We start from the raw sequence: 218700 nt of genomic DNA, 5'->3' as shown, positions 1-218700 counted from the left end.
AGGGCCGGCCCATAGTCAAGGGGAGGGGACAACCCCTGATCATGGATGCTGGGGGGTGATTCCCTGGGAGCTAGCTTTCTTCTCTGCGCTCTGGCTTCTCCACCTAACTCTCCACCTCCTCCTTCTCAGTCTCCCGAGAATTCTCTTCTTCTGTCCAGCCCTCTAATGTTGGGGTTCCCCAGGGTCTGTCCTCAGCTCTCCTGTCTTCTCCTTCTACGTGTTTTCCTGTGACAAGCTTGATCTCTGTCTTTGATCTCTTGTCCTTGGCTTTTGTCTGTCCGCAACCCAAGCTTTTCTTGGGAACTCCAGACCTGGGCAGCCTCAGTCTCAAGGCTGCTATCAAGGCCCTGTCTTCCCTCCAACTTGTTCCGCTTCAGTTACTTACAAGAGGCCACAATCAGCACAGAGGATGCAGCAAACCCAGCCTGGGAGGTCAGGGGAGGCTTCTTGGAGGAGGGGGCCCTGGAGCTGAGGAGGAACTAGCTAGACTAAGAGGGTGGAGAGAGTATTCCAGGTCAAATGAACATCACATTCAAAGGCACTAGGTGGGAAAGGAAAGCCCATTCGGGGACAGAGCAGCTGGGTTTGGCTGGAGTTTGGAGTGCGTACAGGGATCCAAAATGAGGCCAGAGGAACAGGCCAGAGCTAGAATAGAATTCAGTCTGCAAGGAGGGTGGGGACCCTGCATCCAAGCTCTAGCTTCATTCTTCTTTTTTTAAAAATATTTATTTATTTATTTGGTTGCACTGGGTCTTAGTTGCAGCTTGTGGGCTCCTCAGTTGCGGCTCAAGGGCTCCTTAGTTGCCGCTCACCAGCTCCTTAGTTGTGGCGTGGGAATTCTTAGTTGTGGCATGCGTGTGGGATCTAGTTCCCTGACCAGGGATCAAACCTAGGCCCCCTGCATTGGGAGCTCAGAGTCTTAACCACTGCACCGCCAGGGAAGTCCCTCTAGCTTCATTCTTAACCCAGTGGGGAGCCATTGGGGAGTTTTAGGTGGGCGGTGCCCTGGCTCAGGACGGAGGTCTGGGCAAAGACGGGGCTGTGGGCATCAGCAGCAGGGGGGGTTGGTGAGGCTCTGAGTTGGTCTCAGGGTGGCAAGTAGCAGGGTGGGGGCGGGGGGGTGGAGAGGGGGACAGGACCCTAAGGAAGAGCAGTAAGTAGGTTCCCAGCAACCGGAGGGAGCGGATGCTTTGAGAAGGGAGTGGCCGACTGGGGCTGGGAGAAAAGGCCCACCAAGGGCCCACTGAATTTCGTCAGGCCACAGAGGGTGGGGAGCCATGAGGGGGACAGAGGCTGTGAGGGGAGGTCAGAGAAGTTTTGTCACTTCCTTGTCACCTTTACTCTTTACACCTTGTCAGACTTTACTCTAAGGCCTAGAGCTTCAGTCACCCCAGGCCCACCCCATCCAGGGGCTCTGGGACCATCTCACCCTCAGCTCCAGGGACCTGCAGCTCCTCTGGGAAGGGGGGGGCAATGTCACCTCAGAAGGCACTAATGATGCAGACCCTCCCCTCCCCGTCCCATGATGCCTGAGAGAGGCAGGATGAGGAAGGAGTAAGGGTTGAGGTCAGTGGCGGGGGGTAAGGGGACCAAGACAGCCCTCCATCCGTATCCTAGCTCCTAGCTCTGCAAACTTGGGCAAGTTATACAAATTTTCTGTGCCTCAGTTTCCTCATCTGTAAAATGGGGTTAGTAGTTCATACCCCGCAGGAGTGTTGTGAAGCTGAAAAATGAGCCAATACATATAAAATGCTGAGAAGAGCGCCTGGGACAGAGTAAAATGCAATGAAAATGTTAGTTCTCATTGTGGTGTTGTTATTGTTATGGGGTGGTGATGAGGATTAAGTGAAATGATGGAAGTAAAATGCATGGCGTGGGGCCCAGAATACAGTAAGTATTTCAAAAACAGGAGCTATTATTTTATTATTATTAGTCAGAAGTCAACTGGCTGTCCTTGCCCCCTGCCATTCCCAGGAGATCTGGTTAAACTTGGTCCAAACCCCGACCCCATGTTCTGTGAGAATCCAGGCCTCTTCCTCCCATTTTGGCAGATTCCCACTTGTCACTTTTCAGGGCGTCCTGAGACTTCCCGTCTCTCGTCTCTCGGGGTGGGATGTGTTGCCAGGTACAAAGCCAGACGCCTTCAGGGGCTCTATGATAAATCCTCTGGAAGAGTGTCTTATTAGCAAGCTCTCACCAACTTGCCCCTGCGCCGTCTCGACCCCAGCAGGTGGGGGAAGCTGGCAGTCTAGGAGGAGCCCAGCGTGGCCTGGGGTACTGCCCTCTCCTCCTGGCCACCCCTTTTCCACCCTTGGATGCTACTGCCTATCTTTGTCCCCAAGCCCATGCCTCATTCTGCATCTTTCCCAGTCCCCAGCCTCTGATTTGTCCCCTCCCATCCAATCTGCACACCACCAGTGTGGGTTTTCTAAAACAGGGTTTTCCCTTTGTGAAACCCTGCTCTGAGCCCCTGCTGCCCCTTCAGGATCCCTGGGCTCTGGGTTTCCACTCCACGAAGGCACCTGCAGCTCCTAAGGGTGCCCAGCCAGGCACTCATCTGTCCTCACCCGTCTCCTCCACATTCACCTGCCCACTCCCCGCCCCTCCTCTGGGAGACCCAGTAGAGTCAAGACTCAGATCAGTCATCACCTGCCACCTCCAAGATCCCCCAGATGGGGCTAGATGCCCGCTCTGGCTTCCACAGCCCTTCTACTTGACATGTTGTCTCCACATGGCTCCCCCAGACTGTGAGCCCCCCAAGCCAGGGACCAGCTCTGATTCACTTCTGTTTCCCCAGGACCCAGCACAGAACACATGGAGTCTCGGTATGATGTATGTTTGTTGATTGACTTACTGACTGACTGACTGGAAGTGAATGACTACCCAGCCAGGCACCCTCAAGACAGGGCACAGCCACAGCCTCAGCCTCACCCTCACTCCCACGCCAAAGGGCAAAGGTCTGGGTCTCCCCGTAAATCAGCCTGGAAGCCCAGCAACCAGCCTGAGGTGCTAGGAGCTAATGGCAGTTTCTGGCACATGAAAGAGCCTAGGCTGTAACTGTGAGTCATCCCTGTCATCCCAGCGTCCCATCTGACTTTACAGGCGGACTCTGAGGCCCGGGGAAGGAGGAGCTCACACTGAGGGAGCTCCTGCCGTGAGCAGACTTTTAGACAACAACTCTTTGAAGGGCTGAGCCCATTTACAGAGGAGGAAACTGAGGATCAGAGAGGGGACATGACTCACCAAGGTCAGTAATTTACTGAGTCACATCACGGCATGTCTGGCTCCAGCGCCCAAATCTTCTTACTCAGGCCACCTGCCCAAACAGAAAGATATCTACCTTTTGTGGAGCACTTACTGTGTGCCAGGTCCTGGAATAGGCATTTGCATTCACTATCTCCTTTGGTCCCCTGAACAGCCCAGTGAGGGAGGTGCGCAGTTACCTCCATTTTATAGGGGAGGGGGCTGGGACTCAGTAGCGCCGAGGTCACAGAGCTGGAGTCCAGGTCCGTGGCTCTCATAGCACCAGGGGCTTCCCAAGCTGACCAAGGTCTTCTCATTGGAAACTGCCCAGAGACCAGGTGCCCTGGGTCCCTTCCTTGGGGCATAGGTTTGGGGGGAGGTCTGGGTGCACCTCTGTTGGGCTGACTTGGATGAGTCACCTCCACACTCCTGCCTCAGTTTCCCTAGTTAAGCAGATCAAGAGGTTCCTCCCAAGGGGGCTAGGAAGGTTGGAGGCCCCTAGAAAGGGCAAGAAGGTGCCTGAATTGTTGCCCCTTCACCATCCGGCAGCTCCAGTCTCCCCCCTGTGTCACGAGGGGTGCCAATCACACCTTCTTCTCAAAGTCCCTGAGCTCTTGCAGTGTGGATCCCTGCCTGGACCTCCAGCTCCACTCCCTGAACTCCCAAACCAGACCCGCCCCAGCTCTGGGCACCCTGGACCCGGTCGGCCACTGTCTCCAAGCTCCCTTGTGGTTCCTGGTTCATGGTTCAACGAGGTCAGTGGCCATCTCTGTGTCTCCATCTCCCCCATCAGGGCAGGGCATGGAACCTGCGTCCCAAAGATGCTCATTTGGTTTGGCCACCCACTGGCCCGGCGACCTCAGCGGAGGCATCTCTAGCTTCGAGAGGGGGGCGGCTGGCTGCACTGGCCAAGCAGGTGTGAAAGGTGACTCATGGCGGGCACACTTCCCCAGCAGCGTGACGTTGCTGCATTGTTGACGAGGAGCCGAGGCGGTCCTGCCGAGAGACCCTCACCTGGGACCCAGCTGGCGGTGACCATCAGGACTCCAGCGGATTCTCATGTTCTCCCATTTCCTTAGAAAGACAGGTTTGGAGGCACCTCTGGCCCCACGCCCAGGATCCCCCCATAACCCAGGCCCCAACCTCGGGCATCCTCTCTCCCCTTCACTTGTTCCTTCATTGATCCATTCATTCAGTCAAAGTCTGCGCCTGTACGAGAACATTCATGGCCGCATTGGGAGTAGGAAGTATTTAATAAATTCCCCACCACGTTTTTATAACTTTTTATAACAGTTATAACTTTTTATAACTGCTCCAGGGTCAAGCAGTTATAAAAAGCAGTGAGGACGTTCTTACATGCTGATGCGGAGAGATCGCCAAGATGTGCTGTGAAGTGAACAAAGCAAGGTGCAGATCTGGGTGTGGGGTGAGCCACTATTTATGTAAAAGAAGAGAAATAGGGCTTCCCTGGTGGTGCGGTGGTTAAGAACCCGCCTGCCAATGCAGGGGACACGGGTTGGAGTCCTGGTCCGGGAAGATCCCACATGCCGTGGAGCAACTAAGCCCGTGCACCACAACTACTGAGCCTATGTGCTACAACTACTGAAGCCCGCGCACCTAGAGCCTGTGCTCCACAACAAGAGAAGCCACCGCAATGAGAAGCCCTCACACGGCAACTACGAGTAGCCCCCACTCACCGCAACTAGAGAAACCCCACGCGCAGCAACGAAGACCCAACGCACCCAAAATAAATAAAATAGATAAATAAATGCAAAAATACAAAAATAAAGAGAGCGAGAGCGAGAGAGAGAGAGAGCGAGCGAGAGAGAAATAACAGCAGGTATGGTTGGCGTACGTGCTTAGAGATGCTCAAAACCTCTCAGGAAGGAGTCACACGCGTGCACGTGCTCATGCACACGTGTGTGCGCCCACACACATGCATGCACATGCACACACACAGCGTGAGAAAACGCAGCGGGAAGGGGGCCCTGGACATGCAAGAACCTGGACAAGCGGTTGCCTAGGGAGTGGGCTGGAGGGTGAGTGACAGGGGTGGAGGGATGCTTATTTCAATGTTAGATGCTTTTCTGAATTGTTTCCCAGGGGTGTGTGATAGCTAATCGCAAATAAATAAAAGCTTAAAAAATAATAAAATTGCCCCAAAGGAACATGGTATGGGAACGACAGAGCTGAAGCCAAGCCCGGGGTTCAATTTCTGGTTCTGCTGCGTACGTGCTCCAATCACCCTCTGAGACCTCGATTGATAAATGGGATTCAGTGAGGTCATGAGGGCGCCGCTTCCACGCACGCCAGTCACAGCGGCCGTGCCCACCGAGTGGCAGCTGTTATCATTGCTGTTAATGTCCTGGTCAGACCTGTTCCAGACACCTGAGTGACACAGATATGAAGGACACACCCTCACCCCGACGGAAGACAGCGCCAGGGAGGGCCAATGTTGCAACTGACCCAGCCAGAGGAGCCAGGGCCGCCTGGGGGAAAAGGTGACACCCACAGTGAGTCTCCGGGGATACATAGGCGTCACCAGGAGACAAAGGCGGAGAAGGGCGCTCCAGGCTGGGGGAGCAGGGCAGGCACGCCTGGAGCCACGCCCCGTAAACAGAGTTGTAGAGGCGTGCTGTCATGAGCACCTGTGTGCACTCCCGCCCCGTACTGTTCACTCCCACACACGTCCCCCTGCTCACACGTCCAGCCTGCGCAGGTGTCCACACATGCTCCAGAGGCTTGCAGATGGGCCGAGCATGGAGGCGGCTTGAGGCTCAGGGGTGTGGGCTGGGGACAGACTGCTGACTACCTGTGTGACCCCAGGCAGGTCACTTAACCTCTCTGGGCCTCAGTTTCCTCACTTCTAACCTGGGGATAATAACAGTACTGACCTCGTCAGGATGAGGTAAGGATTAAATGAGGCAGTTCCTGTAGGGTACTGAGAACACTATTCAATACATATTCACTGTTATGATTTCTAAAACACACTCAATGATACATTAATGTCATTACACTGTGTTCATATTTCATAGCCTATATTAATGCCTAGGGGCATGCATTTATATGTATTTTACGTATGCATACACACAAGCCTGTAGGCACCCACCACACGTCTCATGTACGCCTGCATGCTTGTGTGTATGTATGGATACAGCACACTCAAACACACACACCTGTCTGCACACATGCACCCTCTCTACGTGCCCACTTCCCCTCTGCCCTCTCCTCCCAAGTTAAATAAGCACACAGGGCAGTGAGGCAGGTGGTCTGAAAGGTCGCCCCAGCCTGAACAAGGCCAGTCTCCCAGGCCCCAGCTGCCCAGTCAGACCCACTAAGAGTAGACCCAGACTGATGAGAGGCCAGGAACCACATTCCAGAGCCACTGAGTCAGAGGCCACTGCTCTGGATGGAAAGAAGGCTCCAGGGTCACGGCGTGTGTTCTCAGCTTGGGGGCCCCTTGAAGGCCAGCCGCGTCAGTGTCCCTGCATTCAGTGCAGTGCCTGGTGTCGAGCAGAAGCCCCATCTCTTGGCAAGATTTGACTATGTGAACAAATGGTTACCTATTGTATGAAACTGAGAATAGAGTAGTCCTGGGCTTGTATATTTCATCTTCGTCTCCCCTCTGAACTGTGAGTTTCACGAAGATGGGCCTCATGTCTGATTTGTCTTTGTTCCCAACACCCAGTTCAGATTCTGGTAAAGACTGGTCATCAGTGAGGTCATCAGACCCAGCACAGCCAAATAAATAAATTAATTAATTAAAAAAAATAATGCTGCTGTGAACATCCTCGTACAGAAACATTTGTGTGAATTCCTGGTCATTTCCTTAGGCTAGATTCCTCTAAGTGGACCTCTTCCATGTTTTAAAAGTTCTGGTCGCTCAAACAACCTACATTCAGAAATAAGAGATTCCTCCATTTAAAAAAATTAAGGAAAGTCATATGGAGCTGCCAGTCAAAACTTTGCATCAGCAGGAGCAAATCCGCTGTTCCCACATTGAATTGACATAAATCTTAGCCAAAAGTAAAGACACAACACCATTTGTGAGTCTCTGCCGCCTTATTGTGGGTAAACACATCATTTCCGTCCAGGTGATGAGATACCAACAATGATGATAACAACTAATGCTTAAACTGTGCTGAGTATGTGTCTGCCATTCTTCTAAGTGATGTATATATAATCATATCACATTATAATATATATAATACTACAGATGTCGTATATAATATGACATATAATTTGTTATAAACATATTACATATACACATATATATACATTCAGTCTTCATGAAAACTCTATGAGGTAGGTGCCACTATTATCCCCAGTTTACAGGGGGAGGAAATTGAGACACAGAAGGGTCAACTTGGCCAGAACCTCGTACCTGTAAGTGGTAAAGCTGGGATTTGAACCCAGACAACATGAATCTATGGTGCTTGGACCTCACCACCATGCTAGACTTTGTGGACTTCTAGTGGGTCAATGAAGTCCTCCCAACCCTGAGTTTATAGGAGAGAGCACATGAACCCAGAGAGGGTTACCAAACTATTTTAGGTCACACAGCAGTTTCAGGGGCTTCTCCCACCCACACTGTCTCCTAAGGTGTGTTTAAACACCTTCAGTGCCCATGGGAAACGTTTCCTGAACCTTTCCAGAGAAGCTGCAGTGACCAGGAGTTTATACCCCCTCGTTCCTGGGAGCAGAACTTTGCTCTCCACCCCAGCCAGCACCAAAGCATGTTTTGAGCACTTGCAGGGAGTGATGCCAGCTGTGTTTGGGCCCCAGTTGGGCATGGCCCTCGCCAGAGAGCAGCCAGGCCGAGTATGCAGGCCCTCCTCACCATCCTGGGCATACCAGCCTCGGTTCCAGGTTCCTTTAGCCGCTGGTGCTGGGCAGGGTACCAGTTAGGGTATCTGAGAATGCAGTGCATGGAGTAGAAAAATGATATTTACCCGTCTATCTAGCCACTTTCCAGATATAAGAGATTGTGATTCCAGTATTTTAGAATTCAACATAAGTGAGAATTCTAATATGAGGACTGTATTCTTAGCTTCCATAATTGCTCTGAATTCTTTGATTCTAGAAGTCTTTGCCCTTCATTCCCAAAAGCTGTGGCCAAGGAAGGCCAGCGCTCCTTCCTCTGGGCAATCAGGGAGTGGCTGCCTAGAAAACATCAAAGTGCTGGGAGGCAGCTGGTTTTTCAGTCTCTCAGAGGGAAGGGGCCTCGATCTACGTACTTTGCCATCTTTTCCTGGAAACTCTGGCTTTGTTTGTGTTGCGTGTTGCTCCCAAGACGCCCTAGTCCCCCTGCCCCCACCCAGGGACCCCTTTTATCTCCTGTCCAGGCGGTTCTTCCTCATGTGAAGGGCCCCAAGGTCAAGCTCAGCTGACCATTTCCATAGCAGAGCTCGTGCCCCGAGGTTAGGAAAACAACTGCTGCTGACGTTGGGTGTTACTGCTTTTGAAAAAATAAACACAAACAGACCCTCCACGTGCCCTGGGCTTCAACAGCGGGGCCTGCACTGAGTGGCAGAAGCAGGGCCTTGGATCTGGGGTGGGGTGATCCCGGCTTCTCCCAGACTCCCACCTCTGGGGGCTTCCATGACCCTCCAGGCTGTGGCTGCCCATCCAACACTTCCACTGCAGGGGGCACGGGTTCGATCCCTGGTTGGGAAACTAAGATCCCGCGTGCTGCGCAGCCGTGCAGCATAGCAAAAATAAATAAATAAAACTTTACCAAAAAAAATAGTCCAATAAATTTCCATGTATCCTTTGCCCAGGCTCACCAACGGTCATGATTTTGCCACCCTTGCTTTCTCTCTGGTGTTCTCTGTTGACACCTCTGTCTACATATACACAAATCTGTAAACCAATACTTTTGTCTAAGTACATACATTTTGCTCAGTGATCTGAGTTGCAGACATCATGACACTCTCTCAGCCCTTCAGCATCCATCTCTTAAGTTAAAGGACGTTCATCCACAAGACCACAATCTAACGAGCGCGTTCCAGAAACGGAACGCAGGTGCAACGTTATCTAATATACAGCCCACATTCAAACTTCCTCAACTCTTTCAATAACGGCTTTTAGAACTTGTTCTTTTTTAGACCCAAGGTCCATCCAGGAGCACGTACAACATTTAGCTGGGTCTCTCTTGTCTCCTGTAATCTGGGACATGTCTCCGGCTTTATAGTCTTTCATGACTTTATTATTTTTGGAGGGTCCAGGCCAGTCGTCTTATAACATGTCCCTCGGTTTGAGTTTGTCCAGTTCTTTTCTCATGATTGGATCCAGGTTGAGTTTGAATAATTCAAGGCCTTTGAGTCCTAGTAGCAAACTCTTATCCAAACACGTTGATCTAAGGTCCACTCCTGCGAGCAGGGGAAAGGAGTGGACGACTCACTCCCAGCACTGTTACCATTTCTAAAACTCTTAGTTAGGGAAGTCCCTGGCAGCCCAGTGGTTAAGACTCCGTGCTTTCACTGCCAGGGCCCTGGGTTTGATCCCTGGTCTGGGAACTAAGATCCCGATCCCACAAGCCGTGTGGCACGGCCAAAAAAAAAAAAAAAAATCCTTAGTTAAACTGAAAGGTAAAAAATATGACATTGCTCGTTTAAAGCTGCACATCTTGGCTCACGTATGAGATCAAATTAGCTTGTATTTACTGTCTATAATTTATCGGTTTACGTACTAGCTCTCACTGTGGTGCTACCATTTTTCTCCTAAGGATTTGTAACACTATTCTATATGCTATGAATACTTACCGTTCATCATATTTACTCTGAAGGGTTTTTAAAAATATTTTTTTGCCTTTCCCTCATATGTATGTTTTTGACATTATGAAGGTTCTTTATTATAAAAGTAATACATACTTATGGGACTTCCCTGGTGGCGCAGTTGTTAAGAATCTGCCCACCAATGCAGGCGACATGGGTTCGAGCCCTGGTCCAGGAAGACTCCACATGCCGCGGAGCAACTAAGCCCATGCACGACAACTACTGAGCCTGCGCTCTAGAGCCCGCGAGCCATGACTATTGAGCCCATGTACCACAATTACTGAAGCCCGTGCACCTAGAGCCCATACTCCACAACGAGAGAAGCCACCGCAGTGAGAAGCCCGCGCACTGCAACGAAGAGTAGCCCCTGCTCGATGCAACTAGAGAAAAGCCCACGTGCAGCAACAAAGACCCAATGCAGCCAAAAATTAAAAATAAATTAATTAATTTTTTAAAAAAGTGATACATGCTTATTGTTTAAAAAATTAAAACAATATGGAAGTGTAAAAGTAAAAAGTAAAAGCCTGCCATGACCCAGTTCCACTTCTCAGAGAAAACTGGCAATAATAACGTGGACATATGCACACACATCCGCAGTCCACTTGTCCAGCCTGGAAAACAATCCCCTCATCACAGTGCAGTGTGGTTGTTTTTTTAAGCCATCTCTCATGCACCCTCATGCATTTATTGGTAAGAAGCCCAGCATCTCCCTCTCGAGGTCTCTTCCAGAGTAGTCTGAGATTCCCAGGGGCTCACTCCATCCAAAGGAGGCCGGTCCCACTCCTATAAGGCCCAGCCTGCCTGCTGGTGAGCTCCGAGGTTACAGCCCTCTCGTTCATACCAGGAGCTCAGTCCTTGCTCCCTGAAGTGGGAATGATGCCAGAATGGGGGGAGGGGAGGGCCCAGCATGGCTTCCAGCCCCAGCCACACATGGTGTCTGTCTGCCTCACAATGTCCATATCCCGTTTCCCACAGAGTGAGTTCCCTCTTTGGGGGCATAGGTGTCCTCTTTGCCAGATGACCTTGGTCAGGAGTATCCCAGTGGGTCAGATGGCAGCTAATCTTACTGACCCATATGGGGGAGGGCTTGGAGCCCAGAGCTCATTCCTCCCAGGGCTCCCCAGGACAGCCACAAATTTGCCCATCGAGTCCCCAGATTAAGGGAGGGGAAGCTTTGAGAGTTGGTTAAGAGCATGGAGTCAGACCCCTTTAGACAAGTTCCTTCCCCCTCTGTCAAAGGAAGTGACAATAATAACAAAAGATCCAAATGCATTAGTACCTATCAGTAGAGCACTGACCACAGTGCCGGGCACACAATAACTGCTCCATAAATGTGAACTATTGTTATCAATCTATACCTGGATGGAGCTCCCTAACTTCCCTATTTTATAAAAACGTGATCCTCACGCATATTTTTGTCAGCTTGCTTTTCTGAATTGGTGCACTGCAGACACATTCCAACTCTGCACTTGCAGCCTCCTCTCCTGTGTAAGAGCCACGTGGCCTCCCAAAGGATGGTGCCCATGCAGGAGATTATCTCTAAGAATCAAAACCCTCAGCCTTTGCCTTGGTGGTGTCTCTGTTGCTTTAAATCTTAGGAAATCAGTTAAAGTTTAGTTCAGCTAGATCAGTTAAAGTTTAACCGTGAAGCTATCACCTGCAGTTTCATTCCTTTGTCATGGAGTGTGTGTTTGTCTTTCTGTCCATCATTTGGCTTTCAACCCACATGGGATTTCGATTATTTTCCTAACTTGGGAGAAGTGGGTGAGAGATCAGCTTCCAAGGCATGAGGTTGTAAAGGATGAGGGGGGACCGGGAGAGCTGCCAGCTAGGGCAGGAAAGGGGAAGGCCCACGAGGAAGGGTCCTGGTGTCAGACTCCGTGCCATCACCATCTCTGGTTCCACCACCATCCTTGCTTCTGCTCCAGGAACTCGGGAATCTTTCTGGTTGCTCCCTCACCTCCAACAAGGAACCCTTTAGGGAGTCCTGTGGACTTGTCATCCTAAATATTTCTCACATCTGCCCCTTCTTCCGGACTCCACTGCCACCTCTTTAGCTCGGTACCTGGCTTGCTGAGACGGCCCGTGATGGTCTCGTCACGCTCATTCTGCCCTTCCCAAATCCATCATCCGAACTGCAGCGTGTGAGAAGCAGCTGTCACAACCAGGTCAAGCTGAGGCTGTACATATTACACCAGGACACTTGGAGAAGGAGAGTCACAGCATCACTGTCTGGAAAGCAAGAGGCTGGAAACAACCTGAATACCCGACCCAAACAGTAGTGTGTTCGTTTCCTAAGGCTGCTGACACAAATTGTCCCAAATTCGGTGACTTAAAACAGCACAGATTTACTGCCTTACAGTTCTGGAGGTCAGAAGTCCAAAAAGGGTCTCACTGAGCTAAAATTAGGTGTTGTCAGCTGTGTGTTCCTTCTGGAGGCTCTGGGGAGGATCTGGATTTTGCCTTTTCCACCTTCCAGAGGCAGCCTGCATTCCTTGGCTTGTGGGCTCTTTCCATCTCAGAAGCCCACAGTGGTCCACTCTTTCACGACACCAGCTCTCTGGTTCCTACTCTTTTGCCTCCCTCTTCCCCCACTTAAGGACCTTTGTGATTACATTGGGCCTCCCTGGATAATCCAGGGTGGTCTCTCATCTCAAGGTCAGCAGCCTTAACTCCATCTGCAACCATAATCCCTCCTTGCCGTGTGACAGAGCATACGCACGGGTTCCAGGGATGAGGGCATGGACAGGTGTGGGAGCCATCTATCACAAGCAGCATGGAGAGAAGCGGCAGCCTCTTCCTACAGTGGAACAGACCACATTCTGAGAGAGATTCACTGTGAAGCTGTCTCACTGGAGCCTTAGGGTCTCTGCCTTGACCAAGGCCCTGAGAGGGATCCTAGCAGTACGGGTCAGACAGTTCATTAGTAAAAGTATATTTCTGGATTTCATGATCTTTGTGGTATTTATTAGCTTTTATTTTTTTTAAAAAAAATATGATTTGTTGTGAGTTCTTTTCTCATTCTAAATATAAACTCACTTTTTACCTAATATTCTATTACTGTATTTTTATTTATTGGCCACACCCATGTGGTTTGTGGGGTCTTAGTTCCCTGACCCGGGCCCTCAGCAGTGAAGGTAGGGAGTCCTAACCATTGGACTGCCGAGAAATTCCCTATTATTGCATTTTTTAAAAAAAGGACTTCAGGGCTTCCCTGGTGGCGCAGTGGTTGAGAGTCCGCCTGCCGATGCAGGGGACACGGGTTCGTGCCCCGGTCCGGGAAGATCCCACATGCCGCGGAGCGGCTGGGCCCGTGAGCCATGGCCCCTGAGCCTGTGCGTCCGGAGCCTGTGCTCCGCAATGGGAGAGGCCACAACAGTGAGAGGCCCGCGTACAAAACCAGTATGTACTCTGACCACTGAGCAACAGCTGCTTGCACCAACATGACGACTCTCAAAAATACAGAGTGGGGCTTCCCTGGTGGCGCAGTGGTTGAGAGTCCGCCTGCCGATGCAGGGGACGCGGGTTCGTGCCCCGGTCCAGGAGGATCCCTTGTGCCGCGGAGCGGCTGGGCCCGTGAGCCATGGCCGCTGAGCCTGCGCGTCCGGAGCCTCTGCTCTGCAGCGGGAGGGGCCACAGCGGTGAGAGGCCCGCGTACCGCAAAAAACAACAACAACAACAAAAAACAAAAATACAGAATGAAAGAAGCAAGTCACAGAAAGGAATACCCATGATACGCTTCTATTTGTATACAGTCCAAAACCAGGCAAAAGCAAGCTATACAGTGTGTATGGGGTTAAGTTCACATAGGAAAACTATAAAGAAAAAGGAGACAATTGTTTTACAGAATTCCAGGATAGAGGTCACGGAGGTATGGTTAGGGAGGGGGACACAGGGGGCTTCCGAGGGACTGATGACGATTCTCGTGTTAACTTGAGTAAGGGAAACAGTTGTCTCCATGCTGGTTTTAGAATTGTATTACATCGCATAATCTCTTGCATGGATGATGTATGTCATCATTTAAATTTTTATTTTAAAATAACTGGGTTAATTATTTTAAGAAACAAAATTTTAAGCTTAAAATTCTATAGTGGCTGCTGAGTGCACTCAGAACAAACCTACACCCCTTGCCGTGGCTTAAAGCCACGCGTGCTCCAGCCGGCTCTTCAGTCTAACGGCATCTCCCTCCACACTCCTCATCCTGTCTCCATCCAGCCACACAACCTCCCCTGGCACTTGATGTACATAAGCCCGCCGGTGACCCCTTCCCAGGCCCCAATTCTCATCCTTATCTGCGCTTGACACAATCACAATTTGTAATGATATCAATGCTGTCTCCCCAGTGGACTCTGAGCCCCGTGAGACCAAGCTGGGTCCGTTCTGTTCACACCTGGCACTCAGCCAAAGTAGAGGGTCCTTAAATGGAGGAAGAGGGAGGTAGAGGATCTCTCTCCTTGAACTCCAGACTCAGGATTCTTCCATGTACCTGACTTCTCAGCATCTCCACTCACACACCTGGGAGGCATCTCAAACCTAACCCGGCCAGAACTCTCAAACCCTCAGTCTTCCCTGTCTCAGTTAATGACAGCTCCATCTTCGCTTGTTCAGGTCCAAATCTGTGGGGTCCTCCTGGGACCTGACCACTTCCCACCCCCTCCACTGCTGCCACCTGGGCCAAACTACCATGATCGCTCACCTGGATTACTGCAACAGCCTCCCAACCCTCTTCTGTCTTTGCACTCTGCAGCTTCTTTTCCACACAGTAGCCAGAGTTGACTATGATTAACTATTTTTTAAAATAAATTTATTTACTTTTGGCTGCTCTGGGTCTTCGTTGCTGCGCGCGGGCTTTCTCTAGTTGCGGTGAGTGGGGGCTACTCTTCGTTGCGGTGCGCAGGCTTCTCATGGCGGTGGCTTCTCTTGTTGCAGAACACGGGCTCTAGGTGTGCGGGCTTCAGTAGTTGCAGCACGTGGGCTCAGTAGTTGTGGCTTGCGGGCTCTAGAGTGCAGGCTCAGTAGTGGTGGTGCACAGGCTTAGTTGCTCTGCAGCATGTGGGATCTTCCTGGACCAGGGCTAGAAACGGTGTCCCCTGCATTGGCAGGCGGATTCTTAACCACTGTGGCACCAGGGAAGTCCTATGATTAACTATTGCCTGGGTCCCACCATGTCCCACCTCTGCTCAAAACTCTGCAATGGTTCCCACTTCACTCAGAGTAAAAGTCAAAGTCCCTACAATGGTCCCCCAAACCCTACATGACCTGTGCCTCCTTTACTTCCCAGACCTTACCTTTTAAAAAACTCATCTCTTCCTACTGTCCTCCTTAATTCAGCCACCCTGTACACTCCTGCCATAGGGCCTTTGCACTGGCTGTTCCCTCTGCTTGGAAGATTCTTCCTCCAAGAATAAGAATGGCTGCCTTTCTCACCTCCTTTGAATCTGTTCACATGTCAGCTTCTTCTTCTCTGACCACCCTATTTAAAATTGCAAACACCCTCTCATCACTCACCCTCACCCGGCTCTAATTTTGTCTTTGCAATTATGGCTTTCCAACATACTATATAACGGACTTATCTTTTTAAAAAATATTTATTTATTTGGTTGCATCGGGTCTAGTTGCGGCAGGCTGGCTCCTTAGTTGCGGCATGCATGTGGGATCTAGTTCCCGGACCAGGTTTCGAACCCGGGCCCCTTGCATTGGGGGTGTAGAGTCTTAACCACTGCACCATCAGGGAAGTCCCTATGATGGACTTCTTTATTTTATAAGTTTATTGATTTATTTTTGGCTGCGTTGGGTCTTCATTGCTGCACACGGGCTTTCTCTAGTTGCAGCAAGTGGGGGCTACTTTTCATTGTGGTGCGCGGGCTTCTCATTGTGGTGGCTTCTCTTGTTGCGAAGCATGGGCTCTAGGTGCGTGGGCTTCAGTAGTTGTGGCTTGCGGGCTCTAGAGCGCAGGCTCAGTAGTTGTGGCACATAGGCTCAGTAGTTGTGGTGCATGGGCTTAGTTGCTCCGCAGCATGCGGGATCATCCCGGACCAGGGCTCAAACCCGTGTCCCCTGCATTGGCAGGCGGATTCCTAACCACTGAGCCACCAGGGAAGTCCCTGGACTTCTTTATTTAGTCTATTGCTTATCTATCTTCTCCACTAGAATGTCAGCTCTACAAGGGCAGGGATCTCTTGTCTCTTGTTCACAGCCCTATCCCAGTGCCTATCCCAGTGCCTGGCACATATCAAGTGAACACCTTAGAGTTCCAAAGACCAGAATGAATGCATGTCTGCAGTGGGAAAGTCATTGGCTGGGGAGTCTGTCACCTGTCACCCTCCTTCCTCCAGGTTGACCCACCTTGGACAAGTCATTTAGCCATCGTAGACATCCTCTCTGAAAACTGGAGATGTTATATATCCCTTGAATGTGCTCAGTAAATGCTGGCACACTCACACATGCATATTAGTAAAAACAGGACCCCTGGCATTCTAGTACGATTTACGCTTTTCCATACAGGATTTCATTTCACCCTCACACCAACCCCAGATGTAGGTAGAGCCCCTTTCTGATAGGTGAAAACACTGAGGGCTCTTTTGACAAGTGAAAAAACAGCAGAGAGGCCTGGGCCCCTCCCTAAGTGAATGAACAGGCGATGTCTGACCCCCCTCCCCACGCCTGGGGCGGCCCGGCGTTCTGAGGCTCGAGAGGGTCCCAGGAGGGTCTCAGTGCGGGGCTCGCCATCGGGAGACTACATTTCCCAGGAGGAATTGCCCGCAGCTCTGCGGCTCCCGAATTTTTAAAGGGCTCGCGTTAAATGGGGCGGAGGGAGTTCTGCCGTCTGCCGGCCGGTAAACGGCTCTAAGCTGGGTGGGGACCCGAGACCGTCCTGCGAGGGTACGCGGGCCGGGCCGAACTCAAGAAGCCCCCCGAGCTCTGCAGTGTCAGCGAGGCGAGGTGAGGCCAAGCCAATCTGGAAGCAGCCGGTCCTCTTCGTGCCCACCTCGGCCTCGGACTCTATGCCCAACTCCCGGGGAACCCCTCCCAACACCCCCTTCCCCTCAAGTTCTCCCGAACGGGGGGAGGGGCGGTGAATCTCATCGCCAGCAGGGAGAAGAGCTGTCCACCGGCGGTAAAAGCCCCCGAGACCCCGAGGCGACCCCTCCCTCCATTTCTGGCTTCAGTTCTGGGAGAGAATTTACAGGTTGCTGGGATGGGCGGGGACTCGGGATGTGAGAGCTACAAAACGAAGTGAAGGCCTGCGGGCGCCGGGAGCTGAGCCTCGCAGTGCGCCCCCCATCCGTCCTTCCTAGTCCCGTGGCCTCCACTGTAGATGAGGGTGATGGGGGGAGTGATCGCGTTACCTGCCTCCCCAGGCAGGAGGCGCAAAGAATCAGGAAACGGGTGGAGAGCGCTGTGCAAATAAAATGATTTCATCATGGTGCCACTGGACTCGTTCAGTCCTTATTTTTAGACACCCAGGGACCTGGGATGCGGGGATGACATGTCTCTGGGAGCACAGGGTGGAACGACATCTCGGATCTGGGGCTGACTATGTGGATGCCTATTTTCCCATCTAGATCTTAGTGGGAACCAGAAGAATTGTCTTTGAAAATAACCAAAACAAACCCACCAGAATATTGTGTTTTCAAATCAGGAAACTTCGGGGTAATTGACAACATCCAAATAAGAAGGTTGACCTTTTAAACTAAACCTGGCCCTTCCTGGCTTCTCTTCCCCGCCTGCGACACCAAGATAAGCCCGGGAGAAGGCATCCCATACCGATACCGAGTCTCAGGACTCCCCCTCCCCTTTCCCAATCATTTGGATTAATCCATCCCTTGCTGTGTGTGTGTGTGTGGGGGGAACCCATTAATTTCCCTGGCCTCAGAGACTCTCAAGTCCAGTAGGAGCCCTTCCCCCAACATCTCCCAGTTACGACCAGTCCCCCCATCTAAACCTTCCAACCCTTCCCCTCCCTCTTCCTCAGTAGCTGGTGTCTGCAAACAGCTCCGGGACCGTACAGGAGAGCCGCCTTCATAATTTTGACCAGCTATAACCCCCCACTACCAGCGTATTGTTTAAGTGAAGAGTGGCCGCCTCTTTGCTTAGGGAATAAAAGCGGGTTGTTGTGGGAGGAGGCTCAGAGAGCGAGCATCCTAGAATCTCAACCCAGGGCCCCTGCCAAGCGGGACCCTGCGGGACCTTGCACGTGAGTAGGACGTCTGTTGCAGACAAGGGGTCCCAGGAACTCTGGGGTCCCATCTGCTGGCCTCTAGACCGCTAAAGCCCCTCTGAGTCCCCAAGGTTCCCTACAGATGGTGGCGCCCCTTGCTTTCCTCATCTATACCTGCCAAGCAGCACGGGAAAAGATGTATACATTTTAACAAAGACATCGCATCTTCCCAGCAAAATGGCGGTGGTCCGGGCCACGGCTCCCTGAACAACTCACACTTTCCGAGGATTAGTCAGGACTCAAGCAGCGCGACCCCCTCCTCGACCTCCCCGCTAGAGCCCCATTTTCCCAAGCTCCCAAAGCTCTCAGGGCCTCTCCTCATCCCAGGGGCCCCCAAGACAGTCTTTGGTTAGAGCCTGCGGGGCAGCTCCTTCATTGTGGACCGCCCCCCTCACTGCCTTCAGGGAGCCTTGGGAGGGGGACTGGATCCCCAGGCTGGGCCCTAGGGGTAGGGGCAGCGAGCTCTGTCTCTGACACCCCAAAACTCCTAGGCTGAGGGAGGACTGTAAATGAATTCTCAGTTAGGACATATGGAGGATGTGGGGGTCTTTGAGGAGAAGAGGCGGCTCGGAGACCCCTCCTCATTCCCTCAGGGGACCCGGGCAGCATTCGGGGTTCGGTCTCAGGAGAGAACCTCGACGTAGAGGTCAGGGGGCGCGCTGGGGGAGCGAAGACAGAGGAGGGGGAAGGGACAAAGTTTGAAAGTGCCCTTCCAACTCTTCCAGGGAAAGTTTGCTTAGGGGCCCCATGGACAGAGAGAGGGTAGAGGTGCGGGGGGCCCGGTGGCGGGATGACCCCCGAGAGGTGACCGGACCCCGGGGGAGGGACCCCTCCCCCCTGTCCCGGCTCGGCCCGGCTGGGAGTCGCCCGGCTCGGGGCCGCGTGTGTTAGTTGGGGCCGCTTTCGGGCCGCTCCGCCAGGCTGGGGGGTCCCGCCGCGGGCCGGGAGCGGGGTCCCCGGTAGCCCCAGGGGGGAGCTTTGCTACGGGGGGTTTCCCGCACCGGGGCTCCCCGGCCCCGCAGAGCCAGCCCCCGGCAAAGGGGAAATGTGCCGGCGCGCCAGCGGTCCTTGGCGCCGTTTGGGGCGCGTGGCGGGCGCGGGGGGCGGCGGCCGGGCCGGCGGGACGCCCGGTGGGGGAGCCCAGAGAGCCAGGCAGCGTCCCCGGGCGGCGGCGGGGAGCGGGAAGGCCCGGGCCGGGGGGAAAGGTCGGATTTGCTCAGCGGAAGAAACACAGATGGCGGCGGCGCGGCGCCATTCCGGGCCGGGAGCAGGCAGCCAGCAGCCCTGTCCTCACCGCGGTCCGCCCGCCGCCGCTAAATACCCGGATGCGCCGCCCGAGCGCCAGACGCGGAGCTGGGAAAAGGGAGGCAGAGGAGGCGGAGGCGGAGGCAGACCCGGGCGCCGAGACCGACCGACAGACCGGCGAGGCTGGGCCACGCAGACCCGGCCCAGCGAGTCCCCCCCCCGCGACCCGAGCAAGGTCCCCGAGAGACGGCCTCGGACTGGCTTGGGAGCCAGAGGCACCAGAGCAGATCCCGAATCAGGCTTTCCTGGGCTTCCGACGAGGGCTGGCCCTTTGGAAGGTGCCTTCTTCAACAGCAGGACCAGGCAGGCCACCATGACCGAGAACTCCACATCCACCCCTGCGGCCAAGCCCAAGAGGGCCAAGGCCTCCAAGAAGTCCACAGACCACCCCAAGTATTCAGACATGATCGTGGCTGCCATCCAGGCGGAGAAGAACCGTGCTGGCTCTTCGCGCCAGTCCATCCAGAAGTACATTAAGAGCCACTACAAGGTGGGTGAGAACGCCGACTCCCAGATCAAGTTGTCCATCAAGCGCTTGGTCACCACTGGGGTCCTCAAACAGACCAAAGGCGTGGGTGCCTCGGGGTCTTTCCGGCTGGCCAAGAGCGACGAGCCCAAGAGGTCAGTGGCTTTCAAGAAGACGAAGAAGGAAGTCAAGAAGGTGGCCACGCCAAAGAAGGCCGCCAAGCCCAAGAAGGCTGCCTCGAAAGCCCCAAGCAAGAAGCCCAAAGCCACCCCAGTCAAGAAGGCCAAGAAGAAGCCGGCTGCCACGCCCAGGAAAACCAAAAGACCCAAGACTGTCAAAGCCAAGCCAGTCAAGGCATCCAAGCCTAAGAAGGCCAAACCCGTGAAGCCCAAAGCCAAGTCCAGTGCCAAGAGGGCCGGCAAGAAGAAGTGACAACGAGGCTCTCCTTGTGGACACTCCTGCCTGTCTCCTATTTTCTGTAAATACTTTTCTCCTTTCTTCTCTCTTGATCCTCATCTGCAGCCCTTTGCCCCCTTTCCTTCTGACTTTATAAAGAGACAGTTTGTATTCCTCAGAAATTAGGGAATAATTCATTTCTCCTTAACCAATCATGCCAGGACAGCAACAACAAATCTCATCTCTGTAATGATGAGAATGTACTTATATTTTGTTTTGTTGATTTGTTACTAATATGCTTATGGGTTTGGGGATTTGGGTGGGTTTGTGTGTTTTGTTTAGTTAGATGGCTGGTTCACTCTGAAGGTCAAAGTCGTGGGGAGGGGGAGAATGGGCGAGGCAGCTTCTTGAGGCTAGATGACAGCGAGCCCAGGAATTGTAAGGTTTGTAGGAATACCTGTGAGGCCATCGAGTTTTCTTTAAGTTGAGCACTGCTTGTGAGAGTTTCAGAACCTAGGCGCGGAGGAGAGGGGTGGCAGCAGCTGGACGGCAGAGGAGGGAGGTGGAAAAAATACTCTCTCTAGGCTGGCTTCCACCTCCCGGTGGTGAGCAGTGGGGCGTCCAAATCCAGTTTCCTTGTCACTTCTGTTAAGTCTGCCCCAGTGGCCTCCCTATTGTTCTAGAGACGTGGAGGGGGTTGAAGTGACAGCTGGTCTGAGAAACTGTGGCTTCTCTCAGCTGGAAACTAGCCACTGGAAGTGGGGGGGTGGGGGTGGGGGGTGGTCTTTGGCTTCCGAAAGTCTCCTGTTAAACAGGAGTGGAAACTTTGGGGGAAGGGTGGAGAGTCATTCAGCCAAGTGCCTCAGTGTGCCCTGTTGAAACTTGGGTTTTTCCACACAATTGGATTGTATCCTAGGAGGACCTTTTTGCTTTTCCCCTGATTTTTGGTTCCTCCTGTACAAGAGGTGGCTTTGCTTAGCAGTCTGGTGGGGCTCCAGCCCTGCCGCCCACCACTTAAAAACCTCCCGACCTCTTTACTTCTGAGTCTTTTATAAGTAGTTGTAGACGGGGGAGGAGGGGAGGGAGGGGAGTGGACAGTAAGACATACTGCAGTCGAGTTTGAATCGCTAAGTAGTTGTAGAGAGCTAGGTCTGTGTGATGTCTGTGTATATGTATATATACATATCTAGGGCTAGTACTTACGTTTCACACCCGGGAGCTGGGAGAAAAAACCTGTACAGTCGTCTTTCCCTTGTTTTTAATAAAACAGAAAAACGTGCAATTGCGCGTCCCCCCCCCACCCGCCTCCTTTTTGTTTGTAAACAAGTGTTATTTGTGCCTGGAAGAATTTGCTGTCTTTGTAATTTTCAAACTTTAAAATAAAATTGAAAAAGAAAAAGCTGAGCGATGTGTTTTTCCGTACTTCTAAGACTGGAGGAAAATGCGGAGCAATTGGACTGGCGATCAGTGGGGGAAATCGGGGGGGCGTTTGCACCTGAGAACCGGGGAGGGTTCCAAGAGCTCAACAAAACCCGGGAAACGCTAGGGCCGGAGCGCACAGCATATGCCTCAGCCTGCTTCTAGGTGTCTGCTTCCGGCGTCCAGAGGGCATCCCCTAACCTTCCGAGAGGTGGGTGTGGAGGCAGGGCATGGGAATGGGGTGGGGGTCTGGTGGGCCCGACTTGCCTTCCAACCCCCGTCGCTTCCCCTCCCCCCACACGGACAGCTCCAGTCTCAACTTACAAATCAATTCACTTTGGTCCACTGCAGATCCCGCCAGGCCCCGCCCGCCTATCACGGGCTCCGCCCCCCCTGCACCGTAGCTGAACCCCTCTCACTCCTATTGGCTGCCGGAGCCCGGCCCCCGCCACGTGATCAGGCCGCGGCCGCAGTGCGCAAGGCCGGGAGTGGGCAGGCGAGGTGGGCATGATGTGGGCTGGCCGCGTCTTCCGCGCTGCGCTCTCCGGGGCCCCCCGCGGCCACCGCGCGCAGTCAGCGCTGGCTCAGCTGCGTGGCATCCTGGAGGAGGAACTGGAAGGCATCCGCGGAGCTGGCACCTGGAAGAGTGAGCGGGTCATCACGTCCCGTCAGGGGCCGCGCATCCACGTGGACGGCACCTCCGGAGGTAACTCCCCCTCCTGGGAATCCTCAGACCTGGCCGGGTGTTCGAGGGCCGTTCCGAGGCTTTCGCTGAAATGCGAGGTCCTGGAGGCAGTGGGCGGGCGGGAGCGCACACGTAGCCGCTGGACCGTTTCCCGTCTATCAGACCGACTTGCCGCTTCCCACAGTTAACTCTAACCTGGTTAGACCAGTTTCCACGGAGGCAGGTGATTTGCCCTTTGAGCACCTTTCTGGCTTAGAGGGCAGGGCTGGATCGATCCAACCCTATGAAAACGTGAGAAACAGAGACAGCTGGCTCCCACCGTACCGCTCAAGGAAGGGTGGTAGGAAGGTGGCAACAAGAAATCCCGCATTTCTGGAGCTGCTGCTTTGTTCAGCCTTCTACTAATTGCTTCACGTGGACTCCTGCAAACGTCAGAACGTGGGAATGACTAATCCCGTTTACAGACGAAGAAGCTGAGGCTCAGAGATATGAAGTGGCTTGCCTAAAAGCCCCCAGCTAGCTGCAGGCAGAGCTGGGCTTTGGCCTAGATCTTCTGGTATATTGGAGCTGGAAGGTCAGCTAAATGGCCATAGAGACCAACCTTCTGGCCAAAATCACAGGGAGCAAGGGGCTCAAGGGCTGTTGCAGAAGTCACACCATGAATTGGCCCACCAGGCCTCCCTGGTTTCTGTCTCATCAGTGGTCACTGCCCGTCTTGTCTGTGCCAGACCCCAGGTGGGTGCTGGTTACAAACAGTCCCCCCCAAACTGCCTTCTGCCAAGGAAATAGGCATGGAATCCTTGGGGCTGTTGTGCTCATTTGAAAAACAGGGGCCCTAGGAATTCACTACCTTTCCCCAGGGAAGCTTGGAGCAGGGCAAAAAATGGAAAATTAGCAGACCTAGGTTCTCATCGTGTTTTTGCCTCTCCCAAGCTGAGTAAACCTTGCCCTCTTGAAGCCTTAGTTTCCTCCCCGGGTCACCTGTGTTCACTTTGCGCTTTATAATTCAAGGGTCAAGGTCTCAGAGGCAACCCTGCTGGGCATGCAGTTCTGTACCAGGCAGCAAAGTCAACTGTGTAGAGTTTGGGGACCAAGGCAGGCATCTGACGCAGCCCTCTTCTTTTACCCATGAGGAAACCAAGGCCCAGATGAGGGGTTGGTGGTGGTCTTCAGGGACAGAAGAAGCCAGTGAGGAAGGGCTGGTTCCTCTGGGTGAATGTGATCCAAAGCCAGAGTTTAAACTTCTCATCTTTCAAGGTGTAGCCCTGAGAGTCATTTTCTAACCCTCCCTCTCCTGCAGCTGTTGGATTTGGTGCTTCCGAGGGGCTCCCAGCTCCCCATCCTGGCCTCTGCCCCAGAACAGACTATACTGTGTAGTTGTTGCCTCCTCAAGGGTGAATCCAGGTTCATGTCCTCTCTGAGTCCCCAGGGCCTAGTACTGACACCTTTCCAGGCCCTTCTTGGCCCTGAGCTGCTGTGTCCGTTCCCCCGTCCTCCACCTCAGGAATCCTTAACTTCTGTGCCAACAACTACTTGGGCCTGAGCAGCCACCCCGAGGTCATCCAGGCAGGTCTGCAGGCCCTGGAGGAGTTTGGAGCTGGCCTTAGCTCTGTCCGCTTCATCTGTGGCACCCAGGTACACAGTAGGTGTTGCCCAGGCCGGGGATGGGCGGGGGAGGAAGGGGGGTGGTCCCCAGCGTTGGGCGCTGACTCCAGATGTCTGCTTCTGCCGTTAGCATCCCACTAGAGCTGTCCACTAGAAAGGCTGGGTTCAGGCTTCTGTTTTGCTGTGAAGCCTTGGGCAAGAAACTTTCCCTCTCTGAACATCCATTTCCCCACCTGCAAAACAGAGCTCCTTACACCTGTTCCTCCTTGGGAAAGGAAGAAGAGAAGGCAGGGATTAGATTAAGGTTTCCGGAGCTATTCTGCCTGATCTCAGTTCCCAGCACCATTTACTGGTTCTGGTACTGTGGGCAAGTGTCTTAACTTCTCTGTGCCGCAATGCCTTCATTGGTAAAGTGGGGATAATTTTACTTAACAAAATTATCCCAAATTAAAGAGTTAATACGTGTAAAAATGCTTAGAACAGTGCCTGGCACATAGTAGTGCTCAGTAAATGTTGGTTATTCATTTTATTTTGTAAATGTTACAAAATGAACTTTTATAAACATGAAACTTACAGTGCTTGCTATGAGTCAGGTGCTATTTTAAGAACATTACGAATATTAACTCATTAATGCGTATAATAATCCTACGTGATAAGTGCTGGTTTTGCTCCTGTTATAGAGGTGAGGACACTGAGTCCCAGAGAAATTAAGTGACTTGCCCAGGGCTACACAGCCTGTTGTGGTGGGATTTGAACCCAGATGGCCTAGCTCAAGAGTCAGTGCTGCTGAGTTCTTGTGATTATTATTACTTGTCCTTTCAGAAAGGTGAAGGTGAAATGAATGGAACTCTTGACTCCCGTCCAGGGCACTTTAGACGGGACAGCTTTCAAATCTAAGAAATGGAGGCCCAAGTGAACCTAGAGTTACTTATGTAATCCTCTTTTTTGCCATTAAGCAACAAAGGCACTCAGTTTGATATCGGGGAGACACATCTTCCTTTGCCATTAGCACCCGTAATTCTACCATCAACCCCCCATTATAAAACGAAGACCCAACCAGGAAGAAGGGCGCCTAGTGGGCCCCTAATTCCTCAGTGGGAACCATGTGCCAGACTCCTGTTGGCTCTGGGTGCACCTTGTGGTGCAAAAAGGAGGAGGAGGATCTGTTTGTGGCCCTGTGAGCCTCTGTCCCCAGGACTTGTCCCAAGTGGCCCAGAAGGCGTTAACACCTGTTTCACTCACTTACCTCAGAGCATCCACAAGGATCTAGAAGCAAAGATAGCCCGCTTCCACCAGCGGGAGGACGCCATCCTCTATCCCAGCTGCTTTGATGCCAACGCCGGCCTCTTTGAGGTGTGTGAGGCCACGGGTGGGAGTTGGTGAGACCTGCGAGGCTGTGGAAGGCTTGGGAGTGTGCAGTCCAGAGAACTTGGCTGGATGCCCAGTACCACGCCTAGAGGCTCCAGTCAGTGTCTATTTCTTATGGAGGTCAAGGGTGGGCCAGTAGGTCTCCAGGAGGAATCCTGGGGCTTACAAGGAGGCCAGCTTCCAGGGCATTTGGAGGATAACCTACTTCAGCTGGAAGGCTGAGGGTGTTAGGGGCCACACATCCACCAAACATGTTCTCATCTCCTTTGGCTAGAGCAAAGGCCCTGATTCAGCCCAGTCCTGGGGCTCTGGGGACCAAGATAGAAGCAGAGGGCTCCTGGCCTCCCTGCCCAGGAGAATGCCCTGGTTGGCAGTGAAATATTGATTAAAGGGGAGTCATAAGGGAGGGAGAGCCCCAAGGTGGTTGGGTGATGGCTCTACTCCTAACTGCCTTCTGCCAGGCTCTGCTGACCCCGGAGGACGCAGTCCTGTCGGATGAGCTGAACCATGCCTCCATCATCGATGGTATCCGTCTGTGCAAGGCCCACAAGTACCGCTACCGCCACCTGGATATGGCCGATCTGGAGGCCAAGCTGCAGGAGGCCCAGGTGGGACAAGGCCTAGCGGTTCTAGGGGCCAGGACTGGGCTTATCCGCAGTCTTGCTGCTGCACCCAGCACTCCCCCCACCCCCACCCCCACCCCCCGGTGAAGGAAGCGAGGCTTACAGAGGCCAACTCCTCACTCACAGGCAAACAGCCTGAAAGTTCGAAACAACCAAGATTTGAACCCAAATTCTCAGACCCAAAGCTTTATTCCGTTGCATAATACTGCCTTGAGTTTTAGTAAGCACCTTATGCATGGCAGTCCCCTGCTAGGCATAAGGGTGGGATGAGCTTATGGGCAGAACTGGCCACACCCCATCCTGCCCTCTGGGAGAGGAGGCTGCGGACATTCTTCCTGCCCAGTGCTGAGTGTGGCTCCAGACTGCCCCGGAAGAGGTGGGTAAAGCTCAGAGAGGCCCCAGTGAAGGAGAGGATGTACCAGCTTCAACATGGTGGTGCTTATGTGCTCACCTCTGTGCTGGGCACTGGGCGAGCTGAGCCTATAGAGCCCCGAGCAGCGCAGAGAGTGAGTGGTTTGGCCCAACTGATGATACCGGCCACCTTCTGTATCTTCCCTGCAGAAGCATCGGCTGCGCCTGGTGGCCACCGATGGGGCCTTTTCCATGGATGGCGACATCGCACCCCTGCAGGAGATCTGTTGCCTTGCCTCTCAATATGGTGCCTTGGTCTTTGTGGACGAATGCCACGCCACTGGCTTCCTGGGGGCCACGGGACGGTGAGAGCACACGGCACCTGAGGCCTTGGGTTGGACTCCAGGGCGGGTGGGAAGCCGGGAGGCCAGCCCCCAAGCCCAATCCGTGATCCTGGGCCCTCAGGTGGCCAGTGGTGGCAGTGGCAACTTTCCTTGCAGGGGCACAGATGAGCTGCTGGGCGTGATGGACCAGGTCACCATCATCAACTCCACACTGGGGAAGGCGCTGGGCGGAGCATCAGGTGCCTACAGGCTTGTGCCCCTGGGCTCCCCTCATCTACGTGCAGGGCCCTGGAAGAGGGAAGGTGGGGAGGGGAGACCTGGGGCTGCAGGGAAGAAGACAGCAGGGACTGTCCTCTCGGGAGGGGCATGGGGTAAGCTCTGGCTCCTGGCCTCTGACTGCCCCCCTCCATCCCCACCTCTGTCCTTGTTCTCAGGGGGCTACACTACAGGGCCTGGGTCCCTGGTGTCCCTGCTACGGCAGCGTGCCCGGCCCTACCTCTTCTCCAACAGTCTGCCACCTGCTGTCGTCGGCTGTGCCTCCAAGGCCCTGGACCTGCTCATGGAGAGCAACGCTGTCATCCAGTCTATGGCGGCCAAGACCCAGCGGTGCGGTCTCGGGCAGGGTGGGGCCAGCGGGGGCGAGGAAGCTGGTGAGGGCCTGCCTTGCGTGCCTGCGCAGGCCCTAGCTCCCTGCCTACGGGTTCTGCCTCTGCCCACCCCACTTCCCCAGTGGGTTGCACTGGGACTCGGCTCTCTTAGCCAAGGGCTGCCTGCTTGCCCACCTCCCTCTTCTCTCTGCCTCTTCCTTCCATTTCCTGGCACATTTCTCTGCAAATGCTCCCCAGCTGCCTCTCTGGGTCTGCATCTCTGTCTTTGTTGGTCCCTCCTGCAGACTTGGCCACAGACCTTGGGTCACATGCCCATCAGGAGAGGGTGTGATTGCTCCACAGCCCTCCAGCTCCCTGTGACACCCAATTTGTGCCCACAGATTCCGCAGTAAGATGGCGGCTGCTGGCTTCACCATCTCGGGAGCCAATCACCCCATCTGCCCTGTGATGCTGGGTGATGCTCGGCTGGCCTCTTGCATGGCGGATGACATGCTGAAGAGAGGTAAAGGGGGCCGGGGCATGAGGAGTGGCTGTGGGTCCTAAAAGAAAAGGAGGGAACCCCTAGACTGTGAATACCCCCCCTTCCCCCTGCCCTACTACCCCTTTTAGACCAGCTGTCTGTCCAAGCTTGAAAACCCTAGGCCATGAGGCAGTCCCATGTCTGAGATCTTGGGCAGCTCCCTTCTCCTCTGCGGTCCTCAGAAAAGGAGGAGCTGTATATCATGCCCCCAAAGCCTGTCTGGCTCTGCTGAGCCCCAGGTTGACTCTCTCTATCCTCCAGGCATCTTTGTCATCGGGTTTAGCTACCCCGTGGTCCCCAAGGGCAAGGCCCGGATCCGGGTCCAGATCTCAGCGGTGCACAGCGAGGAGGACATTGACCGCTGCGTGGAGGCCTTTGTGGAGGTGGGGCGGCTGCACGGGGCACTGCCTTGAGTCCTGGGTAGTGACAAGCAGAGCCAAGGTCCCCCTCCTTCCACAGCGATAGAGAGGGGGGCCTTTGACCAGCCCAGGCCAGAGGCTCTGAACTTGTCAGTCCCAGGGCCGGGCTGGGGTGAGGCCTGTGCTTGTGGCTGTGAGTGTGAAGGAACAGTGTGGAAACTGGCTGTGACGCGTTGGTCTGCTTTATTCTCTCGGAGCAGCCCCAGTCCTGCGCTGGTCGAAGAATCGGCAGGAGCTGGGGCTCTGAGGGCCAGCCCCTGAGGACTGTAATAGATCTCAGAGCTGACCGCCTCCCCCAGAGTAAGATGGGACCCAGGCAGCTCGGGTAATAGAGGCTGGAGCCACTGTTTGGCTCCGTTGGATTCTTTCCCGCTGTAGAGGGCAGCTGAGCCCCAGCCCTGCAGGCCCCTTCCCGCGCCACCCACCCGCCTACTCTGCAGCCTTGGTGGACGCCTCGTCCTCTGCTGCACATCCAAAGGATGGCCTACAGCTGCCCAGATAAGAAGGGGCTGGGCACCCAAACCCATGTTTGGGAGAAGCAGAAGATTCAGCCCCAGAGGAAAGATTGTCTGTCGCTATTGGAGAGGCCCCCGATGGTCTGGAACTCTGTGTTCTAGCCCACTTCGTTCCTGCCTCTGTGGCCTTAGGCAGGCTTCTCCCCCGTGTGTGCCTCAGTTTCCCCCGCTGTACCAAGAGTGGCTGTTATATTGGTATCGGGGCCTTTCCATTTCCGTATTCCCGAGGCCTGCTGGTCTGAGGATCAGCCGCCAGGGGGCGTAGCGAGCTCAGGCTCTGCTATCGCCCCGCCCCCTCCAGACTTCTGGCCTCGGACTCAGCTGTTGCTACAGACCTGCAGGCAAGGCCCCACCCTGCCTTGTCCCCGACCATGGCTCACCGCTTCCCTGCTGAAGATGACTGTCCCCTTCCCGCAGTCGCAACCCGTGGTGCTTCTCTCTCCATTGCCCTCCCCACCTCAGCCTTACGGGCACCTGGTGGGGGTAAAGGATGGCTTCTGAGTCACCGCGCCTCCAGCCTCAGCATGTTGTGGGCTTGGGAAGCTCGTAGTTTGCTGGCGATAGGGCAGGGAGGATGAAAAGGCCCTTCTTCATTAACGATGGGACCATGTTTCTGGCGCCCCCCATCCCCAGCCCCCCCTTCAGCCTGGGTGTCTAGGGATGGACAGTCTGGGTGAGCTCTGGCCCAATCCATCAGGATCTTAATGCTGGGATTCTGAGAATCCTAGCCTGTGCTCCCGAGGAGCTTGAGGCTGGGGTCCAGGAGCTCGGGGTGCTAGGGGATGCAGCCCCATCAGGGGCACAGACACGCGTAGGGCATCTGGCACCAGGTGCACTCCTACAGCAGCAAGTACACACAGCCTGATGCCAGCCCCTGGCCAAGCCAGCAGCTTGACGTGCATGGTCTGCTCAAGCTGGCAGGTCCTAGTGGGTGGCCATGAGCAGCCACGGGGGGACAAGTCGCAGTAGGTGAGGCTGAGATAAGGTGGACCTAGGTGAGGTCCATCAGCCAGTGGCGCACAGCGAGCGCCGTTGCGGCCTGTAGTTCCCAGGCGCCGCCGCTGACATTGTGGGGCGGTGGCAGTGCCTCGACACCGTGGGCCAGCTTGTCGTGGTAGAGCACCGCGTCATCAGCCGGCTTTCGGCTCAGCATGTGGAGCTGTGCTGGCCCAGGTCCACCGCGGCACAGCCCCTCCGCCACCATCCAGAGGGGTCATAGGAGGTGCCAGCAGGTGCAGTGGCAGCTCTGGGCACACATGCTTGGGCTTGGGCACGTACTGGTCATCGCCAGAGGCCAAGACAGGCTATAGGGCCGAGGGCCCGTCGCGGACAAGCTGCACTTACACACCCTGCAGAGCCTGGGTCTCTGGGGACCACTCCCAAGGCCCATCATCTGTCATCTACGTTGGGTGCAGGGTTCAAGGCCACAGTCACCAGGAGCAGCAGTTGGAGCAAGGGAAGAGGGGTGCCTGGGGCCCGCTGGGACTCGGGCCATAGCGAGGCGCCCTTCCTGCCTTCCCCACAGGTGGTCTCCCTGGTTGCCACCATCCTCCCTCCTCCTCTGCTATCATATCAGCAGCTCAGCCTTGCTGCTGCTGGGAGCTCTGCCCTAGTACTGCCCCTGCCCATCCAGAGCTTAGCCTCCAACAAGGAGGGACATGGTGGGCTGGGGGCTCCCAAGCGGAGGGAGGACGGTGTGTCAGGGACCTCGGGGCTTTCAGGATCCAGGCCTGCCACATTTGTGAGTCCAGGCTTCTGGGAATCTAACAGTGCATTACTTTCACACAGGGTGGTTGTGGACCCCTAAATTCTTAAATCCCACCACACCAAGTCTGGATCCTACAATTCTGCTCTTCAGAGATCACACGATTCTACGATTCTAATTCCTTAATTCAATTTTGATAGCTCTGAATTCAGGTTTGGAGAATCTAGGTATGATCCCTAATATCTTCAATTCAGTGAGTCTCTGCTTCCAGAAATTGGGGGATGCGCTGCATCTGGGATGGGTGACATGAGGCTTCAGAGGTGCCTGAGCACTGGTGAAAATCCCAGGGCCCGTGGGAAGCCAGTTCTGAAGAGTCTCTTCCCGGCTCCTCAGGCCTCGGTTACAAGTCCTGTCTTCATCAGCGTCCCCTCAGACTGTTTTCTCTCCCCTTTCACAGACTTCTTGACATTCGCCCCACCCTCCCAGCTTCTAGAAAGACACCACACAGTGCCTACCAGCTCTCCTCTCCCTTAATTCATTACAGACAGCATCCTGGCCCCACTACACTTGTCTAGTTTTCAACAACCACCTTGTTGCTGAATCCAATGTACCTCACACCCCGGGTGCTGGCCTCTAACCCTCTGGAAGCATGTGGCCATGTGGCCCACTCCTCCAAGAGGTCCAGACCAGAACCCCATGACTGAATGATACAGCCATTCACCGAGACCTAGTAACCTCTTCGGCTGTTGCCTGGACAAGAGGCTCCTAGTGGCTCACTCATTAAATCGCTCCCCTTCTATTCATCCTTTCAACCCCAGGCCGTAATAAACTAATTACACAATAAATGGGCAGGTCCTGTCCCTGCTCTAGAACCTCCTCTAGTTCCCCATTCCCCTCAGGCTAAAGCCAGACTCTTTGGACAGGCACATAAACCCTGCAGGCTTCGGGCAGACTGAACCCCTAGAACAATCTTAGGGAAACTGATGGGTCTCAGGATTCTCCGGGGCCAGGAAGAGTAGTTCTATCTGAAGTCTGCAGCAAAGGGGCTCCTGGATTCCTAGCATAGGACACCCCACTCAAGACTAGGAGTCCCGGGACTTCCCTGATGGTCCAGTGATTAAGACCCCGCGCTTCCAGTGCAGGGGGTGGTCGGGGAACTAAGATCCCACATGCCACACAGCGTGGCCAAAAAACCCACAAAAGACTAGGGGTCCTTTCTGAGCTTCGGTTGGAGCCCTTCTTGGAGCAGGGAGCAGAGACGATGGGGAAGCAGGACCACAGGAGGTGAGAGGGCCAGGAATGGACTGGGCCCTGGGCACAGAGGGGTTAACTACAAAGCGAGAATCTCAGAGAGCGAGATCAATGGGTTACTCGCTGCAGAAAGAGGCAGAAGCAACGCAGAGAGGCAGAGGAGAGCCGGACAGAAGAGCATGCCATCCGGGGGAAATCAGGGAATGAGGAGGAAGTGGCTACTTCTTCGGAAGGAGTGCCCAAGTCCAGCTCAGCAGAGGAAGGCCAAGGAGAGGAGGGAGCCTTGGGAGGCAGACCTGTACCTGCAGGTAGGCACCAAGGGGTGGCCACTGAGCCAGGAGGCAGCTTCAGCCTGGCCGGTTCGCCCAGGATCAAGCAGGAACCCAGTGCCCAGGGTTGAGGAAGGTGTTGGCCATCCTGGGCTTTGCGGGGACCTGCTGCATGCTGGGGTGGGAGACACAGATAATCACCTTTCCTTCCTCCTCCCTGCCTGGCTCCCTTGCCCTTAATACGTCCAGCCACCCCAGAGGTCCAAGCGTGTAGGGAGACCCCCAGGTAGCAGTCGATATGGGCCATGGGTGGGGCAGGGGTAAACAGTGAGCACAGCTTGCGTAGATGGTCGTGTGCGCACACACACGCGCGTGCACAGATTGTCAGAAGCGCTACCTGTTACAGGCTCTCAGATGAGTGCTCCAGCCTTGGAGTCAGGGTACCAGGGTGGCAACAGTCTCAGACCTGCCACTCAAAGTGTGGTATTGGCCTCCCGTGTCCCCTCTCTGAGCCTCAATTTCCTCATGTGTAAAAAGGGGGCAGTGACTTACATGGTTCTCCCAGCTGTGCCACTGTCATGCTCTCACTAAACTGGACTATCAAATGACTCAGGGACGTCACCCATGTTTGGCTGAATTTGACCTATGTCCCAAAGCCTTCCTTAGGACTTCCCTGGTGGTCCAGTGGTTAAGACTCCACCCTTCCAATGCAGGGGGGCGTGGGTTCGATCCCTAGTCGGGGAACTAAAATCCCACATACCGCTCCCACCTACCGCGTTGTGTGGCTAAAAAAAAAAAAAAGCCTTCCCTGTATTTCAGATCCCCATTGAAAAATCAGCTCCTGGGGTTGGAGCTGCCCCTCCCCCCACCCCACTTTGCCTGTGTCTTTACCTGCATCATCGGTTGAAGGTGTCTGTCAACTACCTAATCAGCCCTTCATGCCCTGGGCTAGGGGTGTTCCCCAGGAAATTGAGAAACCCACCTTAGACACCAATGAGACTCTGTCAGGAGCTTGCACAGTGGGTCCCAGTGATAACTTTTGTCTCTGTCCCCACCCCCACCCCCACCCCCATCCCCCACCAGCTTCCAGCCCATGGGACGCGACCAAGCCCAGGGTGGGGGACTAGACCCCTGAGTTGAGTAACCGGAGCTGGGGGCTCCTGCCTGAGGACTCCAGCTTCTCTTCCTCAGGTGCCTGTCTGATGAGGAGATGGCTGATGCCCAGAACGTTTCGCTGGACAGCCCAGGGAGTATGGGGGCTGTGGCAGTGCCCGTGGTCTTTGCCCTCATCTTCCTGCTGGGCACAGTGGGCAATGGGCTGGTGCTGGCAGTGCTGCTGCAGCCCGGCCTGGGCACCTGGCAGGAGCCGGGCAGCACTACGGATCTGTTCATCCTCAACCTGGCAGTGGCCGATCTCTGCTTCATCCTGTGCTGCGTGCCTTTCCAGGCCGCCATCTACACGCTCGACGCCTGGCTTTTTGGGGCCCTCGTTTGTAAGGCTGTGCACCTGCTCATCTACCTCACCATGTACGCCAGCAGCTTCACGCTGGCGGCTGTCTCGGTGGACAGGTGAGCTGTGTCGGGGACCTGGCCGGGTCTGGGCTGGGGAGGGAAGACCTGAACAGATTCTCATTGGCCTTAGAAAGGAGAGAATGGGGGACCAAAAAGGGACATAGGAGGGGGAAAAGGAACAGCTCCCTGGCCCCCACCAACCACTCCCTGGGCACCTGCAGGGCATGCTTGAGGGGATCATCCTGCCCTCCCCCCAACTCCATTGGGAGCTTCCGGAGAACATCTCTGTGTCCCAAGTGTTAGCTCAGGGCCTGGCACATGATGTTCTGTAAGAGTGAAATGAATGGCAAAAGGAACACACCAATGAATTCATCAGATATTTTACTACCGCCCACACCTGGCTCAGGTTGTGGTCAGACTGGCTTTCATGGCTTGAAACTTGGGGTCAAACCCAGGCTCACTCTCTAGCTGACAACCTCGGGCCGGTCACTTCTCTCTGAGCCTCTGACCCAGCCCCGCTAGGTGCCAGGCGCTGCTCTAAGCGCTTTGCGCGCTGACTCCGTTCATCCCCACAACCTCCATGCGAGGCCGGGCGCGCGATGCCCGCCCACCCCCGAGGTTCAGACACGGGCGTCTAGGCGGCCACCCGCCCGCCTCGCTGACACCGCTCCCGCCCGCAGGTACCTGGCCGTACGGCACCCGCTGCGCTCGCGGGCCCTGCGCACGCCGCGCAACGCCCGCGCCGCCGTGGGTCTGGTCTGGCTGCTGGCGGCGCTCTTCTCGGCGCCCTACCTCAGCTACTACGGCACCGTGCGCTACGGCGCGCTCGAGCTCTGCGTGCCCGCCTGGGAGGACGCGCGCCGCCGCGCCCTCGACGTGGCCACCTTCGCCGCCGGCTACCTGCTGCCCGTGGCCGTGGTGAGCCTGGCCTACGGACGCACGCTGCGCTTCCTGTGGGCGGCCGTCGGTCCCGCCGGCGCGGCGGCGGCCGAGGCCCGGCGCAGAACCACGGGCCGCGCGGGGCGCGCCATGCTGGCGGTGGCAGCGCTCTACGCCCTCTGCTGGGGCCCACACCACGCGCTCATCCTCTGCTTCTGGTACGGCCGCTTCGCCTTCAGCCCGGCCACCTACGCCTGCCGCCTGGCTTCGCACTGCCTCGCCTACGCCAACTCCTGCCTCAACCCACTGGTCTACGCGCTCGCCTCGCGCCACTTCCGCGCGCGCCTCCGCCGCCTGTGGCCCTGCGGCCGCCGCCGCCCCCGCTGCCCCCCGGGCGCCCGCCGCGCCCTCCGTCGCGTCCGGCCGGCGTCCCCAGGCCCTGCCGGCTGCCTCGGGGACGCTAGGCCTCGCGGGCAGCTGCCGACGGGCGGCGGCTGGGGCGGGGAGCCGGGTCGGGAACCGGTCCGCGGCACAGAGGCTGGCCGGGCCCTGCCTGCCCGAGGACCGGAATAAACCTTGTCTGCCTCCACTCTGCCGGGTGTACGTCTGTCTGTCATTCCCCTTCCCCCTGGACAGGACGCCCCTAGGGGATGGGGCCAAAGCCAGGAGCCCTCTGAGGAGGAGTGGCTGAGCTGGGGACAGACGCTAAGTCCACTGAGTGGACATCCCTGGGCGGTGAAAATGGTTCAGCGCAGCCAAGTGCAGGCCCTTAGCTAGGCAGCCCCGAGACGCTGTCCATAACCAGTCTGGCAGGAAGGAGGGCAATCCGCCGGCCCATCTGTATGGGGTGCTACATTTCTCAATCTAATTATCAAAACAGCTTTGCAAGGCAGATACAACCAATTCCACTTTATAGATGTAGACAGCAAGAATCAGAGAGGTTGAGTGGTTTGTCACATAGCTAGTGTTTGGCAGAGGTTGGGTTCAAACCCACTGCTGTTTAACTTTTTCTACTCAGTAGAACCGAATACGGTTTTTCCCTTTTTTTTTTTCTCCTCAGATCCCATGGTTTCCAAGGTTTTTCTTGGTTTTTCCTGATCCTCCATCAGCCCTCCTCCCCAAACCTGCAGCTCCCCACGCTCAACTGGATGCCCTAGAAACCTGAGAGGGCTCCCAGCCCCCTTCCTTAGGAGAGCTCTGTTCAGGTACAGCGAGTGCTGAGGGCTTCCCCCGGCCGGCAAGTCCTAGGTCCACTGCCTGACCCAAACCCCTCGCATTATTCTTTCAGCCATTTGGTGCTCCTGGCTACGGGGAGGCGCTGAGCCACACTCGGGCCCCAGCTGGCCTTCCAGCAGCCCTGATTACCCTGTGGCCCCCTCCCTACCTGTCCCTGCACACAGCTGGGGTAGTCTGTGGTGTGGAAACCTCCTAATTAACCAATAGATCAGCCTCAATGGTTGTGGAGCCACTCACTTCCTCCCTCACCGTAAGCCAATAACGTTTATTAGCTTCCGGCTGAGTCCTGAGACCTTCGGCTTCCGCGTCTCTCCAGCACACCTCCCGGCTGCTGGGCACCCTGGGAAGGCCCTCCCTGACAGTGGGCAGCTGCTGAGACCTCATCACTGCCTGCCACCTGCCACAGACCCAGGGGTCAGGACGGCAGTCGTCCTTCTCAGGGGGAGGTTGAGACGCAGCTGGGGAGCGACTGCTACAAGGGCGCAGCACAGGGGCTGACACCTGGTCCTGTGCTCTTTCTCCCACGTCTCTGCCAAGATGTCCCCGGCTGACTCAGGCTGCAGCAGTGGGAGTGTTTCCTGGAGGGCAGGGGGTGTGATGCTGCCGCTTCTGCAGCCCCCATTGTGGCCTCTGTCTCCCTGAGGCCATCACTCACACCTCGCCTGGCTCATCCGTGCCTCGTACCAGTAACAACCCCAGCAGGCAAGGGATATTATCTCTGTTTTCAGAAGTGAAAACCAAGGCTCAAGGAGATGAGGTACTTGACCAAAGCCAAGTGGCAAATTCGAGACAGAGCCAGGATTCTAACTGGGCGAGAGGGATGGCTCTCAGGGCAGCCCAGGCAGCACTGGAAGAACATCTAAGAGCATCTGACAAGGTCTGCTACACAACAGTGGTGAGTGCCTGCAAAATACAAGTGGGGAACAAAATCTCCTGGGGTTGGCTTATGCTGTGGTTGGTCCAGCCACCCAGCTGGGGTCACCTCTGTGCGCATGGACAGGTGACCGACTGGGAACAGCCTACCTCTAGGATGGGCAGGAGACACTCGCCCAGCCGGGGAGTGGCAGATCCAGCGCCTGAACCTGCGTGAAACCCCAGGCCCAGGGGAGGGGTCGGTCAGTGGAAGCCCTCCACACACAGTGGCCTGGCAGAGGGACATTCATACAGCCCAGGCCCTTGGCTGGACCCCAAGGCCTCCTGCTTCTGAAGGGGTCTCTCTGGCCCATTGGAACCAGATAAAGAAGCCCAGACACCCCGACTAATGGAGGGCAGTACAGCCTGCCCAGGGTAGGCACACGGCCGGTGTTTGATACATGAGGACAGAGGTGCCAGGGAAGGAAAGACGTGACCCTCTCCTTTCTTCTTTCCTTTATCCCTGAAACGTTTGAGCGCCTGCCCTAAGCTACCCCTGAGAGGAAGCCAGAGACAGCGTGAATTTGGCCTGGTCTCTGCCTTCTGGGAGCTCTCAGTCTAGCCGGAGAGCCAAATACCAAAAGAAGAAAGGATAGCACTGTGTTATGGGGCCATAAGGGAAAAGTACACACAGTTTGAAAGGGCCCAGAGGAGGAAACTCCTGCCTTCCTGGGCGATCGAAGCAGGAGTCCCAGAGGAGACGACATTTAATGTGCATCTTCCTGGGAAGAGGTGGGAAGGGCCTGCCAGGCGGAGCAACAGCCTGTGCCAGGGCAGCACAGGTGGGAGCAGTGAGCGGGCTTGCGCAGCTGAAGCAGGGCGGGGTGGGGCCTGGGGAGCCCGGGAGGGTGGGTGCAGTGAGATCACGTGTGTCTCCTAGGCTAGCTGGGGGCAGGAACTTCATCCTTCAGGCAGGCAGTGATGCCATTGAGGGTTTTCAGGAGGGTAGGTGCCCTAGGGTTGCTGTGTACAGGCTGGGTTGGAGGTGCCAGGTGGGCAGCAAGGAGCCCAATCCAGAGGCTGCTCTGTGAACCCTGGGCCAGGAAAGCTTCCACCAAGGGCCGGGCCTAGGACTAGATTAGTTTTGCCGTGGCTTTGGCAGGAAGATTGATGGCCTGCTGCTGGGCTTGGGCTCGGCCCCTGAGGTTCCTGGGTCTGCTTCAGGGGGCTCATGAAATGCTTGGAAGAGCAGCAGATGGTTGTAACCCTTTGGTGGAGAGAGCCGAGTCCTGCAGGGCCGGAGGCAGGCAATGGGGGCCGGGGTAGAGGCTGAGCGAGCCCTGGCTGCTGCCTCATGGAGAATCCACCTGACCTGAGCCTCCTGCAGGGTCTCAGGCCGGGCTCAGGAAGCCTGGAGGTCCCAGGGAGGAGCTCCTCTTAGTTGGGGGAGATTTGAATTCTGCAGCCCTCTCACCCTCCTGTTTGTGCAGACCTCTTAGGGATGGGCCTGCAACATTCATGTCTGAATACCTACTGAGTACAGAGTTCTCCTGCAGGAAAGAAAGACAGAAGCACAGGGGATTGTGGGAGCCCAGAGGAGGGCCCTAACGAGCTTGGGGAGGCAGAGAAGACTTCTTGGAGGAGCTGACGCCCAAGCCAAGTCCTGAAGTGGGAGTTAGGACAGATGGGGAAAGGAGGATGGGAGAATACACACACAGGCCACCCGGGGTCCTCTACCTGCAGTCTGGCACGGCACGAGGAGCCGAGGGCCTGGGACAGGGTACGCGGGAGCCCCAGCAGGAAGTGAGGTGGGAGAGGTGGGGGGGTGGGCAGCCGCAAAGGATTCTGTAAATCCTGTCTGAAACCGAGACTGTACCTTGTCCTGAGGGCGATGGGGAGCCACGAAAAGGTTTTAAGCAAAAGATTCACCTGATCAGATGTACTCTTTAGGGAACTCTTTCTGGCTGCAAGGCAGGCTTTTCCCGGGGAGGGAAAGCAGGATGAGACTGGGGGCAGGGAGACCAGTTAGGAGGCTGGTGTGAGAATCCAGAGAGATGAAGACATCCAAGGCTCCGGCAGTGGGTGGGGAGACGTGGACAGACGGGACAAACCCATACGAGGTGCAGCTGTCGGGACTAAGTGGTGATTAACTGTCATGGGCTAAGCGGTGTCCCAGATGACACCCAGCCTCTGGCTTGGGCTCCTGGGGGTGGCAGTGGGGGTGATGCGGGCAGAGGTCTGGGACGGGAGATGCTGAGCTCAGTTGGAACGCGTTGCGACCAGGGGCCTGGGGCATGGCGGGGGTGTCCGCGGGGCGGCGGTGCACTGGGCACCTGCTGTATCTCAGGCCTTGCACTTGCCTCTGGAAGTTGTGTCTCATCTGCCTCAGAGTTTTGAAGATGGAGAAACTGAGGCTCAGAGAGATTAAGTAACCTGCCCAAGATCACACAGCTAGCCTCAAACAGCTGGGGTCTAAATCAGGTTGGTCTGATTTCAGTTCCACGGTCTTTAGGGAGGAGAAGGGGCAGGTAGGAGTCTTTTGAAGGGGAGGGAGGAACCTGAACATGCAAAGGTGACCTCCACCCACAGCCATCCGCCCTGTGTAGCAAGCGTGGCCCAGGGTGAAACTCAGCCCCGGGGAGGGTGGGCGAGCTGCGGCCCCCGGTACAGCCACGTTATCCAGCACCTCTCCCTGCCTCGGGCCGACGGGAACGGCACCAGCTATCAACTTCGAGCTGTGAACCTGGGGACATAAATACCAATTAACCACCCCGAGGTTTCCTATTAATGAACATCAGTCCTCAGCGCTGATGCAGGGCTCATTTGCGAGTCGCCAGCTGGATCCAAGACGGCATGAGGCCAGAGGGACAGGCTGTGCAGGGGTGGAATTGTTTCTGGCTTAAGAGGACAAGATTGATTTATTGAGGCGTCTGCTTGCTGCCACCTTGCTTCAGAGGCCTGGGCTCTGTGTAGGGGTGAGACTGAAGCAGGAGGAAGGGGGTGAGGAGGGGATGAGGGGCCAGGGGTGCCAGCCTGGAGTTCCTGGGGGTGCTTCGGACGGCTGTGGCGCTGGGGAGGGTGCCGAACTGGGCATCTGGTGGACCTGCCAGGTCAACTCAGAGAGGTGACGTGGTGCACGGGCTGTGAGTCACATCGTTGGGTTTGAATCCTGGCTCCTGCACTTCGTAGCTGACCTGTCTGTTCCTCAGGACCCGTAGAACTGAGCCATCTGAGCCAGGCTGCGTTCTAGGCACACTGCCTCGGGCTGCTCCCTGGTGCTGCCAGCTATATGCGAGGTTTCAAGGGCTCTCCCGGGCGGACCCTTGCCTCCACCAAAAACCCTCACAATCTGGGAATTCCCTGGCCGCCCAGTGGTTAGGACTCCAAGTATCCACTGCCAGGGGCCCGGGTTCGATCCCTGGTCGGGGAACTAAGATCCTACAAGCCACGTGGTGTGGCCAAAAAAAAAACCACCAACCCCTCACAATCCAACTGGGGAGGCGCGACTCACTGTCTCCGCCCCACTGGGCATGCTGACGGCCAAGTGCTTCTATAACACGTGCCGTCCTCCCCAACCTTCAAAGCGGGAGAGTCACCAGGCTGGCGTGGACCAGTCACAGAGACAAGGGACCACTCCGGCCCCTGGTCTGGGGCTTCAGGTAAGACTCCTTTGCTTCCCTGAGCCTGTTTCCTCAACTGTAAAGGGAACTGATCATATCTCCTTGCAGGCACCGAGGTCTCGGAGTTAGCTTGGGAGCCAGCATCAGGGGGTCTGGGCTAATTCACTTTGGGCCCTATTGCTGGGGGGAGCCAGGGACTTCGTTGGGATTATCCAGGCATCAGTCAGTCCAGCTTCCTGACCTCCTAACCCTGCCCTGGGCTCAGCGTCTGAAGCGATCTGGGGAGCTGGTGGGCTTTTGCCCGGAGCCCGTGGTGCCTGCTCTGGGTAAGGCTGCCTCTGATCTCCAGGGTGGAGGTGACAGCTTGCCTCACCTGCTGTCACCAGGGCACATCTTCAGACCTCAGGATCTCCGCAGCCTGGTCTCACCCCTCTCTCTGACCAGCCCCTCACGCTCCCAGGCCCTGCATTTTTCCAGGCCATCTCCCGGCCCCAAAGCCAGCTTGTGCCTGTCCATCCGCCAGGCCTGGCTCATGCCGCTCCCAGCTCTCCCACCACCTCGGAAGGCCTGCAATAGTTTGGGCAGCCACCAAAGATCAGCAAAGACCATTCCAGACCCAGCTCAGTCCCGTCACCTCATACTGTCCTCTCTCTCCTCCAGGTGACCTGGTGCAGGCCTTGTCCACCGAGCACACTGTGCAATGTGCTCAGCGAGGAAAGGGCCCACCCCTCCCTGCACAGGGACAGAGACATTCACTCAGGAAGGTCCATCGGTTTCTACTGTGTCTCAGGAGCACTGGGGACGTTGGCACTTTGGGAACCTTGGCAGAGATTCCTGGGCTGGGTCCTGCGCTGCTGTCTGACCCCAAGCGAGTTACTCTCTGCCTGAGCCTCAATCTTCTGCATCTATAGAATAGTGGGAGCAAGGGCACTGGCTACCCCTTTGGCTGCAAACGCTAAATCAAAGGGCTTGTGTAAAGGGCCTGCTGGCACACAGTAGGAGCTCAGCAAATGTTGTCGCCCTCAGTTTTAGGAAACTCTGCTTCTGAGAAAGCTCTAATTTCAGGCGTGGTGGAAACAGCACGAGCTTTGGGGGTGGGTCCAGGGTCCAGCCCAGCTGCCTGGTTGGGTCACCCTGGCAAACCTGCATTTTCTCACCCGTCCAAAGCACCAGCAAGGCCGGTTATCTCACAGCATGGTTGGGAGAAGTTGTGAACATCTCCCAGGCATTACCACCGTCTGCCATGGGCAAAGGCAGGGATTTTAGTTTGCTTTTCTTGTTCCCTGTTGTATTCCTACCTGGAACATTGCCCAGCACATGGCAAGTGCTTGATAGGTATTTCCAACGTGAATGAAATGGGAGGTATAAAGCAAAGGACCCTACCCAGCCGGGGAAATCAGCAAACAGGACTTCTTCTTACTGCCCCCCCAACCCCCTGGCCCCCTCCCTGCTCCCCCCACCAACTCGGTAGCTCCCAGAGCAGCTAGTAACAGAGCTAACTCCCGTGTGGGCAGTTCTGCATCCTGCTGTGTCCAGTTCTCCATCCTGCCCTGCTCAGCCCAGTCTGCTCAGGGCCAACTTGTGTGTTTTCTGACTCACCCTAATGTCAGGCTGACTTTAACTGGCTGGATCTTCAGAGAGATTTGGGATTGCAGGAAAAATCTTGGCCACAAAAGGATCGAGGCAGATTGGCTAGCTGCCTGGCCGTCTGGCAAGTGTCTGATGGCTGGCCCCAAAGCCACCTTCATCTGTCAAGCCTTTTGTTCACTGTCTGTAGGCCAGGGTGGGGCTCATAATGGCCCCCTCGCTTGCCCCAGTGGGCATCCTCCTAGTTCCATGGCTACAGGGCCAGGGACGGGTGGGCGGGGCACCACAGGGATAGAGGATGCTGCAGGGAGGCGCCCCACTTGCCAGGTGGGGATGGCTTGGTCCAGGCCAAGGACTTGCTAGGGGTTAGCCCGTGAGTCTCCGAGGCAGGTTAGTTATCTTAGAAATGCGCAGTCATCTCAGGGCAATTTCACAGTCTCAGCACGCCCCACCTCCTCAGCTCTGCCAATAGAAAGCAGGCTGCCCTAGGGGATAACGGGTCCCAGAAGTGCCCAGGCAGTCCCCAGGATGCCCTGGGCAGGCCTCTCACCTATCTGCTCCCAAAGTTCTGCAGCAAGAGATCCTAACCTCTTCTGAATGTGGACCCTGCTCAGAATAAATAAAAGCTATAGACCCTTTTATCAGTACATGCGTACTCTTCCCACAAAATCTTGCATCGTTTCAGGGGGTTCATACCTCTCTAATGGCCCACTAATTGAACCCCTTAGACCTGAGGTTGAGAAGCCTTGCCTCAAGGCTCTTTAGGGTGATCAGCCCCGGAGGTGTGCTGGAGGGAGGCCCAGAGAAGCAAGCTCACGGAGTTTGAGGTCCCTTCCCTCCCATCCTGCTTCTCCTCTGCCCCGGGCTCTTCCCTGCTCAGCCCCACCCCTGGGGCCAGGGCCAAAGCGGGGCTGTGTCCAGGCACAGGCCCCAGCAGAGCCCCCAGAGGGCAAGCTCTAGCGTGCCCCCTGGGCCTGAGGGGGCAGGCTCACCTGCGGGGGTTAATCACGTGGGCAGGAAGGAAGGGAGAAAGGCCGCCCCGCCCACCCGCCTGTCCCACTCACAGGTCGCTCCTCACCTTCCTCTGGCACACGGCCAGCCCGCAGCCACCCTGCTCACGGCAGCAGCAGCTTGTGTTGCATGGACACACTTTACTGCTTCCTCTGCCCTCCTCTATCCCCAGTTTTGGGGAGGGTACCGTCCCCAACCCTGGCCACCTGGTGGGGCTTGCAGCCTCCCCTCTCCCAGGGTCCTGGAGGCAGCCCCGGGCCTGTACCTCAGCCCCACAGAGAGACCCTTTTTTTCCTTAGGGTCTAGGGAACAGCTGGGTCCCATGAGTTCAGTTCAGGTCTGATCGAGCTGGGATTTGGGAGACAAGCTCCCCTCCTCTGAAAAGCAGCCAGGATGCCAACTGGGTGAGAGGGAAGGTGGGGCAGAGCCAGAGCAGACAGGGACTGCCGATCTGGAAACAGTCTGTCTTTACTCTGCAGTAGAATGGTTCCTGGGAGAGGGCTGGGCACAGCAGGCCCTCCCTTCAGGCTTCCTGCTGTGGCAGATCCCTTCCAGGAGGGGGCGCCGCCTTTGGCGTGTTGGAGTCCCAAGGGGAATAATGTCTGCTCCTATCGGGGCAGAAGTGGCAGGGGGTGGTGGGGTGGGGCTTCTTTGCAATGAGTTTTTGGGCCTTCAAACAACACAAATTTATTCTCTTATGGTTCTGGCAGTCAGAATCTGAGATCTCTCTGGGCTAAAGTCAAGGTGTCGGCAGGCCGGTCCCCTTCTGGAAGCTCTGAAGGGAGAATCCATTTCCTCGCCTTTTCCAGCTTCTGGAGGCCGCCTGCATTCCTTGGCTTGTGACCCCTTCCTCAAGTTACTCCGATTTCTTGCTTCCGTCACCACATCTCCTGCTTCCTCTCTGAGCTCCTGCTTCCCTCTAATAAGGATCCGTGTGATTATATCAGGCCCGCCTGGATAATCCAGGACAGTCGCCTTGTCTAAAGACCCTTAATTTAATAACATCTGCAAAGTCCCTTTTGTCATTTAAGGTAATGTTCACAGGTTCCTGGGATCAGTACATGGCCATCCTGGGGGACACTCCTCCACCTACTACAACTAGGCTGCAGAATGGCGACCCCCTCCTGGTGTTTCAATGATTGGGAGAAAAAAGGCTGGGGATTCCCTGCTTTGGGTTCAGCCGGGCCCTTCCTAACCTTGTATTTCTAAGGTCTAGGCTTCACCAACCCCCTCCTTCCAACCAGAGAAACTCACTGCCATGTCTCCTTGAAAGTCCGGTGACAAGCCTAAATCTAAGTGCTGGTGAGAGGTGCGGGGCCAGCCCAGAAGCCCTCTAGGCCAGAGGGTGCCCGCCCTAAGCCAAACCCTGCTGGCCACAACGAGCCCACGGTTGGAGACAGAGAAGGGTCTGGGGCCTGCCGAGGGTGCCAGGGAGGCCATGGGACGAGTGAGGCCTGCTAGGATAGCGCGTCGGCCAGAGCTGAGTGAGGCGTGGCTGCGGCGCCGTGGGAGCCGAAGGAAGACGCTGTGGGCTGTGGTCCCGGCCTCCAGGGACGATGGAGACCGCGGCTGGGAGTGGCGCTGAGGTCAGTGAGGGAGCATCTCTGCCTCACAGCAGCTGGGGGCGAGGGCCTCGGCAGACAAAGTCCCAGGCACTGGGCTTTTCCTTTGTAATGAGAGGGCAGTGGGGCGGGGGAGAGCGGCGGAGCGGGAGGGCAGGGAGCCTCTCTTGCTACCTCTTCTCCATGTTCTGCATCTGCAAACTGAGGGAGGTGAAGCTGGCCAGCAGGTCGGTCACTTCATCCACCTGCGGGATGAAACCGAGGCTCTGTTATGGGGTGCCCCCGGGTCCCCCCAGCAGCACCACAGGCATGGAGGGCAGACACTGTCTCTCCCCGCAGGGCATGTGGTGGCTTCACCATGACTAGGGAGCTGCTGTCTGAGGCTGAATCCTTGCTGCCAGGTGGTCTCAGACCGCCCCAGAGAGAAGGGCCCGGGAAGCTTCAAAGGAAGTGGACAGAGGCTCTGAGGTCCACAGTGGGCGACAGGCCTGCAGCCACGCCTTTCTCCTGCGTCAGAGCAGGGGTGGGCTGGCCCTGAGGCTCCGGCCAGGGCCTGGGTCTGGACCTGCAGCTGCGGCTCACCTGCTCTTTGGTGCTTGTCATCTGGAGGCGGGTGCAGAGGTCATCCAGCCGCTCCCGCTGCTCGTGCCGCCCCAGGCGCTCCAGGTACTCCCTCAGCATCTGGATGATCTGAAACCGGAGGGTGGGCTGAGGGTGTGCTGGGAGGCACAGAGCGGCCTGATGCTGCTGCCGAGGGGCACAGTGGAACAGGTGCCAGCTGGGGTCCGCGTGAAGCCACCCAGGAGCCCTGGTGCCGAAGGCGGGCGTGTCTGTGGTTCGGGCAGCACCTGCCCAGGGTTTGCTCGGGGCCGCAGCTCAGCTGAGGGGGGCGCTCACCTGCTTCACCTCCAGCCGCACGGCCTCCAGGCACTGGGAGTGGCCTTCCTGCAGGATGTTGAGCTTCGACTTGGCCAGGTGCAGGGGCGTGCGGCCCGCTCGGTCCAGGGCATCTACCCGGGCCCCTGTGGGCAGGCAGAGGTGAGCATGCTGGGGGTGAGGGGGAGAGAGGAGGGAGAAGGGGAGGAGACCACTCACCTCCTCGCAGCAGTGTGGTGATGACAGGGACGTGGTTGGTGCAGGCCGCTGAGGGAGAAGAACAGGGACTGAGAGTCCAGGACCACTGGGGCTTGGCCTGGGTGCCCACCGGAGGAGCAGGACTGTCTCTGAGGGTCCCGATGCCAGGTCACGCCCCCTGAGAAGGCATCCCCAAGGCAGCAACTGGGAGGGACTCGGTGATCAAATCCGACTCCCTCCCTGTACAGCTGGGGAAACTGAGGCTTGGAGACGGGACCTGCCTCACCGTGAGCCACAGTGTGAGTCAGCCGCAAGGCGGGAACCTCCCCTAACAGAGCTGCTGCTGAGTCAGCTCAGGTTGTAAAATGAGCTCTGCTCAGGGCACAGCCAACTGGTGATGGATGGGGACAGCCACGGGACACAGTCCGAGGGGAGTGTGGCCCTGGGGGCTCAGGCTCCCCCCAGATGACAGCAGAGCCTGCTGGGAGCCTGCAGGACCCCAGGCTCTCCATCAGAGGAGCCTGTCTGTGCTGCAGAGAAGGGTGTCTCGGCAGCTCGCCAGGCACTTACCCAGGTGCAGTGGTGTGTTCCCCAGCCCGTCTCGCTGATTGGGGTCGGCTCCATGGTCCAGAAGCAGCTGCACTGGAAACAGGAAAACCCAAGAGGAGCTGTTGGGGGCTTCTATGAGCAGCACCCTAACCCCACCCGTGACCTAGCTAAAGAGGCTCGCTCAAAGTGGGGGACACTGAAAGCTCACACAGTCCCCCACGCTGTTTCATCCACTCACTCACTGGCTCATTCGCCCCTAAGGCTCATGTGCAGGACTCTAGGGCCAGGAACTGAGGATTCTGGGAGGGCCCCCTGGCCTATGCAGGCATTACGGGACTGAGACTCTAGGGGTTAAAGAAAGTTCTTCCAATAGCAGTGGCTGCTAGTGAAGGCTCTCAAGGGCATTTTCTGCTCCTTCCACAGCCAAGCACCAGAGTGGGAATTAGGCCAATAGAAGATGCTGAGCACCCCCTCCTCACGAGTCTCTACGTCACATCAGGGGCGGGCTGTGGTGTCACCAGGGCTCACCAGTTACCCAGATGGATGTGCAGGCAGACTAACTCACATGAGGAGGCCAATCTGAGCCTCACAACATATACAGAAACTAATTCAGGAGGGACCATGACCTAAATGTGAAAGCTATAACAGTCAGGCCTGTAGAAGAGAACAGGAGAATATCTTCACAACCTTGGGACAGGCAAAGATTTCCGAAACAGGTCACAAAAATACTAACCATAAAAAAGAAAAGATTGATAAATTGGAATCATTAAAATTAAGAACTTGTGGGACTTTCCTAGTGGCGCAGTGGATAAGAATCCGCCTGCCAATGCAGGGCACACAGGTTCGATCCCTGGTGCAGAAGATTCCACATGCCGTGGAGCAACTAAGCCCGTGCACCACAACTACTGAGCCTGCGAGCCACTACTACTGAAGCCCGCACTCCTAGAGCCTGTGCTCCGCAGCAAGAGAAACCACCGCAATGAAAAGCCTGTGCACCGCAACAAAGAGTAGCCCCCGCTCGCCACAACTAGAGAAAGCCCGTGTGCAGCAATGAAGACCCAACGCAGCCAAAAATAAATAAATAAATAAAAATAAATAAAATTAAAATTAAGAACTTGTGTTCATCAAATGAGAACATTCAGAGAACAAACAGGCAAGCTGAGAAAGTCATTTATATTTAATAAATGATTTATGTCCAGAATATATGAAGAATTTCTACAAATCAATAAGAAAAAGATAGGCAACTTGTTAAAAAAAATGGACAAGAGACTTGACCAGATACTCCACAAAAGAGGATACAAAAATGGCCAATACCTGAAGATGTGCTCAACATTACTGACCATCAGAGAAACGCAAGTTAAACCACAAGGAGATACCACTATACCAGAAGGGCTAAAATTTAAAAGAGATAATACCAAGCACTGCCAAGGATGTGGGAAAATGTGGAACTCTCTCACAGTGCTGGTGGGAGTGTATATGGGTAGAACCATCTTTGGGAAAAGTTCGGTAGTACACGCTAGCTAAACATGTGTGTACCCCAGTGACCCAACAATTCTAACACAGATAAGTGCTTATATCCATCAGGTCACATGTACAAAAATGTTCCTAGCAGCTTTGCTCCTCCTAATAGTCCAGACCTGGAAAAAACACAAATGCCCATCAATAGTAGAACGGGTGAACCGTGGTCCGTCACGCGATGAAACACCAGCCAGCAATGAGAGCAAAGAACTACCATTACTCACAACCTTCAGGGATGAGTCTCAAGAATATACTTCCTTTTCTTGTATTTTGGCCGCGCAGCATGTGGGATCCTAGTTCCCCGACTAGGGACAGAACCCTCCCCCATGCATTGGAAGCGCAGAGACTTAACCACTGGACCACCAGGGAAGTCCCTCAAGGATATAATTTTGAGTGAAAGAATTCAAGATACAAAAGAGTGCATATTCTGTGCTTCCATTTATGTGAAATTGAAAAACAGGCAAAACTAATCTATGGTGATCAAGGTCCACGCAGGGGTAAGGACTGGAAGGGGCATGAGGCAGGCTGCTGGGTGCTGAAAATATTCTATATTTTGATCCAGGAGGCGGTTACAGCAGTGTATACACACAGAAAGCTCACTGTTTATAAGTTATACCACGTCCAAAAAAAACTTATAAAAAAGGGGGGGCTGTCCCGCTGCTGCCCTTAGCACTGAGTAAATGCTGCCTGAACGTCTTGAAGGACTGGTCCGACCTCAGAGGCAATCATATTCTTTCCCCTGGTGGACCCCTGGCCCGGTCTGGCAGTGCCAGTTCCACAGGCTAAAGGAGTGAGAGGGGCTGGGTCTTCCTTATATCCAGCACCCGGCTGAGCAGACAGCAGATCCTCCCCCAGCCCCTCTGAAGTGATGCTACTCGCCCAGCCTCCCTCCCTCCCCCTCCCCCTCCCCAGGACTCACCAATCTGGTCATTGCCGTTGCAGGAGGCAAAGTGTAGGGCTGTGCGGCCCTTGTCGTCAGCTGCACAGGGATCCGCGCCATCTTCCAGCAGCTGCTGCACTGACACCACGAAGACAGAGGGAGCAAGTGGAGAGAGCGGCAGTGTTAGTCAGGCTGCAGCCCCAGGGGATAGATGGGGATGCTCAGGGGCCCTTCCAGGCAAGGCATTGACAATGTTTGGGAGAGCCAGTCCCTCCTAGATGCTGGCCCCACGGGGACTGCCATGACAAGGGACTTGTTCTCCTGAGGACACAACTGAGGGCCCGTATTCTGGGTGCTCAAACTACGTGTCTAGGGATAAAACATCATAGAAGAATCTCGGCCCTCAGGGTCAGAAATCTGGGAGCCGTGGAAGTCCCCAGCGTAGACTCGGGCCCCGCCCCTCTCCCTGCATCTGGCTGCACATCCATTCCAGCTGGACACAGCCGAGCGAGCTGTGGGCTGATTCTTACTTTGCTCCCAGGAGGCAGCCCTTTAGAGTGGATGGAGCACAGGCTCTGCCACACAGACCAAGTCCCAGGCTAAACTAAGCAAAAAGGAAAGGAGTTCATTGCCAACAGCACGGGGCAGTGGGAAGGCCTAGATTTAGGCCCCCGTTCACCAGCGAATGGGAGGAATCTCTGCCCTGCTAACCTCCAGAGTTGCTGTAATGAGAATAATGGATGAGCAATTCCTTCCTTGAAAAGTACAGAGCCATTATAAAATGTGAGGCATTGTGCATTACACGTCCACGTCAACTGAAAGGCAGAACTTACCGCCAAACATCATTCAGAGCAAGAAACAAAATGCTCTAGTAAGCCCCCAGCAAAGCTCTCAAGGACTTGAGTCCTTCCAAATGAAATCCAGGTATCTCCTGCTTTGTGAATCTCTCTCATCTCCTCAAGCTGAGTGAGCTGCCCCCTCTCCTGCATCCCCATAGTGCCCTGTTCATCCTGCTACTCTCATATTCATATGCTGTGCTCTTTTAGAGTAACTACGACTGTAGACGGAGCACCAGCCAGGCGTCACGTACCTGACTGCCAAACCCCTCAACCACTCAGCACAGTATCACATCCATGGTACAGATCAGGAGACAGACTCCAGCCCAAGCCAACAGGAGGCCAAGCTGGGATAGGAACCCAGGTTTCTCTGGCTCGAGAACTTACACCTCTCCAACTAAATACAGGACTTCAGTTTCCTCGGGTTTTTTTTTTTTTTTTAGAAGTGGTGTTGCTTTATACTCTTCTTCTCCAACTATTCTGTAGGTTTTTTGTTTTGTTTCTTAATATCTTGGACCAAGATATGACTTGCCCTGCTCCATGAATGTTGCTGACTGACTGAATAAATGAACGAATGAAGGTGGTGGGAAAGGGTTATGAGAGTGGAGGAGAAGGAGAAGCTTCCAGTCACCTCTGTGTTCATCACCAAACGAGGGCCAGTATCCAAGAGAGAGAGCAAAGCTAAAATAGTCAGTTCCAGTTCTGTGATTTGTGCAGCTACAGTCTTTATGGAAAGCACTTCAGCAACATCTATCAGAAGCCATCAAGATGGGCGTATCCTTTGAGGTAACAACCCCATTCCTGGGAAATTATCTTAAAAATGAAAAGCCAGTGTGCAAACATGTGACTGACTAAATAACTCTTGCTTTGTCCCTCTGAAGGCATCATGTGCGTCCACTACAAATTGTGGTTATAACTGAGGCATGGAATTGCAAGGTGATTTCTACTTTTTACTTTATAAGCTTCAAAAAAATTGTACAGCTACATATTCATTCTATAAATAGGAAAGAATAACGCTTCCGTTTTGAAAAGACAAATGGTTATGAAGACTATGAAAAATGTTTATGATACACAAAACATTATGCGGGCTACAAAATTGTGTATACAGCACAGTTTGCAAGCCCTTCAAGAAACTTCCTCTGTGTAGGAAAAAGGACAGGAAGGATATTCACCAAAATATTAACAGAGATTCCTTTGCTGACATTAAGGATGTTTTTCATGAAGATTTTTCTAATTTTCAAAACATTTTAAATGCACATATTATTTTCACATTTAAAATCTTTTAAATGATTATGAATTCACAGAAAGGCACTTACGATTTAACGATAGCAGGGTATAAACTTTACATCCACTGTAATTGCTAACCTATACCAAAAAAACCAACAAACATGCAGAGCAAGATTAAACAAAATGCTAACCATACAGGAAAAGGAATGAAGAGGCCAATCTACAGCCACTTTCGCTGTCAGAGTCCTGCAAGGGCCTGGTAAATCTAAGAGCCACTTAGATTTGAAGATGGGTGTGTCACAGACTCTGAATGGAAAATTACAGCATTTCCACCAAAATAATAAAACCATCATGTGGACACCTGATTCAAGATAAACTAGATGTGGAACTTCCCTGGTGGCGCAAAGGCTAAGAATCCGCCTGCCAATGCAGGGGACACGGGTTCAAGCCCTGGACCAGGAAGATCCCACATGCTGCGGAGCAACTAAACCCGTGTGCCACAACTAGTGAGACTACGCTCCAGAGCCCACGTGCCACAACTACTGAAGCCCACATGCCTAGGGCCTGTGCTCCACAACAAAGAGAAGCCACCACAATGAGAAGCCCTTGCACCACAACGAAGAGTAGCCCCTGCTCACCACAGCTAGAGAAAGCCCGTGCACAGCAACAAAGACCCAACGCAGCCAAAAATAAATTAAAAAAAAAAGATAAACTAGAATATAGCCAGTATTTTATAATAACTATAAATGGAGTATAACCTGTAAAAATTGTGAATCTCTATACTGTACACTTGTAACTTATATAATATTGTACATCAACTATACTTCAATTTAAAAAAGAGAGAGGGACTTCCCTGGTGGTCCAGTAGTTAAGAATCTGCCTTCCGATGCAGGGTACGTGGATTCGATCCCTGGTCAGGGAACTAAGATCCCACATGCCACAGGGCAACTAACCCGAGCGCCACAACTACTGAGCTCACGCGCCTCAACTAGAGAGCCTGCAGGCCCCAACCTACAGAGCCCATGTGCCGTAACCTACAGAGTCCATGTGCTCTGGAACCCGTGCGCCACAACTACAGAGCCCACGTGCCCTGGAGCTTGCATGCCACGACTAGAGAAGAGAAAACCCACACGTTACAACTAGAGAGAAGCCCATGCGTCGCAACAAAAGATCCCGCATGCCTCAACTAAGACCCAACGCGGCCGGAAAAAAAAAAAAAAAAAACTAATTAATAAATCTTTAAGTAAATAAATGTGAGAAAGAAAATAAAAGAAAATAAACCCATTTAAAAAAAAAAGATAAACTAGACTTTCTGTGAAACGGAGGTATAATTAAAATATTCTCTGGCCACACACTCAAGATATTAAAAAGAGAACACATCATCTTTCCTTGAAAAGCTATATAGGTTGCTACCCAAATATTCCACAATATTAAAGTTCATGGAAAAGAGATAAAAGTGGAGAGCGCTGGAAACCCCTCCAGTTTCCAGGCCTGCTCACTATGCTCTGCCAGGGATAAGGGACCCACTCTAGGCCTGTGTTTTAACGCCCAGCTCCCTGAGGGGAACGACCTTCTCTCCACGCCTGCTATAAACGGGCTCTTATCCCTCGGCTGACTTTGAAGATGAAGGTAGAAAACTACGAGGTGGAAAAGGCGGGGAAACAGATCTCCCTTGAGCCTCCAGAAAGAAATACAGACACTTTGATTTCAGCCTGGTGAGACCTGTGTTAGACTTCCGACCTATAGAACTGTCTGATGATAAACTTGTGTTGTTTTACATTATCTTTGTGGTAATTTGTTACAGCGGCCAAAGAAAACCCATATACCACTTTTCCCTGATTCACAGAAAGAATTGTCAGTGAATACAATTAAAATTTTTTTCCTATAGCTTGTCTTGTAGCTTTGATGCTGCTACTGCCCTGTCAGCTAGCAAATGGTGAAGAGCAACAACAAAAAACAAAGTGGTGTCCTGCTAGGAGCCTCTCCCATGCCTTTCAGATGTTCTGTCAACTAAAGTTTGAGAACCACTGACCCAACTACCACAAGGCCTCAGGGAGCAGTTGAAGGTGGTGGGTCTCCTGGCACTTCAAATTGACTGTTCATTCCCATTAACCACAAGTTCCAAAAAGCTCCTACTCTGCGGCTGGGTGCCAGGGATACAAAAGCAGACATGGTCCCCACCACCATGGAGCCCACAGGATGATAAACACTATGACATCAGGAAGTACAGGGTGACAGGGAAGCATGGGAAGAGTGAGCATCTGAGCCAGACTTGTCATCTGCAAGATGACTGCAGTTATACAATAAGTACAGCGAGCCTGGTCCTAGGGGTGAGCCAGCAGAATTCAAGCACTGTCTTCCCAGATGTTGGTTACCTGGATTCTTCCTTCCCCGACCAGACCGGGGAGCTGGACTCACTCTGCACACTCACCTGTTTCCACATCGTTGGCATTGGCTGAGTCCCTCAGCCTCTTCAGAGCTGTGAAGACAATAAGAGTGCCAGTTAAAAAAAAAAAACAAACCAGCAATGGCCATGATGAAGCAAAAAGTGATGGCTTCCTAGCTACCCACCACTCAGCCACAATGGCATCTAAAGAGAAAGAGAGGGCTTCCCCGGTGGCGCAGAGGTTGAGAGTCCGCCTGCCGATGCAGGGGACAAGGGTTCGTGCCCCGGTCCAGGAAGATCCCACATGCCGTGGAGCGGCTGGGCCCGTGAGCCATGGCCATTGAGCCTGTGCGTCTGGACCCTGTGCTCCACAGGGGGAGAGGCCACAACAGTGAGACGCCCGCGTACCGCAAAAAAAAAAAAAAAAAAAAAAAGAGAAAGAGAGGGGCCAGGATACAAGTGACACTACCTCGGGAACCAGGAGAAACCTGAAAGGTGACACAGCTAGTGCAAAAGCCACATTTTGTAGCAAATCCTCCAAGGCCTTTGGAGGCAGATCTTGGCTCTGCCACTTGTCGGAGCTGGGTGACCGTGAACAAGTTAGTTAACCCCCTGGGCCTCAGGTCTATCACCTGCAAAACAAGGTTGAGCTCTTTCCTGACAGGCCTGAGTTGTTGCAAAGACCAAATGAGATGATTTACACGGAAGCGCTCTGTGAGCTGGTTACACAGATAATCTTATATCCTCTTTCAAAACAGACCACTCCCAAATGACTTACTTAAATTTGATGATTCCTATGGAGAAACTTTTTTCTCCACAATGACACTACCTGTATATTAGAGGCTAATAGAAAGCAATGCCTTTATCATCAGAGAAATGGACAAAAATTGCAATTCATATATATAACGATTCCTTACATTCATATAGCACTTTCAAATTTTCATTTAATCTTCATAACACCACTAAGATACAAGTAGGTATTAAAGGGCCCCTAAAAGTCCCCATTCTTAAAACTTTCAGGGTTTCCATGGCATCCATAAAATGTAAAAGACAATATGGTAGAAGTACCAGAGCAGGAGTTCTAATACCAGCATAGCCAATTTCTAGCTATGTGACTTGGAGCAAGACAATTTCTCTGAACCTCAGTTTCACCTTCAGTAAAATGGGAACAGTATCTGGATCTCAGTGAGTTATGACGAGGATCAGAAATGATCAGAAACCACCCAACAGTGTTTGGCACACAACAAAGGCAGAATAATAACTATATATTCCTTACCTTACTTAATAACTCTGGCAACATCCCTGTAAAGCATACCATACCCATTCTACAGATGAGAAAACTAAAGCTGAAAGGTTCTACAGTTTGCCTAAGACCTAAATGAGATAGAAAAGTCCAATCCAGGTCTGTGCATTTAAAGAAGTAAGTTGGTAGGACTTGGCTCTGATATCATAATATTCTCCAGTATCCCATTTATTATCTACAAATAAACACCTGGAGTCAGGAAAAGTTTCTATTCAAGAACTACCAAATGTGAAAAGCCACCGGGACTGGTTCTGAGCGGGAAGACTACTTTTTTTACACTCATGGTCCTTAGCAGCTATAATTCTACTATTGGTACTGAAAGTGGACTCAGGGGTCACTCCAGGTCCGTAACTCAGACGTCGGAGGACACCATCCTGAACGGGCTGGGGAGATCAGGGCCCGATTCTCAGCCGAGGGCCAGCCCCGCCTCCCGCCGCGCTCCTCACCGTGCACCTCCTTGCCCGTGGGTCCGAGCCGGCGGTGGGGCCTGGCGGCGCGCCTCAGCCGTCCGGAGGGGATCTTACAGAGCAGCTCATCGCGGGGCTCCGCCTCCTGCTGCCACAGGACGTGAAGGTAGCGTAGCGGGGACTGGGCCCCGCCGGCCGCTCGGCCCGGGAGCCCCGCGCCGCCGCCCAGCGCAGACCCGAAGTCGGCGAAGGAGAAGAGGCCCTCGGGGCCCGTCAACGGCTCTGGCGCCACCGCGCACTCGCCATCCGAGCTCGAGCGGCCAGAGCGCGACTCTTCGTCCGCGCCCCCGGCGGCGGCTGCCATGGCAACGGCTCCGTGCTGGCCTGGCCGCGGGAGCCTCGTGCTTGTGGGACCGACCGACTCGCTTCCCTCCGCCCTAAGGCTCGCTGTCAGAGGACAAGCGGGCGGGCCTGGCCTGCAACCACGGCAACCGAACGGGGGGCGGGCTCGGGCCGCAAGCGGGGCAGTTCCGGACCAATGAAAACCCTTCTAGCCTAAACCCCACCCCCTACAGCCAAACGGGAGTGGTACGGGCCGAAGAACTTGGTTCGCTGCAGCGTGACTGACGGATATAAGAACCAATCATAAATTTGAGATGCCCAAGTCTTCGCCTTACGTCCCTAAGCGGAGCCAATAAAACAGCGGAGTTTAAGACACTTTTTTTCTTCCCATTTCTCCCATCGGATCAAGGGAAAGATAACTGGCAGATGCCCTAGCCAGTCATGTTAAGATGATTTGCAGCCAATCACAAAGGAAAGTGAAGAAGGCAAAGGAAAGGGATTGAGAGATAAGAAAATGTGTAAATCAATGACCGTTAAAAAAAAAAAAAACAACACAGAACTTCCCACAAATACAGAATGTAAGTAGGAAAGTGAGAATATGTTAAAATGTGGGGCTAGCAACACGAACTGTGGAGTGATAGTTTCTAAATGCGATAGATCCCGTTCGTTCTCTCGGTAACTCTGGGGTTGATCACTGATTTACAAAGAATTCTATAATTCAACACCAGAGCGACCGACGCTTGAGTCCGAGAGCCAGTCACTGACCCAGGTAATTCTCTGTGCTAGGTCCTGGACGCAGAATTAGACTCGGTGCCTTCTGAGACGCTCAAGTGGGATGGGAGAAGTCAGAGCCGGAAGCGGAAGTGTACCGCAAACAGCTGATGATGAGCTTAGCAACCACTCCCAGGTGCACTGTTTTGTAGAATTTTCACAACCCTGAATCCCACAAACACTTCTATAAAGTGAGCAAGGAGGACCATCCCTATTTTATAGACGAGGAGCTGAAACCAGAGAGATCACGGACTTGTTCATGGAGGCCCAGCTCTCTTGAGAGGAAGGCTGTGTCCAGGAAAAAGTTGTTCCTTGTCATTCAACGCAGTGAAAATATAATCTTGGGCTTCCCTGGTGGCGCAGTGGTTAAGAATTCGCCTGCCAATCCAGGGGACACAGGTTGGAGCCCTGGTCCGGGAAGATCCCACATGCCGCAGAGCAGCTAAGCCCGTGCGCCACAACTACTGAGCCGGCGCTCTGGAGCCCGCGAGCAGCAACTACTGAAGCTCTTGCGCCTGGAGCCGGTGCTCCGCAGCAAGAGAAGCCACCGCAATGAGAAGCCCGCGCACCTCAACAAATAGTAGCCCCCCGCTCGCCACAACTAGAGAAAACCCTGCGCAGCAGCGAAGACCCAACTCAGCCAAAAATAAATAAAGAAAATTAGAAAAACAAAAAGAAAATGTAATCTTTCTCTGACAGTTGAAAAACACTTTCAGATTTTGCAGTGTTCTCAGAACACCACTATGAGGTTTATCATTGTAATGTATGGAGAAAAATGTTTATTTGAATTCTTCTCCTCTGCCCGATGCGGGAGAAGGACATATGCCAACTCCACTTGTAGCTAGAAGGAAACCGAGGAAAGAAATAAACATTGAACGCGTACCATTTACCAAGTGCTTGATATGTATTTTACCATTTAGTTCTCCTTCACAAGAGTCTTAGCAGGTAGATATTATTATACCCACTTTGCAGATTAGGAAATTGTAGTCCCTAGATGTCATATGAATTGTCCAGGGGTACGGGACTAGAAATTTGGAGGACTGGGATTTGAACCCAGAAAAGTCTTCTCTTTCCATCACGCTGATCTCTTTAATGAAGAGCCTACTGGAAATCTGCCTCCAGAAAATTTAAGTGACATCTGGATATGTATACCTCACTCCTGCTGAATGTACCCTGAAATAACTTTATTATTCATTTCTCCTCTTTTTCCACGTAATAACCTCCAAAATAGTCGTCATTCCTCCAGTCCCTCTGTGAAGAACCAAAGGTGTACTTGCTGTCTAAAGTACAATTCTCTTCACATTTCTAGGATCTGCTCGCCCACTGAGCTCACGCTAAAGTCCAAACCTTTTATCCTAGCAGTCAAGACCCTTGATGATTCTGACCCAGTTGTCTTTGCAATCAGTGTCTTTCTCCTACCAGTGGGTCTTCAAACCATCTGGTCTACAAAGATGTTTGCATTGTCAGAAATCTTTTAATTTAAACAGGATCCCTAAACATCTAGGGGTGACTGTTACTTCTAATTTTTAAATCAACTTTGTTGAAGTACATAGCCCAACCCTCTGTGTGTTGCAAGAACCACTTGTTATTTTGGACTGGAAGAACGGGATGTGGGTTGAATGTGGACCCAGTTAGCCTCACCAGCAGGATTTTAGACTGGAACTTGGGTCTATGAAGTTGTATTCCCTCATAATGCCTGGCTCAGCAACTGGCACCAGCATGTTGTAGCTATTTGACTGACTGACTGACTAATTAAATGAATGAATGAGTAAAAATAGTAGCCCAGCGGTTAAGACCATGAGTTTTGTTGGTTTGTTTTAATATATTTATTTATTTATTTTTGGCTGAGTTGGGTCCTCGTTCCTGCACGTGGGCTTTTCTCTGGTTGTGGCAAGTGGGGGCTACTCTTCATTGTGGTGCGCGGGCTTCAGTAGTTGTGGCTCGTGGGCTCTAGAATGCAGGCTCAGTAGTTGTGGCTCGCAGGCTTAGTTGCTCCGCGGCATGTGGGACCTTCCCGGACCAGGGCTCAACCACTGTGCCACCAGGGAAGCCTCAGACCACCAGTTTTGAAGCCACAAATGAGTGGGTTTATAGCTTTGAGCAAGTGACTTTCCTTTGCTTATCTTCAGTTTCCTTATCCATAAAATGAAGGTAAGAGTACTACCTATATCGGACATCCCTGGTAGCGCAGTGGTTAAGAATCCGCCTGCCAAGGCACGGGACATGGGTTCGAGCCCTGGTCCGGGAAGATCCCATGTGCCGTGGAGCGACTAAGCCCGTGCGCCACAACTACTGAAGCCTGCGCGCCTAGAGCCCGTGCTCCGCAACAAGAGAAGCCACCGCAAGGAGAAGTTTACACACTGCAATGAACAGTAGCCCCCACTTGCCGCAACTAGAGAAAGCCAGCGCGCAGCAACAAAGACCCAATGCAGCCAAAAATAAATAAATACATAAATAAATAAAAGAGTAGTACCTATATCATGTGGTTATCACAAGGACTAAATAATATAATGTGAGTAAAGCACCTAGTACAGAGCTGGGTACAGAATTAGGGCTCAAAATATGGTAGCTATTGTTCTTATTATAAAAAGTTCAGATGCAGGCTAGGGCCCATGCAAATCCTACGCAACTGTGGGCACATAACACTGGCACGAACTTGACCTAAGGGTGCTGCAAGCATGCATACACAAGTCATTTATGTTTGGTCAATTAGCAAATAGAACATGAAGCACTTAACAGGAGACAAAGAAAGTACCTGTAATGTTGCTTTGGGGGAAAAGCTTCTGCCTGGGAGTCCAAGAGCTTGTGTTCTAAGTCCAACTCTGCCGTGACTCACCTCATGATTTGGGGGCAACTGTTTCCTTTCTTTGGGCTTCAATCTTCCCATCAGAAGGTTTTGTTCTAGGTCAGCTACTGACACTGGCTCAGGCTGGCTTAGGCTTTCCTTTTATTCTTTCCCTCATCCTGTTGGCCTACACAGTATTTTATTTTTTTGCTTTTGTTTTATATTTTATTTCTTTGTATCAACAGGGGCACAAGAGAAAAGATCAAAAAGCAGGTTGTCCCTGCTGTCTCAATGCCACCAGCCGCTTCCTTCCCGTGGCTTCAGATGTGATAAAGAAAGCTGTGGCTTTCTGTAGTTTCATTCACAGTCCTTTTTTTTTTTTCCAAAATACCACAAATGTACTTTATTTCTTCCCATTCACTTAAAGCAAGTTAATTAATTAATCAAAATAATCAGTGAATTTTCTTTTTTTTAATGCCCAAATCACAGTTTATTATGTTTTTTTTAAAAAATATCTTTATTGGAGTATAATTGCTTTACAATGTTGTGTTAGTTTCTGCTGTACAACAAAGGGAATCAGCTGTATGTACACATAAATCCCCATATCCCCGCCCTCTTGCGCCTCCCTCCCACCCTCCCTATCCCACCCCTCTAGATGGTCACAAAGCATCTAGCTGACCTCCCTGTGTTATGCAGCAGCTTCCCAGTAGCCATCCATTTTACCTTTGGTAGTTTATGTATGTCTGCTACTCTCTCACTTTGTCCCAGCTTCCCCTCCTCCCCACCCTCCGCCCTCCCCCCCAGCCCCGTGCCCTCAAGTCCGTTCTCTATGTCTGCGTCTTTATTCCTGCCCTGCCACGAAGTTCATCAGAAACATTTTTTTAGATTCCATGTATGCTACACAATATTTAAGAGCAATTTGAACTAGTTGCCAACATATAAAAATTGAGAGCTTTAACATAAAACTTTTGATTTCCAGATTCTCTTAAAAATGAGAAGAGGGAATTCCCTGGTGGTCCAGTGGTTAGGACTATGCACTTTCACTGCCGAGGGCTGGGGTTCAGTCCCTGGTGGGGAACTAAGATGCCCCAAGCCGCGCAGTATGGCCGAAAAAAATAAAAAAGAGACAGAAGATATGGCAATACAGGACTAGTTGGCTGGAGCTGCACAGCAACTCTCCTCTTGAGATGGGGCGTGCTGCAGTCCCCACCACTCTCCACTCTCTGTTACCTCCACATTGAGGCCTAAATACAATTGCCATTTATCCTCATACTTTTCATACTTGTGATGTTGTTTTTCTTTTTTTTTTCTTCGCGCCACACGGCTTGTGGGATCTTAATTCCCCGACCAGGGATCGAACCCACGCCCCCTGCAGTGGAAGCTCGGAGTTGTAACCACTGGACCGCCAGGGAATTCCCAGTGACGTTGTTTTTCTTAAATGGAGTTAACAGGAAATTAAAATATCGCTTGTCTTTATCAAACGTGGAGTAATGGAAACTAGTGTGGAGGAAAATTATTTAGTGTCTAAAAACATGACATACAAAAAAAAAAAAAACATGACATACAGTGATTATGTGACTTCTTAATGTCATGCTAGAGTATTTCTAATAAACCCACATAAGGGACATCTGACTCTCTGGGGAAGTTTAACTTTGATTAACAATTGACTAGGACTCAGTGATGTCTTATAAATCTGTAAAGTTAGAAGTTAGCTTTTAGGAAACTGATAAAGTGCAATAATTTTTGTATGTCCAATGGAGAAGATAACCCCAAAGGTTATGGTTTTATTATTCTGTAGGGCAGGAAACAGATTTGGATCTAATTTAGTAATTGTATTTCATCCTTCCTTTGCCCATTAACTATTCTCAAATTCTTTTCAAGCCAGCTCTGTCATACTGTTGTTTCCTTTATTAATGATTAAATAAGCTCACTATTGGTAGGAGAATTACGTTTTTAATCTCTTAGTGGCATTAATCTTTTGTCTATTGTGTAAGTTCCAAAACTTTTTGGTTAGTAATTTGTTGTTAATTTTACTTATAATTTTTTTTATAAATTTATTTATTTATGGCTGCATTGGGTCTTCATTGCTGTGCACGGGCTTTCTTTTTGCAGCAAGTGGGGACTACTCTTCGTTGTGGTGCATGGGCTTCTCACTGTGGTGGCTTCTCTTGTTGTGGAGCACGGGCTCTAGGCGCGCAGGCTTCAGTAGTTGTGGCAGGTGGGCTCAGTAGTTGTGGCTTGCGGGCTCTAGAGCACAGGCTCAGTAGTTGTGGCGCACGGGCTTAGTTGCTCTGTGGCATGTGGGATCTTCCCGGTCCGGGGCTCGAACCCGTGTCCCCTGCATTGGCAGGCAGATTCTTAACCACTGTGCCACCAGGGAAGTCCCTACTTATAATTTTTAAATCAAATTTATTGAGGTATAAAGTATATACAGTAAAATCCACACACACACAAGGGGATTAAGTGCACAAGGCTGGTGATTTTTGACAAATGTATACACTTAGGTGACTATCACCCCAATCAAGATATATAGCATGACGATTATATTTTTAACAATTTGAGAATTGATCTATTGATCTTTTAGACTGCAGAGAGAGGGCACTGTATTTTAAGAAAAGTAAGTGAATATTTATTTGCAGGCAAGAACAACAGTCTTCGATATTCTCTGTGAAAGAAGGCTACAACTTAACATGCACTCAGGAAACATTGTTCTTTTCTATCTAGTGGATTCCTATACCAGATCATCCCTAAAGACACTTCTAGCTCTGATTTGTAAAGACTCAGCTACTGGCCTCTCAAGGCCTACATACTCCTGCCCCAAAAGGCAGTGAGCAGAGGCTTCTGAGATCATCTCAGGAGAGGGAAACAAACCAGACAGTACATGAACTACAAACAAACTAGAGATTCTTGGGAAGTGGGGCTTGAACTTTGAACATAGCTGAAGAACCCAGGACGACTATAAAACATAACTAATGGCTTTTCTGAGTCAGAATTTCCTGCCTCAAATCCCAAGCAAAAGAAGATCAAGAGAAATAGGGTAGCTTTTCAGCTGCTGAATCCTCTCAGCCAACTCTCCCAGGTAAAATTATTCCAGGAGCTTTGTTCTGCCCACAGTTTCTTTCCCTTTGAAGTACTGGTTTTCCATTAACCAGGGAGACTTAGAAAATCAAACACCCGGTGATCAAACATTTCATAGTCTACAACGGGGTGCAGCTGCTCTCAGGTCAAAGTTGGATTTCTAAGCAGACTAAATGTGCTGCCAAGCAATGTCCGAAATTTCCATTCAAACGCAATTCTACGAATAGGGAGAACTGGAAGCAGGAACGGTGAGGAAGCTGCTACAATACAAATGAGGTGATAGTGGCTTAGACTAGAACGATAGCGGCAAGGTGGTGAGAATTGAGTCTGGGAACACTTTTTTTTTTTTTTTTTGCGGTACGCGGGCCTCTCATGCTGTGGCCTCTCTCGTTGCGGAGCACGGGCTCCAGACGCGCAGGCTCAGCGGCCATGGCTCACGGGCCCAGCCGCTCCGCAGCATGTGGGATCCTCCCGGACCGGGGCACGAACCCGCATCCCCTGCATCGGCAGGCGGACTCTCAACCACTGCACCACCAAGGAAGCCCCGAGTCTGGGAACATTTTGAAGGTAGAGCCAAGCAAGGGCAGATGCATTGAATGTGTGCTGTGAGGAAGACTCAAGACAAGGGTGGCGGTTTCCCTGGTGGTGCAGTGGTTGAGAGTCTGCCTGCTAATGCAGGGGACAACGGGTTCGAGACCTGGTCTGGGAGGATCCCACATGCCGCGGAGCGACTAGGCCCGTGAGCCACAACTACTGAACCTGCGCGTCTGGAGCCTGTGCTCCGCAACAAGAGAGGCCGCGATAGTGAGAGGCCCGCGCACCGCGATGAAGAGTGGCCCCCGCTTGCCACAACTAGAGAAAGCCCTCGCACGGAAACGAAGACCCAACACAGCAAAAATAAATAAATTAATTAATGAACTCCTACCCCCAACGTCTAAAAAAAAAAAAAGACAAGGGTGGTTCTGAGTCTTTGGCCTGAGGGACTGAAAGAATGGAGTTGCCCTTAAATGGGGAGAACTGTGAGAGGAACAAGGTTGAGGTAAAAAAATCAGAAGCTTGGTTTGGAAGTGTTACGTTTGAGGGCCTATTAGACATTCAGATACTCACATAGGCCATGAGTCCACTTCATGGGTGGGGTCTGGGATGGAGATAAAAATGTGGGGAGTCAATGGCAGATGGAGGATATTTAAACTGGACTGGATAAGCCACCCAGGAAGGGAAGGTAAACAGAGGAGACCCAAGGACCAACCTCAGGGAGGAGGGTCAGTCCACTATTTAGTGATTGGAGAGGAGGAATCCACAAAGGAAAGTGAAAAAGAGTAGCCAGTGAGGAAGGTCCTCCCAGAGCCTTTACTATTCTCTAAGTTAGGGTATGCATTCTGGAAGAGGTAGAAAGTCCTAAATAAATAAATAAAATATATGTTAGATGGTTATAAACAAGGGATACATGTTTCTGGTGACTGAAGCTTACATGAAGAATAAAGAACAGAAAATGACAAAACCAAAACTAGGCAGGAAGGAGAATATTTATTTAGAACAAGAAATCACAACACAAATTGTGGGAGAAATCTTGCAGTTACAAACTGCAATTTGTAATTTGAAAAAGCTGACAACACAAACATCACAAAATCCAGAAACGAATTTAATTTTCTTGAACACGTCCATAATATATTTTTCTTAAGGTTACATTAACTTTGATCACCTCTTTAGAAAACAACAATTTCGTATCATTTTCCACAATGAGAATGGAAAGATAATTTAGTCTTTCCTCTAACATGTCAGATCAAAAATTTTTTATTACTGTATTTTAGAAAAAATTTCTTCTGAGTTCACAATTCTTTTCTAGTGATGTTATGAACATTTGGGGAGTTGTCAAAGTCGAGGGCAAACTATCAAATTTTTGTCATAGATTAACTGTAATTTCAGGTAATTTCAAGCCTTCTAGTGCCCTGATTAACCTTAAATACTTATTTCATTGAAGACACTCATTGATCACAGCGGGCTAGGTGTATCTTACACACGGAAGGCCAGCAATAACTATTCACGCTAGAGTGTCACATAAATATATCCTACTAAACTCAAATGTTCCCAACAGGATTTCCTTTAGCTGAATCCCAAACGCCACTAGACACAAGGGGAAGTGTGACAGGGGAGAAATTGGAGTAGAGGAGCACGTTGCTGGGTTACCCTCCTTGCGCCGACGAAGAGTCTCGATGGGTCCTTAAGCTTAGTTCCACGACGGTTATCACCTCTAGGTAACAGACAACGAGGGAACGCAAAGCAAAAACGCGGTACAAGGAGTTGGGGCGTGGCACTGCTATTCTAAATGGCTAAACTAAGGCCCTTGACCTACATATCGGTTTGTGTTGGTTTGTTTTATAACCCACTCCCTAACTCCAGGGTTTCTTCAGGAGCCCAACCCACCCCCATGCCCGATTCCGAACACCACCCACAGCGCTCAAGGCTGCACGAGAGGGTGGGTCCCACGACACTCTCCTCACATCACAGCTGGCTTCATCTTTGCCTGCTCCAACCTTAACGTCCAAAGTCGGCGGGCGCCTTTTCTCAATGCCCTCTCACTGTATTGGACTAAGCCTCAACTTTTACACCCAGTAAGTTTAGACTTTTGAGGGCGGAACGTTTGAAGACTTTTTTTTTTTTTTTTTTTTGCCGCAGGCAAACCTCTTACAGCTAAATCCACGATCAGGCCCCCCCATATCCGATTTTCCCTTCATGCGAGAGGACGGCCGAGGAAGCTGTCAGCCATCTTTTGAGTGGCATTACTTCTTGTTTCAACTACTTTGCCCATCCTTTATTAAGCCGAAATATTTAATGTGTTTAATTCTAAATTTTTGCGAGTATTATAGAATCACCTTCCTTGTGGAGCCTCTATTTGAAGGAGGAATAATGTATGGGGTTATTGCTTTCGCCCTTCCAAACATGGCTGCCTTAGATTTCCGGCGGCTCTGGAAGAGTTTCCGGTTTCCCGGCAGCCTCGAGGGGGCTGGACTTCCGGCGTCAAGAGGCAGGCGAGGCCCGCCTTTTCCGTTCTTTCCGGCCTAGGTCCGCGAGCGGTGCAGCCATGTCGTATCCTGCCGACGATTACGAGTCTGAGGTAATCTGGTCTAGAGCGTGTGCGGAGCTCCGCGACAGGGGCAGGGCTCTTTGGATGCTGGGCCCCGCGGGGAGACGGTGTCCGGGCCTCTCCGGGAGCACTCGCGGGCCGCGACCAGCCCCAGCCGGCCTCCCCGCTTGCGCGTTCCTCATGCCGTTGCCACCCGCAGCTCCCGGCTCTTGATCAGCCCGTCTCGGCCCGCCCATCTCGTGTGTCCGGTCCCCTGGTCCTCTCCTTTTCCAAGTCCGGGAACGGAGGCTAGTTATAGGATTCTGTGTGTCTGTAACTGCACTCTGATTTCTAATGGTCTGGGTTCAGTCTTGTCAGGCCCCGCAGATTCCCACAGCCTCTTGTGCTTTGCTCTACCTTATTGCAGCCGTAACGCGGTATTGTCATTGTCTGTTTATTCTCCCTTTTCTCACAGGCGTGTGAGTTCCTCAAAGAACGAGACTGTGTCTTACCCACCTTTGTATCTTTAGAACCTAGAACGAGCATTTTGGATTCACGAGCTGGTGACTGTCTTGTGTGTGTCTCTTTCGTTTCTAGGTTGCCTACGATCCCTATGCTTACCCGGGCGACTATGATATGCACACAGGTGAGTCTGCAGGTTTGTCTGGCCGGCTTCTGGGATTGACACCTTTTTGGATGTCTCAGAGCAGCTCTGACGGGCACCTGCTTAAAACTCGGTCTTGATGGTCCAGGTTTAGAGTCAGTTACTAGCTCTCACCACGAGAGCTATTAAACCAGGCCTTATTCATGGTCCACCTCAAAGTCCCAGAAGGGAAGGGTTACTGTCCTGACTGTGGTTTCCCTGTTGAAGCTATTAGTTGAAGAAGAAAATCTTGTTGTGAAAAATTAAAGTAATTGAAACCAAGTCGAAGTGAAATCTTTTTTGGAAGGTTTTTGATGTTTCCTGAGTTGCTACAGTAACTTGGTTTGATTTAGCACTTATTAAGTGCCATGTGTTGTTCTGGGTACTTGGGGTGAAGTATTTCATTTACCCCTTACAGCAGTTCTCCAAAGACATAAATTAACATTACAGGTGAGAAAACTTGAGGACAGAGAAGTTTAGTTACGTGCACCAAGTCACATGGGTAGAAAATGGCAGTCATTCGTTTATTCAAAACTATTACGTGCCTACTACTTGCTGCCCTTCGCACCGTTCCCCCCCGCCCCCCATAGCTGTTCCAGGTCTTGAAGGTACACCTGGGTGCAAGACAGACAGGGTTCTTGCTTTCATAGATGTTAGGTTCTGGTGCGGGAAACAATAAGCAAATAAATAACTTCAATAAATAAAATAAATAAGTAGTGGGAAAATGTTCTGAGGAAACAGGCCCGTGGGGATTGCGAGTGACCTGGAGAGGATTTATATTTCTGAGTGTTTAAAAGGGAATTGTACCCGATTTTATAGACTTGAGTTTTGTTTAGCGGATGGCCTTGCCCTTTTGTTATGTTCTGAATGTGGATTTGAAGTATTTATTGTATCTAATCTCTAGGAGATCCGAAGCAGGATCTGGCTTATGAACGTCAGTATGAACAGCAGACCTATCAGGTGATCCCTGAAGTGATCAAAAATTTCATCCAGTATTTCCACAAAACTGTCTCAGACTTAATTGACCAGAAAGTGTATGAGCTACAGGCCAGTCGTGTCTCCAGCGATGTCATTGACCAGAAGGTATATGAGATCCAGGACATCTATGAGAACAGGTATGGGCCATTGGCTGAAATGATCTCTTACTGGGTGAGACTGGCTTAGTAATGCAGTCTCTAAAAAGGGGTGATGTTTATTCATTTCTCTGTAAAGAGAGTGCCCGAGGGGTTTCTGTGATTCTTTGGGGGCTAGGAACATGTTATTTTGTTGAACTCATTGCCCAGAACTTGTACAAGGCCTAAAATAATACCATGACTATCAATAATTATAATAGCAATAATATGTATGATCATTACAGATCAGGCAATGTTCGGAGCGCTTTTTCTGTATTTACTGATTTACCCTTCCCAGTAACCCCATGAAGTAGGTTCTGTTGTTTTCCTCATTTTATAGATGAGAAAACAAAGCACAGAAAGGATAAATCTCATAGCTAGCTAAGTGGATGTGCTGAGTTTTGAACCTGTCCAGTCTGTCACCAGAACCTAATTTCTAAACTGTGCTGGACAACTTCTCAACACAAAACAGGGTGAGCTGAGCTCTGAGTGGTTGCTTCTGGATTTTATTTTATTTTTTATTTTGTTTGCTGTTCGCGGGCCTCTCACTGTTGTGGCCTCTCCCGTTGCAGAGCACAGGCTCCAGATGCACGGGCTCAGCGGCCATGGCTCACGGGCCCAGCCGCTCCGCGGCATGTGGGATCTTCCCGGACCGGGGCACGAACCCTTGTCCCCTGCATCGGCAGGTGGACTCTCAACCACTGCGCCACCAGGGAAGCCCTGCTTCTGGTTTTGAGGGGACGGCCCTTATGTAATGGGCGTTAGAAATGAGACAGGTCAATCAGAGTTGGATAGTCAGGAAAGACTTCATCAAGGAAATAGGGTTGTGAAGCATCTTGGGCATCAGTGTTTGCGTTGGATGCTTGAGGGCTGTTGTGGCATCAGACTGCAACACATAGACTGATTTGCTTCCATGTTTGGAGAGGGGGAGGAGGCACAGTGCTCCAGGAAGTGGAAGGGGAGGTGGAAAGCTGAGGGAGGGGGGTGGGGGTGTCTAAAAGGTAGTTCTCAAGTCAGGGAACAGTAAGCAGTGAAATATGACTAGAGTTCATGATACAGAGGCAGGAGATGATCCTGAAGAGCTTGGTAGGTGCCTAGCTGATGTAAAAGAAATGTTTCACCTTATTAAGAAAGATTGTCTGGGGTGAGGAAAGTTGTAGACTTCGAGGCTCTGGCCCTGGCTCTGTTTCCGTGACTCCTTCCCTTTTCAGACTTTGGGTACTTATTTATAAAATATGAGAATTGTCTCTTCTCAGATCCTTCCTGTTTTGGAGTTCTAGAATATTTTTTCTTGATTTTCAGCTGGACCAAGTTGACTGAAAGATTTTTCAAGAATACACCTTGGCCTGAGGCTGAAACCATTGCTCCACAGGTTGGCAACGGTAGGTGTGAGTGTTTTGTGTCCTGTGTGTTGGATGGGATCCTATGACTGAGGCTCATTAGAAAGCTCAGGACGATCTGTGTCTGTTTTGGTCGCCGTTTTATTTCCCCAGGGTTTGGTACATAGTAAATTCCTTAGTAAATAACTTGTTGAATGAAAACTGAGTAGATGAAGAGGGGACAGAGGTGTTTCACATGTCGTGAAAACTGAAGTTGGGATTTTTGTCTTGACTGGTTTCCTTTTCCCTCTGTAATTTTTGGGGTCATTACAGTTGCTCCAGAATGGGCTCTCTGGCCTCCTCTCACATTTCACTTTCTGATGGTGTCTTTTATATATGGTGTGAAGTAAGAAGAGCCAACTTCATTCTTTTGCATGTGATTAGCCAGCTGTCCCAGTACTAATTTTCAGAAAGACCATTCTTTTTCCATTGAATTGTCTTGGCACTTCCCGAAATCTGTTATCATGTAAATGTAGAGGTTTATTTCTAGACTGTCACTTTGATTCCATTGATCTATGTCTGTCCTTATGCTTGTACCAACCACACTGTCTAAATGATTGTAGCTTTGGAGTAAGTTTTGAAATTGGCAAGTGTAAATCCTCCACCTTTGTTCTTTTTCAAAATTGCTTTGGGTCTTCTGAGTCCCTTGAATTTCCATGTGAATTTTAGGATCAGCTTGTCAATTTCTGCAAAGAAGCCAGCTTGGATTTTGATAGAAATTATGTGGGATCTGAAGATCAATTTGGGAGAGTATTGCCATTTAACAATATTAAGTCCTGTAATCCATGGACATGGATGTCTTTCCATTTATTTAGGTATTTGATTTCTTTCAACAGTGTTTTGTAGTTTTTTAACGTACAAGTCTTTCACTTCTTTTGTTACAGCTAACATTTTTTGAATACTAAACATTAGCATCATCATCGTTACTCAGGTTTAGAACTCATTCTTTTTTTTTTTTTTTGGCCACACAGTGCGGCCTGCAGGATCTTAATTCCCCGACCAGGGATTGAACCCGTGCCTCCTGCATTGTGAGTGCAGACTCTTAACCACTGGACCTCCAGGGAAGTCCTAGAACTCACTCTTTTTTTTTTCTTTTAATTTAATTTATTTTTTATACAGCAGGTTATTAGTTATCTATTTTATACATATTAGTGTATATATGTCAATCCCAATCTCCCAGTTCATCCCACCACCACCATCCCCACCACTTTCCCCCCTTAGTGTCCATAACGTTTGCTAGAACTCAATCTTAAATGTGTTTCCGTGTTGCTCAGACATTACGCTCTGTTTAATATTTTGCCTATAAAGAATATAATATTATGTATGTTGAGCACAACAGGAGTCCTGTAATACATGTTTTTAAACAGGTAAGGATTCACAGGACTCAAAGTATGAAAGATTTGGTATAAAAATCCCCCTCCCATTTCTATCCCAAGTTGTCTGTTTTTCTCTCTGGAGCCATCTAGTGTTCACCATTTTCTTGTTTATCCTTCCTCTGATACTCTATGCATATATAAGCAATTAGGAATAACTTTTTCCTTTTTTACAAAGACTAGATAGATGCTCCTTTCTTTCCATTTTTAAAATTTATTGTATTTTTGGAGAGTATTCTGCACCTCCAGGATTCCCAAGACCCTCCCCAGGTTTGATTATTTGCTAGGAGGATTCACAGGACTCAGTCCGACAGCTGTGGGGCTTTCTATGGAGCTACCAGAGCAGATCATTACAGACTCAATGTCCAGGCATTTTATTGGGGGCTGGTCGTGTAGGCACATCCTCTGCCTAGCATGTACTGAAATTCCAGACTCCCAGAAGGAAAGCAGGTGTTCAGTATAAACCATGTTGTTTGCACAAACAGTTTAGGGATAGCAGACCACCCTTATGAGATTGGTGGGAAACCCTCCTGAAATCTAGGTTCCCAGCTGCCAAGCAAGGACCAACTTTACCAGCAGGCCTTTTTAAGGCTAATAGTCTCAGACCTGTATGTTAACTTCTGCACAACATTGATATCCAAAGAGCTCATCCCTGCTTTTTTAAAATTAATTAATTTATTTATTTTTGGCTGCATCGGGTCTTCGTTGCTGCGCGCCGGCTTTCTCTAGTTGTGGCCAGAGGGGGCTGCTCTTCGTTGCGGTGCGCGGGCTTCTCATTGCAGTGGCTTCTCTTGTTGTGGAGCATGGGCTCTAGGTGCACTGGCTTCAGTAGTTGTGGCACTCAGGCTCAGTAGTTGTGGCTCATGGGCTCTAGAGAGCAGGCTCAGTAGCTGTGGCACACGGGCTTAGTTGCTCCGTGGCATGTGGGATCTTCCCGGACCAGGGCTCGAACCCGTGTCCCCTGCATTGGCAGGCGGATTCTTAACCACTGTGCCACCAGGGAAGTCCCCGCCTTCTTTCTTTTTAATGGTTGCATCATATCAATAGGATAAATTCCTTAAAATAGGTTGTCTAAGTCAAAGATCCCCATGTATTTGCAGTTTTGATCCTGTCATATCGCCTTCCGTGGAGCCATTAGTATTTACATCTTGGTTAAGCAACTGTATGGCAAAAATATCTAAGTGGTGAAGGGAAATGGGCCTGAATGAGATTAAGATGAGGTTGAAAGGATAAAGTGGGAGATGAAGTTTCTCGTTGCATGTATTCTTGGGGTGTAAGTGTTAGAATTTTGATGTTGTTTGGTTTCTGAAATCACATTTACCACTTTACTTCCCACCACAGGCTAAAACCGCCAGAGACCCCGGTTGTCTGGTGGATTACTAAAGCACCCTCTGCCATCTCTTTCAGATGCCGTCTTTCTGATTCTGTACAAAGAATTATACTACAGGCACATATATGCCAAAGTCAGTGTGAGTATCTAAACGTTGCCCGCAGTTTTTAAACTATGCCATTTTTGTCCCTGGCAAACAGTTGCTAGTTTATATTGGTTCAGTGTCCAAGAGTGGTTGGCATGTTTTCTGAGCTTTCTTTTAAGAAAGGATGGAGGGAATGATTGAACCCAGGAAGCTGGGTGTCTGTTTCAGGCAAATGGTACCACTGCATAGCCTGTCCATCCTTTTTAATTTCTTTATCCCCACAGTTCTTGACTGGACACTTATCACATGCACTGGGTTGCAGGACGTCATCCTAAAAGTGTGTTCCCAGGTACCTTCGGATGCCTCCGCTTGGAATGCCCTTGCTTTTTCCCTTTAGTGCATTGCCACTGAGCCTCCTGCCCTCTGAGAAATACATACAACTGCCGCTGTGTGCCAGGCACAATTCTAGGCACTTGGCACACATCTGCATGTCTCTAGTCCTCATGGTGATCCTGCAAAGTAGGCAAACGGAGGCGCAGAGAGGTTGCTTTTTCTCAAATTCATGCAGCTAGTAAATGGCAGAATTCTTTGAAGCTAGGCCGGATTCTTTTCTTCCTGATTTCTAAATTTTAGAGTGCCCTACGTCTCTTAAAATACTGTCTACACTGTTTACAGGCATACCTTGGAGGTATTGCAGGTTTGGTTCCAGACCACTGCAATAAAGTGCATATCGCAATAAAGCCAGTCCCATGAATTTTTTGGTTCCCAAGTGCATGTAAAAGTTATGCTAGGGACTTCCCTGGTGGTCCAGCAGTAAGGAATCCACCTTACAATGCAGGGAATGCAGGTTCGATCCCTGGTTGGGGAACTAAGATCCCACATGCCGTGGGGCAGCTAAGCCTGCGTGCCACAACTAAGACCCGACACAGCCAAAAATTTGTTTTTAAATAAATAATCTTAAAAAAAAAAAAGTTGGGCTTCCCTGGTGGCGCAGTGGTTGAGAGTCCGCCTGCCGATGCAGGGGACACGGGTTCGTGCCCCGGTCCGGAAGATCCCACATGCCGCGGAGCGGCTGGGCCCGTGAGCCATGGCCGCTGAGCCTGCGCGTCCGGAGCCTGTGCTCCGCAATGGGAGAGGCCACAACAGTGAGAGGCCGGCGTATCGCAAAAAATAATAAAAAAAAAAAAAAAGAAAAGTTATGTTACACTGTACTGTAGTCTGTTAGGTGTGCATATAGCATTGTATCTTTTAAAAATGCACATACCTACCCTGGTTCAAGGCATTATTATCTGTTGCCTGAATGACGGCATAACTGCTCACCTGGTGTCAGTTTCCACTCTTGCCCGCTTACGTTTATTGTCAACCTAGTAACCATGGTGATCCTTTTAAAACATAGTCTCATCAAGTCACCCCCTTCCTCACAATCCTACCGTGACTTCCCATCATACTTAGAATAAAATCCCAAGTCTTAGTCATGGTCCTGCTTGACCTGGCCCCAGACTTCCTTGCCAGTCTCACTTCCTGCATCTTTCCCTCCTTCCCTTGGCTCCTAGCCATACTATGTGACACTTCAGAGCACCTGTCACTCTCTGACATTGTCTTATTTATTTGGGTTTTGTTTGCTTCCCCCACTAGAGGGTAAACTCCAGCAGGGCACGGACTTTGTCTTGTTCGCTGCTCTAATCCAGTGTCTGATCCCCCACGTTGACACGTTAATTGTTGGAGCGTGTATGTGCGTGTGTAAATTAAAGAAACTGCCACCACAGTCTCCTTAGGGTATTTCCATCTAAAGAGTTCCCAGCTTCTCACACTCACTCTCATCCCCCTGAGGATGACTTGACCTGACAAGAGCTCTGGCCTTGGCCCAGGAGCCCCCCACCATCAGTGGTGGTAGGTGAAGGAGTTCTTGTTGCCAAAGTAATGCGGGGGGCCATGTTTTTCTGGCATCCCAGTGAGCTCTCTGACTACCTCATTTGATAGAAAGTGAAGATTCTCTTCTGTCATTGATGCTATGGCTCAGGTACTTTGCAGGCTGGGCTAGTAATCTAGCCAGCCTGTATAACATGGCTTTCGGCAGAACGTGGCATCTGAACCCATAGTATGGCTGGTTGCCACCTCTGATCTTTCCTCTGGTCTGTAGATGAAGATTCAGCAGAAGTTTGTTGACCCTGTGATCTCTTCACTAGGTACCAGATGGGGCAGTTTCACGTACATGATGGTGGGGAGTTGGAGGGGGAGGTTTTCATTGAAAGAGCATTTACTGTATTAGGCACTTTCACTTCATAATCTCATTTTTCAGAGGGATTAAGTACCTTGTCAGACCCCACAGTTAGTAAGCAGTGGGGCTACGACTCCAAGGCAGTGTTCTTTCTACTCCATCACAACATACACCATACATCACGTTGTTCCCCAGCTCAGAACTCTTCAGTGGTTCTGTTGCCAGCCACATGAAGTCTAGATCAGGGGTCAGCAGCCTGCTGTGTACAGGGCCAGATAGAGAGTATTCTAGGCTTTGAGGGCTGTAATGGTCTCTGTCGAATCTATTCAGCTTTGTAGCAGCCATGACAGTGAGTACACATGGCTGTGTGCCAGTTAAGGTTCTTATTTACAAAAACAGGTGGTGGTGGATTTGCTGACCCCCGGCTTAATTCTTGTTTGGCACTGTAAGACCTCTGCATTTCTGGCCCAATGTAGCCCAGTGTAGCATTGTCTGCCTTACTCCCTAACCTTGAAGCACCACGATTTTACTTCTTTGCCTTCATTAGTCCTGTTTTTCCTGAAACACCTTCCCCTCACTCTTCTGCCTTGCCAGATCTATATGCCTGATCTTTAATGGTCAGTTAAAGTTTTTGGTATAAAACTTGACCGTTGGCGTCAGGTATTCGGTGCCCCTTTGAACTGCTGTAGCACTTAACTATCTTCCCTGTCACTTGAGTGCTCTCACATGCTAAGAAGGGGAGAGCTGACGTCAATTCTCATATATAGTTGACCCTTGAACAACACGGGTTGGCACTATGCGGGTCCACTTATATGCAGGTATTTTCAATAAATATTTATAGTGTTATAGGATCCACCATTGGTTAAATCTGCAGATGTGGAGGGTCAACGATACATTATACACAGATTATACAGAGATTTTTGACCAAAACCCCTGTGTTTTCAAGGATCAGCCGTATTTGTTTTCAACTGTCAGTGGCAGGCCATGAGTAGAACGCATTTAGATTAAATGTGTCCTCCTTTCTCTGCTTTCTTTACAGGGGGGACCCTCCTTGGAGCAGAGGTTTGAATCCTATTACAACTACTGCAATCTCTTCAACTACATTCTCAGTGAGTCTGAGGTTATGATGAGACCTCGTATTGGCCTTCAGCTCTTTTTAGCAGGATTTTAATGTGCAGGTGGGAAGAGGGGGAAGTCTTGTGGTTCATAGTCCTTTTAAGAGAGAAATTACAAAATGCATTCTGCAGCCTTACTGAATGGGCATATAGTCATTGATCGAGTCTGACCTTTCTGTGGTCTCTTGCCCAGATGCTGATGGTCCTGCTCCCCTCGAACTTCCCAACCAGTGGCTCTGGGATATCATCGATGAGTTCATCTACCAGGTATCTGGTCACCCTTGGCCTAATTTGAAATGACTGGTCCAGACAAGGAGCAGCTGTTACCATTGTTTGTGTTGTTGGAAAGATCATGGTGTATAGCCACCCTAGGGTAGTGTGAAATACCCTGTGGAAGTGGCCTCTGTGTTGTGGTGTTTTGAATCAGTGAGGTCTAAGAGCTCCATTCTGACCTCAGAAGTCTGGAGAACTGAGCTCCTGACATTCACCACGTTCTTAACTGACCTTGAGAGGTGGTCTGGCAGGAAGAACACAGGTTTCCAGGCTTTGGAGTCAGCTAGGAGTGGGTACTTGTCTGGGGGCTGCTACCTGGTGGCTCTGTAGTGATGATGTGTTACTTAGCTCTCTGAGCCTCACTTTCCTCGCCTACAGGAGAAAAATTCTATATCTTGATTGTGGTGCTGGTGATGTGAGTATATGTTGGATCAGAATGAAAGAACATTTTTATCAAAAGGGAAAAATTATCTGTCTCAGAGTGCTGTTGCTAAAAACCATAAAATAATTGATTTTGGAAAAACATCTTTTCCATGTTTTACAGGGATGGCACAGTTCTTACTAGGTATTTCAAAAGAAATCAGTTTCCTAATAAAGCAGTTATTTGAGCCCCATGGATCAAAGAGACTTTGAGTACAGAGTGCTGATAAGTTGTGATTGGTGAGCTGAGGAAACCTTCCTAGGGCACTTTGAGAAAGAGGCTTCCTGCTCAAGACAGGCTTCAGTCCTTTATGCAGTGAAGGCCACAAACCACACTGGCCTCGTTTGCCCTCTCTGGCTCCTTGGCTTGTTATCTGGCGTAATTTTAGAAGATTGGCTGTCCTGTTGGCTAGCAGCAAGTCAGCGAGGATCATCTGTGCTAAGGTTCTTCATCCCTCTTAAAATAATCCTAATTCCCTGGGCTTAACTGGTGTTCTCTTAAGGAGTTTAAGTGCTCTTGCTTCTAACAAAGACTGGCCAGTGTGGGCCAGGTGTGATGCCACCAGCCAGTCTTTGTGAAAAGTGAGAGCACTGTAAGCCGCTTAAGAAGAAAACACCAGTTAAACCGCATGGGGTGAGGGGCTCTTCCCCACCGCTCTCTTCTTTATTCTTGTTGTTTTTTGTCTTTCTTAAAATTTAAAAAAAAAAAAAAAAAATTTTTTTTTTTTTTTGCTCCTTATTCCCCACCACTCTTTCATTTATTTGTATTGATGCAGCAATATATGAACGTGTTGCTGTTGTTGAGATTTTTTTTTTTAACTGCAGATAAAGTGAAAGTGTCTTCCTTCCTTGCCTTTGCAGAGGCATCAATTACTCTCTGGAAAGCTAGTCATCGTATAGAGACCTGCCTTGTTCTTTCGTGCCATGTACATGGTGTACCACTCTTCTGGTGTATGTGTTACAGATAAAGTCTATTTCTAGGGATGATTATAAGTAGAATTGTTGGCTGAAGGATATTTGCTTTTAAAATTATTTTATAAATTTGTTTATTTTATTTATTTATTTTTGGCTGCATTGGGTCTTCGTTGCTGTGCGTGGGCTTTCTCTAGTTGCTACTCTTCATTGCGGTGTGCGGGCTTCTCACTGTGGTGGCTTCTCTTGTTGCGGAGCACGGGCTCTAGGAGCGCGGGCTTTGGTAGTTTTAGCACGTGGGCTCAATAGTTGTGGCTTGTGGGCTCTAGAGCGCAGGCTCAGTAGTTGTGGCGCACGGGCTTAGTTGCTCCGCGGCATGTGGGATCTTCCCAGGCAAGGGATTGAACCTGTGTCCTCTGCATTGGCAGGTGGATTCTTAACCACTGCGCCACCAGGGAAGCCCCGATACTATTTGTTTATTGTAAATTTGGAAACGTTTTCTCCTGCGCTCTTGGAGGAGGATGATATTTCAGAGTTGAAAAGTAATCTTAGGTCATCTAGAACCTAGATTCTAGGTCCCTGGTTTCCAAACCTGTGCATGCACCAGAAATCAACCAGGGAGCTTTTAATTCTGACAGAGTAACTAGGTCTCCTGTGCTAGTCTCTGGGTGACAGATGGAGCCAGCCCAGTGCTGGTCCCAGATAGAAACCCTGCCCCAAACAAATAGCTGTGGTATGTACCCTATATGTGCCTTACACTTGTCCAGGCTCTGTGGTTGGGACAGGGGTGACTCAGACTGGGTTCCTGTCACAGGTGAATTGATGGTCAGCTCTGGAAGGGAAGACACACATGCAGGCACCTGCCCCATCTCTACCACGTATGAGTAGATCTGTTGTAAGCCACCTGATTCTGGTGGCCAGGCTGATGGCACTGTGATGCCCAGAGACGTTAAGTACTTTAGACTATGTTTGACTCCAAATTGAATGTTTTTTCCCACAAATTACCTCTCATTTTAGAGCTTTTTGCTTAGCTGTGGAATAAGTAACATAGTAATGAACAAATCCGCAGCTTAATCAAAGATGGCTTTGAAAGAACCAGTAGTGCACAGACCGGAGTAGTGGGAGAAGTGGTAGCAGTAGCGTGTTGTGTGCTGTGCTGTCCCTCTGGCGTTAATGCCACTGCTGCACGTTTCCGTTCTTCCTCAACAGTTTCAGTCGTTTAGTCAGTACCGCTGTAAGACTGCCAAGAAGTCAGAGGAGGAGATCGACTTCCTTCGTTCCAATCCCAAAATCTGGAATGTTCACAGTGTCCTCAATGTCCTTCACTCCCTTGTAGACAAGTCCAACATCAACCGACAGCTGGAGGTGTACACAAGTGGAGGTGAGTGCTGCCTGCCATCTGTGCCTCATGAGTAGAGGCCGCGGGTAGTGCGGAGGAGCGACGGCCTCTCCTCTTTGGTATTTGGGTGTGAACAGGAGCCGAGGGCTGATTTGGGGGCTGCTGGGCTTGGCAGTCTGTTGGCCGACAGACTGAACAAGCACTTGCTGAGAGCTGCATTTGTAAACACTTCTACTCCCTCTCCAGGGCCTTTGTTTAGATAAGCACTTCTCAAACTTTTTGGTGTGAGGACCACTTTACAGTCTTAAAAGATTAAGAATCACAAGTTTATCTATATACAGATCTTGTTACAGTGAGAAGAGTGGTGTTTTTGCAAACCTCTTTAATGTCTGGCTTCGTAGAAGAGAGCTGGAGTCTCCTGCTTCTTCACTCAGTCTGTGGCAATATGCTGTTTTGGTTGAAGTATCTGAGGGAAATCTGGCCTCACACAGATATTTAATTGGGACAGGGAAGAGAAACTCAATAGCCTTTACAGGTAGCCTGGCTCTTCTCTGGTTCTGCATCAGAAGTTGACAGCGGGTAGTTTCATACAGGTTAGTTGCAGTGTGGAATCTGAAGCCTTATCAGTGAACTTATACTTTGTTACATTAAAGTTTATCGGTTTATCCTGCAGCTTGAATGAATTTTTTTTACTCATGTGTGATTTTGTAAAATACTGATTCATTGAGCTATCAAGATTTTCTGAAAGTTGACACATTTTATTGTACATTTTTGTTGTTGTTGTTGTTTTAATTATTTATTTATTTTGGCTGCGCCAGGTCTTAGTTGTGGCATGCGAACTCATAATTGCGGCATGCATGCAGTATCTAGTTCCCCAACCAGGGATCGAACCTGGGCCCCCTGCATTGGGAGCTCAGAGTCTTACCCACTGGACCACGAGGGAAGTCCCAATTATACAGTTTTTTGAAACCACATCTGTTACTTTGACCATCAACCTTATCAGATAGGTCTTCATTGGGGAGCTGTTGAGTTCATAGTGGCAGATAGAAGTTTTACGAAATTCTAATTTTTACTTAAAAGCTCAAGTTTTCATTGGCAGCAAACACTGCCAGTTGTTTTCATTGACATCTTAACAAGCTCACTGCACTCATTTTTGAGAAAATACCCATGTCTCTATTCAGTCTGTGTATCAGTTATTTTTTCAATTAAAAATGGGGTTTTGTGGGGAAAAGGAAGTGGCTGGTTCTTTTATTGCAGGTGAGTGGTGGTAAAGAATACAGCGATGACAGTAGAGTTTGGTGCCACTACCCGATTGATGCTAAGTTGTCCATAGTTTTACCCGCGTTGTTTTTGCACCATCAGTGCAAATGTCAACTCAGTGAGAAAGGCAAATAGTATCTTAGGAAGGTAAATAGGAACACACCTAAATAGTGTTATTAGGAAGATAGCTTTGATCTCATGGACTTCCTGAAAGGAGGGGCCTTGCCAAGTAACTCTTATTGATGAGAGGGGTCCCCTCATATTCTTAGGTGTGTATGGTGGGGGGGGCTGCCACACCCCTTAGGTGACTTAGAAATGTAAGCTTAGCATAAGGCCAGGCATGGTGTTGCTTGGTATTCTTTCTAAGGCAGTTATTCCCTATTGCAGGAAGCTTTAGAGACTGGCAGTAGATGAAGAGTTTACTGAGGGTAAACTTCAAGGGTCAGGCTTGCCCTCCTTCCACTGCTTCTGCTGAAGTACTCACAGTGTCCGTGTGTCTCTCTCAGGTGACCCTGAGAGTGTGGCTGGGGAGTATGGACGGCACTCCCTCTACAAGATGCTTGGCTACTTCAGCCTGGTGGGGCTTCTGCGTCTGCACTCCCTGTTGGGGGATTACTACCAGGCCATCAAGGTGCTGGAGAACATCGAACTGAACAAGAAGGTAATTCATTCCCTGTTTCCTCAGGCCCACCTTCCCAGAGCCAGAAAGTCTGTCTGTCTGCTTCAAGAGAGACTCTGATCTATTATTAGGACAGATTTCATGGAGAATAAAAGAGGATTTCTCCCCAGGTCAGTGGAAAATTGAGACAAGAACTGGGAAAACCACTGCAGGGAAAATCTGAACCTGGACCAGGTGGTTTCTCTTTGGTGCTTAACAATTAAAATATTCAGCAGTCTTTTGATTCTGTTTTCAGACCAGACTGATGCTGGCAGATTTTTACTTTTCAACTTTCACTGAAGAATTAATGAAAGACTTACTTAGTTCTAAGGTGGCACAGGTAATGATACGTTAGCAGTGGTTGTTTTCCTAGCCACAGAAACTTGGTACGTTTTTGTTTGACGTGTGTGTATCTTATCTGTCCTTTTTCTTATAGGGCTATTTGGAAAAGCAAGGACTAGAAAGCAAGAAAGAATGTGAAAGTGAGGTGTAGATGATTTTAGAGCTGAAAGAAATTTTAGGGTTACCTGGTCCAGTCCTTTTCTGTTACAGCCAAGAAAATGGAGTCCTCAGGTCACATAATCAGTAAGTGGTACGATCTGCACTCAGAGCCTCTGACTTCAGAGCCAGGATTCCTCTGGGTAGTTCAGGGCCTCTGCAGGGAGCTCTCAGTGCTTCCACCTCAGCCGACACTAGGCCCCAGCAATTTTCAGATCCTACCTGGGATGAATTGGTCTTGAGATTCATGGCTGCTGCTTCTGCCTCATTCCACAGAGCATGTATTCTCGTGTGCCCGAGTGCCAGGTTACCACATACTATTACGTCGGTTTTGCATATTTGATGATGCGTCGATACCAGGATGCTATCCGGGTCTTTGCCAACATCCTTCTCTACATCCAGAGGACCAAGAGCATGTTCCAAAGGACCACGTACAAATATGAGATGGTAAGGAGGCCTCTGACCACCTGACACACCTGTGCCAACAGTTTTTGGGTAAACGCCTTCCAAAATTTTGCTCTTCTATATGCTTTTTCAATAGGATGATTTTTTAATGGCTAGCCTACTTAAGTGTTTTCTTCGTTACACCTATTACTTCGGATATTAACACCCTGATGATAAGGACAGGATTTTTGTTTCACTTTTATTCCCCAGCAGTGCCTAGAGTGTTCACTGGGCTGTGGGTGTTTAAAATCAGTTAGATGTGGGTACTGCCCTCAAGCAGTTTGCCTGGAGGAGGGTGGATTCAAAACATGCATAGAATTGGGAGCAGGTTTCTAAGCAGAGCAGAGGTGTTGAGACTTGGAAGTGTGGTCATGTAGTAGCACAATAAATCATTTTGGCTAGAAGGCAGGAGAACAGTCCGATTGGGATGTTAGAGTCTGGGGTGACCTTCACGGCCCAGCTGAAGTATTTAATCTTTATTCTGGAGGTGTTAAGTGCCAGCAGAGATTTCTGGGTGAATTGATCATACTTGGTGTGGAACGATTGACCTGCTAGTGATGTGTAGGGCGGATTGGTGAGACCGAGGCAGAGGTACCAGTAAAGAGTCCAGGAAACAACTACAGAGGACCTGGAACTAGGCCAGAAGTTCCGTAGAGCTAGAGGGAAGATTGGAGGAGACATTGGGAAAGTTAGCTGAAGGGTGTAAGACAAAGGGAGAAGTCAGAAGGTCTGTACAGAGTGTACTTGGGAGGGTGGTGGGGACCTCAGAAAATCCATTCATTTGACCCTGCACCGATCTCTCCCCCGACCCCCAGATTAACAAGCAGAATGAGCAGATGCACGCCCTGCTGGCCATCGCCCTCACCATGTACCCCATGCGTATCGATGAGAGCATTCACCTCCAGCTGCGGGAGAAATATGGGGACAAGATGCTACGCATGCAGAAAGGTGACCCACAGGTCTACGAGGAACTTTTCAGCTACTCCTGCCCCAAATTCCTGTCACCTGTAGTGCCCAACTATGACAACGTACACCCCAATTACCACAAGGAGCCCTTCTTACAGCAGCTGAAGGTGTTTTCTGATGAGGTGCAGCAGCAGGCCCAACTCTCAACCATCCGCAGCTTCCTCAAGCTCTACACCACCATGCCTGTGGCCAAGCTGGCCGGCTTCCTGGACCTCACCGAGCAGGAGTTCCGAATCCAGCTTCTTGTCTTCAAACACAAAATGAAGAACCTGGTGTGGACCAGTGGCATCTCTGCCCTCGATGGCGAATTTCAGTCAGCCTCTGAGGTTGACTTCTACATCGATAAGGTATGACTGCCCCTTGGGCTAGGTTCTCAAGGCACCCACTGTTCTGGGCATCTGGGACACATCATTGAACAAAATCAACAAAGATTTTTGCCCTTGTGCTGGTATTCTAGTGTTAAAAAAATGACAAAAAGCGTTATAATTAAGCAAGCATATAGTAGTTTGGAAGTTGCCACGTGCCGTGGAGTAAGTTGGGGTAATGGTGGTGGAAGGCACAGGCTGCAGTATTAAGTAAGGTGCTCAGGGTAGAGTTTGTTGAGAACGTGAAACCGAAGCTAAGACTTGAAGGAGGTGTGGAAATTAGCAAGCAGATACCTGGAGGAAGAGCATTCCAGGTGGAGGGAGCAGTTAGAGCAAAGGCCCTGAGGCAGGAGCGAGCCCAGACAGCTGCAGTGTGGCTGGAGTGGCCTGAGAGGAGGTTGTGGTGGGAGATGAGGTTGGAGAAGAAGCGGGGAGGGTGCTTAGTAGACTGCTGGAAGTCCTTTAGTGGGTGGGAAGCCATTGTCCTGACTTGTAGCACCCTAGATTGGTGCTGCCTGGTTTTGAACTTGATATAATGGGATTATGCAGTATGTGGTATTTTCTATCCAGCTTCTTTTGCTCAACATTGTATTTGAGAGAATCGCCATCCACCGTTGTCCTATGTAGCAGTAGGTCAGTCATGCTTATTGTTCTGTGATGTGTGATGGTCCAAATTCTACTGCAGTTACTGACCACGGTGTTTCCATTCTTCTACTGGTGGACATTTGGGTGGTTTTTGGCTATTGAACAGTATACATAACGGTGTTTTTTGGGGTTTTTTTTTTGTTTTTTGGGGTTTTTTTGGCTGTGTTGGGTCTTCGTTGCAACATGCAGGCTTTCTCTAGTTGAGCTGAGTGGGGGCTGCTCTTCATTGTGGCGCACAGGCTTAGTTGCTCCACGGCCTGTGGGATCTTCCCGGACCAGGGCTCAAACTCGTGTCCCCTGCACTGGCAGGCGGATTCTTAACCACTGCACCACCAGGGAAGCACCTATGAGGCAATTTTTTAAAATATCCTACATTTTTGGTTGCTTTCAGAAAGATGTTGGTCTACAATACACATATGTACACAACATCTCTTAGGGATACACAAGCCTAAGAGACAAATAACCTCACAAGACCTATACCATACATGTGTGTGTTTATCCATTGCTAACAACTACTTTTTATTTATTTAATTTAAATACTCTTTTTTCACAACGTTGTAAATCAACTATAATCCAATAAAAAATAATTTTTAAAATTAATTTTTGGCTGACAGTTTTTAATGATAAAATTTGCATAACAAACTTCACCACTTTAAAGGGTGTAATTCCATGATTATTAGTTTGTTCACCGTGTTGTGCAACCATCTCTGCTATCTAATTCCACATTTCCATCATCCCCAAAAGAAATCCCTGCCCATTAACAGCATTCCCCATTCCTCCTTTCCCCCCCCATCCCTGGCAAATCAGGAATCTTCCTGCTGTCTCCGTGGATTTTTCTATTCTTGATATTTTCTAAAAATAGAATCATGAAAGATGTGGATTTTTGCGTTTGATTTCTTTTATTGAGCATCTTTTCAAGTTTAATCCAGGTTGTAGCAGGTATCAGTACTTTATTCCTTTTTACAGCCAAATAACATTCCACTGTTTGGGTATACCATACTTTGTTTATCTGTTCATTAGTTCGTGGACAGTTGAGCTGTTTTCACTTTTTGGCTATTATGGGTAATGCTGCTATGAATTTTTGTGTACAAGTTTTGTGTGAACAATATTCTCTCGGGTATATATACCTAGTTGTGGAATTGCTTGGCCAGTTTGGGTAGTTTGTTTTTGGAAGCTCATCTTGCTAAACCAGATCCCCTCATTTTAGACTTAATGACTTTTTGAAGGCTTGGTGTTTGGCAGAACTTGGCTATCCCTGCCATGAACAGACTCACCAAAAGCAGAAACATGTCTGTTGGGGAAGTTTTTCAATGTTGTTTTTAAGTCATGTTTTTAAATATCAGAACTGTCTATCCCCTGCCGTATCACGTCAGCTAACTAAAGTCCTTTTTGCATTTATTCCCAATGCCTGACATGTACACGTTCTTTGGCAATATCAGTCATTTGCTCCATCCCTCCATCCCTTTTAGTGGCCCAGCTGAACTGGTCCCAACCATCTGGATGGTCTTTAATAAAACACTTCTCCCAAGATTTAGCAACTTGGTTATTACAAATAAAATTTTGCTGTGAGGTTATAGTCAGGTTAAATTAATAATATGATTTAAATTTCCTACATGAAAATGTTTTTAATTGCATGTTTTTCTTATTGTTCCTTATTGGTTCAGGTTTGTCTTTGGCAAATTACTTTCTATTTTTTTTGCCTTTTTTCATCCTTGACTTGAAAAAAATCCTATCAAAGAGATTCAGAAAGTTCTTGGATCTTAACCTAGATTATGTCATAATTTACAAGTAAAATGGTGCTCAACAAAATATTTTGAGCTAAAAAACAATTTAAAATCTAGACTAATTTGCAACTTTATACTCATAAACAGTGTATAAGAATAAAATGCTATTTTAAATGTTACTATAGCCAAAAGATTCATGTTCGTTAAAAAGACTAGAAAATAAAATAAATGAATTAACAAGAAGAAAATAAAAATCAGCCATCTAAACAGAAAGGGCAGCTCTTGACTGGTAGTGCTCTTCCATAGGGGTCTATCTGGCACTTAGCATCACTGCTGTTTGCAGGCCCGAAAGCGGCTCTCCCTCACCGCTCCTGTCTGGTTGCTTTTCTCATAGGACATGATCCACATCGCAGACACCAAGGTGGCCAGGCGCTATGGGGATTTCTTCATCCGGCAGATTCACAAATTTGAAGAGGTGAGAGGTCTGAGAGAGCGGTGTGTGGGCTGGGGACAGAGGTTAGGAACTGGGTGGGGAGTTATAAATTGTTTATTTCTCATTTTTGTTTTCAAGAAAGCCTGAAATTGGCCCTTTAAGTTTCTGAGCTAGACTGGCTGGCTGCTTGGGGTTTGGGGAGTGGGGTTGGGCCCGTAGGAGTTGCTGTGTCAGCCTTCTCTGGAGCATCTCTTTCCAAGATCTCCCGCTGCGGGTGGCCGGCTCTCTTCTCCCTCCCTGGTATTTCCTAATATGGGTGGATTCACTGCCTGCTCTGACCCATCCCTCACCACTTGGCAGTTACTCTCTGACTTAGACAGGTCTGGCCAGTTTCTGCAAGCTGAGACCATGAAGCTCTGTTCTGACAGACTTGGTGCATTCCACATCCTGCCCTTAGAGAGGTCTTGTGGGTCACTTTTTGTGGCCGTAGCTAGAGCCACTGCGTCTTGGTGCTTTGAGTCCTCCAGCAGAGGTCACTGCTGTGCTGTGGTCCATGCTACCAGACTCCTCCTGCAGGATAATAATAGAGCCCTGACAAGTCTAGTCACCCTGGGTCCCTTTCCTGTCTATAAAACGGGCAGCGCAGTATGGGATGTGTGTTTGTTGAGTGTGAAGGGCAGATAGAACAAGCTGCATGAATTGTGTGACACCATAAGAATGTCAGGTGGAGGACCTAACCGAGCATTTACACATGATAGTAGACAACTCATGCTCATGTCAGAGGGGCAGCCTGGCCTGGTGATCGTGCACACTGTAGGAAAAGGGTTGGTGAAAAAGCCATATCTGACTGGGCTTCCCTGGTGGCACAGTGGTTAAGAATCTGCCTGCCAATGCAAGGGACACGGGTTCGAGCCCTGGCCTGGGAAAATCCCACATGCTGCAGAGTAGCTAAGCCCGTGCGCCTCAACTACTGAACCTGTGCTCAAGAGCCCACAAGCCACAACTAGTGAGCCCACGTGCCACGACTACTGAAGCCTGAGTGCCTAGAGCTCGTGCTCCGCAACAAGAGAAGCCACTGCGATGAGAAGCCTGCGCACCACAACGAAGAGTAGCCCCTGCTCACCACAACTAGAGAAAGCCCGCATACAGCAATGAAGACCCAACACAGCCAAAAACAAACAAACAAACAAATTTTTTAAAAAAAGCCATATCTGACTTTGCTTTTCTTTCTCTTCTAGCTTAATCGAACCCTGAAGAAGATGGGACAGAGACCCTGAGTATATTCATACTTGACACTACTCGGGAACCTATTTTGATGTCATCATAGGTGGGGGGTGTTTTTGCCACCATGAAGCCTTTACCTAGCTCAGCCATCAGCCAGTCAACTGAGTTGAAGTTTACTTAAATCAGGGAGTGAAATTTTTTAAGTAGGTCTCAATAAAGAATCTTCCTTAGAGTCACATTTGTCATCTCATTATTGTTGGGGAGCATCTGTGGACAAGGGCAACAATATGTAATTTCCCATTTGTCATGAGAAACTTGCTCCTGATGCATTCGTTATTGGTGCTTGAATTATTTAATCCCTGGATTCATAAAGCAGTATACAGGACATTTCCATATTCAGTATCTTATCTGCATCTCACAAGACTCCTGTGAGCATTAATGACCTGCCATAATTTGCGTGCATGTTCGTGGAAGTGCTGGGTTTCAGGAAGGAACTACTGAACACCTACTGCCAGGACTGTGCTGAAAGGAATCCATGTACATTGCCTATACTTCACAGCGCGGGTTTAGTGGGATCCCCATTTCACTGATGAGGAAACAGACTCGGGGAGTTAAGTGGCTTGATCGAGGTCACGTAGTTATAAGGAAAAGCAAAGAGTTGGCTCCAAACTCTGCTGTCTTCTGCTCCCAGGTCTCCTGGCTTTTCACACTGAAAACTTTGGTTTATGTCGTGGGCAGCCTCTCCCACCCTCAGTGAGGTTCGGAGCTACTGCTTGTCTGCCGGAACCTTCACGGCCAGTCACAGCTGAGTTGTGTCCGTTTTTCCCTCTCTCTGCCATCCCTCCCTTAAACAACCATATGGGATCTGCCATCTTGGGTATTTCTTTGAGATGGCATCTTCTGCATCCCCAAACCGAGCAGCCCACACTGTTATCAGAGCCAATTTCTAATCTTTTCTAACAAAGCACAGATCATACTGATCTATAATAATAACAAACTTTACTGAAACTGGTTGTCTCAGGTAACTCACACAACCTACCCATCAAAGATCAAGTGTTCCTGGAGCTGTAGAAACTTTATATTCAGGAGTAAGGCCCTCAGAATGGTCTGAACACTGTTCATGCATTGTCTCACTCTGGAGATGGGTAGATGTGGAATCCTGGTTTTATTGATGAGGAAAGTGAGGCTCAGAGTAATTAAATAGCTTGTCCAAGGCCAAAGCAGTAGGTAGTGAAGGCAGGTCTTTCGCTTCTCAAACTTGTGGTTTTCCTTTAGAAAGCCCTACCCTAAGACTGGCAGCAAGAGGTGAAACAGCAATAAATACCCCATCAAAAACTGCATGGTCGGGACATCCCTGGCGGTCCTGTGGTTAGGACTCCGCGCTTCCACTGCAGGGGGCACGGGTTCCATCCCTGGTCTGGGAAGTAAGATCCTGTGTGCCGCGCCGCGTGGTCTATATTAGCTCCAAAGCAAGGGGATATTTCCTGGAACTTGGATGGGTGTGGCTGATGAGGTTGCTACCCCCCACCCAGTGACAGGGTTGCTGTGAATTCTCAAGCTAGGCTTTGTGCTGGTTCCTTTTGAGTTTTCTGGTTATAAGGGAGCTTGAGAACATGGAAAGAGCCGCTGACTTGAAGGCATGACACCTAGATTCAAGTCTGAATTGTCTCACTAATTTACTATGTGACCTCTGGGCACACCTGAGGGGCCCTAGAGCCTGCGGCCAGGCAGAGCTGGGCCTGCTCCAGGGGTTGGCATGGGGATGGCAGTGGCTGGAGCTGGGTGAACTGGCTTCCTCCTTATCTGGGGTGTCACCTGTCACTCGGGTGGACACCAGTATGGCTCTTGGGGTGGAAGCTCCTGCTTGCAGGAGCCCCGTTCCTTGCATGTAAACAAGGATAGTAGAATCTGCCTTACTGGGCAGTCGTGAGGAATAAGTGAGATGCTCAGTTATTTATTTCTCCCCCGTGCTTGGAATTCATAAGCTCTTCTGTATCCTTGTTTCCTAGTAGTTAATGAATGCTGGTCCCCGAAAAGATACGTCTATGTCCTAACCCCTGGAACTTATCAGTGTGACGTTTGGATAAAGATGTGAGTTCAGGATCTCAAGATGAGTGCACTCTGGATTATCCAGGTGGCCCCTAAATCCAATGACAAGTGTCCTTAGACACAGAGACACACAGGGAGGAGGGGACCACATGAAGACAGGCAGAGATTAGAGAGATGCAGCCGCAAGCTAAGAAACGCCTGGAGCCACCAGAAGCTATGAGAGGCGAGGAAGTGCTCTCCCCTAGAGCTGACACCTTGATTTTGGACTTTTCACCTCCAGAACTGAGAATAAGTTTCTGTTTTAGCCACTAACTTTGTGGTAATTTGCTGCGGCGGCTCTAGGTGTCTAATAGAATGCCTGCTGTGTATCAGGCACATTATAGGATTTTATGCACGGAAGGTTGTATCCTTTTTTCTACAAGTGAGCCAGCCAGGCACTGCTAGGTGAGAGGGAAAAGGAAGTGGGTAAAAAACAAACCCCCTAGAAAACAAATAACAATTTAATTTTTCAGTTATAAAGAAAAAAAGCCCTTGTCCTTATGGGACTTAAATTCTAATGAGTGGAGACAGGTGGTAAAGCATATATAGTATGTTGGATGGCGAGGTATCTTGTGCAGAAAAATCCAGGGTAGGAGTTACCCCTTTGAATTGGATGGTCAGAAGAGATCACACTAATTGGTATCATTTGGTCAGAGACATGCAGGGGGCAAGGAGGCCACATTGCAGATACTTGAAGAAAGTGTTAGGAAGAGGAAACTGCAAGTGCAAAGGCCCTGAGGTCAGAGCATGTTTTGTATGTTGAGAGAATGTAGTGAAAAGGCCAGCTGGAGCAGAGCTAGCAAGGGCGAGGGAGGAAGAGGCCAGAGACCAGTGAAGCTCCCGATCATGGGGAGTCATATAGGCCTTGTCGAGACTGTAAAGGCTGTGACTAAGTCTGAGTTAGGAGGCCATTCTCCACCAGGGAGGTTACACAACTTGTCCAAGTTCCCAGAGCTAAAGAGGACCCAGGACAGAACCCAGGTCAGCCCAGCTCTAAAGGCTGTGCTGTCTCTGGGATGCCATTCTTCCTCCAAAAGGAAGGAAAACGAAAAGCAGCCTCTTAGTTAATATGTAATAAGTCCAAACATTCATAGAGCTCTTGGTAGCTTTCCAGGCACTTCATCTGTTACCTTGCTGGAGTCTAACGAGTGGCAGCATTGGGATCCTGCCAAGCGTTTGGATCGCCAGGCCAGTGCCAGCCAGGCCTTACTGCACCCCCGCCCCCAGTGCCTGTGTACACCCTGGTTCCCTGGCCTTGTTAAGAATGGCCCATGCAGTACCCACAACCAGTCCTGACATTTGGCACTGGTGACTCATAGGATATAGACGCACCTGAGCACCCCCGGTGTTAACTTGTTTTGATTTCACCACCAGAGTCTCATAATTCATGTCAGAGTCTCCTGTCTCCATCACTAAAATTATGCCAGGTCAAGGTGTGTTGTGGCTCACCCGGTCCCTCAGCACTCTTTTTTTTTTTTCTGCTTCTTAACAGTAAATTTTATTTTTAAATTTAATTTAATTTTTTTTTAGGTTTTGGGGAAAATATTTTATGTGCTTTTTTTTTTTTTTTTTTTTTGCGGTACGCGGGTCTCTCACTGTTGTGGCCTCTCCCGTTGCGGAGCACAGGCTCCGGATGCACAGGCTCAGCGGCCATGGCTCACGGGCCCAGCCGCTCCGCGGCATGTGGGATCTTCCCAGACCGGGGCACGAACCTGTGTCCCCTGCATCAGCAGGCGGACTCTCAACCACTGCGCCACCAGGGAAGCCCTTTTATGTGTATTTTATTAATAAAATATAACATGCATTCACTTTTTTTTTTCACACACGCACACTGCATTTTATTTTTACAAGAGATAAATAAACTGACACCAAGCATTGTAAGTGGATGACCACAATAAAAGCAACAATGATTGCAATTACCAAACATGAAACACACTCACACTATGTCATAATATTGACATTCAGTCCAGTAATCCTCCACTGTAACAGCTCCTTTACTTTGCAGTGAAAATTGATTTGTATATTTTTTGCCTCTGAGTCCTTGTGGGAATTTTTTTTTTATTCAAACAGAAAGTCACAAAAATTATAATCATCCTCATCAGTTCACTCAGTCCATGTAATTAATTTTTTTTCATCTTGATCTTTTGTTAGTATTTTTATAAATTCATCAGTTTTCCATTAGAGTTCTGAAAATGCTTATTCATTCAGTTCAGCAGTATGGTCAGTTACCAGAAACCTGTCCTCGTCAGAGTCTTTTCCATGAATTCCTTGAAGATGGAACCCTTTTATAGGAACATTTTTGCGAAAGCATCAGAGTACACCCAGAACTGTCTGTAAATGACAAAAGACTTAAAAATGACCACGGTTAAAGATTTGATGAAAGTTCATCATAATGCAATTGACAAGGAAATTTAGTTATTTCTGAGATATACATTTTAAAGTAATAACTAGAATTATGACTTATAACATTACACCAGAACATATAAGATTTTTAGAAATTTCATGTAATGTCTGAAACATTTATATTAACATATTTCCATAAAAATAACCCAAAGAAAGTTTCGTATTAGTGGTTCTTTTGTTTGTTTGTTTTTTTATACTGCAGCTTCTTATTAGTCATCAGTTTTATACACACCAGCCTCAGCACCCTTCTTACCAGTAGATGGGCCATTTGAGGAGCTCAAGGTCACACAGAGCCAGTGTGTGAGAGCCTGGCTTGGGCCATTTCCCAGTGTCTTGGCCCATGTCCCGCGGCAGTGCTGGGCAGCCGGCAGCCCTTGTGAGGGGGCAGGCACAGCTGAACTCCGCCTGGTACGGCTTGAGGAACGCAGGGCTTTAAGCAGCTGCACCCAGCTCGCAGTGTTTTTATTCCAGCTTGCCTGGAGTGGAAGAAGCAGGTTCATAATCCTCCCACGCATAAAGGGAGTGAGGGTTTAATTAGCAGGGAACGAGGAGCTCTGGGTGGTGCCAGTTACCAAAAGTTCCTGCACCGGCAAGAGAAGGCAGCACGGCAAAGTGTGTGGCTCGGGCTTGGCCAGACCTGGGTTTGAATCCCGACTCCACATACTAGCTGTGTAACCATGGGCCAAGTTACTTAGCTTCTCAGTGCCTCACTTTCCTCATCTATAAAATGGGGGTAGCATTTCACTTGATTAAATTATATAAAGTACTTAGCACAGCACCTGGCTGTAGTGTGTGATTAGCGAATGAAGTCCATTATTATTAGCTGGCCATGACCTTGGAACTCACAGGCATAGATTATATGGATCAGCAAGGCTACTTCATGGTGGAGCTGGGACTCGGAGCCTGCAGACTCACCCAGGGGTTTTCTCTACTCCCTGCTCGTTGGTGGACCCAAGGCAAGTCTGTGTAGGGACAGTGTAGAGACCAGTTCACAGAGAGGCTGAGACACTTGTCTAGAGCAGCCCAGCTGTAGAGGAGCTGGGGCTCGTGCAGAGTGTGGCAGCAGGGGTGGAGAGAGGCTGGAGAATTCAAGAGCCATTTGGGAGGTTACAGAGGGCAGGACTTGGCAGTTGGCCAGATATGCAGGGGCAGGGGCGGGGAGATGCCCAGTCTTCTGGCTTTTGCAGCTGCGGAGACAGTGGAACCACGATTGAGATGGGGTGAGTGGGCAGGTTTGAAACAGGAAGGATGTGAAGGTGGGTAGAGAACTGGGTTCAGACAGGAGTTCAAGGACCCTGTGAGACATCCAGGTGGAGATGCCCAGGGTGTAAGACTTGGGCAGAGGCAGTGAACAGCTGGGGCCGGAACCCTGCTCTTCAGACCCCAAGGCTGGAGCTGGTTCCTCGCCACACAGACCAGCCTCTGGTGGCCTTGGCTTCCTTTCCACAGTGTGGACTGGACTGCAAGCCCAAGATGGGGCTTCTCTTCCCGGAATGGCCTTGGCCTTCGGTGGATACTGACCACCTCCTCATCTACAAAATGAGGCACTGAGACCTGCTGTTGTCCGAAGGCTGCGGCCCTGCAGTTCTAGATTTCTGGGTAACATTCTAGGATTAAATGGGCCAGGATCCCCCATGAATGCCTGAGAAAAGGGAGGCAGCAGTTGGGAGCAATGGCCTTTGCAATAAAGAGAATTAGTTGAATGAATGAATGATGAAGGTACAAGGAAGTGAATCAATGGGGTTCATCAAATGAAATGATATAAGTGTATCAATAAGTGATGGTGTGCCTTAAATCCTTTCTAGAAGGCAGATGCATAGAGTGAATAAATGACGAATGTATTCACTCTTCAGCAAATGAAGAGTGTGGGTGTGCTGCACTGGCTCTTCCTCCCGATGGCCTTTCATCCCCGTGTCCACCTGCCCTGCACACTGGAGAGGGGCCGGCCTGGGCTGTTGCTTGGGGTCAGGAGCCAGGCTGTGGGGTGGGGGAAGCACATCAGGAAGAGGTCGAGAGGGAGGCAGGGGGCGGCCAATTTGATCCAAAGCCTGACCAGCAATTTTCCTGATGTTTCTGAGAAGGAGGCGGGTACTGGAAGCAGCAAGTCATCCCGGTTCCCGGCTCCGCATTCCTATCAAACCTGCGGCTGTATTCCTGGCCCCGCCCTTGATTAAGGTACCTTCCTCCTGTTCCCACCCCCACTCCCATTTCTCTCCCTGGGGCTGGTGGACCTGGAGGGTGGCCTTCTCCACTCTCTGATCAGGCGGGGGGCCTAGATACAAGTCCTGACACTGCCCTCTTAGAAGCTGGGAGATTTCAGGCAGGTTGCTTAACTTCTCTGGGCCTCTGCTTCCTCGTGCATCAAATGGAGTGAGTAGTTCTTCCCCACCTGCCTCCCTGGGCCCCTCTGAGCCTCAGCATATAAAGCTGTCGAGCATGATACAAGTGTTTGCTGTTACCCTTACCCGTCCCAGTTGTGTTGTATTGTGTCACCTGGAGATGAGGTTCGCCCTTGCTAACCTCTCTCTGTTCTATCTACCGGGAAAACAACTCACTCAGAGCTTCTGCAGGAAAGTCTCATGTTCTGTTTCAAATGGGAAGAGCTGCCTTGCTCACAGTTCCGTGTAGACAGTCAGGTAGGTGGGAGACAGACAGTCCTCTTCTAGTGTCTGACAGGTGGCAGGTGCTCTGACCTTCTGGCTGACCGAAATCTCTCCAGCCTGACAGCCCCTTCCTTGTCACTTGGTCCTCAGAGGAGAGGTGACCTTCCTGGGGTAGGGAGGCTCAGAAACTGTTTCCCACCTGCCTGCTTTTGACTTGCAGATCGGGCTGGGTTGATACTGAGGGGTAGTTGAGAGGGCTCCAGGCCCCAGGACCTCAACTGTAACCCCAGTCACCCCTAAAGAGTCCAAGCATAAACGAGGGCTGGCTTTGCAGACCCAACTCTAAGTCAGGCCCCTCTGGCCTCCCTCTCCCTCCTTCCTGCCAAATTTCTGCCCCTGAGCCCCACTGCAGAGCCACAGGAACCCAACTTAGGGCCTAGAACATTCCATCTGCATCCGAGCACCAACCCTGTTAGCCTTCCAGTACTAGTCCTGTTTATTGCCATCGGAAGTGAGCTGGGAGTGAAACAGGAGGGAAGGGGGCAGGGCACAACCTTTGTTTTTGTTTTTGTTTTTGCGGTACACGGGCCTCTCACTGTTGTGGCCTCTCCCGTTGCGGAGCACAGGCTCTGGACGCACAGGCTCAGCAGCCATGGCTCACGGGCCCAGCCGCTCCGCGGCATGTGGGATCTTCCCGGACCGGGGCACGAACCCGCGTCCCCTGCATCGGCAGGCCGACTCTCAACCACTGCGCCACCAGGGAAGTCCAGGGCACAACCTTTGAAAGAATAACATAGCCCGAGGACATGACATAAACTGATTAAAACCAAATGGGTCCAAGAGAGCAGACAAGTCGACTTCCACTAGACCTTGAGCCTCAGTATATGCTCACCGTAACACATCAGCAAGCTAAAGACACATCCACAGGCGCCATGGCAGTTCCAAGATCAGCCATAAAGATCAAAAAGTGGGCAGTGGCCCACTTCCTGGAAATCCCCACCCCTTCCTGAAATAGCTGGAATACTCCTCCCACTCATTAGCCTATGAAATTACCCACCCCTATAAAAACTGACAACCCAGTACCCTGGTGCCTTTCTCACCTTCTGAGATGGCCCACGCTCTGTCTGTGGAGTGCGTTTCTCTCTAAATAAATCCACTTCTTACCTACCACTTTGTCTCTCACTGAATTCTTTCTATGATGAGACATCAAGAACCTGAGCTTCATTAAGTCCTGAAACCAGGTGTGTGATCTCAGTTGGAACACTGTGGGTTTGGGCTGGGTTTGAGTCCCGGCTGCGTGGGTTCGAGTCCCGGCACGTAGGTTCAGGTCCCAATGTGAGGTGCACGGTTTCAGGAGCATTGCTGCCAGGGCTGCCAGGGGCTGCAGACATGGGGCACCTGGGAGGTTCTTGCTCACCAAACTCACAGGTACATAGCAGTGAATGAACTTATAGTGAAAACTAGGTATGCAGGGGTGAACCAGACACGATGCTGGCCTCAGTCCACCAGCGGCACATCCTTGTGGTGAAAGTTCTTTGTGAAGTCAGAAAGAGCCAGACGGCGTCCTGACCATATTTTGACAGCTGTGTGGCTTCGAGAGGGCTTTACCCTCTCAGAGTTTTATCCTTATTAGTAAACAGTGATCATGTGAAGCTCACAGAGTTGTGAGAAACCAGAGGTAATGCACATTAACAAGAAAAACACCACATGGGAATTCCCTGTACGTCCAGTGGTTAGGACCCTGTAATTCCACTGCAGGGGGCACAGGTTTGATCCCTGGTCGGGGAACTAAGTAAGATCCCACATGCTGCGTGGTGCAGCCAAAATTAAAAAAAAAGAAAGAAAGAAAGAAAGGGGATTCCCTGGTGGCACAGTGGTTGAGAATCTGCCTGCCAATGCAGGGGACACGGGTTCGAGCCCTGGTCTGGGAAGATCCCACATGCCGCGGAGCAACTGGGCCCGTGAGCCACAATTACTGAGCCTGCGCATCTGGAGCCTGTGCTCCGCAGAGAACAAGAGAGGCAGCGATAGTGAGAGGCCCGCGCACCGCGATGAAGAGTGGCCCCCGCTTGCCACAACTAGAGAAAGCCCTCGCACAGAAACGAAGACCCAACGCAGCCATAAATAAATAAATTAATTTAAAAAAAAAGAAAGAAAGAAAGAAGGAAGAAAACACCACACACACACACACACACACACAATGTCTAGCATACGGTTAGTGTCAGTAAAGGTTATCTATCAGTATATTTTTTTTAACATCTTCATTGGAGTATAACTGCTTTACAATGGTGTGTTAGTTTCTGCTTTATAACAAAGTGAATCAGCTATACATATACATTTTTAAAATATATTTTTAAAAATATTTATTTATTTATTTATTTAGTCTGCATTGGGTCTTCGTTGTGGCACACGGACTCATCGTTGCGGCACGTGGGATCTCTAGTTGTGGCACATTGGCTCTAGAGCGCGCAGGCTCAGTAGTTGTGGTGTGCAGGCTTAGTTTGCCCCTTTACACATGGGATCTTAGTTCCCCAATCGGGGAACAAATCCAAGTACCCTGCATTGGAAGGCAGATTCTTAACCATTGGACCACCAGGAATGTCCCAAGCCATCAATATTCCTAAGGATTGGAGACTTCCTGGTGGTGCAGTGGTTAAAATCCACCTGCCAATGCAGGGGACGTGGGTTCAAGCCCTGGTCTGGGAAGATCCCACGTGCTGCGGCGCAACTAAGCCCGTGCACCACAACTACTGAGCCTGCGCTCTAGAGCCCGCGAGCCACAACTGCTGAGCCCGCGTGTCACAACTACTGAAGCTCGTGCACCTAGAGCCCATGCTCCGCAACAAGAGAAGCCACCGCAATGAGAAGCCTTGAGTAGCCTGTGCACCGCAACGAAGAGTAACCCCTGCTCACCACAACTAGAGCAAGCCCGCACGTAACAAAGAAGACCCAACACAGCCATAAATAAATAAATAAATAAATAAAATATTCTTAAGGATCGGATCTCACAGCCTAATGGGGAGAGACACATATGCACAAATAAATGCCACACAGTGTGAGCCACTGTTCAAATGCCGGTCCCTCCACACAGCCTTCAGGGATAAAGCCTCAGTCCCCGGACAGGAGATGAGAGGCTCCTTGTGGAAGTGCTATAGCACTTTGTCCATCTCTATATCACCTCCCTTGTCTTGTCTTTCTGTGACTGTTTTTTGTGATTGTTTACATGTCTGTCTCCCACACTGGCCTGCCAGTCCCTCCAGGGTAGGCATGTGGAAATTTCTCTCTGAAATTGGCAAGGATTTCCCTGTAGTTTCCATCTAATTCAAGGGTGGGAATCTGTAAGAAGACCTGGAGCTGTGGCTTCCATCTGGGCCTATCAGGGAAGGCTTCAGGGAGGAGGTGATGGCTTCCATCTGGGCCTATCAGGGAAGGCTTCAGGGAGGAGGTGATGTCTGGGCTGGGCCTTGAAGCCTGTGCAGGATTTGGAACAGCAGCAATACGTGTTTCAGAGGAAGCCAAAAGGGGTGGGGGACAGCGTGGCAGGCTGAGGCCTCCCAAGCATCCTGTAGCACGGAGAGTAAGGGGCTGGGGATGGGGTTCAGCCCCAGCTCCCCCTCTAACTGCCTCTATCATCCTGGGCAAGCACCTCCCCTCCTTGGCTCCAGTCTCCTGTATACTGAGGGGCTTTGCTAAATACTCCCAAAGGGTCCTTTCCAGCCTGGATATTTCAGTGGCTTCTCTGACCTGCCTCCCCTCCGGGGACAGACCCAGAAGGCAAAGTAGGAGTAACTCCCAGCTCAGAGAGAACCCTCCCAGTGACGGACAGCACATGGTCCTCTCTGCTCTGGAGGGTTTAATTGGAGAGTTGTTTCATTTTGGGGTAAGGATTCAAACTTGCTTGCCCAATCCCAGACCGATTTTCCAGAATGTGTATACAGTATGTGGGGAACAGTACGGTCTGTGGAGAATGGCTTGGCATAGCTGCCTATCCGCAGACATTGCTGGGATTCCAGGAAACCGAGACTCATCCCGGCAGGCCGGGACGGGGGCGCAGGATGCTGTCCTGGCAAGCTCAGGGCATGCCTGTGGCGAAGTGAGGACCAGGAGAGCAGCGAAACCTCCCACATGCCTCCAGGCCCCAGCTTCCGAGGTCCCACAATGTTCCTATTGTCCACAGGGCCCTGCTCCCCCAGGGAGCAGCTCAGAGCCAAGGGCCTGGGTAGGGCCCTGAGAGAAAAGCACAGTGGTCAGACCCACATGGATCTTGGAGTCAGAGAAGCTTAGAAAAATGAAATCCTAGAATTAGAAGCTCACAGGTACTGAGGGTCCGAGCTGTCCAGACTGGAAGGATGGTCCACTTCCTAAAGTCCTGCTCCCTCACCTGTTATTTTTTTCATTATGAAATTATACTTGCTCTGCCTGACTTACCTGGATTTCTTGTCTTCCAGTGACCTGCCGTGGCCCTCTGTGTGAGCAAATCTCCTCTTGCTTATTTGGGGCTGCTTTTGTTTTAAAATTAGAGCCCCTTTCGCTTCTAGCACTGTTAATTAAACTGCAAACGATGTTGTGTTGGTATGAGAAAGTTCATTTGTTTTTTCAAGTGACTGGGTAAGATTATGATCAGAGCAAGAGTCTAAAATTAATCAGCAGCAAATATTGGATGATTCCACTTATAGGAGGTGCCTAGAGGAGTCAAATACACAGAAAGCAGAATAGTGGTTGCCAGGGGTGGGGCAGGGGTGGCGGGCAGGTATTGGGTGTGAGTGCTAATGGGTACAGACTTTGGGGGGTAATGAAAATATTCTAAATAAAATAATGGTTGCACGACCCTGTGAATATACTAAAAACCACGAATTGTTCACAAGAGTGAACTTTATGGTATGTGAATTATATCTCAAAACTGTTATTTTAAAAAGTTATGCCTGCTGTTGTTACAAATTCGGTCCATAATGACTTGTAAAAAGTGAATCTGGGACTTCCCTGGTGGCTCAGTGGTTAAGAATCCATCTGCCAATGCAGGGAACATGGGTTCGAGCCCTGGTCCGGGAACATCCCACATGCCACAGAGCAACTAAGCCCGTGCGCCACAACTACTGAGCCTGCGCTCTACAGCCCGTGAGCCACAACTACTGATGCCCTCTCGCCTAGAGCTCGTGCTCCGCAACAAGAGGAGCCACCGCAATGAGAAGCCCGCGCACCGCAGGGAAGAGTAGCCCCTGCTCGCCGCAACTAGAGAAAGCCTGCGCATAGCAACGAAGACCCAACGCAGCCCAAAATAAATAAATACATAAGTTTATTAAAAAAAAGAAAAGTGAGTTTGCCACACCCCCATCTCACTCCCATAGTGAACCATTGACAGCATTTGGGTAGATTTTTTCCTTTCTTTATGATGTTTTAAAATTCCATATATCTGCACATGTACATGTTCATATACATAAGTATACATGATATATATGTTATATATATATAAATTTTGTTTTGCAAAAATGGAATCCTAGTATATCTGTTATTTTACAGCTAGCTTTTTTCACTTCTTTTGAGGATGTATTTCCATGACACTTGTTAAAAAAACTTTTATTGGGCTTCCCTGGTGGTGCAGTGGTTGAGAGTCCGTCTGCTGATGCAGGGGATACGGGTTCGTGCCCCGGTCCGGGAGGATCCCACGTGCCGCGGAGTGGCTGGGCCCGTGAGCCATGGCCGCTGGGCCTGCGCGTCCGGAGCCTCCGCGACGGGAGAGGCCGTGCTCCGCGACGGGAGAGGCCGTGCTCCGCGACGGGAGAGGCCACGGCAGTGAGAGGCCCCCGTACCGCAAAAAAAAAAAAAAAAAAAATTTTATTGAAGTATGGTTGATTTACAGTGTTGTGTTAATTTCTGCTGTGCCGTAAAGTAACTCAGTTATACACATATATATATATTCTTTTTTTTCATATTATTTTCCATTATGGTTTATCACAGGATATTAAATATAGTTTCCTGTGCTATACAGTAGGACCTTGTTGTTTCCAGGATATTTTTTTTGTGTGTGGCCACACCGTGGGCATGTGGGATCCTAATTCCCCGACCAGAACCTGCGCCCCCTGCAATGGGAGCGTGGAGTCTCAACCACTGGAGCGCCAGGGAAATCCCCCAGGACGCTCTTTTTAACAGCTGGTGGTTTTCTGTTTTCCAGCTGTATTGAAACTCAATTATGCTGTCCCTCATGAACATTTAGGTTGCTCCCAGTGCTTTGTTGTTAGCGAACAATGACCATCTTTGTATGTGCATCTTGGGGCCCCTGGGATAGTATTTCTGGAGGATAGAGTCCTAGAAACAGGCCTGCTGCATCCCAAGGTGGGCAAAGGCCCACCTTTTATAGATATTGACATTGAACCTTTGACAGGTGACATATTTATCCAGGGTCTCCCAGCAGGTCAGTGGCAAAGAGAGTAGGTGGTGAGTGAAATGGGGCCAACCAGGCATCACCTCCCACACCCAGGAACGCACAGACACAGGTGGACTTCCGGCTCTGAGAGAGAAGCGGCCCCCAGCCCCCGCCTCTGAGCAGGCGCAGAGTCAGGTGGGGACTCAACAGCCAGAGATTCCCAGAGGCAATGATGACGTTCTTTTCCCCCTCAGCTTCTCCAGGTCCCCACCATGGCCATTCCTCTCCCTTTCATCTTTCTGAAATTTACCTTGAGATCTGTGTGTGAAAATAAGTGTAAGCTGTAAGTGCTGGTCATTCATTCACTCAGCCATTCCCACCAGTGCTCATTCGACATCAGCTTCTCCCCCCACTCCCCCCCCACCCCGTGGGGTTTTTCTTCATTCTGCCTTTGCATCTCCCTCCATCACAGCCCTCCTGCAAAGCAGGCTGGCAGGAAGAATGGGAAGTGGAAAGTATGGCATCCTTTCCCAGACTAGTCAGGGCCCTCCTCTGGACGCCTGCTCTTCCTTCGGGCTTCCTTTTCCTTTGCCCCTTATCATTCTGGACGAAGAGTAGTCACTAGCCTGTCTCACTCACCACACTAGCCAGCACTTCCCTGCCAGGATCCTGCCTCGTGCTATTACTGGGAATAAATTAGAAGGATTCCAACTACCTGCAATGATCTCTCACTGGCTCGCATCCGACTTGCTTTCTTGGGGGATGGGTGTCATTCAGCTCAAATGTTCCCACCACAAAGAGGCCTTCCCTGGAAGCCCCGTCTGTTCCCATGGTTCTCTGTCACAGTGTCTTACTTTATTCTCTTCCAAGCCCCCTTCACCATCTAAAATGATCTTTGTTGCTTTATTTGTTCCCTGCCTGTCTTCTCCATTAGAATGTTAGTTCCATGAGGGCAGGGATCCTGTCTTGTTCACCCTATCTACCCTGGAGCTCCCCAGCCAAGGAGCAGGTACTTGGTCAATATTTGTTGAATCCATGTTTGAATATAAATGCATGCACAAGGTCTGGAAGGTTCGACTTCATACTGACAACCATGGGACTTCCCTGGTGGTCCAGTGGTTAAGACTCTGTGCTCCCAGTGCAGGGGGCCCAGGTTCGATCCCTGGTCAGGGAACTAGATCCCGTGTGCATGCCACAACTAGAGACCCAAAGCAACCAAATAAATAATAAATAAATAAATATTAAAAAAACAAAAAACTGACAACCGTGCCTACATCTTAGGAGGGGACTGGGGTTGAGGGAGACAGTCAAGTAGGAACTTCAGCTTTATTTTAAAATTTTTGATAAGGAGAGTGTATTTACTTCTTAACTGATAGTTAAAAAATAAACACACCAAACGAAGGGCCCAAATCCCTTCGTCCTAATCCTGATATTTTGGTATGATTTTGGGCTGGTGACCTGACTTGCATAGCTGTCTGTGGCTTCTGACCTCACCTGTAAACACGGTCCCACCTCCCACCTGAACCCTGGATTTACAGTCTGCACGGCATTTGTCCATTCATTATCTCACCGGATTACCCACAACCTTGGGACGCAGGCAAGGCAAAGATTATTATCCCAATTTTATAGGGTAAGAAATTAGGGTTCATAGGGGTGGAGTTGTCTGGCCTGTGATCACACAGCTGTGGTCATGGAGGCCCTTACCTCCTACCATGATGAGCTGACTCAGATAATGAGTTTCTAAACCCCACAAATGGCTAATTAGGGCCCAGAGGCTGGGCTGGGTGAGCTACTATCATGGCAAAGGGATCAAGGTCAGATCTGAAACTGTCTTCAGGGACCTGAAGGGAGCCCCTTGGGCTGGTGAGGAGAGGAATATAATCCCTCCTGGGCTTTAATGAAGAGTACTGGTGGTCTTTGGAGGCCAAGGTGGGTGTGTGAGCCCAAGTCCCTGATTTAATGAGAGTACCTGGAACCCTCCTTTCTTAGAGTTGCTTTCCCACAGGGACAGGGCCGGAGGCAGCAGCGAAGGGTTGGTGAGGGGCCAAGGGGGCTGGCCAGGCAGCCTGGCTCGTGGCAGCCCCTTCCTAGGTAACCTGAAAGTTGGCGTTCTGGGCCAAGATGGTGGCCTCCCAGCTGTGGACAGATCCAGGGTGTGAGGCTGCCCCAGGCTGGCAAGCGGGGGTCCCCTGGGTCATAATTGTATTCCGAGCTGGGACTCAGTGAACCTTTGAGGAGGTGGGATTCCCCAAGTTGGCCTGTTTCCTCCATAATTTACTCACAAAGGTCCAAGGGACAAGCTGGGTACAAAATGTTTTCAATCCATTTTATCACATGTTTACCAGGCACCAGGTATCAATAGTTAGAGTTTATGAGTGAAGACTAATTGTAAGGCACATCTTACTCCTCTCAGCCACTTTGTAAAGCAGGAATTATCCCCATTATTAAGATGTGGCAACTGAGGTTCATGGAGGCACACGGTCACACGGCAGAGTGAGTGGGGAAAGCCAGGATTCGAGCCTGGGTTGGTACACCCCTGTTCTTTCCACTCCTCCAAGGGCTGATGGCTGACAGAGATGAGTAGGATCCCGCTCCTTCCTTTGGGGGGAGTGGTGCGACAGACTCATCCCAGCTAACTATTGCACTGGTCAGAGTGATGTCACTGCCATGGCAGCCTAGTGGAAACTGATTCATCCGGAGGTTGGGAGAGGCCTCTGGGGAGGGTGGCTAACCCAGGTCTGGAAGGGGGAGCAGGAGAATGAGGCTGCAGAGGTTCCAAGGCCAGACACCCAATGTCCCATTAGACAAGGGCCTGCTTCCCATAGGTCCTTCCCATGGGACCCCAACCCCCCCAACCCTAGTCAGGATGCCCCAGTGGGGAGGGGTGAGATCCCTGACCCTACACGGGGGGGGGGGGTAAGGAAAACTCTGCAGGACCCCTTGTCAGGCTCAATACATCACTGAGTGGACACCTGGACCACTGTGGTGGTGGTGGTGGTGGGGGCGTCCCATGGGAAGGGCCCCGGGGTCCCATGGGTGGGAGCATGGAGTCTCCCGGTCCGGCTCTGGGGGGAGGGGAAGGTGGCAGACAGAACTACCTGTAGGTCAAGGGTGTTTTGGAGTGGTGAGACAGGGTGAATGAAGCTAGTGGTCATCTGGGGGTGCTTTGGGGTCTGCAGGGGAACTGCCTGATTGGCCGGGGGTGGGGAGAATGCCTCCGCAAAGTTTCAGGCCAGGGGAATGTGGGGGATTTGCAGGTCCTTAGAGTGGGAAGCACTCAGGATGGGAGGAAGAGGAGACTTCCCGGTGGGCAGCGTGGTGGAGGAAGAAGTCACTGTGGGGAAGGGCTAGTTTGCGGTGGGTGAGGGGTTCAGGGGCCATCCCAGAGTTCTTTGAGGAGTCCACGGCGGGGAGTGGGAAGGGGTGACCGGGATCGCCGAGGAGAGGGGCGGTGGGGTGCTGGGCACGTGAGGCGGGTGGGGGTGCGGGGTCCGCGTCTGGGGGGCGGAGCCACCGCTGGGTGGGGCGCCAGGCCACCGCCCCCTCCCCGCTCCCCCGCGGCGGCGGGCGGGGACCGAGACCAGCGGGACGACCGCGCCCGCGGCCGGCCCACAGCAAGGGGAGCGGGCGGCAGTGAGTAGGCGGCGGCCGGCCGGGCCGGGCCATTCGGGCAGCGGCTGCTCGGGCAGGTCCGGGCGGGAAGCAGGCAGCAGATCCGGGACCCCGCTCCGGAGCCCGAGCGAGGACTCCGAGGCCGCGGCCCCGCCTCCTCCCCGCCCCGCGCCCGCCGCTAGCGGGTCGCGCCCCGAGCTCCAAGCCGCGCCGGCTGGGCCGCGCCGGAATCATAGCCGCAGCCGTAGCTGGAAGCCGGCCCAAGCCGGGTCCAAGGGTGAAGCCCGGTCCCGGCGGCGCCCGGAGCCGGGCCCGAGCCCCGCGCGGCTCATGGCGGGGCCGCGGGTCGCGCTGCTGGCTTGGTGCCGCCGCCAGTGCGAGGGCTACCGCGGCGTGGACATCCGCGACCTGAGCAGCTCCTTCCGGGACGGCCTGGCCTTCTGCGCCATCCTGCACCGGCACCGGCCCGACCTGCTGTGAGTGCCGGGAGGGCGGGCGGCCGGCCGGGGCGCAGGGCGGCGCGGGCTCGAGCTGGGGACCCCCGCCCCGCTCAGTGACGCGGAGCCGGGGCGGCGGCACGCGCCGCCCCCGGAGGCCGAGACTCCCACCCTCCCGCGGGCCCCCAACGCCTCGCGGAGACCCTCTGACCCAGGGCACCCCTCCCCCACTTGGCCTCTTTGACCCCGCCCACTGGAACACAGCCCGCCTCCCATGCTGGTCTTTCTACTGACGCCCTGGCCCCGCCCACAGGGCACTGATTTCCGCCCAAGGGACACCGAAGCCTCCAAGGCCTTGCCTCTTTGAAGGAGCACCGAGCCCTCCTCGGGGACCCTGGGCCTTTCTTACACTAAACTCTTAAACAGGCACTCTGAGCAGCCCCCTCCACGTGGGGCATTGAGGCCTGTTCCCTCTGTGGGGCCCCCTTGCTTTGATTCCCCCGTGCGATCATGTTTCCAGGGCACTAGCACAGTTCCTGACACAGAGGAATCCCTGGGTTAATAGAGGTCAGATGAATGGATGTAACCCCCTCCCCATTAGGACACAGACCTGTCTCCCCAGGTGTGTTCTGCATGACTCTGCTGTCCTCAGTGGGGCAGAGAGGCTGAATGAATACCCCTAGGGTCTGACCTACAGCCCTAATGGGCTGCTCCAGGGTGTGAAATGGCCTCTTCTTGCCCCCAGGTGCCCAGTGAGATTCCACGGGAAAATTTATTCAGACCCCAGAACAGTTGACTTGGTGTTTCTATCTCAGCTCCCTCTTCCTTGGGCCCTGGAACCTCTTCATTCATTCATTCATTCATTCATTCATTCATAAAACACTGAGTGCATGTTTATCTGGCAGCTGCCATTCCTTGTACTTCCGGTCTCATCTGCAAACTGGGGACAAGGGTCATGGTCCTTGACTGTCTTGCTTACAGCCCCTCGGACAGGGCTCCCCAAGCCTGACAGGGTCTGGAGTCTTTGTGTGTCTGTTCCACCTCCTGTGCTCCCCAAAGACAGCACCTGGGAGGCTTTGATGAAGGAGGGAAGGAAGGGAAGGATTGCCTCAAGGATTCGATGGTGTAGATGCATTTATTCTGTACCATGTAGGTGGTGGGGTGGGCCCTGGAGGAGAGGGTTTTGGGGGGTGTGGATGCAGAAGCGAACGAGATGAGGTGGAGATGTAGGTGGGCTGCTGCCTCTTGTGGGGCCTGTGGCCCGGGGTAAGGGGGCTCAGGAGCCGCGCCTTGAAGGTTGGAGAAGGAGGGCACCCAGATTGGACCCACGCATTAGAGCAGAGGGCTCAAGGGGTCTTCTGTTTTGGCTGGGGGGCAAGTGGTGAGGCAGGGTTGGCCAGTGTGTGACAGGACTTAGGTGTCAAGCTAAGCCACGCAATGGACCTGAGCCTGCCAGCACAAAGGGCAGGCTGCTTGGTTTCCGGTCAGCTCCTCCATGTCTTAGGTGTGCAACCTTGGGAAAATCACTGGATACCTCCAGGCATCAGTTTCCTGGTCAGTAAAGGGGGGTTGATAATAAGACCTACCTCACAGGATTGTTGGGAGAAATTAAATGGGACAATGAACATTCAATTAACATTAGTTATTATAAGAAGTGTTATTAAGCAGGAAGGGATGATGAAAGAGTCTCATTCCTTCGTTTATTCCACAAATGTCTGCAGGGTTATACTCTGTGCTGGACACTGTGCCTGGTAATGGAAATAGCTACTAACCAACCAAGAGGCAAACCCCACACAGTCCCCCATGGCCTATGCGGGTAACAGATGTATAAGCAGTGCTGATAACTCCATGTGGGAAGTGCTGTATCAAAGGGCTAGGTTGGGAGGGCCTCCCAGCCGTCACATAGACTTCAAGGAGGTAGTAGGAGCTGGGTCAGGGCTGAGGGAAGGGCATTCCCAGCAGAGGGGACCACCTGAGCAGAGACACAGGCGGCACTGTTGGAGCCCATAGCACAGGGCAGGGAGGGCTGGGAGATGTGGCTGGGCCAGAGTGCTTAGGGCTTCCTGCTGGCTAAGGAGGGTGGATGGGGCCACAGGGAGGGATGTGGCTAGAGTTCGTGTGGAGCGGAGGGGGCTTCCCTCCTGCGAAGAGATCCAGAATCAGGTCCAGGCATTCATTTGCAAGGCAGGCCAGCATCTGGGCTGCCAGCCCATTGCACGGGAGAAAAACCGAGGCCCGGGTCCTATATGAGGCATAGAGAGGACCTCGGTGATGGCTAGGGAGGATCTCCATGAGAGTAGGGCTGGGGTAGGGGCGAGGGCAAGCACCATCTTCTAAAGTGGTTCAGGCTTCTCGAGCTGTGGGCTCATTCCCCCTCCTCAAATCCAGGCATCTTTAAGCTCCCTTGAGGGACCATGTGGGTTTCATTTTTGTGCTCCTCACCTCCCCCAGAGCCAAACAGAACTTCCCAGCCTTCGAAAACTCTCAGAAAATATGTTTCCAAAGCCTAGATGTTGATTAGGGACGAAGGTAGGGGAGGGAGAAGTGGAGGAAAAATTGTAGTATCGTGGGGGCCTTTACAGTTTTCACGCTGTTTCCAGCATTTATGCATTCAGCAGACATTTATGGAGTGCCTGCTAAGGACCGGGCACTGCGGAGGGTGTTGAGTGCGCGCCGTGAACAAAAGGTGACCCTAGCCTTCTAAGAACACTGCTGGGAGACTGAAATAAACGGCCCAGACAAGCTGCTTTTGTCTCATTCGGCCTCAGAACAAGCTTTTGTTGGGGGCTGGGCTGGTGTCACAGTGTCCCCGAGGTTTAGAGAGGTTGTGTAGCTTGCTCAGGGTCACACTCTTAGGCAGTGGCCAAGCAAGGGGAGGAGTTCGGGACCCAGCTGAGGGGAGAAAGAAGCGGTCTGGCCAGAGGTGGCCAAAGGGGCTGAAGTGCATACACAATCCCCTCCCCAGTCCACTCGGCCTTTTGGCCTTCGGCACCTCCTGGGGTTTGCAAACTACCCCTTCCTGCCTTGGCCCACGTTCACTGTACCTTGATCTCTGCCTGGAGAAGTTAGCAGGCAGCTGGGCAGGAGGAGGAGGGCTCTCTTGTGTCTGTGAGGCCGGCCTCTAACAAGCCTGGTCCTCCCCACCAGCCTGGGAGGTGGTACGAGGGCTTCCCCTAGTTTGCAGATGGGAAAATGAAGACCACAAGGACTGCCAACCCGCCCAAGGTCACACAACCTGACCTGGAAGAACAGGGCCTGGGACCCAGACTTTGGAGGCCGTACTGCCTTCTCCGGCCTCTGGGCCCAGGTCTCAGGCAGTCAGGCTGCAGTTTCCAGCCATAGAAGGACAAGGCTTGGGGCGGGTGCACCCAGGAGGCTGCCGAGCAAGAAGGCTGGGTCTCCTCTGCTGGTTTCAGCCACTCCAGCAGCTGGAGCCAGGAGGTGAGGCGGGGAATAAATAAAAGCTAGGTTACTCCGGCAGGCCCTGCCACTTCTCACCTGTCCCAGCTTAGGAACTAGGACACCCTTCACTGCTCCCTGAAGGATGGTGCCCCCAGGAGTGGCTCAGCAGGGTTGGCCGACCGTTCAGTGCCAGCAGCTCTGGAGAATGTACTATTTCCAGGCTGGTTCAGACTTGTTCTACTCCCGGCCCCATTGGAACAACGTTCCTCTTCGGCCTGGGTTAGGGTTTCAGCAAGTTGGTGTGGCTCTCCAGGTTTGTGACATGCAGTGGAAGGAACAGAAATGTGGATTCCCAGGGCGGCTTCCTCTTCCCGGGGTGGCTTCCTCTCTCTGGGCCTCAGTGTCCCTATCTGTAAAGTGGGGTGAATACCTGCCAAGTAGAGTTGAAAATAAATTCCAGACAGGAGCTCAGCCCAGTGCTCAGCGTGAGGCCAGCAATCTGTGGGTGTCCTTGTCGTCACCAGCACTGGTCCTGGTCTTAATTTTGTCTTTGCCACTGAGTCAGGACATGGCTTCCTGGGGGATAAACTTGAAGCTGGGGCTTTTCAACCCCGCCCCTTCTGAGTGATTTCCAGCCTCTGCTTGGAGGCCCCCAGGGGCCATGTGCTCATTCTCTGCCCCACCTGGCAGCCCCCGCTCTATTAGCACACGTTCCTTGCCTCAGTTTCCTCCTCCACAGTCCCCTCCCCCAACCCTGCTGAGACCCAGGCTGGCTGGGATGTGGTCACCTCCACTGGTCACGCCCCTGCCCCAGCCCTCTCCTCAATGCTCCTCCCCCACTTTGTCTCTTGCAGAGAGTTTGATTCACTTTCCAAGGAGAATGTCTTCGAGAATAACCGTTTGGTGAGTCCCCCAGACAGATGGAAGCCCACGAGGCTGTGTGTTTTGGGAGGGTGTGTGTCGGAGGGCAGGGGTCTTGCAGGGCAGGAGCTGAGGTGAGGGGCTCATGGACCAGCTCCCAGAGCAGCTGCCTTGCACTGGGGCCCTGGCCGCTCCTCTCCCCACCCCCTGCTCCCCTCTGGCCCACTTGTGCCTGGAGCACCAGACCTTCCCCTTCTCCAGGTCACAGTCACCCCTGCCCTCATCGCCCTCATCCCGCTGAGCAAAGCTGGGTCTGTGCAGAGTGGCGCCCACTGACCCTGCCTCATCTTCCTCTTCCTGCTTGTGACTGCTTCTGTGCACCCCTCATCCTTCTCCCACCCCTGCACCTGCCCCCCACCCCACACGTTTCCCCCCCCCCCCCCGCCTCAAACCTTCCCCCACCCTGGCATCTGCATGCCCCCAGGCCTTTGAAGTGGCTGAGAAGGAGCTGGGAATCCCTGCTCTCCTGGACCCCAGTGACATGGTCTCCATGAGTGTCCCTGACTGCCTCAGCATCATGACCTACGTGTCCCAATATTACAACCACTTCGCCAGCCCTGGCCAAGGTGAGAGGGGTGCAGCCCTTCAGGGAGGCTGGCTCTGGGGGCGGGGCATGTGTCACACTGTCTTCTGAGGTGCAAACAGGCACAGGGAGGCAGCTCATCATTCATTCACTCACTGAAATATTAATTGAGTAAAATAACACTGTGCTGGGCCCGGGGGGCACAGCGGTGAAGGAGATCGCTGCCTTCGGGGAGCTCATAGCCTGGCGGGGTAGACAGACAACAAACGCGTGAACCAGTAACTGAGTGAAATAATGTCAGAGGAGGGAATTCCCTGGTGGTCCAGTGTTAAGGACTCGGCGCTCCCAGTGCAGGGAGCACGGGTTGAATCCCTGGTCGGGGAACTAAGATCCCACAAGCCACTTGGTGAGGGGAAAAAAAAAAAAAAATTAATAATGTCAGAGGAGACAAAGCAGGACGAGTTCATCCGCTGTCTGTGAGTTCACCTCTCTGGCACCCACCCTCACTTCCTGTTTGCAGACACCTCCCTGGGGTTTTTTTTCCTCCAGTGGGGAAGTGGTCCTGTAGGGCTGTTGTGCAGCATCTTCCCCAGCAGTGACCTTCAAGGCCTGAGAACTAAGAGGCTGGGGAATTGTGTGGGGTGGGATAGGGGGGTGGGTGTGGGGGGATGGGAGGCTGCAAGGGTATTTCTCGGCCCTGAGTCAGGTCACTGGGTAGCTACTGAGCCTCCTGCCTGGAGAGTCCCCATGTGGGAATCTCTCCTGGGCCTTGTCTTCCACAGAGAGGAAATGGGCTCAAAGAGGGGAAGGGAGGAGCTCAAGGTCACACAGCAGGAAAACCAAGTTCAGGTGTCCCGACTCCTGCGCTGTGTCACTGCTGTCAGGGGTCCTCTGGGGGTGGGCACCTTGCCCCTCCACTGCCATGTCAGTCCTTCCTCCAGCCTCTGCTCTCCATTTGGACAATCTCAGCCCATCTCTTAAAAGAAAAGTATTCTAGGAAGTACCGATTTTCTTTTTCTTACTAGGAGTAAAACATGCTTACTGTAGAAAATTAGAACATAGAAAACATAAAAATTAAAAGATTAAAATAATCTGTTATTCCCCATCCCCCCCATAATGCTAGGCATTAATATTATAATTGAACAAATAACATTATATGTATTTTACTAGAAATAAAAATGAAAGTATTTCTCAACTGCCGAGTGTCTGGTGAGAGGCAGGTGGACTGAACGTTTCTGTGCTGCCATTTACTGTCTGGGTGACAGTGGGCCACAGGGTCACCTCTCGGCTCAGGGTCCCCTTTGCAGTGAGGATAAGAACAGCATCCGTCTTGCAGGGTTGATGGGAGTAAATGAGGAAGGATGACCTGTGTCTGGTCCTTATTGAGGACTCAAGGTTACTATTATTATTACTTTTTTATTCCATTGGTTAGAATTTAGCTTGCTCACCTAGAATCACAGTTCAGTCGTATCTTCTGGAGGGTTCCCTGTGGCCAAACCCCGATCTCCCTCTACTAAGCTCTTCTCTGGAGGGCCTCCTTCCGGGGACCTGTGGGCTGGGCAGGTGGGGCAGGGCCCTTGGTAATACTGTCAGTGGTGCCCACTTTGTTCCCGGTCCTCACCAGGCACCCTGGGAGTGAGGTCACCCTGGTGGCCCAGCTCCCCGTGTTCTGCCCGGGGCAAGAGCACCCCCTGGGCCTGTGGGGAACTCCTGTTGCTAAAGGCACAGCTTGTGCTACCATACGGCTTGGCCCCTAAATGCAAACCATTTTTATCCCACCTGCTGCTCAACCAGAGGGAATGCAGCGAGGTGTTCCAACGCTGGAGGCGAAGCTGGCTCTTAGGCTCCCCCAGATGGTCCTCTTCTGTACTTTCTGGGTGAGGGGAGGGATTTCAAGGGTAATTTTGACCAGGCTTGACTTTCACTCTACTGGGTAACTTTGGAAGCTGGCTGTGGCTGAGACAACACCATGCCAACACCGTGCCGTGCTCTCCTTTCATCTCGTGCCAGGCTCCGTGGAGGCCGGTGACCCTGGGCATGTCAGCTGACCCCTGACCTCCAGGAGCCACAGCCTAGTCTGGAACCAGAGTGTGACGGAAGGAAGCCCAGTGGCTGAGGGACTCAGAGGAGGGGTACCTCCCCCCTACCAGGGTGACAGGGGTGGTGTCATCAGGATGAAGCCCAGTTTCTTAGCGGGGCCCCTGAGGGCCTCTCCCCACTTAGCTTAAGCCACTCACTGCCCCTGCTGTAGTCATACTGAATTTCTTGTGCTGCTTTGAATGTATCACATTCCTTTACTGCTAAGCCTTTCTTCTTGGTGATCCTCCAGTCCCTGTCCTCACCCCCATGCTCTGGCACATTCTTTCCTACTCATCCTCTCACCCCACATTTTGCCTCCTCCAAGCAGCCTGCCCTGATATACTCCAGGTGTTCTTATAGCCCCTTGCCCCGTGGTGAACATATAAGACTCTGGTCATAGTATCTCAATTACTCCCTCTCCCCTGTAGACCTGCTACATGACTCCAGCACCTGGCCCTTATTCATTCATTTAACAAATATTTATTTCGCCTCTACTGTGTGCCAGACACTGTGCTAGGTGCTAGGGAGAGAGCTGAGAACGATACAGACTCACAGAGCTTGCAGTCTAAAGGATGGGGGAGGGAGAGAGAGAACAAAGTAATTAATATAATTGCAGATAAGTCCGATAAGCAAACAAAATAAGGTAATGGTATAAAAAGCAACGAGAGGGGCTTCCCTGGTGGCACAGTGGTTGAGAGTCCGCCTGCCGATGCAGGGGACGCGGCTTCGTGCCCCGGTCTGGGAGGATCCCACGTGCCGCGGAGCAGCTGGGCCCGTGAGCCATGGCTGCTGGGCCTGTGCGTCCGGAGAACCACAGCAGTGAGAGGCCCACGTACCAAAAAAAAAAAAAAAAAAAAGCAACGAGAGGAGGAAGTGGCTATTTCAGGTGAGTAGTCATGGAGGGCTTCTCTGAGGAGGTGACATTTGAGCTAAGCCTTGAACAAGGAGGAGAAGGAGGCCATGTGAAGATCTGGGGAGGAATATTCCAGGCAACGGGGCAGCAGGGGGCCTGTGTGCTCCAGGGGAGTGAGGGGGAAGGAGGAGGTGAGGCCAGGGTTGGGGTGGGGGTAGGGGGTGGGGGGGTGGGGTAGTGGTGGTGGTAGGGAGTGGGCCCAAAATTTTTGACCATGACTCACGGTAAGAAATATGTTTCCCATTATAATCCATGTTCATGTACACATATGTCACTGAAACAAGTTTCAGGAACCGATTCTTCCCCTTAAAACATGAGATGCCCGCAGATCTTTCCTTCTAATTCATCTTTACAATATGCTGGTTGCCATCCACTCAGTCGATTTCAGGGTCCGTTAATGGATTGTGACCTGAGGTGCTGGCAATGCTACCTTAGACCACAGTAAGGAATTTGGATTTTTTTTTTTTTTTTTTTTTGGCCGGGCCTCACAGCTTGCAGGATCTTAGTTCCTCAACCAGGGATCCAACACAGGGCCCCCTGCATTGGAGGCGCCTAACCACTGGACCACCAGGGAATTCCCTGGATTTTATTTTTAAGAATTAGCATAGGCTTCCCTGATGGTGCAGTGGTTGAGAGTCCGCCTGCCGATGCAGGGGACGCGGGTTCGTGCCCCGGTCCGGGAAGATCCCACATGCCGCGGAGCGGCTGGGCCCGTGAGCCATGGCCGCTGAGCCTGCGCGTCCGGAGCCTGTTGCTCCGCAACGGGAGAGGCCACGACAGTGAGAGGCCCGCGTACCGCAAAAAAAAAAAAAGAATTAGCATACAGTAGTATTGATTTATCTTTTGGTATACAGGTCTCTGAATTTGGGGGTTTTATTTTAATCACTGGGTACAGAGTAGGTGCTTAGTGGGTATTTGCTGAAGTAATGAAGGAGCAGAGTCATGGAGGAGGCGGGTGGGCTGGGCGGTGGGTTTCTTCTGGTTCGAGGGCGTGCAGGCAGGGTTCCGGGCTGCACCTGCCCACTTGGGCTTGGGTGGGGCAGCTTCTCGGCCCCAGGGAGCCAGCCCATCTTCCTGAACCTTCAGGCCGGCGCCGTGTGGTTCCTCTTCTTTCCTTCCCTTCACCTGTTCAGCCTCGTGGGCAGGAAGCTACCCGTCCTTTCACATGTTGGGTGCTGATGGTTCTGTGCTTGTCCTGGTGCCTTATTTTATTTTTTAAAAATAAATTTATGTATTTATTTTTGGCTGCGTTGGGTCTTCGTTGCTGCACACGGGCTTTCTCTAGTTGCGGTGAGCGGAGGCTACTCTTCGTTGTGGGGCCCGGGCTTCTCATTGTCGTGGCTTCTCTTGTTGCAGAGCATGGGCCCTAGGCACACGGGGTTCAGTAGCTGTGCCTCGGGGGCTCTAGAGCGCAGGCTCAGTAGTTGTGGCACATGGGCTTAGTTGCTCTGTGGCATGTGGGATCTTCCCAGACCAGGGCTTGAACCCGTGTGCCCTGCACTGGCAGGCAGATTCTTAACCACTGCACCACCAGGGAAGTCCCTGGTGCCTTATTTTTCACGCTGCCCTGTGTGGTGGGAGTCACTGTTCCGCTTTGCGGAGGCCTGGCAGGGTTGGGTAGCTTGCCCTTGGCACTTAGTTTGGAAGGAGGCATCCCCCGCCTGTGTGAAGTGGGAGCCTGGTCCCACTGCGTCGGTGGTCTGCCCTCAGGCGGTAGCCATGGAGCTCAAAGCTCAGGCCAGGTTGGGCCTCCTGGACCTCCAGGGTCTCCAGCTGCCTCAGAGTCTCTTTCTGGTCTCCTGGCAGCCGGGGTCTCATCACCCAGAAAGGGCCTGGCAGCATCCTCCCCGCCATCCAAAGCACCCACTCCCGCGGAACCAGGAGACAGGGCTCAGGTAGGCAGATGCCGGGTGTGGGCAGGTGGGGTGGGGGGACAGCTGCCACTGCCGCGTTCCGCGGGTGTTCTTGGTCCCTTTCCCGTTGGCTTTGGGACTAGATTCTCACAGGCCAGGCCAGGGCGGTAGGGGCAGGGGATGGCAGGCCTGGGAGGGGCCCAGGGCGTCCACAGCACTGACTCCCCATCATGGGACTCACAGGACTCGCCCATGCAGTACGACAAATTCTCCCCTTGGTTCCCGTGAGACAGAGCTTAAACTTCCTAGGGTGATTCTGCTTAGTCCCCTCAGCAACACTGGGAGGTGGGTATTGTGTGTCCTGACGTACAGATGAGGAAACTGAATCTCAGAGAGGTTTGGTCATTTGTTCAAGATCTCTCAGCTGGGAAGTGGGGGCCTCACTGCCAGCCCCCTGCTCCAAGATGCTTAGGGAATGACACCAGCATTTCACATCTGGACAACACTTCACAGTGTGCAGAGGGCTTTTCCCACCTGCTCCCAACTGCGCCTTGCTGGAGGACCTCTTGAGGGACAGGGAGCCCAGCCCACGGTTGGTGTCCAGTGAGCATGTGCAGGGCTGAGACAGGCAGGGGTTATAGGATTCCATTTGGCAGGTAGGAACCCAAGGCTCAGAGACGAAGACAGCTTGCTCAAGGTCACAGTGCTTAGAAGCTGCGAAACTTGGCCTTAAATCTGCTTGGTTCTAGTTGGGGGGACAGAGAAGGCAGACGAGGTGGGCCTAAGAGGGCAGCCACCTGTCAGGCAAGGCCCACCTGTGGGGACGGGAGCGGGACAAGAGCAGCTCAGGCGAAGGGGTTATACAGCCGGAAGCTGCCTTCTTGGCGGACAGGGCCCCAGAAACTGGAAGTCTGGATTTTTGTGTTTCCATCCTGACTCAGTGACCTTGAGCAGGTCTTTCCCCCTTTCTGGACTTCAGTTTCCTCATGTGCAAAGCAGTGACAGTCCCCACCCTCTGCCCTTCTGGGGCTCTGACGGAGTGTGTTAGCACTGCGCACTCTTGGGAGATGGCCACCTTTAGAGCGGGGAACAGGGAGTGTTCTTGAACAGAAAGGCTGGTGACCCCAGCCCCACCCCCAGTCTGCCCACCCCATTCCCTGCAGGGCGATGAGTGCTCCTCGGGCAGCCTGTCAGAGCAGGGCGCCCACCGGACCCCCAGCAGCACGTGTGCGGCCTGCCAGCAGCACGTGCACCTGGTGCAGCGTTACCTGGCCGACGGCAAGCTGTACCACCGGCACTGCTTCCGGTGAGTGGTGGGGACCCTGGGGGGGCGGGGAGCTCCCCTAGATGCAGCACCATGGTGTGCCAAGCCCCTTGGCAGTCTCGTCATACTGGAGCATAAGGCCTAGTGAGGGGAGAAGACTCGGTCAGTCACAGAATTAGAGACAGAAATGGGGCCAGAGCTCTTTGAGACTAAGTAGCTTATGATTAAGGAGCAGAATGTGCTCTAAGAGCTGTTGAAAAAAGAAAGCATTTTCAAAATCTTATTTTATTTTTTTCTTCCTTTTTTTTTTTCTAAAGAAAGCAGTTAAAAAAAGAAATCATAGTAACAACTTGTTTTCAGTGTGTGGTTCCCAGGGGAAGCCAGGTTTAAGAAAAATGGAATAAGAGGCAGGGAAGATATAAATAGCTTAGAGAATGTATGAAAACATTTTATATGTTAGAAAAAAAATCAGCAAAGAAAATTGAATAGTCCATGGAAACCAGTGACTGGGAGTTATAGTGTGTATTCAGTTGTGGTTTAGAGTATGTGTGTGTGTGTATGTGTGTGTGTGTGTGTGTGTGTGTGTGTGTGGTGTGTGGTGTGTGGTGTGTGTAGGTGTGTGTGGTGTGTGTGGTGTGTGTGGTGTGTGTTGTGTGGTTGTGTGTGTTGTGTGTGGTGTGTGGTGTGTGGTGTGTGGTGTGTGTGTGGTGTGTGGTTGTGTGGTTGTGTGTGGTGTGTGTGTGTGTTGTGTTGTGTGTGGTGTGTGGTGTGTGTGTGGTGTGTGTGTGTGTTGTGTGTTTGTGTTGTGTGTGTGTTGTGTGTGTTGTGTGGGTGTGGTTTGGTGTGTGGTGTGGTGTGTGTGGTGTGTGTGTGGTGTGTGTGTGTGTTTGGTGTGTGTGTTGTGTGTGTGTTGTGTGTGTGCTGTGTGTGTGCTGTGTGTGTGTGGTGTGTGTGTGGTGTGGTGTGTGTGTGTGTGTGTGTGTGTGTGTGTGTGTGGTGGCTGGACCTGGAACCCCAGGCACCTGATTGCAGAACTGAGGTGTCATGGGGAAAAATCTCGAGGAAGGAAACCATTGCACAGTCACGTCTGGCCATCAGGGCAGTGTTTTAAATACTTTTTATGGTGACATACGTTTGACACTGTGACCGTTGTAAGTACATCCCTGAAATCAAACTTGTATGAATAGATGCACAACTGGAATTAGAGTTTCATAAAACAAGTGTGATACATTCTGATATATCTTATTTTATTCTATTTCATAACAAAACAAAACAAAAACGTCTGGTTGGTTGAAAACCACTAAATTGATTTCTTGAGCCACTAATGAGTGGCAGCCCGCACACTGGATGGAACCTCCCTAGGAGCTGGGGGAACCTTTGCTTCCTCTTGCAGCAGAAACTGAAGGCGTGTTTCACAATTTATGTTGCTGATTTCACATGGTTTTATTGTTGTGGTGTGATTCTGACATTTACCCTTTTTCTTTTCCGCTGGGAAGTTCTGGGTACTGAGACGGGATCCAGGCTGGCAGTTGGGAGGAGGGGTAGCCAGCACCCTGGGCCGGGCTGCCTGGCTAAGTTGATCCCCCCATCCCACCCCACCCCTGTTTTCCCTGGCAGGTGTCAGCGGTGCTCCAGCACCCTGCTCCCCGGAGCTTACAGGAGTGGGCCAGAGGAGGGCACCTTCGTGTGTGCAGAGCACTGCGCCAGGCTGGGCCCTGGTGGGCGGTCAGGGGCCAGGCCCACACTCCCCCCACAGCCAAAGCAGCAGCAACTTACAGAAGAAGCCAAGGATGTGGAGAGAGGCGGCCCCAGCCCTAATGCAGCTGCAGGGCCCGAGGTGGACGTACCCAAGGCCAGCCTTGAGGGCCGACCCCAGATCCCCACCAAGCCCCAGGTTCCCGGCAAACCACAGGAGCTGGCCAGCACCCCGGGCAGCCGCCCCACACCTGCCCCCAGGAAGGCCTCTGAGAGCACAGTCCTGACGCTCCCCACGCCCCGGCCCCGGTCCAGCCTGCAGCAGGAGAACTTGGTGGAGCAGGGAGGCGGCAGCGGCCTGGTGAATGGTGAGCAAGGGCCCGGCTGGGCGCTTCCTGAGGTGTGCCTGGCGTCTAAATGTACACGTGCCTGGGAGTATTCATGGGGCCGTGCTGTCCTGGCCTGTGTGTGCTGGGGATGTGCTGGGGACGACCGTGGTGCTGGGGTTATTAATTCACGCAGCAAACAGTTACTGAGGCCCCTCGGTGCACGCTCTGTTCTCCATGCTGCAAGGACACAGACCCCTGCCCCATTCTGTGTGCCCAGGATGTGTGTCCTTTTGTGTCCATCTTGTGTGCTTCAGTTTCGGGGTGTAGGGAGTGTACATCATGTGTGCCTGTGTCCCGAGTGTGTCTGGTTCTGTGTCCACACTCAGGTGACCTCCCCTCCCAGGCCCAGCCTGTGTGCTTGTCCACATCTGGATGTCTGGCAGGGGACAGCTCAGGGGCTGGGGGTAGGGGAGGGTGTGTCCCTGGTCAGATGGGCCCCTGGGGCGCTCCCCAGGCTGGCCTGTTCTGTAGTGGAGACCCCTGCCTCACCCCTCATTGTCAGACCTTCCCACATGACCTCCCTGGGCTTCCATGAGCTCATGGAAACATGGTTCCTTGTAACCTGAGACGTGCTGGGCAACTCTTATCAGAGGAGGCCCAGGGGAGGGAGACTCCCAGGGTCTCCCCCTGGGACTTGTTCGTTCTGTTCCGCACTTGTGGAGGCCCGTTCCTGAGCTGGGCACTGGGGATAGAGATACTGTTCAGACCTGTTTGTGCCTTTGAGGTGCTGCCAGTCTCGAGGGAGAGATGGACACAGACATGAGGATTTTGGTAGAATGTAGACGTCTGTTAAGATGGGGGAGCAGAGGCTATGGTGGGGTTCACGGAGGACACTTGGGAGTCAGGGGAGGCTTGCAGGAGGAGGTGACCCTGGGGCTGAGTTGAAACAATATTTCCTGTCTACTTTGGGGAAGTGTCAGAGGGGCACTTGGGTTCCCCCTTCTTTTTGTTTTAAATAAATTTATTTATTTTTGGTTGCCGCGCATGAGCTTTCTCTGGTTGTGGCGAGTGGGGGCTACTCTTTGTTGTGGTGCGCGGGCTTCTCATTGCAGTGGCTTCTCTTGTTGCGGAGCACGGGCTGTAGGCGCGCAGGCTTCTGTAGTTGTGGCTCGCGGGCTCTAGAGCACAGGCTCAGTAGTTGTGGCGCACGGTCTTAGCTGCTCCGCGGCATGTGGGATCTTCCCAGACCAGGGCTTGAACCCGTGTCCCCTGCACTGGCAGGTGGATTCTTGACCACTGCGCCACCAGGGAAGTCCAGGGTTCCCCCTTCTTAACTGAAATACGAATGGGGTCTCTAGGTGTCCTGGCCTTGCCCCTTTGACCTTCTCTACCTGTCACCTTTGGTGTTTATCTAATCTCCCTGAGTGCTGGGCTGGGGAGGTAGGAGGGTGCTGGTGAGGTTGCCGTGGCCACCTGGAGTCCATGACCTGCCAGGTGGGACGGAAGGGCATCCTTGGTAAGGCAGGCACTTGGGCTGGCTCCCTTGGTGCCCCACCGTGCTGCCTGGCTCACAGCTGCCCGTGAAGACCTGTTTCATTCTCCTTTCCCATCTAGGGAAGCTGCATGAACCCCCCATCCCCAAGCCCAGAGGGACACCCAAGCTGTCAGAGAGGTATGCTGGCCCTGAGGGGTTTCAGGGCCCTGGTAGGGGGAAGGGGAGTACCCTGGGGTCTGGGCGGGTAACAAGGCCATGTGACCCACCAGCACACCCTCCCAAGAAGGGGTGGGGCTCATCTCTGGGGGCAGGAGCCTGTGCCCACATCCCCTTCCCTGTGGCTCCCCTGGGACCCCCTCTCCTGTGGGCAGCAATGGTGGTGGAGACGGCTGCCTCTGGGGTCCCTTCACCCCTCCAAGCCTCCGCTGCCTGTGGAACGAGGGAGGCCTAGGCCTCGCTCCTAGAGTCGTCGTGCGAATCAGCAGCAGAGTATAGAAGACCCAGCAGAGCTCAGCGGTACACCTGGCTCAGATCCTCCAGCCCTGGGACCCCGTGTCACAGGCGAGGACATCGGTTGCCAGCTCTTGTTTGGGAGCTGTGTTTCCCCTGTATGGTCCATGAGAGAGAGGGCCGGGGAGAGAGAGCCAGAGACAGAGGAAGGGGAAGGGAGAGGCCCCCTTCTTTCTGTTTCAGCTCTGGGCCCAGACTGGCCCCACTGGGCTGGGCTGGGAGAGGAGAAGGGTGCAGTTTCTCACCCACCCCCTTTGGGCTGCACTCAAGACTGTCTGGGGAGAGAAGGACATGCCCCCCTTGCCTCCTAACCGTTTCTGCTTCTTCCTGCCTCTGTCCAGGACACCAGCCCCCAGGAAAGACCCCCCATGGATCACACTGGTGCAGGCAGAGCCGAAGAAGAAGCCAGCCCCCCTGCCCCCGAGCAGCAGCCCCGGGCCGCCGCCCCCGGGCCGGGACAGCAGGCAGGTGGAGAACGGAGGTGTGCATGAGGTGGCTGGCCCGGAGCCCAAGCCCTACAACCCCTTCGAGGAGGAGCAGGAAGAGCCCCCAGCTGCACCCCGTGCAGCCACCGGCCCTGCCCCGACTCACCCGGAGTCCACACCCAAGTCCCTGCACCCCTGGTACGGCATCACCCCCACGAGCAGCCCCAGGACAAAGAAGCGCCCCGCCCCCCGAGCACCCAGTGCATCCCCCCTTGGTGAGTGCCGTTCTCGGGAGCTCTCCTGACAGTTGGGACTCTGGGGTTGGGCACCTGGGTGAGCCCAGGGCCAGGGAAGGGCACGTGGTGCCACAGGATCCCCTCCAGGCCAGGTGCCGTGTGTGTCATGTCTGTCCTCAATCCTTGAGCAAACCTGTGACGTAGGTATCATACCCCATTTTGTAGGTGAGGAAACTGAGGCACAGAGAGGGTAAGTGATTTGCCCAAAGCCTCACAGCGCTTAAGCAGTGGAGGCAGGATTTGAACCCAGACTCCTGACTATACTCTTAACCCTTTGTAACCCACCTCACAGGGCTCTTGTGAGAATTAAACGTGTTATCCATCAGTGTGCATAACACCAAGTTAGGCTTGTGGAAAGCGCTGGGCAGGGGTTAGCTCCAGCCCTGCCCATCTAGTCACTCTCCTCCAGTTGCCAGGCGCCTCGGGCTCTGACCTGGCTGCGTGGCACGGGTGCTAGTGGCTCTGAGCAGTTCCTCCCCTGTGTCTGTCCTCCGTCTCCCCATCCGGGATATGGAGGTGGTGGGCCAGCTCCCAGGCGCTGTGCCTCCCTCCGCCCAGCCCTCCCTCTCGCCGTCTTGCAATCTTCTCGGGCCCTGTGCCTGGCCACCTTCCACCACGGCTGGGGTCCAGCTGCCTCTGAGACCTCAGTGGGAGCCCCTCAGACAGTGGGTCCGAGGGCACATTAGAGATGACTGGAGGCCGGTGTTCAGGTGGCCCAGGCCCCCCTCTCCGGCCCCTGCTGGTGCCCTGGGACCCTCCAGCTGAGCGTGGTGGGTCAGTTGATTGGAGGTGATTGCCGGGTGGGAGATGCAGCCAATGGGATGAGCTCTGAGTCGGACACAGCTTGGTCCAATCCCAGCCCTTCTCCTCTCTGAGTCTGTTGCCTCCTGGGAAAGCGCAGATGATACTCTGAAGCATGGTGTCCCTCAACGCATGAGGATGAACCTGGCACGGGGCAGTGCCTGGCCTGGCGCCGGCCACCGCCAGGGCTGCCTGCTTCTCCCTCCCACCTCTGCTCGGGTCAGAGGCAGAGAAGGCAGACAGAAGCAAGGCTTTTTTTTGGCCTTTTCAGTCTGGCTTTGCTTTGGGTCACATCAGACGTGGGAGGGGAAGTGGAGGCTGCAGCCACGCTGGATGGGGAAGCGAGGGCCGTAAGGAAACCAGGGCTGCGACGTGCCACGAGGCGCACGCCGGGGCCCGAGGAGCGCAGGGTGACTTGGGATGATTTGTCTGCCAGTGACCTTGGTCCAGTCACAGCTTTGCTGTCCTCTGGGCTCTTGCCTGTCTGGATGTGGAGGACTTGGGTTGCCAGGGCCTGCAGCTCTGTCGAGAGTGGAGCGTGTTAGGTGAGGCCGGAAAGCCTGACTGTGCCCCCTCACTTGTGTGTGTGTTTGTACAGCTCTCCACACCTCCCGCCTGTCACACTCGGAGCCACCCTCAGCCACCCCGTCGCCAGCCCTCAGCGTGGAAAGCCTGTCGTCCGAGAGCTCCGGCCAGCCCCCAAGTGGGGAGCCTCTGGAGCCACCAGTCGTGCCCAAGAGCTCCTCAGAGCCTGCTGTCCATGCCCCGGGCAGCCCTGGCACCTCGGCCAGCCTCTCTGCCAACTCCTCCCTGTCCTCCTCTGGGGAGCTGGTACAGCCCAGTGTGAACCGGACACCTCAAGCCAGCCCTGGCCTTGTCCCCAATACTAGGGGCAGCCCAGGTCCCCCTCCAGCCAAGCCCTGCAGTGGCGCTGCTCCCACCCCTCTCGTGCTGGTTGGAGACAAGAGCCCTGCGCCTTCCCCTGGAACCTCATCCCCACAGCTCCAGGTAAAGGTGAGTGCCTCACCCTCGCTAAAGGCTGCTGTCCTGTCTAGTGGCCGTGGGCCTGGTCTCAGGGCAGGGTCTCTGATCCTTCCATCGTTGCTGGCCCTGACTTGTTGGGTGACCTTGGCTGTGCCCATCTACCCATTCACCACTGCATTCATTGAGGCACGGCTCCCCCTCTCCATCCTTTCATCCATTAGCCAGACCTCCTGTCCATCTGTGCATGTCTCCACTTGCCTGGCCTTCCATGTCTTGAGGCGTCTAGCCCTTATTTACCTGCCTAGCACATGCACGTGCCCATTTGGGACGCATCCACTAGCCACCACTTAACCCACACATCCTTCCGTTCACCCTTCCATTCACTGAGGTCCTATTTGTGCCAGACCCTGGCACAGTGGCGTTGAGACCTTGTCCTTGCCCTCTAGGGGCTCACAAGCTGCTCAGGGAGACAGGCCTAGATGATTGTTCTACAAGGCCGCCTGGGGTAGAGCACAGAGGGGAGGGGATGACTCCCTTCTTGGGGTCATTTTCCTTCTCCAGAGACCTCAGTCTCCCCTCCTGTAGAATGGGGCAGATGGTGTTCATTGAGTCCCTCCTGTGTGTATGGGCTGGCCTGGGCTCCAGAGGTGAGATGACCGTGGCGATCCCTGCCCCCCAGGTGCTCACAGGCAGGTCGGGGTAGGGTACTGGGATGACTGCGCCTTGTGTAGAGTTTGTTTTTGGCGGGGACGGGTAGAGGAGGGGTCGGCCCTCAACAGGCAGAGGGCCGAGGAAACAGCTTTCCTGGGTGCTTCTCTTGTGTGCCACTGCAGGGGTGCGGACAGCCCGTGCTGTGGGCTCCCCTTACCAGGCCCCTTCCCAGGCTGGCCCCGCGATCCATCCCCTCTGGGGGCTGCAGTGGGCACGAGGAGGGTCTGCTGGACACCCATCCCTGGCAGCTCGTTTTCCACCTGACCTCTGTGGCTGGTGAAGCACTTGTTTCTCAGTGTCACGCCAAGAACCAGGGGTCACCAGGGGTCAGGACAGTCCTCTGGGCACCTACTTCATGAGGGGGCCTCTCCTGCCACCAGAGTCCCTTTGCACCACCAGGTTCTGATTCTACCTTTTTTCCCGTACTCTGCAGCCCTCTGAGGGCCCGGCTGTAGTCCTGGTCTGACCTACCTGACAGAGGATAAGTCTGGGGAGGAGCCTGAGCTGTTGGTCTGTGCACCTTTCAAATGCCACTTAACCTTCCCTGGCCTGGGCAACTGCCTCCTGTCCAACTCTATCACCACCTGCTGTGTGACCTGGAGAAGGCCCAGCCCATCTCTGGGCCTCAGGATGCTCTGAGGAGCCCCAGGGCTCCTTGCTGTGGGAGGTGGGGGAGGGAGTTGATTTTGGACGCCCCTCCCTTTCCCCCTACAGGCAGCTGCCTTTCAGTCTGTTTCCTGTCCTGAGGTCTGTGAAAGGTTGGTCTGAAGGAGTTCCGTGGCTGAGAACCCTTGAGGGACTCAGGGGCCTTTGGGCTGTTTGGCCCTGCTGGGCCCCTCTGGGTGTGACTGTGGAGGGTGTGGGCAGAGCCCAAGAGGACTTCCTCCTGGGGTGCCCCGTCCCTTACCCTAACCTCAGGATTCGGGGAGAACCCGAGACACTGGGGACAGGAGACAGGCAGGCCCGTTGGGCGGGTGCTGCCCTGTGGGGCCCAGACTATCACCCTGCGGCGCCGGTGGCCTGGGACTTCCCTTGCTTCAGATCCCAGAGCAGCCGCCAGCCTGAAGGATGGCAACCTGAAGGCTGGCACAGGTGAGGTGAGCGGGCTCCTCCCTCCCCCCAGCTGTTGGAAAGCCCGGTAAATACTCCTGGGAACACTCCATGGCCTCCAGTGGTGCCTGGGGAGGGTGGTTGGAAGGTGCTGGCACTGCCCACGTGGCAGGCAAGGCCCGTCCCAGTGGGGGGCCTGCCCGGCTGTGCTGGCCTCAGGACAGGGATTACCCCAGAAGGACAGAAAAATGCAGAGCTAGGGCGCAGCAGAGGATGGGCAGGGGGAGCTGGGCAGGAAGGGAGCTACCTTCCTCCTCCCTCTACTGATAGTGGGTTCCCTGTTTTTGCTTTTCCTGGCTGGGGGACCCTGGGCAAGGAGCTGAACCCCGGCATCCCCGCTGGAAAAGGGGTGGTTGTGAGGCCTGGATGAGCTGCTATAGCTCTGTCCCACCCTACACTGCATGTCCTGACCACTGCCCCCAGCGCCGGAGGGCTGCCCCAGCCCGAAATAGAGTCTCACTGCAGCTTGGGCCCTTGGGAAGAGCGTGACCTTGAGCCAGTTACTTAACCTCTCTGAACTCGAGTTTACTCAGCTGTAAAATGGGCACGACACTACCCACCTTGTGGAGTGGTTGTGAGAATTGAACAGGAATGTAGAGAAGTATCCAGTGCGGCGGCAGCACACGGGAGGCGCTGGGAAGTGGAAGTGTTTGTTGAGTGACTGAGTTCCTCAGAGACTGGCTGCTGGGGGATTCTGTCTCTGCCTGATTCCTACCGCCCCGCTTTCCATGGTCCCATGTGATCAAGCTGCCTGGGTCTTACTGACCCCTCCCTGACTTATCTTCTGCCACGTCTCCCTGCCTTTAGTCTTCCTGCAAGGAGAATCCTTTTAACCGGAAGGCATCACCCACAGCCTCCCCAACCGTAAAGAAGGCCACCAAGGGCTCCAAGCCAGCGAGACCGCCTGCCCCAGGACACGGCTTTCCGCTCATCAAACGCAAGGTACAGCTGGGAGCCCCAGACAACTGGCTGCCTGGGCCCCGGCCCCCTCCCTTGGCCGCCTCAGGCTTCCCGTGGGACTCTGCCACAGGATGGGCTGCCTGGGCAGCTTCCCTCAGATGCTGGAGGGGGGGCATGCTTGGGAGGCCCAGCTGGGAGATTTATGAACTTGCAGCCAGGGGGATTCTGAGCAGATTAGCTGCTCTGACCAAAAGCATTGGGTGATGCATTTAAATTGTTACTAATAATAGTTCAAGGATCTGAAGCGTTCACGTGACAAACAGCTTAGAGTGTTCTCAGGTTTCTCTGTCTAATAGGGTCACTTTCGCACGTTGTGATATATTTTCTCGAGTGGCAGAGGAGGGGAGGAAGTTGCCAGAGGGAAGCAGGAAGTTGTATCGCCCTCTGGGCATGCCTGTTGGAGCTGGGACCAGGGGCATGGCAGGGGCGTGGCTGTCCCTACACCCATCCCTTGCCACACCGGGGTGTGGGACGGAGCCAGGGCGCAGGGCCTGTGGAGGCCAGTGCTGGCCGGAGAGAAGAGGGAAGCTCCTGTTCCTGGCGGCCAACAGGTGGGAGGGCGGGCTGACCTTCAGATAACTGGGCGCTGTCGGGCAGGTTCAGGCTGACCAGTACATCCCCGAGGAGGACATCCATGGGGAGATGGACACCATCGAGCGTCAGCTGGATACCCTGGAACACCGTGGGGTCCTGCTGGAGGAGAAGCTGCGTGGTGGAGTGGACGGTGCGGGAGCTGCCGGGGGCCTGGCGGGTGGGACTCGGGTAGGGGGAGCCTCTCTTCCAGGGTAGGAGCCGCCGTGGCCCCTTTGAGGGTGGGGACTGCCTCCAGCCCTGGCCTCAGTGGGCATCTGGTTTCCAGAGGGCCGTGAGGATGACATGCTGGTGGACTGGTTCAAGCTCATCCACGAGAAGCATCTGCTGGTTCGACGGGAGTCCGAGCTCATCTATGTGTGAGTCCTTGCTCCCCTTGGCTCCTGGCTCCTCCCCCCAGGATCCAGAGAGCTTAGGACCGGGAATCTTCACCTTCCTCCCTTATCAGTGACAGCACAGGGCAGGCAGCCGCAGAACTAACAGTCACCTTATTCCCACCTTCCAGCTTCAAGCAGCAGAACCTGGAGCAACGCCAGGCCGACGTGGAGTATGAGCTCCGGTGCCTTCTCAACAAGCCAGGTGAGTGTGGCCACACCCACTCCCCAGACACCTGTGCTGGGGCCTGGTGACATGGAGGAGTGGGCTGGGGAGTGGACAGACCGGGCCCTGATGGGGATGCACGGGCAGAGCCTGGGAACAGGGCAGGGAGTGCTGCCTGGGTCATAACAGGTGAAAACTAAGCTCAAGCCACGACGGGAGAGGGAACGGCATGGCCAGCGTGGGGCTGTGACGTCTGTGGTGTTGGGATGGCAGGCCTGCAGAGAACACCAAGACCAGGAGCAGACTGGCTTGTTGTTTTTAGATGTTGGGGATAGGAGTTTATTAATTAATTAATTTATTTTTGCTGTGTTGCATCTTTGTTTCTGTGCGAGGGCTTTCTCTAGTTGTGGCAAGCGGGGGCCACTCTTCATCGCGGTGCGCGGGTCTCTCACTATCGCGGCCTCTTTTGTTGCGGAGCACAGGCTCCAGACGCACAGGCTCAGTAGTTGTGGCTCACGGGCCCAGTTGCTCTGCGGGATGTGGGATCCTCCCAGACCAGGGCTCGAACCCATGTCCCCTGCATTAGCAGGCAGACTCTCAACCACTGCGCCACCAGGGAAACCCCCTTTTTTTTTTATAAAGTAATTTTTTAAAATATTTTTTTATTTTTTAAAATTTTATTTATTTTTGACTGCATTGGGTCTTTGTTGCTGCGTGTGGACTTTCTCTACTTGTGGCGAGCGGGGGCTACTCTTCGTTGCGGTGCACGGGCTTCTCATTGCGGTGGCTTCTCTTGTTGTGGAGCAAGGGCTCTAGGCGTGCAGGCTTCAGTAGTTGTAGCACTCGGGCTCAGTAGTTGTAGTGCACAGACGGGCTTAGTTGCTCTGAAGCATGTGGGATCTTCCCGGACCAGGGATCCAACCCATGTCCCCTGCATTGGCAGGCGGATTCTTAACCACTGTGCCACCAGGGAAGTCTCGATTGGCTTGTTTTGGTACCCTCCTCTCCTGGAAGGTGTGGGTGGGCTCCTGGCGGGGAGGGGTCAGGCTCCAGGGCCCAGGGCTGCCTTGCTGCGCGAGGCAGAGCAGGTACCTGTCCAGAGGCAGCTCTGGGCTCATGGCCGTTAGGCCAGAGCATGGCAGGGCTCTGCTGGCGGGGGGAGGGACAGTGGAAGTGCCCCTGCACAGCGTGGCTCAGGGTGACTCTGGGAGGGAGGGATGGGATGTGCTGAGAATGGAGCGGGGCCATGGGAGGATAGGGTGTGGAGTCACACAGCCCTGCGTTCTGCCGCTAACTTGCTGGGGGCCCTTAGGCGGCTTCCTTAGCCCCACCGAGCCTCAGCGGCTTCATGTGTAAGACAGGGATGAAGGTGCCCGCCTGGGAGGGTATTCTAAGGCCCAGGAGCCGGTGCATGTGGAAACACTCTGTGCCTTATGAGGGGCTGATGGCTGATGGTTTTTATGTGGCTGAGCTGGGGTCTGGCCATGACATGGGGTGAGCACAGCTGTGGGCTGAGAGAGAGCACAGGACTGCGGAGTGTCCAGAGGCTGGAGCCAGGGCTTTTGACCGCTTCCTCTGGCCCAGGTGGTAGGAATCATTGTTCCCATTTAACAGAGGAGGAAATGAAGAGCCCAAGAGGCTGAGAGTCTCGCACATTGGTGGTGGAGCTGGGCTTCTAGCCATGTCTCTGACTTGGGCATGTCCCTGCACACCCAGCCCCTCCTGCCGGCTGGGACAGTGGCCCTGCTTTTCCACTGACCAGGGAGCTTGGGAGGCTGGATGTGACCCAGAGGCAGGAGTGTCCCTGAGGAAGTCACAGAATGTCCCAGCTCTTTGCTGCCACCTATGAATCACTGCCAAATCTCTGGAGGCTGGGGCGTGGCCGCCGCTCAGAGGAAGCCGCAGCGACACCTTGTGGTCGAAATGGGGACAGCACCTCTGTACCCCAGGCCAGCCTGGCCCTGGGCTTTTTGTGTTGCTTCTCCAGTCCTCTGTGTGGTGGCAACACATCGGGGCTTGTCATCCTGTCCTGGTTGTTGCCTTTGGAGGGTGAGACTGGCTTATAAGGCCCCAGGTGGGCTGGAGATCCATAAGACACTGTAAGGGCTGTAGCTTGGATCAAAGCATTCCAAGGCTGGCCGGGTACAAGCACTGGCTCCACCCTTGCTGTGTGACACTGGTCAAGGACTTAACTTCCGCAAGCCTTGGTTTTCCCACACGTAGGTCGGGGACATAACTTACCCAGGCCCCAGATTTGGGAAGCAGCAGAGTAGGATTTGAACTGGGGTGGTGACTGAAACCCATGTTGTCCCCAGAACTATGCTGGGTCAACGGTTCCAGTTTTGGCAAGGGGTGGTGGTAGGGGCAGGTGTTGCGGAGGGAAGGTCCAGTGTGGGCATCCCTCCCCTGGGAGCCTGTGGGCTGGGTGAGAGGAGTACCGGGGTGCAGGTGGGCCTCTGAGGGAGGTTCTGTAGGATAGCTCAGGTTCTTGAGAGGAGGCTGGAGGGGCAGCAGGTGTCTGAGACATCAGGGACACCTCCTGGCAGGGCTCCCTGCCCCCAGGGACCCCTCTAGTCCACCCTCCTTCATGGCATTAGATGAATGTCCCAATATGCCCCTTGGGTCACATTGCTTCTCCTGCATGAGGACCCCTGGGGTTCCCTGTTATCTCCCCACCCCTGCCCCACTTTGGCCAGCTCGCCATTGGAGGCTCTCAGCAGACCCAGCCTGAATCCTTCCCCCAAGAAACCATCTAGTGAACATTTGTTGAATGAGTGCATGAACATAGCAGGAAACTCTTTGGCACGTGCTCTTCTCTGTTCTCAGAACACGTATTGTGCTGGACCTCCCGGAGCCCCCTTGGAGAGTTTTTTTGGTAGGCAGACTGGTATCCTTGGTCTCTCCTATGACAACCTTCATTTCTCCAAAAATTTGTAATCCCCACCCCTCTGGGCCCCCCTCCCCAGAGTGTCCAGCGTGGGGCTGGTCTGCAGCCACCCTTAGCACTTAGACGTTAGTTCCTCGCTTCCTGGGACTCATGTCCCCAGCTTTTCTCCTTGGGCAGAAAAGGACTGGACAGAAGAGGACCGGGTCCGAGAGAAGGTGCTGATGCAGGAGCTTGTGACCCTCATCGAGCAGCGCAACGCCATCGTCAACTGCCTAGATGAGGACCGGCAGAGGTGACGTGGCTGGGGGAGGGGTTCCCCGGGGCTTCCTGGGGGCAGGGCCCTCACTGCCAGTCATCCCAGCGCCGCCTGCTCAGCCTGCGTGGACTCGGAGTCTGGAGGGGCCTGAGAGATTACCTCGTCCTTCCTCCCGTGGGACACTCAGCTTCCCTTTCTCATTTCAGGGAGGAAGAGGAAGATAAGATGTTGGAAGCCATGATCAAGAAGAAAGGTGAGGCCCCTCCTGGGGTTCTGGCCCACTTGAACTCCTGGAGGGTGGGGGGTAGGTTGGACAGAGGGTTGGAGTGGGCGCTACAGGGACGGTGTGTGCAAACTCCTAGCCCCTGTTTTGCCAAGAAGGCCGTGTGTAGCAAGGCAGGTCACCCTACGGCCAGGAGAGTGGGCGTGGGATGCCCTGGTGCCCACAGGGAGGACGGTGGCATGTGGGAGCATTTCCCAGGGCGCGTCTGCCTTAAACTGTGCGTTCCTCCTTGAGATCTGCAGCTGGTCTAGGAGGGGTCTGTGGGACCAAACAGCAGGCCCTCCCGCAGATACGATAGTGCCCAGCATGGTTAAGAGAGCACTGGACTGGGAGGCATGAGCCCTGGGCCTAATCTTGGTTCCACCAGTGACTCATTTGGCGGCCTTGCGGTTAAGTCTGGGCTCCAGTTAGACTGGATTCCGGTCCCAGCTCTGGCACTTCCCAGCGGGGTGGCTTTGAGCCGTTTCACCCCTCTAGGCCTCGCTCTCCTTGTCCGTGGAATGGGGGACAAGGCACGCACCTCCCGGGCATGTGCTGAGGATGACTGAGGTAGTGTGTATAAGGCACTTAGTCCAGGGCCTGGCCCCTGCATAAAGCTCGGTTGGTGCCAGTCTGTTTCAAAACTCCCATTTTCCTCGTCCATAATAAGCTAGGGGCTGGGCGAGATGATTTCTGAGGTCTCCTCTACCTCTGACAGTCAGTGTTCGTGTTGTAACCCACAGAGCTGTGAGCACCAGCCTAGGGGAACCAAGCCCTTTAGAGATGAACGTCTGCCACGCTGTAGGGCTCCCCCATTGCTTTCACGGGCGCTCGTCTCCCGATCCTGCCAAAACACTGGGAAGGGGTAGGGTCTCGTCCTAGAGACAAAGAACTGGAAGCTCAGAAAGGTGAAGGGGCGCACGGTTCCAGGAGAGGGGGTAGCGGTGGGCTGAGCCTGTTGGCCGGCGCTCCTAGGCCATCACCACCACCCCCCGGCCTGCCCCGATCGACTCTCCTCTCCCTTCTGCAGAGTTCCAGAAGGAGGCTGAACCCGAGGGCAAGAAGAAGGGGAAGTTCAAGACCATGAAGGTGCTGAAGCTGCTAGGAAACAAGCGTGATACCAAGAGCAAGTCCCCGGGAGACAAGAGCTAACAGTGCGGGCTGCCAGCTGGGGACTCCACCGCTCCTGGCTCGGCCCCCGGGCTGTGCTCTGCCAGGGACGCCCAGCTTCCCTGCAGGATCAGTCGAGGGGAAAGATGACTTAAGGGGAGGGAGCCTCTGGGTGATGGCCTCTCCCTCCTCAGGGTCCTCTGGCTCGTCTGGGCCAAAGAGTTTTCTTCCCTCTCCTCTGAGCCACCGGCAGCTGCGCCTCAGCCCTGCCCAGCCTGGCTGTGATGACCCCAGATGCTGGGACTGACCCAGGGAGCGAGCTGGCTCCTGGGTCCGGGGAGCAGCCGCAGCCGAGCACACCCGCCCTCGTCCCACCCAGCACCTGGCCTGCCGTGCCGGGCAGCTCCTCGGTCCCTCTTCCCTTCTGTGCCACGTGCAGAGGGGAGCCTTACCTGTCAGAGTCTCTGGGTCTTTCTGCCCACGAGGTGGGCCCGGGGTGGGCCTCTGGCCTGGGTCTCCCGCCCCGGCCCTGGTTCTGAGTCTCTGTCTTCCTTTCGGTGCAGGCGGCCCTGACTCTCTTTCTCCTCACTCAGGACCTCTATTTATGAAGTCTCTTAATTAAGTTCGAGGTAGTTACTGTGTCCTCAGACACGAATGGGCCTGGACAGATCCCTCCCTGTGTTGCTCGGAGTTCTAGGAGCTTCCCTCGTCTCCCCTCATTCTGTAGGAGGTCTCTCTGTCCAGGACACCGTGCCGGGGTGGGTGGGAGCCAAGTGCTGAGCCCCCGCAGGGAGGGTCCCGGGGACGCAGGCCCCAGCTGCGGTTCTGGCCCCGCCCCTCGGCCAGGTCAGCAGCAGGCGGGGCTGCTGCCGTAGGTGCTAACCCTGGTCCTTTACCGCACTGCGGCCCGGCCCCTCCTTTAGGCTCTCCCCGCCACCCCAGGGCTGGGGCGCAGTGGACCCACTCCGGGTGGTCATCGCCAGCCTGTCTTCTCACACTCGTCTGTTGTCTGTTCTCTCCCGACTTGTTGCTGCCGAAGGACTCATGGTCGCTCGGCCCCTGGGATGGCTGTGGGAGCGGAGGAGCCGATGGGGGCCACCACCTTCCCCCCACAGAGTGTGCCCAGCAGCTCTTGGTCAAAGCACTGTTGCTGTAAGCTATTTCCGGGGTGCCTCTAGGGCCCCCTTCCCTCAGCCCACCTGTGGGGAGAGGTTGTACTGTATTAATTTGAGAGGGTTTTCCTCCCCGACAATAAATGGAGACCACCTCAGTCGCCAGTGCCCTGCAGCCTCGAGGCGCCTTCCCCTCGCCAGGCCTGCCTTCTTCCCTGCCTCTGCCAGGCCTTGAGGCCGGCGTCTCTGCTTGCCCAGGAGGGCGTGGAGGGGCTGTCCACCTCTGGGGGCCCTGGCCCTCACTGCCTGCCCCCCGAGCAGGACCCCTTCCTCTGCAGGGACAGGTGGCTCCCGCGCCTGTGCAGCCCGCGGCCGCCTCCTTCCTGACATGCCTGTTGACCTGCAGCTGGGGTCACCAACTCCAGCGGCAGGTGACGCACGTGAACCGGGCTGGGTGTGTCCTGAGGGACGGCCCCGACACCCGGGTGGTGGGGACTGGGGTGAATGGGGGTGGATACGCCACAACTAGAGGGGAAGTTCTTCCTCATTTAAGTCAACTGTAGCCTGTGGGATGTGGGCCCAGTGGGGCCAGATCTTTCCATTTTTCAAGAGAAACTGGAAATCCCGATGGTGCGTGTGTGTGATTTGTAAATGTCGGCAACCGATGCGAATTTAAATCGAGGGCAGGCTGCTGTGGTGTCACGGGGGGGCCGACTTTGTCCCGGGCTGTCCTGGGTTCTCTGGTTTGCTGCCCCTGGGCCACGTGCTGGGGCCTTCGAGGTGGAGGGCGGCTGTCCTCGTCATGTTGCACCCTTGGCCCTCAGGTTCTGGAGGGTGTGTGGATACAGCTTCTCATGGAGTGTTACAGAGCCCAGCCCTTGGTCTGGTCCTCTCTGTTTGTCTGTTTGAGGCTGCAGGGCCGTGTTTATTCTGCAAACCCAGACTTGGGTCATGTGGCCTGAGAAGATTATATGAATCCCTCCAAGTGGGATGGTTGGTTGAAATTTCTGAAATACTTTGATTTATGGGGACAGAAAAATGACAGAATACTGGAGACCATAAGGCTTGTGGTTGTCAAGACACGGGGACTGCCGTGTGCCGTGCGCCAGGCCTGGGGCGCTGCTCCTGGGGGCGGATGTCTCCTCAGCAGCCCTTTGAGGCAGGCCGCACAGGCGAGCCATCGGAGATGAGGCTGCTGGGCTCAGACCGCACAGGCTGGGAGTGAACTTCCAACGCAGGACCCCTTCCGTCTGGGTCCCTCCTACCCCTTTGGGTTTCTTTCTATGGGCTGTGCGTTTGGTGGAAAGACAGAAAGCTAACTTTTAATCCTGAGTAGGCTACTTGCTAGTTAAATGACTCTGGTCATAGCATCTTGGTGAGCCCCGGTTTTCACATAGGGATAATGTACCATCACAGGCATTTATTGAGAATCAGCTGAGAGTGACACCGGCACCTGCCGTCGTGCCCGGCCGTGGGGTGCTCCAGGAGCCTTCGTTCCATTTTCACTTGAAATGTGCAAAGCAGCTAGAAACCAACTGGGCTTGGAAAATTCTACCCCTTGAACAAATAAGGTTTATCCCTCTGAAAACAAAATGGTGTGTGTAATGGCCTGCGTTAAATGTGTTTTATTAGCCTGTTAATCACAGTGGCTAAATATTGGCCCAAAGCTGTAAGAAGTCAAATAAGTAGGTCCTAAGACAGGTAGGAAGAAAGGAATCATATTCATTACTAAGTTCTGAAAACCTAACGTGCCAGACACAGGGACACGCAGTGGGTGAGGCCGTGGGGAGGGAGCCCAGTGGATGCCCTTAGACATGCACCCAAGATGGTGAGACCTGGATCCTTGCTTTCACTGTGTGTGTGGCGCTTTCCCCAAGAAAAGACTCTGTGTGTGTGTATGTGTCTGTACCTGTGACTGGTCTCAGAGGCTCAGCTGACTGAGGATCCCTGGGCAGAGTCTCAAGGAGAATCAGCTCGTTTTCTGAGACGTGGTCCATTTTCTAGGGTGCTATGTGCAGGGTGCCCTAGGTGGGGGCAGATGCTATACAACCATTTACATGGCTGAAGGCTGGGGTGGGTGGGCTGACCTGGGGGTGACCCTGCTTGGCAAGGGGGTGGGCTCCAATGGTAGAGGTTGGGCTCCCCCGCCCCCCTCCGGAAGCAGATTAAGTGGTGGCAAGAGCCTTCCTAAGTTCCTCACTCCTCTTGTGGTCAAGGTCTTCCATTTCCTGTAGTTTCTGCAGAGGGCATCAGGGAAAGCTGGGGATCAGGGAAGGAACTCCAGGAGCCATCGCAGATGGGAGGCTAGAGCCGGACTCCCGAAATGGCCGCAGCTGACCCTTTATTCCTGCTCACATCTCGTCCTCCACACTCACAGGGGTGCATCGCCCCCTCCCCGCCGGCTCCATTTCCCTGTTGCTTCTCCTACCTGCGAGATTTCAGTAAGGATGATCGCTTGGTACTGTCTGCCCTGCCCTAGGGCCTCCATGTCAGCCAGGAATTCTTTCCTCTCCTGGATTTCCTTTACCACTGGAAAGGGAAAGGGCCGTCAGTGTACAGGGCAACGGGGGCCCTCAGGCTCCCAGGAGGGATGGCAGGGACGGCAGGTTGCTTTTCTTGGGAACAGGAAGCAGTTCTGCGGTTGCCCCTCAGGGATTCCCCCCTCCACACACACTCCCCTCCCCAGCGTAACTGGCCCATCAGGGGCTCACGTTCTTCAAACCGGTCCAGCTCAGGGGCTGGGTTCTCCTGTCGCACGGGAGGGGGCTTTTTTTTCCGTTCCACTGGCTCCTTCCCGGTGGCAAAAATATTTTGGAGTCTTCGCTTCTCCTTCTCCAGATCTCCTGTTGGGCCCGGACATGGCCTAGTTAAGGCGTGAAGAGCACCCCCATTCATGGTCCGTGTTCCCAGTTGGGCAGGCTCGCTCCAGGGTAACGTGGGTAGGGCTTCTGCAAACCCAGCACCTTCTACCCTAGGTGCCCCTGAGCTGGTCAGTCATGATAGGCAGGAAGGGGTTGAAAGGACCCACAAGAGAACTTCGTCAAAACCCACACGTTGCCCGGGCGTAGAGCAAGGCTAAGAAAACTCAGTGACTGCCGCAGTGCAGCTGGGATGGGGAGGCTGCCTGGGAGCTGTCGGAGGGGCTAGCCCAAGAGCCATGTCAGGTGCCAAGTAGAAACGGGTGGGGGGGAACGACTCCCTGAAATAGGCCGCAGCGCAGAGGAGCCCTGGGTTCCAGGCACCGTGTGAGCTTCAGAGAGCAGTGGCCGTGATGCCTGACCGCCGAACATTCATCAGAGATGGGCGGAAACCAGTTAATGGTTAAAGAGAGTTCTGGAAAAATGTATGAAAACGAGCACCTAACTGGTTTCCCGTGCACCCTGAATGCCCCCAAGCTAACATGTGCTGAGTTTCAAGAGCATCGGTATAAACAACGTGAGAATTTGATTAGCTGCCCGCTCCGCGCTCTGCGGGCTGCAAGTCTCCCTGCCCCCTACCCCCTCGGAGGGCGGTAGGAGAGGGGCTCTAGTGGAGGCCCCTCACTCACGGGTGGCTTGGGGCTTGAACCGCTCCCGGCTGTAGGCCCCGTTGGCTTGGCACATGCTGGCGGGCCGGAGGTGGGACCGGACGGCCAGGATGGGAGGCAAGTAGATGGCTGGGGCCGGCTGCTTGGAAGGCAACACCCTCTGGGTGGAAGTTGGACTGCACTGTAGGGGGAGAGTGTCTCCTCCTGCGGAAGGAAGGGTCAGGGTGGGGGGGCCCTCCTGGCTTTTTTTTTTTTAGTTTATAAAAGCGGTCCCTACCTGTTATAACAAGTCAAACAGTACAGAAGGGTCTTCCCTTCTCCCCTCCGAGCCCCCCTCTACGAAAAGCCATGGTAACAAGTTGGTGGTCTCGGCGCATTCTTTTTGTTGCTTACATAAACATGTTCAAAGATACGTGTGCATATGTAAGATTCATGTTTCAAACACTGGATCATACTGTATTCTATTCAGTAATAGACTCTTAACAGTCTATCATGGACATCTTTCCAGATCACTCCATTTATATATAACTTATTTTTTATAGCTGTATACTAGTCCTTAGAAACATTATTTATTCAATGAGTCTCCTAGTTTCAGAAATGCAGGCAATTTCCAGTTTGTTTTTTTTTTAAACTATTTCAAACAATGATGTAATAAACATTCTTGTACATCCAGCCTTCGTCCTGGTGCTTTGGTTTCTATAGACGGATCCCTAAAACCTGCTTGCTCCATGGGCAGGGAGGGGTGGTTTGGATGGTCCCTCCTGTCCATCCCCACTGCCTTGACCCACCCAGACCTGGGGCTCCTCCCCCAGGCCAGCCAAATGTGTCACCTCCTACCTGGTTGACTGGCCCCTCCTCTCAATTGCCTTAAAGCCCAGCTCAGCACAGTCCCCAGCCACTGTTCTGATCTGGCCCCTGTCTACCTCCCTTACCTTTCCAGCCTTCTATCATCCATCTGGCAAATACGTATTGAGCGTGTACTCTGTGCCAGGCCCAAGGCACTGGGGGTAAAGTGTGAGTAAGATGAAGCCCTGCCCTCGTGGCACGCACATCTGGGGTGTAGATGATGATAAAACAAGTAAAATATATAGTACGTTAGTGACAGTACAGCGATGGAGCACAGGGTGTGTCGGAGCAGGATTTACAGTTATAAACAGGGTAGCCAGGGAAGGCCGCACGGAGACAGAGACATTTGAGGAAAGACCCCGAAGTGGTAAGAGGCCAGCCTTGCAGGTGTTTCAGCGAAGAGCATTCCAGGCAGAGGGAACGGCAAGGGTAAAGGACCTGAGGTGGGAATGTGCCTGGAGTGCCTGAGGAACAGCCAGGAGGTTAGGGTGCCAGGAGCGGACTGAGCAAGGGGTGGGGTGTAGTGGGACTAGAGGTCAGAGGTCACGGAGGGCAAGAGACATACCGGGCCTCGTAGGCCTCTGGAAAGACTGGCTTTTACTGTGTGTGTGGTGGGAAGCCATCGGAGGCTTCTGAGCAGAGGAATGACATGAGCCCTTTAGCTGCCTTTGAAAATACAGTGTTGCGACTTCCCTGGCTTCCCAGCGGTTAGGACTCTGCACTTCCACTGCAGGGGGCATGGGTTCAATCCCTGGTCCAGGAACTAAGATCCCACAAGCTGCTCGGCACGGCCAAAAAAAATAAATACAGCGTTGGGGGTCGAGGGTACAGGTAGTCACAGTCAGGATATGGTTTGAAGGTCAAGCAGACAGGACTGCTGATGGGTTGGATGTGGGGTCTGGGAGAAAGAGAAAGAGGAGACAGGATGTCTCTGAGGTGTCTGCCCTGAGGAACCAGAAGGATAGAGCTGCCATTATTCCCCACTACCCTTCCCTTCTCACGCCCTCTACCTAGGGCCACACCATGGTTTATCTCTCTTCTCTGAAGAGATGCTGTGCTTTCTAGAATGTTCCTCCTACTCTCTCTGCTATTTCTACCTGTCCAGTACCAAATGCTACCTCTTCCTTTGGCTCAGTCTCAGTAAATAATTATGGCCCAAGTAATTCTGGGAGTTCAGGTGAAGGAGAGGAATTTGTGGCTTGCAACAGAATTTGAACTAAGCCTCAAACCAACAAGTAGGACTTGGTTAAGAAGAGAGGAATAGGGCTTCCCTGGTGGCACAGTGGTTAAGAATCCTCCTGCCAATGCAGGGGACACCGGTTCGAACCCTGGTCCGGGAAGATCCCACATGCCGCAGAGCAACTAAGCCCGTGCACCACAACTACTGAGCCTGTGCTCTAGAGCCCGCGAGCCACAACTACTGAGCCCACGTGCCACAACTACTGAAGCCTGTGCGCCTAGAGCTCATGCTCCGTAACAAGAGAAGCCACCGCAATGAGAAGCCCGCGCACCACAAGGAAGAGTTGCCTCCGCTCGCCGCAACTAGAGAAAGCCCACGCGCAGCAGACCCAATGCAGACAAAAATAAATAAATAAGATAAATTAAAAAAAAAAAAAGAAGAGAGGAATAGAGAGATGATTCTAGGAGAAGAAACCAGACTCAACACCAATGCTTGGAGGCACTATTCTAAAGAAAAAACTTTTAAGGAGAGCAAAACTTCCAGGCAAACCGGTGACTTGTGTTGCCCTAACCACTAATGCAATTAGTCCTTCAACTAATGTTGAGCACCTAGGAGCCAAGGTACCATGGTGAACAAGGCAGACCCAGTCCTTGGTCTCCTGGTACTTACTTTTAGTGGAATTTCTAGCATATTCTTTGTAGTCATGTTATAGGGGACCCCAAGTGATTAGTAGATTGCTGAGTATGGAGATTGAGTTATGTGACTCAGCTGTGTTGTGGTGCTAGGCAATGGCGGCCTGAGTTGTCCTTGTCTACAATGAGGAAGGAGATCTGACTTCTGAACTGGTCTGACGGAGCCTCCCTCCCTCTGCCAGTGCTGGGCAGGCACTGTCGATATTTGTCCCTCTGACTTTCCCATCCCCGTGCCTCTGTGGTTGACCAGATGCCTCCTGATAGGTACCTTCTTTCTGGAGAGACGGCAATAGCTATTGGTAGATTCAAGTGAGATTTGGCAGGTTTGGACCTTCTGGCATCCTCTTAAAGGTAACTCTACAGATCTCTGTTCTGATCCACTACGTGTTGATTCAGTTAAATCTCAGAAAGCAAGGTTGTTTTTAAGATCTTAGAGAGCACCTTGTTATTGTGCCCATGTACATTCACTTTTTTGTTTTCCTTGAAAATAAATAGTACAATGTGTGGTTAGAGGTGAGCTGTGGAAAGGTTTTGCATACTTTTCCTAAGTTGGAAGCCTGCCAGTAATCTTGTTCCTGCCAGCTAAGCTATGAATGAAAAAATCTATGAATGAGACACACACAGTCCTCTCCTCTGGCGAGCTCATATGGTATGTGTGTAAGAGGGCGGGATTAGTTTGTAGACTTGACAGCGTTCAGAGTATTTGGCTGGGCAGGAAGTCTCGAATGGGCTGTGATCTGTTGGGAAGGTTGGCTGGAGCCAGACTGCAGGAGGGGCTCATGTGCTGTGACCCACGTCGGGGGAAGAAGCAAAGACCCTGCAAAGTCAGTTCCCCAGGAGCAAGAGTCAGAAATACTATTCAATTTTTTTTTCTCTTTTAAAATGAGGTCCCCTACTCCTTAATATGGAGAAGCATGAAAAATGTGGCATAGGATCCCTCTGCCCTGGAAGCTTCTGCAGATGGCCTCTTACGTTTCATGGTGTCCATGATGTGGCGCCGTTGGAAGTTTGTCAGTTTGGATTCCTTCATCATCACTGCAGGACAAAGCACTTCAGTGAGGCTTCCTGAGCTGCAAGCAGATGCCTTTATCTCACCCCACTGAAATTTAACATTGTATCACCTCCTGCCCCCATTCAGCACTTGAGTACTTGGCCGCCCCCGCACTGCGGCTTGTGGGATCTTAGTTTCCCGGAACAGGGATTGAAGCCAGGCCCCTGGCAGTGAAAGCGACGGGTCCTGACCACTGGACCGCCAGGGAATTCCCTTCCTTTCCTGCTTTGTTTTTTTTCTATAGCACTCATCACTACCTAAGTTCTATGTACCTTATTATTTGTTACCTTCCTACTAGAATATTAGCTCCATGGGACCAAGAATTTTTGCTTGTTTTTCTTTTCTTTTTTTTTTTATTGCTGTATTTTCAGCACCTAGAACGATGTCTAAAGCACATAGTGGGCTTAAATTTTTTTTGTTGTTGAGTGAATGAAGGAATGAATGAACAAGAATTCATTAAGCATGTGCCAGGGGCTGGAGCTACAATTGTAGCTACAAATGTAGCCAAAACAGGCATCCTGTCCTGATGGAGTTCATGAACTAGAGGGGCAGATGGATGTTGATTCAATGTTAATTCAACGGGACACACTAGGTATCTGACTACAGGTTGCCAATGAAGGAAATTGACTACTAAGTATCTGACTATTAAGCCCACAAAGGAAAAGGTATTTGGTAGAGTGCTGGCGCCTAACAGTTGGTTGCACTGTGGTGGCGGGTGGGGAGGAAATAAAGCTTCCCTGGGGAAATTGAACGTGTGATCTAAGGGACGCAGGGGAGTTAACTACTCTAAAATTCTTAGTTCTTTGACTTTTGGCCACTTCCAAGTTGTAGGACCCCTGAATCTTTCTGAACTCCAGGCTTCTTATATGTAAAATGGAAACAGCAATTACTAAACCATAAGTCATGCAGGGGAGAACTGAGTTACAGAGAGTAACTGTGACCGCCGCTCTTCTTGTGTCCTTTAACGCACTGACCTCTGAGCAGCTCGTAGGTCTCTGGGGTGTAAGTGGCCGGCTTGGGGCAGCGCCAGAACCCTGCTCCTTTGGTCACTGTCTCCACCCTCTCCTGGGAAGCCATGGAGGGCTCTGAGGAGGGAAAAACGCAACGACACACCCACTGTCTCCCAGATCCAACCTCTGCTCCCACACCCCCAACACCACCCATAGTTTGGGAGCAGGGATCGGGTCGCAAGAGAATCGTGATGCCGTCTGTGAACATCGCGACAGTGCCCGATCCTCCCACCCAGAACAGATCCACTGGCAGATCCACACGCGTACAGAGACCTCAACCTGACCTGGCGCCTGTGTCAGAGAAGTCCCCTCGGGAGGAAAGGGGCGTTAGGGTAACCGTGCCCGCTGGGTGACACGCCTAAACGGAAACCTCACCCTAAAGTAAGACCCCGGCTGAGTGGTCCCTCCCCACAGAGAGCGGAGGCTGCGCTCAGCAGATCGTAACCAGGGCTCTGAAGCAGCACCCGCGCCGGGGCGCCGCAGAAATACTTTTGAGATCTCAGCGACTAGAGCCCGCAGCTAGCCTGTCTGGCTACCATGGTAACGCGCACGCGCCGCTCGGCGCATGCGCACATTTATGGCCGCGCCTGCCTCCCGGAAGTGATTACCTCTAGGTCACGGCGCAGGCGCAGAGTACGCTTGGCGTCGAGCGAGGCGGAGGCGTGCTCTTTGCTGGTCTCCGCTCGGGTCTGGGGCGCAGAGCCCGGTGGCTGTGGCGCGGGTGTCATGTCAGACAACGAGGACAAGTGAGTGCGGGAGCGAAGTGACTTTTGCGGAGCCTCGCAAGGGGCGGGTGAAGCGGGAGCCTGGGTCGAAGGAAGTTGAGGAGCCAGGTGTCGGGGGGCAGTGTCTGAGGGCACTGGGGGTGCTGAGGGGGCCCGCGGAGCTGGAGAAGGGTAGGGCGGTGAGCCGGCAGCATAGACCCGGCCAGAGGCTGGGCACAGAAAGACCCTGGCTCGAGGGTCCAGAGAGGATCACTGAAAAAGGTATCTTTCAGCAAACTTCCGCTGAGTCGGGCTCTCTGTCAATACCTAATAGGTGTATTAGGTATAGTCTCTGCTCTCCAGGTGGGGTCCCTTTCCAGAAGAGGGGACAGGCCCATAGACATAATGCCGGGTCGTGTGAATTGCGTAGTAGGTCTGTAGTATAGAAGTAATCCCGAGGAGGGTCTGGGGAGACTTTGAGGTCGTAAAGGTCTGGGAGGCTTGCAGTAATCCAGGTGAGAAAAGGTAGTGACTTGCACTAGGGTGATAGTAGTAGAAGTGGTGAGAAGTGGTTTTGAAGTCTGGATTTATTTTGAAGCTAGAGCCCAGGAGATTACCTGACGTGTGGTGTTGGAGGAGAGGTCTATCCTGAAGATAAAAATAGGGGAGTTGGGCTTCCCTGGTGGCGCAGTGGTTGAGAGTCCGCCTGCCGATGCAGGGGACACGGGTTCGTGCCCCGGTCCGGGAGGATCCCGCATGCCGCGGAGCGGCTGGGCCCGTGGGCCATGGCCGCTGAGCCTGCGCGTCCGGAGCCTGTGCTCCGCAGCGGGAGAGGCCACAGCAGTGAGAGGCCCGCATACCGCAAAAAAAAAAAAAAAAAAAAAATAGGGGAGTTCTCAGCATAAGTGTATTAGTCAAAGCTGAGAAACAGAGGAGATCCTCAGGCGGGTGTCAGTAGAGAAGAGGAGATGTCTGCGTGTCAGAGCATCCCAACATGGAGTGCTTCGGGGGAAGAGAGGAGAAACCGGCAAAGGAGACTGAGAAGGAGTAGCCAGTGAGGTGGGAGGACACCAAGAGTGTGAGGTGTCCTTGCAGTCAAGTGAGGAGAGTGTTTTGAGTGAGACGAGTGGTCCTGTGGGCCAACTGACACATCAGGCTAAATGAGAACGAGAATAGTCCATCACATTTAGCAATGTGGAAAACATGAACAAACTTGAAAGGATGGTTTGGGTGGAATCATGGAGGTGAAAGGCTTTGGAGTGAGATGATGACAGAATGGGAAGAGAAGAATCGGAAACAGTGAAGATGGACAACTCTTGCAAGAATTTTGCTCCCAAGGGGAGGATGGAAATAGGGCTCTGTGAGGAGGGAGTAGAAAAGTAAGCTGTTTGTTTTTTTAGACGAGAAACTCAAATGACTTAATGATTTATTAAGTGATTCACTTATTAAGTAGATATTTATTGAGTGCCTCCTATGCTAGTAACTCAGATGAGACACAGATCTCTGCCCTCTTTGATTCTACTAAGTCGTGCTCTAACTGGCTTCTTCTTCTTGTACAGTTTTGATGGCGACGACTTTGATGACGTGGAGGAGGATGAAGGGCTAGATGACTTGGAGAATGCCGAGGAGGTCAGTATCTAGCCTTGGGCTCCCCTCTCTGCAGCCCAAGCTGCTGCATAGCCCAGCCAGTGATGACTGACTGAATGCATCTGCCTCCCGTTTGTGGTCAGGGCACCGCCAGTTAGAGTGAGGAGAGATCTAGTCCTGGGTAGTGGAGGAGCCCCTCAGGGTGGGCCTGAAGGCTTTTGTCCACTTGGAGCACAGCGCATGGCTTCTGGGGCAGTTAACTTACTGACAGTTGAAATATTCCCTTCATTCATTGAGCAAACATGTGTTGAATGTTTATTATGTACCAGGAGCTCTGCAAGGTGGGGCTACATAAAGAGCAAGGGGGAGAGTGACCTGGGGTAAGGCTGGAGAGGTAAGGGCCAAGATCAGACAGGATTTTGTAGTGTGAAGGTATCGGGAAGCCACTGACAAGTTTTGAGCTGGGGAGCGGCATGATCCAGTGAGGAGTGAATTGGGGAGGAGCAAGGGTGAAAGAGAGCCCAATTAGGGAGCTCTCATAGACCTCCAGGTCAGACCTGTAGCTTGCACTTGGGTGCTGGTAGTGTCGGTGATGGGAAAACGGATGAAAGAGCTATTGTGGTGGTTTGGATATGGGGCTGAGAAAGTGGGAGATGACAGGGATGACTCCCATGTTTCTAGCTTGAGCAACTAGGTGAATGAGTTACTAGCGTCATAGATAAAGTAGGGCTTTCTGTCCCTTGTGACTGATGGAGGGAGAAGTGCTTTATGTCTCTTGGAGAGAGTGATCCCTCGATTTTTTTTTTTTTAAGGCTGGGAAGCTGAAGGCCCTCTTGGGATTTCCTGTCTGCCTGGCACTCTGAGGTTATATGTCTCTGAGTCAGAAACCTCCTTCTCTGTCCTTCTGATCCCTTTCCATCCCTGTCCTATTGATTCTGCCTCCTCTGTGTGGTTCGGTCCTGTTTTCGTTTCTCCATTCCTCGTGTCTCAGCCTGGTTTGGATCTTCATTGCTTTTCACCCACGTTACTGCGGAAACGTGTGGCCGGGTTTCCTGCCCTCAGTCTGCTGCTGCCTCTCTGCTGCCAGAGTCGTCGTCTTCCCCTACCACGTGACTGATGACTGTTGGTCTTCCTGAAAGGTCTCTCTGCTTCTGCCCTTTCCACCTACGGAATATTCTCAACAGGGTATCCAGAGCGATCCTTTTAAATCTTAAGTCACTCTGTCTCTCCTCTGTTCAGAATCTGCATCCAGTGGCTTCTTAGCTCATTCAGAGGAAATGCCAAAAAGATGTACAAGGTCCTCCAGGATCCGGCCACCTGCTCCCTCTGGGACCTTATCTCTTCTCGCTGTCCCTGTCATGCCAGGGAGACCCCAGCTCAGAACCTTTGACTGTGCTGTTCCCTCTTCCTTTTCCTTAGGTATGCACGCGACCTGCTCCTCAGGCTCATCAGGTCTTTGTTAAATGTCACCTCGGTGGGGCCTTCCTGACCACCCTGTTTAAAATTGCCACATTAACCCCTTCCTCCAGCGTCACCACCCTGGCACGCCCTGTCTTTTCTCTGTTTTTATACCACACATTGTACTTAACTAATTTTGTTTACTGTTTGTCTCAGCTCATTATAATGTAAGTTCTATAGGAGAAAGAATTTTTATCTGTCTTACTGCACTATCCCAAGTGCTTAGAATACTATCTGACATGTAGTAAGCACTCAGTAAATATTGGTTGAGTTAATTCTTTATTATAGAATTTATTCTTCTGCCTATAACCCTGTACACACCTTTTGCTCTAATCACACTCCACAATTAGGTGTCCAGACCTAGTACATTCTCTGCCTCCTCTGTGCCTGCTGCGCATGCATTTCAGCCCGCCTGGAATGCCCTTTCCTTCCTCGTTAGCTTGGCAGCTCCTACTCATCCTTCTAGACCAGCCCAAGTCTCATCTCTGGACTGTATTCGTAACCCCCAGTATGAGGTAGATGTCTCTCACTTTCTTGTTAAGTTTGTGGCACACTTGCATACTTTTTTTTTTGGTTAATTTTTTTTTGAAGTGCTTTGATATTCCATTTTATTTATTTAAATACACACGCTCACACACACAATTACAACTCTGTAAATTAGTGAAATGGCACTCATTGGATGAATTAAATTACAACCAGTAAATGAGTGAACAGGAAAGACAGAGTTAAAGAAGATATTTGCAAAACATATAACTGAGAAAGTACATCTATACAATGAATTCTTACAAATCAATCATAAAAATGCAGAAAATCCAATACAAAAAGGGGCAAGGGATTTGAACAGGTACATCACAAAAGAGAATATCCAAATAGCTAATAAATATATAAAAAAGATGCTTAACATCATTAGTCGTCAGGAAACTGGAAAGTAAACCACAAGACACCACTCCACACCCACCGAGATGGCTCAGATTAAACCAGACAAAGCAGACATCTCACAGTGACAACACCAAGTGAGAAGAAAGACGTGGAGCAATTGGAGCAACGTTTATATTATTCTGGTCCGAGTGTAAATTGGGCCAGCGCTCTGGAAAACTCTGTGGAGTTATGTACTAAAGGGGAGTATAGATGTATATTTTTTAGGGACCAGTGATCCCGCTCCTGGGTGTATACCCAACACAGATGCATACTTATGTTGACCAAAAGACATGTACAAGAAAATTCATAGCATAATAGCAAACTAGTCCAAATGCTCATTATAATTGAACGATTATATGGATTGTGGTATATTCCAACCATAAAATCCTAGATGGCTGTGAAAATGAACAAAGTACTGGTAGACACAACAGAATGGATAAATCTACAAATATAACATTGAGTGGAAGAAGCTATATAGAAAACAGTACATAAGGTGTGATTACATGCACAGGAACTTCTTTTTTTTTTTTAATTTTTAAATTTTATTTATTTTTTTATACAGCAGGTTCTTATTACTCATCAGTTTTATACACATCAGTGTATACATGTCAATCCCAATCGCCCAATTCAGCACACCACCATTCCCACCCCCCCCCGCGGCTTTCCCCCCTTGGTGTCCATATGTTTGTTCTCTACATCTGTGTCTCAACTTCTGCCCTGCAAACCGGTTCATCTGTACCATTTTTCTAGGTCCACATACGTGCATTAATATACGATATTTGTTTTTCTCTCTCTGACTTACTTCACTCTGTATGACAGTCTCTAGATCCATCCATGTCTCAGCAAATGACTCAATTTTGTTCCTTTTTATGGCTGAATAATATTCCATTGTATATATGTGCCACATCTTTATCCATTCGTCTGTCGATGGGCATTTAGGTTGCTTCCATGACCTGGCTATTGTAAATAGTGCTGCAGTGAACATTGGGGTGCGTGTGTCTTTTTTTTTTTTTTTTAAATAAAGTTATTTATTTTATTTTTTTTATTTTTGGCTGCATTAGGTCTTCGTTGCTACGTGCAGGCCTTCTCTAGTTGTGGCGAGTGGGGGCTACTCTTTGTTGTGGTCGTGGGCTTCTCATTGCGGTGGCCTCTCTTGTTGTGGAGCATGGACTCTAGGTGCATAGGCCTCAGTAATTGTGGCATGCGGGCTCAACAGTTGTGGGTCACGGGCTTGGTTGCTCTGCGGCATGTGGGATCTTCCCAGACCAAGGCTCGAACCTGCGTCCCTTGCATTGGCAGGAGGATTCTTAACCACTGCGCCACCAGGGAAGCCCGTGTGTGTCTTTTGAATTATGGTTTTCTCTGGGTATATGCCCAGTAGTGGGATCGTTGGATCATATGGTAATTCTATTTTTAGTTTTTTTTTTTTTTTGCGGTACATGGGCCTCTCACCATTGTGGCCTCTCCTGTTGCAGAGCACAGGCTCCGGACTCACAGGCTCAGTGGCCATGGCTCATGGGCCTAGCTGCTCCGCGGCATGTGGGATCTTCCCGGACTGGGGCACGAACCTGTGTCCCCTGCATCGGCAGGCGGACTCTCAACCACTACGCCACCAGGGAAACCCTAATTTTAGTTTTTTAAGGAACCTCCATACTGTTCTCCATAGTGGCTGTATCAATTTACATTCCCACCAACAGTGCCAGAGGGTTCCCTTTTCTTCACACCCTCTCGAGCATTTGTTGTTTGTAGATTTTCTGATGATGCCCATTCTAACTGGTGTGAGGTGATACCTCATTGTAGTTTTGATTTGCATTTCTCTAATAATTAGTGTTGTTGAGCAGCTTTTCATGTGCTTCCTGGCCATCTGTATGTCTTCTTTGGAGAAATGTCTATTTAGGTCTTCTGCCCATTTTTGGATTGGGTTGTTTGTTTCTTAAATATTGAGCTGTATGAGCTGTTTATATATTTTGGAGATTAATCCTTTGTCCATTGATTGGTTTGCAAATATTTTGTCCCATTCTGAGGGTTGTCTTTTTGTCTTGTTTGTGGTTTCCTTTGCTGTGCAAAAGCTTTTAAGTTTCATTAGGTCCCATTTGTTTATTTTTGTTTTTATTTCCATTACTGTAGGAGGTGGATCAAAAAAGATCTTGCTGTGATTTATGTCAAAGAGTGTTCTGCCTATGTTTTCCTCTAAGAGTTTTACAGTGTCCGGTCTTACATTTAGGTCTCAAATCCATTTTGAGTTTATTTTTGTGTATGGTGTTAAGGAGTGTTCTAATTTCATTCTTTTACATCACACTTACATACTTTTATAGCACTTGTTGTTTTGTTTACTCTTGTCTTTTTCCCCAGACTATGTATTCTTTGAGAGCAGAAACTCTTAGCTTTCTGTCTCAGCACCTATTATGATGTCTGGCACATGACAGATGCTTAATAAGTGATTGTTAAATATATGAATATGTAAAGATGGGGTGCTTGTTCCTCTTCCTCTTAGGGTGATTTGTTGTCTGTGCTCAAGGACTTCTCTTCTGGATGAGGCAGCTGGCTTTGGACTCCCTGATCATGAGTCCTTTTTTACTAGGTCTGAGACTTTGGCCAAGTTAGCTAACCCTCCAAGCCTCTAGAAAGGGCATTGTAATCCCCACCGCATTAGGTTATTGTGAGGATTAAATGAGGTGTTAATAAGGCAGTTGCAGGTCACTGGCACGTAATAAGCAGTAGCGTAGCGGTCGTTATAATCGCTGTCGTCGTCATCCTGCCCCTCACCCCCGATAATGCATCCTGAGATTTTTCCCTCTTTCTTCCTTGGTGTCCAGGAGGGCCAGGAGAATGTTGAGATCCTCCCTTCTGGAGAGCGACCGCAGGCCAACCAGAAGCGAATCACCACACCATATATGACCAAGTATGAGCGAGCCCGTGTGCTGGGCACCCGAGCCCTTCAGATCGCGTGAGTATGAGCCTCCTCACCATCTTTTCCATCAGACAGGCTACGGGGAACCTGCACGCTGTTGGTGCGGCTCAGCCTGGCACCTGACCACAGACCTTCCCTCTTCTCACACGCTGAACAAGGGTGGTGCTGTCCCTGTGTGCCAGGCACTGTGCTAGACCCCCTGCCCGCAGAGAGTTTGTGATCCAGTGGAGAAACCGGACATAAACATCTGAGAAGTCAGATAACAGTACAGTAGAAGAATAGTGATAAGAATACAGAGTGTAACGAGTGCCTGTCAGTTAGGGAAGCAGAAATAAATAAATAAATAGAATAAGATCAGCCCTCGACCGTTGTGGGCTGGTTAGTTGGGGGTGCTGCGGCAGCACCCCCCTGGGCTTAAGGTGGTTCTTAAGTCGATAGACAAGGGCCAGCCCAGAGGAGTGGGGGAGCCCTCCATGTAGAGGTCCCGCTGGAAATGTGAAAGCACAGAGCAGTGGGGGGGGGGCGTTGGGGATTGGAAATTAGCAGCCTTTCCTTTGTCTCCCAAGCTTGGAGCTAGTTGAAGACGAACAGGATTCAGGAGCTAGCAGTAGGCAGGTGGGGATCGCAACGTGCGACGCTTCCGTGTCCACCCCAACAGCCATGGGCACTGCCGCCGCCAGCGGCCCTGTGTGCAGGTGTCAGCCTGCCTGCTAAGCTTGTGGGCATCGTGGAGGACAGGTCAGGCGGCTTTGAGGAAGCAGGGACTTTTGAAGAGGCTGGACCACAGATGCGTGCTTTCCCCGCCAGGCTCCCTTGTCAGATGAGTTCCTCCTCCGTTGTGGCGAGAGTAAGTGGGAAGACAGAGAGGGAACGGGCATGTTACTGTGGCTCTCGTGGAACATCCTCCGCGGGGAAACGTGATGCCGGGGAAAGGAGCCCTACCCCAGACCTCTTATAAGCTGCTGTGGGAAATGGTGGGCACCTAGAGGAGAGGGTGCTTCAAGTAGGGAGTAGTCGAAACTAGGCTTGAAAGAAAAGCTGGGGCCAGACTTGTGGGACGACGCATGCTGGCGGAGTGGTGATGCTCAGTCTATGCATCCGTCCGTCCCCACCCCGCCCAGGTTTTTAGACAGCATTGGGCTTCATCTCCTCCAGTCTCGTGGAGTGAAGGTGGCCACCGTGTTCACCTCGACAGAGGGCTTTATGGGCGGGCAGCGTCGTTCCTCACCCACTTGGCAGCAGTAGGCGTCCTGCCAGCCTGGTTGTGCTCCTTGCTGGTCTGGGTGAAATGAGAGCTGCACTCAGTTTGATGATTTTGGTATCGCTGGGGTCAGGATCCTCTAGGCCTGCACCGCAGTTATGGTTGCCACTGGCTACATTTGGTCTTTTAAATTTAAGTAAAACTAAATAGAAGTTCAGTGTTTCGGTCTCATTAGCCACACTTCATGAGCCCAGTAGCTCCCTATGGCTACCGTAATGGGTAGTACAGATAGAGGACATTTCCATCATTGCAGAGCACTGATTGGGCAGTGCTTACGTCTGCTAAACATGATCAAGCAGAAAGAATAATTCATAAATTATTTTTCAAACAAACAGACTGTATGCAAGTTAAAGTCTGTCAGCATCGAATAAGATATAGTGCTTGCACCTGTCGGGGGTGCAGAGATGATCACAATTCCCCAGGTCTCTAGGTGTTTACAGTCTGGTGGGAGAGATGGACCCGTTCTAAATACCCAGAACCCAAGGCGGATGGGATTGCTGCTTTACAAGAGAAACAAAAGAGAGAAGGGAGTAATGGCAGGGGTGACTGGGGAAGCCTCACGAAGAGATTAGAATTAAAGCGAGGTGGTTTTGAACGTATCCCAGGTGCCAGAAACAGTACTAGGAAAGGTCCAGGTAGAGGCAGGCATGTATGGATTGTAGTGGGGGAATGGCAAGTAGCTTGGGGCACAAGACTGGAAAAGATGTCACTGGTTCATTGAGTGACAAGTTCAGAAGATGGGCTTGCATTTGGTGGACAGTATGGAGCAGGCATTTCAAACACTACCGAGGCCCAGGTCCTGCTTTCCTCGGGGAGCAAGCCTCGGTCTAGCTTAGTCTAGTCTATAGTGCTCTTTCCGACTGAGGGCTAGGGTGCTGTCTGGTGGTTCCCCGGCTGCTGTAAGCCCTTGGACAGCCAGGGCTGGAGCTTATCCTGAGTACGAGGCCTGCAATTCTGCGCTTAGTAGATGCTGAACAGATGTTTCTTGGATATTTGTGGATGAAACCTCTCTCTGGTTCACTAGCCCCACCTGGTGGCTGAATGGTTGCCACAGGTGGAGACGTTCCGGGCACACTCTCACACTTCCTGTGCACATAGTAGGGCTGGATGAATTAATGCTGTTGAGTTATTCGTATCTTGAAAGAAATAAGGCATATGCAGATCAGGGAAAGCATTTTGCCCCATTCTTTAAAGGTTTACATTTTGGGGAAGTTCAAATAATTATTGAGAGAGGATATAGAGAAAGTTAAAGAACTTGGTCTCTGCCCTTGGGAAATTTTCAGGCTTTGGGGAGTAACAGACATCGGAATATTTAGCAATGAAATTAGTAGATTATTTAGTGTGAACTGGTGGCTGTCAGACTGGCTGGTTATGAGAAGCACCTGGGGAGCTTTGCTAATGCAGGTTCTCAGGATCCTTCACTGGAGAGTGAGGGGGAAGGGTCTGGGGAAGGACCTGGGAACCTGTATTTTTAGCATACTTTCCCAGTAATTTTGATGATTATTAGGTTTGGGATCCATTAGTGTAAACTTGAGCTGGAATCAATAAGTGTGGCTTCCTAGAGGAGGTGGGCCTAGAACTGGCCTGTTTGTTTCTAGAGCCTCTGCTGTGGGCCAAGTGTTGTGCTAGGGCTCGGGGTCCTGGGCCACCAGGTCTCGTTGGAAAACTTCAAACACGTAGTCACAGTGTAGTGGTAGTGGTGCCAAGAGAAGCGTATGTAAAATGAGTCAGGGCACTGAGGCCTCCGCAAGTGCTTTCCCGAGTGGAGACATCTGAGCCTCTTGCAGGCCTGTAGGGAGAGGAAGAGCTTGTACGAGGATGCAAAAAAGGAAACAACAGGGTATGTCTAGGGAACTGTAGTCATTTGGTATGGCTGGAATGTGGGGTAAATATAGGCACGTAGCATGAGAAGGTACTAGAAAGGTAAGCAGGGGCCAGGGGAGGTTCTGCCTGCCTGATGGCTGTGGGGTGTCATGGAAGGGTGGCAAGGAGGTGAGCGCCCCACCACAGGCCCTGTGTAGAGGCTGGAGGAGCAGGACCCTGGGGGTATTGCCAAGTCAGAGAAGGAAAATGAGGCGAGCTGGGCCCCGAGGCAGGGCTGGGGGGTCGAGTTAGAGTGGTCAGAAGGGCGAGCTTTTGCACGTGCGGGTCCTTTGTGCTGGAACACTCTGCTGTGGCTGCAGGCTCAGGAGTCTGTGATGGGCCCTGGGGGAGGCCCGTGGCAGGGGAGCTGACATGACGCACGTCACACGGCCCAGTGATGAAAGCCCACACTTGTCCCGTTCACAGTACCGGGCTTCAGTTTGTGAATCACCAGCTTTTAAAAATAATGGGAGGTGGTGGAGCACAGTAGGGAGGAGCCTTCGGGGTTCAAACCTTGGTTCTACCACTTACTGGCTGTGTGTCCTTAGGCAAGTTACTGACCGTCTGTGCCTCAGTTTCTTCATCAGTGAGACGGAAGTAACAAGCGTGCTCACCTCAGATACAGTACTCTGAAGGGCTGAGAGCAGCCATGCCACCTGCTCTTTGCTTGTTCCAGTAGTGCTTTAGCATCATTGTTGTGTGGGCGTGGCAGGGCTTTTTGTCTTCATTTTCAAATGAGGATAGTGAGATTTGGGGAAGAAACTCAGTATCTTTGGAGGCAAAGTTTAAGTCTAGCGTACAGGCTCCCACTCGCATACCCTCGCTGTCAGTGCCCTGGAACTGCCGCTCCGCATCCGCTGTGCCCGCCTCCCTGGAAGGTGCCCTTTCTGGGTGAGGACTGGGATGCTGATCTGATCCTGTTTGTGAAGCTCCCCCCCGACTTCATGCTGGGCCTTTCTCCCTGTGTTTGTAGTCTCCCCCAACACCTGTCCCTGTACCTACAGGATGTGTGCCCCCGTGATGGTGGAGCTGGAGGGGGAGACAGATCCCTTGCTCATCGCCATGAAAGAGCTCAAGTAAGTCGCCCAGATCATGGTTCACTGCTCCAGAGCCCTGGGAGGCAACCCTTGGGTTCTCTGCTGCTCACCCTTCCCCCACTTCCCTGATGGGGAAGTGTGGTTCTTGTTCCTGTAGACCCTTAGTTTGTTTGGGAGTCAGCCCTGCAGGGAGGAGGAGGGAGGGGGAGGAGGGGGCAGGCAAAGGCGGAGGGGAGGACATTGATGAGACCTTTGCTGTCTGTCCGAATTTCCCTGTTCCTACTGCAGTTGGCCTTACCAACATCCCTCTACGTTTCCCCCTCCTCCCTTCAGCCATGGGATGGCAGAGCCCTTCCAGACTCAAGTGCCACACTCAGAGATGCAGGAACTTTTTTTGTTGTAATTCCTTTCCTACAAAGTGCATTCATAGTCTCAAGAGGATGCTGCTGAGACTTCTCTTGCCTTGCATTCTGCACATCTGTCCCTCTGCTGCAGGGCTGGGTTCACCAGCCCTCATGTACCTTGACTTCTCCCCTGCCACAGGGCCCGAAAGATTCCCATCATCATTCGCCGCTACCTGCCTGACGGGAGCTATGAAGACTGGGGGGTAGACGAGCTTATCATCACCGACTGAGCCGGAATCGTCTTCCTGACTGTGCCTCAGCCCCAGTTCCTAGTCTCATATTCTTTATTCGTGTAAATAATAAATTCTTCAACATTTCAACCCCTCCACCTCCAGCTGCCTGGGAGGCCTACCCACTTCTTCCGCCCTGCTGCCTGGAGGGTGCACCCATCCCAGTGGCCCTGCGACTGTCAGCTCTTTAGGAAGCACCAGGGGCCCTGACCCCCTGTGGCTCCCCCACGTCCCTCCCTCCATCTCGTAGTCCACCAGAGCAGAGGCTGCTGCAGGAGACACCTCAGCTGCCTTCCCAGCAGACAGACAAGCCTTTGTGCCCAGGGAGCTGGTTGCCACGGAAACCCCCAATTTCCTTTCCAGTGGGGACTGGCTGCAGGGGCTTCTCCCTTCTCAGGAGTATCACAGAGCAGGTCTCATCAAGCCACCCATTGTTTCCTAAGGACCTGCCTCGAGCCTCTTATCGTGGGCTCGGATCCCCTTTCAGGAGCCAGTGCCCCAGCAGGAAGCTTGGGGATGCAGTGATCTCCTGCCCTCCCCGAGAGAGCCCTGCCGGGCAAGTCAGCAGCTGGACCAAGGGCCGAGCACCTGCCCACCCCTGCCTCCCCTCCCCCGCCCCCCCCTCGATCCCCGCTCGTCAGGCCACTCCCCACACACCATCCTTCATGACCCACCTCTCTGGTCTGCCACACCCATACCCTCTCCTTCCCAGCTTCTGGAAGATGTCCTTCCCCTTCTGTGTGGGGCCCCTGCTCCTCCGAGGCCTTCACTAGGATGGGTGCTGGGATGATGGTGGGCAGGGGAGCAGGGCTTCTGGGTTCAAGGCGTGACATTAAATCAGGACTGGAGCTCCCCTTTCTCTGCCCTAGGTTCTAATGGGTCCTGTTCTCTTCACTCTGCTTACCCAATCAATCATGCTGGTTCCTCCCTTTCTCGGGGTTGGCGGGTGGGGGGAACAAATGACAGGGAGAGGGTGTATACTGACACCAACAGGGATAGAAGGGAAAACGGGCTTCCTGAATATTCCAGCCTTGACCTCCCTTCTGCTGCCAGCTCCCCTTCCACAAAGAGGAGGAGCTTGCCTGACCTCTGCAAGAGGCAGGGACCCTGGGTGTGGGTGCCCCCTGGACAGGGTGGGAGTGATGAGCATCCCCAGGAGTGGGAGGGGTGTTTGCTGCTCTGGAGAAGGGTTAATTTGGGGGAGCAGTGGACTTCGCACCCCCTTCCACCCTCCTCCAAGCCTGTGGAATCCTTTAATCAAGTTGGGTGCTGAAATTTCAGCTCTGAAATGCCGCCTTTGTGCTGGCATCCAGGCGGCCGCCCCAGAGTGCGGGGGTCACTTTCTTGGCCCCGTTTCTCTAAATGGTCTCTTTGTTCCTGCTGGACCGCTCAGTATCAGATGTGATTAAAGGGAGATGGGGCTTGGGTGGAGGAGGAGAGAAGCGGCTGGGAGAGGGAGGGGGTTAACCCTTAGGGGATAGGGTGTAGAGGAGTTGGAGAGAGGGGTGTTTTTCCTCCCATTTCCCCCTTCCCATTCTGCTGCTCTTTCACGGAGTCAGCCCCTTCCAGCTCAGCTGGCCAGGCCAGGGCATGGTCCCCTCAGCCCTCTCCCGATACACCTGCCCCTTCTCTGTTTACATGTGGAGCCGCTACTGAGGCCTGAGCTCATCCAGAAGCTCAGGTCTGAGGCATGAGCACAAGCTAGGTCTCCCGACTTCTGTCGGGTTATTTGTTCTTTTGGGCCATTTCCCCTTCTCCCGTATCCCCAGTGACTTTCCAGTGAGCCTCACGAGGTCCTGGAGGTGGTGATTTCATCTTCTTGATGTAGCCCCTCCCACCTGCCCTGCCAGCTCCACGTCCACAATCCCACTGAGCACAGGAGAAGACTGGAAATACTGAACAGACCAGAAATGGACTAATGTCCTGCTTGTCAGTAGAGGGAAAGGGTGGGTTGTAAGAATTATGAGCACATAAGGTTGGTACTGATTGATCCCTAACAAAATTCTAGAATAGGCTATTGCATATTTGAAAACACTTGGATAATAAAAGGATCCTGGAGCTAGCATAGGGTTTCTAAGAATATCACCAAGTGAACCAAATTTTCTGTTTTCAATGGTTACTGGTCTGGTAGGTTGGAAGAATGCCACAGGTACAGTGAACCTTGATTTTAACAAGGCATCAGGCAGTCTTTCTGTGCAGCTGTGATGGAGAAGTGTGTACTTCAAGGTGATAAAATTAGATTCAGAATTGATTGGACAGTCTTTTCCCTAAGAGTATAGTTAACAATGGATGGAGAGGTTTTTAGTGGTGTACACAGGGCATGTCCCTCTTCATTCCAACATTTTTTCATTAGTGACCTGAATGAGGATATTCAAGTTTCAGACATAAAGCTCAGGAAAACTATAAGCTGGATTCAGAATTCTGAAGGATTTAATATAGGTGGGGAAATGGTCAGATGCAACAAGATGAAATCTGTTAAAGATCAATATAAAATCCTGCATTTATCTACAACACACAACATCAACAAAACACTAGAAAACCACTTGTATACAGGTGGTCTGACTTGGCCGCAGGTTTTATCTACAAGAGCAGGGGTTTGTAGTTACCACTCCGCTTCATGGGAGCCAGCGGTTTTGGCGAAGTGGCCTGAAGAGCTTGCGTGACATAGCTTCCAGATGGCAGTCTGGCCACTCGGGAGGACTGGGCTAGTTCTTGGTGCCCCCTACCCCGCCCAAGGTCCTGACTAGGAGGTGAGGGGCTGGAGCCCACAGACAGAAGAAATAGATGCAAGATCTGGGGATGCTGGCCTGGAGCCGTGAAAGCATCATCACTTTAGATTACAAGCGGAAGTAGGGCAGGTGGAAGAGATGGTTAAGGGCGCAAGCTTTGGAGTCAGCTGGCTTCAAAATCTGCATGAGCACTTCTCAGCACCCACCTCGCAGTGTCAGGTCCCCATCTGGGAAATGGGGATAACGACTGGACCCACTCCCTCATAGGCCTGAAGGATATAAAGCACTTGGCCAGGGAGCACCCAGTACATGGTAGCTATTACTGTTACTATGAGCTGAGTGCAAGGAAGGACTTCCAACCATTGGAGGTGTCTATCAATGGAGCACGGGGAAGAGGGGAAGAGATTTCCCTGTCCCTGTGGTGGAGGAGCTCCTGGCGCCAGAGTGCAGGTTGGAATTCCGTTGAGGAAAGAGCTTTTGGGGAGGAAACCCTGAAGGATTAGATGGCATGTCTGCCATCCTGGTTTACACTTAGACACAGGCACCTGCTACGAGGACTCGGCTAGATCCTGGTGTTGGACAAGGTGTGTGTGTGTGTGTGTGTGTGTGTGTGTGTGTTATTGGGGGAGGTGGCTAGTGGAGGGCACAGTGAGAGAAGGCCCATCCACCCATCCTAAAGGACCAGGCCTGCTGACTGCAGACAGCAAGACATGAGGCCTGATCTCCCTTTCAAATACTTGTTCCTTGAATTCTGTGCAAGGCCCCTCTCCGCTGGGCGAGAAAGGGCTGCTTGCAAGGCGCTCTCGCTGAGTTCCAGCTGGGTCAGCAAGTGGCCCACCTGCAGTGTGGGCACAGCTGGGCTGGGGGCAGAGCTCGCATCTGAGGCCTCAGTTCTGAGCACACACTGACCCCACTGTGATGCCAGTTGTCCTAACCTGCTGCACTGGGAGAGAGGAGACCTTTGGATTGTCTGTTCTTTGCATTCTACCCCTAGCTACTTTCAGAAAGTGTTTGAAAAAGCACAGGTACAGGGATAAGAGACCAAGAGACAGGCCAGGTCAGGCCCACCAAGCAGGTAACCGGAACCTTTAATTTTATTATGTAGAATGCTTAATGCAGAGTTAATAGGGGCTAGAGTACCTAGCAGAGGGGAAGGGGGAGAGGGAGCTACTGAGATAAATAAGAGGGGGGCAGTAATGAGTTACATGTGGATTGGGGGGCTGCAGAACAGGAAGATGGGGCAGAACAGAGCTACATACTTTATTCAAATACCATTGGGAGGCAAAGGGCAAAAGGCCAGGGCAGAATGTACATGTCAGGAGTTTAGTGTCTTCAGCCTGCTGCCAGCAACCTGGGTGCTGGGCCCTGGGTCTCCCCCTGGAGCCGAGGGTTTGGGCCTGAGCAGCCTATAACTCTGGGAAGCCCAAGGAGTTGGGGCTGACAGAGCAGGGGCCACAGAGCCTGGTGAGGGGAGAGGGAGTTGGCGGGGAGCCGGGAGGAAGGCTCTGTGAATTGTCTCCGAATCCTGGGGTCCCTGCCTCCTCATCTCCTGGGATGTGCCTCAAGATCTGGGAGCTTGTAGTGGAGTAGGACCTGGGTCCTCTTTCTCCATTAGACAAAGAATGAGGTTACTGGCATGAAATTGGATCTGGGGGCCTCTGTGCCAATCCCTTCCTGTGTTCAGGAGGGGAGGGGGCACTGAAGGGTTGAGGAGACCTCCCTCTGAGCTCCCCCCCCACCCCCTCTCCCTCGAGGCTACTCAGAACTGTCCTCGGCCCCTGCGGGGCAGACGGAGCCTGCTGCAGGCGCTGACGCAGGTCTCTGGCTGGCCTTGCTCTTAGGCACATGGCGCAGGTGGCACGGGTTATGTCAGTCCCCTTATTGCCCACGAAGGAGGAAACATGGGCACAGGAGTGGCAAGGCCTCCAATTCCCATCTGACCCTGGATGCTTCCCCTCCTCCCAGAGGAGCGTGAGCGGGGCCTGCTCAGATCCTGGGATCGAGGGTCATTCCTGGGGGGAAGGTGCAGCCCCTCGTTTTTCAGTCTGGGGCAACAAGCAACCTCCTTCTCCTCTGCCCAGCCGAGTAGCCCAGGGCTGTGCCTGGGCTGGAGTCTGGATAGGACGGGGTGGGGTCATCAAAGGCAGTGGGCCAGACAGAAGGCCTTCCCTCAGCTGTCAGCCTCTGCAGCTGCCTCCACAGCCGCCACCGGGCCTGAGATGGGCGAGGAACAGGGCGCGAGGGCTGGGGGAAGGGGCAGGGCGAGGGTGGTGGTGACAGGGCCTTCTTTAAGGCCGGGACAGCGTCGTATATACTGGCTGCTCCCAGTGTGTGGGGCTGTGGGACTGGGGCCCTGAGGGGCTGGGGTCAGAGATGGCCGTGTAGAGGGGCCGCTGTGAGGGCCCCATGTAGGAGAAGGCCGAGTAGAGGCCAGAGGTCTGGCCTGAATGGCCATAATAGGGTCCTGAGGGCTGATGGTCAGAGTAGTCAAACTGGGGGCGGGAGATGGAGGGGAAGGCGGAGCCATAGTGGGGCAGACTGAGGGAGGTGTAGGCGATCTGCGAGGTGGACGGCTGGTCAGTGTAGTGCGGGGGCCCCTGGGGCCCCGCGGTCTCCGTCTTCACCTGGGCTTTGGCATCCACACCAGGTGGCGAGACCGTGGGCAGAGCCACACCTGGAGGCTTGGAGATCCAGGCAGAGTGTCCACTGGCCACAGCCAGGGCGCTGCCCAGCCCGTAGCCAGCTGCCGAGTAGCTGCCCACATGGCCCGGGTGCCCGTTGGGCGGCAGGTACTGGTCCAACTCAGCCACATCAAAGGTCTCCATGTTGGACATTACCTCGTGGCTGATCTCACCGATGTCCACGTTGCCGAAGTCGATGTGAGGCTTCCCGCCCTCCCCCATGGAGCGCCCATCCCGCTTGGGGTCTGCCTTGCCCGACTGCAGCTCTGTCTTTGGGGTGGTCGGAGGGGTGGGCGGGCCATGGCTCTGGCCTGCAGGGGAGGGAGACAGAGAGAAAGGAAGCAGGAACCGAGGTCAGAGGCTGCTGGATTCTGATGGTTCACTTTCAGACAAGATGCCTCCAGAGGCTGAGGACTGATCACTGCGTGACCCTGCAAGTTTTACACGTTTGGGCAGCCCGAGGTGGCATGTAATTATGTAATGATCTTGGGTTGATCTCCAGTTATTTATGAAGTGCCCCAATCTTAGGAATGAGTCCTGTCTCCTACCAAAATAGGACTCCCGCGTCACCCACCTCCTGGAGAAGCCTGCTTCATTCTGCAAAGCCCTTCCTCACACCAGCTGAAGTCGGCTTCCCTGCCTGCTCCCATTGTTCCTTAACTGTTGAGCCCGATGGGGTCTGGCCTGTGGGTCTCGGCTCGCCTGTTCTCTCTTAAGCACACTCAGCCTCTGCTGGCCGCTCCCTCTGCTGACCTCTCCTGCCCTCATCGCTTTTGCTGGCTTGCCTGGGCCTCCTCCAGCCCTGGGCCCTGAACAGCGATGTGTCACCTCCAACCCACTCCTTCCTCCCAAGGCCACCTCAAGTGCCCCTTATTCAAGGAAACCTTCCCTGTGACCCAGTGCCCCCGACCATGCTCTCAGCTCCCATCACACACCGCGCTGTCTCATTGTTCCTCCAGCTTTCTCCCTGCCTGTTCAGGAGAGCAATGAGATAAGTGACCTGCTCTACCCCGTTCCTTTGTCTGTCCATTTGCTCATTCACACATTCATTCAGCAAACACTTAGGGGGCACTGCTAAGTGCCAGGCACTGTGCCAGGCGTAGGGGATACAAATGTAAATCAAATGGGTCCTTGTCTGCACAGCTCCTAGTCTTGGGGGAGATCCAGGGACCCACACATGGCTAGAGGGCAGCATCCGAAGTGCTGTGATGAGGGGATGTGTGAAGGGCTCAGGGGACCAGCGCAGGAAGCTGCTCACCCTGCCCTGGGGACGTGGGGAAGGTCTCACTGAGGAGGAGTAGCTGAGCTGTTGAAGGGGAAGAGAAAGCCCAGGCCTACAGTAATACAGTGAACTGGTTGTTCTGTACAAGGTCCAAGGTCTTCTGGTGTGTCTGTGTCCCTGAATCTCCAAAGGAGTGTGAGGGCGGAATGGCTGGATTGAGGACCCCATCGGAGAGAGAACATGTTCATGGTCTCGGAAACCAGACGCTCCTCGAGGGCAGGCCTGTACCTCCATCAGACCAGAGGCAATGCTGAGTCCTGTGCTGGCCAGAGTGTCTAGACTTTGAGTTTGAATCCTGGCTCTGCCACTTACTGTGTGACCCTGGGCAGAACCCCTATCTTCTCATCAGTTTCCTTATTAGTAAAACAAAGGTGATAGCAAGCAGCTCAGACATGGCCTCCTGCTGGAAGCTTTCCTTGACCAGAGTCTGGTGGGTAGCTGGGTGTCTCTGGAGACCGACTGGGTGGACAGGTCGATGCCTCCTCCCTAGAGGCCATGCCCCCTCATGGGCTTTGTGTGCACTTGTTTCATCCTGTACTTAATTCAGTTGTTTTCATCCCTCTAGAGTGGGCTCCTGAGGCCAGGGACCGTGGCTTCTCGTTTGTATGCCTGGTGTCTGCTTCCAGGTCTGGCACAAAGGAGTACTCGGAGCGTGTCTTCTGAAGGCAGAGCTCTGCTCACTGAGACTTGCCAACGTGCCTGACCCCAAGCACGGTGTTCTGTATGCTACGAACACAAGTGAGGCAGCTGTGGTGGAGCAGAGGCCCCGGAGCCAGACCACCTGGGCTTAGACCTCAGCTGTACGGCAAGTTACTCTCCGTTTTCTGTAGAGTTTTCTCTCTGTAAAATGAGAGTGATTTGCCAGAGCTGAGGTCTGACCCCAGGCAGTGTGACCGCCTCATCACAGCTTAGAGTGATTGCATGTGTGCCTGGCACACAGTAGGTACTCAGTTAATGTTAGCTGTTATCATCATTAATGAGAAGGAAACAGGATAGATACCCTGTGTCTGGCTCATCCATGGCACGTGCTCAATGTCACATGCCGTGTCTCCCCCATCAGACTGGGAGGTGGGAAAGAGGCAGTGATCTCCCCTTCATCTGCTCTCCCGTTTCTCAAAATCGTCCTGTCCCACTTTTCTTTGGTGTAACTCCCCCACTGGCCTCCATGGCCTCGTTAACTGGTCTCTTCACCCCAAAGCAGTGCCTCTTCTATCAGTCCTGGTCAGAGCCCTCTTGCCCAGCCGCCTCGCCTGACACCTGAGTCTCCACTGAGCTCCCTCTGGGCCCCTGCACCCTAGCTGGGCAACCACCCAGTCGGGCCAGCCCTTCCCAGAGCCTCGGGTCTCAAGCCAGCCAGCCTTTGCCTCTCCCCACCGCCCAGCCTCCCCCAACCCAAGCTCCCAGCTCCGTGCTCACCCGAGGGGTGCTCAGGGTTTCCATCTGACATCGGGGAGCCCTCGCCCGGGTGCCGGTGGTCCAGGTGGGCGCTCTTGTAGTGGGCCTGGATGGCAGCAGCACTGCCCTGCTCGGCCTCCCCGCCTGGGCACTCTGACTCTCCCTGGGCCGCCTTCCCGTTCTTCCGCCTCCGCGGCTGGTACTTGTAATCTGGGTGATCCTTCTTGTGCTGCATCCGGAGCCGCTCGGCCTCCTCAATGAAGGGGCGCTTGTCACTCTCATTCAGCAGCCTGGGGTGGGGTGGTTGGGGGAGGCAGCAGAGGGGGAGACATCATAAGTGTCTGCCCTAGAAGAAATGAGGCCCCGGGACGGGGAGCCCAGCGGGCAGGGGGCTGTGCCGTTTGATTTATGGACTGGAGGATGTGAGCCCAAGGCACCACAGCCTCAGGGGGCAGTGATCGCTGCCCCAAATCTCTCGGGGGCTGGAGTGTGAGAGAGGAATCAGCCTGCTGCTCCTGGCAGCCCCTGAGCATGGAGTTAGAATAGAGCTTACAAGAGGCATAGAGCTTCCTTCAGTTCAAGGAAGAGAAAATGTTTCTCGTCATCAAAGCTGTCTGCAAGTGGAGCTGGCTGCCTCGTTAGGGGGTGAGCTCCCTGGGACTGGAGGTGTGCAAACAGAAGCAGCATGGTCAGGGGGAAGAGTCCAGTGTCTGCTACTTACTAGCTGAGTGACCGTGGGCAAGTCACTTCTCTGAGCCTTAGTTTCTTCACCTATAAAACGGGGATGATAATACCTACTTCACCAGGTGTGGGATTGGCCAAGATAATGGTTGTGAAGCGCTGTGCACGAGACCTGGGGATGGGGGACTGGCACCTTGAGTAACAGGTGCAATTCTAATGCTGCTTGTGGGGTGGGTGGACAGGAGGACCTGGCGTGGAACCCCTCAACTCTAGAATCTGGATTTTTGTGAATCCCAGTGTGGTGGGGCCTAGGGGGCAGGATGTGAGTGTCCCTTACTATGTAGGAGCCACTGCCTCCTGGGGGAGATCAGATCTCCTTGTCCAGGGGGGTGACAGAGGGTAAAGGAAGCTAGACTCTCTTCTGAGACCCTGGACAGGGGCAGACAGACCTCCTCCCCAGTCCAAGCCCAGCCAATGGAAGGCAGCCCCTGAAGACAGTACCCCTGCCCACTTCAAGCAGGGGTACTCCAGCCTCAGGCCAGGGCTGGGGCAGGGGGAGTTCAGGGCTTGGCTGCTCAGGGTGAGGAGGGCAGGATGGGGTACCTCAAAGAGGGGCTCAGGGGAAAGAACACACACTCAGACTCCGAGACATAAGGCACTCTGTGGGAGCAGCTCTGTCCTTTGGCCCAAAGGGCCTCTCTCTCCAGCTGCCCGCCCCCCCCCCCCACAGTGGGCGCCCTCTTCACCCAGTCAGCAGAAGGCTGAGCCCTCCCTGCCCAGGATGGGAGGGGGTGGTCATACCAGGCACCTCCTAGCGGGCAGCGGCATTCCTCTGCAGCTTAGCCTCCCCTGGCTGCCCTCCCCCTAGGCCACCCGGCCCAGCCCTAGTGCAACTTTCACTTTCCAAGGGTCCCTCTAGCTGAGTGATGGGATGGAGACCCCAGACCAAGGCCTCAGGAGTGAGGGAGTGGGATGCGGCCTTTTTCACCCCAGCTGTGCCCACCCCCCACCCCCAGCCAGCCTAGGGGAGTCGGTGGGGCAGGCCCAATGGTGTGTGTGTGGTGAGGGGAGAAGCTGCATGTGAGAGCGCCTCAGCCAGCTGTGGCCCCGGCACAGAGGCTCCCAGGATGTCTGGGGACACTGCACTCCCTCTTCCACCCCAAACCTTCCCTGTGCCCTCTGTCCAGCTGGCAACCGGATGTGAATCAGCAAGAAAATGGCAGGGGGCACGGAGCCAGGGCACAGGCCAGAAGAGAGGGAAGATTCCAACACTGCATCCCATTGGCACCTCCCATGCTAGTTCCCAGCAGTACCCTAACCTCGATAGAAATCTAGCCCGGGGGCGGGGTGGGGGGATGGCCAGCTTTAGCCCAATGCTAACCTCACCCCCAAACCACCCAGCCGCACCCAGACCTTCAATCTCGGCTCTTTTCAGGCTCTCTCCTGACCCCAAACCCGCCCTGCCCCACCACGTAAACCCAATCCCAAACTTCATCTTGCCTCCAGCGCCAGCCCTCAGTCACCACAGCTCTAACTACAAACCTCATGCTCATCTGCACTTCGCTTCATCTCTGGGTCTCCGAGGTCTGGAATAGGGATGGGGAGGGGGTAGGCTGGTTCCCCACCCAAACTGGAACCCCATGTGGGGGGCTTCCACGGTGGGGCACTGGCTGCCACTTCACCTGCTCCTGTCAGGGAAGGGACCTGGGAGTCGGGAGAGGCTCCAGCCTGCTGTAATTATTCTCTCCAGGCAGGCCAACCTGTATACCCCCAGCACCACGTGAACAACATCTAACAGTCCTTTCCCAGGCGGGCACCGAAGGTTAGCGTGACCGTCGGCGCTCCCCCAGCCATTTAGGAGCCAGGACCCGGACGCTGGTGTGTCTGACCCCAACCCCCTTACAGCACCCCACACAGTCTGTATGCATGTCTTTCTCTTCTCAGGTATAGGGCCCCTGATTTCCAGTTCTGCCCAGATAACCATACCCCTTCCTGACCTCCCCAGCCTGGGAGTACCCCTCCCCAGCCTGGGAGTCATGAGCCTGGGCCGGGGGTGGGGGGGATTTCAGGAGGAGCCCCTGGAGAGACTGGCCAGCCCAGTGCATATACAGATGTCTCCTGGGGCCCCCACCCAGGCTCTAGGTAGCCCGCCCCCTGTTGGCGTAGCCTTTGATCCTTGCCATTGTCTGGGGTTGGGTCCTGAGTAAGCAGTGCCTGCTTTCCTGATTGCCCCACCCCAGGTTGGCCCCTGGGGGGCACCCTGGGACCCTGTGCGCACAACTTGAGTGGCGGCCAGGAACAAGTCCTTCTGAGGTAGCCCATGCCTGGGCTAAGGGAACAGGGACAGACAGGGACGTTGGAGGGTCCAATTTTAAATCCTTGGCAATGGCATGGGGGAGAAGCAGGGTGTCCATCCTTGCTTTGATGCCCTCACTGTGGTCTGCTCGTGGTCCCAGGGCCTGTTTTGTCTGCCTGTCTCCCTCCTGGTTGTCCGTCTCTCACTTGCTCTTCTCTGTCCCATGGCACCAAGGGTACTGGCCTGGCTGAGCCCTGCCACAGTGCGGATGGACCTTGGGCAGAGGAGCTAGCTTTGACCTCTGCTCCTGGGCAGGGTTAGACCCTCTGAGTCCATGCAGCAGGTTGGCCACTGAGCCCAGCGCCTGCTGGGGTGAGCAGAGCGCTGAGAGCGGGACGGGAAGGAGCACCAGGCCTTAGCAGACACATGGCCAAGGACGGGGCCAGGGGGCTGGATGGGAATTCCTCTAGGTCTCTTGGGGGCCCTCCCGCGCCTTCCACCACCTTAAGCCTTTGGCCTTCTAGGCCAATCTGCACTGTGCTGGGGCCGGCAGGGGGAGGGCAGCGGCAGGAGGGTGGCAGGCCCCTCTGACAAAGCCCAAACTTTCTGCAGCTCAGAGGCTCCTCGCTCCTGCTCTCCTCTGCCCTCACCCTCCCCACCTCCTGACCGTGTCTTAGAGTGCAGGCGTGACCCACTTCTGTCACCAAGGATGGTGTGTGGGAAGACCACTGGACGAAGAGCCAGGAGACCTCGGTTCTGGCCCTGGCTCTGCCCCAAGCTGTTACGTGGCCTTGGTGGTCCCTGTGCCTCTCTGGGCCTATCTCTTGGGCAGTCCAGTGGGGAATCAGGTAACCTCTGCAGACGCACATCTTCTGGAGCCCTTGCTCTCGATCTGAGCTGCCCAGGACTTCTTGGGGGGCGGGGTTGCCCTGGTCAACAACATATTCCCAAGGGGCCAGCCTAAGCCCCAGACCTGAGGTGAGGCCGCCTGCCTCCTCGAGGGCTGTTTTTCCCAGAGGTTTGGGCTGCTTCCAGAGAACCTGGGACTCGGAGGGACCCTGGGTAGGCAAGGCACCAACGTTTCCTCCTGGCCAGGGCTCTCCGGTCTAGGGCTGGAGGAGTAGGAGGTTACTGCTGGGTGGGGCCCTGGAAAAGAAGATGGCGCCTGGACTGGGAGAGGGAGGGAGGGGAAGAGTCGGGCCTGGCAGCTCTGGGGCCGGGTGGGAGGGGCAGGCTTCTTTCCATGTGTCCCCTTCCCTGGGGGAAGAAGAAGCCCCCGGCCTGAAGGAAGGGTGGTCAGAAGGGCACAGAGAAGGCAGCTGGGGTAGGACAAGATCCTGCAGTGGCCGAGTTGTCCTCAGCAGTTCTCCATTCCTCACCCTTTCAAAGACCCGGATCTGAATTCCTTGTCTGCACCCCCCCACCCCACCCCATCTCACTCCCCCAGCCCTCCACCTGGCTGCCTCAGTTTCCCTGCCTCTCCAGCCTGGCCTTCAGTTCCTTCCCAAGCGTTTCCCCCGAATCCCCCTGACCGGCGGCAGTGGCACCCTTGAGTGGCTTGCCTGTGGAAGGGGTTAGTGGAGCCCCGTGGTGTGGAGTCCTCCACCAGCCTTCCCTCCCTTCCGCCTTCACTCTCGCCCCAAGAAACCCAGGCCCGAGCGCCTGCCACCGACAGAATTCCAACCGCGAGGGGGCGCCTTCCAGCCCGCTGCCCCGGCTGGGGAGCCGGGCCTAGGCCGCTGGAGATCCGAGCGAGCGCAACCACAAAGGGGTACTGGGGGAAGGGCGGGTCCGATGCACCCAGCTGGCCTTCCAGTCCCACCATCAAGGCGGTGGCTGCCCCAGGAGAAAGGCTCAGGCAGTGCCCGTCTAGCCCGAATCCACCCGCAGGTAGGGGGCCCGCGGGAGCTCCCCGGAGGCGGGTCGGGGGCGCTCACCTCCAGAGCTTGCCCAGCGTCTTGCTGAGCTCGGCGTTGTGCAGGTGCGGGTACTGGTCCGCCAGCTTCCTGCGCGCTGCCTGCGCCCACACCATGAAGGCGTTCATGGGCCGCTTGACGTGCGGTTTGCTCTTGCTGGCGCCGTTGACGCGCACGGGCATGGGCACCAGCGTCCAGTCGTAGCCGCTGAGCACCTGGCTGACGGCCTCGCGGATGCACACGGGGAACTTGTCATCGTCCGCCTCGCCGTCCTGCTGCTCCTTCTTGACCTTGCCCAGCTCGCCGGGCCCCGGGCTGGCTCGCAGGCCCGATCCGCCGCCTCCACCGCCGCCGTCGGGCCCCAGAGAGGGCGCGCTCCCCGGGGACAGGCAGCGCGGCTCCTCGGAGCCCACGGGGCTCAGCTCCACCTCGGACAGGTCCTGCTCCTCCGCCATGTCGCCCCCGGCCGCCGCCGCCTCGGCCGCCTCCCCGGGGCCCGCCGCCGGGGTCCTCGCAAAGAGTCCAACGCCCACCTGGACGGGAAGGCGGGTGCGATGGGAGGAGTGCGCGCAGCCCCGACGGCGTCGCGGCGCGGGACGCGATGCAGGCACGGCCCCGAGGTGGCGTCTGCCCGGCTCCCCCTAAACCCACCACAGACCCTGGGCCCCGCGCACATGCTAGACCCTGGCTCGGCCTCCTAGCTCCCGCCTCCGTGTCTTCCCGCCACCTGGTCCCAACCGTCTCTTGGTGTGGGTGGGTTTGGGTTTTTTTTTTTTAAAACCTCCTCTTGGGTGGAGGTTTGTTGATGGAAAGGAAGAAAAACGGACTCTTTATTCTGCTCTAATCCTGGCTCCTGGAATTTCCCACCTTTTCTCTCACCTTTCCTTCTTCCCTTCCGCCTGCCCCGACGGTGCCTGGAGGAGCTGGGTGGGGGGCAGATGCGGGTGTCAGCCTCTCGCCACCCCACGCCCACCGCAGGGTCCCAGGCCTGGGCCCCGGAAGGGAGGAGCGGGCTGCACACTCACCTCGGACCTCTCCTCCAGTCTGGGGCTCGTCCTTAGGAAGTGGAAAACCGTGTCCCAAGGTGTGCGGTCCAGCTCGGGGCTGGGTGGGGGACGCTGGTGGGCTGGGAGGGAGGGGCTGGGGGCCCTGAGCTTCAGGCCACGGCCTTGTCAGGACGGAGCCTGAATCCTCACCACCAACCACCCTGGCCGGACAGCCTGAGACTGACTGAGCGCTGAGCTGCTGCCGAGGGCTGGGGAAGGAAGGAGGGGGAGAGGGGGAGGGGGAGGGGAGGGAGGGAAGGGCAGAAGGTGGAGCCTCCAGCGCTTTCCTTCATCCCCAACACTCAGGGCTCCTCCGCCAGCCCCCCCCACGCCCGCTCCCTGCGCTGCTGCCCCAGGCCCATCCTGGGAGGTGTAGGAGTGGGGTGGTCAGGCCAGGAAAGCCAATGGATGCAGGTGGGCAGGGTCACAACCTGTAGCTTGAAGGAAAATTGGGCTCAACTGGGACCCCCCACCTCTGCCTCAGGTGGAGGGATGGGCAGTTGGCAGAGGATTGGGGAGGAATGAGGAGAAGGCAGGTGAAGCCTCTGTCACATGTGGGGCGCTGGCCTGTGTCGCTTCACCTAAGACCTCTCGTTGAGTGCCAGCCCGTCTCACCCCACCTCCTGCCCGCACCCGGGCTGCCCTCTCTTTCTCACCTTAAACAGAAAGAGAGGAAGACTGCAGGTCCATACCTGGTGAGGCGGGGAGAAGCTGCACACCCCCTGCCCAGTGCAGATGCCCCAGCCCCTGGTCCCCTCTCACTGGACACCCAGCACCGCAAGGGCTGGGCTGGCTCAAGGTAGAGGGACAGGACTAACGTGCAGGAGGCTGGGCCTGAGCTGGGCTGGGGTCCCTCTCCAAGTAGGTCTGAAAGGCTTCTGGGGCCCCACTTCCTGGCACCCAACTCCCTCCACCCTGGTAGGGTGAGTCTCAATCCTGGTTATCGTGATGTTCCCCCCCCCACCCCGAGAAAGAGTGGGGAGTCGCCCTGCCTCTCTCTTCCTCCTCTCTGCTCCCTTCTCCCCTCAGCCCCGTCCCCAGCAGGGTGACCCCTCCATTTTTCTGTCCTGCTCATCATCTAAGGCTTCCCCAGGCCTCTCCTCCACAGATCGCAGCCCCTCTCTCTTCTCAGAAGGTGGGTGTTGAGGCAGAGGTGAGGGTGTGTGTGGAGGACAGATGGAGCCTGGGCCGCACTGGCGACCATGGATGGCTCTGAGCTCCTCAGCAGCTGGGCGAGGCCCCAGGCCCACCCCAAGGGAGTCCTGTGTGGAGTGGGGCTGGGAAGGGGGCCTAGGCAAGGCCTCATGCTTGGGAAAGGCCAAGGGGGTGGAGGGGTGGGTAGTGGGACACAATGAGGTAGTCACACGAGGCGAAGGCATGTTGGGGGTGGGAGGAGCGGACACTGGAACACACACACACACACACACGCTCGCACACACACAACCAGCCAGACAATCGGGCCAGTGTGTCTGGGCCCTCGGAGCCCAGTGAATTAGGAGTTTGATAAGGGTTTTCTCTTTCTGTCGCTCGCCGGCCTTGGACAATCTCCCCCCAGTTTTCCTCGACGCCACCCCCGGCGCTGCCAACCCTCCTCCCCCCCCCGTCCCCCCCCCCCCGCCTCCCTTCTCTTCCCTGTGCCCAGACTCTTGTTCGGGGCCTTGAAACAGTGAGCTGTCTTTGTTCGAAATACAGGTGAACGGCAATCATGTGATTAACACACACACACATAAAAAGCTTTTTAACAGCGCCCGCCTGGCCTCAGAACCGCCCAGAGAGGAGCCGCCCTGGATGGACAGAGGGACAGAGGGACGAGCCTCCAGCCGGTCGTGTCTGGCTACCCTCAGCAGTCTCCGACACCCGCTGCTGCCCGCCCGCTGCCCGCCTGCGTGGCATCTCTCGATCCCGGTGGGTCCCCGCTCATCCTTCCACCCCTCGGTTCCTCCTCTCGAGGAGGTGTGGTGCCTGTGGCGTCTGTGACTCGGCCTGAGACCCCCTGGGGCAGGGAGGGGTGGCTGTGGAGGGTAGGAAGCCAGGTGTGGGGTCCCACAGCTCCCCTTTCGACTCCCCGCCTCCTCCCCTACCCTCCTTGGCCCAGCTGTGCCAGGATGGGGGTGGGGGGGCAGTGGGTGCTCTGGGTTTGCAGAAAAGCCACACTGGACAGAAGGGGCCTCTCTCTTCCCTTCCCTCTGTCTCTCTCTCCCTCTGTCCCTCTCTTCCTGTTTCCACAGTGCTATGTGGGCTCTCTGCTGAGAGGTGCTGGATGAGGCAGGTGGGCCTGCAGGGGGGCAGGGGTACAGTGCCGTGAGATGCCCAAGGCTGTGCGTGGGTGGGGTACCCCGTGCTGTGAACACACTGCCCACCATGCGGGCAACTCTGATCCCCTCCATCTGTTGCAGGCCCCTGGGGCCCAGCTTTCTCCAGCAGGGGAGGGTGAAGGGTCCATGTGCATCCCTGGAGAGCAGGGAGTTTGGAGAGGGGGAGGGCTCCTGGATGAGGACGGCGGTGCCTCTGCCCTTACCAGAACAACCTTCTGGTCAGCGCCTGCTTCTGCTCCCTTCCCTGCTCGGGGTGGGAGGGGTCCTTTTCCCCCTCATTCCTGACCCTTCCCCAAGGATGCTGGTGACCCCCTTGCCCCACCCTGAATCCCACCTGCCCATTCCGGGTGAGGTGTGATGCCTGGTGCACTCTCTGGCCTGTTCTCTCTCCCCAGCAGGGAGGGCCCAACATGAGAGTATAATGGTGAGGTTCAGGCTTCCTTCCCTGGGCAGAGGCCTGTCAGGAGTGTCAGGGTTTTTCTGCGATCCAACCTGGGCTCTGTGAAGCTGGTCCCAGATTCACTCCTCAGATGGGCCCCTGGAGGAGGAGAGCTAATGAAATTCTGTCAGTCAAACGCAAAGCCCAAAGCCCGCTGATGCCCCTGCCTGGCGGAGCTGCTTTGGTTCGCTGTGACCCTTAACCCCTTAGCTCCCCGAGTCCTCCTCTCGGGGCACTGGCCCTGCTTTGTGGAAGGCCCACCCTTGGCTCCCCGTCCTGGGTCCCAGTGGCTCATCTGTCCCCTGGGGTGATGAGCATCTTGCCTGGCCTGCCTCTCAGAACACCCCAAGGTGAGACGGTGAAATCTCCTGTTCAGCAGAGCCAGGGCCGAGCAGGGAAGGCACTTTCCCACCTCTAGGCACTGTGAGGGTGAGACCTGCGTGGGCCAGGCTGTCCCCTCACTCGTTCCTCAGGCCTGGGCCCAGCTCCCCGCTTCTGACCAGCTCCCAGCAATCGCCTTGAGTACCGCTTCTAAGTCTCGCTCCACGTTAGGGTCACTGTGGAGTCTTAAAGAAACATTGAAGCCTGGATCCCCTGCAGACTGGCTAATTCTGAATTTCTGGGCATGGGGTCCAGACATGTTTCCTTTTTGAAGCTCTCTGGGAGGCCTTGCTTTCCCTTACTGGGGTCTCTGGAACCCCGAGGTGGCGGTGACCCTCTGCAAGTCCCAAAATCTCCAGGGAGAGGGGAGAGTGCTGGGCTCTGGACCCCAGAGCTGGAGACCAGAACTGCAGTGACCCTGGGGTGTGCAGGGAATTGTGGGGTGTGGCAGGGGAGGGGCTGTGCATTGGAAAGGGGGAGGGCTGAGGGGCACAGGTCAGGGTCAAGGGTACAATACTGACTGAGACAAAAGCTTAGTCTGGGTGAGTGTACGGTGGGGGGGTGGTGGGAGCTCCCCCACCTCTGGACAGGTGTGTTCTTCTGGGTTCGGGTGCAGTAGAAAGAGCATTGGTCTTGGAGTCAGGAAATCCTGCCACTAGTATCCAGATGGCCTTGGGTGGATTATGCTTTTAACCTCTCAGGACTTGCTTTTTGCATGTATAAAATGTTGATGATTTTATATATCACCGTATCCCAAGTGGATGGGAGAATTAAATAAGAATACACAGGGAATTCCCTGGTGGTCCAGTGGTTAGGACTCGGCCCTTTCACTGCTGGGGCCTGGCTTTGATCCCTGTTTGGGGAACTAAGATCCCACCCCATGCAGGGAGGCGAAATTAAAAAAAAAAAGAAAAGAACACACACACATACACATCTGGTGTGGAGTAAGTGCTCCGCAGTTAGTTAGAAAAAGTAGTTTAGGGACCGAGAGGTGGGGAAGGCTCACTTCGGTTCAAGTGCACAGGTGTTCACCTCAGGAGTTTGTAATCTGCCTGTTGAATCCCAGCATCAGACCAGGGCGGTGCGTGATAACCTCCTCACGGGCAGGCCTCTCCTGCTGTGCCCCTCAACAGCGAAGGCCCGCACTTCCACAGCCCCCCTGTGGGCCGGCCCAGCTCCGGGCCCCTCTGTCCCTGGAGTCTCAACAACTCTCTCAGTAGGTGCTGTCATTATTCTCCTCCTAGGAAGGAAACTGAGGCACAGAGACGTTCAGTGATGAGCCCGGGCTCACCCAGCTAATGATGGGAGGGCGCGGCCTGGTGCCCGCAGTTTCCCTCGTAGCCCAGCCTCTGATCATATGCTGCTCTACTGCCTCTGGACCCCAGGCACGGCCCCCCACCGCCCCCCAGGCCTTTGCACTTGCTCTGCGTTTCCCCTCCCCGTCGTCACTGCTTGCAGCCCAGCTCAGAGGCCCTCTCTTCAGGGACGCACTCCAGGACACGCCCTGGTTGGAATTCTTTTCCTGTATTACTTTCCGGTGGAGGAGAGGATGATGGCTTCATAGCTGCCTCACCTCCTCACTGCGCAGCGAGCCGGGCATCCAGGCCCGTCTCCCCTTCCTCCTGGGAGCTCCCCGAGGGCAGGGCCACGCCTTCCTCTTGGTCTTGGCCTCTCGAGGCCCCAGCACAACCTCAGGGAGTCTTCCCTGAGTGGAGTTGCCATCAGAGTTCCAAGGGGAGAAAGATCAGGAAGGTTGGGGTGGGCAGGAGTGGCTTCCTGGAGGTGGAGGGCCTGAGTGCTGGTGGCAGCGGGGGGGGGGGGGGGGGCGGGGGGGGAGAAGGGGGGAGGACAGCATTCCAGGCCTGTCCCGACAAGCGCTCTCTCCCGTCCCTGTTTCTGGTCCAAGCTGAGGGTTGAGGACCTGCGCCAGGAAGGCAGCTCCTGGGGCCTGCGTCTTCCTTCCCTCCCAACCGCACCCACTCCGGGAACAAGGAAGCCGGGGCCAGTGCCCAGCGCTGCCTCAGGGCAGTTGGCCTCTGCCCTCTTCTTAGAAGCCCTGAGCAGAGACTGCTCGTTCCTGTCATCTGAACCCAGCTGCCGGAAAGCCCTTCCTGGTGTCTCCCCAAACCTCACGCTGCAGTGAACTTTTGTGAATGTGCCCTCTGTGCGGGGCACTGAGCCAGGAGCTGGGGTAGGGAGGTGCTGGAGGCCAGACCTTGCTTCGAGGAGCTCAGACTTTGATGAGAGAGACCTGCATGGAAACCCAGAACCCTGGCACGGCCGAGGTCCTCCATGGCCAAACGGGGGTGAGGGAGGTCAAGTCCCAGCCGGGCTGTGGGGGTCCTGTGTTGCCTCTGTCGCCTTCTTCCCTCTCTAGGCCTCAGTTTCCCAATCTATAAAATGAGAGGCAGGCTAGGTTATCTCCGAGGGCATTTCCAGATTCAACAGCCTGTGAATTTTATTTCAAAACAAGAGGCCAATGCCTGACCCAGTGTTTCCGAGGTGCTGCCTCAGGGCCCTCGGTGTTCCTTAGACATTGATCGGCATCTCTTGAAGAGACAGTTCTGTGGTCTAGTAAGTTTGGGAAATACTGCTTTCCACTTTGTCTTCTTAAAGATGCAGGGCCTTTGAGGGTGTTGAAAGTTCTAAGTGCTGCAGATAAGAAACGATCTTTGTTTGTTTGTTTGTTTATTTTTGGCTGCGGGGGGGGGGTCTTCGTTGCTGCCTGCGGGTTTTCTCTAGTTGCGGCGAGCGGGGGCTACTCTTCGTGGCGGTGCGCGGGCTTCTCATCGTGGTGGCTTCTCTTGTGGCGCACGGGCTTAGTTGCTCCACGGCATGTGGGATCTTCCCAGACCAGGGCTCGAACCCGTGTCCCCTGCATTGGCAGGCGGATCCTTAACCACTGCGCCACCAGCGAAGCCCCAAGAAATGGATCTTTGTTTAAAATACCCCAACTCCTCTTCCTCCTTATCCTTCTCCTAACGCCTTTCCTCTGACTCTGGTCCTTTTCTCTCCTCCTTCCTTTCTCCTAAGAGTCGAGAAGAAGGTGGCGTGCTCCCGTGAGGAGCCTGGGTGTCCCGTAGGGCATGGTCCTCAATTCCCTGGAGGGCAGGGAGTTTGGAGAGGGGGAGGGCTCCTGGATGAGGACGGCGGTGCCTCTGCCCTTACCAGAACAACCTTCTGGTCAGCGCCTGCTTCTGCTCCCTTCCCTGCTCGGGGTGGGAGGGGTCCTTTTCCCCCTCATTCCTGACCCTTCCCCAAGGATGCTGGTGACCCCCTTGCCACACTCACTCCCCTCAGTGCAAGCACAGAGCTCCACCACCCCCATGCCCCCTTTACCCCCGCCCTTGACCGAAACTGCAGCCACGTCTCCTCTCCCCGCCACCCTGTGTGGCCCGAACCCCGCAGGCCAAGCCCCGCCCACAGGACGCCTTGCCTGTTGGTCGAGGCATGGAGCCTCCCCTGTGCCCTGACTCCGTCACCTTTCCAGCAGGACATTGTGCCTGCGGGGCTGTGGGTCTGTGAGCTGTCTTTCTCACCTTCCTCTACGGCGCCTGGCACACAGAAGGTGCACAGTGATGCAGATGAACGAGTGCCCTGCAGGTCGATGAACATACACAGGCAGCGAGGTGTGGGGCTCTCGAGTCAGGCAGCTCAGGGTCTGAATCCTGGCGGCCCCGCTCCCTAGCTGTGTGTCCTTGGCAAATGCCTTAATGCCTCTGAATCTCAGTTTCCTTCCAAGTCAGGGTGAGGATTAAGGCAGATCATGTGTGTAAACACTTAGGACAGTGCCTGGCACATTATGGGGCTCGGTAAATGGCAGCCATTGTTATTAGCATCTCGGGGATCTGCCTCAAAGCGTGGCTGTCGGTTGACCTTGGGTTTGATAGAAGTCACTGCTTCTTGTCCCGTCCAAGCGCTGTTATTAGATGTTCTCCCATCGGCAGGTTCATCATCCCACTAAACAAAAGCAGAAAGGGAAGTGATTGGCTGAGGTCACATGACCGTTTGGTCTTGGAACTTGACCTCTCTGCCAGGACTTTTTGCCCCAGGTTTCCTGAAGACCCACCCTCGGCTGTCTGTGAGGTAATAAAGAGAGGCGAGCGCTCAGCTTGTGTTCAGGGAGCTTGTGGACGAGCTGGGAGTCGGTTCATTCATTCAGACTTTCCCACACACCTATTAGGCAGACTTGAGTGAGGATGAAGAGAGTGGAGACGGTGGAGGAAAGAAAGGATGGGTGAGGAGGGTTGAGGGTGGCCTTTATCAGATGGGACTCCTGGTGTTGTCCCTGGAGGGGCTGCTGCTCTGAGCAACAACTGGGCAGCTTGTGGGGAGGGGCTTATCCAGGTTTGCCAGTTTAGGAGGTGACTGGAAAAACCCGAGTCTTCCCATTCTGGATTCCCTGTCCTTTTTGTCCTCCAGGGCATTGCCCAGGACCAGGCTGTGGATGCCAGATGGCAGGGGACTGGGCTGGGTGTACATGGAACCAGGGATGCCCGTTTGAGGTTGGTGCTGTGAGTGCATCCCTGCTCTCGCAAGGTTACCTCTGTTCCCTGAAAGTGAAAATGGGTGATCCGGTGGGATTTCAGTGTTTGTGTGAGCTTGGAGGACAGCCTCCCCACAGTGAGATGACTTTATCCTTTGTCGATGTCACTTTATAATGAAGAAAGGAGCTGAGTGATGAGAAGCCTGAGACCCAGAGCCAGAGAGACCAGGGTTCAAATCCAGTCCTTGCCCCACTAACCAGCAGCGGGCTCGCGCCAGTCCTGTAATCTTCCTGTGCCTCAGTTTGCTCATCTGTAAAATGAGGATAACACTGCCTGCCTCATGGGAATGCAAAGGTGAAAGAAACAAGGAAGGGCGGGTGCTTAGCACGGTGCCTGGGACGAAAGGCAGGCCTTTTGGTCATTGCCTTCTCTACTCATCTCAACTGCTGCCTGCTGCCCAGCATTTTCCAGGTCGTGTCAGGTAAAATAATGCCGTGGATATAATGCACCCAGGAAAATCTCTTCCTTTTCTAGGGGCGAGAGTTGTACTTACTGCGATAAGAGCACAGGACTCGGCACAGCCCTGGGGGTGCTCTGATTCAAGCAGAAAGTGTAATATATCCTTGAGGCTGCCAGGCACGGGGATTTTGTATCCAGGTGGCAGGTTGAGAAGTCAGAGTTTGAAGATCTCCTGTTTGGGGCTACAACCCTGAGTGGAAGTCTCCGTGCCTCAGCTTTGGCAGGTGCAGTGGGAGGAGCTGCTTCTGACTCTGCCAAGGTCTCCACTCTTGCTGTGTGACGTTGGGCAGGTCAGCCACCCTCTCTGGGGCCTCTCATTCCTTCATCTGTACAATGCAGGAGTTGGCCTCTGAGATATCTGGGGGTGCTTTCAGATTTACTGTCAGGGGTTTCGGGATTCTATAGGAAAATGCTCGTATCTGGTTTTGTCTCCCTGAGGCAGCTGCTAAGGTCTGGGCATGTGAACATATAGCAGGTGCTCAGTGAGTGCTAGTTGAATCTCATTGACCGGGGAGAGAACTCACTGACAGCCCCGCCCCACGTCTCCTCTCCCGAGAGAGCCTGTCCACTGGCCTGCATCCCAGCATCCTGTTAGCCCTTTGTGGGCAGGACCCTCAGTTCACTCTCCGTGGTCAGCCATTCACCCATTTGTTCTAATGCACATAGATGCCACAGACACACGTGCACGTAGGGGGAATAAAACCTCAGATTGCAGATGGATCAAATAAATGTTTCCTTCTCATGGCTCCTAGGGTCAAAATCCCAAACCTTTAGCCTGGTCTGGCATGACCTGGCCCCACTCTCAACCCCAGACTCCAGCCAGAGTGGCCACCCTCCACCTCCCTAATCTCAGGCCTCTGAGCCCCCAGGGATGCCCTCCCTCCGCTGAATGCGCTTCCACCATCACCTCGTTGGCTTCTCCTTTGGGCTCAGCCTAAAGGTCTGCAGAGTCACCTCCCCAGTCCTCCAGTGTCAGTTATCCTTTCTGACAGCCCCCTGTTGAGTCAAAACCCATCATCTCTTCACTCCCTGTCCTCACCCCCACCCCCACCAGTTAGACAATGAGACTAGACAGAGCTTCACGGGCCATCGAGGCCAGCCCCTCACTGCTCAGATGGGGAAACTGAGGCCCAGAAGGGCGAGAGCACGGCACTCACTGCAACTTATGATCATATATTTATTTATTTATTGTGAGATTAGTTCTTCTTCTTCTTCTTCTTTTTTTTTTTTTTGGTGGTCTGTGCCATGGCTTATGGGATTTTAGTTCCCTGGCCAGGGATCAAACCTGGGCCCTCGGCAGTGAGAGCGCAGAGTCCTAACCACTGGACCTCCAGGGAATTCCCGAGATGATTTATTCATTGTCTCTCCTCCCACAAGGATGTCAGCTTCATGAACCCCTGGTGATCAGCTGAGCGCCTGGCACCCCAGAGGTGCCCAGTAAATGAATGAATGAATGAGTGAACAAACATAGCCTCATGGGGAGGATAGGTGGGGAGAGGACTGGAGAGGTGATGAGAGGGGAGAGGCTGCGGGTCAGAGGAGGAGACTCATCCAGGGTCTCTCATGTGATGGAGGCAAGTGTCTTGATTCCCAGGCCAGTGTTCTTCCTCCTTCTGGAACGCGGGGCGCCTGGAGGGTCAGGCTAGGTTTCGTGGGACACCTAAAGCCCCTGAGGATGTAGGGAAGGGGTGGAGGGGATGGGGCATCTGAGCCAGTTTCCCAGCCAGCTCCACCCCTTCCCCCAGCAGGCAGGAAGGACAGGGCAGATCTGTCAGCTTCAGACACCACCGCTCCGGGGGACCCAGCCCTGAGCCCAAGGAGGCTGAGGGAAAGAGCGGAGGGGGTGTGTGGGGGGGGGCTGGGGGGCAGGAAGCACGCGTGTCTTCTCCCCCTCCCTCCTGCCCCACCCTCCACCCCCATCTCTGGCTAGAGCTGGCAGCCCCAGGCCTTGGCACTAGGGGGACGGGGGCAGGGAAATGGGGGCTAGAAATCCCATTCTGGCCCAATGCCTTCCTCTCCCCTATTTGATTTCTGGGTCTGAGGATGGCGACTGCCCTGGCTACCCCTGGAGAGTTGGATCCAGAGCCTTGAGGCTAGAGGGACAGAGGGAAAGGGAGAGGGCACTGCCCACTTCAGCCCTTCCTGTGTGCCTGGCACTGTGCGGACCACCCTGTGACCCCGGGCTGGGACCGGGGAGGCCTCACTGTGAGGCCCGGCTCTGCAGGGAACTGTGCTGTGACCTTGGGGTGGGGCACAGCCCCTCTCTGGCCACCAGCATCCTCCTCATCTGTCAGTGTGGTCCAAACCTGGCGTCGCTGCAAGCTCATTGGAGAGCTTGTTGTAAACACTGATTCCTAGGTCTTATTCCAAGTCGTAGATTTGGGTGGGATTTCCTTTTGAAAGTTCCACTGTGATTATGCTGCAGCTGGTGGGGGAACTACTGGAAGAGATGGTCCCTAAGGCCCCCATCCTCAGCCTCAAATCTCCAGCCTCTTGGGCAGGCCGCTCCTCTGGACTTCCGTGGTGCCCTCCTGCCTGCTGTGTCCTGAGAGGCTCGGCTCAGGCCCTCCAAAGCCAATGGCCGAGTCCTCCTGCGTGGCGCGGGAGCACGGTAGGTGTGCAGGCTGCAGGGGCCCATGGGGGCTGTGTGGACCTGCTGGAAACGCAGAGGAGCCTGGGAGGGGCCTGAGCAGCGCAGCCAGGGCTGCCCCCACTGCGTCCGCCCCTCCTCTTCCTCCTGACCTTCGCTTTCTCCCTTTTCCTCTTCTGTCACCGCCTCTTGTCCACGGCCTGGTTTTTCTCTCTGCTTTGACTTCCTTCTCTCCCTCCATCACTTCCACTTGTCTTCTTTATGTCCGCAGCCCGCCCCCTCTGGGAAGCTCCCTCATTTTGAACCTGCATTTGGTGGTTCTGTCTTGGCATCCTTCCCTTTCTGGCCCTCTCTGCCCCTGGCTGGAGTTGTCTATGTCCTCATGCTCTCTCTCCAGCCTCTGGGTCTGCTCTCAGAATCTCATCTTTCTGTCTGTCTCTACCTCTCTGTTTCTCTCTATATCTCTGGCTCACCCCCCTACCGTCCCTCACCTGCCCTATCGCTGTCTACCGGGAAGTCTGGGGAGGCTGCCAGGGAGTAGAGGGCCCTGGGAAAATGAGAAAGGTGGGGAGAGGTGACTTAGAGAGACCGAGATTTGTGCGAACGAACGCGGCAGAGCAGCTCTCGGGGCCAAGGGTGCTGGGCTTCCTGCCCCGACCTTCAGGGTCCTCCCCGCCTGGCTCCAGCCCACCTCTCCAGCTTGTTTCACCCCAGGCCACCTTGCCCGGTCCACTGCCATGCCCTGGTCCCCCTGTTGCTCCCTCGGGTCTGTGCCAGCACCTCGTCTCCCTCTTTCTATTTCCAGCATCACCGCCGCTGCCTCTGAGGCCTTCCCTCCGCCCCACCCCTACCCCCTGCCCCGTGCTCCCACAGCACTGAGTCTGGGTTGGGGCCAGGCAGGAGATGAGGCCAGAGGATGAGTTCAAGCCTCCCTGGGACGGTCCTCATTGAGTCAGACCCAAGGATCTGTACCTTATTCTGGGGCAAGAGGCAAAGGTTGCAGATATTGGTGGCAGAGCAGGTCTTTGGGTTCCCTTTGTGCGTGAGTTTTCCAGCGCCCAGAGAGCCAAGATGATTTGCTCAAGGTCGCACAGCAGGCCTGCAGGACTTGGACAGCAGCAGGGGAGGGTGGAACGTGGAAACGGAGGGAGTATGGGGAAGGAGACAGTGTCTCGGTCCAAAAGCCAGGGACCTGGGGACGGGGCTGTGCTACAGACTTGCGGAGGGACGGGGGCCGTGCTCTCGCCCTTCTGGGCCTCAGTTTCCCCATCTGAGCAGTGAGGGGCTGGCCTCGACGGCCCGTGAAGCTCTGCGCAGTCTCGTTGTCTAAGCTGGTGGGGGTGGGGGTGAGGACAGGGAGTGAAGAGATGGTGGGTTTTGACTCAACAGGCCAGTTCCTCCCTGTCCTCCAGGCTCAGAGGATCAAAAGAGGCCACGGGCACCTCTTGTCTCTCCTCAGTGACCTGCCCGGACAGGTGGTGTCGGGCGGGCCTCTGGTCCTGTTAACCCCCTCGGGGCCAGGGCGGGGCCAGGGTGGGACCGAGGGTCCAAGCCTCCCAGCTGCCCCTTGAAGGAGCGTCTCAGGGGGCCAGAGACATCAGGCTGGCCCGGGGGGAGGCTGTAGGTCCTGGGCCTCCCACACTGCGGGGGAGAGGCCTTCTGGCCACCAGGGTCTGGCGAGAGCCTCAGGCTCCCCCGGGAAGGTGAGGGTGGCCCTGCTCTCCCATCGCGGGGACTTCATTCCAGGAGCTTGGGCTGGAGGGGCCCCTGTTTCTCCTAGATGCCCTCTCTGCACCTCATCCCCTGCTGGCCCCATGGCCCCGGGTGTGGGGACATGCAGAGGAGTGGCCAGGAGAAGGGTTAAGTCAGGAACTCTTGGGATGGCTTTGGGCACGGCTATTCCTCCGGGAGAGGAGAACAAGGGGCCCATTCTCTGTGTGGGAATTAATAGCAAAGAGTCATCTGGGGTGTCATTCAAGCCCTGATCGGCTCCCAGAGGAATGCAAGAGAGAGAGAGAGAGTAAAAGAGTTGGGGTGGGGGTGGGGGGAGGGGCCTGAGGCAGAGATGTCAGAGGAAGGGCATCGGGGTCCGCTGGGAACAGGAGCCCGCCCTGGCGGGTGGGTCCATGGCCCTAAGATGAGTCTGGCTTTTCGTCACACATGTGCCCCTGCCCCACTCGGGATGGAGACCCCGTCCCGTCATTCCCTCACCAAGGGTCTCCTCCTTCTGTCTTCCCTCTTTCCCAGAATGGCTGCGCCCTCCATCCCCACGTGACTGTCTTCCCTGAGGCCTGGAACTCTGCCTGGGCTATGGGCCTGTCAGGGCGGGCCATCGGCTTTGCTCTCCTGGGCGCCCCCAGTCAGAGTCCGTGTTTGCCTAAGGGTCCCTGGTGTTCCCTCTGGAAACACGGACTGCCAGCCTGGGCTCCTGACGTGTACCCTCTGTCCCAGGGTCCAGTGTCCTGGCTCCAGGTCCAGCGCAGACACATTCCTGTCTGGTGACAGCAGGCACCTTCAGCTGTGTGCTCGTGGTAGGCACTGGGACGCTGCAGCCACCACGAGGCCTCAGCCTCCCCTCGCTGTGTCAGCCTCGGCTGTAGCCCGTGCGTGAGGTCCTGCAGGCCTCTGAGGCCTCTTGAATGTCACGGCCTAAGGACGGGCCTTGGAGAAGCTCCAGGTCAAACTCCTGTTTTTGCAGACCTGCAGGCTGAGGCCCAGGAAGACACTGCCTGCCCCCGGGTCATTTGTCTCTCAGCCCAGTGCCCTGACTCCACCCCACTGAGGGCGTCCCAGGCCACTGGGCAAAGGTTGGGGGCTTTAGGGCGATGGGAGCAGGGCTCCTGCCTCCTGCCTGTGTGACGGGAGTGGAGCTCGCTAGTTTCTTGAGCCCGCGGGGGGTGGGGGGGTCTCGTCTGTAAATGAGGTCATGTAACACTCAACTGGCAGCTTTGTTGTGAGGTAAGAGAAGGTAACAGGTGTACAGTGCCTGACACGGACGTAGGCTGCGGAGCGCTGTTGCGATTTGTATGGCGATTATCGTCATTATTGGAGGTCTGGGCAGCGTCCGCTGCCCTCGGACTGAAAGGCACACCTGCACACCGTTTGCCTGAATCCGCTCCGGGCGGGCTGTGTGCTCTTGGGCGAATCGTAGGAAGCCCATGGTTGCTGCTCCTGGGCTGTGGTTTCGGTGGGGGTGAGATTCCCAGCCCCCAAACCTCCTGGTGTCAGCATCATTTCCACACCTGGTGACCCATCCTGCTGGTCCTTCTAGAACTTGGTGCCTCTCCCCCGATAGCCTGGTGCAGGGAAAGAGTGTGCAGCCATTCTGGGAGCTCTGGAAAGCTCTAGGCCTCTGTTTTCTCCTCTGTAACAGGTAGACTCTGGGCATGTTGAAGCTGAAGGGATTTAGAGGTTGTCCAGTCGGATCCCCTCATGGTAGAGATGGGGAACGGAGGTCCAGAAAAAAGAGGGGCTTTTCTGAGGTACTGAGAGATGAGAAGAGCTTGCAAGCCCCTCTGCACTTGGCTGGAGTCTAGACTCCTGGGTCCTGGTCCAAACTCTGCCTCGAGCAGCCAAGTGGGCCTGGAAAATTCCATACCCCCAGCTGGGATGGAGAGAGGGTCAACTGAAAGAAAGGAGAGGGAGCCTTTGGCAAACTGTCAAGTGCTTGTTATCTGGGGGGTTATCAGGAGGGCCCCTTTGGGACCCCGCTGGCCTAGAGGCCCTGGGAGGACGACAGCAGTTGGCCAGGCCTGTCCCCGTGCTCTTCTACAAACCCCGTTTAGGGGTCTAGGTCCAGAGACTGCTGGACTGAGGCCCCTCCCAGAGGGACAGACTCAACTTGGGTGAGAGGTGGAGGCAGCCCAGGAGTTCCCTGCCCAGCCTGGGAGGTGGGCCCCGTGTTGGAAGGTGACATTCGCCAACATCCTCAAAGTGAAGGGCAGGCTGATGAGGTCCCACTGTCTCACTGCTCTGGGCTCAGTCCCTGCCCTTGAGGAGCTCATAGCCTGGTGACCTTGGCACTCGTTATATTAGCTCTAGTTCTCAGCCTAGCGCTTGGGACGTGGTACTAGGGAAACGTTTATGGGATTGAATGGGGTGATGGTTGAGACAACCCCGCTGCTGGCAAGATGAAGTGTACAGATGGAGGCAAGGTCCGTGTCCTGCCTGGAAGCAGAGCAATGGACGTGGAGTAAGTGAGGAGCGATGGCTGGGCCCTGCGGCCGGTGGGGGGTGGTGGTGACGGTGGGCGGGGTGGTGACGGAGGGCGGGGTGGTGACGGAGGTCGAGGACAGGGAGTCAGGCAGTCCTGAGTTTATGTCCTCACTCTGTGACCTCCTACTTGCAAGCTAGTTCCCTGCTCTGAGGCTCAGTTTCTTTATCTGTCAAATAGGGATAATAGGATCTATTTCAAGGTGTTGTCCTGAGACTCAGCAAAGGTAAAACATGCGTGTTCTCAAGTGCGTGCACGCTGGGCACTCACACAGTGTGACATGAACAGAGGTCTTTGGAGAGAACGGATATAAATTACAGAAACATTTTATAGAGACACAGTTGACAGATACAGAAATAAATACAAGTTGCATTGTCTTAGATTCATAGAGACGAAAGATAGATTTTTAGGGGAATTCATGAATTTACTCATTCTGTGGACAGTGCCTGAGTGCCTGCTCCATGCTGCCTGTCTGCTGGCCACCAGGGATACAGAGGGGAATCAGGCACTGCCCCTTGACCTTGAGGTTCATGGTCCTGAGGAGGAGATGGTAGACAAACACCTAATTCATTGTACCCAGTAGTGGTCAGCCTTGGGGGCTGACAATACCAGGGGGTATCTTCTTAACTTTTGGCGGGGAAGGCTTTTCATTGACCCCCAAAAAGTTTGAGAACTACAGAAAAAATCACTAGCTTCAAAGTATGTGAAGAAAATGGCAAAATAGAAATTAATCAAAATTTCAAATGAAGAATCACAAAAGTCCTTTAAAACTTGTTTAAAGCTAAATGATTATATTTATTGGGTTGGCCAAAAAGTTCATTTGGGTCTTTCCGTAACTAACATCTTACAGAAAAATCGGAATGAACTTTTTGGCCAACCCAATATTATGTGATGTGAATACATTTTAATGTGTTTGATATGATGCAGGATCAGTTTGGTACCCTCTTATGAAATGATTCTACACACCAGGGACTAAGAGTGCTTAGCAAAGGGAGCTGTGCCTGTGGCAATCAAGGAAGGCTTCTCAGTGGAGGTGATATTTGGGGGCAAACCTTAGAGAGAAGGGGTTGAACAGAGGGAAAAGCAGCCTGATGACAATTGAAGTAGAAGCAGCCTAGTGGCAACTGAAGCAAAGGCACAGAGAAAGGGAAGCACATGGAGAATTTGGGAGAAGAGCAAGGTGTTTTGGACCTGGGGTATGGAGAACAGGGGAGGGTCCAGAGTGACACTAGAAAGGTTGGCAGGGGACTTTATCTTGAGGACAGTGGGGAGCCATGGAGAAATTTTAAGGAGAGGGGGGTGGTGACACAGTCAGACTTGTTCACTCTCAGAGCATCATGGAAGATGCATGCTGCGGGGGAGGAGAGGGAGGTGCTGGAAGAGACTGGAGGCAGGGAGGCCAGTTGAGAGGCTGAGGTGTTAATCCCAGTGAAAGATGATGAGGACCTGTGCTGGAACAGGGCCAAGATGGAGAGAGAAGGGGAGGAGAGATTTAAGAACTAATCAGGCAGTGGTTGGAGTGAAAGATGCTGCTGGAAACAGGTGGTGATACCAACACCTGCTATTCCCCGAGTGCTCTCTGTGGGCCTGGCGCTTTCGTGACGTATCTCCTGGCTGAATCCTCATAACAGGAGACAGGTTTCACTTAACGGAAATCTGCATCGTGTGATCCTTCAACTAACCATACTCCTAGGTGCCCTGCGTTTAAAAAAATGTTGGGGAATTCCCTGGCGGTCCACTGGTTGGGACTCTATGCTTTCATTGCTGAGGAAGAGAGTTCAATCCCTGGTTGGGGAACTAAGATGCCGCAAGCTGCATGGATGGCCAAAAAAAAAAGTCAAAAAAACATGTAACTGAGATATAGACAAATTAGGAAATATAGAGAAACAAAAAGAAGAAAGCAAAACTCACTCTTAATCCCATTGTTCAGAGAGTGGTAACAGTTTGATGTAAATGTTTCCACGCTTGTATCCCTGCGTGTGTGCAGCTATGTGTACATCTGAATGTGTCTGTGTGTCTGTGTGAGCAGTTCAACGCACATTAGATGAGCTTGTCTCTAGGTGGAGGACATAGTAGATGTTTGGGGTTTATCTGTGTACATGTGCGTATCTGAGAGTTTGGGTTTACATCAGCTTCACGGGCAGCAAGCTGTTCTGGTCCTTATTTTTTTTTTTAAATAAATTTATTTATTTATTTATTTTTGGCTGTGTTCGTTCTTTGCCGCCGCGCGGGCTTTCTCTAGTTGCCGCGAGCGGGGGCTACTCTTCGTTGGGGCACGCGGCTTCTCATTGCGGTGGCTTCTCGTTGTGGAGCGTGGGCTCTAGGTGCGCAGGCTTCAGTAGTTGTGGCACATAGGCGCAGTCTCAGTAGTTGTGGTGCAAGGGCTTAGCTGCTCTGCGGCATGTGGGATCTTCCCGGATCGAACCCGTGTCCCCTGCGTTGGCAGGCGGATTCTTAGCCACTACGTCACTAGGGAAATCCCATGGGTTCTTATTTATTTTTGCTCACTGGATCTGTCAGGGACTGAGAGAAGCTGGCTGAAGTCCCCTATTCTTAGCATGCTTCAGTTTCTCCTTGAATCTTCTCTAGTTTTCACTTTATCGATGTTGACACTATGTTATTTGGTGCATAAATATTTATATTTTTATATCCTTATTATGTTCAGTTTTAGCTTTATAAATTTCACTTTCTCATCATTGTTAATGCTTTCTGACCTAAATTTAACTTCGTCAGATCATAAGGTTGCAAGCCCTGGTCATCGGTGTTTTCTTGGTATGCCCTCACCGTCAGCAAACAAATACACACTGTAGATATTTAAACGTTTGAACTCCAGAGGCCAACAGAACTGAGTTGGAATCCTGATTCTGAGATTCACTGGGTGTGTGGCTGGGGGTGAGTCCCTTAATATTTTGAATCTTCATTTTCAATGAAAGAGACTAATAACCACTTCACAGCATTATTGTGACTAGAGGAGAAAAGTCTTGCATTAAAAATAAAAGGTTGTTGGGACTTCCCTCGTGGTTAGGACTCCCCGCTTCCACTAAAGGGGGCCGGGCTCCGTCCCCGGTCAGGGAACTAGGATCCGGCATGCTGTGCAGCATGGCCAAAAAATTAAAAAAGAAATACAATAAAAAAAAAGGGACTTCCCTCGTGGTCCAGTAGTGAAGAATCCACCTTCCAATGCGGGGGACGCAGGTTCGATCCTTGGTCGGGGAACTAAGATCCCACATGCCACGGGGCACCGAAGTCCACGCACCACAACTACTGAGCTCTCGAGCCTCAACTAGAGAGAGAAAACCCACACGCCACAACTAGAAAGAAGCCCGCGTGTCACAACTAGAGGGAAACCCCGAGCGCCTCAACGAAGGGAACGCGTGCTGCAACTAAGACCCGATGCAGCGAAAAAAATAAGGAAAAATAAATAAATAAAAAAATAAAAGATTGTTACCAGTGGGCACCCGCTGTCTGCAGGGCCTTGTGCTGTGGGGAATTCGAGGATTTCTGAGTAGCCGCTTACAGTGTTCCTGGGTTGAGAGCACTTTCCTATGCAGAACTGAAAACAGTGCCAGGTGGGGCACCCGATTTCTGCACAAGTGGCTGGGAGAAGGGCTGCTGGAGCTTGGAGGATGGAGACAAGAAGCCCAAAAGTCTTTGGGGAAGGCTCGAAAAATCTGGAAGGAACTTGGATTTTACTAGTAACAAGAGCTCCATTTTTCAGTGAATAAAACCAAGAGGTCCAGTGAGGGTCAGGGACGAGCCTGAGGTCACCAGTGGTGAGCTCAGCTTGGGAACTTGAACCTGACTCCTGACTTGAGGTCCAGCACACAGTGCCGGGCACCCTGGGAGCCTGCGGGGAGCAGTAAGACAGCAGTGACTGTGTCTTTGGCCGGCCCCCACCCCTTCCTCACTGGGTCTTCTGACAGCACCTGCCCCAGACTGCAGGGTAGGGGCACCTCCTGAGAGGGCAGGGGGTGGAGGGGAGCAGGTAGACCTATGCTCGGGGACATAGCAGACCCTGAGGGGTGGCAGGGTGGCTGCCGGGCAGGAGGGGGCACCCAGCTGCAGGGACCGGGGTCTTAACCTGTGAGGATGAGCCAGAAAAAAGAAGGCCCTGGGCTCAGAGGAGGTGGGGAGAGGGGCAGGAGCCATGGTTGCCGTGGTAGCTTCCTCCTTCTTGGTGGAGAAGCCGAAGCGTCTGGTGGTCAGAGGCGGGGGATCAAGCTGGGCCGTGCCTCCAAGCCCCGCTTCCACAACTGCTAGATGAGGGTGGGAGTGATGCCTCCCAGGGGTTCTGGTGGGGGGCAAACAACAGAGCTGGGGCCATGGGGCCTCTGGTTCCCAAGAAGGCGGGCCTGGGGCACTCTGCTCCTTACAGGTGCCGTGCACACGCAGCAGGCCCTGTAAATACTTGCCGAATAATGAACAGTGAACACGTGAATGCCTGAGTGAGGGAGAGAGGGAACTAAAACTAGTTGTAGCCGAGGCTGATTTCTGTCCTGAGAACATTGTGAATTACAGTATTGTCGGCTCCCTGCGACCCGCTGGCAGGATCACGCCCCACTCAGAGTGTGGTCTGCGTGTTACCACATTCCCCCTTGTCTCTCTCTAACTCCCTGCCGCCCCCCCCTTTTGTTTTGGCCAGACCACGCAGCATGTGGGATCTTAGATTCCCAATCAGGGATTGAACTTGTACCCCGTGCAGTGGAAGTGCGGAGTCTTAATCACTGCACCACCAGGGAGGGCCCCCCTGCCCCCTTTTTAATGAAGCCATTTGTATTTTATGGACCTTTCTACTGTCTCTCTTGGACCAAGGCAGAGAGAACACCAAGAGGAAACCAGGAAGGTTCTCGTTGTTGTTGTTATAAGATCTGGTTCAACCTCTGGAATTGGGGTAGGGGCGGGGCCTGGATTCCAGTGGTTGGGAGGAATCGGGGTGTAGCTGTCAGGTGTGACCAGAAGCTGAGACCTGGTGACCCAGTCCCTGGGGAGGAGATGGCAGAGCACACTGGTTAAGAACAAGGCTCTGGAGTAACCCTGGGCACGCTCAACCTCCCCGTGCGTCAGTTTCCCCATCTGTAAAGTGGGGAGAATTACAGTGCTCCTTCTGGAGCTCACTGTGATCTATGAAAAGCACTTAGAACACTTGGAATACAATACACATTCCTTTAACAAACATTTATGGAACACCTGCTAGGGGCCCTCAGGCTACATCAGTGAACAATAACAAAAATACAAACTCCAGTTGAGGGAAACAAACAAAACCCAAAATAAGTTAATCGTATATGATGTAATAAGGGGGGAGGTCAAGCAGGGAAAGCAGTGTCAGGAGTGGAGGGAAGGGTGGCTCACAGCTTTAATCAGGGTGATTAAGGTAGGCCTCACTGAGTAAAGACGTGAGATTTTTGGGGTAGTTGGGCATAGGGGTGTCTGGAAAGAACATTTCAGACGGAGGGAGCAGTCAGGACACAGGCCCTAAGGTGGGAGTGTGTCTGGGGTGTTGGAGGGACAAGAGCAGTGAGTGAGGGGGCCTGAGAACCGCCTGAGGGGCTGGGCAGGAGCCGGGAGACCAGTGAGGAAGCAGCTGAGGTAATTCAGAGGATAGGTGGTGGCAGCCATGGCCAGGGTGGCACCAGTGTGGCTGTGAGTGGTAGGCAGATTCCTGGCTGTGTTTGTTTCTCCTTTGTAAAAATTACTATTTTGGGGGCTTCCCTGGTGGTGCAGTGGTTAAGAATCCGCCTGCCAATGCAGCAGACACGGGTTCGAGCCGTGGTCCGGGAAGATCCCACATGCTGCGGAGCAACTAAGCCCATGCGCCACAACTACTGAGCCCACGTGCTGCAACTACTGAAGCCCGCGCGCCTAGAGCCCATGCTCCGCAAGAAGAGAAGCCACTGCAATGAGAAGCCCGCGCACCGCAACGAAGAGTGGCCCCCGCTCGCTGCAACTAGAGAAAGCCTGTGCGCAGCAACGAAGACCCAACGCAGCCAAAAATGAATACATAAATAAAATAAGTTTATAAAAAAAATTTTTTTAATTACTATTTTTAACAGCTTTATTGAGGTATAGTTGACATACAATAAACTGCATATATTTAAAATGTACACTTTGATGAGTTTTGACACATCTGCATACACGTGTGAAACATCACCACAGTCAAGAAAATAACATATCCGTCACCTCCTAAACTTTCCTCCTGTCCCTTGGTCATCCCTCCCGCCACCCCCACCCCATCCCCAAGCAGCCATGATCTGCTTCATTCGCTGTAGATTTATTCACGTTTTCTAGAGTTATATCTAAATGGAATCACACAGTGTGCACTCTTTTTTTGGGGGCCTGGCTTCTTTCACTCGGCATAATTGTTTTGAGTTTATCCATGTCATTGTGTGTATCAACAGTTTATCCTTTTTATTACTGAAGAATATGCCATTGTATGGATAGACCACAATTTGTTTATCTGTTCACCTGTTGATGGACACTTGGGTTGTTTCCAAATTTTGTCTACTACGAATAAAGCTGCTGTGAACTTTCATGTGAGGTCGGTGTGTACATATGATTTCATTTCTAGAAGGTAAATACCTAGGAGTGGAATGTCTGGGTTGTATGCAAGGTGTATATTTAATTTTTTAAGAAACTATCAGGGCTTCCCTGGTGGCGCAGCGGTTGAGAATCTGCCTGCCAATGCAGGGGACATGGTTTCGAGCCCTGGTCTGGGAAGATCCCACATGCCGCGGAGCAACTAAGCCCGTGAGCCACAACTACTGAGCCTGCGCGTCTGGAACCTGTGCTCTGCAACAAGAGAGGCTGCGATAATGAGAGGCCAGCGCGCCGCGATGAAGAGTGGCCCCCACTTGCCGCAACTGGAGAAAGCCCTCGCACAGAAACGAAGACCCAACACAGCCAAAAATAAATAAATAAAGAATTATTAAAAAAAAAGAAACTATCATACCATTTTCCAAGGTAGTTGTACCATTTTACATTCCCACCAGCAGTGTATGAGAGTTCGACTTCCTCCACAGACTTGGTATGGTCAGCCTTTTTAATTTTAGGCCATCTAATAAATGTATAGTGATTTTAATTTGCGTTTCCCTAATGACGAATCATCCTGAACATCTTTTCATGTACTTATTTGCCATCTGTATATCTTGTTTGGTGACGTGTCTCTTCAAATCTTTTGCCCATTTTTAAAATGAGGTTGTTTATTTACTTATTATTGTGTTTTGAGCGTTCTTCATTATTCTGATCGGAGTTTTTTGTTAGGCGTCCAACTTGCAAATATTTTTCTCCCAGTTTTTGGCTTGTCTTTTCATTATTTTAATGGTGCCTTCAGAAGAGCAAAATTTTTAAATTTTGAAGAAGTCCAATTTATAAATTTTTTCTTTGACGGGTTGTGCATTTAATGTTGTATCTAGGAAATCTTTGCCTGGCCAGGGTCCCCAGGATTTTCTCCTATATTTTCTTCTAGAAGTTTTATAGTGATCTGTTTGGAGGTGATGAGATGTTGTTTTTTATGTTTTTTGTTTTTTGCATATTGTGTGAGATAAGCGTCAAGATTTTTGTTTTTTTTGTTTTGCCTTTTGTTTTTTTGGGGTTTTTTGCAAGTGGCTATTCAATTGTTTGAGTACCATTTGTGGAAAAGACTCTCCTTTCCTTGATGACGTGTCTTTTGCACTTTTGTTGAAAATCAGTTGACCATATGTGTGGGCCTAGTATTGAGCTCTCTGTTTTTTTTCCATTCATCTATATGTCTTTCTTTATGCTAAGACCACACTCTTGATTATTGTAGCCTTATAATAAGTCCTAAGATCAGGCAGTATAATTCCTCTGATTTTGTTCTTTTTCAAATTGTTTCCACTATTCTAGATCCTTTGCATTTCCATATAAATTTTAGAATCAGCTTGTTAATTTCTCCAAAATAGCTTGCTGGGATTTTTATTAGGATTCAATTAATCTGATAGAGCAATTTTGGGGGGGAATTGATATCTTAACAATATTGAGTCTTTTAATCCACGAACATGTTATATCTCTCTATTTATGTCTTCTTTAATTTCTTTTTCTTTTAAAATAAATTTATTTATTTATTTTTATTTTTGGCTGCATTGGGTCATCGTTGCTGCATGCAGGCTTTCTCTAGCTGCGGTGAGCGGGGGCTGCTCTTCGATGCGGTGCGCAGGCTTCTCACTGCAGTGGCTTCTCATTGCAGTGACTTCTCTTGTTGTGGAGAACGGGCTCTAGGCGCGGGGTCTTCAGTAGCTGTGGCATGCGGGCTCAGTAGTTGTGGCTCGTGGGCTCTAGAGTGCAGGCTCAGTAGCTGTGGCTCATGGGCCTTGTTGCTTCGCAGCATGTGGGATCTTCCTGGTCCAGGGATCGAACCCGTGTCCCCTGCACTGGCAGGCGGATTCTTAACCACTGCGCCACCAGGGAAGTCCTTCTTTAATTTCTGTCAACAGTGTCTTACAGGTTTCACCTTTTGTCCAGTTTATCCCTAAGTATTTTTATGCTATATTAAGTGATAAGGTTAAAAAATTTTTTAGTTTGAAATAATTTTAGACTTATAGAGAGTTGTAGAGACAGTACAAAGAGTCCTTGTATACCCTTCATCCAGCTTCCTCTAATGCTCTTTTTTGTTCCAGGATCCAAGCCAGGATCCTACATTGCATTTAGTTGTCATGCCTCCTTAGTCTCCTCCCATCTGTGACAGTCCCTCAGGAGTCTTTCCTTGTGTTTCATGACCTCAACGTTTTTGAAAAGTGCTGGTCAGGCATTTTGTAGAATGTCCCTCAATTTGGGTTTTTCTGATATTTTCTCATTATTAATCTGAGGGTATGAATTTTGGGGAAAACCACTGCATAGGGGATGTCTCCTTCTCATCACCTCATATTAAGGGGAACATGACATGGATAGGCCTTATTAATGGTGATGTCAACTTTGACCATTTGGTTAAGGTTGTGGTTGCCAGGTTCCTCCACTGTAAAGATACTATTTTTCCTATTCGTACTCTATCTGTTAGAAGTGAGTCACTAAGTCCAGCTCACAGACAAGGAGAGGGAAATTGAGCTCCTCTTCCAGCACCACAGGGTTTATTCTAGGCTTTCCCCATTGCTTATTTGTAATTTCTTTCTCTAACAGTGAGAAATACGGCTCTCATTATCTGTAGCATACTTACCTATTTGTTCAAACTTAGTGTACATATAAAATTGCCTCAGAATTGCCAACCCAGGCCTTGTGAAAAACTAATTTACCAACGTATAATATTTGTATACAGTTCCTTTTGTTTCTTGCTTTACAGTATCTAGGGAAAATACCATTGTACAACGTTACTTAGGTCAGGTCTTTTCTTCTCTAGCCTCTTAAGTCTTATTATATCATGCATTTTTTTAATGGAGTACTCATTTTCTTTCTAAAAACTTTTAAAATTATTTATTTAGCCTGTGCTGGGTATTAGTTGTGGCATGTGGGATATTCATTGCGGCATTTGGGCTTCTTAGTTGTGGCATGCGGACTCTTAGTTGCGGCACGCATGCGGGATCTAGTTCCCTGACCAGGGATCGAACCCAGGCCCCCTGCATTGGGAGTGTGGAGTCTTACCCATTGGACCACGAGGGAAGTCCCATGCATTGGTAATATGAATTTATCCCTAAGTATTTCACATTTTATGGTTTTATTTTAAATGATATGTAAAAAATTTTAACTTCTGCTTTCCCAGTATATAAAAATATAATTGTTCTTTTGTATATTGATGTTGTATTTTGCAACCTTGTTAAACTCACTCATTTTTTTATAGTAGTTTTTTTTTTGTAGATTATTTAGGATTTTCTATATAGATGATTATGTTGCTTGTGAATAAAGGTAGTAATCCTTCTTCCTTTCCACTCTGTATGGCTTTTATTTCATTTTCTTGCTTTATTGCACTGGCTAGCACTTCTAGTACAACGTAGAATAGAAGTGAGATTGGGCATTCTGGATATATTTTGAAGATAAAGCTAAGGTGATTTCCTAAAGGATTGATATTTAGTGATTATTATGAACACTGGCTTTCTTCTGCTGGAGGAATAGTCAGTGCCCACAGAAGGAGCCTGAGGCCCCAGCAGGAGTAGTAGGGATGGTTTGTGGGGGGCAGGAATGGTCAGGGCGTTGTCAGGAGGTTCCTGCTTAACAGAGGTGAGAGGTGGGTGAACAGGAGACTTTCCTATGCATCTTACTTCTTCCAGTTTGGGCTTAAATGTGAAGGGACTAAGAGGATTCCATGTGATTTTTTTTTTTTTTTGAGGGAAGACGGGCTGAAGTTCATTGTGGGATTAGCTCCCAAATAGGTCGTTTAGTACTCCTCTGTCCCATAATCCCAGATTCCTAATTTGAGTGTCCATCCCAAAGCAGTTAAGTAGGCAGGATTCCTGGATTTGGAGTATGGAAACTTGGGTTGGAATCCTGGCTCTGTAAATGCCAGCTGTGGTCCAAGGGGAGTCCCAGCCTAAGTTGCCCCATCTATGGGACCATGTTATGAGGCTCAGGGTGGCTGTGAGCACCACAACCATCACCACCACCAACAATAATAAAAATGGTCACAGCTATTGAAACTTACTGCTTTGCGCCAGGCTGTTTCCTAAGTACCTTATTTGGATTAATTCATCTTCCCAAGTACGCTGCGAGATGGGTATTTTTCTTATCCCCAAGTTGCTAACAAAAAAGCTGTGGTAAAGTGGTGGAGGAGGGTGTCTGATTCCCGAGCCCCGCTGGGAGCTGCCTGTCGTGCCGGTGCTGCCTCCTCAGCTCAAGCATCACCTCCTCCTGGAACTCTCCCTTGACTGTCCTCCTTACTACCTGCCGTGCACCAGCAGTCTCAGGCCCACTTCCCTGGGCTCCCACACACTCATCACCTGTGCTTCCCCAAATTAGGGACTATGTCTGGCTTATCCTCACATCTCAGCACCCACTAAGACATCAGAGAATGAATCTTTTGCCCTGAATGCACTACTCAGGCAGCAGCACAGGTTGCCATCTTGTAGACCCAATTGTGGCTCTGGTCACAGCCTTGGGGGGTCACTAAGAAGAAGGCCTCCACCAATGAGGCCGTGACTCCAGACGAAGCCCCTGGCCTGAAGGCATCTTGGAGTCTGCTCCTCCTCCCTTTGCGCCAGCCAACTCCAGGATGCTCCAGGAAGTACTGTGCATGACACCCGCCCCCACTCGCCACCTCCCAGAGAAGGGACCATTGTGTCCGAAGGGTTAACGAGGGATGGGAGGAAGGGGCCCTTTAGCCATGATGCCCTCTGACCTTTCATAAATCAGAGGGGCTAGGGGACGAGGGGGCTGCTTGGCAGGACTTGGTGGGGTGGGGGCTTAGAAGCAGCTGCGCGCGACGTTGACATTGTTCCCACCATTCTAAGTGCAACAAATCCCTCTATTGTGTTCCTGGTTTATCTGGTTCCTCTTGTTTATTAGCAGGGCTCCTTTGGCAGTGGTTCCAGCCCTGGGCGGGTGGAAAGAGTGCTGGCACGCACCGTGGGGGGAGGGGGCCGGGAGGGGGCCCTCGTCAATGCCCGCATTGTTCCCGCGCTTTTTGTTTCTACTGTAATGACATGTTGGAAGAGAGAGAGGAGGGAAAAAAAGACGTGAGTTGGGGAGGGAAGAGGAGGGCAGAAGAGAAAGAGGGAGCAAGGGCCCTGGTGTGGATTGATGTCTGGGCTTGGGCGGATGTGCCGGCAGCTGGGCGGCCGGTGGATGGAGCCAGGCCGGGGTGCCTGGGGGGCGGTGGCGCAAGGGGCCATGCAGCCCCCCATGCCAGCCTCTGCCGCCTGGCACCAGGTCCCCCCACCATCCTCCAATCCTCCTGGGGCAGCTGTGGAGCCATGTGAGTGGGAGAGGTGCCAGGGTCTGGGGTCCACATCCTGATGTGCCCCTGCCTCGCTGTGCCCCCCAAGGCAGGCCACTGAGCCTCTCTGGGTCTTGGTGTCCAAGGTCTACAAAATGAGGATGATGGGGGAGAAAGACTGCTCTGGCATTTTGAAAATGGTGGCATGTCCTCCCAGTCCTGGGTGTGTACTTCTGAGCCTGTGGCGGAGTGGGGACTCACACTGGGGCAGAGAGCCTGGCACTGCCCGAGAATGACAGTGCCTGATGCCAGCTTGGCAAGGTGGGCCTCATCTCCCATCTACGCCTGGTCCAGACATTGTAGAGGGCTGGTGAGAGGAGCCTGAGCAGGGGAGGGTGGAGCTCTGGTTCCACCTGGTTGGGCTGGGTCTCTCCCTCCTCAGATGGTAGGACTCTGGGCCTTCCAGGTGTGGCCACCTCGGCTGTATCTAGGGGGCTGCTGGGTTGGGAGGAAGAGTTCAGAGCCTCTGAATGAGGCATGAAGCCTCCTTGACATCTCGGGGCTGGAGGGGCCTCCACTTCCAGGCCTCTCCGTAGCACCAGCCAACAAGTCGCCCACCTCTGCTGGCACACCCCCAGTGACACGGAGCTCAGGCCTCTGCACTGGCTCGCTCTGTCCTTGCCCAGCCCAGAATTTTGGGAAGTTCTTTCTGAAACGTGTCTCCCTATAGCTTCTGCCTTTTGGTTCCAGTTCTATTCATTGGAACCACAGGGAACAAGTTAAGCCTCCCTGAGAATCAGTTTCCTTGCCTGTAAAATGAGAAGGATCGTCCCTGCCCTCCTGCCACATGGCAAAGGCTGTCATGTGGCTCTTGTGGAAAGTTCTCCAGATTTTCCTAGGCTTCATCTAGGGTTTCCTGTCCTTGGGAAAGGAAGGCGGGGCCGTTGCTTCTGTGAATAAAGGCAGAGTTTTCTGAGAGGACTAGCTCGGGGTGAGGCCCCAGGCTTCGGTCAGGATCCGGGCTAGGCTGCAGTCAGTCAGGATTAGCACTCGGTTCGGGGCCAGGGTCAGGGCTCAGGCTGCAGCTGGGGTGAGTTCATTCTGGGAGAGGGTAAGGGCTCCGTCTGGGGTCAAGGTCAGGATTCAAGCTTGACCCAGGATAAGTGTTCATTCTGGGGTCAAGACCAGGATCATTATGGCTTGGAACAGGGCTCAGTTTATAGATAATGTCTGAGCTAGTTTATCCTGGAGCTAGAGTAACGGCTCAGTCTGGGGTCAGGGCTCAGGCTGTGAACAGGGGAAGTGTTCGTTTTTGGTGTCAGGATGAGGATCCAATCTGTGGCCAAGAAGGCTTTACTAGCATCCATTTGGGGTTTAGAGTCAGGCCTCTGGTTGTGGTCAGGGTCAGGGTCAGGCCTCAGGCGCAGGCTGGGGTCGAGGCTCAGACTATCACCCTGGTTCGATGGACGATCTCTAACTGGAGTCAAGGTTCCGTCTGTGGCTGTGGGTCAGGACTCAGTCGGAGGCTGTGTTTCTTACTATTAGGTGACATTGTTTGGGGCTGAACTCTTGAATATGCATTTTTTTTTTTTTTTTTTTTTTTGCATCTCGCTTTCTAATGGCTCAGCTCACCAAGGTTTTTCATGGCAGACGCCAATCTCCAGAAACCGTCGCCAGAGCTGGCAGCACCAGGGTGCGCCAGGAGAGCACAGCACAGGGGTTGCCAGTGAGGCAACATCTCTCCATGCAGCCCACGGGAGAAGACCAGAGTGCGATTGATACCTGTGAGCAGGGGAGGCTGGGGGTCAGATACGGGTCAGGGTCAAGATGGCCTGGGCAGGTGAATCCTCCCCAGGCTCTCCAGAGGTGTGAGAACCAAGCCACTGCCCTCAGGATTTCCAACAGATTCTTGGGGGTGGTTGGGGGTTGGGAAACATGGCTGACGTGGAGAAGAGTGGCCAGGGTGGGACGGGGTGGAAGAGGGTGGAACAGGAGAGAAAGAGCAATTTCAGGGGCATCTGGCCCTTCTTTCTGTGCAGACGTGCCTTGCATGGTGAACCGTGAATGTGTGTGTAGACATGTGTGCAGGTACGTGTGCAAGCCCGTGGGCTTGTGTGCGTGGATGTGCCTATGTCTGGGAGTGCGATGGCAACAGAATGCACGTTTGGGGGGGCACGTGCATGGCTGTGGGTGGTGTCATCATGGGGGTAGGGTGACACTGTCCTCCACCCTCTACATTCCCTCCGTCCCCAAGCTGCTGGTGCCCCTTCTTCAGCCCTCAGCCTCTGCATCCCCAGAGGGTCCTGGCCATCCCACATGACTGGCATCTGAGCCCTTGACAACCCATCAGCTGAGAGCCCGTGACCCACTGTCTGGTAGCAGGAAGCACTCCAGGAGCAGCCCTCTCTGGAACAGTCCATGACCTTGCCAAGAACATCCTCAGGAGGCGGTGGGGGAGTGAGACTCTCAGGTTATGGGCCCTGGTTACGACCCTGTGGACCACACACCTCCCAGATCACCCAAGCACAATCTAAATTCACAGGAACCTGTCAAGGGAAATAGACCAGCCCAAGGCAAACAGAGGGAGTCCTATGGGAGGACAAGGGTGGGCACAGAGTGGGGGCACCAGCTGAGGCCAGGCCACTGTCAGGGAGGAAGGTGGCATCCCTTCATCACGTGGGTGGGGCAGCTCACCGCAGCCGGGATCTTCAGTGCCTTTTGAGAAGGTCAGGTGGGGTCTGAAGGTCTGCTGCTTATCCCCCCCTCCATTGCCACTGTTTTCTTGGTTCTTTTTTGCCATCACCGTCCAGTAGCCGAATAGGTGGAAGATGGCCCCTGGACGTTTCTATGCCCTCGTCCTCTTGTGTTCTCCGTATCCTTTTTCTTAGCCCCCTTACCCCCCAGATCTCTGGGGTTTCTTTCTCATCCAAAAGTCAGCTGCACATTCACTTACCTTAGGGTCATTATAGGGTGTCATTGTCTGAAGGGACTTGAGTGCCACACCCACAAGGGCGGGGCCCCGAGTAAGAGGGCTGCTCTGTGTATGTCACTCCTGCCCCTTCACTCAACCACTCACTGAGGCCTGTCGTGTACCAGGCCCCCGGCCAAGCATCCAGGGCACAGAGGAGGATCCTCGGGGAGCCCACTGCCACCTTGGGGGACAACAGCCAGCAAGGGAGGGCTGGGCTGGGGGACTGCCCAGCTGGGGAAAGGCATCCTTGAACCTTATTCAGGTGTGCAGATAAGGAGGAAAGTCCAGGCAGGGTGTGTGTGTTGTCGGGGAGTGGCCCAGAGCTTGCTGATAAAGAGGGAGCTTGGCCTCGGGGCTGCTTTGCCGATCTCCTCCTCATGGTTCGTGGGGAGGAACTCCAGAAGAAATAGTATAGTTCAAGGCTTAGACCCAGGTGATGCTTTCTAGCCTTGTAACGTTGGAGAAGCTAATGAACCTTTTTTTCTTTTCTTTTTTTAAAAGATTTATTTATTACTTATTTTATTTATGTTTGGCTGTGTCGGGTCTTAGCTGTGGCACGTGGGATCTTTCGTTGCAGCGTGCGGGCTTCTCTCTAGTTGTGGCGTTCGGGTTTTCTCTCTCAAGTTGTGGCGCGCGGGCTCTGTAGTTTGCGGCACGTGGGCTCTAGCTGAGAGAGCGCGGGCTTAGTTGCCCTGCAACATGTGAGATCTTAGTTCCCTGACTAGGGATCGAACGCTTGTCCCCTGCATTGTAAGGCAGATTCTTTACCACTGGACCACTGGAGAAGTCCCGCTAATGAACCTCTCTGAGCCTCAGTTTCATTATCTATAAAAGGGCATAATGGCATCTGTCTCCTGTGAGAGGTGTGAAAATGACAGTCTCACCTCTTCCATCCTTTAAATGGGGCCACAGACTTCACTACTCTAATGGTCCAGGCAGCTGTCTCTGACTTTTTTTTTTTTCCACGCCGCACCGCACGGCATGCAGGATCTTAGTTCCCAGAGCAGGGATGGAACATGTGCCCCCTGCAGTGGAAGTGCAGAGACTTAACCACTGGACCGCCAGGGAAGTCCCTGTCTCTGACTTTTTTGATTGTGTGTCCTTCTCAGTAAAAATGTGGGGGGCACAATGTCCCAAATGTGTACAAATATTCCTCACTATCAGAATCTGTCTGGCTCCTGAGTTTGAATGGCAAGAATCCAATGCCAAGTTTGATTACTGAGGCCATTATTGAAATACGTTTGGTTCCTGAGTTTGGGGTATGAAAGAGATCACAGAATCTATTAGAACAGAATCTATTCAGTTCCTAAGTCAGATCTCAAGGTGTACCTGTTTGTTTATTTATTTACAAATTATATACGTGTACTCTATATTAAACATATGCAAAGTAGAAGTTTCCAAAAAATGAGCCAAAAATTTTTTTAAATTAATTTATTTAATTTATTTATTTTTGGCTGCATTGGGTCTTCGTTGCTGCATGCAGGCCGTCTCTAGTTGCGGTGAGCGGGGGCTACTCTTGGTTGTAGTGTGCGGGCTTCTCACTGCGGTGGCTTCTCTTGTTGCGGAGCACGGGCTGCAGGCATGCGGGCTCAGTAGTTGTGGCTCGTGGGCTCTAGAGCGCAGGCTCAGTAGTTGTGGCACACGGGCTTAGTTGCTCCGCTGCATGTGGGATCTTCCCGGACCAGGGCTCGAACCTGTGTCTCCTTCATTGGCAGGTGGATTCTTAACCACTGTGCCACCAGGGAAGCCCAAGAGAGTCAAAATTTAAATGGAAAGAAATGCTAATATTTTCTTTCTGCACCCCACTGGGTCATTTTGCGTTTCCCCTGGGGTGCCTTACCCCTCTTGGAAGATTTCTAGGCTGAAATGAGGGGTTTTGAGGGGTAAGGACGCATCCAGAGTGGTTATCCCAGACGGTCTGAGGAAACCTAGTCATAGAAGCCGTTGGTTACCAACACACTTCACTGTGCCTCTGTGCCACCCTCACCCTGTGCTGGGCCTGAGGTGTCAAGGAGGAGACACAACATCTGCCTGAAGGGAGCTGGTGATGTCTCTTCATCTTTTTCTATTGCTCTTAACAGGTTACACCGGAAGAAAACTGTTTCTCTTTTTTAAAACTTTATTTATTTTTTAATTGAAGTATAGTTGATTTACAATGTTGTGTTAGTTTCAGATGTACAGCAAAGTGATTCCGTTTTATATATATATATATATATACACACACACACACACACACACACACACACACATAAATTCTTCTTCAGATTCTTTTCGCATATAGGTTATTACAAAATATTGAGTACAGTTCCCTGTGCTATACAGCAGGTTCTTGTTGTTTATTTTACATATAGTAGTGTGTATATGTTAACCCCAAACTCCTAATTTATCCCTCCCTCCCACCTTTCCCTTTTGGTAACCATAAATTTGTTTTCTGTGTCTGTGAGTCTGTTTCTGTTTTGTAAATAAGTTCATTTGTATCATTTGTTTTAGATTCCACATGTAAGTGATATCATACGATATTTGTCTTTCTCTGTCTGACTTACTTCACTTAGTATGATAATCTCTAGGTCCATCCATTGTCTCTCTCTCTCTCTATATATATACATATACATATATATATATATATATACACACACACACACACACCACATCTTCTTTATCCATTCGTCTGTTGATGGACATTTAGGTGGCTTCCATGTCTTGGCTATTGTAAATAGTGCTGCAGTGAACACTGGGGTGCGTGTATCTTTTCGAATTATGGTTTTCTCTGGGTATATGCCCAAGAGTGGGATTGCAAGATCATATGGTAACTCTATTTTTAGTTTTTTCAGGAACCTCCATACTGTTTTCCATAGTGGCTGCGCCAATTTACATTCCCACCAACAGCCTAGGAGGGTTCCCTTTAAGAAAATGGTTTCTTAAACTCTAAAAAGAACTTCCTTGAAAAACTGTCTGTGCCTGGTGCCTTTTTTTTTCCCAGTGGTAAACTACACATGACATAAAATTTACCATGTTAACGATTTTTAACTGTACAATTCAATGCCATTAAGTACAATGTTGCACAACCGTCACATCATCCACCTCCAGTACTTTTTCATCTTCCAAACAGAAACTCCACCCATTAGACAATAACTTCCCATTCTCCCCCCACCCCACAGCCCTTGATAACTACTGTTCTATTTTCTATCTCTATGAGTTTAACTACTCTACGTATCTTATATGAGTGGAAGCTAACACTATTTTTCCTTTTGCGTCTGACTTCTTTCACTTAGCATCACGTCTTCAAGGTTCACCACGTCGTAGCATGTGTCAGAATTTCCTTCCTTTTTAAGACTGAATGATGCTCCGTTGTATGTATAGGCCACATTTTGTTTATCCATTCGTCTGTCAGTGGACACTTGCGTTGTTTTCATCTTTTGGCTATTGTCAATAATGATGCTATGAACACAGGGGTACAAAGACCTGTTCGAATCCCTGCTTTCAGTTCCCGGTGCCTTTTACAGAGAGGATTCTTTGACAAGTTTTCCCGTGGTTCTGGGTCCAGTGATCCCAGTTTTGTAAATTACAGCATGCCGTGAGGCTGGTCACAGTTGTATGTGGGAGCACAAGACGTTATGAGGGCGCAGGAAGGCAGACGAAGGGACAAGTGGGGGGTATGGGCACTTGGTGGCTGACTCAGGATTCCCCAGGCCGACGGTGTGGGGAGGGCGGAGCTCGGAGGGTGGATGGAAGGTGGTGCCTCTACGCAGGGCACGTGAATCGACCTGGCTGCAGAGTGGGGAGAGCGGGGCAGGGACCAGGCCATGGAGGGTGTCGTCGACCCTTTGAAGAACCCGGGTTTCTCCTGGATGGAAGAGAAAGCTAGGAAGATTCTTGGATAAGCTTGGGAGGGGGACCTAGGTAAGACTGTTCCACCCCAAGGTCAGGCTCAACTGCATGTGCCTCCCTGAACCAGGGGAGGCCGGGTGGAGGGGAGGCCTCTGCCCCACAGTAGGTTTCTCCCTTCTTGGTGTCTGCCGGCCTCTTGCCCACCCACGGGGCCTGGTCTCCTTTCTGGTCTCTCCAACCGCCTTGAGAAGACATTCTCCGGCTGCTTGATCTCTTCACGCATTTGACATTTCAGTCTTGCCTCAGTCCCCTTCCCCAACAAGCATCCTGGATGTGATTCTGTCTCTGCAGACACTTGTGCACGCACACTCACTGTGCACTTGCACACAACAGCACCACGCGCACACGTGTGTGCGCACACTCACGACACCCCTCACTCCTACATGCACACGTGCACACACACACACACTCACACATAAACACACTCTCTCATATGCGTGCACACATGACCGCAACACTCACACACACACAGTCTCCCCTCTCCCACTTCCTCCCATCTCTCTTGTTTCCAGACTTCTGGGGGGGTGAGGGGGCAGAACCAACATTTACTGAGAAACCACGGGGTGTCAGTCACTGGGTTTGGCTCTTCCCATGTCTCCTCACGACGGTCTTCCTGGGTTGTTACCATCCCCGCGTCGTACAGGTGCACGAACACCTGGGGAGCTGACGGTCCCCCAGGAGCTGCCAGATCCGAACTCTGCAGACCCCCGCGGCACTTTTCACGGCCAGCTCAGGGCTTTTCCCTGTCATAGACTCACCTCGTCAAGTTGACCCCAGGGTCAGAGCCATGTTCTCTCCTCTTGTGTCTCCTACATGGGCTGGAACTCTGAAGATGCTCAATAAATTCTCTTAGGACTTCTCTGGTGGTGCAGTGATTAAGAATCAGCCTTGCCACTGCAGGGGACGCGGGTTCGAGCCGTGGTCCGGGAAGATCCCACATGCCGCAGAGCAACTAAGGCCGTGCGCCACAACTACTGAAGCCTGCGCACTAGAGCCCTCGAGCCACAACTACTGAAGCCTGCGCGCCTAGAGCCCGTGCTCCGCAACAAGAGAAGCCACTGCAGCGAGAAGCCCACGCACTGCAACGAAGAGTAGCCCCCACTCGCCGCAACTAGAGAAAGCCCACATGAAGCAACGAAGACCCAACGTGGCCAAAAACAAACAAACAAACAAACAAATTCTCTTAAATCGATGATTCTGAATTCTGATGTCAAGGGGTGGTCTCAGGAGCCTCAGCTGTGTCCTTGTGCTGTCCCCACTGCCTGGAATGTCCCCCCATCCCACTCTCAGACTCCCTTTCAGGGCCCGGCCCTGGGGCCATCGTCGGGAGACGCCCGTCCCTATCCTTGTCCTCCACGTTTGCGTCGTTCGGTTTGGGCCTCACCTCCCCATGGGACTCTTTCATGCTAGTGGTTTGTTTATTCATCTGTCTCCCCCATGGGACAAGGAGCTCCCTGGGGACAGAGCTGTCTCGGATTCACCTTTGGGAGCCCGGATGCTCCTGTGGACCACACAGAGCAGGCTCCTCGGGAACGTGCCTCAAGTGGGAGAACAAGGCAGGATCCCGAACCTTCTCTGAACATGCATGTGGTTCAGGTCCAGACGAAGGGGGCTTCTCCTGCCTGCTCTTGGGACGACTTTGGTGGAGGCCTCCCTACAGGTGCCACTGCCTGAATCCCCCATCGCCCTAGGCATGCTGCCTTCAGATGCACCAGGTTGGGGAGGAGGCGGGCGTGGTGGGTGCCCTTGGCCATCCTCCTGGGCACTGAAGCCCCGAGTGGTCAGCTTACGAGCAGAGCCACCCAGTTTCTTCCTCTCTCCTTCATGCCTAGGGCAGCCGGCTTGGTTCACCTTGGGGACCTGGGTCCCTTTCCCTTCCAGCATGGACAAGGCAGTGGGTACAGATGCAAGAGTCCAAGGGACTTGGGATCAGCCCTTTCTCTGCCACCAGCCACCTCTCTGGGCCTCAGTTTCCCTCTCTACCACTGGAGGGGGTTTCCCTGACCCTCGGGCCCTCCCCAGCTGTGCCCTTCTTCGACTGTGAGATTCTGAGAGCAGAGGCGGGAAGGAGCGATGGCCCCTCTCTCCCCACCACCTCTCCCTGTCCCTCAGGGTCACCCCAAAGACGCCCCCTCCCCCGGCTCCCTGGAACTTCCCTGCAGCTGCAGGCCTGGTGAGACAATTGGGTGTTTTAGAGAAATACATTTTTGGGCTAATTTGCCATGCATAAGTGTTTCTCTTACCCTTTAAAGGCGGAGAACAAAGAGGCCTTTCTGCACCCGGGCAGGCTGCTGGGGAGGGGACCGCAGCTGTACCGGGCCGAGACCCTCCTCCCTCCCTCATCACTGAGAGCGCCCCGCCATGCCACCCACCGCCCCCCAGGAGAGACAGCCTGGACTTTCCCAGCCTCCCCCAGCCCCCTGCCCCCACTGCCTCTGAGGCCCCTCTGGCCCTGCCCCTCCCCCGCCCCCACCCTCCCACCAGCTGCCCCAGGCGAGAGGGAAAGTGTGCTAGGGTGGGAGGATGGATGGGGAGGGGGCACGCGGGGAGAGAGCAGCTTTCCACGTGGCTTGCTGGCGTGGCGATGGCCTGGCGGGGTGTGTGTCAGAGTTCCTGCGGCTTATGCCCTATGGTTACAGGGTGCATGATGGTGTCCGTCATCGGGTGACTCGCCAGTGTGTAGGGGGACACGGCATCACTGCCTTTGTTCAGTCGTTCATTCGTTGGTTCATTCATTCAGCTAATCACTCTTGAGTCCCCACCACGGGCAGGTCTCGGGTGCGCCTGTCCCAGAGGGATAGAGAGGCCCCGACGATTACACTGAAGCGCACTAACTTCACATGCTGCCTGGAGGAGGTGACACCTGTGGGAGGGGGCTTCGTGATCGCAGGTGCAGAGGCATGAAAATAGGTGTGTCGTCCTGCGTGGGGATGGGGCCCTCGTGCACTAGGGGGTAAAGAGCAGCCTCCTGTGCTGGTGGTGATGGTCCTAGAGCCGCGGGATTCTGCAGCACGCCCTCCCTGACCAGAGGTCACCATCTGCACCTTTGCTCAGGCTGTTCCTCCACCTGGAACCCCTTCCTCTCACTCCCCTCTGTTCTGAGCCCACACCTCTCCTCCTGGTCCCTGACCCTCCGCCATCAGGGCTGGCCCCTCAGCTGTCCCGGTCTGTCTCCCTGGCACACCCAGAGACAGCCTGAGAGCTGCCCTTTCCCTGTCTGCACCCTCCCCCATCTTCAGAAGCTCACGGAGGGCACGGCCTCGGGTGTCTTCCCAGCACCCAGCACAGGGGCCGTGCTCAGGAATGGAGCAAGGAGGGCTGGGCGGCCCTCTTCTGTACTTCTGTCAGCAGCGCTGTTTCCTGAGCACTTACTGCACGCCAGACACCAGATGCAGGCACACCTGTCAATTCACTCAGCTGTGGCAGCTACATAAGGTAGGCGCTGTGACCTGCCACGGCTCTACAGATGGGGAAACTGAGATACGGAGAGGTTAGGATTATGCTAAAGATCATCCTACTCCCAAGACAGGAGGCATCAGAGTCTGGGCTGTAGACCCTTACATCAGCATCGCCCAAGGGCCACCGCTCCCTGGAGCCTTCTGGGATGGACTGGCCCACACTGCGTTCTCCTTCCCACGTCCTGTGGTTTGCTCTGTTCGCTTCATCCCTGGGCCCTGACTCTGCCCCGTGTGCCTGTGAGAGACTGTGAGACGCTGCGTTGAGCTGCAGGGTGTCGCCCCACGAGAGCCATGAGGGGCTTGGTGACTTAGACAAAGAGGCAGGGCCAGGGGGGAAGGCTTGGCTGCCTTAGGGGCAGGGATAGCCTTTGGTCCTTGGATTTCAGAACCAACAAGGGATTCAGAGTCCCTTCTAACAATCCCACCTGGTCCTCTCTTGCTCAACGTGCCCAATGGCACCACTCTGTGCTCCAAACGCCGGCACAGGCTGACCGCTCTGTCGCTTCAGGACTCTGAGTGTGTGTGCGCACGCGCGCTCTCGGGAGGTGAGGAGAGGGCAGAGAGTGAGAGGGACACTGGCTCCACAGCCACCTGAGTGCTCTGTGCGGGCTGGGGAGGAAGGGGCTGGCATGTACCCCACCCCGCCAACACAGGCACTCCCGGATGCACGCACCCTATGAAGGTCGGAGCAAAACAGGCAGAGAGCGGGATGTGGCTGTGGACCCCCGGGGGCTCCAGGGGAAGCCCGGCTGTGAGGGGCATGCAGCTCCGGGCCTGTCTGAACAGGGGCGCTGAAACTAGCCACAGGCCTCGCAAGTCCTGGCAGCTCCATCACGGCCCGCTGACTGGCGCTCCTGGATGCTGACTGCATGCCTGGCCTGTGGGCAGGGCCCGGGGTGGGTGCGCAAGGCCCCTGCCCTTTCAGAGAAACCCCTGGTCCGCAGGAAAAGAGCACCCAGGAGGATGGAGTCCAGGGGCCTGAGCCCGAGCCGTGTGTCGGCTGCAGGGTGTTTGCGGGGAGAGGCGAAGGCAGCAGAGGAAGGGGTGTCACCCACTGGGGAACTAGGGAAGGAAACTAGAAGGTGAGAGGCTGATGGGGGGCAGGAGGGGGATATACTCACAGACCCTTAGAACGTGAGAGGTGGGTCCTTGGAGATTACCTCGTTCAAGTCTAGTTCATACAGGGGGGAAACTGAGGCCCAGGGAGAAGAGGGACTTGCCCGAGACAGCGACAGACCCAATTCAACAAGCAGTTCCTAAGCCTGTGGGGCACCAGGCTGAGAGCTCAGCCTTAAATAAGGGCCTGTCATGCCTCAGTTGGCCGTGGTTCAGTGGAACACTGGACACACAGACAGATAAGCACTGCCCAGAGCCATGAGCGTGACCATCAAAGAATGTACAAGGCAGAGGGGTGAGGGGGTGATGGAAGACTATGATCTGGGCAAGACCTCTTGGCAGAGGTAACATCTGAGTTGGGCTTTGAAGGATGAAGAGGAGTTCAAAAGGCTGAACAGGGAATGAAGGGATTCGTTTCTAGGTAACCTGGGTGGTTTAAGTTGATTCTTGCTTTTGCCACCCCTGAGGGCAGCAACCAGTCTGTCCTCCGTTAACACCCCACTCCGCTAGAGACCACAAGCAGGCTGGGGGTGGCAGGAGGGTATTGGTGTGTTTCTGTCCTGGGCAGGGGAATGGATTCAGCGTTTCCCAGAGCCCCAGGCTCTGACAGAGTAAGGAGGACTTCAAGAAGCAGAGATGAGGGAAGGGCATTCCAAAAGAAGGGAACAACATAAGCAAATGCCTCTTCAGCGAGGATCATCTGTTTCTCTGTAGCTGGAGCACAGGGGCAGGAAGGGAGCCGTCCAAGATACAACATGAAAGATCGGCTGATGCTGGCACTGGATGCCCTGTGGCAGGAAGGAGATCCCACGAGATTTAGCACAAGAGCAACTCCCCCAAGAGCCCAAGACTGGGCTGAGAGGACCCAGAAGCCTCCAGGGAAGCCAGGAGGTGGGACTCCTGGACGGTGGTGTGCTGGTAAGTGCTTAACAACCAGCTCGGTCAGGGAGGGGGTGGCCATAGAGGGATGAATTGCCAGTGTTCACACTGTAAAAACTCCCACCGGGGCCGACTTCAAGCTTCCAAGGTGACATCAACAGGCTTGGAAAATTCCAGAAGATTTAGCAATTGGCTCTCACGAGCTGGTAGGGGCTGACGCCAGCACACTACTGCACCCTGAGTTTTAAGCTGCAGTTCCAGTGCTCAGCCCTCCTTCTCTCCTGGTTCACTCCCAAGGTGACCATAAGGAGCCCAAGGATGGAGAAGTACAGAAAGGGACCACGCCGTGGTTTGTCCAAGCTCAGGGGCTCCGCCACAGTCTGACACCCCAGGCCCTGTGGGTCTGAGACTTAGCTCAGCTGCTCACATGCTGGGTGACTCAGGCCAACCCCTCCCTCCTCTGTGCTGACTCACTTTTGCAGGATCACTCCTGGGATGAGAAGATGGTGCAGTGGGGAAGAGGGGATGGGGCAGGATTGGGCTGTGAAGGCCATGGGAGCAGGGGCAACGGTTCCCTGGGGATAGGGGACAGGCCCACCCCCAACCCCTCTACCCCCAGCTCATTTTCCTGACAAATCCATCAGATCACCAGCAGGGGTTGGCACAGGTGAGGTCCTGTGAAGTTAGGGGCTTGGGAAGGGGGGTGGGGAGCAGGGTAGGAGGCCCTGGGCGAGAGGTATGAAGGTGGGCTTACAGAACAACACCTCAAACCCTGACAATGGAAGGGTGGGCTCCTGGGCCTTGATACATGTTGGTGCCTCTGCCTGATGCCGCCCCGTCCCTTTCTGTCACTTGGAAAACCACTCACCCATCAGGCCTCAGCTCCGGAACACCTCTACCAAGAAGCAGAGCTTAAGAGCACGAGTCTGGGCATCATCAGACCTGTGAGGCCCTGGACCATCTGCTTAGTTTTCTCAACCTCACCTGTAAAATGGGGACAACGAGGCTAGTAGCTTGTAGGATGGTTGCAAGGGTTACATGAGATGCACCTGGCACAGGGGCCCCACTTCTGATAACCGTGATATTATTATTCCTTGTTACTCCCCCTTCCCCCATGCCCTCTGCATCCCCACGTTGCCTCGTGGATACCCCTTCGATCAGGTTGCAATTATGGCCATGTCTGTCTCTTCCAGGGGACACCGAACCCCTGAAGGTGGGGACTGGGTCTGATTTGCCTCCGGGACTAATCCTGGCCAGGTCCCCGGCCTTGGCCGTGACATCGACCCATGCAGTGTCCCGGCCAAGTGGCTGCTCCTCCCGGAGCCTCCGTTTCCTCACCTGTGACCTGGATGATCTCTGAGGTTGCGTCCAGCCCCAAATGCTGTGAGTCTATGTCCCAAACCCAAGTCACCACCCTGCCCCCACACCAGCCCCCACCCCGCTTCCCCGCCCCATCAATGGCTCCATTGTTCTCCAGCGACCCCGGCGTGAAACTTCAGAGTCATTTTCGACTCATCCGCCCCCTTCATCCCCCCGCAGCTAATCAGCAGCCACGACAGCTTTTCCTTCAAAACGCTGCTCACATCCGTTGTCCCTCCCTGGTAGTCGAGTCCCCTCCGTCTGAAGTCTGGATGATTTCGTCCGCTTTCTAACGGGCCAGTGTCCCCTCACCTTCCATCACACCCAGCAGAGCTCTGGAAATGCCACAAGTGCGCTCCTCCTAGGAACGCACCCCTGTGAGCCGGCATGGGATGAGCTGCCCTGACTGTCAGCGAGGGCCCGGGGGAGGCTGGGGTCTCGGTCTTGGGGGTAGAGGGAGCCCCGGGTGGAGTCTGGGGGTGCACATAGTAAACGCCGACCCTTCCCCGTCATGTCCCGAGTGGGTCACCTCCCGAGACAGCCCTCCTGGTGCGCACACGCATGTCCACGCACACGTTGGTTCAGTCACACCTGTTGACTCTGCTCTTCGTTACGCGTAGTGCTGAGCGTGTGCAGGGGCTCCAGGATGGTTAAGACGTGGGCTTCGCAGAGGAGGGGCCGTTCAGCTGGGTCTTGGAGGACGGGGCGTAGTTCGGCTGAGCAACAATGCTTCCGGTGGGGCAGGCAGCCTGTCCATGGCGTGCGTAGAGGGGCTGGAAGGCACTTGGCATGGCCAGTGCTGAGAGGGACCGGGTGGGCCAGGGACGGGCTCCCCGCTGCTCAGGGGTGAGCAACGGCAGGGACCCCTTATCGCCATCTGGAATTCATGTCCCCTGAGCGGAGCTGACTCCCCCAGCCACGGAGGCAACTCCTCTGTAAAAAAAATCAAAGTGACAGTCTGTGGGCCTGACACTTGACAGTTTACACAATGCTGTCCTTCCCTAGGCCCTTGTCTTTCTTTCCCGTGAGGTGGGACTGGACAGGGCTTGTTGCGTGCATTTTACAGATGAGGAAGCTGAGGCCCACAGAGGGGTAGGAGCTTGCCCAGGGTGACCAGCTGGTCTTGGGCAGAGTCAGGCCTGGAAGCTCCCTGGTCCTGGATCCCAGAGTCTAGAGGTCACTGGGAAGGGAGGGGGCTCAAGCCTGGTGCCCCAGGTCCTCCTGGGGAGGGGCAGCCTCTGTGGGACTAGATGGGCCGATAGGTCCAGCTGCTGGGAGCCCCGGACCGAGGATCGTGCCCACTGGGTCTCGCCAGGGCAAACCACGCTGGTCTGGCTCAGCCTCTGCCACGGAGCCCCCTTCTGGGGTGCGCTGGGGGCAGGGGTCTGGCCCGAGGAAGCGGGAGGGACTGGGTGGCGGATTTGTGTTTCCACTTGATTTCCTCAGTTGTTTTCCAAGAGCGGTGGCAGGATCCCCAGGGGCGGGGTGGAGGCGGGGAGGCCACCGGAAGGCACCACGGCCCTGCTGCCCGCCCCCCACGTGACTCCCCTGACTGACGACAGTACCGCGTGGAAGCGCCTCGAGGCTTCCGTCCTGGCGAGGGTGTGACGTGGGCCAGGGCACTGGGCCCGCGCTTGGTGACTTCCCGCGTGACCCGCAGCATCTCCAGTGCTCTTTCCACTGGGCCCAAACCTTAGACTGTGAGTGCCTGCGACAGCCACCTGACCCCGCTTGCAGCAGAACCCCATAGCCGGGCACCCAGGACCCCAGTTCTCCCAGTTCCCCTCCGACCTCTCCAGCTGCCCCTCTCAGCTCCATGGCCAGTACCCCTCCTCCAGCTGCCTTGCCACGGGCCATCGGTCCCCGACTGCCCCAGCCGGGCCACCCTGGGCTCACGTCCCCACTGGTTGTCTTCCCTGCCTTCCGGGGCTGCCCTTGCTCCGGTCCCTGGCCTCAGGCCTGGCCTCTCCCCTTTCACTCCCCGCTGCGTCCTGGGCCTATTTGCACCTTCTCAGACTGGTGGCGAGGGGTGGGGTCAGCTGCTCCTGGCTTCAGGATCCGCTCCGCCACCTCCTGGCTGAGTGGCAACAGTTGAATTGCAGCCCTTCTCTGTGCTTCCGTGCTGGATCTAAGGAGACAGAGGTGCTTGGCACAGGGCGGGGTGGGGGAGGTAACGCAAGAGTTCAAAGGAGCCAGGCTTCTCCCAGCGTTAGAATCCCAGCTCTGACACCAGCTGTGCACCCCTTAACAATGATGATGACAGCTCCCTGAGCCTCAGTTTCCTCCTCTGTAAAATGGGTATAATAATAGTTCCTTCCCATTGGGACGGAACGAACTACTCCCACAGGCGGGATTCTCAACCTGGCTAGGGAAGGCTTCCTAGAGGGAGTTGTGCCATACAGCTCTGAACAGTGGGTCAGAATCAGCCAGAGACAAGGCGGGTGGGTGCTCCACAGGGAGGGCAGGGCTTGAGCAGAGGCTGGACATGGAAACCGGGAGCTTTAAGCCTGACGCTGGAAGGGGTGGAGGTGAGACTCGGAGCTCTGGCCTAGGAGGGGCTGGGGCTACCCAGGATCCCACCCCAGCCTCCCCACCCCCCCTTGCCAGCCAGGGCGCAGCCCTCACCTTTGCTGCTCTCCCAGCTGGTTCCCTGCTCCGTGCCTTTATTATGCTGGTCCTTCCACAAGCCCTCCGGTGCCTCCTGGCCTATGCAAACCCTACCCATCCCCCATGATACGTACAACTACGACTTGCTTCCTCCAGGAAGCCTCTGGGCCCCCTGCCATGGCCATGCCCCTCTCCCTCCCCCACGCCCTCTCTCTCCTGCTCCTGTTTTCTCTCACTCCTCTGCAGCCCTGCCTGTTGCACAAATCCACCGTGTTGACCATCTTGTAAGTGGTGCACAGGCCTGGAGCCCAGCAGGACCCCGTGACCATTAACCACCATCAATGGTGCCTCCCTGCCGGCTTTACACCCCCCAGCGCGCGCACAGCTCTCACCTCATCTGATCCTCACCACCACCCTCTGGGGCCAGAAAGGATGAGGTCCATTGGGCGAATGAGGATGCAAAGGCTTGAGAGGCCTGGGCTGCCTACAGCAAGTCAGTGGGGGCAGACAGGATCACAGGGGTCTCTCTCTCGCCTGGCCCACGGTGCCTACCATGGCTGGGGTGCTTTCTGTTCAGTTGGAACCCCCAAATCTGTCCTGTTTTGTCCCCCTGGGCCTCACAGCCTCCCTCTCCTACCCACTGGCCCCTCTGTTGTCTGAAGCCCCCTCATACTGTCACTACTTTCTGTAGCAACTGCCCCGCCCCATCTCACAGCTCTAGGCGCTTGACAGGGCTGAGCTGGGGCCACAGGTGCATCGGGACACACAGAGGTGCAGGGAAGGGCCTAGCATTAGGGGTCGGGAGGCACTGCCCCTTCGGCTGGTGACCATCTGCCATCTCTCACCTCTTACAGCCTATTTCCACCCCCTGAGGATTGATCTGTACCCACCAGACCTGCGAGGCGCACGTGGTGTTACAGATGAGGAATCTGAGGCTCTGGGAGGCCAGGGACCTGCCTGAGGTGGAAGGCAGGGTGCTGAGCCCTGCTTTTCTGGGCTGTTTGCTGATGTCACAACACAGTGGGGCTGGGGGGGGGGGGGCTCCCGAGAGCCCTTTGTGAAGCTCGAAAAACTGCCCGAAGAAGAGGCTTCGTTCTCCGACCAGGGGTCCACAGGCAAGGATCGCGCTCCAGCGGGTCCCCTTCGGACGCCTGGGACCCCACCATCTGTGAGCCGCCCCCCACCCCGGAGGTGGGGGAAGCCTTGCTCTCTTTAGGGCCCTGCCTGGCCCAAGGACCATGTGACCCATTCTTAGCACCTAGAAAGTGCTGGGCCAACACTTACTCAGAGAACGGTTGCACCTGTGATGGGAGGGTGGGAAGCCGGGGAGGAGGAGTGCGAGAGGGGAGCACGCAGGGTTAGGGGCTGTGGCAAAAGTCCTGCTGGGTCTCCAGCTCTCGCCCTTGACCTCTGCCGTCTATCTCGCACACGGCAGCCAGAGAGTCCTTGTTGAAATGGAACTCAGACGACTCGAGCCCTGCTCCAAGCTCCCGTGGGCCCTTCACACCTGGGCCCCTCCAGCCTTCCCGGTGATCTGACCCCCGCTCACTCCAGCCACTCTGGTCTCCTAGCTCTTCTGAGACTCACAGCGCAGTCCCTCTCAGGGCCTTTGCAAGCGCTGTACCAACTGACTGGAATATTCTCTGCCCAGATGTTCCTCCTCTCTCCATTCAGATCTTTGTCGAATAGCACACCTTGCAGGGGCCTTCCCTGACCACCATTTCTAACGTGACCCCTCCTGTCACTCTCTCCCTTTGCCCTGCTTTGTCATCATCGAGCTTGTAGCCACCTGCCATTAGCCTGTTTACCTGTTCCTCATCTGCCCCCTGAGGGCAGGGTGGTCTGTTTGGTCCACTGCTGAGCCCCAGAGCCGGGTCAGCGCTGGGCACAGGGCTCCATGTGTATTTGTGGAGGAAGGAAGGAAGGAAGGATCTCTTTCTCCTGCTTATTCATGGGGTGCCTCCCACACGTGGCCCAGTGTCAGGTGCTTTTAGAACGACGGGCATCAGCAGAAGGGACCACAGCTCACCTCAGCCAGGCTGGCCGCGAGGTACACGTGACGAGCCCAGAGCACAGTGGCTTCTTCCGGGCTCCTGTGCCTCATAACAGATGCGGTCTCTAGAGGCCTGAGAACCCGGGCTCGTGGGTCGAGGTGGGAAGGGGAGAAAGCTGGGTGGGGCTGAAAGAGATTTAATTAAAGTTTGGAAAAAACTTACAGCAAAACTCTGCAAAGATGGAAGGGACTTCCTCAGGAGGAAATACACCGCCTGTCAGCAGAGGGAGGCTGGTGGAGGCTGGGCAGCCCTGGAGCCGGGACCAGCCCTAGGACCTGCGGCCGTGCTGCCAGGACTCGGAGTGGAGGGGTGCCCTCGGGGTGGGGTGGGCCGGCCCTGAGGCTGGAAGCGGGCAGGGGTCACACGTCTGGCCGGGCCCAGGCAGCGGAAGCCACGGCTCCAGTCCCCCGTCTAAAGGTAGCTGGGCCCCGGCCAAGCGGCCATCTTGGGGCTCTGGGCCCTCCGACCGCAGACCAGGCCTGGGAGACAGGAAATTGCGGGCTCGGGGCCGGAAAGCCCCCCAGTGGGCCCTCGCTCCCTCCCGCCTCCCGAAGTGGCCTCGGGCTCCTGCGCCCCGCGCCCATGGGGTTAACTCTCTCCCTGTCTCTCTCTCTCCAAGTTGTTTTCCAAGCGAGGCAGAGAATGGTTCTCTTGTTACCAACATGGCTTCTGGGCATTGGGTAATGTGCGCCTCTTCTCCCGGCCGCTCCACAAAGGGACCTTTTGTTCCCCTCCCTGCCCCTCTCTCTGGCTCTTCCCCGGCCCCCCACACACCCACCCGCTCCGACTCCCTCCTGCCCGCGCCTCCCGCCCTGCACGGCACCCCCGGGCCGCCAGGAGTGACCGTGGCCTGGCCGTGGCGCCCTCCGTCCCCTGGCGCCCCGCGAGCGGGCGCAGGGCCTGGTGGCTTCTGGGAGGCCACGGGGGGCAGGGTACGGGGTGCCTGGGGCACCATGTGAGTTCTTGTGGTGCACCTCCTGTCCCAGGGAGGGGACCCTCCGCCCCCCACCTCAGGCCTCTTCCCTGCCTCGAGACAAGCTGCCCCTCCCATCCACCATCCCACTCCAACGGCACAGCAGCCTTGGGGTGGGAGTGACGACCCATCTATCCCCCAAGGTGGAGGCTGAGGCTCGGAGGAGGAGTGTCCTAACCAGGTGCTGCAGCTGGACCCAGCCGTGTGCCCCTCCCCCCCAAAACCTCCCTGAGAAAGAGCCCTCAGGATGCACCCCGTCCCACGGGAAACACCGGGATGGGGCTGAGCCTCCAACGAAAACCTAAAAGCAAGTTTTCTGGAATTTTTTTGAAAATGAAACAGAATGTGTCCAAGATGGGAGTGTCAGGAAGCCAGTCGGTATTGAAGTGCCTGCTCTCAGAGAAGATGGTCTCTGTCTACTGTCCCCTCCCTTTCCCCTCCTGACGGCCCTGCAAGGCAGGTGAGGATGGGCTGACGACGCATTTTTCAGATGAGGAAACTGAGGCACAGAGAGGCTGCCCAGCCAGGACTTGGGGCTCACCCAGGTGACTCCTGCCCTGGGCATCTCTCTCCAGCGCTAATGCCCACCCACCCCTTGAGAGGTCTGGGGCCTTGGGGAGGGGACTTAGGCAGATCCCAGCAACCCTGGTTCCCTTGTCTGGAATCGCAGAAGCCAGAGGCCTGAGGAGGTTGTGCTCAGATGCTCCAAATAGTCACCAATTCCTCCATCTCATGCTGTCCCCGAATTTGCAGTGACGTGAAACAGCGAAGTGACCGCTCGTGGAGCACCCGCACGGTGCTAGCAGTGTGCAGTCACCTGTAACCTCAGTGCTGGGCTGGGGCCTTCGGTCCATGGCAAGAAGAGGTAAAATCTGTTGACATGGTGATGGATGGGATGGGGGGGCAAGGGGGCCAGAGGGAGAAGGAGGCCCCTAGTCCTGCCCTCAAGGAGCCGCAGTCCAGGAGGAGTGACATATCAGTAAAGAGCCAGCATGTTGCAAGACAGGCAGCCTGGGAGCTCATCACCAGGCTGGGAGGTGGGGGAAGGAGGGCTTCCTGGAGGAGGTGACTGTGCATGGAGCCTCAAAAGACGAGTGAAAGTTCACCAGGCAAAGAAATTGGGAGAGAAGGTGGGGACGGAGCTGGTGTCGGGGGTGAGGCTGGGAAGACGGCGAGCGGTATGTGTTGGTGTGGGGAGGCCCCACTAGGCCCGTGTGCTGGAGCAGAGCGGGAGCAGGGAAGGTGGGAGAGCTGGGCAGAGGGAAAGAGCCGTGTGGGATGCAGAGGGCAGGGAAGAAGGGCTGCTGAAGACTGCACTGGATCCTGAGGGCAGTGGGGTGGTCACTGACGGATTTTAAAGGGGTCGGATTTGTGTTCTAGAAAGATCTTATGGGCTGGATCTATGCCAGTCTGGTTTATGACTGTTTTCCCAGCACCCAGCTCAGTAACGGGCACACAGTAGGGGCTCGATAAATGTTTTCAATCAATACGTGAATGCCAACAGTGTACCACGAGGCTGTGGTTGACTCCAGCACTGGGACCTTGGGCCCTCAGTTTCCTTGCTTGTAAAACGAGGGTAACAACACCTGCCTCTTGGGAGGTGAAAGGAAGTAGCACGTGCAAGGCGTCCCTCGGTGTCCTGCACGTGGTCAGCCCGCCACGACCCGAGCAGCATGTGCTGTGGGCAAGACAGAGGCAGGGACCCGGGTCAGGAGCGGTGGAGTCACCCAGGTGAGAGAATAATATTAACAACAACAATAATGTTTATTAAGGGCTTAAGTTCTGGGACTCCCTTAGTGGTCCAGTGGTTAAGATTCTGTGCTTCCATTGCGGGGGGCGTGGGTTCGATCCCTGGTCGATGAACTAAGATCCTACATGCTGTGTGGTGTGGCCACAAAAAAAAAAAAAAAAAGGGCTTAAGTTCTTTACATATTTTATTCATATAATCTTCAAGACAAGTGAATGGAGAAGGCAGTATCTTATAGGTCATCCCAATTTTATCATCCAGGAAACTGAGGATCAGACAGCTGAGGTGACTGGCCCGAGGCCCTGAGGCCAGTGAGTGGTGGACAGAACTGCACTGGACACCAGAGCCCAGCTTGTGACCACTAAGCTGGTGATGGAGACAGGTCAGGGCAGCCACCAGGGCAGGGAGAGGTGGGGGGACAGAGTCAGACTGATGGATCAGATGGTGGGGGCAGGCCTGGGAGAGGGAGGTATCAAGGATGCCCCTAGCTTCTGGCCTGGATGACCAGGTGGAAGGTCATTCCATTTCCTGAGTGAGGGACACAGCGGGATAGGCAGGCTTGGGGAGGAAGGACACGCTGAGTCTGAGGGGCTGTTAGGGTGTCTGGGTGGGGATGCCCGGGAGGTCTGGAGTCTAGGCGGGGTGGTCTGGATGAGGGCAAAATGAGCTCATAGGGCAAGTGGAAGGCATGTGGGTGGGTGGAGGAGCCCCAGCCCTGGAGGTGATGTCGACAGCAGACGTTACACAGCGTTGACTCTGGGCCAGACATGATCCTAAGCCCTGGTATTATTTCAATTCTCCCAACAAACCCTGCGAGGGAACACCATTACCATCCCCATTTTATAGATGGGGAAACTCAGGCAAGAGACATTCCGTTTGGAATGTCAGAATAGGTACATCTGTAGAGACAGAGAGTAGAGTGGTGGTTCCCTAGGGCTGGGGAGTTAAGGGATGATGTCTAAAGGGTACAGGGTTTATTTTGGGGGGTGATGAAAATGTCCTAAAATGATTGTGGTGATGGCTGTACAACTCTATAAATATACTAAAAAACATTGAACTGTGTACTTCAGACGCGTGAATTACATGTCAATAAAGCCAGGGGAGAGAGAGAGGCGCCCAGCCAGTAGAGGGAAGCAGGGCTTGAGGGGCAGGGGAGCCTCGGGAGCGGGAAGGAGGGCGGTTTGGGTGAGAAGCTGGGGGAGGATGCTGTCTGCAGCATGAGCTGCTCCCGACTGGTCCAGGGTGTGAGACCTGGACGTTCCTTGGAGTTTGTCAGTCCAGGTTCCCTGGTGACGTGGTCCACACTGGTTGGGGACCCGGCCCTGTGGGTGGACGGGCCCTTCTGGCAGTGGAGATCGCAAGAGGAGTGCGTCATCCTTTGGGACCTGGATGGAGATCTCTCCACCTCAGGAAGCAGTAAACCCCCAACCAGGAAGCTTTGGAGGCTTGCCGCCCCTGACTTTGGGTGGAGGCTGGGGAGGAATGAGGGTAGGAAAATGCCTCAGTTGCTCTTCCTGAAAGAGCGAGACCCCCAGGCAACAGCTCACCCAGAAGTTTCGCACCTCAGCTTCTCCCACAAGAGGGCCCCGGAGTCTGCTGGGGGTCCAGGAGGACGGGAGGGTGTGAAGGGAAGGCTGGGGTATGGCGGCCCCCCTTCCTCCCGGCACTGATGCTGGTCACTGCCAGGAGCACATCCAGGCCTCCCGACTGAGAATGGCTGCGACCGACCCATGGTCCCAGCCAAGGATGGGGCTGCGCGGAGAGGCTCGAGGGGCCCCCTGGGCGTGTGAAGAGCGGGAGATGAGGCAGCTCTGGGCAGCTCCCCAGGCCTTCTGTGGCCACAGCCGCCGTGCCCCTTTTGTTCAGGGTTCATTTAGCCCCCTGCACCCCCGCCCCATGCTTCAGGACTTGTCTCCGTGATGCAGGAGGCTGGCAGGGAGACTGGGCTAGGCCTGCGCTCAGGACCTCCATGGGGCCAGGATCCCGAGAGGGGGGCGGAGCATGCGTGATTCTCTCAGGAGGCTGAGGCTCAGAGGGTCTTGCTGGAGTCCCTACACCCCCATCAGGCACTTCTCCCTGGGGAGCCCCGCACGGCCCCACTCAGAGCCCATTTCTTCTCCTTTATTTCTATTTTTATTTTTTGTGTTACGCGGGCCACTCACTGTTGTGGCCTCTCCCGTTGCGGAGCACAGGCTCCGGACGCGCAGGCTCAGCGGCCATGGCTCACGGGCCCAGCCACTCCGCGGCATGTGGGATCTTCCCGGACCGGGGCACGAACCCGCGTCCCCTGCATCGGCAGGCGGACTCTCAACCACTGCGCCACCAGAGAAGCCCCTCTACTTTTTGATGCAGTTGTGGTGCTTCGATTTCCTAGATCAGAGCAGAAGAAGATCATTAGAAACGTGCATGGAAGGAGGGAGGGAGGGAGGGAGGGTCCAGAAAGAGGGAAATAGTTGCTAAAACTCAAAACATTTGCTGAGAGGGTCTGTCTTATATTTAATTATTCTTATCATAAAACAAACGCAAACCACAGTTGCTGACTTGGCTTTAACAACATTTGTAGCGTACTCTAAGGGAGGACCCAGAGCCACTGTATAACCACAGGCCACCTGTGGGCACTGCCGGGCGGCTGGTCACAGGACCCATGGATGCTGTCCTGGCTGTCACTGCTGAATGCCTTGATACAAGTGGGGGCTGCATTTGTAGGACATTTTGTTAAAGCAAGCTAGGTATAAATAAAGACTTATGCCCACAGATGTCTACTGCAACTCACAGAATAGTGAAAACCTGGCCACTGCCTCAGTGTTCAGCACTGGGGGCTTGGGGCTTGGCGAAATGAATCACAGCACCTTCCTGTGACAGAATGTGATGCAGCCACTAAAAATGATGCTTATGAAAAATTGTAATAACATAGGAAACGCTTTTGGTATAAAACCAGGATACAAAATGGTATTTGCATATATATTACATCAATAAAAAGAGAAAAGGAAAAACTAACTGCTGTGAGCTCGACTTCATTTCACAACATATAAGGAAAAAACAGAAAACACAAAAACGCTCACCTTATTTATTTCTGGATGGTGGGATGTAGAGTGATTTTTAAATTTTTAGTACTTTGTCTTTTATTGTATTTCCAAATTTCTACAATAAACACTTTCAAGTTTGAAAGTTATTTGAAATAAAGGCAAAGAGTGTATCCTGTATTTAAGAAAGAGTCTTATTTCTCTAGAAAATCTTTTTATGTGGATGTGAAAGATCTTGGACTGTATTTAATACTCTGTATTTTTCAGCTTGAGGTAAGGAGCTTGAATCAGTTTAGGAATGCATTTGACTACAAGTAACAGAGAGCAGGTTGGTTTTTCCCAATAACAGGAGGTCCCTGTTAGGCCAGCCAGGGCTGATGTGCTCAGCGATGCCGCTGTGGAAGCAGGTGTTTTCCACCCAGAAAGCATCTCTTTCAAGCTTCTGTCCCCCATGCCGTTTCTCAATATTCTGTAACTAAGAACAGCTTATGCACATGCTGCCCCACCCCAGCCCAGTGACATTAGGATGTTAGAGAACCTCAGGTGGACCAGGCAGCCCAGGTCAGGGTATGCTTGTGGGAGGCTGTTCCTGAGGAAGTGACCTGTCCAAGGTCACACTGCTGCTCAGTGAGCTGAATGACCAAAGGATGGATGGTCACATGGAGGCCGGATTAGAACATGGCTCTTCCCCAAACTGCCAAGTCGAACCATTTGACGTGGCACATGAGGACCTGGAAAACCAGGCCCTGCGGACCTACTTACTCAGCACTGAACTGCTGTGGCTCACAGACCCCTCACCGGTTTTACTCTGAGCCTTTGCTTATGCTGTTCCTTCTGCCTGGAATGCCTTTCCCTACTGCCCCCACCCTCTCTGGGCTAACTCCTGGAAGCCCTCCTGGCCTCCTGGCTGGGCTAGTGGCGCTCGCCCGGCACTCACAGTGCACTGTGCTCGCTGCTTCCACTGCACTCGGTTATACTTTTCTGTTCACGTGCTGGCTCCGCTCCCCACCAGCCTCTAGCCCCTTGAGGGAGGACTGTGTCTGATTCATCCCAGCATCGGCCTGGCCCCAGTCTGGGCACATTTGAGTAGGAAGTCATAGGACTGGCTCTCCCTCTGCTCCTGCAGGAGGCTTGACAAGTCATAGCCCCGTTTCCCTGCCCCAAATGTGGGGGAGTGGGGCTTCACCAGGTCCCTTCTGAGACCCAGTCATCCTTAAGAAGGCAGGGCTGTTGGTGGTGCCCGAGATCCAGTGAGGCAAGGGGCCCTCGGTCAGGATGGACGTCCCCTGTGGCCACCTGCCCTGCTTAATGGTAGGGACGGGTTGGGGTGGAGGGCTGCATTCTGGGCCTCAGCAGACCAGACTCCACCAAAGAGGCTGGCCCTGTGTCCCCGCATCAGGGAGGGCGGCCCCCAGCACTTATCAAAGGCCAGCAGGGCCCCCTCCCTCGGAGGATGGCTGGGAGGGGGAGGGGATCTCCCTGGGGCTGCTAAGGCTGGGCCACTGCCACTGACAAGCCGGCCATCCGTCAGCCTGCAGCACAATGCGGCCATTAACCCCTGCCCCCTGCCCCTTTTTAGCCACTTCCTCTGGAGGGCTTTCCCCCTCCCCACAGAGAAGGGAGGGGAGGATTTCTCTTAAGCCTCCCTCTTCAATGAGGGGCCCAGGAGCTATGGTCCCTTGGCTGGTTTGGGGAGTCGCAGCTCTGTGTCCCTCCCAAAGCTCAAGGTCCCAGGTTTCCAGCTCCACCTTCTGCAGCCACCTTGGGGGTCAGGTGGTTCCTCCTCCCTCTGCCACCCACGGGAGTACCCGCGAGCCAAAGCAGTGTATATGAGGAGGGACAGAGAGGGACCCTGAGAGAGACAGGGATAGGGATGGAGAGTTTCTGCGAGACACACTTGAGACTTGGACGGCTCCTTTCCATTTACACAGAACATTCAAAGGGCCGTTACAGACAAGTCCCGCTTGTGAAATTCAATGCGAGAACCCTAAGTAGGATATTAGCGAAACAAATCTGCAATGAATAAAAGGTATATATACCTCATAACGGAATTTTGTTTATCCTAGAAAGGGAACCGTGGCTTTACATTTGAAAGTCTATAATGCCATTCATCACGTTAATAAATTAAGGGAGAAAACTCACATGATCATCTAGGCACCGGCAATAAATCTCAACATCTACTTCTGATAAAAATGTTTTAGCAAACTTGGGATCGAAAGGAATTCCTTCAACTGATAAAGATTACCTACAGAAACCAGCACAAACATAGTTCTTAAAGGGCCAACAGATACATTCCTTAAATCAGGGACAAGTCTGCCCTCATCCATGCATCTATTCAACATTGTACCTGAGGCTCTATCTGGGGCAGTAAGACATGAAAAAAAAATAAACAATAACAACAAAGTATAAGGATTGGAAAAGAAAAAGTAAAACTGGCATTATTTGCAGGTGATAAGATTGACTACATAGAGAATCTGAAATAATCTACGGGCAAATTATTAGAACTATGAAGGAAATGTCACAGAGCTAGAGACAGGATCTTCCTGTATCAAATCAATAGCAAAAACCAATTGCAGGGACTTCCCTGGCGGTCCAGTGGGTAAGACTCCGCGCTCCCAATGCAGGGGGCCGAGTTCAAACCCAGGTCGGGGGACTAGATCCCACACGCCACAACTAAACATGTCGCAGCAAAGATCCCACGTGCCACAACTAAGACCTGGCACAGCCAAAATAAATACATTAATTACTTTTTAAAAAATTGCAGCTACAACATGTGGATGGATGAACCCTGCAAACACGACGCTAAGTGAAAGAAGCCAGACACAAAAGGCCACATGTTATGATTCCATCGCTATGAAACACCTAGAATAGGCACATCCAAGCAACGGAAAGTAGCTTAATAGTTGCCAGGGGCAGGGGAGAGGGGGGAGATGGGGAGTGGCCGCTAACGGATGTGTTTCTTTTTGGGGGTGATGAAAATATTCTGAAATTAGATAGAGGTGGCGGTTGTACAACCTTGTGAATATAAACGGAATTGTACACTTGGTGAATTTTCTAGTGTGTAAATCATATCAATAAAAAGTAATTGCATTTATAAACAACAGAGCAAACAAAATATAATTTTAAAAAGTCCTCCACTTACGATAATAACAGAAATTAAATATAAGAAAATATTTACAGAGAAAAGCGTAAAATATTACTGACGTATAGCCACGCTGGAAAATAGTTTGGTAGTTTCTTAAAAAAGAAAATATCTTCTAACCATATGACCCACTTCTGGGCTTTTATTATAGAGAAACAGAAGCTCATATCCACGATGACATATGTACATGATTGTACACGGCAGCTTTATTGGTAATAGTTAAAAACTGGAAGCAAACTAAATGCCTTTCAGTGAGTGAATGATTAAACCAACTGGTACCTCCAGACCACAGAATACTACTTGGCAATAAAAAAGAATTAACAATCAATACATGTGAGGATCTGGACGGAGCTCAAGGGAATTACGCTGAGTGAAAGAAACTATCTCGAAAGGTTGCATGCTGTGGGGTGACGTTCTCAAAACAACACTGTAGAGGTGGAGCACAGATTAGCGACTGGAGGAGTTGGGGAGGGGAAGGGGGGGATGGGTGTTGCTATAAATGAGTAACA

The 218700-nt window shown here is 53.2% G+C and overlaps 9 protein-coding genes, 1 long non-coding RNA gene and 1 pseudogene across 15 annotated transcripts; 8 read left to right on the top strand and 3 right to left on the bottom strand.

The window, feature by feature from the left end:
• Window positions 1-19563: 19563 nt before the first annotated feature.
• On the top strand, window positions 19564-21015 carry H1-0 (H1.0 linker histone). The gene has a single exon (XM_030856016.3). The coding sequence runs from the start codon at window positions 19859-19861 to the stop codon at window positions 20441-20443; it is 585 nt and encodes a 194-aa protein (XP_030711876.1). The 5' UTR covers window positions 19564-19858; the 3' UTR covers window positions 20444-21015.
• Window positions 21016-22313: 1298 nt separating this feature from the next.
• On the top strand, window positions 22314-28513 carry GCAT (glycine C-acetyltransferase). The gene is made up of 9 exons (XM_030856015.2): window positions 22314-22532; window positions 24016-24146; window positions 25368-25469; window positions 25946-26092; window positions 26669-26823; window positions 26959-27041; window positions 27237-27408; window positions 27791-27912; window positions 28192-28513. The coding sequence occupies exons 1-9, from the start codon at window positions 22334-22336 to the stop codon at window positions 28341-28343; spliced, it is 1263 nt and encodes a 420-aa protein (XP_030711875.1). The 5' UTR covers window positions 22314-22333; the 3' UTR covers window positions 28344-28513.
• GALR3 (galanin receptor 3) lies at window positions 27793-35053 on the top strand. 2 transcript variants are annotated; one of them, XM_030856017.2, is made up of 3 exons: window positions 27793-27912; window positions 33281-33658; window positions 34282-35053. In XM_030856017.2, exons 2-3 carry the CDS (start codon window positions 33300-33302, stop codon window positions 35051-35053), a joined length of 1131 nt encoding a protein of 376 aa, XP_030711877.2. In that variant the 5' UTR covers window positions 27793-27912; window positions 33281-33299. The 2 variants fall into 2 exon arrangements, with proteins under 2 accessions (XP_030711877.2, XP_060162349.1); XM_060306366.1 differs by lacking the exon at window positions 27793-27912 and adding an exon at window positions 28663-32128.
• An 8404-nt stretch (window positions 35054-43457) lies between these two features.
• Window positions 43458-54990, bottom strand: ANKRD54 (ankyrin repeat domain 54). Of its 3 annotated transcripts, none has more exons than XM_030856020.2 (8): window positions 54568-54990; window positions 52864-52911; window positions 48409-48507; window positions 45993-46064; window positions 45444-45491; window positions 45246-45370; window positions 44931-45038; window positions 43458-44593 (listed from the first exon to the last, which is right to left on the bottom strand). In XM_030856020.2, the coding sequence occupies exons 1-8, from the start codon at window positions 54890-54892 to the stop codon at window positions 44519-44521; spliced, it is 900 nt and encodes a 299-aa protein (XP_030711880.1). In that variant the 5' UTR covers window positions 54893-54990; the 3' UTR covers window positions 43458-44518. The 3 variants fall into 3 exon arrangements, with proteins under 3 accessions (XP_030711880.1, XP_060162713.1, XP_030711881.1); XM_060306730.1 differs by having other exon boundaries at window positions 45993-46059; XM_030856021.2 differs by having other exon boundaries at window positions 48409-48502; window positions 54568-54707.
• A 9537-nt stretch (window positions 54991-64527) lies between these two features.
• EIF3L (eukaryotic translation initiation factor 3 subunit L) lies at window positions 64528-85222 on the top strand. Of its 2 annotated transcripts, XM_030856012.2 has the most exons (13): window positions 64528-64619; window positions 65166-65214; window positions 66116-66326; window positions 67626-67705; window positions 70483-70544; window positions 73748-73817; window positions 74017-74090; window positions 76638-76809; window positions 78534-78688; window positions 79460-79630; window positions 80443-80940; window positions 83722-83802; window positions 84999-85222. In XM_030856012.2, the coding sequence occupies exons 1-13, from the start codon at window positions 64587-64589 to the stop codon at window positions 85035-85037; spliced, it is 1695 nt and encodes a 564-aa protein (XP_030711872.2). In that variant the 5' UTR covers window positions 64528-64586; the 3' UTR covers window positions 85038-85222. The 2 variants fall into 2 exon arrangements, with proteins under 2 accessions (XP_030711872.2, XP_030711873.1); XM_030856013.3 differs by lacking the exons at window positions 64528-64619; window positions 65166-65214; window positions 67626-67705 and having other exon boundaries at window positions 66120-66326.
• Window positions 85223-90652: 5430 nt separating this feature from the next.
• Window positions 90653-97488, top strand: LOC132597951 (uncharacterized). Its single transcript, XR_009565458.1, has 3 exons — window positions 90653-90695; window positions 91557-91650; window positions 97098-97488. It is a non-coding gene; the product is annotated as an uncharacterized lncRNA (long non-coding RNA).
• Window positions 97489-102020: 4532 nt separating this feature from the next.
• Window positions 102021-133708, top strand: MICALL1 (MICAL like 1). Its single transcript, XM_030856003.2, has 16 exons — window positions 102021-102527; window positions 106745-106793; window positions 107236-107377; window positions 112133-112221; window positions 113343-113485; window positions 115061-115506; window positions 117082-117139; window positions 117814-118172; window positions 119593-120008; window positions 122607-122741; window positions 123357-123483; window positions 123619-123709; window positions 123856-123929; window positions 126955-127069; window positions 127240-127286; window positions 128326-133708. Exons 1-16 carry the CDS (start codon window positions 102382-102384, stop codon window positions 128445-128447), a joined length of 2559 nt encoding a protein of 852 aa, XP_030711863.2. The 5' UTR covers window positions 102021-102381; the 3' UTR covers window positions 128448-133708.
• C10H22orf23 (chromosome 10 C22orf23 homolog) lies at window positions 131384-138349 on the bottom strand. The gene is made up of 7 exons (XM_030856011.3): window positions 138198-138349; window positions 137787-137897; window positions 136734-136796; window positions 133065-133247; window positions 132229-132360; window positions 131946-132046; window positions 131384-131754 (listed from the first exon to the last, which is right to left on the bottom strand). The coding sequence occupies exons 2-7, from the start codon at window positions 137887-137889 to the stop codon at window positions 131683-131685; spliced, it is 654 nt and encodes a 217-aa protein (XP_030711871.2). The 5' UTR covers window positions 137890-137897; window positions 138198-138349; the 3' UTR covers window positions 131384-131682.
• Window positions 138350-138444: 95 nt separating this feature from the next.
• POLR2F (RNA polymerase II, I and III subunit F) lies at window positions 138445-214437 on the top strand. Of its 2 annotated transcripts, XR_011377791.1 has the most exons (6): window positions 138445-138568; window positions 140086-140155; window positions 145306-145436; window positions 203122-203325; window positions 204480-204669; window positions 208107-214437. XR_011377791.1 is itself a non-coding variant. In XM_030856009.2 (5 exons), exons 1-5 carry the CDS (start codon window positions 138549-138551, stop codon window positions 150193-150195), a joined length of 384 nt encoding a protein of 127 aa, XP_030711869.1. In that variant the 5' UTR covers window positions 138445-138548; the 3' UTR covers window positions 150196-150285. The 2 variants fall into 2 exon arrangements, 1 of the variants encoding a protein (XP_030711869.1); XM_030856009.2 differs by lacking the exons at window positions 203122-203325; window positions 204480-204669; window positions 208107-214437 and adding exons at window positions 149529-149600; window positions 150105-150285.
• SOX10 (SRY-box transcription factor 10) lies at window positions 153663-164397 on the bottom strand. Its single transcript, XM_030856008.2, has 4 exons — window positions 164201-164397; window positions 163197-163708; window positions 158304-158572; window positions 153663-155916 (listed from the first exon to the last, which is right to left on the bottom strand). The coding sequence occupies exons 2-4, from the start codon at window positions 163628-163630 to the stop codon at window positions 155213-155215; spliced, it is 1407 nt and encodes a 468-aa protein (XP_030711868.1). The 5' UTR covers window positions 163631-163708; window positions 164201-164397; the 3' UTR covers window positions 153663-155212.
• LOC115852579 (uncharacterized) lies at window positions 166132-167791 on the top strand (annotated as a pseudogene).
• Window positions 214438-218700: the final 4263 nt, after the last annotated feature.

This window comes from Globicephala melas, chromosome 10, assembly GCF_963455315.2.
Source record: "Globicephala melas chromosome 10, mGloMel1.2, whole genome shotgun sequence".
NCBI classification, from domain to species: domain Eukaryota; kingdom Metazoa; phylum Chordata; class Mammalia; order Artiodactyla; family Delphinidae; genus Globicephala; species Globicephala melas.
Note: the sequence above shows the minus strand (reverse complement) of the source record. Positions and strands in the feature narration are given on the sequence as shown.

Coding starts and splice junctions, on each gene's coding strand:
- H1-0 (XM_030856016.3), top strand. CDS start 19,859: ATGACCGAGAACTCCACATCCACCCCTGCGGCCAAGCCCAAGAGGGCC.
- GCAT (XM_030856015.2), top strand. CDS start 22,334: ATGATGTGGGCTGGCCGCGTCTTCCGCGCTGCGCTCTCCGGGGCCCCC. Junction 22,533..24,015: donor CGTGGACGGCACCTCCGGAG/GTAACTCCCCCT, acceptor CCTCCACCTCAG/GAATCCTTAACTTCTGTGCC. Junction 27,042..27,236: donor GGCGCTGGGCGGAGCATCAG/GTGCCTACAGGC, acceptor CCTTGTTCTCAG/GGGGCTACACTACAGGGCCT.
- GALR3 (XM_030856017.2), top strand. CDS start 33,300: ATGGCTGATGCCCAGAACGTTTCGCTGGACAGCCCAGGGAGTATGGGG. Junction 33,659..34,281: donor GCGGCTGTCTCGGTGGACAG/GTGAGCTGTGTC, acceptor TCCCGCCCGCAG/GTACCTGGCCGTACGGCACC.
- ANKRD54 (XM_030856020.2), bottom strand. CDS start 54,892: ATGGCAGCCGCCGCCGGGGGCGCGGACGAAGAGTCGCGCTCTGGCCGC. Junction 45,492..45,992: donor GAACACACCACTGCACCTGG/GTAAGTGCCTGG, acceptor CTTCTCCCTCAG/CGGCCTGCACCAACCACGTC. Junction 45,039..45,245: donor TGCGGCTGGAGGTGAAGCAG/GTGAGCGCCCCC, acceptor CTCCGGTTTCAG/ATCATCCAGATGCTGAGGGA.
- EIF3L (XM_030856012.2), top strand. CDS start 64,587: ATGTCGTATCCTGCCGACGATTACGAGTCTGAG. Junction 67,706..70,482: donor TGCTCCACAGGTTGGCAACG/GTAGGTGTGAGT, acceptor CATCTCTTTCAG/ATGCCGTCTTTCTGATTCTG. Junction 83,803..84,998: donor AGATTCACAAATTTGAAGAG/GTGAGAGGTCTG, acceptor TTTCTCTTCTAG/CTTAATCGAACCCTGAAGAA.
- MICALL1 (XM_030856003.2), top strand. CDS start 102,382: ATGGCGGGGCCGCGGGTCGCGCTGCTGGCTTGGTGCCGCCGCCAGTGC. Junction 123,710..123,855: donor GAGTCCGAGCTCATCTATGT/GTGAGTCCTTGC, acceptor CCCACCTTCCAG/CTTCAAGCAGCAGAACCTGG. Junction 127,287..128,325: donor AGCCATGATCAAGAAGAAAG/GTGAGGCCCCTC, acceptor TCCCTTCTGCAG/AGTTCCAGAAGGAGGCTGAA.
- C10H22orf23 (XM_030856011.3), bottom strand. CDS start 137,889: ATGGCTTCCCAGGAGAGGGTGGAGACAGTGACCAAAGGAGCAGGGTTC. Junction 133,248..136,733: donor CATCATGGACACCATGAAAC/GTAAGAGGCCAT, acceptor TTCCTTCCGCAG/GAGGAGACACTCTCCCCCTA. Junction 131,755..131,945: donor TCCTTACTGAAATCTCGCAG/GTAGGAGAAGCA, acceptor TGCCCTCTGCAG/AAACTACAGGAAATGGAAGA.
- POLR2F (XM_030856009.2), top strand. CDS start 138,549: ATGTCAGACAACGAGGACAA. Junction 140,156..145,305: donor ACTTGGAGAATGCCGAGGAG/GTCAGTATCTAG, acceptor CTTGGTGTCCAG/GAGGGCCAGGAGAATGTTGA. Junction 149,601..150,104: donor ATCGCCATGAAAGAGCTCAA/GTAAGTCGCCCA, acceptor CCCCTGCCACAG/GGCCCGAAAGATTCCCATCA.
- SOX10 (XM_030856008.2), bottom strand. CDS start 163,630: ATGGCGGAGGAGCAGGACCTGTCCGAGGTGGAGCTGAGCCCCGTGGGC. Junction 158,573..163,196: donor ACGCTGGGCAAGCTCTGGAG/GTGAGCGCCCCC, acceptor ACCCCACCCCAG/GCTGCTGAATGAGAGTGACA. Junction 155,917..158,303: donor AAACCCTGAGCACCCCTCGG/GTGAGCACGGAG, acceptor CCTCCCCTGCAG/GCCAGAGCCATGGCCCGCCC.